General features: G+C 41.7%; 1 protein-coding gene across 2 annotated transcripts; it reads right to left on the reverse strand.

Annotated features, from left to right (window-relative positions):
* Positions 1-2,402: 2,402 nt before the first annotated feature.
* Aoah (acyloxyacyl hydrolase) lies at positions 2,403-242,188 on the reverse strand. 2 transcript variants are annotated; one of them, XM_052729193.1, is made up of 21 exons: positions 242,018-242,188; positions 188,509-188,604; positions 167,331-167,397; positions 158,517-158,616; positions 129,319-129,378; positions 124,019-124,089; positions 116,169-116,229; positions 114,726-114,796; positions 113,406-113,454; positions 110,761-110,809; positions 108,606-108,700; positions 75,544-75,635; positions 51,232-51,314; positions 34,598-34,634; positions 33,678-33,752; positions 28,638-28,810; positions 23,674-23,732; positions 23,438-23,497; positions 21,303-21,399; positions 13,296-13,372; positions 2,403-2,782 (listed from the first exon to the last, which is right to left on the reverse strand). In XM_052729193.1, the coding sequence occupies exons 2-21, from the start codon at positions 188,534-188,536 to the stop codon at positions 2,654-2,656; spliced, it is 1,533 nt and encodes a 510-aa protein (XP_052585153.1). In that variant the 5' UTR covers positions 188,537-188,604; positions 242,018-242,188; the 3' UTR covers positions 2,403-2,653. The 2 variants fall into 2 exon arrangements, with proteins under 2 accessions (XP_052585153.1, XP_052585152.1); XM_052729192.1 differs by lacking the exon at positions 242,018-242,188 and adding an exon at positions 213,189-214,045.
* Between the last annotated feature and the right edge of the window lie 46,170 nt (positions 242,189-288,358).

Below are 288,358 nucleotides of genomic sequence, written 5' to 3' on the forward strand. Positions count from 1 at the left end.
ATGGCCAGTTCAGGCTATGTATCCACTATTGTTAGAAGTCTGAGCTGGGGTTATCCTTGTAGATTCGTGGGAGTTTCCCTTGCATCAGGTTTCTACCTGACCTACCCCCCCCTTTCCAGTCATTTCTTTCAGCACTCTCCCCCTCCACCCACTCCAACCTGACCCCTCAAGTTTCCATCCCTACTTGCCCCAGTCTACGCAGGAGATTGCATCTATTTCCCCTTCCCAGGGAGATTCATGTGTCCTCCCATTGGGCCCCTCCTTGTTACCCAGCCTCTCTGGATCTTTGGATTGTAGCATGGTTATCCTTTACTTCACAGTTAATATTCACTTATGAGTGTACACACCATGTTTGTCTTTTGGGTCTGAGTTACCTCACTCAGGATGATTTTTTTCTAGTTACATCAATTTGCTTTCAAATTTCTTGATGCCATTGTTTTTTAACAGTTGAGTAATACTCCATTGTGTAAATGTGCTACATTTTTTTATTCATTCTTCAGTTGAGGGACATCTAGGCTTTACTGCAGAGTATAGTAATAAAAGCAGCATGGTATTGGCATAAAAACAGACACATGGCTCAATGGAATCAAATCAAAGACCCATATATAAATCTACACAACCTATGAACACTTGATTTTTGACAAAGAAGCCACAATTATATGGTGGAGAAGAGAAAGCATATTCAATAAATGATGCTGGCATAACTGGATGTCAGCATGTAGAAGAATGTAAATAGACACATATCTATCTCCCTGCATAAAACTCAAGTCCAAGTAGATCAAAGACTTCAACATAAAACCAGATACCCTGAACCTGATAGAAGAGAAAGTGGTGAATGTACTGGCACAGGAGACAACTTCCTGAATATAACACCAGCAGCACAGACACTAAGATCAGCAATTACCAAATGGGACCTCATGAAACTAGAAAGCTTCGGTAAGGCAAAGAACACTGCCAATAGGACAACACAGCAGCCTACAGAATGAGAAAAGATCTCATCAACCCCACATCTGACAGAGGGCTATCTCCAAAATATATAAAGAACTCAAGAAACTAGATATCAAAATAAACCCCAGACTTAGAAAGACAAACATGGTATGTACTCACTCATAGGAGGATACTAGATGTGGAACAAGGATGACTGGACTGCTACTCACATCACCAGGGAGGCTACCTGGAAAACAGGACCCCAAGAAAGACACGGGGATCGCCCAATGATGGAGAAATGGAAGAGATGTACATGAACAGCCTGGACAGGAGTGGGGGTAGTGAAGGGCGAGGGTCGAGGGAAGGAGAGCTTGGGGGAGCGGGAGATCCCAGCTGGATCAACAACAGAGAGGGAGAACAAGGAATAGGAGACCATGGTAAATGAAGACCACATGAGAATAGGAAGAAGCAAAGTGCTAGAGAGGCCCACAGAAATCCACAAAGATACCCCCACAACAGACTGCTGGCAATGGTCGAGAGACAGCCCGAACTGACCTACTCTGGTGATGGGATGGCCAAACACCCTAATTGTTGTGCTAGAAACCCCATCCAACTACTGAGGGATCTGGATGCAGAGATCCATGGCTAGGCCCCGGGTGGATCTCTGGTAGTCCAATTGGCGAGAATGAGGAGGGTTTATATGAGCGAGAATTGTTGAGACCAAGGTTGGATAAAGCACAGGGACAAATAGCCAAACGAATGGAAACACATGAACTATGAACCAATGGCTGAGGGGTCCCCAGTGGGACCAGGTCCTGTGCTCATTGCATGAGTTGGCTGTTTGAAACCTGGGGCCTATGCAGGATCTCTTGGCTCGGCCTGGGAGGAGGGGACTGGACCTACCTGGACTGAGCCTACCAGGTTGATCTCAGTGCGTGGGGGAGGCTTTGCCCTGGAGGAGGTGGGAATGGGGGGTGGGCTGGGGGGAAGGGGAGGGGTGAGGGGGGCCGGAGAGGGAAGAACAAGGGAATCTGTGGCTGATATGTAGAACTGAATTGTATTGCAAAATAAAAATAAAAATTAAAAAAACAAATAAATAATCCAATTAAAAAATGGGATACACACCTAAACAGAGAATTCTCAGCAGAAGAATCTCAAATGGCAGAGGAACACTTAAAAAATGTTCAACATCCTTAGCCATCAGGGAAATCCAAATCAAAATGACTCCGAGATTGCATCTTACACCTGTCAGAATGGCTAAGGTCAACAATACAAATGACAGCTTATGCAGGAAAGGATGTGGAGCAAGGGGAACACTCCTCCATTGCTGTATGGAATGCAAATTTGTAAAGTCACTTTGGAAATCAATATGGTAGTTTATCAGAAAATTGGGAATCAATCTACCTCAAGACGCAGTTATAACACCCTAGGGAATGTACCCAAAGAATGTTCAATTATACCACCTGGACACTTGCTCAACTATGTTCATAGCAGCTTTATTTATAATAGCCAGAACCTAGAAACAACCCAAAGCACTTTCTTAAAGAGTATTTCAGTGTTGAGCAGAGGCAGCCATTCAGGTCTGTCTCCAATTGAAAGAAAAGTGGTCTACAGAAAGGGTACTGAAGAGGGTCCTCTGGGCCTGTGGCACAGCAAACCCTAGAGTGGGTGGATAGGAGGGTTTATCCACTTTTCTGGTCTGCAGTGGTGCTCCTTCTGGAGACACTCAGTGTCCTCCTTGGTCTCCAAACACTTCTTCAATCTGAGAATTGAATGGATTCTCCTTTCCCAGGACATGAGGCCACTGGAGCTGTATCTTCTTCCAGACACGATCTGCCAGCAGCAGTGAGGCCACCTGCAAGAGAGCGGGAGGGAGAAGAGAGACTCAACAGTGAGGAACTGACCAGCAGGCTTGGGATGTGGCTCAGTTGGCTGAGTGCTTGCCTTGCACACAGAAGCCCAAGGTTTACTCCAAGTGCCTTATAACAGAGCACTGGGACACGTGCCTAATCCCACCACTTAAGAGGTAGAAGCAGGAGGATCAGAAGTTCAAGCTCATCCTTGGGCTTGTGTGTTTGAGGCCAACCCAGTATACATGAAACCTTGACAAACAACAATGAAACTGACTGTCAAGATTTAGCGCGCTCTCTCTCTCTCTCTCTCGCTCTCTCTCTCTCTCTGTTTGTCTTAAATCTTTTATCACTGTTAATATTATCTGAGAGAAACACTTTAAAAGAGGAAGGATTTCTTTTGCCTGTGGCCTGTAGACATATCATGAAACAAGAGTATGGTAGAGGGAAGCTGTTCACCTTACGACAGCCAGGAAGCCAAGAGGAGACTGGCAGGGGCCAGTGACAAGCTCTTCCTTAAAAGCCCACTGTCAGGGACTCCCTTGCTTCAGCCAGGTTCTGTCTCCTGAAGTTTACTTCACCTCTCATAATCACACCATGAGTTGGGGAACCTAGAGTTTAACACTAGAGTCTGGGGGATATTTCATGTTCAAAACTCAGCATCGTCTATGATGGGAAGATCTGAGGACCATTCTTGCGTTCCCAGCTTCCATCCCTGTGTATTTGATCTCTTCCCTTGAGGTGGGTGGGGCCTATCACTTTGTCCTTAGCAATATGGTGATGATGAGTGGCAGTCACTTCAGTGACTGTGTTTCCTTATATAGAACTTGATCTTGCTGTGGATGGGGCTGATGATGTAAGAAGCTGTGAGCTGATGTTAGCCTCCAGCTAAGGTCCAGAAGAAGCTGGGTCCTCAGTCCAATGCTGAATCTATCAACCCAGGTGAGTGTGATGCTGTTTTCCCCAGTTTTGCCACTGGATGACCCCAGATCCTGGGTAACACACTTGATTTTAGTTTCGTGACACCTTAAAAACAGGACCGAATTAAGCTATGATCATCAAAAACTGCAAAGTAACACACACACACACACACACACACACACACACACACACACACACACACACGCACACACACACAGTTTTAAGTTCCTGAATTTGTGACTTGGAAATATAGAACAAGTATATATTCTCAAAAACCCACTCCTGCACTCCAGTAGACAGTTAGCAACTATTCCTTTGGTGGCCTAAGGCCTGGATGCTGATAAATAGAGGAAGCCTCCGCTGGAGGAACTCCTGACCTAGCAGCCCAGGAGCCAGATATGTGGAATGACTCCACACCTGGAGGGCTGTGAGGGAAAACTGCAAACCAGAAGGGGAGGAAATACCAACTCTGCCTGGATAGGAAAGGACAGGCCCTCTTGGGAGAAGCTTAGCTTTCAAAGCTTCTGGATGTTTCTCAGGGAAGCTGTGCATATGGCAGAGGCCACGGTGTGTACAGATGGCACTTAGCACATGGGAAGAAAACGGTGCAGTCAGGGAGCTCCTGGCATCCAGAAGATGAGAGTGGGCAGGTAGATCGCTGGGGTTTGGATCCTGGAAAAGACATGGAATGTGGATTGCTTGGCTGGAACAAGAGACGGCTCATGTCCGGCACAGCAGGCCAAACACTGGCTCTTCCGCCAAATGCCGCTTTCTTGGCTTCTGCAGCTTTATGCTAGATTCGCTTTGCCCTGAGTGGTAGCAGGGTCGTCTTGGTTGTCCAGTCCTCTGCCCATCTCCATGTGCCCTGGATGAGGAGGCTTTTCCTCAGCAGATGATACATTTAGCAAATGGGCCTGGCTGATCCTCAGTGCCAAACGGCTCTATCTCAACAGTAATTTTTAATGCTGAAATTAAGAGAAATGTGATTGTTGAGGGTCTGAGAGGGGACACACTCTGGAACAGGAGGGGCACTGTCCTCAAGGATAGTTCACTATGCCAGTTGAGAGTGCTGTGTGACACTGGGCAGCTTTCCGGAACTCTGCGGGCCAAATTGCACAATATGTAGGCAGAGCCAATGATCAAAAGCTCTTTCTGGGTCTATGCTGTGTGTAACACTTTAGTAATTGTTAGAAAAAAGCAGAACAGACTGAGCCATTGCATTAATCAGCCCCAGAATTTGTATGTATTTCAGAGCCTTCTGAAGTGGACCTAAAAAAATTCCATCCAATTAGACTTTTACTTTCAGGTATTGGGGCTCAAACTCAATACCAACTTGTGCATGCCAAACAAACACTGTATCATGTGCCCACCCCCAGCCATACGTCCAATTAGGCATGTGATCATTTTGTTTCTTATTGACTTTTTAGTAAGCATATGTACTGGGGTTCCTTATGACATTCTCATATCATTGTACTTCACATATTCATCATATCACTCACACTCCCTTCTCCACAAACAGACACCCTTCTGTTTGAACACACACACACACACACACACACACACACACACACACACACACACACGCACACACGCATCACACAACCCTTAAATCTGGGGTCTGCATATGAATGAGAACACATGATGTTTGTCTTTTTTTTCCTTTCCTGATCTTCTTTTGTCCCCCCATTAGGCTTTATCCTCTCCCATGCAGCCCCTATTCTATTTTCATCATGTACATATATATTTAGATGCAAATGAGAGAAAAAGTAATATTTTTTCCTCGTGTCTTTCACACATATCTCCCTTAACACAATGGTCTCCAGTCACACCCACTTTTCTGCAGATGATGTGATTTTATTCTCCTTTATGGTTGAACAAAACTCCATTGAGTACCACATTGCATTTTCTCCATCTGTTCTTGTGTGGCATCTAGGCGGCCTCCATACACTGGCCATTGTGAACGACTCAGCAGGAAACACGAATGTGCAAGTGTCTCTGCGGTGTGCTGACTTAGAAGCCTTCAGGTGTACTCTGAGAGTGCTACAGCTGGATCACAGGGTGGTTTCAGTTCTGTGAAGAGCCTCCATATTGATTTCCTCAGTGGCTACACTAGTTTATGTTCCCATAAGTATGTGATTTTGATAGTATCCATACATCATACTACATAAAACATGTGCATACACTGTATGCACACAGCCCACACATCATCTGTCCACACACCACACATTCACCCACATACCACACACATTCTTCTTTGTACTTAAAAGCAGGAGCAAGGCTCGGGATGACTATCAGGCTGGGGGAAACTATCTCTTACACAAGGCACAACCTGTCTTTGAAGACAGAGGACTGGCCTTCTGGCTACTTTTCCTGACATTCTTCAATAAAGGATGCTGCTTCCAGGTCTGTGGAAAACTCCTGGCATGCTTTTTAGAGTTTCAACTTGACACACCTAAGTGGTCTTTTTAATGACTATGAGGTTAACAAGGCCTTTGTGGGCATTTATTTCCCTAATGTTAATAAGGGAAGAGATAGGGGTGAAGGCACGAAACGGGAAAAGGAAAATGGAAATAAAAGAGCTCAGATTCGAGCTTGTGGTGACAGGTTTGAAAGTAATGAATTGACTGCCACTCTAACAGAGATGAATGTATTCATGAGTGTATAGTGCTGAAATGCTGTGTCTACAGTGAAACTGGTATGCCAATGTGTTACAGTGAGGGAACGATCTACTATACTCATTCATTCATCATTCATTTGATTCTCTTCATTGAGTGTTCTCTGCAGGCTTCTTCTCTACCCATTGTCTGTTGCCACTCCCATGATGCACCACACCGGGAGACACATAGTTGTCTTTCACTCTCTTTATTCCGAAAAGCCAGTTGTTTCTCAAGCACAGTGTGAGTCCTGTGTTTGTTTCTATTCATAGTTCAAAATATTAAGCCAGTATCTAGACATTCTAGGACAGAAAATTTAACAAACAGAAAAACAGAATAAAAAATGATCTGTAATTAGAATGGAGGCATCCTTTCCTAACACTGGGTATAGGTCTTTTTAGAGCACACACAACACAACACACACACACACACACACACACACACACACACACACACACACACACACTAGTGTATTCATCTATACTTAACAGTATTTTAAAATATGTTTTATCCTAAAGTGTAAGCACAACCTATAAAGTGAACTCTTTTTGGTAAACAGTCCCAAGAGTATGTCAGAGGCACAGAGCTGTGTTATTCCCATATACTTACTTGGCTCTCCATTTCCACATTTCCATGTTGGTTTATCTCATTGTAAATAGAGTTTTACATTGCTGTCTTTACCCAATGTCTTTACCCAATGTACTCCATCAGACTGCGTTTATCTTACAAATGGAAACTTTTTTTGAAACACGGTTTTTCTGTGTAACCATGGCTGTCCTGGAACTCGATCTGTAGTTCAGGCTGGCCTCAAACTCACAGAGATCCGCCTGCCTCTGCCTTCCGAGTGCTAGGATTAAAGGTGTCAGCCACCATCGCCGGACTAGATGGAAACTTGAATACATATTTTCCTAGTGTTTGAGAGAGTCTCCTCATGTCAACACACACACCCCAGTGCAGGAGAGTACCTAGGCTGTTGACTCACTCACTGCCACATTGAACACATGCATGGAATGAAATAGCCAATAGAAGGTGACAGAGTGGGGCGGTGACCTGGGATCTCTGGGTTAACAGTAGGTCTCCCATGTTTTTTTTTTTTTTAAACTTTTCAGAGCCACTTCCTTGCTCAAATGTTGTAGTTACTTTTGTCGCTGTTGTGACCAAACACCTGAGAGAAGCGAGTTAAGGCCCCAAGGCTTCGTGTTGCCCATATTTTAGTGGATTTCAGTCCATTATGGCAAGTGCAGCTGCTGGCGCCGCTTCATCTGTGTCGGTGGGGGCTTGTGGCATGACCTGTGTACATCTTAGTGGGTCAAATCTCGGTGGATCAGGAAACAGAGACAGATGTAACCGTCAATGTGACCTATTCCTAAGTGACATTTTCCTGCTAGCTAGGGACAGTCCAGAAGGTTGCACAGCCTCCACAAACAGCACTGCGGCCCAAGGACAAACTCTCTACAAACATGGGCCTGTGGAGAGCATTTCCTGTGTAAGTCGTAACATGCATATAAACACCTGCGGTTCATAGCACAGTGAAGCCAGAAGTGGTTTCTGAATTCAAGTCAGCTTCCTGCTGTAAAAACGATGTTTGATTTAATTGCTTGATGATCTGGAGTTGTGCCAAGTACTTGGTGATCACTGCTGGGAATTATGAGGATTGGGAAAAATCTATATTGACCCTAGGAGATACTGGGGATCTCGAATGAAATCGCTCTGATTAAGAACTCACTTTACCTTCTTCTATGCTTTCTCAGTCTGATGTTAAAAACAGAAAATACAATTAGTTTAAAGGTTTGCAAGGGAATCTTGCTTTCCTCCCCGCGCCCCCCTCCCAGAACGAACTTTTGAACTGGAGCTTACCTCTTCATAGGATTTAGACGATGAACATTAGACCTCACAGAGCAGCATGCATATGATGCTGTCATTTCCTTTTACAGCTAGCAACTCCTCATGCATTTGTTATGAAGGAAAAGGCTTTAGGACAGAAGTCCTAAGAGTGTATCTTTCAAAGACAGTCTCCATCACTGAGTGTGTCTTCTGAAAGAACACCTTCTCTGGGCTTATGTACAAACAACCCACAGGATGAACCATGGAAATAACAGGAGACACACGGTGTTACAGCTTCCCATTCTGCCCCAGAAAAATCCCGATATATGCTATAGTTGAGAACCACTGCTTCTGAAGCTTGTTGTGCATATATACTGAATGTGTAGTTTTTGAAGGCTGATAGTGGTGGCTTTGATTGGATTTCATTATCAGCTCAGTAAATAACCCATTTCAGCCATAAGGATTCAAGTAAAGTAGTAAGAATGGAAGATTCCACAAAAATTTCATGCTTTTTAGGCAACTATAGGGTTAGACTGAAGTTATGAGCAGTAAGGACACCATTTCTCTGACTCTTTGCCTCTGTGTTATTGAAAGGTCTTTGGCTGTACAGAGGCTAGTCATCCGCTCAGCGGGCACTGCTGCATGTATACAGCTCTATGTATGTATGTATCTATGTATCTGGCTCATTCTCCAAAGGAAAGCATGTCTGAAGGAGCTGTACTGCTCTGTCAGGTGTGACCAATGCTTCTGTCATCCAGAAGCCCAAATGTTGCTAAAACCATAATATCTCCAGATCCACTGAAAATTCTTTGTTCTACCTTAAATTTGTCGTAGAAGAGTCCACAAAACAAGGACTTAACTCTCCATTGTTTTATGTAAGATTCTGGCAGAGTTTCTTTCAGTTTTTACTCGCAAGCCCTGATCACACACTGGGGTGAGGAGGGCAGTGCTATGGGGGAGGTGAATTGCTGGCCAGTGCTACCTAGAGCTTGCAAATGTCTCCTCCCTCAGACAACAAGCTTCAAACTAAGCCATGCTTCCTGGGCCAACTGTATGGCTACTGACAGGAGTCCTCCTCAGGAGATGCCCACCTCTCAAGCAAATACATCTGTGTGTAGCCCTCCTCCCAAAGTGGACTAAGAAACACCAGGAGGGCAGAATACCAGCAGCGGCCCTGGCTGGAGAGTATCTGGACGCCTCCCGCCCTTCCTCTCCGTAGCCTATTATTGTTGTTGCTTTTTGTTTTCTACTTTTTTTTTTGCTATAAAACCAAGAACCTTCTAGTGAAACAACCATAGAAGAAAATACTAAGCAAAAAAAAAAATACTTTTCTATAATATTTTAAAAAGAGCAAATACAATTCAGAGCGAGACTAGACAGATTTCATTGAAAGCTTAAAATGGCTTGATGCCTTTGAAGTTGAACTGCTGCTAAATTTAATGCAGACTTTACCAGACCAATGCTGAAAATCTGCCCCGCTAGTGTTTTCTCCGCAGTCAGAGTGCTCCTCAGAGTCCTGCAGAGAAGACTGTGGCCGGGTGCCCTCTGCTGCAGGAGGACATTGCTCTCTTCCCCAGCCCTCCTCACCTGCCCCAAAACACACTCTCTCGGACCTGGTCATGTGTGGACAAAACTGACTTTAAAACTAAAAACATAGCAGCTGTGTAAGATATACTTAAGCACTTACATTTAAGAAGGAATTTAGGTTCAGCTCCAGGCTCTCTGTAGTGTTTGTTAGTCAGTGCAAACAGCGAATTAGACACACGGCATTTGCTGGTTTGCCCACGAGACCAGCCTGAGGTGACTGCTTGGGAAGTTGGTTCACAGGCCCACGGTTTCCTTCTGCACCTCTCAGTCTGCAATAGTTGTCATGTGGGACCATAAGCCTTCCCAGGGCTTTTGTGTCTTGTGAGCTTACAAAGTTGAAGCCAACGGAGATCTGGAGACTGTTCAGCTCTTAAATACACCCATTGGCTCTGTGTTGTGTGTCTCTGGCAGTGGACAGGTTCAGGGTTGAAGAGGAGTGAAGGGCTTGATTCATGGAAACTCCCTTGCTTGTAACATGAAGTTTTTTTTTCCTCAGTTGAATAGAGACAATGTATTTGTCTTCAGACAAAAACAATTGCATTCCTGCATCCTGCTCATGTGTTCACAGGCCTTCTACTTCTTTAACATGACTGCTCTGTAGAGTCAGATGTTGCCTGTGAATCTGAAGAGGAGGCTTTGAGTAATTGCTGGATGGTGATAGGGAAGGACATTGTTTTGCAGGGACTGTGGTGTGGATGAGGCTGCCAAGGCTAGAAGCACCAAAGATGTTGACACATGGCTGAGGAGGACCTGAGGGTAACTGGATCTGGTGAATGCCTGTGGCTCTTTCAAGACCTCCATTTCCTCTTGTCTGACTTTGGGCCCAGTGATGTTTTAAGCAACTCTTCAGATACTGTAACTTTAGAGACTCAAGCGGATGTTTCACAAGGCTGAGCTATGTTGTGCCCATAGGCCATGAATCAGGGCCTTGGGTTGACTTCATTTCTTTCTATTTTTTCCAGTTACCTTCACCTAAGAATTGTCCATATTGACACTGCAGATACAGTTGTAGATATTGACGTAGGTATAGATAGACATATGGTGAGGGCATCAAATCCAGGACTTCAACCATTCCTGAAAGGCTCTGTACTGCCGAGCTACAGCCCAGTCCTATTATGGTTATCTTTTAGGAATATAAGTCTGATTTCTGGCTTGGAAACATCCATTGGCCTCATTCCTCATGTAAAAAGAAGAAACCCATGCAGCTTCCTGGGATCTGCTTCGAATCTCCTCTTCTTTCCTCTCCATCTCACTCACATCTCTCTGTCCAAGCTGCGCTTAAGTATGTGGACCCCCTCCAGCACTCTTAGCTTTCTCTCATCTTCAGATCTTTGCTTGTGCTGCTTCCTGTGCTCAGAACACTTCTGCAGCTCTTCCCGCCTCTTCATTCCCTTTGTTATCCGTGGTCTTAGTTATGCTGTTGCATCCTGCAGACATCCTTTCCTACCATCATCTTCTGCCATCTTCCCATCTCATCCCCCATGACATCATTCTTGCTTGCACACTTAGAGACAGGTACCACATTGTGTTTAATCATTTCCTCATCTCTCCCCTGCTGTATGCTATAATCTTAAACCACAAAAGTGGCTTCCTATTCATTTTTGAGTTCTGACAGTTGGGTAGGCACTCAACACATACTATTAGAGGCAAGTTGCCAATTTGGACTTTTCAGCTCAATATGTATGATAGATATGTGGGTTTGAGCATGGCATCCCACTGCTGCCCACTTTAGACATGGCTATGCCATGTTCACTCACTTATCACTCACTCATGCATGTGGAACAAACCCTATAGGAATCACATTAAGACTATGGGACATATCAGCGTTAGGACTCTGAGTTCAATAACCAATTGTATGTAAAGCATATGCAGACCAGGATAGTCTCTCAATTTGGTAGACTTGGCACTCTAAAATTATTTTAAGAGTCAGACATGGGCAGGCTGATATTTGATACAGCAAACAAGTATGCTCTGAGGGACAAAATAAAGCTCTCTTTGAGCGTTAAGCATCTTCTTTGTGTTTGGTCTTAGATGACAACGTAGCTGACCACCTTTTCATATCCCCATCCTCTATAGAACCAGAATGCTGCTGTGCCAAGAGGAGCTCAAGAACTCCTACCTCAGTGGGAGGAAGTGTCCCACTTGTCTTTAGTTCTAACTAGATAGGCAGCTGTGACCGGAAGGAACGTTTGACCCGGAAGCCTAGGGAACACAAGGAGCACCTCTTCTAAAAAAGAGGGTGAAGCTTCACATGATTCCAAACAAACAAACAAACAAACAAACAAATAAACAAACAAAGGCACCATTCTTGTGGCACCAGATCCAAATTACCAGTTTCTGGCCAACAATTCTCTGAACAACTCATTTATTGAACATACAGAAGTTCAGTATTCTGAGTGCATTACTAAGATTTTTAAAAAACTGGTTATTTTAAACAGGGAGGTGGATATTTATTCTTCTCTTTCAAGGTTACCATGCATCGAGGTCTTCATTGCTCTTCATGCATTAGGCGGGCCTTTCTTTTTTCTTTCCTTTTGAGGTAAGTTTTCACCATGCCCGTGGACAACTGCTGAGCCCAGGGCTGGGGATGATGAATTTCTTTCAAGTTCTCAAGGGGATATCTGGCCCTTCCTGCACTCAGCCAGGGGGTGGGGCCTTACCATTGCCATACCTTGCTGACCAAAGCTGGGTCAGAGTGCCTATGGTGACAGAGGACTGCCTGAGGCAAATGGCCATCCCACCCTGTGGGGAACCAGCTTTCAGGACTTTCAGATGTCACAAGAACTCCCCCATGCTTTCTTCTCTTTTTAAAATAGAAATGTCACAAGCAAGTCAAGTGCGTGGGATGGATAAAAGTAGAGCTTCTGTGGCTGAAGGCAGGACAATGGGAGGGGAGTGGGGACAAACTTCACTAGTCCCAGCCCTCAGCTCCCATGAGTCCTGCAGGAGCCAGAGCACAGCCCCTCCCTTCCTGGCGCTGCTTGGACTCCGAGTCGAGGAACGGCTCTTACGGCTGGACATTGCTAAAGCATTGTTCTTTCTAGAGAGAGCCTTTTTTCACACACCTCACTTTCAGGAATCCTTGCAGTTATTACTATTTTAAGTATAATACATTTCATTTTTTTGAGAATTTCATACATGTGTAGAATGTATTTTGATCATATCCTGCATTATTTTTTTTCTAGGCATTACTTTTCTTTTTATGGAAAGCATGGCTGATGCCTCTTTTCTCATTGGCCACTAGAGAACCCTGAGCAGGTTTTGTAGGTCTCCTGGGACAGTTCCTCAGGATTGCCCTCCACATATTTTATGAACTGTAGAAACCACATCAGAGATCCTGGTAAATTTTGTACCTTATTTCGCTTTCTCTCTGATTTTTCACATTATTTTACTGGATGTTCTGTGTTACCTATGTGTGCACACTATCTAAAAATCCTTCTGGGATAAACTAGGATAAAAACCAGCACACGAATGTGTATATTCTAGAAAACCAAGCAGATAGCCTCAGCAACCACCATGTGGCAACGCTTACCTCATTGGGGTGGAATCCATCCACGGGTTCAATAAGCTGCCACGGCTGGCCGCCTCTTCTCTGCCACTCCTCTATGACTAAAGAACACACAATTGGAGGGTTACAGTTAAGTCTCAGGATGCCAAGGACAAGGAGCTCATGTGACATCATCCAGTCTCCCCTGCTCTTTTTTTAAATTCTTCTGTGTATATTCTGTGTATAATTTGTCTGCATGCCTATCAATCTGCTGTCTGTGTACTTGGTGCCCATGGAGACTAGAAGAGGGCATCAGATCCCTGGGTTGCAAATGGTGCTGAGTTGCCATGTGGGTGCTGGGAATTGAATCCTGGTCTTCTGGAAGAACAACCAGCGCTCTTAATCACTGAGCCATCTTTTCAGGCCCCTAGCTCTTATTTTATCTCATCATGGCTTCCCTGAGCTGTTGCCTTGGGCTGGGAGTTTTCTGAATAACAATGATCTACCCATTGTGTGATTTTTTTTTTTCTAACTTAGAAAGAGCATGTGGGAAAGTGCTGGGTGAATGTGGCTTGTGTGGCAGGGAGGGCAGGGGAAATGAAGTGAGCGCTAAAATGTTAAAATGTGCAGCAGCAGTTTAGGTCCATCTGATCTTTTCCTCACGTGGTGGGACAGGCCTTTCTGCAGAAGTGAAGATGACATTTTGCTAATATCTCTTTTCACGTGCTGCCATTTGCAGACACTGCCTACGTATGTCAAGCAATCACCTCGAACAATCATACTGCGTGTCAGAAATATAATTGCATAAAATTATCTCAACACTGCATTTAGAGAGAGCATGGCTACAGAGAAAATATTATGAGCCCCAAAGTGATGAAAAGTAATAAAACTGTCCTTCAACAGGGATAAGAGACTATGCATGTCAGTTCCTCTAAGGCAGCAGTGCAATTAATTCTATGTTGTAATATCACAAAGCCAATAAGAATTTCTCACAGAAATTGCAGTCCCTAGAGAGCTTTCAGAGAGAACCATCTGAGACTTCTGCTCCTGGCAGAACACCTCACTTTCCTGGAATTCATCGAAACCTGCAGTGTAGCTACGATTCCAGTTGTGCTTTTCAGTCCTTTCTCCAGGTCTCCCAACCTCAAGGCCAGAGGACTGTGTCCTTTCCTTCTCCTTCCCCGGGGAAGGATGGAGACACTGTCTGGTGAAGTCCCTGGCATGAGACTGAATCAATGCTCTGTTGCTTTTGTAATTACTGCGGAGATGCCAGCCTCTCCTACTGTCCAACCCTCCTTGTCTCTGAGGTGGCAAATAATGTTCCCCCTGTCAGAGTTCAGGGGGGAAGTGTCATGCTGATGTTCCCCTTAGCTTATTCCTGAGCAGTGTGATACTAGGTGGCTCTTTTTCTTTTTTCTTTGTTTTAGAGGCAGGGTCTTATATAGCTTGGGTTGGTCTCATTCTTGCTAGGTCTCCAAGGACGGCCTCGAACTCCTGGCCCTCCTGCCCCTACATCCAGAACACTAGTGTTATAGGCGTGTACCAGCACGCCCAGCTCCTCTGACTCTTTTATAGTGCTCTCCTGGGTTGTATTGGTAGTTGTTAGAAGCTGCTAGTGGTAAGCAGTGTTTGCACTTATTGTAAGACTCTAAATGAGTCATCTGCTGTGCCATTGTGTCATGGAGTGTTCCCCATCCAGAACCTCAAATTGCTTTATGCAGATAGAGGAGGGTTCTTCTCCCTCCCACCCCCCAGGACTGGTGTGGATTTGTCCTTTTAATGGAAAGCTAAGAGCTTCGCTGATAAGGAAGCCACACTCACTCTTATGAAGAAAGCCCAGGTGGTTCTTCTAAACAAGATTGCCCCCCTCAACCGTTTGCTTCCTCCATTTGGCCGCAGTATCCTGTGAAAGGAGTGGCTCCAGGAAGATGCCCTCTCGACATTTCTAGTTGCCTGTTCTGCCATTTTTGGGGGGCACAACCTTGGAATCAGGCTTTCTGTTTTAGGTTCAATTCCAACTGCTCTAAATTCCTTTGCGTGTCATGCTGAGGCTCCTGTGGGCTCCAGGTCCCCTTCCCAACCACAGGACTGGCTCTGCCTGCTCAGGGATGCTCAAGCCCATGCCTCCCTCTGCCTGCTCATCTGCTGTGCAATTCATTCAGGCACGCTTCAGGCTCTTCACTTTCCTCTTGTCCAGTAGAAGATGAGCCAGTTTTCTCTCCTTTCCTGGGACTTGCTTTTCAATTTTCTAGCTTTATGTTAATTGTCTATCAAACCCACCTCCAGTCTGAATATCCAACAAGTTACTTGCAATGAAGAGCCAGGAATTTGAGGAGTTTCTGTAAATGCAGAGCTGAGGTCACCCCTATGTACCCTTGGGTGCTCTTTATATTTCTATGGTACCCATCTTCTCTTGTCTTTCACTCCCATGGTGGTCTCTAACATAGAAATTGACAAGGATGGGGTGGGACAGGGATTTCACTTAGGACAGACATCAGCCTCTAGTCTTTGAGACCTCAGAGGTGACACTGCTCCCATTCCCTATGTACCTTTCACTTTACTCATGTTGCTGTGACTTCCTTTAGATCCAGTTCACTTTCTGCTGTGCAGATGTTTACAGAAGAAAGAATAAAGACAATTCCCAACAGGATGGTGGATGGACTGATGTTGGGGTCTTTCTCAAGTTCATACACTAGGAGACTAACACTGCTGTAACTGATGGTGATAACAAATGGAGCCTTTGGTACCTAGCTAGATCATGAAGTAAAGCCCTCATGAATGGAATTAGTGCCTTAATAAAAGGGGTCCCAGAAAGCTTTGCCATGTGACAGTCTAAAACCCTCTGGCTGTCACCAAAACCCAACTATGTAAGCACCATGATGTTGGATTTATCTAGGACTGGATAAATAAAACTCTGTTGTTTCTGGGCCACTCAGGCTATGGTACTTTAATATAGTAGCCCAAGATGACTAATAGATGGTCAGAAATCCCTAGGTAGTGTTCATAAGACCAGGCTGATAACTGATCTCAATCAAGACCTCAAATACAGCATTACAAGAGATGGATAAGGAAAGTTACAAGTCAGAGGCCTTTGGTATTAAGCAGATACATAGTGAGTTGCAGACTTGACCCAGATCTCCATGGCTTCTCTTGTGTTCTGGGGAAGGAAGCCTCACAAAGGACCTTTTGACTCTCCATATTTGCAGAGAAGATTGAGTGACAAGTTCAGCCAAGATGCACTCCTCCACCCACTACTACGTACAATTGGTATATACTAGTGAAAATATTTGACACAGAATGACACCATGTAACTAAAACTAATGAGACTAATTTTAGTGCAGTTTGTAAACCAGCTCTGAAAATAATGTCAACAGCTGACATACGAGTCCTTCATATCTCCTTTTTAATAAGTGTTATTAATGAGTAATTCATGTATAATAAATCATATGTGTTTCCAGTGAAAACAAAAACAACAAAATTTGTGCCTTCAGTGGTCAGAAGAAAATCTGTTAAAGTATTGCAGTGATTGGGAGGTGAGGACATTTCACAGTGGAAGGTAAATGTGAGTTTGTTAAAAATGGTTTAGTCAAGCTAGAGCTCCTTGAGGGAGCCATCGTTAGGATTCCTGCATTAAAGAGGTCAGAGTCGCTTATGCAGGAGTTTCTTCCAGTGTGATTCACCTTTGACTCCATGGATTAAAGTTGTTCTAAAATATTTTCACTCTAATTTGAATTTTATGTGCATCAGTAACTGCCAAACTAAAATCTGTGGCCCTCAGAGGAATGGGGAGATTATGATGTATCTCTTCACAGAACAGACATAAAATTCAATCAGCAGAATTGGTGAGCATTTTCAAAATGAAAAGAAATGGTCATTTCCTCTTATTCTCTTTGGAGGCTACGCAATCCTACCCTTGTGGGAATTATGAAAGGGAAACACAGCAGTGGACTATACAGCAAAGGGAGGGGGATACTTACTTGCTAAGTTTTGCCATGAAACATGGATGTGTTGTAGGGAGGAAGGGGCTGTTTCTTCTTGAGGTGTGGCAGGGAGGGTACTGGAGCCCAGTGACCCTCTACATAGGACAGGGGCTTTAGCATTGAGGTGCTACCCAGCCAGGGGCTTCTTCCCATTACCACCATACTCAGACAATTCTAAATACTATCAATAATAATAATCTATTCCTCCCTGTTGGGAAGCGTATCTATGCTTCCAAACTATCTCAACTCTGCATCATAGTAGACTACACTGGCAGAATCCAGCCTTCAGAATAGCTGGTTTTCCATATGAGATAATAGTTAATATTTTAAAAAAACATGACACAGAGTTACCAAATATACAATACACAGGGAAAACATTTTTTTCTCACACAATTATTGTGCTTTCAAAGGTACTGGTTACCACGCAGAAGTAGCCATCAGGACTAAAAATTTAAGGGTGGGTAACTCACAGGCAAGACTCCAGGTTTTATTTGTACCTTGACTATTACCAGATGGAATGATTCTTTGTGGTAGTTTTAAGAGAAAATTCTATGTTTTCAGGAGAAAGGCAACAGCAGACATGGCATTTATTTTTTCCTCAAGAAGGAAGCACAATCAAAGACAACATGGCAGATTCGTTTTTACCGTTTGTTCTTGTGTGTGTTTATGGATGGACATCCACATGTTCGTATGTGTGTGAATGCATAGGCGTGCAGACGTGTGTGTGTGTGTGTGTGTGTGTGTGTGTGTGTGTGTGTGTGTGCACGCTAGAGGTAGATGGTGAGCTTTTTCCTCAGTTGCTTGATACATTAGTTTTTGAGACAAGATTTCTCACTGAACCTGGAGCTCATCAATTTGTCCGGCAAAAAAGCTTCAGGGATCTGCTCAGTGGTGGGATTACAGACATGTGCCATTGTACTCTATTTCTATGTGGGTGCTAGGGATCTGAACTCAGCTCCTCATGCTTGTGTGGCAGGCACTTTACCAACACAGCCGTCTCCCCAGGACCTTCTATTTGTGTTTTGGAAGAACTGAATTAAGCTTCTTGAATGATCATGGAACATCTGTTGGGATTTGGTGCATACTATATTTTCTTTATCTGTAAGTCAGAAAAATTCCACTCACGGACATCTTTTCAAAGAGCCACAGTAGCAGTGGAGAAAGATTTATAGGGCATGTGGTAGCTCTTGCTGTGATGAATAGCAAAACTAGCAGATATTTAAAATAGAAATTTGCATTCTGATCAGCACCATGAGGTCACTGGCTGCTTTTGCAGATGTACAGAGGAGGGAATGAGAGCCTGAGTTTACTACAGCTGGGCTGTCTTGGAAGCCAAGGGCAGCAGGAGGTATGTTAAAATGTCAATGTGAAAATGGTCTTATCAGTCAAGACACACTGGGGAGGTGGGGTAGAAAGGAAAAGGATGTCACATGCTCAAGTTGACATGTCTTGGAGGCAAATTTTTTACTTCTGCTTGGTTCATAAGCAGTTGGAGGATGAGTCAGCAAAAGGCAAACGACAGAATCATCACCTTTCAGGGCTGGACCCAGGCTGTCAGAGTGGAGAGCAAATAGGTCTTGTGCCTACCTTCAAGTGACAGGGATGCTCAGCTATGATTTCCTCTGTCACAAGGATATGAAATTGTGAATTTCAGTGTGATGAAAAAGGAGGACACGTGTGGTGTGGCAGTCAGCTCTAATACAGTGTGGAAACTAGGGCAGTTTTCACAGGACTCCAGACTGCAAATTTAATAAATGCCTCTACTGGCTTTTTATTTCTGATGAAAGGAGACCTGGGGGATAATGGGCTGCATTTATACCGTATCTTCCTCAGGGAACTTGAGAAAATAGTCCTTTAGGTATGAGTGATGATGAGAAGTGCTTGCACTAGGAGAGAGAACACTTATGTGGAAGAATATAGGGTGTGCTTTACACATGATGACGATGAGCCGGCGGATGATGCCAACGAATGGTTTTCCAGTCCTTGCTATTTTACAATCCTGTGATCTGTGTCTGAACTGAGATAAGAACGTGCTTATAAATTCTGGGCTCTTTCTCCAATAGCAAGTTATAAGCACTAGGGACATATTTCCAGGGTAATATGCTGCCATGATTTCTAAGATGGGAGGTTACCCCCAGAGATGGATCTGAAGTGAATGATCATTCTACCTACTATGATAAATGCTAGGATTTCAAGTTTAAAATTTCTTAACTTGGCCACAAGTCAAGATATTATAATAGTCCCTGAAAAGGAGATACAAATTCTGGCCCTTTCAGAAGTAGACATGGTACTATATAGCCATTAAGTGTTATATGAGGCATTCATCCAGAAAGGTCCCAGAATACCATCCTCTGCCTCCACTCTCCTTTTTTATGTCCATGTGTCTTCCCTGCTTGGGTGCTCAATAACTTCAGATGGACAAGAGGAAGCTGGCAAAACTGGATATTCACACTTGCTTTTAAAAAATGGTAGAGGAATTATGAAACAGGAAATTTCTCTCATTGTTGATAGGAATTCCAAGCAAAGGACTTAATACTTAGATGTGGAAGATGGTTGGTGGAGGAGACAATTTTCTTCAGTGGTGTAGCCGTTGGTAAGGTGCATATGTTCCTGTAAACAAATTCCCACACAAGCACCCTGTAAATAACCCTGATGAAACTCACTGCGCCCTGCATAGACACAGAGACATGAAAGTCAAGGGGGGCTAGCTGGGAAGTGGAAGAGTATTAATGGGTGTGAGAAGAGGACAAGAGATGGTAGCAGGAGGTGAATATGATTGAAATATATTACATGCATGTTCAAAATGTCATAATGAAACAATTATTATGTATAATTAATATATGCCAATAAAAACACTTAAAAAGGAATCTCCACTTGGAGGTTTGGAACTGGAGAGGTTAGAGATACCCAGTGAATTGCCTGCAGCACGGGAGATAATGAATGACAGTTGTAGAAATCATTCTGGACAATAAAAAATGTCCCACATGGATGTTAGACATTATTAGATTTTTAATAACTTTACTCACATTCAAGGTTGGAAATGATCAAAGATCACTCAGTGGTGCATTTGTTTACATCAAGAATTCATTAATAAATCTTTAACTCTGCATTTTAATGAGAGGTTATTTATCAAAATGTCTCTCCCCATGAGAGAGATGTGTGTCATGTAGGCAGGAAATCTAGTAAAGACTGATCAATCTTGTTGAAAGGATGTTCAGAGCTGAAGTACTACAGCCTGCAATGCAAACCATGTCAGCTAATATAATATTCAGTAATTCATGATGGCCATCTGCTCCATTCCAGATGCCTGGGCTGGGGGGCTAGGGTTGAGGACAGAGATGAGAAATCTTCCCTCTGCTGCACATACCGAAGCATTTCATTAGCATCATCTCATCTGGCAGTCAGTCAACAGGGCCTTTTCTCATGCAGAAAAATCACTCAACAATGAAAATGAATCTTGAGTGGGCTACAAACAATAACTATTTTTTTTGAGAGTCAAGATGTAAAGGATAACTCAGTGGCTCCAGTCAGCAAGCCTGAGTTTGTGTTTCTACTTGTCAGTGACTCCCATGTTTAGACAGAATGCCATAAAAAAAGAAATATTCTTTCCAGAGAGTTGGGACACGGTTTACTTTTCAAAGGACCTTTTGTTGCCTCTCCCTAAGAGATTCTGCTTAGTTTCCGGTCCAGGCTTACTCTAGGTAGTCCAGGACGCTACGGCAGGAGCCATGGCCTCACTTTCCCTTCTGTCCACACAAAAGCAAGGCATTGCTAACTTGGCAAGAACTATCAGTGATCCCATTTGATTAGAGGCTTCCAGCCCCAACTCTCCCTAACTGGCTGCTGGTCCTGATGATTCAGAGACTCCAGAATGATGGTGAAGTGAGAAGGTGGCATTGGTCCTCAGCCTGTCAGACAACACCTCGTGCTTTATCGTTTCTCCATGCTGAGAGTCATCTTGTCAGCTAGGTAGGGGTGACCCTGCCTAGTCTGTTCCACGTCCTGTGTAACACAGCCCCACACTGCAGCTGCTGTGTGTGCCTATTGTCAAGACAAAAACCAAGTGACTTACTTTCGTGGAAGGCAAAATCCATGTAGAAAAGATGGAAGTTTGTGAACGTCTCGGTGGTTGCAATTTTTTTCAGTGTATTGGAGAGTTGCTCTGCTCTCTGAATACAAGAGAAACAGAGAATTCCATGAAATCTCAACTTTGACTTTCATGAGACAATTCAGCTAGAAAAAGAAATTGATCTTCCACACACCATTCCACTTTCCTATCTCCAAGCCATCAGCAGAAAACAGCTCTGCACATTAAAGTGTATTCATGTGCAAATGACCAATGGACATACGGAAAATGTTACTATTCATTAGGAGTCAAAGCAGTGTAAATTAAAGCAATAACATTCTACTTTTCCTGCATGAATTTGATGAAGATGAGCTGAACAACCTTGATAATATTGAATGTCAGGGTGAATGAACAAAAATGTAGGTTAGTTTCATGGTTCTAGACAGCAGCTTGGCAATACAGATTAAATCTTTAACATGACCAATATATCTTACAGGGGCTTGTATATAGGAAATAGAGATGCCACAAAACACACAACTTGTTATTCATCACGGTGAAACACTGGAAAGAACCATGTGTCCAACTGCACAAAAAGATGGAATAAATCCTGCCACATTCATATGTTGGAGAAACAATTTATGGACACTGGAATTTCTATGAGTATTCTCAATCTAGTAGGCAAAACGCAAGATACCTATGGAATTGAAAATAGACACTCACATACTGATACATAGATGATTTTTTTCTGTGCATGCACATGTGCACACATGTGTGTAGATATGTATTCAGATGTGTGTACATGTGTATAGATGCCAGAGGCAAGCTTAGACATTACTGCTTAGGATCCATCTACCTTGGTATTGGAAACAAGGACTCTCATTGGCCTGGACTTGCTCATTTGGTTAGGTTGTCTGGCTAGTGAAGCCCAGGGATGCTCCTGACTCCACCTCCCTAGCACTGAGGTTACAACTGTGCCACTGCTTCCGCTTCCTCACTTGGGTGCTGGGGACTGAACTCAGGTCCTTATGATTATGTCACAAGCACTTCACTGACTGCTTGAGCTATCTCCCCAGCCTGAGTGTGTGTGTGTGTGTGTGTGTGTGTGTGTGTGTGTGTGTGTGTGTGTGTGCGCCATACACAGGCATTGAGGTCAGAGAAGAATGCTGAGTGGCTTACTCTGTCACTTTCTGACTTATTACCCATGACACAGGCTCTCTTATTGAACCTGGAGCTAGGCTGCCAGCCCCAGAGGTGATCTTGTCTCTGTTCCCTTCCGTACTGCAGTTACAGCCGTGTGTGCAGCCATGCCCAGCTTCTTACAGATGTGCTGGTGATTGAACTCAGGCTCTCACACTTGTACAGCAAAGGCTCTTAGCTGTCAATTCATCTTCCTGGCCCCAAAAGTTGTAGCTCAGTCCTCAAATGTGTTATCTCCTTGCCTCTCTGCCTCTTCAGCATAACCTCCCAGAGCACACTATCACAACTGACTATAGCCCAATTTTCATTGCTGTAGTTCTTAGATTTTCACACATTTCATGTTTTCAAAATTGAAATATATTTTTTATTTTTTTTATCTTACTGTGTATTTTTTAATTTGCAAGTTCTCTACAATAAAGTTTTATTAACAAAATATGCAGGTGGTGGGTCATGCCTGCAATCTCAGTACTTGAAAAATTGAGGCAAGAAAGGAAATTTCTGTGTTTTCAAAGCAAGCCTAGGCTACATAGTCAGGCTTGTCTTAAAAATAAACATCAAAAACTAAGTTTCATTAATTTTTATAAAGATAATTTACAACCTATGAACAAAGTATAAGATATTTTGCTTGGGAAACGGATTCTTTTAGACATGTGAGGTGATCCTCTCTGAGCACACAATCATACATAAGGCTTATCTTCCTCAGCTCCCCAGTTCACTGCCTCAGATCATTTTACAAACTGTGTGTGTATATGTGTTCATGCATGAGAAACATATGAACCCCTGGAGAAGGGTGGAGGCAGACAGGACACACAAGTCCTTTTTCCTTCTCTGGCTCCCTGATCATGTGATTTTGTTATTTGCAGGTTGGTGACCATTATGCTGTAGAATCCCATCCTGAGAGAAAGTCTGTAGCAAACAAGGGACAGAGAGCTCAACAGCTCTACCTGTGAAGTGAGAATCCGGAGGGTCTTGTTGGAAGACATCCAGCCATTACAGGGACTGACCTGAAGGAACATAAAGAGCCTTCTGATTAAAGAGGAATAGACATAGTAAGAGGTATGTGTACACATGTACTTGCATATGTGTGCATTCAAGTGTGTGTGTGTGTGTGTGTGTGTGTGTGTGTGTGTGTGTGTGTGTGTGTGTATGATGAGGTCCTGGAGCAGGTCTCTGGGCTTACCTGGAGGCAGCTCAGGAAGGAGAAGAAGCGTGCATAGGTCACGTCTTTATTTAGCTGGCCTAGAAAACACAGAGGTCTGATATGTCATATGGAATCAGATGGCAATGCTCAGAGACATTTGTAGATGATCCTACCTCCCTTTTAGATGATGGCATTTATCCTGAGTTGATTTGTCAGTCAGCATAGCCTTGAGGAATGCCTGTATTTTACTTCTGTCTGAGCCCAGGTTAGGAAGGGGCCTTAAGGAGTCTATGCCCAAGTGCTTTTAGTCTTGGGGAGGACAGGACTGGAGCGCTGGCCTGATCTAATCTCCAGAGGAAGATAGAGTCTCCTACAGCTTTAAATGGACCACAGTGACTTGAAAAAGCACATCACCAGGCAGCACCTTCTCCTTGGTAATGCCATGAAATTCCAAGTTTCCGTGAGGCTCAGAGAGTCCCGTTCAAGATGGGAATTGACTAAATCCTTCTTTCTGGGCTTATGAAACAGGTCTGAGCCAGTTGTTCCCCACTGAGGAACTGGCATGCAGAATGTCTGAAATTCTGAACAAAGTCCTTCAAATATGGCAGGGGTGGCCCCATCACTCTTGGGCGGGATGGGGATGTCAGCGGATTTTTGTCTGTCTTGATAACAATGGATTAAGAGTTTCTCTGGAGTTGTCTTACTGAGTCCTAGTTAGGAAATGTACCTCACAGTTATTTTTTTCACTCAGGTTAAAGAGGTCCATAAGAATGAAGGGGAAAGTGTTGCATGGGTTGTTATGGTTTGCACATCTATCCTATTCTGTGTCTGAAACACTCTTTCCCTAGCCCGTGACACTGTCTGAAGAGGTTCTGGAAACTAAGAGGCGGCCCTAGCTGGAGGAAGTAGATCACTGGGAATGTGTCTTCAAAGGTTATACCTGGTTCCCAGTTCCCCCCTTTCTGTCTGCTTCCTGTTAGCCATCAGGTAAAGAACCTCCCCCTTCACACACTCCCACTGCCATGGCATCTACAGAGGCACGTGGGACCAAGCACAGGGCACTGAATTTTCTGCATGATGAGCCCAAATAGACAAGTTTTCCTCCACACCATTTGTCTCGGGTATTATGTCACAGCGGTGAAAAGTCTAATGCCCTGGACTCTATCCAGAAGCCTTTGAAGCACTAACAACAGACACTGTGATATCTTCTCTCCCCCAGTGCCACCCCTCTCCCTCTTTACAGTCTATCCACCCCAGAAGCAGTCAGTTTTCATGCTGTGACTGACATACAAAATCCAGCTCCCCCACCAATCTCCAGGATGAGCAGCTGATGCTGTATCCATTAAACATGTCTCATGCTCTCGGAGATTAAAGAGGATAATAGAGGATTTTAGAGCATCTCAGAGTCAAGAGAAAGACTGCAGGTGATGGAACAGAGCACTGCTTTTCACCTGTACCTTAGGTAAGCGACACTGAAACATAGGTTTAACTTGCTCATCTTGGAGGGAACACACGGCCATCCCCCAGTGTGGTGAGGGAATGTCAGGTCTAGAAGGCCACAGGCGACTGCTGCCAGTAAAGTCAAGGCGTCTTCACATTTTAGATGGATTCCAAGCCACTGCCTTCTGTCTTGGCTTTCACTGCATGGGCTTGGCTTTGACCCTGAACCCCATCTTCCCTGAGGTTCCTACTTCTACTCACTGAGGATTCTCATTGGGGATTCTCGCTCAGTTTTCTCTTCCATTTCCCCCCTCATTTGCTCTTTTGCTGTATGTCTTTGTACATCTCAGCCCCGTTCAGCTCAGTTGCAGTGACAGATTCCTTTAACCCCATCCTGGGTCTTCCATGTGCCCCATGACTGAAGGCTTTGTAGCCTTCCTACTTCTACCTTATGTTCTCTGCTTTTTAAACCTCACTCTAACCCTGTCTTGGTCCTTGTTGGGATTAGGCTTCATAGAAGAATTGAGATAACTTGACTGGTACTAATGTGTATTCTCCTCTATCCCCTTATTCTGCTTAGTGGCTGAAGTCTCTTCAAACTAAGTGGAGGCTACCCACTGTGAGTCCCAATGCATCTCCCTCTCCCTCTTTCAAGCCTTGATTGCTTTGATATCCAGAAGAACTGAATTTTGTCCTGCTCCATGAGTACTGGGAACATCACTACTGGACACTCCTTTGGGGTGAAGCCCAGTCACAGCCTTGCTCCATTCTGCCTTGCTCTCCCCTTCCCCTATCCTGCCCAGATAACAACGTATCTCTGGATGAGGGCCCTTGGGTGTATCCCGTTTCACTGAGCCCAGTCTCTCTCCCTGTGCCTTCTATTGCCTACTGTTCCAACACTGGCTCTCTCTGAACCTGGTGGACAGAGGGATAGGTCTGATGAACAGGATGAAGTTTCTGTAATACAGTAGAAGATATTGGGAAATGCTAAGAAGTGTTTTTCTTCTATCTTGCATTTGCTAATTGGAAGGAAGGATGCCTCTGGGGCACTCAAGTAGAAGGGTAATTGGCAGTGCTTATGGTGGACTAACAGCCTAAAGGAAAGGGAGAGGAAATACAGCCTTTCCCTCTGCTGGCACTGACTCTTGATCATTTGCTTTTTAGCTGTTATTGTGATTTTTTTTAACCTATACCTGCCCCCCCCCCCCACCAAAGAGTGTAAAGAGGTTGTGTGTATCTGTAATTCCTGGTCAGAAAGACATCCTAGTTAATCAGTAGGGGTCTGAGGATGTAGCTTCGTAGTATAGTTAGAGCATGCGAGACTCTGGCTTTGATGGCAGCACCAAAAAGAAAAAAAATCCAGTGGTACTGTCCACAGTGACCAGTAATTATCAGGATCTGAAATTTTTTCTATGCTCGTGTGTGTGTGTGTGTGTGTGTGTGTGTGTGTGTGTGTGTGTGTGTGTGTGTGTGTTCACGAACCACTGGGTTGCTCCCATGGATGTCACTGGCTCTCTCTAAAGATAAAAGGGTAAGGTTCTACTCCAGATGGCTAAAAGACATAGTTTGTGTATTAGAAATTTGCAAATTCTTTAGGATAGTCTTTGCTATTTATTTATATTCACTTATCTATATCTAACTTTATTATATCTATCATATATATCTCCACCTACATATCCTCTCTCTCCTGTGTGTGTGTGTGTGTGTGTGTGTGTGTGTGTGTGTGAGAGAGAGAGAGAGAGAGAGAGAGAGAGAGAGAGAGAGAGAGAGAGAGAGAGAACGAACCTGGAGCTCACTGATTCCACAAGACTAGCCGTTAGTGAGTGAGCTCCAGAGCTCTTCCTGTGTCCGCTCCATTCCCCAGTGCTAGGGCTAGATGGATTTCTCTAATCAGCATTCCCCCTTCCTTCATTCTCAAGTTGCATGGTGTCATTATTATCTACTGTTGTCAAATCAAGTGTGCACGGCCAATTTGAAGGCATTTATGTAGCTGGTCTAGTCAGAGTTTATGGAAAGAAAATGGAATTTAAAACCAGAAGGCTTCAAATCATGTTACGCTGGTGTGATGGAGCAGACTGGAAGGACACTCCCGCTTCCCCAAGCTTCTCTTAGCATGAGCAATTCAGTGATCTAATGGAATTTGTTCGTCTTCACATCCCATGGCTCAAAGAGACTTCTCCAGCCCAAGTGGCTGTCCTTTAAACACACAAGGCAGTTCAGAAAGGAGTGAAGTTCTGTATGTTATCATATTTTTGTCTATAAAGATAAGAAGTTGTATGAAGAGGGAAGCTGTGCTCTCCTTAGGCAAGGCAGGGCACTGCTTTGCTTGGATACTATTTGTGGTACACTTTCACGGAGCAAATGACTTCATTTGAAATGGCTGAATGCAGATATCTGCTTTTTCCCCTCCAGGGAAGAAACTAGAGAGCTGGTCATGAATTCTTTTCTCATGTCAGTGGGGGTGGTTTCTCATGTGAATGGGAGTGGAATTTCTTCAGTGAGGTAGTGAAGTTGGCTTAATCAGGAAGTACAGGAGGAAAAAGAGGAGGAGGAGGAGGGGAAGAGGTGAGATCAAAAAACACATAGAAGTTTTGTACTCAAGGGAGAGCTCTGGCTCATGCTCAAAGTGGAGCGAGCCAGCCATGAACAGAAGATTTTACTAACTCATACACCTCGGCCTTGTACATTCCACAAAGGCTGTCATCCTTAAACTTCTTTCAGGTCCCAACCTCAGGTTACACTCTGAACAATTTAAGCAGAGATGGGAGACTGTAAATCTGGTCACTTGGGCAGATGGGAGATTTGCCAGCAAACATATTGGCAGAAGTATTTTTAAGTACATCAGTGTTGTTCCTTTTGAATAACTGTCACCCAGGTTTGTCTTGCCCACCTGGCAGAATTATGCTTTCCTGATAAGAACATAGGGACTTAATGGCAGGCCAGGACCTAATGGTGGTTGTGACCCTATGTTGACTTCTTGAGCACGTTCTTTGATATGGGGATGGGTCTAATGGGTAGTCATAAGTCAGAGCTGTCTTCTTTTGTTACAGGAATGGAGCTTAACTGAAGGTCAATCTTGGTGAACAAATAGCAGCAGAAACTTTCTCAGTATCCCTGAACATCAGTTATGGTACAGAATTTTCTTTCTCACAATTTCTACAAGCCAGTTAGTATACTTACTTATCTTCTGGTTGTGTTGGAGGCAGTGATCCTTTAGTTAAATTCTACTTTGTGTAACTTAATATTTCCCAAGCAAGCTTATTAGTGAATCCTTTATAGCATAAATTTTACTTCTTTGAATTTCTCCTGCATTAATATTATATATATATATCATACACATCACACATACACATCATACACATCACATATACATATCACATGCATCACACATACACATCACATATATCATAAATATACATCACACACATCATATACATGTCTCACACATATAATTACATGCACACATTGCATATACACATATCATATGTATGCATTGTACACATATTGCACATACATCCGCACATCCACAAACACAGTGAAAAGAATCTGCGAGCATAATATACCTAGAGGGTGGTATTGATCATGCAAACTGTCCCAGAGAAAAGTTCCATCTGGTAAACCATATAAAATAACATGGCTGCCATTGGGCAGATGGGAATTCAGATGCTTCAGAGTTTGCATGACGTTGGAGTACATTTGTTCAGGAGTGGTCATTTCCGGTACTGTGTCAGCTCTCCTGTGGTGGAAGAAAGAAAGTGCCTTGATTAGCAGGACAGTCACATACAAACACACTGTATGTGCTGGTTATTGGTACTATTTTGCAAATTGCTTATGACTTCCTACCTTTCTGGCACATAGTCAGGCTGCATTTACTGACTCCTTGTAGTTGAATAGGCCATGTAACTGGTGGGATAAGAGCCTTTGTAATGTTCTTTGACCGTATTGCTGGTATGAGCAGCGTTCCAGATAGTTATGTCATGTGTTTGAGTCTGGAGAGAGAGAGAGAGAGAGAGAGAGAGAGAGAGAGAGAGAGAGAGAGAGAGAGAGAGAGAGAGAGCCATGTTCCTGAAGAACATGCAGTGTGAGCAAGAAGGAGGGAAATTTTGTGGCTTTAAACTACTAAGAGTTTAGGGCTTTTTCTTTTGTTTGTTTGTTTGTTTTTCTGTTTTGGAACATAAGCTCATCTATCCTGACTCATGGCTACTGAAGAGGGTCTGATATTGCTTAAGATTTATTTGGAGCTTTGGGAATTAACATTAGTTTTAAAAAATGCACATAGACCACAAGACAGAGCATCTCTGAGGCATGATGTTATTTTATGTGTACACACCCTCTTGCCCTTTATCTTCAGTTTCTATACTGAATTTAGGCTTTCATCATTATTCTGATAGGCTGCTATGGTCTGCTTTATTCATACCACATCTTTCTCTGTTTAGTAGTTGTGCTCTGTAGAGCATATAAAAACATCAGAGAAATCTCAAATAAATAATTTAATGATTGTCTAAGGGTTTTATTGTTGTGATGAGACACCATGACCACAGCAACCCTTATGAAGGAAAACATTTAATTGGGGCTGGCTTATAGTCCATTATCATCATGGTGGGAAGCATGATGGCACACAAACATACATGGTGTTGGAGAGGTAGCTGAGAGCTCTACATCTGGATCTGTAGGCAGCAGGAAGAGACTGTCACACTGGGCATGGCTTTGAGCATCTGAGACTTCAAAATCCAGCCTCTAGTGACACACTTCCACCAACAAAGCCACACCTACAACAACAAGGTCACACTTCCTAATAATGTCACTCCCTATGGGCTAAGCATTCAAACACATGAGCCTACAGGGGCCATTTCTATTCAAACCATCACAATAATGTACCTTAAGGCTTTGGAAAAAGAAAATAAGCCAAACCCAAATGCAGTAGATGGACAAAAATACTAGATCACAATAGAAATAGATGAAATATAAACAAACAAACAAAACTACAAAGAATCACTGAAGCAGAGATTTGGTTCTTTCAAAAAATTAACAAGATCAAGAAACCTGTAGCCAAACTAACTGAAACAAAGAAAAAGGAGACCTAAATTAATAAAGTAGAGATGGAAGGAAAACTATTATAATGGATACCAATGAAATCCAGAAAATCATGAGGATACAAACCTGAAGATTATATTCTACTAAATTGAAAAATCTAAAAGAAGTGGATAGATATCTAGATACATATGACCTATCAAAGTTAAACCAAGATGAGGCAAATGAGTTAAACAGATCTACAACCAATAATATCGTACCAGTAGCAGGAAACCACTCAACAAAGAAAAGTCCGAGACCCTTAAGGAAGATCACACATCAAAGCTTCTCAAATTATTCCATAAAACAGTAAAGGACGACACTTCCAAGCTATTTTTATGAATCCATTACATCTTAGATAAGGCTGCACCCTAAAGAAAGAAAAATTACAGCCCAATCTCCATGATTTACAAAGATGGAAATATTCTCAACAAAGCACTTGAAAACCAAATTCAAGAACACATTAAAAATGTGATCACCATGCTCAAGTTAGCTTCATTCCAGAGATGCAGGGATGGCTTGACATATGAAAATCAATAATTGTAATAATTGCACAACTTATGTTGGCCCAAGCTTTGAGGTTCTATTTCATCCCAGTTAGAATGTACTAATCAAGGATACAAATGACAACAGCCACTGGTAAAGATGTGGGAAGGAGCTGTTGTTCACTTTCTGTGGGAATGTAAACAGCTCTGGCTACTGTGGAAATTGATATGGAGATTTCTCAAAAAAAATCAAACATAAGACTGCTGTGAAATAATCTTTTTGTCCACTGTGAAGATGTGTCATTCTGATTGGTTTGATACAAAGCTGAATGGCCAATAGCTAGGCAGGATTTTCAGGCACATAGGATGCTGGGAAGAAGAAGAAGAAGAAGAAGAAGGGCAATGCCATGAGATGGAGAGCAACCAGTATGGGCACTATGGAGATGAGGTAATAAAGCTATGAGGCAGAAAGTAAATTAATAGAAATGGGTTAATTTAATGTATAAGAGGTAGTTAGAAACAAGCCTAAGCTATTGGCTGAGTTTCATAATTAATAATGTCTCCATGTCATGATTTGGGAGCCGGCTGATGGGACAGAGAAAGATTATGTACATAGAACTACCATAAGGTCCAACTATACCATTTCTGGGTATGCACTCTGTATCCTACCACAGGGATATTTGTACATCTATGTCTATTGATGCTCTTTTCATAATAGCAAGGGAATAGAATGAGCTTAAATGCCCACTAGCTGAGAAATGAAAAATGTGCTGCATGTACACAATGAGATTTTACTGACCATCCAAAGTTTCTGCTGCTGTAGCTCACGCACATTTGCTCTGTTTCAGGAGTGTTGAACTTTTGTGTTACATTAAAGAGTTTAAGGACAGTGATGGGTAAGTCTAAGACCACTGAGTCACTTTAAGTGGAAATGCTAGGTGCCTCCACATTGCCTTTCTTTCAGAATTTCTGATGCTAAAAGTTGTCTTCCAGTCATGACCTTCATTCACTTACAAGTACTTACTAAATAGCCACATGTAGTTAGAGAACTGAGAAAGACATGTGGCTGCATTATTTTGGTAAGAGCTAGCAACATCATTTTTAAAAAGCTGAAGGTGTAAAGAAATAGACAAATCAAATTCCTAAAACTTGTTCCTGGACAGACCTGTTTTGCAACCCTCTGGCTTTGGCTTTGTATGGAACCCTTTGCCTATTATGGGATATCTACTCCACCTTGATGTTTTGCCATCTGTCTTTATTTTTCTAACCTTTCCACAGGACATCACAAAATGGGCACTGCAGGAACATCCCACACTGCCAACTCTGTTCCTTCATCCAAATGCTTGCTGCTTCTCTGCCCAGATAGATCCCTGGGCAGGGGAGAGGCTGGCATGGGCCTCTAGCTGATGTGTCTAATTTTTTGGCTCTTTGGAAAAAGGAAAGCAGGACTGGGTTGGAAGGACCTCTGGAGGGGGGCATTCTCAGTGATTCTGATTTTTGGAGGTAAAGCTTTTCTTCAGGCACTCTATCCAATTGTAAACTGTTTGCTCTCTGTACCCAGGGGAACCTGACCCAGGAGGGACATTATCTGGCTGGACCAGAGCTTGTTCTCTTTTGCAGTGGAGGCTGGAAGCCATATCTCTGTTTCTCTGTTGTGAGCTCCCTGTGGTCAGGGATTCAGGCCTTTTTTCCATTGGATCCCAGAACCTGACTTAGTAGTTGGCTCATTGGTGGTGCTCAACATGTGGCTTAAGAAAGTGAATGAAAAACAGAACATAAGGAAGACCAGAGTGAGCCAGGGAAAGAAGATGGAATTGAATTAGAGATCCTGCAGCTCCTAGCTTTGCTACTCAATGGCAGTAGAACAAATTTCTTTACTTTGTGAGCCTCAGTTTCCTCACCTGTAACAAGCAAAGAGTCATACTTGCCTCCTTGGGTTGCTATAGAGATGAAACAATACAGAGAGGAGCACAGATACTAGACCAATAATAGCAGGTCTAAAGGGGTATACACTCTACTGCAAAGTCCTGGGTGGCTTACCAAGGAGACAGAGACCTGAGTCCTCAAAAGGTAGCTTTGTGATCCTGGAGGGACCTAGGTATGGACTGGCCCATGAGCAACAATGGATCGTAGAGTGGCATGTCCCCCCTTGAACTGATGTGTCTACACTTCATTTAGAATTCTACAGAACCAAATGAATTTCAATCCTATTGGACGTTGTTCTCAACATGGGCTTGGGAGGGCCAGTGAATGGGTAGGACAAGGGGAAGGTCTGTGAGTAGGGAGACCACCAGCTGGCCATTAGTCAGTTATGCTACATTGAGCAAATATTATACACCTTCTTGGCTTGTTTTTCCTGTTTTCCTAAAATGCTGGGCAGATGGCCACCAGAGCTGCTTCAGATTCTATCTCACCTTTTGTTTACTTTTTAGCCACAACCACAGGCCAAATGTCCACATGCAGCATATTTTTAGGGGTCTACATAGATTTTGATACAACTCTTCAAATGTTGAGAGAGATTAATGCTAATGCTGTAGTTTAGCAAAAACCCTTTTTACTGTGGACCATCAGAATAAACAGGATTGAATGTGAGTTACACATTGTTTCTTGGCAAATGCAAGTCTATGCTGTTTTTCTGCTTAATAATGTCAGAATATGAGGGTAGCATGTGTTCTTATGGGATGACTGTGCTGCTGCTGTATGCTATTCTAATGTTGTGGATTCTAAGTCTTGGATCTTGCTGAAGTCTATTTCCTGTGCTATAATCCACAATAGATCCTGGCATACCTTGTTGTGATGTCAGAATTGAGAGCTATTGGATTGGATTCGGTTCTTTTCAAAGGGAGCTTTCAGTTTCGCAGGTTGTTCCTGTTGATTTCACATACTCAGGCTTTCCTTCAGAGATAAACTTATTTGACATCTGCACACTATAGCAGAGTGGACTGGGGTAGGGAATGGAAGAGGGGGTAGGGAGCCAGAGCCAAATCCCAAGCGAATAGGCCCATTACCATCTTATTAGCATTGTGTGCATCTTTCTCAATGACTTACTCATTGCAGACATCATTTCCAATCATGGCATAAATTACGATGGCTGGTTGGTCCAATGCCTGGTTCCTAGACAAGCTGAGAAAACATGGAGTCTGAGCATCACTGTCATCGGCAACACAGGCTAAGCCTGGGGGAATATCTTTGTGTAACTACCCACCAAAACCCAACCAGCTTTTCTGGTCTTATTTCATTCTGGTCAGCACTCCCATTCTCCTCTACAATCTCAATTCAATTTCCCATTAGGAAATGACATATCAATGCATAATATTGAAGAGTAGGTTGAAATTTCAACTAAACAGACTCACTGTCATCTTAACATCCTTCAAAATACTATTACCAGTAAGGATAGGTGAGTTAGTTGAGCTACTTATGCCCAGTCACTGGACATCCTCAGAGCTGTGGGGCCTACTTAATTCACATAGGTAAGGGCTTCCTGAGGCTTCTGTTCAGGATACTACATACAGCCTCACTTCTGAATTTTAATCCCCAAATAGACACAAAAATATTAACTTGCTGTGCATAGCATCTCAGCAAGGGAGGCGAGGGCAGGAAGATTACATAAGTCTGAGATGAGTGTGGGTAACATAGTATGAGGCTCTGTATCAAAAACAGAAACAAAAAACCCTCACAAAATAGGTTTCTTTTTTATAAAGCCAGACTATGATATAATCATTATGTTTTTGCAGCTACTTTTTTCAGAGCTAAATTTTATTCATTTCATATTCATTTTATAATCTTTTGAGAACATACATGAATGAATCATTTTCCAAGGTTACTGGCCCAGGAAGAGGATGCCCAGTAACTAACAAACTATTGATACTCAGTAGAAATGATAATGGGGTAATAAACAAGAATTTTCATTCCTTTCAAGGTAAGTTAACCATATTTAAAACAGTTGCTTAGATCTGTCTTCCACTTACCTTTCTATGAAGTTCTTCAGATTACTGGAAGATGCACCTGAATAATTACAATTAAGAAAATAATTGTTTAAGTGACAACACTGGTGTGATCATCTGGTTGGCTGAGTTCACATTGGTGATATCATTGTTCAGCCATCAGAGGCTGTCCAGACACATTGCTGATGGCGATTGCTCGTTTCTGGTGATTTTTCTGTGGTGTTTTATCTTGGATCTTACCTTCAGGGGTTTTCTACTTACTTGGCATTGTACTAACATAACCCAATGCCCTTTGGATTGGTGGGTTGCCATAGATGAGTAAATGATTTAATAGATATAAGGAAAAAGTGTGTACCTGTCCCCAAAGAGACAAAGTATCCCCAAAACTAAGGATCAGAGAGACAGAGAAAATGGTTCTCTAGGAGAGACATCTTCCTGGAGACCCCCATTTAAGGTCCTAGTGTTCAGAACAGTGAGTCCTGAAGGTAGCCTCTCTCTGAATAGTCAGTTGCTCTCTGATTTCTTCTAGAGGGAGAAAATGTACAGCCTTGAGCCTGCCCTGTGCTGCTGATGTCCTACAGTGGCTCACATACCTGCTGGTCCTTTCATTCAGTTCTAACCTAGGGTCCATAATCTCTCATTTTTAGAATAATAACAAATCAAGAAGTGTTACTACTGTTGTTCTTTGATATTTTTCTTCATGATAAATAAAAACCAACACCAGCTCCAACTTTTGTTGTCCTAAAATTATAGGACTGGGTCTAGCCAACCTCAAGTCCATCTGGGATTTTGATGTGCAGGGCACCCACAGAGTTTCAGAAAACAAGAGTGAAAAGTTGTCATAGCTTATTAGATGGGTTGTCTCTCCTCATAGGCAATACCTCCTATGTCTCTCTTGACTCTTCTAGACAAGGATCAAAGACCAGTTGTAAGTAATTGTAGTGGATTTAAAAGGGCAGCCACAGCTGGGGGTGGTGGTCACTTGTAAATACACCAGCATCCCGGAGGCAGAAGATGAGAGCTCAAGGTCATCCTGGCCTATATGGGAAGATCCTGTCTCAGACAACAAACAAGCAAAACATGATACAAAAAGTCACCACAAACAGGAAACAAAAAACTACTTGTTCTTTACCTAATGTTTTTCTTGTACCGAATTCTCTCTGCTCCAAAGTCCTTGCATTTTTCATCCTTTTCATTCCCTTGTGGAAATCTCAGTTTTATAAAGTTTGCTAAGTAGTTTATGTTTCTCACACTCTATTCTTTCATATTCTCCTTTCTTTAATTTCTGCTATTCTTTTGCCAGACTCAGCACCACAGCTTCCTCCTTTACAGTCTCTATTGTCCTCTTCTGTAGGTGTCTCCTCAGTTTCTGCATGCTGATGTATCCGCTACTGGGGAAACTACTGCAGCAATGGCAGCTGGCAGGGAACAAGCAACAAAGACAGAGCCTTGCCTATGGGACATGGTAGAGCAAGGCAGATATTGGAAGAATTCACATATTTTGCACTTAGCAATTTCCGTTTCACAGAAATGAAAAAATTTGACTCTGGAATAGAGGACTTTCATTATTTATTAAGGTGGTCCAATGGAGAGCCTACATGTCCCCAGTTAGGAATAGAAGAGTCAATACAGACCTTTAAAGGCTGAACTGTGATGTCCTTTAAATAGGGTGTATCTATCACAAGAAGAGAAGGTCTCATGACCTCAGCATCTGTTAGCTCTCCCTGACTGAATTTTAACACATGGTCCCACTACTGGGTTGGTGTTGACCATACCATCAAGTACCTCACGTTCTATGTATTCTTTCAACTTGGAAACTAATTTTAATGGTCTTCTAGGTGAACCTGTTGCTTTTAGTGCCCATCAGTAGGTCCCATATTCTTCGTGGAAAGAGAAGGAGAATATTTAAATGTAGAATAAGTTTTCACAAATTAGATCATTACTTCAGCAAACATATTGAGTGTTTACTGTGTTAGGTGTTGTAATTGGTTCTGGGTGTAGATCAGGGAATAGAAAATATATAGTCCTGCACTTTGGAAGCCTAATGTTACTAAACAAGCCATAGTCACAAAGTGTTGGGGATTTAGAAAGTCCTGAGGGCTAGTATCAACATGAATCCCAGGAACCTTAGCTATTTCCTTTACTGAGGTCTTAAAATAGGAAAGTATTAATTGGTCCACAATGCTTTGTGTATAGTGCTCAGCTCAAACAGTTCAGCAAAGTGCTATAATAGTTGTGGCTATCTTCAGTGGACAGAGCAGATCTGGGTTTCTTGAGTTCTAGAGTTTAACTACCTTTGGAGACTCTCCCCTAGGGAAATAACAAACATAAAACAGATCCAGATGTTAGGCAGAAAATACAGCACAGGGACAGAAGTCAAGACCAACTGTGGGTAAAACACTGATATCTTGCAACTTTTACATATAAGCATGGTTAGAGATCAAGTGAGGAGATCCTAAGGTTCAGCAGCATTGGCTTCAAAATCCCCCTTTTGGCACCCTTCAGGTCATGTCACTAGCTCTTGGTCAGGCAGCCAAATTCATAGATGAGGCCCAGAAATAGGAAGAGAAATGCTTCTGATCTCTAGCGAGCATTGGCATCATTGTAATGTTTGTTAGTTATAAAGAGCACTGATTTGGTTCTTGTGAGAGAATTGGTGGGGAGGGTTAGGTTTAGCAACCATAAATTCACTCAAACAAAACACGCAGTGTCTCAGAGCCATGTGCTGGACTTCAAGCTCAGATGCCTGCAGAGCCTAAAGGTGCAGTGTTGCTGAAACCAAACCATGGAGAGCAGCCATTGCTCAGCCCTGATGACTTCCTGTGGTCCAGGAGGGGTGTCCATGTCGTCAGACTTGTCTTCAAAAATGGAAATTGGAAACATGAGACTTTTTGCCAAAAAATCTCCTGATTTTTAGACATTGGCAATGAATCCAATAATTGTAAAAGATTGCTTCATTTCATCATACAAACCCCACACAGGTCAGGTTTTAAAATGATTTGATTATTGAGAGACCCACAGGGAAACACTGTAGGTCAAGGACAAAGTGTTGGGTCTGGAGAGATGGCTCAGTGGTTAAGAGCACTGGCTGCTCTTCCAGAGGACCTAGGTTTGGTTCCCAGCTCCCACACAGCAGTTCATAACCATCTGTAACTCCAGTTTTAGGGGATCTGATGCCTCTTCTGGCCTCTACAGGCACCAGGCACACCTGGTGCACAGACACATATATGAACAAATACACTCACACACAAAATAAAAATAAACAAATCCTTAAAAAAACCAACAAAGTGCCACAAGAACACAGTATTTCTCCGATTTCATGTGATGGTATACCTTTTTCATGTGTGTAGAAACATATGGATTATCATTTCTAGAGAGTTTTTATAATTTTTGCCCATTTTTGTTTGGGCTTATATATAATATATTATATATACATATATATGTGGAAATATGTATGTACAGTATGCACACATATACATATGTGGTGGTTTAAAAGAATATGGCCCCCAAAGTAAGAGGCATTATTAGAAGGTGTGTCCTTGTTGGAGTAGGCATGGTCTTGTTGGAGGAAGTGTGTCACTGTGGAGTTAGGCTTTGAGGTGTCATATATGTTCAAGTCACTCCCAGTGAGACAGTTCATTTCCTGTAGCCTTTGGATCAAGATGTAGGAATCTCAGCTCCAGCACCATATCTGTCTGCATATCACCTATTCTCTGCCTAATTGCCTTGAGACAGGGTGTCCCATTGAACTGGAAGTTGGCCATTTTGACTCATCTGCCTGGCCAACAAGCTCATAGGATCCACCTGTCTCTTCCCTGAATGCTAGGGTTACAGGCACAAGCAATCATGTCTAGCTCTTTACACAGGTGCTTGGGTTTTGAACACAGGCATTTATGTTTGCAGCACAAACCCTCTGACCTACTGAAACACCTCCTCAGCCCCTCCCTGCTCTTTACAATGTCCATTACTGAAAGCATAGTGCAGATTTTCTGAGCCTACCTTAAGCCATGGCTGCTGCCATCTGCTGACTTTGCTCCTTGTCACTGCAAAGTGGGAGCTCCCCAAATCATCCAGTTGCTCTGGGATGGACTCTGGTCTTTCCCTCCTGTTTTGTGAGGTTCCATATTTCTATTTGCTTTTAAAGCTAGAGATATTCGGGGACCATCCACCTCTTATGATAGTGTTATCCAGTTTCCTCCAGTTTATTTCACAGGTATTCTAGTAGACCATACTTGCATATCATCTGACATCTTCCTCTCTCCACATAGACTAGATTTCAAATGATGTAGATTTTTCTTATAGTTTTATAATCCATCAAGCATTTTCAGAAGAAATATTTGTTGGGAAAAAATGAGAATTTTACATTTCTTCTCTTCTAAAAACTTTTTTTTTCAACAAACAGAAGTCTGGAGACTAAGACATTGATCTTGAGCCCCACATCCCAGGCATTTAACAATGATTTGTTGTGACAGTTCCAGACAGTGTTCCTACTACTAGGAATGCTTCACATTACAAATGTTTCAGTCACAAACAAGACAAATTCCCTCAAAATATTTGCATAGGGTAGAATATATTTCCAACTGGGATTGTAATCTACATCTCAGGGACCCATCTTCAGGAGCACCTTCCACCTGTGTTGATAGAAGGAGAGCTCTGTTTCTCCCCAAAGCCATTTGCCTTCAGCCCCATCCACCCTACTCACCATCTCCTTGCACCTTTTGGATATTGCTCAAATCTTAACTTTGCTGTGAAATCTTCTACTTCTTCAGAGTTAGTGTCTCTCACCCCCAGAGGCTGCAACTTACTTTTGCCCCAGTGACATTCTGACAGAACTGTGATTCCTTTCTTGTTTGCCTTTTTTCCATCTGGTCAGGATCTCCATGAAGGTGGGGCCTCTACCTTGCTCGTCTTTCTATTTCTAGAACCTACTGTAGTATTGAACAGGAAGAAAATGAAGACGAGAAAGCACACCCATGCTTACATAAACCCCAAGAGCATTTAAGCTGTCTATAGACATAGCAGATAGCTTTCCATTTGATGTCTTTTATCTAAAGCCATAAACGAAACAGATTATGGAAAGAGACGTCCTACAACTTCAGCACACCAACAAGTACATTTACTTAGAGCAAAGTGTTTGCAATGCAGGTATGCTGATCCTAGCTTAGTGAAAATGTTGACAAAGCAACAGGACCAGAATTCTTCACATGGTTACTGTCATGAGCCTGGCTCCTACCTGTGCAGGTTTGTCTGAGTTTCTTTTTTGTTGAGGTGATAAAATACTTTGACAAAAGCAACTTTGGGGAGAAGGATTTGTTTTAGTTTATAATTCAAAGCGTAGCTTGTAGTGTTATTTTATTTGTATGTTAATAAATAAATAAATAAATTTGCCTGGAGATCAGAGGAAATAGCAAGCCATTAACACAAGTCAGGCAGAGGTAGCATACATCCTTAATCTGATCACTTGGCAGGCAAGGTCTCTGTGTGTTCAAGGACACACTAGGGAACAACCAAGCGTGGTGACACATGCCTTCAATCTCAGTACCAACCATAGAGATCTGAAGGTCTGTACAGACAGGCAGTAACAAGGAAGTGAGGTATCTGGGCTAAGAGCCAATGAGAAGGCAGAAGAGCAAGGCAATAAAAGCATGGGTAGACAGGAAATCATGGCATTTTGGAGGCTACAGAGCTGGTGAGGTAAGGTGGTTGGTGGCTCTCACTATTTCCCTAATCTCTAGGGCTTTCACTCCTATATTTGGCTCCTTGTTTTTATTTAATAAGACTTAGAAATAAGCTTAGAAATTCGGCTATAGCTCATCCTGCTAGGTAAGTTAAGGCAGCAAGAACTTGAAGCATCTGGTCACATTACATCCATGATCAAGAGCAGAGAATGAACTCATCCATGTTAATGCTCAGTTCTCTTTCTCCACTCTTGTACAATCCAGGATTCCCTGCCTAGGGAATGGTGCCACCCATAATGAGTGGGTCTTCCCATCTCAGTTAATGGAATGAAGACACACTCTAACCCTGGACATGACCAGAGGCCATCTTCCAAGTGATCATAGATTTTGTCAAGTTGGTAGTTAATACTAACTATCACAAGGTTGTATGAATAAATCCAAAGAAATAGTTCCAATTTGATAAGAGGATCTTCATTGCCTAAAGATTTTTTGAATTCCAAACTCTTGCAAGTATTAAGCCTTGTGAAAAGTTAATACACAGTAAAAGAGGGATTTGTTCCTCTATATGATATATGTCATATTAGAATTTTTTCTCTTGAAAGTTCCTAATATTATTAAATACTGTGTCTTGGAGATACATTAGATTCTTATGAGAAAAAAAAATTTGACCTGTAGGCATTGAGTGCTTCTGTATCATTTTGGTTTTGGATGGAGTATTTGAGAATTGAATACTAAAGGCTCTACTGCTGTGGCCAAACTCTGTCAGGGTTCCCAAACAGAAATGTCCTAGATGCTCTGCTATAAATAATCTCTGCCATCTCCTTTCAAGGTTTTGAGTTGTGATCAAATGCTCAACCACATATTTCCTGGCGCCCTGTTTCAGTGTGACACTGGTGACCTCAGAGCTTCCCTCCAGTGCTGTTCTTGTGACTTTTCAAGGTATTATAGACATTTTCATTGAAACAATTACTAAAATAATGTAAAAATAGGACAAAGAGCTTCACACATCCTTTACTTCAATTTTTCTAGATATACACACCTGCAATGATTATAATGGTCAAAACCACAAAACCACCACAAGTACAATACTGCTGTCTAATGTAAATACCTAACTTAAATGTCACTGATGACCACTTTCTGGCCTTGGTCTAATTCACTGTACTTGGCTCTCAGGCCTCTTTAGTCTGGACAGATTGCTTTGTCTCTGTCTTTCTGTCCTTGGCAAATTTGAATGCTACTGGCCATTTCTTTTTAAGTGGCTCTTAGTTTGGGTTTGTCTTAACATTTCCTCATGACTAAACTTGGGTTATGCAATTATTTTGGCAAAAACACAATACCAGAAGCTCAGTTAGCTTAAGGTACAAAACCTATTTTGTTCCAGAATAGAGATCATGGGAGGTCTAAAAATAAGAAGCCTTACGTGTGTAACTGAATTCAGCTTAGCCTGCAATAATATTTTTTATAGTTCAATTATAATTTTTCTCTTCATCCTTTTCTTCTTTTTGATTTTATTCCTTCCCAAGGAGACAAAGAGAACTGACTCGGAAGTGTCAGGTTAAGGTATTCAATGCTGACAATTCACCTTGGGTTGCTAAGACAATCCAAGATGGAAAGATGATGATTTTCAGGCCAGAATCTAGAAAGGGGCCAGTTCGGCATGGCTGAGAATGTGACCTTCAGTAGGAGATAGGCATGGCTGTCTGTCACTGATGAGGTAATGGATCATGGTATGTTATATAACTTTTCTGAGTCCCATTTTCCCTATCTGCAAAAATAGAGTTGCTTTGTGGATTCGCTGAGGACGGAGCTCATAGCTTTGAGCTGGTCTTGATATTTGCTAGAATGCATATATGCAATAAAATCACACCCAAACACCACCCTCTAAGGACGGCCCTGGCTAATAGTCTCAGGTTCTGGGTGAAACATGATTATCCAGGCAACAGGAAGAAATGATCTTGTTCTCCCTTGTGTGCAGCAAGACCTGTTTCCGGGCCTAGGATGAGCCTTGATAGTGCTCTTGTTCACTAGGGAAGCACGATCTTTCCATCAGAAAGAAGTCTTACCACAAGGTAACTGTTCCCATGCCTATTCTTGTCAGAATGTCCCCCTTAGAAGCAGCTTCCCACTTCAGCTAGTCACTCTGTGGAACATGTTCAACTGATGTAGGGTCTTGGAGTAATAAACTGGCCAAAGATGGATTCACAAGAGGAAATAAATAGATGTGTATTAACATTGCATTGCACGTGCACAGGCTGAGCACTCAGGGATGAGTACCATGAAGGGTTGACTAGAACTTGGACTTATGTCTTCCTAGGCTATAGATAGAGAGATCTGGGCTTTTGTCTTGGGAAAACAAGTTATAGGAAGGCGACCAGGAGAGACACAGTAAAGAGGAGGCCTTGCTCTGCTTTCTCTTGAACCAGTCTTGGGACCTGTGATGGGAGAAGATTGAAACTAGAATGGCTGCACAGGCTGGGATGGAGCATAGGAAGCTCACAGTGTGCTGTCCTAGGGACCAGCTTCTCAGCTGCACCTGATGGCAGCAGCCACAGCGCCACACCTGCTCATCTTCTGAGAGGAACAGGAAGATGGACTTTTTACTGTAAATCCCCTTGAGTTTTAAGGATCAGTATGAAAAAATGAGTTGCTGGGTGTGGTCATGTGCATGCCCAAGGGAGAATCATGGAATGTGGGAGAAGTTGAGATCCATCTCATTTAATCCCCCAACTTTACAGACAGAAAAACAGGGGCTTTAACTGAAGAAGTGACTCAGGTTACAAAGCTAGATAAAGGTGGGTTAGGACTTGGATGGAGGTCAAATCATCTATTGATCAACATTGCACAAAGGCCGTCTTAAGCCCTCTGGCTTTGCTGCAGAGAGTAGCATTCAGACATTAGAGTAATGAAGCCCGGGGAACCATTGCCATGAATTTAGGGTGTGCCTCTGCCCTGGTTTTCTCTGGAAGGAGAGAAGAGTGGGTCGTCTTGTGTGTGTTTATAGATATGGTCCTGTAGCCTATGTTGAGGACACCTTGTCTGCTGGGAATGTGTCACTGGCATCAGGAGTCACAGCTCTTCAGTCTCGGGGTTCTTTTCAGAGACAGCTACCCAGGTGAAGTCAGGATGTAGACTAACCCCGCAGAAAACAATTTCAGGACAGGTCAGTATTTTTAAAAAATGGCTTTTTGTTTGTTTAAGAAAAGGACAGAAATGACACTCAAGAGTAGATACAGGTGTCTGTGGAGAAAGTGGTTCTAACTGTCCTAAAAAATTATGTAAACAGTGCATGTGGTTTTTGAGGTTACATTGTTCAAAGTGTAGACTAGCTATTTGAATTCAAAAGATTAAGTAAAAACATCTTGATATACTTATTCTTAGCTGATGATTTTTCTTTTTTTAATTTTAAAATTAAAAAAATTGTTGTTTATTTAATTTTTGTTTTTACATCTCAGTCAAAGTTTCCCCTCCTTCCCCTTTTCCCGCCCCCCCCCCACACACACACACACACACACACACACACACACACACACACACACACACACACACACAGTTTCTCTTCAGATACAGACAGGCTTCCTTAATGATTTTTTCTTTCATCAAGTAAATTATAAAGTAGTTAATGAGGTGCCCCTGTTCAGAAAGGAACGCTAGTGATATAAAAATGTAGGTCAGAGAGGTCTAAAAAATTCTTAGGGTCCATAGGTCACACAAGGATAATACACATGTTTTGACTGTCAATATGGCTCATAAGTGTGTGTGTGTGTGTGTGTGTGTGTGTGTGTGTGTGTGTGTGTGTGTGTGACAGAGTTTCCTCAAAAACAGAAGTCTGGCCCCTTTTAGACAATTTGGCGAGCTGTGTAATAAGTCTTAATTCTCAGCCAGTCACACCAGAACCACCTGGTCTCTCTTCTTTGTCCTGTTCCTCTAATTTTTCCTATCTTTCTACCCTACCTCAGGGGCAGTGGTGTGCCAGGAGAACCCAGTTCAGTGGTCACTCAAATGCTTCTGAGTTGTCCCATCACACAGCTGCCACAGACAGTTTCCCATTCTACAGGAAATCACCTCTGCTGCCCCCCACCCCCACCCCATTCATCCGAACCCAGGGCCTCCTTCCTCATTCCCTCTGAGGAATTTTCCCTTCTGTAGATTTTTCTTTGGACTGCCAGGTCACAAAAACAACAAAAAGAAGGAAATGTTGTGAAATATTCCTTTACACTGTGTGAAGTTGTGTCACTGTGATTGGTTTAATAAAAAGCTAAATGGCCTGTAGCTTAGGCTTGTCCCACTAGCTCTTTTAACTTAAATTAACCCATTTCTCATCATCTATGTGTTGCCATGTGACTTACAGCTTTCTCTTTGCCTGCATGTCTTGTTCCCTCTGCTACTGGCTGGTGACTTCTCCTCTCTTCCTCCCAGCACCCTCTCTGTCTGGCAGTCCTGCCTATACCTCCTGCCTAGCTACTGGTTATTTAGTTTTTTATTAAGCCAATCACAGTGACACGTCTTCACACAGTGTAAAGGAATATTCCACAACACTCTTCCTCCTTCCTGCTCCAGTCTCTTGCCTCCAAACTCTGTTTACCTAGTCTTACCAACTCTTTCTTTTTCTTAAGTACATTTTATTTTTAACCTTTTTCTGTTTGTGTGTGTGTGTGTGTGTGTGTGTGTGTGTGTGTGTGTGTGTGTGTATGTGTGTGTGTGTGTGTAAGTAGGGGTGTTCCATTGTGTGTGTGTGGAATGCTCTGCGTCCATTGTCGGTTTCCTGGGACTGAACTGAGGTTGTCAAGCTCACATGCCAAGTATGCTTATGTTGATGACCATAATCTGAATTTCCCAGGCGGGCCTGACCTTTGCCTCTTTCCCTGGCTTCTCTAGGTTTCTTCCACTCACTCCCATTCTCCAGAGGGTTTAACCGAACCCAGAGGAAGGAACAGGCCAAGTGAGGTTTGTTCAGAGTGTGGAGTTTGTGGTGCTGGCAGAGAACATGAGAGGTTCACGACCAAATTAGCTTTGCAGCAAGGAGCCCCGTGGGTATAGCAGGCGGGGGAAGCTGCAAAAGCAAACTTTGGCAGTTTACAGTCTCCAGGAACTAATCTAGGCTCTTCACAGGGATCCCGCTCTCCACTTTCTCTGTAGTGGGTGCTCAGGGAGGGAACCCCTTCCCCTCTGTGGTGGGAAGCTTTATCCTGTGGAAAAAACAAGTCTCAAATATTTTAGCATTTCTGCAAGCAAAACCTTCTAATCCAGGTGTTTACACGAAAGTTTTGCTAGACTTGCAAAAACAAAATGAGGAAGATTGTCAGTGAAAAGAGTATGCCAAGCTTGTAAAATCTCACTGGCATCCATAAGGAGGGTCCATGAGCATCCCATAAACTCACAGAGTGTTCTTCTCTGTGGGCTGTGAGCTATAGTAGTAGGCAATTGAGGCTCAGGACTAGTTTTTTTTAAGCAAAGGAGTCTTATTTATTTCATAAGATGGCTTATGGATTTTTATTTACTTAAAAAATATGCTTTCTATCGCCCCCAATTAGTTCCTGGTAATTGCCAAATCGCTCTGCTTCTCCAAGTCTGACTACTTTAGATGCTTCATAGAAGCCTCTGCTTCAAGGTTCATCTGTGTTGTTGAGTAAGACAGGGTTTTCTTCTTCCTAAAAGGCTGAATCATATTGTATTGCATTTGCACATCATTTTTTTCTCTATCCAGTTACATGTCGGTGGACATTTATCCTTGTTCCACATCTTTGCTGTTATGAATGATGATATAACGAAGAAGTCAATGTCAGCATCTCTTTGAGATTTTGCTCTTAATTACCTTGGATAAATATTCATAAGTGGGATTGGTCAATCACACAATAATTCAAGTTTTCATATTTAGAGGAATTATCATGCTGCCTTCTATAATGGATAGATGACTTTATATTCTCTTTAATAATACATGATTCTAATTTCTTCATAGCCTAGCCAATACTTGTCATTAGGTTTTTTGGATAATGGTTATCTTAGCAAGTATGAGGTGATATCTCAGAATGGTTCCTGTCCTTGATATTAAAGCAGTAGTTCTCAACAGGTGGGTCATGACCACTTTGGGGGGGGGTGTCTAAGACCCTTGGAAAACACAGTTATTTACATTATGATTCATAACAGTAGCAAAATTACAGTTATAAAGTAGCAATGAAAACAATTTTATGTTTGGAGGTCACCACAACATGAGGAAATGTATTCAAGGGTTGCAGTGTTTGGGAGATGGAGAACCACTGTGTTAAAGGGGAAGAAATGACTGTATTCTAGTTGTAAAGGACCACTGTCCATGCTTTAATCCTCTTCAAGGTTAAAATTAACTTGAGAGCTTTTAGGTTAAAGAAAACGTGTTAGATGGGAAAGTCCCTGCTTAGCAATATTAGCTAAGTTCAGTGTTAACTTATGTTACTGGCCTCACATGCCTTCTGATTCCTGTCCAGCCGGGAGCTAGACTTAAAACATATGACCCAATCCTAAGCTCACAAAAGCTCAGCTTCAGTACTGACAAAAAACCTGTATGAAGGAGCAGTTGGCTCTCTTGGGTGTGGGTGAGGGCATCAAATCAGACAAGGACATAGAGGCTGAATCTCCTACTTTCTGCATCCTCCCTAAACATGAGTCCTGACGACTAATGAACACCCAGATCTGAAAAGTGGAGTATTGTAGCATGGCTGTGGCAGCTGGTTTAGGGTACCCCAGTTTCTACGAGAGCCTCCACAGCTGGGTACTAATTATCTCCCTAATGGTCTAGTCTTGGAGGGATCCAGCTCTTTGCTGGAGACATAGTGACATCTCAAGCTCAATTCTCCTCCAATTTATTAAATTTTAGCCCTCAGCATGGTCCTGAGCTCAAGCAGCCAAGGCTATTCTTTAGCACTGCCCCTTCTCCCTTGGCCCCCACCATCTTCTAGGATTCAGTGCTTACCTCTTCAGTCTGCCTCCAGTGCCAGTGGAATGCTGAGGAATAACTCTCTTTCTTCCCAGCCCTGGCAGGATGTAGCCCAAGGACTTCTCACTCCAAGGACTCCTTTCCTTGTGTGGCTCATCTCTATTCTGCACCTTAGACCCCATTCTCAGTCTTAGCTTTGCCTCCATAGTTTCCATCATTTCTCATTCCTCTCCTCTCCCAGCCTCTTCTGTTTCCAGGTCCATCTGCTGTCCCCATGCATCACTGTTCTCTTCCTGCCTGCCACTGTCTGCAGGGACCTGAATGCTGAGTCCATGCACTATTGTCCCTTCTTTGAGAGCCCCAGCTTTTACCATTGACATGTATCTTTTACATTTATTTGCTATGTTTGTTTGAGAATCTTTGGCATTGAAAATGTGACTGATTTAAAACTACTGAATAAAGAATAGTACAGATGGGGCTGGCAGCCATTGTTCCAATGGTACACCGATGATGGATGTTTAGGAATGTTTAGGAAGCCGTGTCTCCTCCTGCTGCCTACCTCTCCACACCAAGCACTGTGGCACTCAAATATGCTGATGATATCTCCTTTATGTATGGTGGCCCCAGGTTTTATGATGCTTGCTTAATAATAACGTGGCAAGAGGGTAGGGTTGCAGAAGCCAAACTAAGTCCTTACTCCTACCACAGTGACTTTGGGTGTGATGTCTCTCCAAGAGAGAATGGAGGTAAGATGACCCACTCAAGCTGGCTTGTCATCCAGGCCACCCCAGGTGAGACTCTGGTATCATTTCCCAGGTCCAGTCCCAAAGGCAGTTCTATTTTATTCTTCAAGGAAGGGTTTTGTGAGGTAACCAGAGGGGGAGGCCTCTGTCCTCTGTTCCCTGGATCTCACTTCCCATCTCTGAGAGGTAAGGTGAGGGACCAGCCCACACACAGCACTCTGACCCTGTCCCCTGCAGTGCATTGGCCACCTCTTGTCCTGTCCTTTTCAGCAGGTTGGAGTTGGAAAGGCCTCTGCAGACCATCTCCCTTTCTGATTATGGAGAAGATGGGGTGGGGCTGCTTCCTAATCCTCACATCAAAGCATTATTCCCAGAGTCACAGTGACGCCCACAGTTCACATTCTAAAAGGCTCTGTATGCATTGGCAGACACTGAAAAGATCTTTTGTATGACGGTCAAGATGAAAATGGGAACTGTTTCTTTAATTCTTACTATACAATTGAAAAGAAACTCTTTAATATTCCATTCAACTATTTCTTCCCCCTTTTATCTTCCTTGCTGGTTCTGAAAAGTAAATGCAGCCATAAATATGCAGAATGTGGAAAGCTGACTTTTCCTATATCTAATAAAAACCTTGGGGAGTAATTGAAATAACTTGGTGTGGGCAGTCAGGTTACACGCTGCATAATATCAAAAGAAAATGCACAGCAAGGAAAAGCAACAGAAAATAGGAAGAGGAGCCGGAGAATAAAACCAGGACATTAGATAACGGGTACCTATGAGAAACTAAAAATATCCTTTTAGAATTACGTTCTTAGAAGATCTGATGAGAAGCGTATTCAAAGAAGCAGTAACGCTAGAGAAGGTGAGCATTTGTATAATTCTGAGGAATGTAAACTGAAGAAAAAGAAATCCCCCCTCCTCTCCAGCTCCTGTTTGCTGGACTGACAGAAGCTGAGGCTCTGCACTGAATTCACCATGCCTTTCTTTGTGATGAATCCTTCTTCCTACCTCCTCTTGCCTTTTGCTGTGGACAACCTAGATTTTAAAGGAATGCATGCTGTTAAGACAGCAGAGTGTACAAGGAGAACTGGCTAGTCTTTGTTGCCAGGGGTACTCTTTGGAGTATCTCATGACGGTCTTCATGGTGTTTACAAAAGATCATCAGATTTTGGGTGGGAAAGTGATGTTGACATATCTGGGTCTTGAGAAAGATAGAAATGTTGGCTCTGAAGTCACACACATAGAGGACTATTATACTGTGCATATTTGAAGAGTCAGACTGCTTATCACGGTAAGAGCCAAAGTTTACCTGTAAGCCCCACTTGCCCAAGGACAAGACAGCTTTCTGGAATGCTGGGAGCTGTAGTTCATGGGAAACAACAAGGCACATGGTTTCACTCCTAAACAAGTTGGTTTGAACCAATTATACTGGATGTGCTTGATCACATGTAGTCAGGAGGTACTTAGACAGGAAATATGTCAGAGTGTATGCTTGCCCCTGGTGGGACCTGATGAAAAATGCAGTGAATTATGGGTTTTGCTGAAAAGTATGACTCATGGCCATTCCCTGGGAACCCAGGGGTGGACCTGGCCAGAGTCCATCTTCTTGGCCAGTATTTAATTAAACTTGCTTTAAATTTGGCTCAGAATTGTAGAACTGGTTTCTCTCTTGTGGATTTCAGGATTAACAATCACCCTGCCTTAACTGCATACTTTTATCCCATTGTTTTTTCTAGATTCAATTTCTTTCTAGGGTTTTGTTTTATTTTTGTTTTGTATAAAAAATAATACCTTTCAGAAAAATAGAGTTGGAGGGATGGAAAAAAATAACCACTCAAAATTTCTCAAACAACAGTCTTAGGGCGTGTCTTACTAATCTTTTTTCTTAGATACAGCCTTTTCCCATTTATTTTAAAACGTGGAAAAAAATTAGCTATAATATCCAATTTCATGGTCTAATTTTCTTTTGTCTATATTTTATCTTTCCAGTTTAAAAAATAGACTATTAGACATAATTCCTGAGGAGTTGAATAATGTTCCATAGATATGAGCTTCTGCCTTTTCCCAGTCTGTATTGGAAATGAGTCTTGGGAGCACTGGGGGCTCTTTGAGTCTCTCAGTAAAGCAGAGAAGTACAGGTAAGGGCTTGTATCTGTGGGGATTCACAAGCAGCTTCCATGTGCATTGTCCACTCCTACTAGCTGTGTTCACGTGTAGAGCAAGGCTAACCTTTCTCTACAGATCATTGCAGATAGCAGGGCAGTGGAGGCATGACCGTCATTAGTGTTTGAGTGGCGTTAGACAAGGTGGGCAGGTTTCAGTCATGTAACTTGCTATATCTGTGACCTGGAACAAAGCTCTTGACCAGTCCATGTCTCCTTTTTTTCTGAGCTGCAGCAATGTGGATAGTCTCATACTTTCCCCATTCTGAGAAAAATGTTTTAACATATTGGGTAATTGAGTTGAGTACTGGAGCCAACGTGTACATTGTAAGTTTTCTTTCCCATTTCTACCATAACACTCCCAGAGTGATTGCAATCAATGCTATCTTAGTTCTGAGGAAATATAATAATACTTACTGACAGTGTTTATTGTGGAAAGGATTAACTGAAATACATATACATATACATCTACTGAAATATGTTTTTCATCATTTGGTGGGAGCTCAGTAAATGCCAGCTATTATTAACTGTTAAAGCATCTTTGTCATCCTTAGAAAAGTAGGACATTCATTTCATGTAGCATACTTATTTTAAGAAATACGTTATTTGTAGGCAACACAGTTAGTTAAAACCCATGCTTCTTGGACAACTCCACATCTCCAGTCAGTGAGTGGTGGTAACTCATGGCATTAGCCAGGCTGTGGCTTATTAAATCAGGGTCTTGTGGACATGTTGAAGCAGTACACCACCTCCTAGTCCAATGTAGAGGGTAGAGACTCCCATGAGTCTACCTTTGCAGAAATGTGAGAGAATGCAGTACTGGACAGAGTAGAGTTTTTGCAGTGACCTTGGTTTGCCCTTGTTTAACTGAGGTTCATGTAGGTCATGCTTTTTGAGCCATGTATCCCTGTATTTGGCTGAGAATTACTAGAACTGTTTTCACTGTTGGGTGACTGACCAGGTCTTCATACTCCCTTGTCTTCATCCTGTTCTTTTCTGTGTGTAAATGGCTGGAAGGCCAGAGCACAGTGCTCAGAAAGGGCAGTGTTGTTGGAAGAGATATTCACTGTGTTCTGGTTGTCTAATGCTAACTTTAGTGGTACTTCTCAAATAAAGTCAATTGTTACAGGTACTTTGTTGAAGGCATAAGTGACAGGCTACGCACCATTTTTTGAGATACTCTGGTAATCCCTGTGATTGCAATGGTTTCTTTTCCTCAAACGATGGTAAATGGATTTTTCTTCAATTCTGAAACAAATATATAAGTATATATTTAATATTAAGATACTCAATGATGACATTAAAAGGAACATGTTTCTGTAGTGATTTTAGAAGTACAATGAAAACGAACTCAGCAAATCCAAGCTTCGCCGACATAGTTTCTTTACACTGTTAACGTATTATCTGGTGTCCTGTGATATAAGGTATGCCCTTATGGGAAGGGTGTTGCTGATGATATCAAAGTTTTGCTTTTGTATGGAGCCCAGCAAAGCCACACTTTTCTAATTTTTCCACCAGGAGTTGCTGCAGTTTCTTCAGCAGCCATTTGTCTTTACCATTCTGTTATTTGAAGGTGGAGCACATTCCCTTTCTTGGCTGCTGTGAGGCTGTGCAAGATGCTTTTGCCTTGGGGTCTGCTCTCTTCTGTATACACGTGTGTGTTGCAGACCTTATAGAAGCACTCATGTCCACATAGAATGATGACTCTAGCTCCCTTCTTCCCTTGTGCTCAGACTGTCTGTGTCACTAGGCCCTGGCTGATGCAATAGAAGTGTATAGTGGCAATTTCTAGTCGTCTTCATTAGGGAAAACTTGGAAGGTGATTCTTGCTCTTTCTTTCTTCATTCCCTGCCTCCATTCTGCTGCCCAGAATAGGAATGCTACTGTCTTGGCCTGTGGAGTCAAAGGTCCACCTTGGAAAGGCAAAGGGCTGAGCTGGAGGAGCCTGTGTCCCTGGAAGACTGGGTGTAGTTGAGCTTAGTCCTAGACTGCATGCTTCTGAGCTTTTCTGTGTGAGGAAAGTAAACTCATGTTTTATCTTGAAGCCATATGTTAAGTCTCTCTGACTTGGAGCTGAATCTAATATTATGGACACATAGCTTGGAGACAAATTTGACACCAGTATTGGGTTATAATTACAGACATTTTAACTAATTTTTGGCTCCTTTTTGTACTATCTTTGATTTTCTGTTTTATTTTGCCAAGATCTTAATTTAATTGGAATATAAGTTAATGTTATGTTGCCTGTACTTTTATAGACTTCCTAAAATTCCTTTTGAAACAAGACTGTATATAAACTAATGAATGATAATTTAACTCATAAATATTCCATTACTCTTAAAATGCACCTCCATTTTCATAAATTCATATTTAACAGCCTTATATAAAATCATCCTTTATTTTCAAACATTATGGAAATCATACTCATTGTATTACAGTACTTGGCAACTGTCTGAAATCCTTCAGAAATGTAAATATGAATCATGTTTGGGCTTTCAGGATACATTGGAAGTAGCATTCAGGAAGACCTACAAACAATTCTTCTTGAACTTTCAAAAAAAAAAAAAAAGAAAAGAAACAGAAGGAGCAGTCTCAAACTCTTATGAAGCCAGTTTTATACAAAACAAAACAAAACAAACCAACAGGTAAAGACACTACCTCCCCACCTCTCACCAAAACAACAACAACAACAACAAAAAAAAAACCAAACAAACAACAACAAAAACCAATCATTACCTGTAGCTAGAGTTTTCTCTCCGGGTCCCACTAAGCCCCGGCAGTCTGATAGCCCACTTATAATAAACACACAGACACTTATATTATTTAAACTGTTTGACCTAATGGCTCAGGCTTCTAGCTATAAAGTTCTTACATCTTAAATTAACCCATTTCTGTAAATCTATACCTTGCCCCGTGGCTCGTGGCTTACCGGCATCTTCACATGCTGCTTGTCATGGCGGTAGCTGGCAGTGTCTCCCTCTTCCTGTTCTCTCAATTCTCTTTTCTGTTAGTCCCGCCTACACTTCCTGCCTGGCTACTGGCCAATCAGTGTTTTATTTATTGACCAATCAGAGCACATACAGACCATCCCACAGCCTTATCACCATCACACACACACACACACACACAAAAGAAAACCAAAACAGTAACAACAACAGAAAACCTCTTCAAATTACAGGTCAACATCTCTGATGAACATTTATTCAACAATACTCAATAGAACCTTGCAAAATGAATGCAAACATACATCAGAAGTACTATCCATCATAACCAAGCAGACTTTATCCTGGAGATGCAGGAATGGTTCAACATACTAAAATCATTAAATGTAATAAACCATAAAGTGGACTGAAACACAAAAATCATATGATCATCTCAATAACTGTAGAAAAGCCTTTGACAAAAGTCAATATGCCTTCATAATAAAAATCCTAGAGAGAACAGGACTGGAGGGAACATTCCTCAACATAACAAAAGATACATGTGACAAACAGATAGCCCACACCATCTTTAACAGTGAAAAACTCAAACAATTCCACTGAAATCAGAAAAGAGACAGGGCTGTCCACTCTCCAGGCCTTTTCAACATTGTACCCAAAACACAAGCTGGAGCAGAGGGACAAGTGAAGAAAATCGAAGGAATACAAATAGGAGAAGTCAAACTATCCCTATTTTCAGATGACATGATATTATTCATAAGAGATCACAAAAGTTCTACCAAAAAGCTTTTTTTCATCATCTATGAAATGATACACAATTTCTTCAGCCTGGCAAGGCATGGAATCAACTTGCACAAATCAACAGCTTTTCTATACTACCAACAAACACACAGAGAAGGAGATCCTGGACATGCTTTAATCACAATAGCCTCAAAGAAAATAATATATCTAGGAACGAACCCAATGAAGAAGGCAAAAGATCTCTACAATGACAGCTTCAATTACCTGAAGAAAGAGATAGAGAAAGACACTAGGAAATGGAAAGACATGTACCCATGGATTGGTAGAATTAATATTGTGGAAATTACCATTATACCAAAGTTCATTTATAGATTTAATGTAATGCCAATCAAAATCTCCTCAGCATATGCCTAGGGGACTTGATATCCTACTCCACACATACTTGCCAGCTATGTTCATTGCTGCTCTAGTCATGATAACTTAGAAATAGAAACAACTGAAATGTCCTTCAGCTGATGAATGGATAATGAAAGTGTGGTACATCAACACTGTGGAATATTATTCATTTGTAAAGAAAACTGAAATTTTCAGGTAAATGGATGAAGCTAGAAAAAAAATCACACTGAGTGAGGTAACCAAGACCCAGAAAGACAAACAGTACATGGTCTCTCTCATCTGAGGGAGTATACATCCTGGATTAATTGCAGAAGCCTGGAAAGCATAAGGGGACCATGTATTGGGGGAGAGCGATAGAGAGGGGAATAGCAAGGTGTAACTGACTTGAAGGAGGAATTAAGGAAAAAGAGGGTGGTACTTTAGTTGGGGAAGGAGAGAGAGATGAATACAGAAGGAAAGTAAAATAATAGTAAGGATATCTAAAAGAAAGTCACAGACAATCATACTACGATCTACCAAAAATTAGATACAATACATACAAATCTGTTTCTACATGTACATATACAGTTTAAAGGAAATATTCCATCTGGGCTTACAATTCTCCCCTTATTCCAAACACCAGGCAGAAGAAGATCTCTTTTGAGTTATTTGTCAAAGTTGTCCAAGAGACTCCCCAAATAATACAGATTATTACTGTTGCCTTTGGTTGCCTCCCAGAGGTAAAAGGTAAGTCCTTATTGCTGAAGACACCTACTTTTCAGATATGGGACTCAGATGACCTGAGCTGGATCTGACTTTAAAGACTCCTTTGTGAATACCAGCTTTTGTGGTACCAGATGTTGCCATATAATCTTCTAAGTGAGGGAGTCAACCAATACTCTTATTTAACTATGATGTATGTGAACCACAACAAATATTCCACAGCATGGCATGACAACCCTAAGGGCACAATAGTGGCATGCATAACTTGGTGGTAGCCACAACGTTCTAAGGTCTTTTAATGTCTGTTTAACATGAGAGAAGCCATGCATGCCTGGTATTGGAACACAGGGTAATGAATTCATAGATCTTGGAAGAGAATCTATAATCACTACTTCACTAAAACAGCATAATTCCTAACTACGTTCAAAATATTTATTCTTATACACACATATAGGTTTTTACCCTTCATCAAAGAAACTTCTCTTTTCAACAGATGGAGACTTTATAGAAAGGCACAACTGGTCAAAATTAAGAAAACAAGAGTTCATGTGGTACCCAGTTCCTACTGATATATCTGTAACATGATTCTTGCACCTAAGGCTTGAACACTGTAGAAGAGGAGTAGAAAGATTGTAAGAGGCAGAAAAATAGGAAGTTTGCTGTGAGATTGTGTCTCCTAGAAATGTTGGAGAGACTACACTCATGAACTGTCATCAACATGGCAGCCTAAACAAGACCCGACCAACAATAACATGTATGGTTGTGCTAACATGGCTAGAGGAAATCTCGTGGGACCTCAACCCTAGACAAAGAACTATAGGCACCTGGGGAATGCTGAGATGAAGATAAATATTCTTCCCCAAGGAAGAGCACTCCAATTGGTTATCCAGTACCAAGAGGTCAGTCATGAGATCACATGTAGGCAGGTAGTCTGATACAGATGAAATAGGTTGTATTTATGCACTTAGGTATATATGTAATAATAATTGAAGAAAAAGAGACAATGAATTTGAAAGAGAACAAGGTGGGATACCTGAGAGGGGTTGGCAGGAGGAAATGTAAGGGAGGAAATTATGTAATTATAATTTTAAAAAATTATTATAAAAAATGAAGTCTATAAAAAGAGATCTGTGTGAAAGAAAAGGGGGAACCCAGTTGAACTTGGGTCATACAAATGAAGCTGTCTTGGATCTTTCTTCCCACCACAACCATTTGGTGTATCCTACTAAGTACCCAAGGTCATCACTGTATAGAGACAAAAAACTGGCCATCTAAGCTCTACTTGAATTCCTAACCATTCCAACAAAAATACTTGTTTTAAACCACTAAGTGTAGAGTACTTAGTCATATGATAGATACTTAGAAGAGATGATAATAAAGTTGTAGATTATGATAATTTTCCTTAGATGATTGAAAGTATTTACTCATGAGTTTCTGGCCCACTGGCAAAGAGTTGAAGCCATTGTGCCTTGGTGTTTTAGAAATTTGGAGTATCACTTTGTTCCAACTGTTCTGAAGTGTTTGAAAGGCAGACTTGGTGCGGATTTCTTTCCATTTACAGTGTCAGACATTCAAAAGACCTTTCAACTTAGAGATTCATGTTATGCAGTTCTGAGATATATTCTTGAATTATTTCAAAGATGATATTCCCATGTCATTTTGTCCCTCCTAGAATTACCATTTAGATAATGGTTCATCTGAACCGGTCTTCCAACTCTCCTAGTTTTTTCTGCCCTATTTTTATCTCTGCATTTTTTTTTGCATTTTTTAAGGATTGTGTTCTTAACTTCATCTTCCAATCCTTTTATAAAATAATGTTACTGGCATAATTTAAAAGTAGTTTGGTCACTAAATAGTCATTTAATTTTATATGTTCTCATTTTAGGGTTGTAGTATCTTATCTTTCTGAAGATGTTAATTATAGCTATTATTGTAGTTATTTTTCCAAGTACGATAGTAGAGGGTTTTTTTTTTTTTTTTTTTTTTTTTTTTTTTTTTTTTTTTTTTTTTTTTTAGCAAGCAAAGGAGGAATGGATCTGGGGGAGAGGGGAGGTAGGGCATAGCTGGGAGGGGTGGAAGGAGGGTAAACTGTGGTCAGGATGGATTGTATGAGAGAAGTATCTATCATCAATTTTAAAAAAGGCTTTCTGGTGCTAGAGACACAGCTTGCTAGATAAAAGCACTGATTGCTTTTAGAGGACCTGGGTTCAGTTTCTAGCATGTGCATGGCAGTATACAACCCTCTGTAATTCCAGTTCCAGAGGATTTGATGCCCTTTTCTGACCTCCCTAGGCACTGCAGTTACACAGTGCAATGTGGGAAGACTCAGCCACTGTGGGTGGCACTATTCTCTAGACAGAAGGTCTTGAGCTATCTAAGAGTAGAGAAATCAAACAAGCAGTACTCCGCGGGCATTTGTTTCTCTCTACTCTTCACTGTGGCTGTGGTGTGACAAGTCGCTGCAAGTTCCTGTCACCCTATCTTTCCCACAGGCGGGAACTTGAACTACCGGCAAACATGAACCCTTTCTCTGCTAAATTGCTTGTTTCTGGGGTATTTTATCACAGTACCAGAGACGAAATGAGAACACTGCCTCTTAGTGGCTTTGGACTCTGCTCTAGGTCTGTTCATATTTCTTGAGAAGGTTTGTCTGGTCTGTAGTCATGAGATTACACGCTAGATTGCTGACACTAGGGTCGAGTGGAGATGGATTCTCCCAGTCCAGAGGCCGTTGACCTTGGCCTCTCTGAAGGACAAAGCTCCGGTCTTCTCCCAGGTAGCACAGTCGCCCACCTGTGTAGTTAAGGGATTAGAAAAGTTGCATTTTCAGTCATCTGAACACCAGTATTTCTGCTTTTAGCTTTCACCTTCCTTTTCACAGACACCCTGTACAGATAATCCTCCAGTCCTGAGGGGTCTTACAGTGTAAACTGAGGTTGCTGGCTGAGATCCCCTCTCACCAGCTTGGGATGCAGCGCTTCCAAATCAGTTCCCTATTTGTTATATTTCTTTCTGGCTGCCCACAGTCTCTGGCTTTTGATTCTTCCTACTCTCTTTGTCCTTGTGGATGAATTCATTTACTGTTCTTCGTGGAAAGCTTCTCAGGGAGAGAGGAAAGTGCTTGTTTTCGGGCTGCTCACTCAGCCAGAAGCCTGAAATGAGTTCTGTGTGGTTTATGCCCTCTGCTTTGACTACTTTATTATATTTTGTGAAAACATATGGGAAGTGGACATTAGATGTGAGTTCAATGCTAAAATAATTTCACGGTCAATAAAGAGTGCTTATTTTCTTCGGGAAAGTAATTGTTACCAACATTTAGTCATAAATATATTTTTAATAATTCTAAAAATGAAATTTATGTACTGAAATATTGTTTTGCTCAGGCCATGCTCAGCTCATGGAGAGTAAATAATGTGGCTATTAGTCTTAGAGACACAGTCATCTGTACGGTTCATTATAAGAATATAGATATCTTTGCCAATCACTGATAGATTCATTAACATTTTTGACTAAAAGCAGCATCTATAATTTTAGGATTAAAATTTTACACTAAGTGCCAGGAGTATTTTAAATAATCAGCGGTACTGTCTTGTTTCATAGCCATTCTAATGATTTCCCTCATAAATTTTAGGAATTGAATTTCCCAAGAATCTTGACAGTATGGAGGGGTTCGGGTAAAAGCAATATTCTGAGATGCCTGCAAGTTAAAATTGCTGATAGGGGAGTTTTCTTTATGCAGGGAGAATTGAACTTGCATTAGTGAGACAATTTGAGAATTCTAGGGTGCTAACCCTGATGAGGCTAGACTACAAGGACTGTTCTCAGTTTTCTCCAATGAGTGTCACTGGGTACACCAACCACACTCCAGGCCAGTCCCAGTGCCCAGGAGTGGTTGGCCAACACAAAGCAAACTCAATAGTATTTTTGTGGACTTTTTGTTTCATTTTGATTTGTTTTGGTATTTTTTTTGTCTTGCTGATCTTTTGCCAGCTAATTTTGATTTTCAGTTTTGTGTAGTTTTTTATTTTGTTTTGCTTCATTTTGTTTCTTTGTTTCTTGATTTCTTTATTTTTGAGAGAGAGACAGACAGAATACATATAAAGTTGGGTGAGTGGGGAGGTGGGAAGAATCTGGGAGGAGTTGGGGGAGAGGAAAACGTGATCAAAATACATTGTATGAAATATTTTATTAAGAAAATCAAGCAAAACAAAGTAAACTCAAGAAAGAGCTTCAAGAATAATGTAGGTAGGACAGATTTATGTATGAAAAATGATCTCGTATTGACTTAAGTAGCACTACTTAGAGCAGGACAAGAACAACTTTCCAAAAGTGTTAGCTGAGGTCATGATGAGTCAAATGTGCCGAGCTTCAAACAATAGTCATTTGTTATGTCCTGGTCAACTTTTTTATGCATTACATTTTTTTTCTGAGAAATTCATATATGAGCACTGCCTCTGTATCTCTCCTGCCTCTCCCCACTTCAGCTCCTCTTGCAGCCCCTACCTCTTTCCAAATGAATGATCTCTTCTTTAATTATTGTATTGTAAAAATACATAAAAAGTATGTATCACTATATATGTGCACACACACACACACACACACACACACACACACACACACACACAGCACACTGAGTCCATTTGGCATTGCTTGTGTGTACACGTGCCCATCACTGAGCCCTTGAGGTTGCACGGCCTCTGCGATGGCTCATCCCTGGAGGAAACTGATTCTTCCTCTCTTGGCAGCCATTCATCACCTGTAGCTTTTTAATCCAGGGGTGGGTGGGGCCATTTGAAATTTCACATTTCTGGAAATTTTATCATTTTGTAGGCTTTACAGCTGGGCAGAACCAAGAGCTATGCGCTATCTAACAACCCCCCAGTCACAGGCACGTGAAACCTCCCATTGAGCAACTGTTGCTCAGAGGAATACAGGAGTCTCCCACAACAATATAGGCTATTGCCATCGCCCGTGGTCACTTTCCAGAATTTGAAGGTAGACCCCATTGCTGAAGACACCACACACTTTGTACACAGGACTTGGATGAATTGAGCTGGAACTGACCTGGAAGTCTTCTGCCTGAGGACTGGCTCTCACAGGGACTAAAGGAGCTTTGCAGCTTCCAAGAGAGAGGTAGTCTTGGGCTATTTTTTATTCTCTCCAGAAATACAAATAGTTTGGATGTAAATTTTGAGATCATATTCAATTAAATCATGGGGAATGAATAAGTCCCAGAAATGACTGAGAAGGCTAGGAACAGACTCGGGAAGAGATAAAGGGCGATGTTTGATGTGAAGGCTACGGCAGAGGAGTGAACTCCAACAAAGCTGGATAACTTGGAGACCATGCTGGCTGTATCATGGGGAGGGGCTTTTCTACTAGGAAAGTATTTCTTTTCCTTTGATCCTGGCTACATCCCAGACTCTTCATTCACTCAGTCACAGAGCCACTAAGATTCAACCTTGGAGGGTAGTAGACATGAAGATTATGACTTGTTGAGTAATCAGGGAGACTGGCAATGGGGTAATTTGTTCTGTAGGGAGAGGGGTGGCTATAGGATACATTTGAGTTTGTACATGGGAGTAGACTCCATAGGCCTTGTATTCAATATTCATGAGCTACTGGACTCAGAAAGACAACATACCTGTTAGATTAACCACTCAGTAACATTTCCTTTGCTGATGTTCTGTAGGTTAGAGAAGTTACAATTCTCTTCATCCTGGCTTTTCTCAGCCCTACAGTTAAATGATTTAGGCCATCAAGTTAGTGAGATCACTAAAACGTGATAAAACTGCATTGAAAGTGTGGGTGCTTATGAACCTCAGCATGACAGAAGAGACTGTTTTAACCTGACAGTGTTTCTTAGAGGATGCTCCACAGAGCATCAGATTCTTAAGAAGCATCTTTCTCTTAAACACACACACAGTCCCAAGTTCACTTAAATACATTTAGGAAATGTGTCATAACAGCAGCAAAACAGACCAAGATAATAATGTTCATTTTAAAGAAACATGGAGGGTTTGGGCATATTAAATGCCCCACAGACAATGAATATGTTTCCATTTATTTAAACTAGCATTCCTAAAGCTTGCTTGAATTATGATTCTTTTAGAAAATACATATAATACTCAGCAAAAGGAACAAATAGCCAGGTGAAGAGATATCCTACAGAACAGAAGAAAAATATTTGCTATGTATACACCACAGAGGATTAACATACAGAATATACGAACAAATAAAAAAATTAAATATCAAGAAGTTAAACAGTCTAATCAATAAAGGGGCTAACGAGATGAGCAGGCAGTTCTCAAAATATGAAGTACAATGGCCAATAAATACATGAAAAAATGTTCAACCTCACTAGCCATCAGAGGAATGCAAAAGAGAAAGGAAGGAAGGGCAGAAGGAAGGAAGGAAGAAAAATATATTCTGAGATTCTATGTCATCCTTGTCACATAAGAAACTGCTGAATTTTCATCCCTAAATAGGACATCTGTACCATACCACCTCCTCTCAAGGCTAAGGGATAACTGTGGAAAATGGGGTAGAAAGGTTGCAGAAGCCAGAGTGGTGGGTGACTATCAGGAAACAGTGTCGTCTGGACGCAACAGGGCGGCTGTGCAAAGGCACTCACAGTATTGTGACAGCATGTGCGTGACCTGTGCAAGCTCATGGAGAGGGAAGGTGAGCAAGAAGTTCCATCCAGAGCTGAGGACAGCTGCTGGGAGAGGGAAAGACAGCTTTTTGTTTTGTTTTGTTTTAAATAAAAGAGCACAGACAGCTCTTTTGACCACACTACGGTGGAAGATCATATATTCACGACTAATATGGGTAGCACAGATTGAACTTAAGGGTTTTCACAGAAAAGGATACAAAGTTGGATGAGTAGGGAAGGGGCTGGATCTGGGAGTGCTTGGGGGAGGGGATGAATGCTTAAAACACATTGTGTGAAGTTCTCAAAGAAATAAAATAATAAAATGCTGGAGAGGGTGGGGATAAAAGAGGACACTGCTGGTGAGAAGGCAAACCAGTCCAGCCACTGTGGAAATCCGGATTGGTGTTCCTCAAAAAACTAAAGACATCCCTAAAATGTGAGCCAGCTGTACCACTGCTGCATGTTTACCCAAGGGACTCCAGGTCAATATCACAGCAACACCTGGGCCTTATTGCAGTGGTGTTCACAAGAGGTGGGTTGTGAAAACCAACCTAGGTGTTGAACAACGGAGAAACGGATAAAGTGATCTCTTTCTTTCCCCCGCCCCTCTCTACATATACATGATATATATAGTTCTATCCACATGTGTTTACACATATAAGCATACATATGGATTTTTCAGCCATAAAGAAGAATGAAATTACGCCGTTTGCACGAAAATGGATACACCTGGAGCTAATCATATTAAGTGAATTAAGTCATTCTTAAAAGGACAGACACTGTACCTTTTCTCTTATTATGGGTCCTAGACACCATAAATCCATAAAATCATGTGAATATTGGTGACATGAAAATATGAGTGAAACTATCTGGGGGAGCAAAGATGGCCAATGGGAGATGGGAGGAGAAAGGGAAGAGTAGGTGGGGTGTGGGGTGTTGTGCTTAAAGTACCTTATATATTTGCATGGTTATTACCTTATGTGACTCTGCACAATAAAAAGGAAACTACACATATCACTTAAAAAAAGAAAATGCATGCCTTTTACCCCAGTATTCAGGAGACAAGGCCAAGTGGATCTCCACAAGTTCAAGGCCAGTCTGATCTACATAGCAAGCTCTGGGACAGTCATGGCTAGATAGTGAGACCTTGTGTCAGTAAAATAAAATAAAATAAAATAAAATGTTGTGATTTGAAAGAAAATGGCCCCAAAGGGAGTGGCACTATTAGGAGGTGTGGCCTTTTTGGAGGATGTGTGTCACTGTGGGGATGGGCTTTGAGGTCTCCTATGCTCAAGCTATGTCCAGTGTCTCAGTTCACTTCCTGTTGCCTGTGGATCAAGATGTAGAGCTCTCCAGCTCCACGCCTGCCTTCCTGCATACCACCATGTTTCCCACCATGATGATAATAGACTAAACCTCTGAAACTGCAAGTTACCCAAATTAAACGTTTTCCCTTATAAAAGTTGCTGTGGTCATGGTTTCTATCCACAGCAATTGAAACCCTAGACACATGTAATAACCTTTGTCATTTTGTAGAATTAGTATTTCATAAAATAGTTTTTTAAGAAAATTGATGGACTTTGTATTTGAACATTGAGATGCCCTAAAAAAAACAAAAAAACAAAAAAACAAAAAAAAAAACCTCATATCCTCTTGGCTGTGAGAATCCTATTAGAGAATTTGGAAGATGTTAATTTATTTTGATCACTGCAGGATGAAAAACACACCATTTTTCTACAGAATTTCAAAGAGAGGTTTAATTTGTCTCATATCAACCAGATTTACCCCTTAACCAATATGCCCTTTCCTTTATTTTTTATACTTGGCTGTTGAATTAGTAATTGTCTTTTAAACTAATTTCCTCCGATTTATTGGTAGCTGTTTTCATGCTGATTGTGTGATCTAGCAGTTAACTGAATGTTGCTAATTCTTGCACAACATTGCTTGTAGGATACACTTGGAAGTCCAGGGGTTAAAGAGAGACTGATTGACTTTGGCATAACTCTCATTATGCAGCTGGTGATTCAATTCAGCCTGTTTATGCTCCTCTACCCTTGCCCTATCATTTTGCCGGAAATGTTAATTCCTGCAAATCTGGTTTGATTTGGACAATCTGAGAAAATGTATATGAAGGAGCTCTGTGACTGTAAAGCAGTCTGCAGCTGTAAAGTGGTATGATGAACTGGGTTGGCATTCGTTTTAAGATTTATTTTTATAATTACTTTCAATTATGTGTACATGTACACGTCTATGTGTAAGTATGTGCATGTGAGTGCAGATGCCCTCAGAGTCTGGAAGAGGGCACTGGATCTCCTGGAGCTGGAGTTAAGGCAGCCATGAATTGCCTAATGTTGGGGCTGGGAACTAAACTTAAGTCCTCTGCAAAATCAGTCCTCATTATTAACCACTAACCCATCTCTTTATCCCTAGGTTGAGATTTCTTTTGCTGTGTACCCACTTTATGCTGAGTATTGTGCCAGGCACTAAGGCTACAAAATGAAGTTGTGTGATTTCAGCCTTTGATATGCTTTATCTGGGTGCAGGGCAGGTGGGCTCGAAGATAATAAACAGCCATGGTAAGTCAGGTGATGCTGACATTGAGCACACAGTAGAAACTCAGTGGGAATCATTCAGTCAAAGAGGAAGAGGCTACCTGGAGATACTGATTGCTGAGCAGTGAGAGTTGACACACAGCAGGGAGTAACAAATGGGGGTGGCTACTCAATCGGTGAATGTGCCACCCAAGGTGGGGGCAGATATTTATGGGGATGTGCGTAAGCTCCCCAGTAATCAGGAGACTGAAAATTAGAACAGTGAAATATTGTTAGATTGGAAGAAAACTAAAAAAGTAGACAATATACTGTATTGTCAGAGTGTGGGGAAACATGTTTTCATATATTAGCTGTAAGAATATTAATTGGTAAAGTCCAATTTAGAAGGCTCATGAAATTAATAATACATACATTTTGATGTGACAATTTTCCTACAGAAATCTTTGTATGCATTTATAAAGTGGTAGTACAGAATGTTCACTGCAGTATTATTGGGAATAATGAGACTCTGAGAATAAGTTGAATGCCCATAGAAAAAAGGAACCATGCCATAAAACACTATGTACTGTTAAAAAGGATAAAAGAGGTCCAAAGTATTGTTAAGGTAAAACATAACTTTTAGTCTATTATACACAACATATTATTATGGGGAAATTGCAACAGTACGCTTAATTAAGAACAAATGTCAGCATGGGAATACCAAGAAAGCATATGGATGGAATTGCACTCTACCAATTGATCTCAGTACTTTCTTCTGGGAGGAAGTGTGATCAGAACACATGAAAGGGGACTTCCATTTTTTACTATCGGTAACTTTTTGTAAATCAAAATGTATTCATATTCTGAATAATTGAGAAGTGAAAAGTTGCAAATAAGTGGAGGTTAGGGAAAGTTATTGTAGGCGCAAGGGTTTGCAGGACGCAGTAGGGACAGTCCCTTCAGCTGGAGCCATGGATTCTGTAGGTGATTATTCCAGCCCAAAGCTGGTGCTTGCATGTCCCTAGATTCTGACTCTTCTTGCCTTTGTTAGGGTTTCATTTCTAGCTTTGTTCTTCTTTCTGCTTTTCAGATCATATTATCACTACAAGAATGCTTCAGAATTTCTCGTCAAAAAAAAAAAGTCTTCCTGATTTATGATTCCCCTCCAGCTCTCACTCACTTTTTTTTTGTAGCAAAACTCAATCCACCTGTGTTCAGTTGATCACCTCCTGACCCCACTCTCTAAGCAGCCTGGCCTCCCACCTCAACCTGCTGCAATGAAAGGGCTCTGTGGCTCTCAGCATCCACTATCACACTCTGCTCTTCCTCCATCCTCCCCTTCTTCCTGTAACAGTGTTAGGTTGATGGCCACTTCCTCAGAAACACTTTCTTTACCTAAGCCCTTCTAAGTCCCTTTCTAGTCTGGGGGCGTGCGGGGGTGGGGGCCTGTCCCCTCTCAGTTCTCTCTCCTAGATGGGGCTTGTCTTAACCTCTGTCCTCACTGTTTCTTTGTTTCACTCCTGCCTTAGAGCGGAGTTCTCCACGTTTTGACATCAAAATCACACTCTTAAAATTATTGAGGACCCTGCCTAGAGTTGTTGGTATGTATGCATTACACTAGTCACTCTTTATGAAGATATTTGAATGAATATTTACTTATTAGTTCTGTTTAAATAACAATAATGAATCCACTACATGTTGGTGTAACCTCTATTTGTTTTATGTTTGCAAATATCTTTCATGGCTAGCTTAGTAGAAAATAGCCTGGATTCACTGCTTCCACATCCAGTCATTGTGTGCTGCTGTTTGCGGGAAGTGTATGGAAAAGCTCTGGCCTCGTGTGCTTGTAGCTGGAAAACGGAATTGATTTTAATATGCATTTTAGATAACTGTGGATAAATGTTTTGGATTTTACATCAACACTTAACAATTGGTAGTTTCTTACTGATTGGTCAAGTAAAATATGTAATCTGAAATTATATCAGTGAACCTTTTATACCTTATCATGTTAAAATGTCTTGGTGTATCTTGTACTTTCAATGGATCTTTTACCCCTGTTAAGATTTTGCACACTATACCCCAGTCATTTGGAAAAAGTATTGACTCACTGAACTATAAAAATATTGTAAATACTAGAACATTTCATGACATAAGTTTGAGTAATTTTATTTCTTAATATTGTTGTATATCTCATTAGAGAAAACATAAATAGTGGGCCTCGGTCAAACTCATAGAAGGAAATACAAATTTTCTGTAATTAAGTTTTTCTTTGAAGTTAAAATTTTATGATTAGCAGCTAATAATGTTAGATATTTTCCTTGAAGTGGCCTGCTCATTTAATTAATTTTAGATAAAATATCCATACATCAAAGTCTGAAAAACATAGTTTATTATATAGCAATTTTTCTTTTTCTTTCTTCTTTCTTTCTTTTTTTTTGAGACAGGGTTTCTTTATGTAGCTCTGGATGTTCTGGAACACACTATGTAGATTAGGCTGGTCTTAAACACATAGAGATTCACTTATCTCTGATTCTTGGTGCTGGGATTAAAGGCATGTGCCCCACACCCAGCAACATATATTCATTTTTCAAAAGAAATGGGGTTCAAGGAAAAACAGATTCATCTCTCAGCTTACCTACATGTAGCATGAATCTTAAAAGTTCTTATTTATAAGAACAAACCTGGTGCCAGTTATTGGAGTGAATGCTGGAAGATCAGAGAAGCAGAACAAGCCACAGTTACCTCACCTCGCCAGTTCCTCAGCTGATCCTGTTTCCTCAGACTGGAAGCATCTGTGTCCTCATCCGAATGAATCTCAGCTGAACTGTGCTGCTCAAAGCCTAAAAGCTTAACCAGCCAAATGCTTCTAGTTTCTGGTCTTCATGCCTTATATATCTTTCTGCTTTCTGCTATCACTCCCTGGGATTAAAGGCTCACTTCTTGGGATTAAAGGCGTGTGTCACCATGCCTGGCTGTTTCCAATGTGGCCTTGAACTCACAGAGATCCAGAGGGATTTCTACCTCTGGAGTGCTAGGATTAAAGGTGTGAGTGCCACCATTTTCTAGCCTCTGTATCTAGTGACTGTTCTGTTCTCTGACCCCAGATAAGTTTATTAGGGTATACAATATTTTGGGGAACACAATACCACCACACCTACATGTATGGTTTTTCCTTTGGACACCAACATCCTGTTAATACTTCATTATACAGCAGAAGTCCTCACCCATATTTGTATTTTTATCAGATTAAATGATAAAAGTCATAAAATAATAGTGCATTTTTACTGCTTCATAAGTGCTTCTGCTTTTGAGACAGGGTCTCGTGTTCCCAGGATGACCTTGAAATCACTATAAGCCCAAATATAACTTTGAACTTCAGATCCTCTTGATGCCACAGTGGCATCAAGGTAACACTTTCAAGGGAAGACGATCCCCTTGTGTTTTAAGCAGGGAGTTGTAGAAATGAAGAACACCATGACTACAAATGTAATTGGCTGGTGCAGGAATTCATTCACATGTTGCTAGTTTTAGCTCCCGTTGCTTTTGTAACATCAGTACAATGACTACTTGGCAGAGGTAAATTCTGTCTCAGATTTGTGAAAATGGATTTTGCCTTGTGAGCCCCCTGAAGGGCCCTAGAAACCATGGGCCACAGTGGGAGAACAGCGGCTTCCATCACACTCCCATCAGTCACCCACAACGCAAATGGCCAGCTCTGGGGTTAATTATTTGTTTAAACATATGAGCATAATAATGACAGGGCTAATCACTTTCAACGATATCACATGTAATTTGTGAATAATAGATTAAATAAGGTTATTAAGCCTGCTAATGTTTAGTGCCTACCTGTCTTTTTTTTTTTTTTAAACCATGAAATTAGGTTAACAAATCTTGGTTGCAAATCCCTGCTCTCCAATTTGCTTCCCTAAGTGATGGGTTCAGAGTGATGTATCACTTTTCACAATTGTTCTTTCCTTTAATGTCTGTGGGATGGAGAAAATAGATAACGTTTAACTCCAAGATTCTGGGACAGGGCTCATAAAAGAATGTCCTTGAATGGCATGACTGTGCCACTTATAACAATGGCTTTGTCTCCTTCTTCCTAAGCATTGTCCATGTCTCTAGTTCACATAGTAAATTTGAATCCAAGGACAGTATTTAAACAAGAGAATTCAATCTGGTTTGATTTATTTGGACTGATCTGCTGATGGCTTTCTTTGTGCTCAAGTCTTGCTGTGGCCTTAACTGTGCCATCCTTCTGCCTCCACCTCCCCAATGCTGGGAGTAAGGGTACCCACCATCATACTTAGTCTGTGGACTTTATTTCTATCACTCTCGCTTGAGTTTTAAATGGTAACTTTGCTAACTGCTTTTTTTTTTTTAAAGTTTTGGCTTTTGTGACTTTTTATGGCTAACTTAGCTCCTATGGGTGTGTGTGTGTGTGTGTGTGTGTGTGTGTGTGTGTGTGTGTGTGTGTGAGAGAGAGAGAGAGAGAGAGAGAGAGAGAGAGAGAGAGAGAGAGAGAGTGTGTGTTTTGATATAAGATCTTTCATTGGAACATGGGGCTCATCAATTAGGCTGAGCTGGCAGGCCAGTGAGCTTCAGGAACCTGCCTGTCACTGCCCACACCTCGTTCTTTACATGAGTGCTGGGATTTGGATTCAGGTCCTCAGATCAGACCATCAAGCACTTTACTCTGAGCTATCTATCTTCCTCAACTCATACCCCTACCTTCTCTTTTTCTTTCTAGTTCTGGAGGCTACTGTACTCCACCCTTGCTCTCAGACCCTCAGCTTTAAAGACTGTCATTTAGCCCTGGCTTACAGAGTACCACCTTTGAATAAAGGTGATTCAGATAGTCATTAATGGATTCAGCTGGTTGTTTATTTATTTCAAAGAAAGAAAGGTTTATTTTAGCCTGTGATCCATATGGTAAGATGACATGGCCACAAGTATATGGTCACATTGAGTCTATGGTCAGGAAGCAGAGAATGGACCAGGAGTGAAGTCTGACTATAAACCTCCAAGTCTGCTCTCTGTGACTCACTGCCTCCAGCAAGACTCTGCCTTCTAAAGGTTCCATGACTCTACAAAACAGTACCACCAGTTGGGGCCCAAGCGTTTAAACATATGAGCCAATGGATGACTTTTCACATTAAACAGCAACAGACACTAAGTTTAATGAAATGACTTCTATGTTTTTAAGTGATTTGTAATTTTAGGTTTATTTTCACTTTTCACTAACAAATAAATAGAAAAACATTTTAATATTTTCAAAAATATTTAATTATTTTTTCTCAGACCCCTCAACCCAAGGCTTAGGAAACATCTTGGAAGAGTGGGCAGAGAGAACTTAAGAACCAGGAGATGGGGAAGAGAGCTGTGAAATGCTGTCCTCTGGATATGACCTGGCTGTTGTAGACAAAAACTCACAGTAGCTGTGGTTACTTGCATAGAACCTGCATAGGATCAAGGTAGTTAACAGTCCAGCAGTGACGGGGGAGCGTCCCACTAGGACCCACTCCTAGCCAAGGAGCTACTGGCAGGTAGTGATTGATGGCTGTTGGGGGAGGGAGAGCCACTTTTGGGGGGTTATGGCTATTGGCAGGTTGCTCATGCCCCCTTGGTTGACACCACACTCATGCACATATATATGGGCAGCACTAATTGTGTTCAGTGGATTATAAAAAAGAATGAATGCTTATGACTCACAAATAAACCTCATTAAAGTAGAAAGCATTTGCTGACTGTCCTTCAGTAACCATCGAAACAACAAGAGGTGGTTACTTTTGTTCCGTTTGGGTTCACTTCTTTTCCTGCTTGGGTTTTGCTGCGGAGGAAGGATATATACACATGATAATAGTCATAACAATAATGACAAGAGGACATTTCTGTTGTCACTTTACAGCCATCCGGTATCACAAAATGCAGAACTTACTGTGTGTGTGTGAGCTCGCTCTTTCCTACTCACAAACCCTGCCTCTGTCAAACGTGGGTCTGTATATGTTTCAGATTTTCTACATCTTATCTTAAAGGACAGGCTGGTTAAGATGTGAAGAAGATGTGTGTAGAGGAAAATCAGGAGTCTCTCTCCTTAAGTATTGCCTGCAAAGTGGCTAAAATCCCATCATATAGCAGAATCCCATCTCCCTATAACCACTAAACTTAAATGCTGGGGAAAACTTCAGGCCAACTGGGCTTTATCATGTGAAAGAGGCCAAGAGGCCAGCCAATCCATCCTGGGTGTGAGCCACAGCAGCACCCTGTAACAGAGAAGGAGGCTTTGCACTATACTGTGGGGAGTTTGGGATTTTAGATGTTGCTCTCAAATGAGAGCCTCACCCTAGTAGTAGATGTTTTGGTGCTATTCTTCATCCTAAAGATAGGATATTTTTGTTACACAAAACTGCTTTTGAAAGTTATCTGGATACAGATACTCTTTTTTATCTTGTAAAGATGCTTTTCATTTACACTTTTAGTTCTGCTTTCCAGAGTCAAGCTGCCAACTCCCACAGTTTTATTTTCTTTACTTAACTCATTCTTGAATCACAGTGGAGAAAAAAGAAAATCACATTATTCTAAGGTTGGCCACTTACTGAATTTCTAAAGCCTGAGTCAAGGGGACAGATATTGTTAATGGCAACACAATTAAAGGAACTCAAAATTAATTTAAGTGAGGGGGTCATGTTTGGGTTTTGAGCTATGTCTGGAATTTCATTTGCCTTCAACTTATGACAGAGAGACTACATTCTGAGAGGATAAAGCAATTGACAGAGAAGGGAAGGATCGGAGCCAGCTTCTCTTATGAACTACAAGCTCGTACTTGTATGAGGTACATTTCTAAAGATTTTTGTTCATACTCATGCTGCAAGGCTCACTGTAGATGCCAGGGAGCACATTCCCGAGGCCCAGCTAAATGGAGAACTCCATCAGGTCTGTCTTTGTGTGTTCAAAGCACATCTCCCACTGGTCTACACTACTTTTGCTCTTTAAATGTTTCTGTGGTGCTAGGTACCAGATTCAGTGTCTCGGTCTGCTTTCTATTGCTGTGATTAAACTCTAACCTAATGCATCTTGGGGAGGAAAGGGTCATAGTCCTTGAAGGAAGCCGAGGTAGGAAGTCAAGGCAGGAACCTGGAGGCAGGAAATGAAACAGAAGCCATGGAAGAATGCTATTTACTGGCTTTCCCCCCATGACTTGCTCAGCCTTATTTCTTATGCAACTCAGAACCACCTGCCCAGGAATGGCACTGTACTCCTGCGCCCTCACGGTGGGCTAGGATCTTCCCACATCAATCAAGAAAATGTCCTACAGACTTGCTTACAGGCAATCTTATGGAGGCATTTTATCAATGAGATTTTTATCAAATGAGATTCCCTCTTCCCAGATAACTCTAGCTTGTATCAGATGACAAAATTCCAGCCAGGACACTCGGGAACTCATACATTCTAGGTAAGTGAGTTACCTCAATATTTCTTTTATTTTCCTCTTTCTACCAGGAGAGAACCTCAGCTATATGTTAATCTATTTGGGATGTTTTATATGCCTTTTAAATCTTTCCTTCTTTTAATAAAAAGAATAGCCTAGCACAGATTATCTGCAGGTGTAATTTACATGATGGCATAATAAGATGGTTTAATAGTAACGCCATTCATGAAGAGTATATTGAATGATGATACGCAAAGAATGTCAGCTCTCAATGTTTCTCCTTAATGGATGAATCCATTGCAACTGATATTCCAGAGGTTTTTCTTTTCAACAAATAGGTGTTAGATAGCCTGTTCATCATTCTACCTGAGTGACAGGGAACACAGGTGTAGTGCATCGAAACAGCTGGTGAAAAGATAGCCAGAGGCCCCACAGTGCTCAAAGGCGCATGTTTAAAGCACGAGAACCGCCAGCTGTGCAGTGTACCTTCAACCTCCTTAGAAATATTACAGACAACATGTAGAGTCACGCCGAGCAAGCAGAACAAGCAGACAGCTTTTTATGGATAACAATACAGAGCTCAGGGTGCTGTGTTAACAGACTAGCCCAGAACAGAGATGACTTCCACATAAGCCACAACTGGATAGCCACTTCCAGTATGAAATGTTGCTATGGTTTGAATGTGTTCTCAGCAAGTTCATGACCTGAAAACTTAATCCCTAAATTCATTTGTTGATGGTACTTGAAGAAGGTACTAAAAGGGAGATAACCAGGGTTGGATAAGGTCATGAGAATGGAGACTCTGTGGTTGGATCAATGGTTTTATAAGAAGAGGAATAGAAACTTGAGCTAAGAGGCTGCTTGGGACTAGTCATGTGATGTCCTTTTCACATGAAGACACAAGAAGCTGGCACCTTCACCTTGGACTTGCTGACCTCCTAAATGAAGAGAAATAAGTGTATTATAAAGTGAATGGATGAATGGGGGATTGGAATGGGAGGATTCAGTCAGGAGGGAGAGAGAAGAGGGGGATGAGGGAGGGAATATAAAGAAAAACAGTCAAAATTAAGAGCCATTTTGAGGGGGTAGTATAGAAACCTAATGCAGTAGAACCTTCATAAAAATATATACATCTATGAAGGCAATCTAACTGAAATAGTCAAATAACTTGGAGACAGCCCCAACTGGCCATCTCTTGTCGCCAAATGAAGATTCTAGTACCAGGATTGGATTATATCCAGTTGGGTTGTTGGCCAAAGGGGTCCCATGGGAACTCTCAAACAACATAGGCTGTTGCCAAGATGTCGGTTGATTTTCAGAAACTGACAGCAAGACCTCATTGCTGAAGACTTATTGAACATGGAGAATTGAGCTAGTGCCTACATAGAACTTTCACTCCTACATTCTAGCATCTTTGGTACAGGAAGGTACTTTGCACACTACCAATGGAAAAACACAAACACCAAACTAGCCACAAACCCTTTGATCTACAGTGGTGTCCTGCCTGTAAGATATACTAAAGCAGTGGTGGCCCAAAGCTTGTGGGAGTAGCCAACCAATGTCTGACGTGACTTAAGGCCTACTCCATGAGATGGAACCCATACCTGACACTGCTTTGGTGACCAAGAACATGAGACTAGACAGCCCATGGATCTAGGGTAAAACCAAATACTACTGAAAAACAAACCAAAAAAGTACCAATAAAATGACTCCTAACTACATTCTGCTATACTCATAGATGATGGCCTTGCTCAGCCGTCATCAGAGAAGCTTCCTTCTGCAGCAGATGGGAACAAATATGGAGACCTACTACCAGACATTATGCAGAGAGTGAGAAACCTTAGAACACTCAACCCTAAATGGGATGTCCATCAAATCCGCCCCCCCTTGGGGCTCAGGGAACCCTGTGGAAGAAGAGACAGAAAGAGTGTAAGAGCCAAAGGGGATGGAGGACACCAAGAAAACAGTCCCTTTAAAGCAACATGATCAAAGCTCATATGAACTCACAGATACTGAAGCAGCATGCACAGAGCCTGCATGGATGTGAACCAGATGGAGTCCTAGAGCTGAACGGAGAAGTAGGCACACGCCCCCTAACTCTAACTCAAAAACTACCTCCAACTGAAAACTACTTGCAAATGAAAATGTAGTATTCTTCTAGGAAGTCTCACTAGGGAAACAAAGTATATTCTTAAGAATAGGCTGTGTGCCCAGAAGTAGATGGCCAACAGAAAATGAACTCAGAAGCATATTTAGAGGTGTTGTGTCAGGGCTTGATCTCTCTCTCTTTTTCTTCTTCTTCTTCTTCTTCTTCTTCTTCTTCTTCTTCTTCTTCTTCTTCTTCTTCTTCTTCTTCTTCTTCTTCTCCTCTTCTCCTCCTCCTCCTCCTCCTCCTCTTCCTCCTCCTCTTCCTCCTTCTCCTCCTTCTTCTTCTTCTTCTTCTTTTTATAAATTTTATCTTATTTTTCATTTTGTTTATATATTTTCTCTTAGGAATCAGGCACTCCCTTAGCCTGCTTTCAGTATCTCAGTGTTAAGCAGCTTGGTTATCATCAGTTACCAAAGGCCATTAAAGGTCCCCTCCATCACAGATCATGCTCTTGTTCTCTTGCTCTGTCTATCTGTCTCTCTCTTGTCCCCACTCCATGGTGTGATCACTGAGCATTCCTTGACCCTAAAACCCGCCAAGGTACTCCCAGCACTTAATCCTAACAGTTACTTCTTACTAACCCCACTTACTAATTATTAGAAAATTTTACATACATGACAAGAACTAACTTAAAAAAATAGTTAAGTTTGACAATGAAACATAATTTGAAAACACAGCTCTGCTTTCCTTGTATTCACAGACAGGTCCTATAGAATTATGACTGTGTTTTTTTTTTAAGTTGGTTATATTTCCTAATTTCTTCTCTACCCATTTTATGACCCCAGTCTCTTTTGGAGCCTGGGCTCCTTGCTTTGCATCCCACAAGACTATGGATAGTTTTCACAAGCACCTTCCCACTGAGCCCAGTGGCTCTGTACCAAACCTGCCATTGGCATATCTACCTTATGTTGTCATTATATTCCCTTTATCTCATCTATATTGTTGATTGTAATTGACTGCAGGAAAGGACACATCTTATTCACCATGAAAAGTCCTATGGTATCCATGTCTAATTCATGGTAAGTATTTGATGAGTATTTTTCAAGTGAATGAGTACAGGTAATAAACACATAATTTATAGGATGTGATGTTCTTTGTCAAACAATAAAAAAACACCTGTTAAAACTATAAATGGTAGACTCTTGGGCGTTCTGCTGTTTGCAGCTTTAGAAACCAGGCCTGCTCACATTTATCCTCCCGTCATTGCCACGGCCTGACTTCTGCTGCTCTCTGGCTCTCTTGCTATTGCCTGAGCTGGAGAGGGCTGGTCATGTTCCTGCCATTGCTCTTCCCTCTTCTGTTTACACAAAGAAGTCACTCACCTGCCATATTCTTTATGCTTATTGCCAATTGTAAATATTAGCATGTTGGGAGAGATGTTACCTTTCATACCTGGGATTTTCTATCATATAGAAATGCTTGCAAACCTCCATAGTATCTTAGGTGTCCATGCTGGGTGTAGCCCTGGGATACACTATTTGGGTTCTCAGTCAACATCCCTCACTCATGGCAAACTGATTTATTGAGTCATGACCTGTGCTAAAATCTAGAGCACTGAAGCCAGGATAATTAACAGACCCCATGACTCAAAAATTAATTTTATCTATTGTTTTTGTTATTGATAATTTCTTGAATCAAATGTGCAGTCAGAAAAATTCACTGTTGTGTTTGAGTATTTTTTATCAAATATAAATTGCAGCCCCCAGCAGGAACATTCCCTCTTCAATGTAGACTGTAGCCTGTTACAGTGGCTGGACTACGTCAGTGACATAATTTGGATATGTCATTCATGGTCTAGAAGCAACTCAAAATGATTCTCATTTCAACAGTATGGGAGCAAGCTCTATCTCCTATTCTCTCCTTATGCAGGTAAGCTACTATTTGTGAGTGTACAGTGTGTGAGTGTGCAAACAGTGTGTGAGTGTGCAAACATACCCGCTAGTGGAGTCCAGAAATCCAGTTACACCAGAGAGTTGGGGCCAGTTGAGCTCGTCGGTCAGAGCTGATGGCAAGTTGAAGAAGGAGTTCTAAAGGAAAGAAATAATAAACTAGTTATTATCAGATAGTCACTTGTTTTGTGTTGGTGATGAGAATACCCACAGCATAAGCTGGTTCTCCATCTGTCTGTCTTTCTGAGCCTTTGGCATTTAAAGAAGATGGCTCATGTCTGGCTGTCACCTGAAAATTCACAATAGTAGGAATCACTGGTTTCCATTAGTCCTGTGAAGTAAGAGGAACACGTGGAGTCTCACGCATTTGAGAGGGATGCAATGGGACAGGAAATCTCCAATCCTCCAAATATTCTGAGGTCTCCTACATCTTTCAGTTGAGAACATCAGAAAGTTGACTACTTAAAAAGTAATTGCCCTGAAAACAGTATTGAAAGTCAAGCAGAATGTCCCTAGTCACTAAGGCAATGCCTCTGAACCCTCAGATTCTGAAGCATTTCTGAGAATCAGGCTGTGGCTTCTTTCCCCATAAATATGCAGCTATATTCAATATGTCCTACTGTGGGAACTGGAAACAAAATGTTCTGTCTTTTCCATCAAAGGGCTAAATAAGACAAAACTCCACTTTAAAAATGATAAAGAAACCACTCAACAAATTCTTCCAGGGTCTGCACATTTTGAAATCAAAATATGTGCTCAAGGTTGCATTCCCTTTTCCAAAGTTGTTCTTGGCTTATCAGCTGCACATCTGTGAGTCGGCCAATCACATGTGAGTGTGAGGCCACGCTCTGACCACTCACAGTGAGGCACAGGACCTCTCTGCATTAGGAGTAAAAGCCCAGTGGGCCCGATGCTGGGTGTGCTTGCCTGCTTGATTTGGCATGGCCACATCAAGTTTGATTTCGGGGGAAATCAAACTTTTCTCTTGCCAAAATACTTTGGATTTTGTGGTCATTTTCTTGGGACCCAAGATCTGTTCTAACACTATCATCTCCGAAGATTTGCACACCTGCTGTGGTGTGAATATGGTGTGTAACCTCTGAAACTCCTGTTAGAATTTAATCCCCAGTGGGAGGCATCCAGAGAACAAACAGAACCAGACTGTTTAGAGGTAGGGTTTTGAGGAGATAATTAGGGTTAGGTAAGGTCACTAGGGTGGAAATCCATGATTGAATGCTGTCATCTTTGTAAGGGGAGGCACACACACATGTGTTCACAGTCACCATATGTTTTATACTACCTCAGCACTGCCAGCAAGGGGAGGTTACCACATGTAACCCCTAGACCTTGAACCTTCCAGAAGCAGAAGCTAAAGTAAACCTCTTTAGAGTTTATCCAGTCTTTATCATCGTTAGCAATAGAAAATGGACTTATGTCCCCTGTGACTATTGCAAAATGTTGAGAGCCTATGGCCTGGAATGTTCCAGGAATGGTCATTTCAGTCGTAGTTCTGCGGCTGGAATGAACTTGTGGAAGAAAACTGTTCCGCTATGACTGCTTATTATTTCTTTTTAAGTGGCTCCTGGCACAAATCCTTCGAGGAGCCTCATTTCTAGAAAGAACGTACCCAAACAGATGTGTTTGGAAGCCCTCTACTATGTCGATTGACTTGTCAAAATTAGCCACGTAACTAAGAGGTGTTCAGGTGCAGCCACGATCCTCCCGTCTTGCTTTGCATCTTTCCCCCATCCTGATCTTTACCTTACGGTGGTTTCCAGCACAAGGAGCTGGAAAAGGAAGGGCATGGTGAAGAAGGATGGCTTCCTGAGGTACAGCTGCACTGGTTGGGGGTTACCTCCTTCAGAGAACAGAAATGGATTCTTTGAAAAGAGGCTCCTAGAATTACCTTAGAGGAGCAAGAAATCCATGACTGAAACTTTGTCACCTTGGTGCGTCCCACTCACACATTCTGCTCTGAACTCCTCTACTACTAGGACTCAGCTACTCTATGTTATGGCTTCTATTTCTTCTACCACTGTGGGGCAAAGCCTTCCTCTGTCTGTTTTGCTTTCCCCCTATATCGTTTTGCTTACAATGCATGTTTGCTGTAGGATTTGGGAATATTCAATTCTGCTAGAGAAGGCAAGGAAAGCAAACAGAGTGGATAAAACTCATAAGCTGTATTAAGCAGATATATGAGTAAGCAAATGGCTTGTGAGATGCAGGCAGAATTTATGAGCTGGTTCTCCATAAGATGTGTTAAAAGTTAAGAGAAGGAATGCACTCACCCTTTTCTCTGTCCATAAAGTGCTCACTGACTTGGAAACTCAGATGGAACTAGATTTTGGGGTCTGGTGGGGCTGTTCTTTCTTCTACAATAAGGAGTGAGACAAGAACTCTGCCAGCATGGGGAGAACTGGCTAGTACTCTGTCTTAAAATAATAGTGGAGGAGAAGGGCATTCTGAAAAATACTGGCAAGGGAAGGACTTCACTCCGGGAATCAGATCTATGTCTAGCTCCACAAGGGCAGCACACTCTGTGATTTGAATACAGCACCTTGACACATGGCTCTGTACTCTATGCAGCCACTGTTCACTGTTTTCCCCAACTAGTCAAACGACTGGGGAAGAGGACATGTTGAGGGGATGTGTAGGACATGTGGGGAAAGGGCAGTTGATAGTGTCTTTGGAGTTGTGATCTTCAAGCCCCCAGCATTCCTTCAGCTCATTTCTCCGGAGAACTGGGTCTCATTTACTGGGGGTAGTTCCTGAAATCCTTGCTAGTATACAGGAAGCCCAAACTGCTCTGGCGCTAGCTGTATTAATTAGCATTTAAGCTGTGCTGGACAGCAGCTGGTGCTGAATTGCAGCTGGAACCCCAGGGAGTTTGCATTCCATGGCTGTAGTCCTGGAAGTCTTGGGCAGACCAGATGCACAAATTTAACCCCGGTGGTTTGAATAACTTCAAAATAATTTAGAGCTGTGTCTCCCTCATTGAATGTTTTAGATTTCACTCATGGTATTTTGGCAAAGCCTGACTGTTTCTGGAAGAAGCTTGTCAAGGAAGACACAGTTCTAGCAGTTCCTTGGCTTCAGAAGTATTGTCTGACTCAGCAGGGCTTTGGGAAAGATCTGAAGACACAGTGAGGAATTGGGTAGCCAGCTGAAAAGCCAACACAGTACACAGCATGTGCTTAGGATGAGCCGCCCCTTTCTAAGAGGATTGTCCCAGGCTTCAAGGAATATAGTTTATTGTCAGATAACAGAAGTGATTTGAGTAGCACAACAGCAGAATCCACAGATCCCCACCTCTCACTTCCTTAGTTAGCTTGGCAGATAAAAATGAAAAGCAACAGCCATTAATAACAAATGTGTGAAAATCCCAAGCAAAAGGAGAACATTTAAATCATATTAAACAGTAAAAGCCATGTTCATGCAACATTATACCAAAGGCATTTCCAGCAGGAGAAAGGCAAATGAAGATTTCCCTCATCAACTCCTGTTTATTCCTCTTGAGCATTCATATTCTTGAAAGTCTCCTAAATGTATCTTAAGTGCACAAATGTGGAAAGACTATATTTACCCAGAAAATTTTCCAGTTAAAAGAACTTGTACTGCTCAGAGAGGGTCAGGCTGACTAGTACATTGCTTCATGTCTTCCTCTGTATTTTCCAATGACATGACTGAATTTATATGTTGTAATTAACATATTTATACTAGTTTTTGTAGCAGTTTCATTTAACGTTGTTTGTGTTTGTTTTCATATATTGAGAAAAACCAGTTTTTTAAAATTTTAATAACCATTAAGAAAAATAAAATAATTTGGATTCATGACTAGTTTTTAAAGAGTAATTTTTACTTGCTCTTTGACAATTTCATAAATGTATACAATGTATCTTCATAGTCTCCAACCCAAATCACCACTGATTCATGACTGTTTGAAGCCATCAAGTCAGCAAGCTGGTGTTGGGTTCCTCTGAAGCTTTGTTAGTGAGAGAAAGAACAATGACATCAACCACGTGTCATCCGGCTCTGTCTGTCCTCCAACGACAAAGGAAGCTCTTTGAAGGCATGCAGTTTGTCCTCTCCATCCCGCAAGACTGTAGGCAATTTTCATAAAGTATTCTTTTTCCTAACATCCATAACTGGCTTAGACCTGAACTGATTATTTTCAAACAGTGTAATGTCATTTGAAGGTATATATGGGTAACCATTATCAGGAAAAAAAAAAAAAACGATATGAAAAATATCAGTTAAATAGGCCTTTTATATTCAATTACCAGGAACTGAACAGTTAAAGAATACAAAAAGGAATTGTTGGTTTAGAAAGAAAGAAGTAGCTGTTGAGTTGGTTCCTCAAGGCTGAAGAATCAGAAATAAAAAGACCTTAGGATCATAGATTTCCCAACTTCACTGGCCTGCAGTTCCTTCATCATGCTGCAGGTGGTGCATGTGAGCTTCTCTTGCTAAAGGCTTTTCAGTTCCCAAGTATCACCATATTGCCAACTGACTGTTCAAGTCCTCCATCCTTGTCACTACCCAAATGTCTTTTCTTATACAAATATCAAATTATCCAACTTAAAGAGCTCCCTTGACTTTCTTGCACACTTCCCTGCTCTGGCCCCATTCCTTCAGGCTTTGTTACATGAATGCATTCTGTAACCAAATGGTACCCATCACAAGCGCACTAGAATATGCTGTTTTCTGGGTGATGTTTGCATTTTTCAGACAGGGTAAGTAACTAGCATTGAAATCCTCTTACATGCCAGGTACAGAGACAGGAAACGGGCACAAAATGTTTAAATTAATGACAGAACACTGTGGAGCAAGAATTTCCCTCTCTCTTTCCCTCCTTCCTTTTCTGCCATCTCCTAGAACTCAGCAGGATCTGTTGGTGAATAGCTGTAACCCAGGCATGAGAACTGAAAGTCTGAGGCCAGCCTGGGTTACACTACTGCTCCCTCAATGAAAAGGAAAAGATAAGAGAACTTTGTGAACACACACTACCAATATTCCCTTCTCAATATTCCTTTCTGAAAAGGAGCCGAGACATCACCTTCAACCAAACAGCAGTCAATTGATGTTCAGTCACTAACCCAGTGAGATGGGTGGGAAAGGTCCCTTTCCACCCTGGATCCTATGGCTGCTGATGTGGTCCTCAGAGGATTTCTATATCTTTTTTTCACAGAAAAAAATCCCTTGTATAAGGTCTAGGTCCCACAAGGGCTCAGTTGAGCAAGACTAAGGAAGTTTGGATGCTATACCCAGGCAACAGAGCTGATAAGTAATAGGGCTGGATCTGAACCTAGTTTGATGGAATTGGGGAGAGAAAGGCTTGGAGCAGAGATGATCGTCACTATGCCCAGTCTTAGTACTTATATGTGTATATACAGTCCTCACAAGTTTCAAAATTCTATGAAATCAAAATTGGCTGAATTGGAGTGCTGATTGTTGAAAAGAGTTTTAAGTTACCTTGGTTGGTCTGTTAGTCTCTGAACTTAGGGGAAAAAGTTCACAGATTCTCAGTTCACTTCTTTCAACTCTGTTTCCTTTTTATGGAGGCTACATCTAACATTGAAGAGTACAGAATGAGCATTTTGGGGATAAAAACTAAAACATTGTGTGGCTCCAAACAGGTAGAAAGAGACCCCACCTTCAGATGCTCAGAATCTGCTCTGGCTTCAATGGGGACAGGAAGCACTGTGACAATGAACATGTCATGGTGGAGATCTATGATGGGCACATGGAGTTCTGGGAATAGAAACGCGAATAAATATATCACCTGATTCCTTCTCCTGGGATCTCAGGCTAGATTATGTACCACGGTTGTCATAAAATAACATTTTGATGTTTAAGTTTCAACAAAGAAGTTTGACTTTGTGAGTTTGCTTTGTACGCTTTATACTCCAGGATGCATGAGATTGAAGGAAGATCCCTGTAGAGTTAGGATTCACTACACACACACACACACACACACACACACACACTCACACACACATGGGGGAAGGAGGGAGGGAGGTGCTGTGGGATGGTCTGTATGTCAAATGTGTTGCTCTGATTGGTCAATAAATAAAACATTGATTGGCCAGTAGCCAGGCAGGAAGTATAGGCGGGACTAACAGAGAGGAGAATTGAGAGAACAGGAAAGCGGAGGGAGACACTGCCAGCCACCGCCATGACAAGCAGCATTAGAAGATACCGGTAAGCCACGAGCCATGTGGCAAGGTATAGATTTATAGAAATGGATTAATTTAAGATGTAAGAACTAGATAGCTAGAAGCCTGAGCCATTAGGCCAAACAGTTTAAATAATATAAGCATCTGTGTGTTTATTTTATAAGTGGGCTGTCGGACCGCTGGGTTTGGCGGGACCTGGAGAGAAAACTCTCCAGCTTCAGGGAGGGAGGGAGGGAGAGAAGGAGGGAGGGAGGGAGACCTCAAGTATCACACCAGAGTTGCTGCCTTATGGAATCCATTGTATAAGAGATTCCCATTCTTTAAGGTATTCCTTTACCTCTCTGTGCCACAACTTTATTACTAATAAATGTAGTTTATTACTAATAAACTACATTTACTAAGGCACCTATTGGTTGATAGAAGCATTTAGAAAAGATAAATGTGCACGAAGTTTGATTTGCAAATGTTCAGTGAAAATTAGGAAAGTCCAGGACACTGTGGCAGCACGCAGAAAGTATGTGTTACAGGCGGTTCAGTGGGAAGGAATCTTGTAAGCATATGTCTAATGTGAATGCTAAGGTCTAAGTGGCCTCCTAAAAATTCATATGTTAAACTCACACCTGATGCCAAGAGTGCTAAGAATTGGAGCATTTGGAAAGTAAGTCACCAGATCTCTACAGCTGTGAATGGAATCACTGCCTTTATAAGAAGACCTGACACATTCCACTTTGTCCCCTTTCACCAACGGAGAAGACAGCTAAAAGCACCATCTTTGAAACAGACAGCAAACCCTCAGCAGAGACTAAACATCTGGGACTTCTCAGTGTTCACAATTGTGGATAATAAGCTGCTATCATGCGTGAATTATCCAGTGTAAGATATTTCGTTATACTGGCTAGCGCAGATGAAAACAGTGAGTCCTATAAGGCTAGAAGAGAGTGCAAAGAAGAGAGGGAGAAAGAAGTTCAGACACTGGTAGTGCCAGATGTAAACCCCAAGATTAAACTCATTGTACTGTGTGCAAAGGAGACCAGCAAACCTAGTGCAACAAATGTTTCACATTTATTAGCTTAAACCATGCTACAGGTAAGCAGACCAATAGCAACAGCCCCTCTGCATCTGTTGTGGTGCCCACTAAAACTTCAACTGTGGGTCATCTATCATGGTGCCCACTAAAACTTCAACTGTGGGTCATCTATCATGGTGCCCACTAAAACCTCAAATGTAGGTCATCTACCATGATGTCCACTAAAACTTCAACTGTGGGTTGTCTATCACAGTGCCCACCAAAACTTCAACTGTGGGTCATCTATCACAGTGCCCACTAAAACTTCAACTGTGGTCATCTATCATGATGCCCACTAAAACTTCAACTGAGTCATCTATAATGATGCCCACCAAAACTTCAACTGTGGGTCATCTATCACAGTGCCCACTTAAACTTCAGCTGTGGTCATCTATCACGGTGCCCACTAAAACCTCAGCTGTGGTCATCTATTATGGTGCCCACTAAGGCTTCAAGGATGGAGTCGTCTTTTTGACCCTGTGGCTTAAGGGGGCAGGGAAAACATAGTCAGATGAAAAATATGAAGAACATAGAATAGCAGGGAACATTTAACCTTGCATTTTCTTTTGCCTAATTGCTTTTTTTCATCTTGTCAGATCTTTGAATCATCTCTTTTTTCCCTTTTCTACAATTTATCATTTAAATTCTAACCCTATGTTTTATTTCTCCAATTAATGAGGTGAAGGATGAATTTCTATAACTGCTTCATACTAAGTAAGAACATTGTACAACTGGACTTTGCCCAACTCCATTTCTTCCACCAGTTTTTTATTTTATTTCATTTTTCATTTTATTTTTATGGGTGATTGGAGAATTCTATCCAGATTCATAAAAACAAGAAAACAGGAGTTTAAAATGTCCTACTTTTATGCAAAAAACCCCAGAAATCAGTTCTTTTATGGGGGACAGTGAATTTTTTCTCATAAACAGAAAAATAAATTCTTCAAGGGCCAGAAAAAAGCAACCAAAATTGTTTTTCATAAAATTTTCATCTTTTGATCTTTGCAAAAGTTTGGTTATGTATTTTGTCTCAGGTTTGTTTATTTTATGTATATAAATGTGTGCCTGGTGCCAGCAGAGGTCAAAAGAGGTCATCAGATATGCTGGAACTGCAGCTAAAGATGGTTGTGGGCCACCAAGGGGTGTCCTCTGGAAGAACAAGTGCTCTTAACCTCTGACCCATCTCTCTAGTCCCAGGTTTGGTTATTTTTAAAGCAGTTCCACTTAAATTGTCTGGGGTATCAAAATCCTTCCCAAATCCCCCAGATAATATATGGAATTGGATGCTAGATGAAGTCCAAGTTTTCATTCAAGTTAGAGATGTAAGAACTGAGAGATCTTACTAGGCTCACCTAATAACCATGTCCACCTGACCTGGGCTCTCTCTCCTCACTGTACTGATCACAAACAATGCTCTCATTTCCTTCTTTCCTTCTATTACCTTATCACAATACATTATTGTGATGTCACAATGCAGTGTTGCACACTGTGGCAGTTGTTTTTTGACAGTACAATGTAAACCAAGACATACGTGGGAAGAGGAACCTCATTTGAGAAAATGCTTCCACTAGATTGCCGGTAGGCAAATCTGTAGAGCATTTTCTTGACTAATGATTGATTTGGGAGGGCCCAGCACACTGAGGTAGTGCCACCACTGGGCAGGTGGTCCTGGGTGGTATAAGAAAGCAGGCTGAGCAAGCTATGTGGAGAAAGCTAGCAAGCAGCATTCCTCCAGGGTTCTGCTTTAGTTCTTGCCTCTAGGTTCTTGCCTTGAGTTCCCGCATTAGCTTCCCTCAGGGCACTGTGATCTGGGATATGCTAACCAAACTTTTTCCTGGCTGGGTTGTTTTTGGCCGTGGTCTTTATCACCTACAGTAGAAAATGCACTAAGTCACACACTCTTCATGAACCTTGGTTATTGCCTTAGCCCCTGTCCAGTGTCCCTGCTCCTCCCTTCTCCTCCTACTCTTTTAAGCCATTATGGACCAGAATCTTGTAGGAACTTATTTTAAGAAATATTTTACTTATTATTTGACAATTTCATATATATATATATATATATATATATATATATATATATATATATATATATATATATATACAATTTGTCTTGATCACTAGCCCTCCTCCATTCCTTCTGGATGCCCCCAAAATGTTCCTCTCCACTTAAACGTCTTTTTCTTTTCTTTTGAAAACTCACTGAGTCCAATTAGTGCTGCTTGCTGGCACATTTTCAACCCATGAGTGGACACACCCCTAGAGAAAAATGACTGCTTCTCCTCCAGCAGCAGTCAATTGCCAATAGCTCCTGTGATACGGGTGGAGCCTCATGAACCCTTTCTCTATCCATGCTGGGACTTTTGATTGGCTTGACCTTGTCCAGGTCTTGTGCAGATAACCATAGCTGCAGTGAGTTCATTCATCAGCTGTGCTGTGTCCAGAAGACAGCATTTCACAACCCTCTTTCTCACCCTCCAGCTCTTGTGTTCATTCTGTTTTCCTTTCACACGATGTTTCCTAAACCTTACAGAAGTTGGTATAGTAATCCTATTGAGGGCTGAGCATTCAACTCTAATTTATTTTTAGAACTTTGGACAGTCCTGACTCTCTGCATTGACTGTTCCCCACTACAAAAAGAAGCTTTTCTGAGAATATCACTAATGCATCAGTACAAACATAAATATTTAGGAAGCAGCTTGGCATGTCTGTTCAGTAAATCAACAGGTAGTGGGTTCCTCTCCATATCCCTAGAACCTATGACTTCCCAAGTCAATGACTTTTGAACCTGTTTATAGTATCAAGCATGAATTCTCTCCTGTGCACCAGGCCTCAAATGCAATCAAAAGGGATTAGTTATCCCACAACAATCATACCATGATGATACCAGTGACATATTTTTCCAGGACGCAGCATGCAGGGTCCACTGCTGGGTAAGTTCATTGATGCCTTTTCTCCTCTCGCATTCCTTGTAGCACCTTTTGGCAATATGAAAACTAACTAGCGTGGAGACAACTTTCAGGTCAATATCAGCTTGATTTTTCTATGTCCTGTATCCAAAGTGTATTGTGTCTTCCACAGTTAGGTCTTACCATCTAGTTATGATAGGCAATCGTGAGCAATAGCAATAGCATGTGTTGTTTTGGGGGCCTTTGGAGCATCCATGTAGGGAGATAGCCAATACTTGCCATTGATGTTTTTACTTAGTGATCCATATACTCTGAGGAAGCACTGTCTGCCCAGGCAGGGTCCCTCCTGTGGTGGTATTTTACTTGTACTGAAATGTGATTTTAATTGTATGTTAATAAAGTTGCCTGGGGGTCAGAGCTATTAGAGCCATAGCAAGTGCGTGGTGGTGGTGGCGCACGCCTTTAAGGACCTGGAGGGCGGTACATTCAGGCAGTGACGAGGCAGTCACGTGTTTGGGTTTACAACCAATGAGAAGGCAGAACAGCTAGACTATATAAAGACATACACACAGGAAGTAGGTCCTTTTCGGAGAGCTCTCTTGGCTGAAGAGGATCGCTGAATCAGGAAGGGTGAATCTTGTGCGAGCTTCTTTAGGGTACAGCTCTTGATTGGGCAGGCTTATGATGGGGCCCTAGAATCTTACATTTTAAAGGTCCCAAATGACTATGGTGACTGGCCAAGTTTGATAAATGCTTGTCAATGGGTAGGTACTGCTGTTATTCCTCACAGCTTTGTTCATTTCCCCAGCACCTTCTCTGTCCCTTATCCTACCCTACCCAAATACCTACTGTCCCCTGAGCCTCCACTTCCCCTTCATAATGCTAAGCCTTGTCATATAATCTTCCTCCTACTACACCATTTCTGTTGGCCAGTTGCTGCTCATGGAGCAGAAGTTAACTAAATCCTGAGTCCTACCTGGACTTCCCACTCTCTTCCCTTGCATGTCCTCTTCCACACTATCATCCACTTTGTGTATTCTCAACTAATTGTCCCCAATATGCTAGCAATATGGCAAAGTTGGCCAAACCTTTCTGAGAAAGACCAGATCATAGGTATTGTAAGCTTCATATGACCATCTTTTCTCCATTGTGGTTACTCAGTTTGGTTGCAATGCAACCCTACACAGTATGAAATGAACAAACATGACTCCATCCAAATAAAGCCTACTTTAAAACAACTGGTGAGTGGCAACAGTCTTTCTAACTCTCAGGTGGCTTTTAAGATCCTATTTTAGTCCACTAAGCTGCTATAAGAAAATACCTTAGACTGGGTACCTTATAAGCAACAGAAATTTATTCTGGAGGGAGTCTGGGAAGTCCAAGATTATGGTAGTCTGTATTGTGTCTGGTGAGAGTTCACTCTGTTTCACAGCTGATTCCTCATTGCTGGGTTCTGACTTGGCAAAACAAGGGTAAGAGAACATCTTACACTTTTATGAGGTAATTACTCCCATTTGTCATGGTGGAACCTTGATATTTTGGTCATTGATATATTGCTATCATTTTTGTTTTTTGAGACTGATCTACACTACATACCAAGACCATGTGGCACCACACATCCATGGAGAGATCTTGGTACAAAAATACTCTCTCTGCCTCCCTTCCCTATCATTGTCCATAACCTAGTAAGAAGATCTCATTAGGCTACAGTAGAAACTGAGTACAGTCTGTGGTTGGAAAGACATGTGCCCATTACTTCATTATTAAAGATTAGAGAAAAATAGATAAGGAGAAATGACTGGGACTCTAGGAGTGAAAAACACACTCGCAGGGAGCTTAAAAATCTAGCTGGGAAGATAAATTTGCAACTATAATAATAATATGATCACATATCACTGAGTTATATATTATCTCATTTTTACATTTGTTATTATATGAATTTTGATATCCCTTCCAAATTCATATTTAAAACCTGATACCTAATGCCAACAATTTTAGATGAAGGCTTTGGGGGAATTATTTAATCGTCAAGACTCACACCAGGTGGCATGAGCTTAGGCAGAGACAATAGTGGTATAGTCACACAGTCACTATATTGTAGTTCTATTCATTGTTGGGGGAACCTCCACATCAACTTTCACAGTGCCTGTACCAGTCTACTGTCCTGCCAAAGTGCATCAGCTTCCTCTTTACCCTCATCCTTGGCAGCATGTATCATAGGTTCTCTTGATGACAGTCATTCTGATTTTGGTGAGATGAAATCCCAAAGCAGTTTTAACTTTCATTTCCCTGAAGGCTAGGGAGGCCAAACATTTTTTCAAATACCAAATCATTTCAATTACTTTAATTTTATTTATTTATTTAATGCTATTTATTTATTTATTTATTTATTTAATGTGCAATGGTGTTTTGCCTGCATGTATGTCTGTGTGAGGGTGTCAGATCCCCTGCAACCGGAGTTACAGACAGCTGTGAGCTGTCATGTGGGTGCTGGGAATTGAACCCACGTCCTCTGGAAGAGCAGCCAGTGCTCTTAACTGCAGAGCCATCTCTCCAATCCCTTTCTATGTCCCAATGGATTTGAGATCCTTGGAGTTTTCCCTGAGAAATTAAATGAGATCCATTTAGTGGTTAATTTGGAAGTGAGTGAAGTCAAGTGTAGATATGAGTAACCCAAGGACAAGTAATTATTCTCTAGTCCTAGTAGCTCAATTGGTAGCATAGGAATAGACTGGTACATTGTGAAAATCACCACCTACCGGTTGGGAGAGCAGGCATGTGGGCAAAGTAATTACAAATGCTTTTCAGAGGTATGGGGCTTGTGGTGGTTTGAAAGAAAATGGCCCCTAAAGGGAGTGGCACCATTAGGAGGTGTGGCCTTGTTGGAGGAAGTGTGTCACTGTGGGGGTGGGCTTTGAGGTCTCTTTTGCTCAAACTTTCCTCAGTGTGATACAAAGACCACTTCCTGTTGCCTGCAACATGTAGGACTCTCAGCTACTTCTCCAGCGTCATGTCCACCTACATGCTGCTATGTCCCACCATGATGATAATGGACTGAACCTTTGAACTGTAAGCCACCCCAATTAAATAATTTCTTTTATAAGAATTGCTATGGTCATGGTGTCGCTTCATAGCAGTAGAAACCCTAACTAAGACAGGACTTAAAATAATTCCATCTTGAAGATTTTCATAACCATGGGTACTTGGTATTTAAATTCTCACAGAAGGCAGTAGGGGCTGAAATGGTGAGTGTAGATTTGTACCCATACTGGAAGGAAAAGATCTACCGACGTGTTCATTCTGAGCACAGTGAGAAGGGCATAGAAGCCAAGAATAGGTCATGTCACCCATACTCAAGAATAGGGCAAGGGAGCAGAAGAATGCTGTTTATCTTGTGATCTGATGGTTGCTAGAGAAAGGAACTCACCGCGGCTAACACAATTGTCTTTCTCTGCCAGAATAAATGAGTGGTAACCAGAATTGAAGAATTACTTCTCACCATTTAGCATCTTTCTTCTGCTGCCCTGCAAGATGTCAGACAGGCAGGAAATGTAATTTTGTCCAGTTTTTATCACACAACAGCCTTTTCTCATTCTAAAAAATAATTTAAAAAGTACTCAAAATGCTCAGATATTTAAGGAGTGGACATGCAGTTAACTCAGATTGAATTTCCATATTTTATGGGCACCATGAAAATCTGCTTTTATGCATGGTGGAATCTTTTTAAGTGCCTGATAAATCCAAAATATGGGAAGCAAGAGGAGTGAGGGAGCGAGGTAGGAGGCCCGATGCTGTCTGTGCTGCTTGTGGGCTAATAAAGAGTCACTGAGCTGACAGACAGAATCATCTCAAAGAGGAATGAAGCACTTGGGGCTTAAACACCGAGCTGCCTGCTCTCCGGTGAATATGCATTTTCTGCAGCCAGATTAAGGATTCACTTTGTCCTTGACACAGCATGAAATTCAGTCTGTGCTCCTTACCCTACAGACCACAGCCGTCAGGGGTCGTGCTAAGATGTTATAATAGGACAAGCAACAGTTTCACAAGCAAAACAAACATTTGAGAAATTGATTTTTCCCGAATCTCTTCTCTTCCTCCCCTTTCTTCCCCAACCCATCATGCAATTCCAGTTCAATGAGAGGCAGCATTTACTCTTTTGAAAATAACGTTTGAGCAGATGGGCGAGCAAGCAGGAGGGTGGTGCCTACTGCTGGCCTCTATGTAATCTTTCAACCTTGTCTTCTTTTCTGATACAGCAACCCAAGCTGTGATTGGTTTTACTTTGAAGGAAAAATAAAACAAAACAAAGTCTACAACAGCAGCATTCACATTCTTTGATTGTCTCTATTTTTCTTTGAAACCTTTCTAAATTGAGGTCTTCCTTCTGAGACAGGTAGTTTGATTTGTACCTGATCACCAAGGTTTAGACATGCTGGAGAGAAGCCAGGGCTGTTTATCAAGGGAGGAAGGGGCAGAACCATCCTATGGCCCTCAGAAGAATGAAGCTGGGAACCATAAGGGTGGCTCTTGCCACTCTCCCGTTACTGAGCTACAAATATCTTTCCAGATGAACACACTCCTAACCTAATTTACCATGAACAGGCCTCTGGGGTGTGAGCTGCCTAACTAGAGGGTGACAGGTCAGGGTAGAGAAGATGCTGCAGGAAAGCCCATAGTGGATACTTTCTTTCCAGTGTAGAGACAGGACAGGATATTTTCTGTCATACTGGAAAACAAAGGCAAGGCATGCTGGGTGCTCTCACAAGGGACAGAATGGCTTGCTTTCTCATAACCCTAAACATGTGCTCACCAATTCCTCTTATAGGAAGTTATTATTGGACAGGACGTTTTGGTTCATGGGCTAGATCCTGCCAACTTCCTGGTTTGGAAATACATTTTACTGGATCACAGCCACATTAATTAACTTACATATTGTCTGTTTTCATTTGCTGCTTTCATATAACAGCAAAGCTGAGCAGTTGTGATAGAAATTGTACTATCACAAAATATTAAATAATTTTTTACCCAGACATTTATATAATTGTCAACATTTTTCAAATATATTATTAATTTTAAATATATGTTTAATTGAAATATAATTACATCAGTTTCCCCCCTCCCTTTTTCCCCTCGAGGGCCCTCCCACTTCCCTTCCCCACTTTCAAGTTGATAGCCTCTCATTCTTTGATTATTAATGTTGCATAGACATATATATGTTCGTATATGTATGCACAAACAAATACAACTGGCTGAGTCATTTTTTTTGTTGTTTGTGTGTATATGGTTTCAAGGGAAGGAGGGACAAGAGTCAGGTAACACAAGGTTGTTTGATAAAGCCTCAAGGAATCATATTATTTTATATTGACCTAAAATTATACATAATATCTATAAGAATGAGTACCTATCTATATCTATATCATCTATATCTATATAAAAGGAATTACACCACTTGGGTTGACAATGCTCCCCACAAGAACCATAGACTAATGAAACCCCCAGTACTGGGCATGAGAAAACTCCATTCAAACGATGGGTCAGGGCAGTCCACATGATTCCCTAAGCAATATAAACTATTGATGACTATTGATGTGGCCTTTGGTTGCCTCTTAGGGGGTTGAGGGATGGCTCCTATTGCTGAAGACACCACACATGTATGTGTAAGTTCCCTAAAGGCCTATATGTTAAATGCTGGGTGCTCAACTGAGTGCTGTTGGGAGGTAGTAGACTCTTGCATAAGAGGGACTAACAGGCACTCCCCAGGTCACTGATAGTATGCCCCTGAAGGGGACAGTAAGAGCCTTTGACTACTTGCTTCCTGGTCATGGTCTGTGACATGCTCTCACTGTGCTGTCTCAGAAGTCTTGATACAATAGGCGAATCAATCTTGAACTGAAAGGTCCAAAACTAACCAACCCTTTTCTCTTCAAAAGTTCATTTTTTCAGGTATTTTGTTACAGTGATGGAAACTGATTAACATAGTGATCTCTTTAGCAATGGTCATCAGGATGCATGCCTGTTTTGATTCTAGATGGCATCAGAGTGGTCTGCTTTTTTATTTCTTCCTTTCCAGTTTATGATACTTTGCTACAAGTCTAACAGCCTCCTAGGCCAAGTTTATCTTGCTTGAGTTTACATCCAAACTAACCTGCCCTAACCACTGAAATCACAAAGAATTTTCTGCAATTCAAATCTGATGAGTGCATTTCTCAGCTTTAAGAGCTCTGGATGAACTATGTATGCATTCCTCAATGTGGCTTCCAGGCCCCTGAAGACCCACCTCCCACACACCTTCCTAGCTACTCTTGGTTTTCCTCCCTGTGTTTTGTGAGTTTCAGTTAAACTTCATCAAACTTCCTGCTTCAAAGCCTTTGTGTGGTTTTTCCACCATTGAGACACTTCTTCCTAGTTCTGTGAGCATACAATTGCCCCCAACGCATCCTTCCATTTAAAATGTGGGTTTCTTCCTCCAGGAAGCCTTCCCTTCATGGTGGGGGCAGGTGCACTTCCCAGCACGGACTGCCTGGAGTTGCCATTGCTAGTGTGCCTTTTCTTATGAGTAAGTGAGCTCAGAGAGGGCCTGGCTTCCTTCCATCACGGGGCCTAAGACACAGGGGGCTCAATGATAGCGCTTGTTGATTTAATCAATGCACAGACAGTGCTCTGAGGCTGGGCCTGCCTAGGATGACTCTAGAAATACCCCTTGAGGTGTAGTTTATACTGTTAACACGTGTCACAATCACTAAAAGCCAAACAACAGAAACCTAAGACCGCTGAGCTCAACATACCTCATGTATATCAACTGGACATAATTTTCATACCTAGGCTGACTCCTTTTATAAATGGTGAAATTCTGTACATAATAATTCTTCAAGATAGGAAGTGCTTTTTCAGGGAGCATAAATCATTATAGTCCCAAAGCAAACCAGGAAGCAGCTCAACATCCAGTTACGGGTCAATGGTTTGGTACATTACAGCATGTTCACTGAAAAGGGCATTGTGGAGCATCAATAAAGCCAATCAGCTACAGACTAAATAGAAACATGGATAAGGGCAACACTGAGTGCTAACTGACAAACTGGTATTTTCCAGTGACTGAACACATACATATGCATAGATGCAGATATATGTATTGTGAGGATGCAGTGGAAAAGAGGGGAGAAGTACCAAGAGCAGTCCAAGATGTGGGGTGATAGATGGTTCACAAAATTAATCTATTATCAGTGTCTTCTTTCCTGTTACTACATTTAAAAACATTTGAAAAACAGTTTTGATATTTAAATGTTAGGATAATTTTCTCTAGCTGACAGAATAAAGGAGTTTTTTTAAAGCAAGTTCTTAATAATATCTGTATTTTTATCTTTTCATTCAATACATATTTGACATTCATAATTTTTTAAAAAACTAGTCTTTACTCATTTTAATTTTTTATGCATATAAGTGTTTTTCTTGCTTGTATGTCTGTGCATCACATGTGTTCCATGCCCTCAGAGACCAGAAGAGGGCATCAAATTCCTTGAAACTGGAGTTACAGATGGCTGCTGAGAATAAAACCAGGAAGAGTGGTCTGTGCTCTCAATGGTAGCTCAACTCAACATGTGTAATTCATAAAAGCAACAAAGCAAATTCTTGCTCCTTTCCATCTCCCTCTTTAGGCAGCTAGACTTCCTTCTCCTTTGAGCTGGACTATTGTCATATGAATGTGACCGATGGTCACTTCCGGTTCAGTGGAGGACATGATGTAGTAAGTGTGCTTGTGCAGAGTGTACTGGCCTCCTGCATTCTGCCATACTTTTGAGAAGACGGTGCTCTGGACAGACTGTCTACCTATGAAAGACAAACCACATATGGAGCAGGATCTAATATGGAACTTGGGTCTAAAACCAACAGAACATGACCTAGATAGTTGACTCCAGGTAACTCATAGTTATGTGAGAAGAAATCACGGTTGTTTGAAGTCAGTGGCAATTTAGAATGTTTGGTGGCTATTGTGATAACTGGATGATGAAAATTTATTTTCAATATCAACTTAATAATTAAGATACCTCGTTAGTTCTTGTCCTATTTCACTCTTATGAAGTGGTATACTATACAAGCAAGTGGTCCATGATGTAAGTGGCTGGGCTGACTTTTAGCCTGCAGAGGAATGTTAACCTGAAGACCTTTTTAAGAATCCCAAAATACCAACAGCTTAAAACAGAAGACAAAAATGATACAAAATACACCATTGTCTTTCTACCCATAGTATTGTGACCACATTGATAAGATTTGTAAGTTCTGATTACATTCATTCATTGTTAGTTCCACCTCAACCGCCCACCCCTTTCTTTTAAAGACATGGACTCACTACGAAACCCTGCCTGGCCTGAGACTCTCTATGTAGACCAGTCTGGCCTCTAATGCTTAAGAGATCTATCTGCCTCTGCTTTCTGAGTGCTAATATAAAAGTGTACACCACTATACCAGGGTTCATCTAATCCAGTCATTTCTCAAAGATACTTCCTGGATATTGTGAATAGCTCAGTAATAGACACAGAGATGAAGGTACCTCTGTGGCATGTTGACTTGGAATCCTTCAGATATGTACCCAAGAGTAAGATAGCTCATATGGTAGTTCCCTTTTCAGATTCTTGAGGAGCTTCCATATTCATTTTTATGGTAGCTACATCAGTTTATATTCCCACCAGCTGTGAATAAGGATTCCTCTTTCTCCACAGCCTTGCCAGAATCTGTTCTCTTGACAATAGTCACTCTGACTAGGGAGAGATGGAATCTTTTTAAAAAAGTAATTCTTTGAAATTTTCAGTGAGATGAAATCTTAAGTCAGTTTTGAAACTCACATTCCCTCAATGGCTAAGGGTATTGAGCTTTTAAAAAGTATTTACTGTCATTTTGATTTCTTCTATTCTGTCTATTCGGTTCATTAACCCATATTTGATAGCATGATTTTTTGGATGTTTCATTTTCCTAGTTCTTTATTATCTTTGATATTAATCTCCCATCTGATGTATAGTTTACAAAGATTTTTTTCCCCATTCTGTGGATGTCTCTTCATTCTATGGTTTCCTTTGATATAAAGAAGTTTCTTAATTTCATGTAATTCCATTTTATAGTTCTTGATTGATATTTCCTGTGCTGTTGGAGTCCCATTCAAAAAAGTCATTGCCTATGTCAATATCTTAAAGTGATTTCTCCTAGCAGTTTTAAAATTTCACATCTTATATTAACATTTTTGCCCTTTACATTGATTTTTATGTTTTTGTCTTTTTTATTTAAAAAATTTATTCATTTTACATATCAACCACAGATCTCCCTCTCATCCCTCCTCCCACTCTCCCCCCAGCCTTCCTCCTCCCAACCCACCCCTATCCCCTCCTTCCAAAGGGTAAGGCCTCCCATGGGGAGTCAGCAAAGTCTGGTACATTCAGTTGAGACAGGACCAAGTCTCCTGCATCAAGGGTGAACAAGGCATTCGACCATAGGTAATGGGCTCCAGAAAGCCAGCTCATGCACCAGGGATAGATCCTGATCCCACTGCCAGAGGTCCCCCAAACAGCCCAAGTTACACTAGCTTTTCGCCTTACCCCATAATGGCTCCCTCTATCTAGATATCTCTGTCATTGCTCTCCTACTCCATCCCTCCTCCATCTTGACCATCCCATTCCCTCATGTTCTCATTCCCCCATCCTCTCCTCTTTACCACCAACCCCACTACCTGTTTAAATACTGATGACAGCCTATGTTGGAGAGGATGTGGAATAAGGGGGAAACTCCTTCATTGCTGGTGGGAGTGCAAACTTGTCCAGCCTCTTTGGAAATCAGTATGGAGGTTTCTCAGAAAATTGGGAATCTACCTCAAGACCCAGTGATACCATTCTTGGGCGTATTCCCAAAGGATGCTCAATCATACCATGAGGACACTTGCTCAACTATGTTCATAACAGCATTATTTATAAAAGCCAGAACCTGGAAACAACCTAGATGTCCCTCAACCAAAGAACAGATAAAGAAAATGTGGTACATATACACAATGGAGTACTACTCAGCTGTAAAAAAACAATGACATCATGAAATTTACAGGCAAATGGGTGGAACTAGAAAATATCATCCTGAATGAGGTAACCCAGACTCAGAGAGACAAACATGGTAAATACTCACTCATAACGGATACTAGATGTAAAGCAAAGGATAATCAGACTACAACCCACAGCTCCAGAGAAGCTAGGAAACAAGGAAGATCCTAAGAGGATTGCATGGATCACCGAGGGAAGGGGAACAGATGAGATCTCCGTGAGTAAACTGGGAATGGGGGGGCAATAGAGGGAGAGGGGATGGGGGGATGAGAGCATGAGGGAACAGGATGGTCGAGCTGGGGGCAGGAGACAGAGTGGGAGAGCAATGAAAGAGATATCTTGATAGAGAAAGACATTATGGGGTAAGGGAAAAACCTAGTTCTAGGGATATTCCCAGGAACCCACAAGGATGATCCCAGATTAGACTACTAGCAATAGTGGAGAGAGTACGTAAATTGGCCCACCCTGGTAATCATGTTGGTGAATAACCTAACTGTCATCATAGAGCCTTCATCCAGTAACTGATGGAAGCAGATGCAGAGATCCACAGCCAAGCACCAGGCTGAGCTCTGGGAGTCCAGTCAAAGAGAGGGAAGAGAGATTATATGACCAAGGTGTGGGGGGGTCAAGATCATGGTGGGGAAATCTACAGAGACAACTAAACAAAGCTCGTAGTAGAAACTCATGAACTTTTGACTGACAGCTGTGGAGCCTGCACGGGACCAGACTAGGCCCTCTGCATGTGGGGAACAGTTATATAGTTTGGTCTGATTGAGGCGCCCCTGGCAATGGGATCAGGATCTATCCCTGATGTATGAGCTGGCTTTCTGGACCCCATTATCTATGGTTGGAAGCCTTGCTCACTCTTGATACAGGGAGGAGGGGCTTGGTCCTGCCTCAGCTGAATGTATCAGGTTTGGCTGAGTCCCCATAGGAGGCCTTACCCTTTTGGAGGAGGGGGTGGGAGGGTCAGGGGGAAACTGGGGAGGTGGGGAGGAGGAGGAATGAGAGGAGAATCTGTGGTTGGTATGTAAAATGAATCATTTTTTAAATAAATAAAAAATGTTAAAAGAAGTATCCGTGTAATTATTTTATAATAAAACATGTTTGATGTTGCTAATTAAAAAATTGAAGTGTAATTACAAGATTTTCTTTCTTTTCTCTCCCTCTATGTATCCCTATCTTTCTCCCCTTTTCTTCTTCCTTCCTTCCTTCCTTCCTTCCTTCCTTCCTTCCTTCCTTCCTCCCTTCCTCTCTTCCTCTCTTCCTCCCTCTCTCTCTTTCTTTCTGTTTGTCTGTATGTATACACATTATATTCATAAAAATATAGTCCATGTAACAGTGCTTGTTTGTAGATATGATTTCATGACTAACCACTTGATATTGGATGACTGACTGGGAAGTTCTTCTACAGGGAAGACGATCCCTCCCATTCTCAGCAGCCACTACTTGCCTGAAATTAATTTTTTAGGAGGAGTTGAGGGGCATCATAAAAATATATTGTATGATAGATAATAGATCTAGTTTCATTCTACTGTACATGGAAATCCAGTTTTCCCAGCACTATTTATTAAAGAGAGGCTGCCTTTTCTCCAGGGTATGCTTTTGATAGCTTGGTCAAAAATTAGGTCATTATAACTGTGTGCATTTATTTCTGGGTTTTCGTGGAAGCCCACAGAGGTTTCCTAGTGAGATCTGAGCTTGTTTTACTAGCAGAACCGCATAAGAGAATGATTGGACCATAGGCCTGGGTACCAGGTGTTTGGAAGGGTCTGCACTTGGTTGTATCTAGCAAGGGGGAGGTCTTTTGCCTTGTCCCTTGGCATTGTTATAAATAGCCCTTTTGAATAAAGTGTTAGGCTAGTGGATAAGGATCCAGACCATCCTGAGGTTATTCTGGGTTTCTATCTATTTCTCTCCCCTCTATATTTCTATCTAAATCTCTTATCCCTCACTCCTCAAGAGTACCCCGGTAAAGGTGAGGGCTGGTCCCACACAGGTTTTCTAATCTCTTCTTCTGGTTCACATGTATGTCTTTGTGCTAGTAGCATGCTGTTTATATTACTGTGGCTTTGAAATATAATTTGAGATTATTATGAAAAGCATGGCTCTTTATGATAAAAATTGATGCTGTTTGTGCTTCCATATAAAATTTACAGTTTTTTTCCTGATCCTTTGAAGAACATCATTGGGATTTTGATGGGAAATGCATTCAATCTGTAGGTTGCTTTTCACAATATTAATTCTGCCTATACATAGAAATGGGAGGTTTTTCAGTCTTTCTACTGATGTTTTCAACTCCTTTCTTCGGTGTGTCGAAGTTTTCATTGTTGAGGTCTTTCACCTTGGCTACATTTATTTCTAAATACTTTAGTATGTCTCAAACTATTGTGAATAGATATTCCCCTTGATATCTTTCTTGGTGAAAGATTATATTGGCATATAGAAAAGCTACAGATTTTCTGTATGTTGATTTTGAAACCTGTCACTTTGCTGAAAATGTTTATCACATTTGAGTTTCCTGGTGAAGTGTTCAGGGTCTTTAAAAGTATAGGATCATGTCATCAAGAAATAGGGATAATTGGACTTTCCCCTTTTCAATTTGTAGGGTTTTATTTCTTTAAATTGTCTTCTTCCTCTAGATCAGATTTTGAGCACTTTATTGAATAAGAGACGAGAGGAGAGGCCCCATTGTTTCAATCTAGATTAGAGGAAATGCTTTGATGTCTTCCCCATTTAGAGCAGTGTTAGCAGTATATTTGTCAGGTGTAGGTTTTGTTATGTTGAGATGTGTTCTATTCCTAGATTCTTCATGGTTTTTATCAGGAAGGGTTGGTTACTAATGGCTGTTTGTTTATTCCCCAAATTGAGACTATCATGCAGTTTCTGCCCTTCAGTCTGTTAGCTGGCTGAATTAAATTTCTTGATTGCTTGTTTTGAACCACCTTTCGTGTTTGGGATGAAAAAATATATAATCTTGTTCGTGTGTTTTTAAATTTGATTTGCAAAATTTTTATTGGGATTTTTTTGTATCTGTAGTTATGAGGAAGATTGGTTTATTTGATATTGGGATCATCTGTCTTCATAGGATGGGGTTGGCAGTGTTTTCCCTTTCTGTTTTGTGGACAGTTTGAGAAGCACTGGGGTTGCTTTCTCAATGGTAGAATTCCATAATGAATCCATCTGCTGGACTTTTCTTTGTTGGGAGACCTCTTATGATTCCTTCAATCTCATTGATTGTTGGTCAGGAAGCTCCCAGCATCCATCTGTCTCTGTCCCCAGTGCTGGGGTTACAGCTTTGTGATCACACCTGGCCTTTTATTTGGGGTTATCCTAACTCAGTTCCTCTTATTTGTGTATCCATTTTATGTACTAAGCCATCTCCTCAGCCCATGTCTTTTAATTTTACATTATTTTGTTATTTTAAACATTAAAAATTTATGAAATGTTTAGAATTTTCTTTGGTTCTTTTAGAACCATGATAAAAAGATTGGTGTACTTCTTAAAACACCCCCACCACCAATGGTGTGTGTTTGATATGTTTTCTAAATCTGGATGACTGCGAATAGAGTTCCACAGCTTTGTATGAGAACAATAGCTTACAGAGTGTTTTGGATGCATATTCTATCCTCCCAAAGCACTGTGGAGGTGACTTTGCTGTGCTTTAAAGTTTAGTGTTGAGACTGAAATCTGAAGTCAAATGGATTGTTCCTACAGTATACCTGCTTTTTTTTTTCTTTTCTCCCTCATCTTTTGAAGAGAACATCTGCGAGATATTTTACACGATCCTTGTGAAATAAAAGAAAAGCAGGACATTGAGGAAGAAGTTTGTTTTCTACTTTGACCTCAGTAGGAATCTTGATTGAAGACCAGGGCTTTTATTGTTATTGTTGAGTCACAGCTTCCTCTCTGCTGTCTTTTCTCTTTCTGGGTTTCATATTCAACACCCAGGACCATCTGGCTTGCCTTTCATCTCAAGTGCTTAATTTGTCCTGAGAGGAGCAGTTTCCCAAGTCAGCTGGCTTGTTTGGACATCCTGCTTTGGGTGCATTCCAGCTTGCTGGTCTGCATTGGTACTCCAGTTGACCCTGTGGTAAGAGCAGCCTTCCTCCATCCTCCATCGCCGTTGTTACCATCTCCAGCCAATTATTGTCAAGACTTGGAATTTACTGTTTTATCCACTCACTTTCTTTCCTCTAGACATTTTCAAAAGAGGACTTAAATTTTTCATTTAGATTTCTTTATTTTATGTGTAGGAATGTTTTACCTCTCTCTCTCTCTCTCTCTCTCTCTCTCTCTCTCTCTCTCTCTCTCTCTCTCTCTCTCTCTGTGTATGTGTGTGTGTGTGTGTGTGTGTGTGTGTGTGTGTGTGTGTACACCACATGTGTGCCTGGTGCTTGAGGAGGTCAGAAGAAAGTGTCACATTTTCTGGAACTGGAGTTACAGATGGTTGTGAAGCACCATGTGACTGCTGAGAACTGAATCCAGAGCCTTTGCAAGAGAAGCAGTGCTCTTAACCACTTAGCCATTGCTCCAGCACTCCTGAAACACTTTTTTTTTCACCCAAGTATTTTGTGTATTCAGATGTGCCTCCTTGTTACTCAACTTTTCAAAGGGACTTGGGAGGTATTCAATTTGAAAGTGCTTGGGTTAATTTGGGTTAGTTTTTAATCTACTTAATTTGGGGGAGAAGCGATGAGGGAAAATGTATAATTTCTAAAGTTTGATTTCTTAGAATTAGTTTTAGTTTTCCAGGAGACAGAAGAACCTCATCCAGAGACGGTTACATGACAAGGGCTTCCACTCTGCCCAGGTCCCCTATCCATGAGCAAACATGTCACCTCCTGCTATAATGGACAGGATGGCTCTTGTCATGACCTGTTAGGTCAGTGTACCTCACGTTTCTTATTGCATTGCTTGAACCAAGTTCTACCCCAAAGAGACAATTACGACGTGCTACCTGTGGTGCTCTGGGCCAGGTACTACAGTGCTTCATGGCTACAAAAGCACCTCTGAGCCTTGTGCTCAGAAAGAACCTGATCTGGTTTGATGCTCAGCTGCCCTACCTAGCTTATCAGTCATCTATTTGCATGAAAGGGTTAAGGAAATGTGTATCAAGAAGGTACCTGGAAACTAAGCCTATACTGGATTCTGTCTTCTGCCACCTCCCAAGGATTGTGGCCACTCATTCTCCCAGTCCGACTTTTTCCTCTGCAGGTACTGTGTCCTCCAAACGAGTAGTGACCAGGTGGTATAACTACGAGAAGGTTCTGATGCTGCCCCCTGGCCCTTGTGAGAAACCAGGTACAAGAGAGGTAAGACTTTGGGTATGGCACAGTGGCAGTTGTCTTCTGGTTGGCGGTGCTAGCATCTGGCAGGCAGGGACAGCCAATTCCATCTAACTCAGCACTTACCAGTGTACGAGTATGACGACCCTTGGGAGTCAGCTGTTTACTGTAGGCTGGGATAGCAAATCTTGAGCAAGGGAAGTACCTGGTTGGATTGAAATTTTGAGCGTACTAGGGACTCTACAGGAAACTTTTGGCCTGACTGTCTCAGGTTATGACCCACAGAGGTGATGAGCCTGCACTTGCCCTGCACAAACCTTCTGTCTGAGGAAGCGTTTGGTCTGGTAGCTCTGCTTTGGGGAGTCATCTGAACATCATTCCAGCCTTCCTGAGTCTGACTTTAATTTCTCTGCTCTGAGCAGCTCAAAGCAACTTCCACTGATGAGTTGTTAAATAACTGGAATTTTTGTAGTTTCACCCATGAGTTCAATACCCTTTTTATTGTATGTAAAAATGGCATTGCATAGCATAGAGATGAACAGAATATCTATGCTGGCAATTTAAGATTTAAAATTGGTTAAAATGTTAGATGATGAATTAAAATCACCATGTCAAAGAGGAGACTGCCAAAGAAAATGAAAAGGAAAGAGCTGTACATTTTAGCATCTGTCTTAGAGTTTCTATTCTTGTGGTAAAAAGCAGCTCAAATAGGAAAAGTGTTTACTCCAGCTTGCAATTCCACATCACAGTCCATCATTGAGGGAAGTCTGGGTAGGAACTCTAACAGAGCAGGAACCCGAAGGCACAAGCTGATGCACATACCATGGAGAAGTACTGCTTACTGGCTTGCTTCCCATGGCCTCCTTAACTTGCTTTCTTAGAGCTTTAAGGCAGGGGTTCTCAACCTGTGGGTCACAATGCCTTTGCATATCAGATATCTTGTGTCTTAGTTAGGGTTTCTATTGCTGTGAAGAGACACTGTGATCACAGCAACTTTTAAACAGGAAAAACATTTAATTGGGATAGCTTATATTTTCAGAGGTTTAGTCCATTATTATAATGGTGTGACGTGGTGTGCAGGCAGACATGATGCTGGAGAAGAACCTGAGAGCTCTACATCTTGACTCACATGCAACAGGAAGTGGTCTGAGACACTGGGTGTGGTTTGAGCATATATGAGACCTCAAAGCCTGCCTCTACAGTGACACACTTCCTCTAACAAGGTCATATCTACTCCAATAAAACCACACCTCCTAATAGTACCACTCCCTATGAGCTTATGGGAGCAATTACATTCAAACTGCTACATCCTGTATATCAGATATTTACACTACAATTTAAACTAGTAGCAAAATTACAATTATGAAGTAGGAATGAATAATTTTATGGTTGGGGGGTCACCACAACATGAGGAACTGTATTAAAGGGTTGCAGCATTAGGAAGGTTGAAAACCACTGCTAAGGAACATTAGCTCAGGGGTGACACTAACCACAGTGAGCTGGGCCCTCCCATATCAATCATCAACCAAGGAAAAAGCCTTACAGATTTGTCTGCAGGCTGATCTGGTGGGGCGTTTTCTCAGTTGAGTTTTCTTCTCCCTGATGACTCTAACTTGTAGCAAGTTGACATAAAACTAGCCAGCACAACTGATCCCCTTTAACTTGACACACAAACACATCACCTTTCAACTAGAAACTTTCCTTTCTTATTTATCCCCAAGATGGTATGTTACTATTAATATCACAGTATAAAACATCCTAACTTTTAAAAGTCCCAGTCTTAAAATTTTAAAAACTTTAAAAGTCCCATCTCTTTAATTATCCAAAGTCTCTCCAAAATATCCAAAGTCTCTTAACTATGGGTCCACATAACAAAAACAAAAACCAAGTTAAATACTTTCTTATCCAAGAGGGAAAAAACAGGAAATAGTTATAATCAACTCAAAGCAAAACCAAGTTCAACAGCATAAAAAGTTCAGTGCTTGACATCTGGAGCCTACTCATGATCCTTCTAGGCTCCAAAGGGCCTGAGTAGTTGTTTTTTTATCAAGCCTGCCATCTGAAGCACATACAGCTTGTCTTATATGTTCAGGCTGTCTCTATACATTGGCTGCTGCTGTCCTTGGTAGTTGTCCCATGGTATTGGCATCTCCTGCTGCAACTTGGTTACATTTTAATCAATAGCCTGTCTGGGTTTTCTTCAGGGACTCAGACTCTGTAACATGGTTCCATGTCTTAACTTTTCCCTATGATCTCTTCAGTTTTGAGCCTCCTACTGCATCTGTGGCTGTATCTTTAACAATATCCTCTCCCAGTCTCTTTTCATGGACTCCAGCCCTGCCACACAGTGCTAAGCCTCAACTGATCTCTATCACTCCTTCCTGTCTTCAAAACAAGCACCACCTGGGTAACTCTTATACAATCAAGTGCAACAGCCAGCATGGGATGCAGCCTTGGTCCCCTCTGGATTGTAGTTTCGATGTGCTGACCTTGAAGAAATACTTCCAGATTTATGATCCTCAATGACGCTGTTTGCTGTGGGATGGTCTGTATGTCAAATGTGTTGCTGATTGGTCAATGAATAAATCACTGATTGGTCAGTGGCCAGGCAGGAAGTATAGGCGGGACTAACAGAGAGGAGAATTGAGAGAACAGGAAGCTGGGGGAGAGAGACACTGCCAGCCGCCATCAGGACAAGGAAGATGTAAAGTACCGGTAAGCCACAAGCCACGTGGCAAGGTATAGATTAATAGAAATGGATTAATTTAAGCTGTAAGAACAGTTAGCAAGAAGCCTGCCACGGCCATACAGTTTGTAACCAATATAAGTCTCTGTGTTTACTTGGTTGGGTCTGAGTGGCCGTGGGACTGGCGGGTGACAGAGATTTGTCCTGACTGTGGGCCAGGCAGGAAAACTCTAGCTACAAATGGCGCCCAACGTGTTGGCAAGAGTTTCCACCTAAAACCTGAGTAAAAAGATTCTAAAACGGAGCTAAAAACAGCTCCTAGTTGTCTCTTTTAAGCTAGCGGCAGCCTGTGTGTTTGAGCTACTATGGCGGGTTCCTGGCGTGCATGCTCGACCTGCAGTATGGCGGGAATGAGGCCTCTGCAAGTGGCACATTAAGCTGTGTGGTGGATTTAGCCTTTGCTAGTACAAAACAAAAAAAAAGAGGTTTCTGGGCTACACGCTGCTTTGATAGAAGCATAGACCCACTATTTCTGAGAGTTGATGGCTCCCAGAGCTGGCGGAAAACGTATCACTGCCATGTTGGGAAGCTGAATTGGGCGGAGCCAGCAGTGCCAGCGCTGTTTCAGGCTTAGAAGGCTGCAGTTCAAAGCAATAGGCTCAAGCTAATATAAAAAAATAAGCCACGTAAAGATGGCTACCACACAAAGAATCTGGATTATGTTCTCTTTGATATTCGTAACTAAAGAATAACATTTGATTACAAAACCTGTTGAGTTATGCCAAAATGTATATTTTAAAGGTACCTTGACTTCAAAATTTGGATGTAAGGATATGTTGCTTTGGAAAGGAGGCTCTGCTTTTGTTTCCACAGAAAGCCAGAGGCTATGGATTTGTTCCAGATTAAGATACATCAGGTTTGACCAGCCAAGACCCCCTGAAAGGTCTCCGATGACACCATGGCCCAGATGATCCAACATCCAGAACCGTTTCAAGGCAACTGGCTCAGACGATACACCCTCATGGACTACTCCATAATCCTAAAATATTCTTTGTGTCCCCATAAGATACAGCGCCCCCCTCCAGCAGGAAGTAGTAAGAGAAGCTACGCCCAAATTCCCAAATATACCAAGCTGACTTTGGAGATATGTAAAGGTTAAAACCTTCCTTTTTAAGAAAAGAAAAGGGGAAGTGCTGTGGGATGGTCTGTATGTCAAATGTGTTGCTGATTGGTCAATGAATAAATCACTGATTGGTCAGTGGCCAGGCAGGAAGTATAGGCGGGACTAACAGAGAGGAGAATTGAGAGAACAGGAAGCTGGGGGAGAGAGACACTGCCAGCCGCCATCAGGACAAGGAAGATGTAAAGTACCGGTAAGCCACAAGCCACGTGGCAAGGTATAGATTAATAGAAATGGATTAATTTAAGCTGTAAGAACAGCTAGCAAGAAGCCTACCACGGCCATACAGTTTGTAACCAATATAAGTCTCTGTGTTTACTTGGTCGGGTCTGAGTGGCCGTGGGACTGGTGGGTGACAGAGATTTGTCCTGAATGTGGGCCAGGCAGGAAAACTCTAGCTACAGCTGTTCTCTTCTTAATCACAGATAATTTCTCAGCTTCAGCTCACCAGCATCAATTGTTCCAGTGAAGTAAATGTTTTACTTCAGTGGTGCTGGTCTCTTGCTTATTACAGCCAACTCTTCAGATGATCAAACATCACAGATACTTAATTAAAAATATTGAAAGGCCTGATAGAGTCTTGTCTTTGCCATTGTTCTATTGCTGTGAAGAGAAACCACGACCAAGACCTAGGCAACTCTTTTTTTTTTTTTGAGACAGGGTTTCTCTATGTAGTTTTGGTGCCTGTCCTGGAGATCGCTCTGTAGACCAGACTGGCCTCGAACTCACAGAGATCCACCTGGCTCTGCCTCCTGAGTACTGGGATTAAAGTCCTGTGCCACCACTGCCTGGCTAGGCAACTCTTATAAAAGAAGGCATTTAATTGGGGAGTGGCTTACAGTTCATAGGGTTAGTCCATTATTATCATAGTGAGGAGCATGGTAGCATGCAGGCAGGCAGGCATGGTGCTGGAGAAGTAGTGGAGAGCTACATCCTAATTCATAGGCAGCAGCCATGGGAAGTGGGGATATGGGCTTTTAAATACTCAAAGCCTACCCCACCAACATACCTCCTCCACCAAGGAAACACCTACTCCAACAAGATCACACCTCCTAACCCTTTCAAATAGTTCATCTAGCCAGCTAATATATGAGCCTAGAAGGGCTCATTTAAACCACCACAAGTCTTTAAGAGATTTTCAGACTTTCCTCTGAATTGCCACAAGCCATGTCTCCATCGTCTACATTTTTCTCAACACCTTTATTTTCCAAGCTCCCAGCATTTGTCTTTTAAGTTTCCACTATAGCTCATTAAGCTCTGACTGCTCAATGGCTTTTCTAGTCCAAAGTTCTTCCATAATCTTCTCAAAAGCCCATAGTCAGGTCTGTCAAAGCAATACTCCATGAGCTGGTACCAATTTTTGTCTTAGTAGAGTTTCTATTGTTATGATAAAATACCATAACCAAAATCAAGCTGGGAAGAAAAGGGTTTATTTCGCCTTACAGATTATAGTCCATCATTTAGGGAAGTCAAAGGCAGGAATTCAAGGCAGGATCCTGGAGGCAGGAGCTGATGCAGAGGCCATGGAGGAGTGCTGCTTACTGACTTGCGTCCCATAGCTTGCTCAGCCTGCTTTCTTATGCCACCCAGGGCCACTTGCTCAGGAATGGCACTGCCCACAATGAGCTGGGCCCTCCCACATCAATCATCTGTCAATGAAATGCTCTACAGACTTTCCTATAGCAAATCTGATGTGGGCATTTTCTAGACTGAGGTTCCTTCTTCCCAAATGATTCTAGCTCGTGTTGACATAAAACTAGCCAGCACAGCATCTTTAATGAAACTCTTAAAAACATGTTTCATGTAGCCCAGGCCGACTTCAAACTCAATATGTAGATAAGGCTAGTCTCCAACGGATTAGACTATAGGCATGTACTACCACACACATTTCTATTTTGCATTTTAATTACTTTACTTAGTACTGGCCCTGACGGTTATGTAGAAGGTTCCGGTACAGGTGTTGGCACATCCTCTCATGGCAGCTCTCACCTTAGGAAGCTGAAACTGCAGATGGCACAGCACCCTTTGTTTGGGTGTGTGCCATTCAGACTGTCCTGCCCTTCTCTCTGGCTCTCATCCTTTGTCACATAAATCCTAGGTGTTTGCACAGTTCAGCTGGGGAAGAAAATGGCTCTTGTGATAACCCGGCAGGTGAGAACTGGAGAACACACAGTTGTCATCCTCTTTCGCCACATACCATAGTCCCTTGGGATTTGGGGGGAAGGTTCCAGAGCCCCTTTGAATACCAAAATTATAGATGCTCGAGTCTCTTATATAAATTGGAATGGCATTTACATATGACTGATACACATCTTCCAGATACTTTTAAATACCCCTGGACTACTTATAATGTCAAATACAATAGGAGTGCCACGTCATCAGGCAATGTGCTGTATTGTTTAAGGAATAATGACAAGAAAAAGTCTTTATATGTCTGTCAAAACACAGTCAAAAGAATGACACATGGTGAATGATGTCTTGGGGAACTGAGAGAGAGACTCCAGGAAAAAAGGCAGAGGGCCTTTTACCTCATGTTCATTTTGTTCTCTGGATTGTTCTTGGATGTGATTTCATGCTTCCTGTGTTAAACATTTACATTCAATTTATAAGACATGTTTATTCTTGTTGGATGTTGGAAGATAGCTGTAGAACCCAATCTGTTGAAAGGATATGCTGAACGCTATCCTTATTGTACCCTGAATCTGGATATAACCTTTTTTTTTTTTTGCCTTCCCAGATATAAGCTATACTGCGTGTCAGACAATTATATTTAAATTGGTATGTCCTGAGAAAGTTCTGGGAAGGGGCTGATCTGTTAATATTTAGTAGATGCTTACTGACGTTTATTTACATGTTTTTCTGATCATGTTTTTCCGAACTCAAACCACCTTCCTTGGATCATTGCTTTCTTTGTTTCATTCATGTAAAAACAATACACTGAAACTAAGAAAAATTGTCTGCAGCATTAGACTGTCATCGGTCCTGTTCTAAGGTCCTCGACCTATGGCAGGTCTCACAGACACAGATCTGCAGAGGTCCACGAAAGCCGACACACACGTCCGTCACAAATGCCGTCAGCACAGCTGGCCTGCAGCTTCCATCTGCAGTGGGTTGATTCTGTGGGTACGGGACCTGCAGATATGGGTGATTGCCTGTATTCATGATGTGATCATCTAACACATGGAGACCCCTCTCACAATGCCCATGTTTGATAGGGTCAGTGACTCTTGGTGTCTTCCTCCTTTCCTCTTGTCTCTGAGTCTCTCATTATTTATTATGGCTGTCTTTGTTATTTTCTTCACTGAAAAAACCCTTACAGGATCATTCTGTTCTTCAGAAGTGTGTGTGTGTGTGGGGCAGATTCTCTGTCCCCTGCTGTCCCCCCATGAAGCACAGAAGTAGCTCTCAAGAGCCCAGCAGTCTGCTCTGCCTAGCCTCAGCATGCTTATAGACAGCTTCCAGGCTGGAAACACTCTCCATGCTCCTGACTTCCAGGAGAAGCCAGCACATGACTGCTCCTTCTGCACACCAGCCGCTGTCTTGACTCTCAACTGCCATCTTTGCCTTTTCTGACAGGAGGTGAGATGAGGCTGGGAAGGTGAGGAGGAGAAACCTTTGCCTGCGTCTGCCTACAAAGGGAAATTTGCACCTGTTTGGAGTTGGCTTCCCATTAAGAGCACAGGGAACAAAAGCAAAGGCCAGCACATCCGGATTGAGTACTGCCCCAATTACTTACGGAAGACATCTGCGAAGCTGTCAGCCATTCAGGAGGGATGTGAAAATGAGCCCCAGCTGAGTCTCCCAGCAAAATGATTCCCTTGGGCTGTGAACCTAGGAAGCACAATTTATTTACATTATTTATGTACTCAAGGAGTGGGCAGCCTCCAGAGCGAGTAGCTATTCGAGCAGATAGCCTGGTGTGCATTGAATGCACAGTACATCCTAACAGTGATACATTGCCACTTTTCGTGTGTTGGAGAGTGTGAGGGGAGCGTTCAGGAGCTGAATGAAATTTCTCAGCCGCTGAACTGCTAGCTAAGCTGCATAAACACAGGTGTGCTTCCTGGCTCAGCGTAAAAGCAACGGCTGTACAACATCCAGAATGAATGATGGATGAACACAAGAACTAGACTTGATCTGAGTTCAGAAATATGTCCTAAATTTTGGTTCTGGAAATGGCTTTCTTAGAGAATACACTGATTCTCTTTAAGAGTTAATGACCTCATGGAGCAATTTTTATAGTTTAAAGATGTGATGGTCTCTTAAAGTCCTTAAATCCACATACACAAAGGCACTGGATGGACAATTCTGGCTGAAAAACAGAGAGAAGGAGATAGAAAGGTCTCTGTGCAGCCTGCATGTCTGGATGTAAGAGTCACTTAATCAGATTCAGAGACACATCTACACAAATCACTTACTGGTGGGTATACCCTCTATCCTCTTAAGGACCTAGAAAAATCAAATGATCCCTCTAGAGTCAGAGACCTCTCCTTCCTCCATCCCCAAGCCCTTGGAGTGAGCCAGAGGGTGGCCCAGCTTTATTGTAATGGTTCCCTAGCCTTGGCTTCTCTGTAAGCTGCTGCTGAGCCACAAGAATGGAAAATAAGAGGGTCTAGGGCATCTAAGAGGGCAGTGTGGTGGGATGTGGAGATTCAGGGGTTTTCCTTCCTCTGTTCGCTAGCCCAGAAGGTTTAGAATTTCATCTACATCTGCAGTTGTTGCTGTTATTATTTTATTACAATTCTGGAACTGAACATTGGGCCTCATGCATACTAAACTAGTGTTTTAGCACGGAGCTGCTCCCCAAACTCCAGAGTTACTCATAGTCTTCTCTCTTCTTTTTCTTCTTGTAGTACTGAGGATCGAACTTAGGACCCAGCACATGCTAAGCAAATACTCTACCACTATGCTATATCTCTAACCATCTTTTTACATCTTATTTTGAGACAGGATCTCATTCACTTGCTCAGGCCAGCCTGAAATCACCCTGAAGCCAAAACAGGACTTGAACATTCAATCTCTTGCCTCAACATATGAGCATATGAGATTACAGGCCTGTGCCACCAGGCTTGGTTACAAACTTATTTGTTCTTTCTGTCACTCAACAAATATTTCTAATTTGCATAACTTTTCAACGGACCTTTCAATTTCCAGTCCTCCCTTTTTCCCCTCTGAGAACTTACAAAGGTTCTTTAGATTGACCTTTTCAAGTATAAAAGGTCGCCTTTGGGATAATTAGAGTGGTTATCCAGGGAACAGCTGTTGAGTGAGTGCATGACTAAACCCATCTTCTGGGGAGCAGAGAAGCACTGAGTAACAACACAGGGACAGTGCCTTAGTTTGGTTTACCCCTGGAGTCGGTGTTCAGCACTGGTGGCTCACATGCCCAGGCATTTGTGTTTTTAGAGTAGGAAGCTTTTGCTTAGTTATTTCTGGAAGCATCTGCAGGCTGAAGCTTGGCTTCTCTCTTAAGTCATTCAGATATTCACCATTAGAGACTGTCTCCTCAGTATAGTGTGGCTAAGCTTAATGTATGTTGAAAAGGACATGCAAATGATTAGATATTACTTCCTATGTCGTTATTTGGAAAAGTCCCAACTTCTGATTACTCTGTTATTTGCCCTGCAGTCTTCCCTGATGTTATCATTAAGGTTTCTAGTCCCCAAGTGAAAGAGCCAATTAAACAAATTACATTCTGCATCTTCCAGATCTGCCTCTTCTTCTATTCCTGTCTTTTTCTGATCAGTTTTGAAAACCCATCTAAATGGGCCCTGTAAAGTAACTGCTAACCTCAGGCTCTGCCTCACAAAGATGATTTTTTTTTCTCTTTACTTTGACTCAACTAGAAAAGAAGTATCTACTGTAGTAAGATGCTGACTTTTAGTTCATACCTTCACAGAATTTCTTCTCATATGGAATGCCATCTTTTGGATCAATACCCTTTAAAAGAGAAATGAAGAGATTAGCAGTGTGATTTTAAATTTATGAGACACATACACTAAATCCTTCCCAACTGAATTTAACATGCAAAGGCAAATCAATAGATAAAACCCTTTGAAGCCTTTTGGGTCCCTAATCCAACATATACTCCATGTAATGAGCTGGGTTTAAGAGGAATTGAGGATAGAACAGGAAGATAACAAGAAATGAGGGCCCATTCGTTCAGAGCAATCTGGGGCAACCATTTAGAAGAGGAGCAGAGACAGGAATGACTCTCCTTGGAGCACTGAGGGCTGACTGAGTCTTGGGGATGTAGGTCAAGGGTGTGTTCTATAGTCTCTGAGCTGGAGATCAAAGTATCCAGACATCTCAGGAACACCAATTTTCATCCATTTCACCCTTTCAACCCACACTCAATCCAGGGAACATTGATGAAGCATGGAGACACTTGTGGTTGTCACAGTGGAATGGGGTACTCTTGATATATTGTGGACAGAAACATAGGAGGCTGCAGTATACCCTACAGCTCTAAGATGATATGTCTAACTCAAACATCAACAACTCAAGGGTTAAGAAACCCAAGAAGGGCAGTTGGTCTTGAGTGTGACTGAGTTATCACAGTTGAGCCTCCAAAGTGAAGTGAGACACTTAGTGCAGCACCTGTCCCTTGGAAGAGACATTAGTCATATTTTAAGACAAAAGTGCTTGGTGAACGTAGATATGATGGAAACAATAAGTTCTTGCTCCTGGTCTTGAAGGCTCCAATGTGCATGGAAACATGCTGGGAAGTCTTGAAGGAAGCAGAAGCATCCAGCTTTACTGGCCCTTGTGCCTTCCGTAATTAACCGATGACAAGAGCCAACCCTCAACACACATACACCTATTCGCATCACAGTCAACAATGGAGCCAGGCGACACTGTGCAGTAAGTAGCGGCCTTGATGACTGCAGGCTCCTTGTTTTTGACTTTGTGATTCTGAGTCATTTTTCCTCTGCAGAAAGGGACAGGTGTGAAGACATGAAGATGCTGTGTCTTTCGAGTTAGTGATGATGAGCTTCAGGTTTTGCCACCTGAACTCACAGTGGATTTCTCTCAGTCTGTGCTTGGCCCCTTCCTTACAGAGGTGGTATACCGTGTCACAAACAGTGGAGACCATGGGACAAAGACAACATCCCCACATACTAATCCTTTGTCCTGAGATAAGACAACCAAACTTGGATTTACCACAAAAAGAGCTACCTTGGAGTCCTCTACACCTTTGAGCTCTAGTATAGATTTTTTATCCCATAAAGAGGTAGCATGACTGAGGGTAGAATGTTTGAGGTTGACACAGTAGTTATCTGTCATGCTGTTTATATACCAGAAGCCACAGGTCTCGATGCACACAATAGGGATTGCTAATGCAAGCCTGAGCCACTGGTGTCCTGGGGAGAGAAAAAGGACTAAGCAGAAAAATGAAACAACAATTTCCTTCAAAGCCAGGAAGCTTTATCTTTAAGGCTCCTTGTTTGCACAGCTCCTGCCTGTGAAGGTACTGGGAGGGGCTGGGAGCTCCAGAACCTTCTAGGTCATCTCTTCTCAAGTTTTGGGTCAAGACCGTCTTGGGTCTCACATATCAGATATCCTGCATATCATATATTTGCGGTATGATTCATAACAATAGTAAAATTACAGTTATGAAGTAGCAATGAAATAACTTTATGGATGGGGGTCACCACAACATGAGGAACCATCTTTAAGGGTTGCAGCATTAGGAAGGTTGAGAACTACTGTTCTCAATAGAGCAGAGAGGCCATGCTGTCATTGATAAGATGTAAGTATTTCTATGCAAGCACTTCAGGCTTAGAAGAAAACAAAACAAAACAAAACAAAAAAAAAACCAAACCCAAAAAACAACAACAAAAGAAACTGACCTGACTTTGCAAGACTCTGATGACTTGTTAGGATTTCCTTCATGTTTCTAAGTGACTGTCTACTTTTATACTTGAGTTTGTATTTGTAAGTTGGTTTCTTTGTTCTCCACAAGGATTACATCAAATCATGTAAATGTCAGATGACTATAACACACGAAGCTGCAGCCATTGCTTCCCACAGGTTAAGTATTGGATTGGATTTCTGCTTTCTTCCCTTCTCTCTCCCTGAAAGCTATAAACCCATTGTATCTAGAGAACTGGGGCAGCACAGCCAGAAGCTTCAGGGTGTGAGTGGTGCACGCAGGGTAATTTCTATGCGACCTGACAAGGCTTATGAAGGAAAACAAAAATGGCTGTAACAAAATGGCAACATCACGTGGCTTTTCCCAACAGCTGTGTGGGTGCTGTAAGGGTGCTAGCATCAACTCCAATTCATCACACAACAAACAGAATAAAGGAATTAGACAGTAGCGACCACAGCCTGGCTTAAACAGGCTGTTTCTGAGGAAGCCCCAGTTCTGACACCACTGCTGGTCTTCCTATGTGATGGAAAATCTTTATCCCTCGTGCAAGTAGCAGGGGAAGAGTTCCCTGGGCTCTCACCTTCCCAGTGTGGCCCAAGAAAATCCACACTGGGGAAGGCAGAAAGTAAGAGATGATGTTCAACTTTAACCATTGCTTACCCAAATGCCATTACAGTTGGAGTCTTGATGGACATCCCAGTTGTGCGGCCTATGAAGAAAACATCAGCATTAGTCTTTGGCATATATGGAATGCTCAGTGAGTGTTAGTTTCGTAAATGGGTGTCATGGGAAATTACACCATAAGATAATAGTGTTCTTCGAGGAAGAGCACCCTATATGTGTTGTGACATACAAAAGCTGCCACTTAGTGAAGCGCTATCTTCATTAGTCTTAACAATAAAAACGCTGAGTCAGATATTAGGTTTAAAGCTGAAAGATCAGAGAAGCAGAGCAGCCAGCCACCAGAGAGTTCTTACCTCGACGAAATCTCAGACCGAATGGGTCGGCCTGTCTCTGCAAATCCTCAGACTGAATGGGGAATCATCCTGTCTCTAGGAATCCTCAGACTGAATGGGCCCATGGTCCTGTCTCCACCCACTTTATATTCCTATCTCCACCTCCCTAGTGCTGGGATTAAAGGTATGCACTACTACCACCTGGCTCTGTTTCTCTTTTAGACTGGTTCAGTCTCATGCAGCTCAGAGTGGCCTTGAACTCCTGATCTTCTTGCTTCCTTCTCCCAATTGCTAGGATTAAAGGCATATGCCACCACTGCCTGGCCTCTGTAGTTAACTAGTGGCTAGCTCCACCATCTGATCTCCAGGCAAGCTGTGTTTGTTGGAATGCAAACAAAATATCATACAACAATGTAGCCTGTGCATTCTTGATTTGGAGCAGTTCTGGGAACCTCAGCTTGAAGGCAGTCTTTCCAATGACTGAGGATTCCTGTGGTCTATGGAGTTGTGGAATGGTGTGCCTAAGGAGTAAGTCTGCAGTCCATCTTCTTTAGCAAGGTGAAGCTGCAAACACTGCCTGTGAGCTGTGCATCCCCTGGTCAGCTTGTTGTTCCAGCATTGCAATCCTGTGACAGCAAAGGGTGTCACAGCCATGTCTTGAAGGCAGAGCTACGGTTGTTGTCCATCAGGTCACGACTCAAGCAGGGCATGGGTCTTAGTGTTTGGAGTCCATACCTTGCTCTAAGGGAACAGGACACAACTCCCAGGTCTACCTTACTGAAGAACCCACTTGGGGGCTGTATCAATGTCTGCAGTCATTTTTGTGTAACTAGTTTCTCTCAATAGAATGCCATGCCATCGAAGCAGCAACTTCCTGTTTTGTTTAGTGCCTAACTCCACCCCAAGTGCTTTGCAAGTAGAAGGTTCTTGGTAAGCATATTTGGATAAACAACTGTTCTCCCTGCAACTAGGGATCCCCAGGTTGGGGAAAGCCATCGTGTCTCACGTCTCCAATAAAAGTTACCTTCTGCCTGGGTACACTGTCTTGTCACTGTCGTTACAGTCTCTGCCTCGCCAGTGGTAGCCCCGCAATGTCTGAAATCGAAGAGCACACACAGAAGGGCTTAGTCCAGCTTTGACATGGCCCACAGTGAAAGCTAATCAGGGCTATCTAAGGCATGTTGACATCCACAGGTTTTCAGCTCAAATACTGAAGATAAGTAGGGAAATTAAGATTAATATAAGATAAGCTGTGTGAGGTAAAATATAATATGACACCAAACCGAGACAACAGTGGGATGCATAAATGAATGTGTGTTGATGGGTGACATTGGGTGTGTGCCTATGTGTGAAGGTGTTAGGGTATGTGTATTTGTATGTATGTGCATGTGTGTACATATGCGTGTGTCCTTACATATATGCATATGTATATATATATATGCATTCATGTATACTCCTAGAAACAGCAGGACTGTCCAGCTCCTCAGTTGTTTGGTTAGCCACTAGTCTTCTCAGGATATAAAATAATTCATCTATTTGGCCAGTGATGAAACTTTTCATTGGGTAATTCAAAAATAATGTATGTCAACTGCTGTGGGATGGTCTGTATGTCAAATGTGTTGCTGATTGGTCAATAAATAAAACACTGATTGGCCATTGGCTAGGCAGGAAGTGTAGGTGGGACAAGGAGGAGAATAAAGCTGGGAAGTGGAAGGCTGAGTCAGAGAGACACTGCCAGCTGCCACGATGACAAACAGCATGTGAAGATGCCGGTAAGCCACGAGCCCCGTGGCAAGGTATAGATTTATAGAAATGGATTAATTTAAGATATAAGAACAGTTAGCAAGAAGCCTGCCATGGCCATACAGTTTGTAACCAATATAAGTCTCTGTGTTTACTTGGTTGGGTCTGAGCGGCTGTGGGACTGGCAGGTGAGAGAGATTTGTCCTGACTGTGGGCCAGGCAGGAAAACTCTAGCTACAGTCAACTGCAAATCATTTGGATTTGTACATTGCTGAAGAGCTTAAAACAATCAGGGATCAAAATTCTATCCGACAATGTTCCTTCTTGCAGTCTCTCATCCTATGGGGGTTTGAGGACAGGCCCTTTGTTTGTTTCCCCAGAAACTTCTTTGGCATCTTAACAAGTCTAAATCAAACTGTCTCTCACGCACACACTTGAAAAAGTAAGCCCAAGCAGGTTTATGAATTTCCAAATAATTGACACCACCCTTGTGGTAACCATAGCCCACTGGGGAACTGCAGGTAGGAACAGGGAGAGGAGAAAACAGAACTGGGTCTATAGTTTGCTTTGATGGCTGGTGATTTTATGAAGTCAAAAAGCCCTTGAAATTGTGAACTGATGTATGTTCATCAAATGAAATTCAGTCATGTCTTATTAAAGGGAAGAATTTTGTAGATGAAATATAATAAGGAGTGAACACATACTCATTCATGGCAATACTCACTGGGAAAACACTGTATTTGTCAGAATCCACATCTTTGAATGGCACAGCCTTCTTTATAGATCTAGGAAGGAAAACAAAGTGCCTGGTGAGATTAAAAAAAGATGTTTGTGAAAATAAACATGTGCAGATACTGGTTGTTTATGTTTCAGACACTGATCTAAAAATAAAACCCAGAGTCTGCGTAGCTCATGGGAATGTCAGCCACACTTGGCCAGTCATTGCTCTCCATTCAAACAGTTTCTCTCTGTTTATTGTGGGCCATCTGAGATGTAAAATAAATGAGTTAGAGTTGTAGGAAACATGGGATATCAATGTTATGGTACTTAGGAAATACAGACTACCTGTTGGATCTAGCCAATGAACCCCAGCTCTCCTGTGGTGGTTTGAACAGGAATGGCCCCCAGAGGCTCATATATTTGAGTGCTTGATCATTAGGGAGTGGCAGTACTTGATAGAGATTAGGAGGTGTGGCCTTGCTGGAGGAAGTGTTTCACTGGGGGGTGGGCTTTGGGGTTTCAAATGCTCAAGACAGGCCCACTGTCTCTCTCTTCCTGCTGCCTGTGCCCAGATGTAGAACTCTCAACTTTACCAGCACCATGTCTGTCTACATGCCACCACTCTCCCCGCCATGTGACAATGAACTAATCCTCTGAATTGTAAGCCAGCCCCACTTAAATGATGTCCTTTATAAGAGTTGCCATGGTCATGGTGTCTTTTTACAGCGATAGAACAGTGACTAAGACAATTGTCTTTAACCCCTTTGTTAAGAAACACTTTTATTTAACCACTCATTGTAAGAATCTTGGGCATTTAATGGTCATTAGCTAGTAACTTACACTCTTCCTTATGAGACTGGGTAGCCAAGGACACAGGCATGATAGCTAGCATAAATCAGACCAAAGTTATGGATACTCTAAGAGGAAGGACTCTCTGTGCCTTGCTCCCGGACTCTCCCTGCTGCAAAATGGAGCCACTGCTTTCCCCTCCATTTGGGGGAAATCAGATACAGGACAGCAGAAGGTTGTAGTCATGGGGCAGGATGAGGCTGTGCCTCGAACCTAAAATTTAGTGTTAGTAACATGGGACTTTGTGGGATTTTGTAATGTTTTTTTGAATCAAAGGCATCCAAATGGAGCTCAAAACAAGTAGGGTGGGCATTTACAATCTATTTGTTCACATAAGAAGAGGGCTGGGAGTCTAGAGGGTCAGTGGGAGCAGAGGCTGATCTGTGGCCACTAGAGAGTAACTTTACATGTTTGAAAGGGGACAATAATAGTGCCTGCCTCAACATACACAGTGGTCCTTGATGTGTAGAAAGCACCAGCTAATTTGTTCTGATGATGATTACTGAAGCACAGGTTGGTTTAAAGGGCAAATGAGGCTGCACTTACGTGTGCGTTGTAAGTCATAAATTACCAAATACATTATGGTGTGGTACAAATTAAAATTGAATCACAGTGACTTTAAAAGAGAATAAAACGTGCTGTTTTTGCTTTTATCATAAAGGAATAATTTTCTTTTTAAGTTGGGCCAAGAAAATCCATGGCCCCAGATGCTCCTGAATTCAAAATTTCAAAGGTAGTTCAATTAAAGAGTTATCACTTGGATATCATTGGAAACTTCAATGGTGCCATTAAAGAAGAGATAGGGGTCCCAAATCAGCTCAAAACAGGCATGATGAAATGATTGGCACCTGGGGAGCTGGCTGCACCTCAACCTTGAAGCATCTTCTTTCATGTCTGACAGTCTCTTCTCCTCATAACTTGAGGCTCTCTGTGTCTAACCTGGTGATATTTTATTTGTACTAAAATGTTATTTGTATGTTAGTAAATAAAGTTGCCCAGGGTCAGAGCTATTAGCAAGCCATAGGAAAGCAGGGCAGTGGTGGCGTACGCTTATAATCCCAGCACTTGGTAGGCAGAGCTGGGTAAGTCTCTGTGTGTTCAGGGATACAGCCAGTATTGGATACACATGCCTTTAATCTCAATACCAATCATAGAAAACCTGGAGGCCTTTACAGACAGGCCGTGACAAGGCAGTCATGTGGTTGGGTTTACAACCAATGAGAAGGCAGAACAGAAACTCTATATAAAGACTTTAACACAGAAAGTAGCTCTGGTTCGGAGAGGTAGGACCACCACAGGAGGAAGGGTAAGGTTTTAGCTCTTAGCTCTGACCTCTTGGCTTTCTTCTTTGCATTGGTTCTGTGTTTCTTATTTAAAAAGACAGTTGGTTACATCTACATAACCCTATCCCCAGAGAGGGGTGAAGCTACTGGATCTGGGATTCAGACCAGCTGGCTGCGGGGCTCTTATTGGCAGATGAGCTAGGAAAAGTTTGTCACTCTTCAATTCTTTTTTGTTTGTTTGTTTGTTTTTCAAGACAGGGTTTCTCTGTGTGGCTTTGTGGCTTTCCTGGATCTTGCACTGTAGACCAGGCTGGCCTTGAACTCACAAAGATCCGCCTGCCTCTGCCTCCTGAGTGGTGGGATTAAAGGCGTGTGCCACCACCGCCCGGCTCAATTCTTAAGAGACTCTGAAAATGGGTCAGAATCACAGCTGCCTCCTCTTTTCTCCAGCTATCTTAATGGCAGCCTAGGGATCTTCAGCAAATGTAGTCCTCATGAAGCTCAAGAGATAATGAATGTTCAATATAGTACTTGAAGTTCTAGCCAGAGCAATAAAACAACATAAGGAGATTAAGGGGATACAAATTGGAAAGGAAGAAGTCAAGCTTTCCCTATTTGCAGATGACATGATAGTATACTTGAGTGACCCCAAAGATTCAACCAAGGAACTGATACAACTTATAAACACCTTCAGCAACATAGCAGGATACAAGATCAACTGAAAAAAAATCAGTAGCCCTCCTATATACAATGGACAAACAGGTTGAGAAGGAAATCAGAGATACATCACCCTTTACAATAGCTACAAATGATATAAAATACCTTGGGGTAACACCAACCAAGCAAGTGAAGGACCTATATGACAAGAACTTTAAGTCCCTGGAAAAAGAAATTGAAGAAGATGTCAGAAAATGGAAAGATCTCCCATGCTCATGGATAGGAAGAATTAACATAGTAAAAATGGAAATCTTACCAAAAGCAATCTACAGATTCAATGCAATCCCCATCAAAATACCAACACAATTCTTCACAGACCTGGAAAGAATAATACTCAACTTCATATGGAAAAACAAAAAACCCAGGATAGCCAAAAGAATCCTGTACAATAAAACAACCTCTTGAGGCATCACAACCCCTGACCTCAAGCTCTACTATAGAGCTACAGTAATAAAAACAGCTTGGTACTGGCATAAAAACCGACATGTGGACCAATGGAATCGAATTGAAGACCCTGACATTAATCTGCACACCTATGAACATATAATTTTTGACAAAGAAGCCAAAACTGTACAATGGAAAAAAAGAAAGCATCTTCAACAAATGGTGCTGGCATAACTGGATATCAACGTGTAGAAGGCTGCAATAGATCCATATCTGTCACTGTGCACAAAACTTAAGTCCAAGAGGATCAAAGACCTCAACATAAATCTAGTTACTCTGAACCTGATAGAAGAGAAAGTAGGAAGTAGTCTTGAATGCATTGGGATAGGAGATCACTTCCTAAATATAACACCAGTAGCACAGACACTGAGAGAAACAATCAATCAATGGGGCCTCTTGAAACTGAGAAGCTTTTGTGGAGCAAAGGATATGGTCAACAAGGCAAAGCGACAGCCTACAGAATGGGAAAAGGTCTTCACCAACCCCACATCTGACAGAGGGCTGATATCCAGAATATATAAAGAACTCAAGAAATTAGACATCAAAATGCCAACAGTTCAATTATGAAGTGGGCTATAGAACTAAACAGAATTCTCAACAGAGGAAGCTCAAATGGCTGAAAGACATTTAAGGAATTGCTCAACATCCCTAATCATCAGGGAAATGCAAATCAAAATGACTCTCAGATACCACCTTTCACCTGTCAGAATGGCTAAATCAAAAACACTGAAGACAGCTTATGCTGGAGAGGATGTGGAGCTAGGGGAACTCTCCTCCACTGCTGGTGGGAATGCAAGCTTGAACAACCACTTTGGAAATCAATATGGCGCTTTCTTAGAAAATTAGGAATCAATCTCCCCCAAGACCCAGCTATACCACTCTTGGGCATATACCCAAGGAATGCTCAATCATACCACAAGGGCACTTGCTCAGCTATATTCATATCAGCATTGTTTGTAATAGCCAGAACCTGGAAACAACCTAGATGCCCTTCAACTGAAGAATGGATAAATAAAATGTGGTACATATACACAATGGAATATTACTCAGCAGAGAAAAACAATGACATCATGAGGTTTGCAGGCAAATGGATGGATCTAGAAAAAATCATCCTGAGTGAGGTAACCCAGACTCAGAAAGACAAACATGGTATGTAAAATAAAGATGACTAGACTGCTACTAACAACTCCAGGGAGGCTACCTAGAAAACAGGACCCCAAGAAAGACACGGGGATCGCCCAAAGACAGAGAAATGGATGAGATCTACATGAACAACCTGGACGTGAGTGGGGGTAATGAAGGGCAAGGGTCGAGGGAAAGAGAGCTTAGGGGAGTGGGAGATCCCAGCTGGATCAAGAAGAGAGAGGGAGAACAAGGAATAAAAGACCATGGTAAATGAAGACCACATGAGAATAGGAAGAAGCAAAGTGCTAGAGAGGTCCACAGAAATCCACAAAGATACCTCCACAACAGATTACTGGCAATGGTCGAGAGAAAGCCCGAACTGACCTACTCTGGTGATAGGATAGCCAAACACCCTAATTGTCATGCTAGAAACCTCATCCAATGACTGAGGGAACCAGATGCAGGGATCCATGGCCAGCCCCAAGTGGAGCTCCAGGAGTCCAGTTGGTGAGAAAGAGGAGTGTTTGTATGAGCGAGAATTGTTGAGACCAAGATTGGAAAAAGCACAGGGACAAATAGCCAAATGAATGGAAACACATGAACTATGAACCAATAGCTGAGGAGCCCCCAACTGGATCAGGCCCTCTGGATAAGTGAGACAGTTGATTAGCTTGATCTGTTTGGAAGGCATCCAGGCAGTGGGACCAGGACCTGTCCTCAGTGCATGAGCTGGCTGTTTGGAACCTGGAGCTTATACAGGGACATTTGGCTCAGTCTGGGAGGAGGGGACTGGACCTGCCTGGACTGAGTCTACCAGGTTGAACTCAATCCCCAGGGGAGTCTTTGCCCTGGAGGAGATGGGAATGGGGGGTGGGCTGGGGGGAAGGCGGGGGGGGGGGGGCACGGGAGGGGGGGAGAACTAGGGAATCCGTGGCTGATATGTAAAATTAAATTAAATTATAAAATAAAATAAAAAAACATAAAAAAGAGATAGTGAATGGTGGAGCACAGGAAAACTTTTATCATGGCTTGAATTATGTTCGTCTCCCAGTAGCTGTGAACTGGGCCTTAATACAGGTAGGTCTTTGCAGATGTAATTAAGTTAATTTGATGTCCTTAGAATGGACCTTCATCAAATACGACAGGCAGGCTCTAAGAGGTAAAACAAACATGGGGGTGGGGGATTATGTAATGGAAAGTGAAGGTGGGGACTGGAGGGGTGCAGCTATAAGGATTGATGGCTACCACAGCATCCAGGAAGAGGCAAGGAATGATTCTACCGAGAGCATCTGTCAGAGGAGCATAGCTCTGATGCCCTTGGTTTTGAATTTCTGGTTTCCAGGACTAAGAGAGCATACATTGTGATCCTTTGTTATAGCAGCAGCAGCAGCAGCAGCAGCAGCAGCAGCAGCAGCAGCAGCAGCAGCAGCAGCAGCAGTAGCAGCAGCAGCAGCAGCAACTGACCCAGCTCCTCAGAGCATTCCTGCAGCCTGTCTCTGGCATCTGTGAGCATTCTCATGTCTTCCCTTCTCTATCTATGACAGCCAGGCTGGAACAGATTGGAATAAAGTAACAAGAGCTCCCTCAGGAAAGCAAGAGAAAACAGAAGAGAAGATGCTGCTGTGGTCTACATGAATAGCTCACATCCACTAAAGTGTTACTTGTGTATGCATTATTTTAGCTCTGTCTCCTGATGCACAAGCAATTGTTGGACACAGATAGCCAGGGGTCACATTTGAGGACAAATTATCCAAGACCTACCTAGAGAATGTTTGGAAAAATGTAGTGCTCTCTCACTCGGTTGGCTTTTAAGGCTCTCAGATGGTGCTGAGGTAGCAAGGATTCAATTTATAGTTTGATTTTAGGTATGGGAAAACAAGTCCAAAGACATTAAGTGGCTCATGTTCTTTAAATCAACTCAAGATTAAAAACAAACAAAGAAGCAAAAAACAAAACTCTGAAAAGGAATGTAAAGGATACATGGAGCTACGTACACTCAGGGGTGGAGGTGTTGGGTCCTCAATGGCCTGGGGGTTGTTACTTTTTTATGGCTTGGAGTTAAGTTTTAGAGCTAAAATGTCCCTGGATGTTTCTGTGTAGAAGGCTTGGTTGCCAGGTGGTGGCACTGTGGAAGGGGATGGGGCTTCATCAGAGGAAGCTCTTCCAGAGTTAGCCTTTGAAGAGAGCGCGCGTGCGTGTGTGAGTTTCCCTTGAGCTGTCCATTCTTCTTACTAACACAGAGAGCAAGAAGGAAGCTGGACTGTTTTGATTCTCAAGTCATCATGTGTCTTACTGTTTGGAATATTAATTCTATGATGTTTAGTTTAAGCTCAGACATAGGGTGAAGCTAAGATCTGAGGTAGTTTTGCCGTTGTTGTCTACAGCACTGGAGACTGAACCAAGACCTTTGTGCTAGCTGGGATGATGGTCTACTATCGAGCCTCATCCCTCAGCCCAGGAAATGACATTGACGTGAGTGTTTATTGGTGGTGGTGGCGGGAGATTAGGGGGTTGTAGAATTTGGGGTAGTGTCTTTCTGTGGTTACAGCCATGACCAGTGCTGACTGTGAGAAGTGGAGGAAGCCCCGAGTGAGAGAATTTCTGAGTAAATGTGTGCTGCTGACATGGACACAGCCATGGAAAGGATCATATCGACTCAGACCAATGAGAAAGTGGCAAAGCCTTCTCCCTCGGGTGAGACCCAGAGAGATAGTAAAGCCTTTCTCTGACCTTGCATAGATGTTGATAGTGTGTGCAGAAGATGTCTACCATCGTTTCCTCCATCTTGATATTTGCTGCCTGAAGACTACTACCCTACAGACTCTGCTCCTACAGAGATTAACTAAACCTGCCTCCTTGGTCCAGCTGTATACCATAAACCCTGCCTCTTTGTTTAACTATGCGTAATAACTCATCTTCCTAGTTCAGCTGTATGCAGTAAGCCTGCCTTTCTGTTCTACTCTATATAGTAAACACATTGAGCTTTAGGGGGCCTGAGGCTTCTCCATCAGAGAACTGGGTCCACCCAACCCCAGCCTTCCTTTCTGTCTCTGTGTGCTTGTTTTTTTTTTTTTTTCTTCATTCTCTCGCTCACTACCCGAATCAGGTAAAGTCCCTAAAGCAGTGCAGGAAGGTGGCAGGCAACCTCTTCCACACGATATGTGGCAAGAAGAGCCTTCCCCTGAGTCTTAAGTAATGATTGCCTGAAACCCTCACTGGGACACTGCTCACTGGGGCTGAGATTGCCTGTGATATATTTCCAAAATTATTTTGTTCAAAGTGGGTTTCTCTTTTAGTTTCTGTACAAGCCAAGTTTTGAGCAAGAAACATGATCAATTTCAGGAGGATGCCTTTTAAATGTGCACATCAGTTTAGTCCCCAGAAAACAAGCAAAGAGATGTCATAACTGCTTCAATAGGAGAAATAGTATACATACAATTCAATTTTCTGGCAGATCTTGGCCAAAAATGGTAGTGAACAGATATTGGAACCACTTCTAGGATATTTCTGGGGAGATAAAAAACAAAAACAAAAAGAGATTTGATTAACTCAAGGAATGGTTCCCACCAAAAGACCCCTCTGTTGTCCAGACGGCTGGAACCAAACCTGATTCCATTGTGTTTATCCAGATGTAGTTTTTGCTCATGTCCCCACATCCCATGTTCATTTTGTCTCCTATACAGAGGCCTATGCTGGTTCCTGGGATTGGAACCCAGTCTTCCCCTTCATCCAGCCATCTGCTTCCATCTTCATAGTCACCCTCACACTTGAATTCTTCCCAGACAGGTCTTGCCTGCTTTGGTCAGCCACTCAAACAGCATTTCTCTTCTGAAATGCTTTGAAAATAGACTTAAAATGCTTTCAAATAAAACAATTCTGCTGGGCAGTGGTGGCGCATGCCTTTAATCCTAGCACTTGGGAGGCAGAGCCAGGTGGATCTCTATGAGTTTGAGGCCAGCCTGGTCTACAAAGTGAGTTCCAGGAAAGGCGCAAAACTACATAGAGAAAACTTGTCTTGAAAAACCAAAAAAAAAAAAAAAAAAAACACCCAAAACAAAACAAAAAAACAATTCTATCCTATTGGGATGTTAAGGAGATGCTTATAGGGAGACACAGTTGATTGCCACCAGCCTTGAGTCCCTCGGGTGCCTAATAGGTGTACTTGTGAGCATTATTTCAGAACATCATTGAGGTATTGTATGGGTCTTTGAGATATTTTCCTGCATTCTAAGCCTAGAGGAGCAACCCCCACATCTATGCAAAGCACAGGGATGTCCTCAGCTCATCATGTGGGTGGAGGTACCAGCTTTTGGCATTATTTGTGGGGTCCAAAGTATAGGCACTAATAAGGCTCTTTAGGAACCCTGCAGAGAATGCTGATGACTCAGAAATTAGACAGAAAGGAGATGGTGGGAAGTAAGGCAGAAATGCAGGAGGCTTTATAACTTGAGATACAGTCCACAGCTTTTCTGAGATGCAAATTTTTATACTAGACATATTAAACTGGGCAGGGTGGATTCTGACAATCTGTCTTTCCTCATTATGTTTTCATATCATTCTCATGTCCACTTTTTTGGGGCTTGAGAAACACTATTCCAGATCCTAGCCACTCAAGGTATGGTTATAGTGTCAATGCCACCTAGAAGCCTCAAGAAACGCACAGCTCTCCCCGCAACATATCACGAGACAGTCTGTATTTCAATGAGATCTTCAATGTGCATACCAAAATGAAGAAGTCTCAATCCTGACTCAGGGAACATGCTGTGGACATATGTAAAGGCTTGGCATATTAGCGAATGGTAAAACATTTCAGTCTTGCTGGAGCATTGGGGTCTACAGAACCCCATGAACCATGCAAGAAACTAGACATTATGATAGCTTAGGATTCATCTTCCTATTACCCTGAGGACAGTAGAGAATCCTTGAAGGGGTCAGATAGGGGATTATATTTGTATCATAAAAGGATATCTAGGGATGGGTTTCCTAGGGGAGGAAGAAGGAGGAGAACTCATTGGAGAGGCAAGTCTGGGCTTCCTAGCCTCAGGCTGCCTTGTGTACTGTGTGACAGTCTCTGCTTGCCAGATGTCAGCAGCACAAATCAAGTGTCAAGTGCCAAGCATCCCCTATCCTGGGCTGGAGGTGAGGGCCCAAATTGGACCTGTTAGGAACCACACTGATGTCACATAGGGTGCAGGACAGTGACAGTGGAAGAAGGGGTGCTTTAGTGACGGCAAAGTCAAAGACTTAGGGTCTGAATGAGGTCAGAACTGTCGACACATAATAGAGCAAACATTAGCATGACCTCATACAAAACACTGGTATCAGTTTGCAAGCACAGACACATTCTGAGACTTAAGTCAGCTGCATTCAGATGTTGGAGCTACTTCTCTTAGTATTTGCCTTAGTCTGAAAGCCTGTCTAATTATTCTAATGACAACATAGAGTTCAACATTGATGATAACCAACACATAAAATTACATGAACAGTCTTATAATTACTACACAAGCGGTACAATAGAATAAAATTTTATACTTGCACAATTGTTCATTGTCAAAAATCCAGCTGGAAGACTGCAGCTGCCTTTGCTATTCATCACACAGATACTGAGGTCAGGAAGGATGCAGTAGCCAAGGCAGCATGTCCAGAGTCCTTCTGCCTCTTCTGTCCAGACAGGGCTATTCTCATCTGCTCTTTGTGTCACACAAAGGGACACAGACAATTGTTCCCAAGCTACTTTTCCAACTCCAATGTACTTGCAAAGACAAACTGAGATAGACATGCAAGCTATACCACAGAAGTCCTTGCTTATATACACTTGCCAGACCCCACCTTTCAATGGGAACTTCACTAGACAGAGACAGGTGGTCCGTTAATAATGCAGAAAAGGGTTTAAAGTTCTGAATTTGGCTGGATCCAAACCCGTCTGAAAGGAAGGTGTAGAATGTAGACAATCTCTGGGGACAGTGCAATCTAGCCAGCTTCCCTCACCAGATGGTAAGTGATGCAGAGCAACAAATGGGGCTTGAATACAGAACATGGGGTGAATGACATAAACAAGGTCAAAGTGTGCGTGCATGGGATTAAACCATTTTCCTATACACATCTAACCTGAAATTAAATTTCTGATTCAATTGTTTTTTGACTCTGTGTGTATTATATTACCTGGATTTCACTGTTCTGGGCTGGGTTTTGAACTCATTTGAACACAGGCATGTGTTAGCTTCCCAGGTGACTATATTGGCCAGGTAGACCTGTGCTTAGTGTTCTGTGTACAGAAGCACGGGCTATTCCCAGCAGAATTCCATATCCACAGAGACTAATACAAAGGTGCTCCTCAGGTTCAGCACTGAGGAGGCCTGGTTGGAGTTATCAGCATAGTAGACACACTGGATTTCAAAAGAGCTATTTGTGGATTTATGTGATGCATTACCCATTACTAGTTACTAGTTACATAGAGAACTGATTGAGTTGAGAAAAACTATCCAGTTTTTACAGGTGAAAATTAAGTAAAATATCCACATTTCAGGTAGTCTAAACAATTGATGTATATGGTCTCTACTAAACACTCAAAAATTCTCTTGGGCCTTCCTGAGATCCACACTTTTTCTGCAGCTTTTGATGCCTTCCATAACATATAACTTTTCTCCAGTCCAGATTTTTAAAAAGATAATTCTTTTATCAAAGATTAATTCTTATTTTTTAGTTATGTCTGTGTATGTGTGTCTATGTGTGGGTTTGTACTTGAGAGTGCAATGCCCTCAGAGACCAGAAGAGGTTGCTAGATTCCCCAGAGCTGGAGTTACAGGAGGTTTGTAGACTGTCTGACATGGAGGCTGGGAATCAAGTTCCAGTCCTCTGCAAGAGCAGTACATGCTCTTAACCTCCGAACCATCTCCCCAGCTCCTCCCAGTCCAGCTTTTATAGGAGAAGGCTGTGAGGAAGAGTTCTCTTGGTCTTAGCTAGTAGGTCTGCAGTCACACTAGCCATCAGGTAGAATTAATTACAGCCAATATTCCCTGAGCAGATTGTCAAAGACACTCACATTTTTTCCTAATTATTTTAATCTGGAGTATAAACACATCAAGAGAAACTTCTATGGGAAGTTTTCTTTTCTTAATTGTTGAGACAGTCCATGGATTCCCCCCCCCCCCCCCCCCCCCCCCCCCCCCCCCCCCCCCCCGGGCACACTTTTTTTTTGAAATTGGAATCCTGCCTCACTAATTATGCTTTCGAGTCTGGTGACAGAAATAAAAAAATTGTAAAATCCTAATTAGCCTTTGAGTTTGTGCTAAGGCAGTTTGTGCCAGTAAAATAAACAATGTCCTAAAATAAGTCTTAAACCTGAGCTGAGTGGAACAAAAGACAAACTGCGTTTTCCTCCATTCTGCCCAGGTTTCTGTAGGTGCTGGTGGCCATGGGGATTTTGTGGCGCTTCTGATTCTTAGTCAACATCTTAAGCAGACTAGCTGAACTGGCCACTACTGACCCTTAATTATTCTGTGAACGGAGCAGTGAGCGGTGAAGCAGACATCATGATCAATTAACCAATTTCGTAGAAGTGTCTCTGTGATGCCACTTAACTTGGCTCAGCCTTGTTCATAGAAACTCATAGGATCCCTTCAGGTTGCCATCTGAAAATATTGTGTAGGGCACACAGAAGAAAACCGATTGTTTATTATTTAAATGTAACTGGACATTGTTTATTATTTAAATGTAACTGGACATTGTTTATTATTTAAATGTAACTGGACATTCTGTATTTTCAGTTGCTGAGTCTGGTCAGCCTTGACGTCAGTGATTTCCTCTCCCCTTTGTTTCTCAGTTGCTAAATCAATACTATTAGATGCTTTGCCTGATGGTGAGTGCTGAGGGATGCTGGCAGGGATGAGACAAGGCCTGAGCGGCCTCACTGTCGCAGTGCCCAGCATCCAGCCTACTTTCCTACTTCCCTTTCAACTGGGACCACCTTGCCCCACTTACAAGAATTGAAAGTGTAATTGCTGAGGCAGGATTCCAACAATTCCATAGAAAGGAGCCCAAGTCGAACACTTAACTGGCTGATTCGAGCTAAGCATTCTATCTATTGAGAAAGAGTCATTACGAAGAGGGCAGAATGGAGCTGAGCAGCAGTGGTGGTGACTTTCACATTCCTGGGTGCTAAGTCCTCTGCAGGGTAGCAGGCGCTTTGGATATCTAAGCTCCATTAGTCCTTTTACAGAAGATGCTATCATTGTCCTAATCCTACAGCCAGGAGACCCCAGGCTCAGTGAAGTGAAACACTGCCTGATGCTGTGCTTTAGAAAGAGGAAGAGAGGAGGCCATAACTTTCTCTAGAATTGTCTGTCAGAGAGTGGGAGTGGGGCGTGGGGGTAGGGGGTTCTCAATTTGGTGACATCATCAGAGTGTTACAGTAGGGGGGTAATGGATAGTGTTGCTGTCATGCAGCAGGCAGATGATAGAGATGGGGTTTGATACCACAAAGCGCATGACAGCTCCTACAGAGGAGCCAGCCCTAAATGTCAGAGTCCTGGGGCTGGCACTGCCTGCCATAGAGCGGAGGCAGAGCGACGAGACAGAAAATGGAAATGAGCTCATGTTCCTATTTCAGTCCAAAGCTACTGTAGTATTGCTGGGCTTTGTCCAGAGACGCCTCTGGCATTTGGAGTGCGAAAGCAGGGCCTGCGAAGGGAGAGCACGCCAAGGAGAAGGCTGGCCTGCTACCAGCTGATGGCTTACCATGGTAGAGGACCTCTTGAGGATGTGTCTTGCCTTCTCCAGTGTAGATTTCCAGGCCTCCTATGGAAGCAAAATGAGATAACACTATAACTCCCATTTCACCTGTGATTTACCTGTCTTTTCTAAAATTAGAATCGAAGTCTACAGCTAGGCAATAAATGAACGATTCCACTAATGTTTGATGAGTTAATTTATAGAAAGGCAATTTGTTGTTACTGGATGTCCTCCATAAGACTTTGCACCATGGCTAGGCTAATTACTTTTCAAATGTTACTTTATGCAGTCTTTACCACAGCCCCCAAAGACATCACCACGGCACTCGATGGAGAAGTCAAATGTCCTAAAGCGAAGGCATTGCCTCCAGGTCGGTAAGCAGCGCTGGCAGACCGTATTCTGAACCTCTGCTCCCTGACAGCTGTGTGTGCTGGCGTCCCTGTCCCTGAGTGAGTGGCCCCTCTATAAATTCTGTCCCCAGCAGAGCATCAACAGCCCTGCGGAATCTTAACAGCACTGCTGATGTAACCACTGCCGGGCCAACTCACTCCATCTACCACTTCCCTACTCCTCTCCTGGCTCTCTTCTCCTGGCTCTCTTGCATCCATTTGGGAGCATTTAGCTACACCTTTGAAGTATGCATACACTGCAAATGGAAAGTTAACTCATCGCCAGTGAAGATAGTTATGAAACTTCCAAGGACCACTGTATCTTTGGAAGGCAGATAGGCACAACTTGAGGTTTGGGGAGGGAGCATACCACATATTGCTTCCCAGCACTGGCATCCCAGACTCAGTGTACATGTGCAGGTCCCTCTGTTCCCCTCCTTGACCTGCCCCTGGACAGTTCTAAAATCTCCTGCTCAGTCACTGGCACACTCACTGGAAAACTCCATTTCCTACTCTTTCATCTCATCTGAATCCGGAATAAATGCCCACCCTAGGTCACTGATTAGGCCATCTTTGTGCTGAAGCAGTGAACATATATATATGTATATATATGCACACACACAGAGGAAGGAGACTTCTCAGATAGAAGCAACAGCAATTGGAAGCCTCATGGGAAATATGAGCCTCGGCTTTTTAGGTGGATATTCAGGAACCCGGTCACTGTGTAACTTTTGTCTATTGTTTGGTGAGCTCCTTTTCCTCCTTGCGGGCCTGTGGGTGGGGTGGCAGGAGAGGAGGAGTGGGATGACCTCCTTCTTTGAGCTGGAGTCAGAGCTCCCACAAAGAAGGGCTCCAAGCCAACTCCACTCATCCTCCATGGGTAGACACTGAAACCGCCCTCTAGTGTCTGCCTGAAATCCTGCTCCTTTGGCTCAAGTTCAGAGGACAGCAAGCATGTGTCTTAGGTCACAGGCTGGTGGGTAACTAAGAGTGCACAGCAATAACCCAAAGGAAGATGATGTTCTCCAACTGTTCTTGGTGGCCAGGCTACCTGGTACAGGGTATGCTTCTTAGAAAATGAAAACACCAATGTGGAGAAAAGAAACTGAAAATACCAAGGCACTGGATATGTTCTCTGCTACTCCCCTGGTCATCTAGCCATATTATAGGACATCCTAACCTCTTTGTGATAGGTTGGCTAAGGCCTTCGTGTGATGGTACTATATAGTAGGCCTCTCTATGCTGCATGCCAGCACCATACCCAGTGTCCACTTCTGTCTGTTGGCATCAGGGGCAATAGGATTAATGACAGTACTCACTTTAAAAACATGGATCTCTCTGACATAAAGACTGATTAGAGGATGGCCCACTGTAGCTAGAGTTTTCCTGCCTGACCCACAGTCAGGACAAATCTCTGACACCCGCCAGTCCCACAGCCACTCAGACCCAACCAAATAAGCACAGAGACTTATATTGGTTACAAACTGTATGGCCGTGGCAGGCTTCTTGCTAACTGTTCTTACAGCTTAAATTAATCCATTTCCATTAATCTATACCTTGCCACATGGCTCGTGGCTTACCGGCATCTTCACATGCTGTTTCTCGTCGTGATGGCTGGCAGTGTCTCTCTGACTCAGCCTTCCACTTCCCAGCTTTATTCTCCTCCTTGTCCCGCCTATACTTCCTGCCTAGCCAATGGCCAATCAGTGTTTTATTTATTGACCAATCAGAGCAACACATTTGCCATACAGAACATCCCACAGCAGCCCACTAAAATTAGCCTTCCTGAATTACCTTGGGCTTTTTCTAGGAATTCAGGAAAACCCTGGAAACTGTACACTTGTATCAAGGAATCTTGGGTGTCTCCAGTATAACAGACACCAGACATGCATGCTGATTTAATTTTGGCCACTCTTGTTAGCCTCAAGCTCATTCTCTACATGTGACTCTTCCAGGCCATGTCCTACCGTCTCCATGTGCCCAGCGTCCATCTGGGATTGATCCCTTTGCTGCTAAGGCCTATTTAAACCTCTATAGGGCCGAACACAGTATCTCATTCACATGGCAGGTGCTGAAGAGATATTGAAATAAAAATCCAAAGAAAACATTTATGTTTACTGTACTCTCAGTGACAGAGAGATGTGGGGAAAGGGGGAAGGAAGGTGGAGAGGGAAAGGTAAGGAGGAGAGAGAGAGAGAGAGAGGCGGAGGGAAAGAGAGGGGGGAGGGGAGGAAGAGGGAGTAAAGAAAGAGAGAGGGGGAAGGAGAAGGGGGAAAGAGAGGGAGGGGGAGGTAAGGGGGAAGGAGAGGGAGGGGGAAAGAGAGGGAGGGGAAGAGAGGGAGGGGGGAGGAGAAGGAGGGGGAATTGCTACTTTTGGTAGCTACAGAGGAAGGAAAGAGGCCTCTGGAAAAACCCTCAGCATGTGACCAGTGACCAGCGCAGCCTTGAGACACCATGTTGCTTGATTTAAAGTTCTTTATTGTTAGATAGTTTCCTACTTTCCTATAGTAACTTTCAGTCCTTTCCATCCCCATTTCCCTCTTCACCCTCCCTTCCCTGCTGAGTCTCCTGTTCCTTCCTGCCTTCACATTGTCTTCTTGTGTGTGACCCACTTAGTTGAATTAGAGTCTCTTGACTGCAAATGTGGGAGGTTTTGACTGAAGCAGCGATAACTTAGCAGCAGCTACACCACTGGAGAAAACGAAGCCCTCATTCCCAGTAGTCATCAGCATGTCCTGGCTCTCCCCACTATCTTCTGTTCTTATATTATTTCTACTTCCTCCCTAACCAAGGAAGTGAAAGACCTTTATAATGAAACTGTAAATTACCAAAGGAAAAATAGAAAACACCAGAAGATGGAAAGGCTTCCATGATCATGGACTGGGATAACTAGTATTATGAAAGTTGTTGAATTGCCAAGAAACAGTCTATATGTTCAATGTAATCCCCATCAAAATCCCAATGTCATTATCCACAAAAACAGTAAGAAAATTTTAAAATTAATATGGAAACAGGAAACACAAAGATCCCAGCTAGTAAAGTGATCATGAGCAAAAATAATACCACTATAGGTATCAGCATACCTGATCTCAAGTTATTCTTCAAGAAAAATAGCATGGTGATGGCACAAAATATAATAGAATAGAAGTCTCAAACATAAACCTATATAGATTTAAGCCTGATATTGACAAAGATGCCAAAAATATGCATTGAAGAAAAGGCTGCTTCACCAGTAAATGATTCTGAGACAATTGTCTACATGTAGATATATGTAGAAGAATTAAACTTGATTCACATCTCTCACCCTGTACAAATATCAACTACATATTGACCTTAATGCAAGAGTGGAAACTTTAAACTGCTGAAGGAAAAAGCAGGTAAAACTTCAAGATACAGACGCGGGCAAGGACTTTCTGAATGGAGTCTGGTTGCTTAGAAAATAAGGACAATAGTTGATAAACAGTTCTTCAGAAAACTGCAAAGCTTCTGTGCAGGAAAGGAAATAGTTGACTGAGTGGAGAGACAGCCTGAAGGATGCCGGAAAAATATTTTCTAGCTTTACATCTAATAGAGAATACATAGACTATAGAGAACTCAAAACCCCAAGCAATAAGAAAACAAGCCACCCAGTTGCCAATGAAATATATACATTTAGTTGCTACGCTAAATGTATAAATTGGGAGTTCAAGAGAAAAATACAAATGGCCAATCAATACTTTCAACAGTGCTCAATATCCTTAACCACGGGGGAAATGCAAATGAAAACTACATTGATGTCCTATCTCACTAGCGTCAAAATGACAATTGGAAATAAATGACAAGCATTGGCAAAGATCTGTGCAAAAGGAATTCCTTCCACACTGCTGGTGGGGTGCCTTGGAGCTCTGTGTAGAACTTTAGAAGACACCTGAAAACAGACCTTCTGTATGGGCAGGTCCAGTCTGGGTACCTGCCCAAAGGACTCCAAGCCAACACATCACAGAGATGTCTGAGTATCTACTGCAGCACTATTTGTAACAGCTAAGCTATAGAAAAAGCCAAGCTGACCATCAGAGGGATGGATAAAGAAAAAATATGTATATATGATTTTTTCAGCCATAAAAAGAATCAAGTTATATTGTTCGCAGGAAAATGGATGCAACTGGAGAGAGTAAGTGGTTCCTAGGTTTTAAGTAGGTTCATAAGTCATATATAGATGACATGACAATAGCAGTTAGACTATGTAGGGGAACAAAGGGGACTATGGGAAGGGGGGAGGGGAGTAAGGGAAAGGTACAGGAGCATAATAGGACAAATGTGTCCAACATACAATGCGTACTTGTGTTAAAATGCCCTTAAATCACATACTACTGTGTACAATTAATATATACAAGTAAAAGATTTTTAACTAAAAAAATAAAAAGCATCACTATTATGTTGAGCAAGTAAAGTAGGGTTCCTGATTTTACATATACAGAAAAGTAAAGAAATACACCATAGTAACTGTGGAGGTGACATTCTCCCTTTTGGTCTCAGTGCATTCTAGTTTTAAGAATGAGGACCACTCCGTCAACACGTGTGTATTATTATTGTTGTTGTCCTTAAGTTTGTCATGGCACTGTGTCAAAGGCCTCCAGCTCCGGAGAGTTCTGTGCTGATTCTGTGGTCCCCCCAGAAGCCCAAGGGCAGGTTCATCAGGGTGCTGCTTCATGGGGGTGCCAGGGGAAGTGGGATGAGGGGCAGGAGGGAGTGGGGGTTGGGTTTCAGGGACGCCAGCTTTTTCTAAGGAGGGAGTGAGAACATAGACAGATGTGAACTCTAATTTGGCCACTTGCTCAGTACCCACCTCAAAATTCTAGCTACATGGACCAGAAGGAAAGTCCACACCTTTACTGGAAAAGGGTAGGATCTAGAAATTAGACATTTGAAGTATTTCTTTGAGACATGGTTTGGGTGATACCATATCTAAGCAAAAAGGGCATAGCCTGATTTTTACACATGTTTATGGGGAATAAGTGAAGGGATCTAGGCTTGCAACCCCATAGGCACTCCTAGGTTGGGGTGTGCCTAGACGGTATTGGGTACTAGCTTCAGTGCTACAGTGATGTGGAGACAGTCCCTCTGATTAAGTCTGCTGGGCCAGGGGCACTGTTGCATCCATGCAGCCTCTTAACAGAGTCTGTCCTTGGAGTTTCTGGGTGACTATTGTGACTAATGTCTCAGATGCTGTTTCTGCATGAGATCCAAACAATGGTGAGGTACTTTATTCAGCAATGAAGTGAAGAGTATAGAGACACTTCAGAAGATGCTCTGGACCCCATCCCTGGAGGGGATTACTCCAGGACAGAGAAGGCTCCCTTTTAACTATTTAAGGCACAGATAAAGACCCTAAACAAGTTCATGGCCTTGAAGACTCAGGCATGGAGTACATGGGTGAGTAAATCTGCCATTTGACTCCAGGGACAGGACAGCTATGTGTAATGCTTGAGAGCTTTGGGGCATGCAGAGACTGTTTACATTATTACACTGTGGACTTGAGAAGGCTTCTCAGTGGTCTTGCAGCTTAAGATGGGCTCTTGCTCAAATCTTTTATCATTCCCAAGAAGTATAATCATCCCTGCTTTACAATGAGGTACACTCAAAAAGGCAGGCAACTCTTCTAGGATTAAAAGGCTTATGGGGAGTCTGGCTAAGGGAAGAGCCCAAAGCTTTCAGAATTCAAAGCCCATTACCCCTTTCTTTGTTCTTCAGTGCCATTAATAATGACAAAAACCAAGTTTCTGGATTTTGATTGAAAAATCATAGATTCAGGACACAGTTAGAACTGCCATTCTGGAAGGGACCCCCTATTAGACTAATGTCCCCTGCCTTTCATGGCTCAGAGACATCACTTTGGGTCTCCCTTGACGTCACTAATAGTAGGGCAGCAATGAAGACATGTTGAAATGAATCACAGGGAATTGAGATTACCAAACGGAGACTGGGGGAGCACTGTGCATCTCAGGCTTCTCCTCCTCCTGTTACTCAGCCGATGTTACTGATTCGAAGGCAGGACAGCAGGTGCCGAGCTAGGGAGTGAGGGGTTGGAGAGTTCTGTAAAAACAGCTCTTGCCTCCTCATCTATGTGAATTTTGATGTTTAGTTGGGAAATAAGACAGGCACACACTGGAATGTGTGACAATGGGAAAAGTAAGGGAAACCAGAAAGGATGCCTTTACTGGGAAAAGAGGAACAATGAGCTGGCTTCAGGTAGAAGCAGTCTTACACTACGTTTTCAAAGGTGGAAGTGGGTGGAAAGATAATGAGTATTTTAGTTGTCAGGAATACCATAAGGGTCCAGAGGTATAATATACGGATCAATATGTTGAATAATCTAGACATTTTGGCTACAAGAGAATCCTGGACACGTGGATGATGGGTAGAGTGTGGGAGACGTAGGGGCATAGTGGCTCATGCCTTTAATCCTAACATTCTGGAGGCAGAGGCAGGCAGATCTCCATGAGTTCAAGACCAGTATGGTTTACACCAGGGCTATATGGTGAGCCCTTGTCTTTATTCTTGAGTTAGAGTTGGGTATTGAGAGCTTTTACGAAAGGGTAGTCTTCTATTCCCCTTTACCCATCCCCTACCTTGATACAAGTGGTCTGATAGGAAAAATGGGAAAAGGGAATGCTCTTTAGGAAAGAGGGAGGGAGGTAACTACAAAAGAAGGTGGGTAAAGGGGAATAGCAGGACACAAGTTATCTGATAGGAGAAATGGGAGCGCGGGAACTCTTTAAGGAAGGAGGGGGGAGTTAAATACAGAAGGAGGGAGGTGAGTACAACAACAATAAGGATGTCTAGAAAAAGCTACAAGGAATCATACTATTAACTATTTACCAATAAAGAACCCCTGTAATACATGAGATCCCATGTGTAAATATACATATATTGTTTTAATAAACTTTTCTCATCTGGGCTGATAGTGCTCCCTCCAAGAGCCAAAGGCCACCTGACAAAAACTGAATGCCAGACATAAGACTTCTCTTTTGAGTTGTTGGCCAGGGTTAACATACAGCCTATTGCTATTGCCCATGGCTAACTCCCCAGAGAGGGAAAGTAGGTGTCTATTGATGAAGACAACATGGACCTCAGAAACATAGCTCAGAGACCCCTTACTGAAAATGACCGGAACGCCCCCTCCCTGAGGACTCACTTTCCCAGTACCAGAAGGTCCCATGCAAGCTCCCAAATGAGAGAGACAACCCACAGTCCTACCCAGCTGTGATGCCTAGGAACCACATCAATGAGCAGCGTGACACTATAACCCCAGGGGTGCAATAATGGCACACATACCTTAGCAGGAGTCAACAGCTCTCTAATGGATCTAAAGACCCACTCAACAGGAGGGAGACCATATCTGGTACTGGAAACCTGAGTGCTAGTGAAATCATGGTCATTGGAGGAGAATCTACAACCACTAATTTATTGAACTGGCATAATCCTATCAACAGTCTATAAACATCTATCATTATGTCCACAGATAAATGTAGTCTACATCCCTCATCAAGGAAACTTCTCTTTAAAACAAAGACCACTACAGTTCACAACCAATTAAAAATAAAAAGTGTCGTAGTCTCATACTTACGAATTCAGACTGAACTTTTGCCAAAATCCAGCAGAAAATCTAAATAAAACATTGCCATTTTCCAGTCAGAAAAAAAAAGATGTGAAAAGTTAGAGACACTTAGGGAAGTAGCTTGGCTTACTTGTCCTAATGACAAGAACACTGCATCTAAAAATAAAAATAATTTTTCCTTGGTAACCCTTAAATGTTGGCTACTTGATCTTTGTCTTCGTATACAAAGTAGAAAGACTGCTCTTCCATAGTCTGAAAAATTAGACTTTAGAATGGACTACATATTCTAATGAGCACTTGAGAGAAAGCCAGGGCATGGAAAGTGGCCAGAGAGGAAAATTGTGGAAGGGAGCCAGGACGCAGCTTCCCACTCAGCTACAGAATCTTCTGGACAACATAAGCAGATTCCCTACCAGCAACAAGAGACTCGGTCTTCTATCTGAGCATCCACTTGATTCTGGTGTTAGGTATGGTCAGATCTTTTCAGACTCACATTACTTTCTTGAGTTGGTTATCATCTTTCCTTATTCCAGCTTCAAACCTTCTTTATCCATTTAACATCCTTATGAGTGGGTTGCTAAGGAAAGCATCACACAAATTTACAAAGCTATAAGCCTTTAGCCTGAGCATATGGTTCAAAGAACCATGGATATATATACTAGACTTCTACACTCAAGTGTTGGCAAGTACCCAAGGGCAACATGGCATGGGACACCAACATCTATAAAAGAGGTATGGAGGGGCCTTTGCTCCACTGTCAAGGCACATATTAGTGTTTGCTAAAACACATCTGTTTAGTATGGTTTAGTTGTCAATCCAAATCAGAGCTGCCTCTAAGTCTTCAGGCAAAAGGGTGCTGAGATTATTGATTCATGTTACCAGTTGGATTGTGTTTGACCTAAATTCCTTTGTTTAAGACCTAATCTCTTGGTATCCCCAAACATGATTTTCTATGGAAACAGGGTCATTATAGATGAAATGGGTTAAGATGAGATAAGATCATACTGAAATAGAATATGCCCTTCTATGTTAGTGGTGTTTTTATGACTTGGACACATGAAGAGAAAAATACAAATGAAAAAGAGGAAAGATGGCATAAAGACATGGGAGAATGACATCTATAAGGAATGTCAAAGACTGACAGCAAATTTCCAGAACAGAGGGGCAAGGAACAGAAGTCACACTCTACTCAGAAGGCTAATACTGCTGACACTTTGATCATGGACCTTCAGTCTTCAGAACTGTGAGACACAAAACTCCTGGTGTTTAAGCAGTGGGCCTTGGCAGCCCCAGAATGTGGTTACAACTTCTCTCACTCTCCAGCGTGATGATAACCAAGAGTACTTGATCTTGACCTAAGAGGAGTTTGGATGATAGCAGAGCAGGAGCTTTGGCTCGTTACTGTAAGTTTCTTGGACAAAAGGGTGCCTTGTTGGGATTCTGACAAGCCACAGGGAAAGGGAGCAGAAAGGAAAGCAAATGGCATAGTCTGGAAGCTCCAATGGAACAAAACTTCCATGTTCAGTGGAAACGCTAAAAACACCATACTGATCAGAGGCCATAATTCCATTATTATTTGCCATTTTACATGAATTTGCAACCAACAGTGCTTGTGACTTTGAGTCTCATCATTGGCCAGTTAGAACCTTGGGCAAGTAACTTTAGCATCTTGTCCTGCATTTTTTTCCTCTGTAAAATGAAGACAGTAAGAACAAGACAGTAAACATGACATTAGTCTGGCATCAGTGCTAATGACAACTCTGGCTTTTACTTTGGGCTAGTCTATCACTAGACTACTGAAAGAATGACAATGATTATGTTAACCTATGTAAACTCATGCTACGTTTTCAATGATCTTGAAGCTTGATAACAGTATTGTAGTTTGTGTTTTACAAATGAGAAAAAACTCCTGTTGCCACCGAGCACCAAGAGGATGCCAGGGTCAGATCAGCCACCTAAGTCCAGGTTGGTGTCTGAGGGCCAAGATGCATCCAGATCCGAGTGGCCTGCACTGCTGCTCAGTGTCCTCTGCAGCAGCTGGGTCTGGATGTCACCACTGCCAACGTAGCCCTCAATCTTGGGTGTCTACATAACTTTAGATGGCAACAGGAGCATCGGACACCAGCACAGACCCTGGCTGTAGTAGGGTCACAGACCCTAACATGGCCCTCAGTTACAGCTCTGGCCTGGACTTCACCATGACATTGAGTAGCATTCCCCAAGTGAAAGGCTTCAGTCAGGAGCACTAGGCCACATCAACTACAATGGGGAAGTATGGAGAGAAGACACTGACCAGGGGTTCTTAGGCAGCTACATTATGTTCCTTGACACTGTAAAAGCATTGGTGAATTGGTTAAGACGTGGTTTCTAACTCATCTTTCTTGTGTTCCATGTTGTTAAAAAACTAGATTCTGGGGCATGCAAGTGAAGGAAGTAAAGACAAATGGTGTTGTTAGGCACAAGTTTCTACGGTAACAATTTTTAGTGATCGAGTTCTATGCTATCAATTATAGCAGCAGCAGATTTGAAAAGTACCAAAAGTGCCTTTGTTCACTCCATGCTTTTGACAGCAGTGACAGATTTTCACAAAGGAGAAAGCCCCTGGGAAGGGAAGTGATGATGATTGAGATGGATGGTTTATTCTAATTGTCAAGAGCATGCTGGAAAGAAGAGATTTGGGGGTGGGAAATGATCACTCATTTACTCTAAATTTTTTTTCTAAAAGTTTATAAGAACAGGTTCTACCTTACACCCAAATTAAATGTACAAGTTTACCTCTAAAATGGTGCAGCATTTAGAAGATGCTGCATCTAAGGTCATCACCGTTCCCTTAAGGAGTCAAGCACATACATGACTACAGCATAAAGCAGCTTGGTATACTGAATGCTTGTGTGCACTCTACTCTAGCCCACAGGTTGAAATTTCTATTCTAATTTGGAGGTGAAACTCTGTGGATGTGATGGTGTCATGGGGGATTTGTGACCTAAGAAGAAGGTATTCAGGTATGGTGCCTCACACATGTAATCCCAGCACTTATATGGTCGATGTAGGAGGATCATGAATTTGAGGCCAGTCTGGGTGACACAGGGAGACCCTGTCTCAAAAGAACAATATCAAATAAACAAAATTGAAGAGCATTTCATTAAGGTACCTCTCCCTTCCGCACATGGTATTCTAAGAATCTGCATTCAATGGGGGAATGAATGTAGCTGTTCTGAGCTGACATCCTGATATTGGACTTCTAGAACCCATTACTGAGAAATATATTTCAGTTATTTATAATGTATGATACTTTTAAATGATAATCTTAATGTTTTCTTTGAAAACTTTACACTTATATATAATCATACTTTTTAAAATAGCATCCCAAAATGACTAAGATAGGCAGACTAGAAACAGCCAACTAAAAAAGTACAGAAAAGGGCTTTGAGGTTATTTCCAGTAAGTAGAAATACAAGGACAAGATATTATATGCTTGTGAGTTTCCATCTCACATGGGCAACCTGGCCTTTGGGTGGAATTTGCAGGTGTATTTTTATCTGTGTGCCATAGTATTGCACAGTGACTATTTGCCAATACCTAGGATTTAGCTTCAGCAAAGTCCAGTTTCTTTCATGTTCTGACATTTTCCAGCTCGATAGGCATTTATAACTTTAAGATAAATAGAAAAATAAAGTCAAATTCACGTTGTTTTCTTCCAGGATAAAGAAATAGAGAAGTGAGAGAAAAGAGTACTCCTTTTAAATGCATCCTCTTCATTGCACACTGCCTCATCTTCATACAGATTTCATCAACAGCTACATTGACTTCCTTCCTGTTCATGTTGTACCATATAGACAGCTGTGAGTACCACTGGCATATTTAACCACAGCTATCACTTTCTTTACTTAAGCAATGCCTTAAAAACTACTTCACCTAGCACTTTATCTGCCCTACTCCTTTTCAATGATTCATTGACTTTATCAGTATTACCACTGTGCTGGTTAATCTGTATTTTCAACCTGACTGCATTTAGAATCACCTATGAGACACATCTCTGGGTGTGTGAGGGCCCTTCTGCAGAAGTTTAACCAAGGGGTGGCGGTGCACCACCCTACAGGCTAATGTCCCAGACTAAATAAAATAGGGAAAAGGAAAAGCCTGGTGAGCAACAGCACCTGTCTCTCTCTGCTTCCTGACTGTTGATGTGACATACTTTCCCTGCCATGATGGGCTGTAGCCTCTCAAACCATGGACCAAAATGAACGCTTCCTTCTTTAAGGAGGATCATAGCAACGAGAAACGTGAGTAAATACGCATCGGGCACCATTGCTTCCTACATTGCCATAGATGTTCTCCGCTGCTTTCATTACTTTAAAAAAGGTTTATTTTAGACATCATTATTCCATGTGTATGTGTATAGGTTAGTGTGTGTGTGTGTGTGTGTACACGCGCGTGCGCATGCGTGTGTGTGATTTATGTATGAGTGTGGGCATGGATGCGCCATGTTCATGTGTGGAAGTTGAAGACAACTTTTGGGAGTCATTTTTCTCTTTCCACCATGAGTTCTATGGATCAAACTCAGGTCATCAGGCCCACACAGCAAGCATTCTGACCCACAGAGCCATCTCACAGGCCCTGCTTTCAGTTCTGGAGCAGACATGATATATGTTTTATCACTAAACTTTTTATTAACTTCACAAAGTCAGAAGAAACAATTCTCGATCCTGCTTTGTAGGTGAGATCATGAAGACCCAGTGGGGCCCAGCAGGTTGTCAAAGGCTTTGCCAACTGCCACCTGTTCCCTTTGACTCCCTCTGCTTTATGTCTGGGCATGCAGACAGCTCTCCAGTGCAACTCCAAGGTCTAGTCATATTCACAGGATGCTTGCACATTCCTTAAACAAATGATTTCTCGTAAATAAACACATCAGTTAGATTGTATGTTCCCTCCCAGTGTTATAACAGAGTGTTATTATCATTATAATTATACCACTCTTCTATTTGCCCTCAAGTCATTAAATAAATCTTATCCAGTGTTATACAATTAAGCAGTTTGTAATCATAGTCTTTTATTTTCACGTGTGTGTGTGTGTGTGTGTGTGTGTGTGTGTGTGTGTGTGTGTGTCCAGGTACCATGGTATGCATGTGTAGTTCAGGGCAGAACTTGCTGGAGTCAGTTCAACTCTTCTACCATGTGGGTCCTGTGGGTCATCAGGCTTGGCAGCAAGCACCTTTACCAGCTGAGCTATCTCACTGGCCCTGGACTCGCTTTTAGCTATTATAACAAATTACCTTAAATGCTGTGGTTTAAGAATGGGAACTTATTCTCTTGCAGTTCTTTAAGTCAGAAATCTAGGCTAAGGTAGGATGTCAGTAAGGCATGTTCCTTCTATACGGACCCAAGGGGAACCTTTTCTTTGCATCCAGTTGTTGTTGACATCCCTTTGTCTGATGCCTATCACTTCAAGCCTTCCCTCTATTGTCACATTTTCCTCCCCTTCTCTATTCTCCCCTTCCCTTTCTTTGCTTTGCTTTTTTTCTTTACTTGTGAGTGTATGTGTGTGTGTGTGTGTGTGTGTGTGTGTGTATATGTATATATATATATGTGTGTGTGTGTATATATATATATATATGTATATATATATATATGCTTTTTGTGTGCTGTGCGTGTGGAGGCAGAGGACAACCTTGGTCCTCAGGAGCTGTCTACCTTGGTTTTTGAAACAAGGTCTCTTATTGGATGGGACTCCTTGATTAGGCTCAGCTTCCTGATTAGTGAGCCCCAGGGGACCACTGTCCCTGCCTCTGCAGTGTTGGAGTGCAGGCACAAGGTACTGTGCTAGGCTTTACATACATGCTAGGGTTCTCATTTTTATATGCAAACATTTTTCCTACTGTGCCATCTCCCCAGCCCCATGGTTACATTGTCTTCTCCAACTCTGATCCTAAAGTTTCCCTATTGTAAAAATCCTGTGATTACATTGGACTCACACAGATAATCCAAGATAATCCCCCCATTCAGAGATTCTTAACTAAATCACATCCAAAAATTTTATTTTGCCATAAAAGACACTATGCTTACAGCTTCTTGGTACTAGAGTGTAGATTCTTTGTGGGGTGCAGGAAGGGTATTATCCTTTCTACACCTCCTCCTGCATTCAACAAATAGTTATTGAATGATTAATTCATGCAGTGAACTGTGCTGGGCTCTGGGGAAACTGCTGGAAATGGCACAGCTAGACTCTCTGCTGTCATGGAACTTACACCCTAATGGGAGACAGACATTAAATAATGACATTATGATTACTTAATAAACTCAAAGTAAGTGATAGAATAGTGGAAAGAACAGAATGGGGACATATCCCACAGGACCTGGCTTTCCTTGGAGCTTTAGAAATAAACCTTCTAGGAGGAGATGGCTTCCTATTTGAACTCTGATAGAGATGACTCATCATGGGAAGAGAAGGGTCAAGAGAAGTCATTGAAACTTCAAAGTTCAAAAGATCTTTTAGAACTATTCAAGTTCATGAAGGTCACGAGCTTTCTCGAGCTAAGAAGGAAAATCACATTCTTAGAGGTAGTAGAAATCGTCAAGAATAAAAAAGAAACACTTTCCATCATGAGCTGTCATTTTATTATTCACATACAAGTAATGATAATACCGCTCCCCCCAATACCATGTACACAACGATTATGGAAACTATATTTTGATTTCTCAGAATTAGGTGGGGATTTACCTTTCACCATTCAGTTTTATAGATTTGTTGACCTTTTCTTATGTCCTCTGGTCCTCAAGTGTTCCTTGTTTTTGCACATTGTTGTGGTATAATCAGTACTTAGAAACTTTTTTCAGAATTGCAAACACTGGTGCTACATTTGGATATAGAATACCCCCTAGAGGGCACCATGTTAGAGACTTGGGATATAATGAGTGGTTTTAGGTGACTGTGGCTATACCCTCGAAGGGGATGATTGCAGGACAGCCTTCGACAGCCCCACCATCATGTAGCTTTACTGGCTTTTATGCTCTAGCCATGACGTTCCACCACACATCTAGAGCAACAAGGCCAGTTGCTCATGGACTGAAAGCTCCCAAACCATGAGCCAAAATAAGAAACGTTTTTAAAAAATATCTTGAGCATCATATAAAGACTTTCTTCCTGGGTTCTTCTGATTTCTTCCACGTACCCTTCCACACAAGGGTAACTTATTTGTATCTTTGTTTTCCTTCCAATATTCTTGACATTTCCTTGAGTTTAATGACTCCCAAATAAGTCTGTAAGGAAATCTAGGTAGATATATTGTCCAAGATTCCAAAACTAGATTTTTGTTTTCTTTTGTTTTTTCAAGACAAGGTTCCTCTGTGTAGCTTTGCACCTGGAACTCACTTGGTAGCCCAAGCTGGCCTTGAACTCACAGAGATCCACCTACCTCTGCCTCCCAGGTGCTGGGATTAAAGGCGTGCGCCACCACTGCCCGGCTCCAAAACTAGATTTTTGAAAAGAAGTCCACCTTGGTGTCTCTGGGAAGATCATTGAGTTGCTCGGAGACAAGACTACAGAATGAGTCAAGTCCAACCATGTTTTAGGATCAGTTTCACCAGCATTTTTATACCTCAAATATTTATGGAGCAGTTTAATTTAGTTGACCTTTGGTATTTCTATATAACTTATTGCTTAGTGACCATAAAAGTCTTATATGGCAGCAAATATATGAGAAATAAAGGGAAAGTAGTTTTAAATTTTGCCTTTTTAATAATAAAAAAAGCTGAATCTCTATCCCTAAATTTTGATTCTTTGACTTTTTTTTTCTTTCTATATAGGAACCTATTTATGGTCCTTAGTCATTTTTTTCTTACTGAATTTTAAGAGTGCTTTGGATTACAGAAAAATAATTCTTTGTGTGGCATATTATAAACACATTTCCAAAGTTTTCCATTTGTTCTTTGGCATTGTGTATATGGCAGATATACTATTTTTTTTTTCAGACTTCTAGGTTACAAAATGTATATAAAACTTCTCAGTTTTTTCTTTGTCTGTGGTATGGCCTCAATCTTTCGTATTCAAACTTTAGCCTAAGTGGAATTTGCTTTGGTATCATGAATAAGTAAACATTTAGCTTAACACCCACCCCTGCACATAAGACACACATCATGTTCAGCACCCCCCCATGCACACAGACACACATCATGTCTAGCACCCCCCCAGACACACATCATGTCCAGCACCCACCCCACTCACAGACACACATCATGTCCAGCATCTCCCCCTACACACACAGATACACATCATGTCCAGCACCCCTCCCACACACAGACACACATCATGTCCAGCACCCCCAGACACACATTATGTCCAGCATCCTCAGACACACATCATGTCCAGCACCCTCCCGCACACAGACACACATCATGTCCAGCATCCATCCCCAACACACAGATACATACGATGTCCAGCATTTAGTTCTAAGATGTAAATGAAGAATGTTTTACCACTAATTTCTGTTTCTAATGGGCATTTCTTTTCTGTTTCATTATTTAAAAATCCTTAGATATTTAAACAGGAAGTTTTAAAGTATTGTCAATTAGAACATAAAGCAAACAACTTTCTCGACCTTTTCCTCACATGTAAAATAAGGATACTGGAAAGTGTATGGGAGATTTCTGAGGATATGGGTGAGCCAAGGTTGTATTGTCTATTATTGACCCGTAGTGTGTACCTATCACACAGTAACAGCTTTGGAAAGCTGTGTTATATGAATAAAATATGACTATCTATATCTTGAAACCTGTCAGCTTCTTCCAATATGCTTTCGATTAGTTTATTTCTGGTCTCAGTACCCAAAGGTCTAGCAATCGTTCAGGCATAGCCATGGGTTTAATTAATTTTAATTTAATTTGACAAACTTTAACTCTTCTAGAATATTAAGGTAACAAATCAAGGTGAAATGTTGTCAGTTGTTCTTTCTTTTCCTTCAGAAAGAACATTAGAATTTCTAATGTTTTGCCAACAGTAGGAACCAGCTACCACTCACAAAGGAAACTCTCCTAACTCCAGCTTGGATGCTCACGTACTTAGCTTCTTCCTTACTTAACAGTGTGTATTTTCAGCATTTAGATACAGAAGAAAATCCTGCTCACATGCTACACCCAATTAAGGCAGAACAAACACAAGTTTGTTACTAAATATCAAACAAGACAGAGAAAATGATCCTGTCTAGTTTGGAGTTGGGGCTGTTACCGTCTAGAGTTGTGTGTAAGAGAAGCCATGCAGGTTCCTGTGAGAAGCTGATGAGAGAAGTGGTTGTTTCCTTGACACAGGGATTCTGTTAACTGAGAACATTTCATTCATTTTTCTTTCTCAGTATCTGTCACAAAATGGTCAAGTCCTGATTACAATGATGAAGGGACACATGCAAACCTGAGAGACTTAGGTCTTAGAAAACAGACAAGAGTTAAAGAAAAACAGCTGCACACACAAAACAAAATTGATCTTAGAACTGGAGATCAGTTTTTTGACTAAAACAATTGCTGGTTACTAGAGGAGTGTTTGGTTGTGAACAGGCAGGCGAATATATGTCAATCCTCTTGCCAATTTCATCGTATTTTTGATTCGTGTATTCATTTCTTCATTCACCATTTATTGAATACCTATTTGATTCCAGGAGCTATCATAGCTCTAAGAATATGCCCTCAGAAGTTCTCATTCAAGTTTAGGGCTCTACTGCAGCGGCTGTCACAATAGGGAAATAAATAGGATAGACATCCCCAAGATGTAACTGTGGCCTGGGCCAGAAAGGCTTATTAGAAAGGGAAGAATAGATGCTCACAGTGAATTTTCTAGAACTTAGCAGCAGGAAGACCCAAATCTAAAAAATGCAATGAGATTTTTCCTGGGCCATATTGACTATGAAAATGAAGGATGTGTGCTGGGAATGCAGACACCAACAAGAGTGGAGAGATATGGAGCATCATGAAGGCTTGACTATTCATATTTTGCAGATAAGTCTGTGTTCCAGTTGCAGCCCATTTATTTAATATATACCTATAGGGCATCTTTAGTGTGCCGTCTCTTATGCTAGGCAGTGGAGGCAGCTGCCTCGACTAGACAGCCTTACAATCTCATAACCCAGCATTGAACACTTAAGAAGCCCTTGATACTGTTCAAAGAAAGACTGGAAAGAGTTTGACAAATCCACGGAGAGTGGGTGGAAATCAAAGAATGGTTGTAGGGAAAGGGTGATTAGGGTAAGTGCAGATTTGATTTTGGATATCTGGAATCTTAGGTAACAAAGAAAAGGCCATTGCAGAAGGGACAATGTTTTCAGGTCATCAACAATGACTTTCAAGCCTGGGCTCCAGTAGAAGAGCTCTCATCCTTCAGTGCAAAGGATCCCTGATCAAGAGCTACAGCAGGCAAGATGTGGGGGGGGGGGGGGGGGAGGGCAGGGGGCGGGGGAGGGCAGGGGGGCGGGGGAGGGCAGGGGGTGCTCCTCCTCTCCTTCAAAGATACCTGGCTTCCTGTGAGAGAGATTAGCAAGCTGCTCTCCTGCTTTCTCAAGGAGAGCTCAGGCTTCCTCTGCAGGCTCCCATTCCTCCCTGAACTCTCTGTTGAAAGACCTGTCCGGTCCCCACAGTTTATTTACTAGCTGCGTCCCCACCCTGCCCACCATTTGCATCTGTATTACCTGCCATATTTGTTGGAATACTGTTCTACCTAATTCCTTCTACATCAATAATTTCTGGCTGCAATAAAAGAAAATATTATTCTTTAGAAGCTAAGAGACTTTAGAGAAGTCTTTACTTATGAAATAGGAATATCTGTCCTGCATACTGATGACAGTTAAAAAGAGATAACAGGGTGCCTGGATCCAGGTATGTAGTAAGTTCTCAAGAAATGCTCCTTGAAGCATGACTGAGTGGATGAATGGCTGTGTAGACTCATTAGTATGGAGAACATTGGTACACTTGTGCAACATGACTGCAAATCAAGTCCTTCAGTATATTTCCTTGTCACTAAAGCCAAAGCTGCCTCTGACTCTGAGCAGTCACCACTCTGAATGTGCTCCAGTCTACGCTACAACACAGGTAGGTGGGTTCCCTTCATACTCGCAAGTCATGCATCTTAAATCAAGACCTTCAGTCTTAACTGTAAAATGTTTGGAAATAAATACCTATAAGTTTAGCCCTGGGAAACTTGATTAAAATTGGAGAGATTAGTAGGAATTCAAGTACACATATATGAATACACATGAAAGATCGACAGAACCATACCATTGTCGTTTTGTGATTTGTGCATTGTTCCTTGGCACTCCAGGGCTAAAAGCAATGAGATCCCAGGAGCAAAGGACACTTTAAGTATCCAGACCTTGGCTTCTAAATATCATTGTTCAACAAAAGAAACCGGAGTTTCTTGATATAAATGGCTGATTCTATGGTTGGGGTTGGAAAACAATACATGACAAGCTATGCCTGGCTGAGAGACCCAGAGGGAAAGGAAGCGCTTATAAGGAGAAGGCATGTAAAGGGATGCAGATACAGAGCCCAAGAGTTCAAATGGTGACAAAACTAGAAAAGATGAGCCATAAAACAAGCAATCCAGATTTAGACTCTAACACAGAGTGTAAAGTACAAATGCATCAGTCTACAATTAAAAAGAAATGATTTGCTGAATATCTTGGAGGAGGATATACTTCTTTACAGAAGAATTCCAAATAGTGCAACAGAAACCTTTATTCCACAAGGCTGGGCTTGGTCTTCCCTGTTCACCTTGAATATAAGCCACACTGACTTCTAAATAACAAAGTAAGAGGAACAGGGAAGTAATGACCATATAGTGGGGACACCTGGCCAACAGCACCTATCCAAGTGATTCAGGCTGACCTTTCAGATGGTCATGGGGCATAATGCACCCCTAGCAGGATATGAGAAGGCCATTTCCCATTTTCTTAAAAAAATACTGTAACCCTGTCTACCAAGAGAAAAATATCAAACATCCAATTTTTTTAGTAAGTTGCATTATCACAGATGTCTCAAAACTGGCAAGGTTATGAAAAGCAAGAAAAGACTAAAAAGTTGTCACTGCAACTGAACCAATCTCAAAGGAACTCATGAACTTTAGACTGACACCCGTGGAACCTGCATGGGACCAGACTAGACCCTTTGCATACAGGAGACTGTTGTGTAGCTGGGTCTGTTTGAGCGGCCCCTGGCAGTGGGATCAGGATCTGTCTCTGGTGCATCAGCTGGCTTTCTGGATCCCCTTACCTATGGCCAGACACCTTGCTCACCCCTGATAAAGTGAGGAGGGGCTCGGTCCTGCCTCAACTGAATGTACCAGGCTTAGCTGTCCTCCCATGGGAGAACTTACCCTGTTGGAGGAGGGGATGAGGGGTGGTGGTGGGAAGGTGGGAGGAAGGATGAGAAGGGAATCTGTGGTTGGTATGTTAAATAAATAAATAAGGAAAGAAAGAAAGATAAAACACCATGAGTGGTTTAAAAAAAAAGTTGTCACTGACCAAAGGACACTATGGAGACATGAGAAGTGTCTTAGTCACAGCTCTATTGCAGTGCAGAGACACCATAATCAAGGCAAGCCTTATGAAAGAAAACATTGAAATTGCTCACAGTTTCAGAGACTTAGTCCATTATCATCATGATGGGAGCACGCTGGCACGCATGATTTTGGGAGAGTAGCTGAAGCCTACACTTTGGTCCACAGGACAAGAGAAAGAGTGGCTCTGGACTGGCTTGAGCTTTTGAAAGCTCAAAGCCCACCCCCATGAAATACTCCCTCCAACAAGGTCACACCTACTTCAACCAGGCCACACTTCTTAGCCCTTCTAATTCTTTGAAACAGCCACTACCTGGTGACTAGGCTTTCAAATATGTGGCCTATGGAGGTCATTCTTAGGCAAACCACCAGAACTAAATGGAATGTGCACCAAGAGCAAATGCTAGGATAGGACGCTAGTGATAAAACTAATGATATCTTTAATTAAGCCTGGTGTTTAGTTAATAGTCATGCCAATAAAATAGCATAATGAATGCCGCTTTCTTTAGTTTTGACTAAATGATGCTATGCTTATACTGGGGAGACCAAACTCAGGTGAGGGGTTTATCTTCTGTGTTATTCTAGTAACTTTTTATAAATTAGAGATTGTTACTGGAAATTTTGGGAAGACTCACCTGGGGGTACCATATATTACCATGAAAATTGGGGATTTTTCATCTTGCTAATCAAAGAATTTGAGAACTGATTTAGAAAGATGCTTGGGAACAATTTTGTTAGAATTTTAAAGAAAATCCTACAGCAGGCAAACTGTAAATCTCAGTAGCTGCCTGGAGAGGGGAGATGGAGTAGAGGAAGAGATAAAGCTAAGACATTTGAGTTAGTCATGCAGGTGAGTAAGGAAATAGGCAGCCTGAGGCAAAGGGGTGGAGAGCTTCAGAAAAAGAGGGAGGAAGCCCAGAGTGTTTGGGAAAGCATGCCCATGCTTCGGCAAGTATCAAAACGAAGGAAAAAGAAACAAATGTACTAATTTTCTGAGTAATCCAGAAAACTGGCAGACTTAACCCAGCCCTGGCTCCAGTTCCATAAGTGACTGCATGAGGTATGGAGTGCCTGGGAAGGAAAATTTTATTATCTCCTTGAAGGGATAATTATTCCTCCCATCTCACCTCAGCATGGCTTAATGTGAATCAACCTTCCTGAGGAATATTCTTTTCATCGGGTGCTTGACCAGCTTGGTTGGGTTAATACTAATGGTTTGGGTAGCTTGGCCTGTTAGAGCTCTATCCAGACCAGAGAAACAGCTTTTTCTTCTTAGTAGGCCTCCAGAGAGCTCTGATCACAGCTACTGTAACAAAATTGCTGAAAAGCAAAAAGTTTATTAAGAGAAGAAGAGCTTGGGGAAGAGTAGATATTAACATCTGAAAGTGTGGCAGGCTAAGAGCAGCATTGTGAGCAGAAGGGCACTGCCACTTGCACAGGACAGACGTGACTGAGGAATGAATCTCAGAAAGATTTCTACTTTTGTCCTTGAGATCTTAGCCCTAAGTCTGTGCAACCTAAGAACTCGAATTTGAAAAGACAGGAGATATTTTTACATAAAATAAAGTCCTAAGACAACTTGTTTATTTTCTAGCCACACAAGAAATTGTCACATGTCACTTTCATTTAATTGAAGTGCAGACTAACTACTTCCAACAACCATGTATGTCAGCTTCCTGTGAACCAGATCCCAGAACTCCCTGTGCACCACACATCCATTCTCTCAGTACCAGAGAGTGTCTGGCTCCTGTGGAGCTGGATTCAATTCACCATGGAAGCTTCTTTGAAGTCTGCCTGCTTCCTAAGACAGTGCTCTTCCTCCAGGCAGATTAGGTATCCTGGAGGCCTGAGAGAATGAGAAGGACCTAGCTCCACGGAGGTGTACTATTTGAATATAATTTTCTTTTCATGTGGATTGGGTGTGTGTGTCAGTCTTACATGTGCCTTTGGGATGCTGGTAAATATGGAAGGTGTCTCTAGCACAGTTACAATTGACACTGGTCTGCTAAAGCTATAGAGTCTGCTGGGAATTTCAGGACTGGGGGGCCCGAGGATGCAGTTGGGAAAAGGAGAACTACAATTGGATTTTAGTTTGTAAGCTCTGGTGTAAGACAATGTGTACAATCAGGCTTTGCCCACATAAACCCATACACCAGCACCAGTTATTCTTCTGTTTTGTATGCAAAGAGGGCAGGTGATGAAATGCACCCCTCCCCTAAAGACCATCCGTGTGGTCTTTGCAAGGCAGACTTGCGCAGTTTACTTCTCCCTTCTCTCATTTTCTCACCCCTCATTTACACCCATACCACTCTCCTTATGCTTACATCCTAATAAGGAAATTCATGTAACTTTACTATCTTAGCATATAAAATGTAGACAACAATATCACCTCCATAATATTAACTGAATTAACTGAATTCATACATATGAAGCACTTGGATCAGTCATTAGCACATTGTAAGTACTGGAAGTTGGTTTATGATGGTGGTTGAGAGGATAATTAGCATTTTATGGGGGAGAGTTGGAAATTGTTTTACAGAGAAGGTGGTAGTTGAGATGAGCTTGCAATGCATGTGCTGCACCCATCTTGCTCAGCATCCTGAGTTTCATCATCTTAAGACTCTCAGGGCACTTACATGAGCCTACAGTGGGCAAAGTTGTCTAAGACAGAGCCATTTTATAATTCGGGGCTGAGTATCTTATATATACACACAAATATGGGTGTTGGTAGACATAACAAGATATGAAAACACCATGTCCCCAAATGCTAGCAACAAAGTATGGTGGTGTGTAGGTGGTTTCCTCTCATGATTGCATAGCTGATTGGGAGGGACAGTCGTGGAAAAGATGAAAATTCAAGGTCTAGAATTTAATTTCTGCTGACTGCGTATTGTTTTTGTACCATGAGGAAATAGAAAATTTAGAGTTCTAACCATTGTAAGCTGAGGATCATCTGTTCTGAATAATTCCACCAACACGAAATTCAAGAATAAAATTTCATATAAAAGAGCTGATTTGTGGTGGCATTTCAGAGTAGTGCCTATTTTCTGGCATTGACAGGCTTGTCATAGGGGAACCTAGGGGACTGAAGATTGTGTATCTGTATGATGGCTTGAACTCTATGGAAATAAAAAATAGTCTTGTATATTTAAAAATATATGTTCAAAATGTAATGTTAAGGGGAAAAGCAGAAACAAACAAACAAATAAACCCCAACAACAACAACAAAAACTGACACACAACATTATCAGAATTCTGTGGTGTAATCTTATTTTTAAAATGAAGTGAACATTTTAATGCTATCCCTACTGATGGTAGGATTCCAGTTGGTTGTTTCGGGAACACTCAGGGCGGCTTCAAAAACTCCACTCAGTGTTGGGTAGTAGGGACAGCAGTCGCATCTCCAGGGGGAGTGGCGTTCCTGGCCTAGCAACTAAGCCCTTCAGTATTCCACTTCCTCCCTGTGAGCAAGAGGTCCTAATGGAGCCTGTGTCTTAGGACTGCATGGACCACTAGACAAGACAAACACAACCTCTTCCCCAGTGTCTGGGGAAGTGCTCAGGACATGCCAGTTACTGCTGTTGAAGGGAAGCTCAAGGCAGAGAACTGTGAATCTAGAGGGACTACCCTCCTTTTCTGGATCATCTACAGAGACAGGGACTGGTGATGGGCCTTTAGGGCAGAGGGAGAAGGTCTGGAGCCTCTGGGGGAAGTGAAGAGAGGTGCTGAGGCAGCTGCAGAGGGAGGGGTGCAAGCTGACCAGCAGCCCAGAATGCCCTGAGTGGAAGCTGAACACTCCCGGATGAAATCCTTGCTGTTCCCTTCCAGCCAAAGAGGGTTGTTGAAATGTTCCCAAGTTGGCAGCTGAAAGACGGTGAGTGCTGGCATGTGAAAGGCCCGAGGTTCAAATTCCAGCACCACAGTGAAAGGGGGGGGGGGGATAAGCTGGGGGAGATAAAGAAATGAAACCTGGTGGATAAACTATCTGCAGACAGTATGCTCAAACCAGAAGTGTTATTTACCATCAGCTAAAGCTGAGCATTGTGTGGACCGCTGAGGATATGATGCACCTATATTATGGTACTAAAACCCAAATCATTTGCTGCTATGATTTAAATCAGGAATGTCCCCAAAGTCTTGTCCGTTGAAAGCTTGTCCCTAACGAAATGTTCAGAGATGGAGCTTTGAGGAAGTGACTGAACCATGAGGGCTGTGACCTCATCAATGAGTCTACTAATTGATGAGCTCAGAACTTGTGCTACTGCAGGGAGATGGAAACCCACAAGGCAGGCTCTAGTTGAAGGCAATGGGTCTTTTGTGGAGTAAACCTTCCTCCTGGCCCCTTCTCTCTCTGCTTCTGAGTCACCATAAAGTGAGTTGCTTATCCCCATCCCTACATCTTGATGTCTTGCCCCACCACAAGTCCATGACCAGAGTCAAGTGATCATGAATTGAAACCTTTGAACTACCTGCCCAAGCAAGCCTTTCCTAATTGTAAATTGCCTCTCTCAGGCACTTAGTCATAATGATGATAAGCTGACTAATATGTTTGCTTCCTTACACAGAGATACATTTCCTTCTTCCAATACCAAATAGTGATTATGATGAGAATATTCACATGCTATTTGACTACTGGAATTTTTTTTCACTTAAAATTAACTTTTCTAGAAGTCAGTGGATTCTACAGCTTCTTGGGAGGAATTAGGGAAAATTCATTGACAGTTAATTACTGAAGAAGCATGAAATATGTGCCCCGGGGAACTTGTTTCCATTTTTCCTGCTCAGGTTTGTGATATTTAATATCTTGTATGTGTGCATTTCTCCAGCACCTGCTCTCTCTCTCTCTCTCTCTCTCTCTCTCTCTCTCCCCCCCCCACCCGGGTTCTGGGGGTTGAAACTCAGGTCCTCATTTTGTGTGGCAAGTGCTTTACCAACTAAGCTGTCTCCCCAACCTCTGATATTTAATACTTTATCCATAAAAATCATGTGCGTTGGTTAGTCACAAAATACTAGAGTTGACTTCATTTAAACATAAATAAAATAGTTTGAAACCCAAAACTGTTAATGCAGAAAAATCATAATTTTAAGGAAAGGGGTATAGAATTATTTGAATAGGATGCTCATGAAAATCAATACTGTGAGCCTTAATTAGTTTAATACTGTGCTCTGATCTACAGTGTGTAGACAGAATTATGTCAGCATTTACAGTCTTGTCTGACCACAATCCAACTAAAAGTTGCCCAAAATGATATGATACAGATGATTCTTAAAAACCATCTTAAATAATCATAATATTGACAATAATCTTATTAGATACCTTTTTAACAATATTTTAATGTATTATAGGTGTGTGTGTATTGCAGGTATTGTGCCAATTATTGTATATACACACACACATACACACGTAATATATATATATATGTGTGTGTGTGTGTATATATATATATATATATATATATATATATATATATATATATATATGCTTGCTTTACTTAGGAAGCTTTGGGAGGGTGATATTTTATCATACTCATCTTATGGATAAGGACAGTCAAGCTCAGATGAGAGCAACCAGCTAAACAGGTTTTCTTGGGATATGGAATTTTTAGTGCTGATCCCTGAAATGTTCTGGACATTCTAAGATGAGTTGGCTGTCCTGCAAGAGTAACTCATTTGGTTTTGAGGGATAAGGTGCATTTAAATACTGCTGCGGGCCGCAGAAATACATCATAAGAACTCAGCTGGTTATGGCAAAGTCACTACCTGGAGGAATCAGGGAATTCCTCCAGAGGAAGCCAAATCCCAAGGAGTTTTTGGTGTTACTTGGCTTGTTATATATCAGCTGTCTTCTGTTATGAAAATCATGTGTACCTTCATAGTTTTCCCAATTGACTTTTCCCTAAGAACGGCTAACAATGTGGACTGATCACTCTCTAGACATACACATTCCAGGCATTTGGAGAACAGCCTCAGGAAAGGCTTTCTCTGGAATCAGATATCTCCCCTAGCCACTTTCAAGGACTAAAGGAGACACCACCCAGGTGGTTGCCCAACTTCCGAGGACTAACAGTGATAACCACCCACAGGCGAGTCTCCTGACTTGAGGTAAATTCCACAAGGAGACACCGCCCAGGTGGTCGCCCAATTTCCGAGGACTAACAGTGATAACAGCCCACATACAAGTCTCCTAACTTAAGGTAAATTGGACAAGGAGACACCGCCTAGGTCAGGTGGACGTTAAGTAATAGCTTTACACAATTTAGCTCGGACCCTCCTTTTATATACCGGGACCTCCAGGACAGAGGGTCGGAGAAGAGAAAAGAGAATGGAAGAACTAGACAGGTAAGAACTTGAGAGGAACAAACTGAGATGGGGAAGAACTAGATTGAAGGGCTAGAAGAGAGTACTAGAGGAATGAGATGGAAGATGAGGATTAGCCAGATGGGGAACAACAAGATGAGGAAGAACGAGATGAGGAGAGAGAAAGAGATGGGAGAAAAGATGATATGGGAAGGAACAAGATGGATGAGACCCTAGAAGGGGCAGAACAAGATGAAGGAATTAAAATAGAACCCAGAGGGGACCGCGGACAAGTGTAGAGAGAAATCAGGCAAAAAAAGACCTAAATATGAGAGCAGAATATAAGCTTGTAACTGACACAGAATAATAAAGTTTATGGACTAAGGAGTTTCGTGTACATAGATTCATTTCTTCTCATCAAAGATTAATTATCAGCTGGTTGTAGATTCTTCCCGGACCCTGGGAAGGGACTATCGAGGGGCTGGACCCCCATAGTCCCCGAAGAAATACCTGATTTCTCTCTTATTTGATTCTCCTATCTACTACCAGTCCAGTTCAAGATTACTGCCAACAGTAGAAGAACCTAGACATTCTTTGCATGGGAGGAAAGATCAAGGATGAAGCAAGAAGAAACATTTTACATGGAATAATTAAAGATATCATCTGATAATCACTTTCAGCAAAGAGGTGGGATACAAAATTAATATATAAATATCAGTAGCCTTCATACATAGCAAGGACAAGCATACTGAAAAAAGAAACTAGTAAAATAATCCCATTCTTAGCAACCATAAGGTAAAAAAATATCTGGGAATGAACCTAGCCAAGGAAATTGTAAACCTTTACAATGAAAGCTTTAAGACACTGGAGAAAGAAATGGAAGAAGATACTGGAAGATGGAAGAAATCCCCCTCCCTGCCATGGTCATGGATTGGAAGAATCAATATTGTTAAATATTAAAGGCAATATAAAGTTCCATGTCATCTCAGTTAAGATCCCAGGGACATTCTTCACAGACAATCATAAGCTTTATACAGAAACTCAGAAGACCAAGGATCTCTAAAGCAGTCCTGAACAAAAGAAAACTTTGGTGGATATTACTATATCTAATTTCAAATTATCCTACAGAGCCATAGTAATGAAAACATCATTACGCTGGCAAAAAAATAGGCATATAGTTCAATGGTGTAGACTAGTGTACCCAGAAATAAGTCTACACCACAATTGCTGCCTGATTTTTGGCAAATAATCTAAAAATATACACTGGAGGAGACAGCATCCTCACCAAATGCTTCTGGGAAATCTGGCCACAGACATTTAGAAGAATAAAATTTGGTGCCTGTATCTCACCCTGCGAAAACATTAACTACAAATGAATCAAATTCTTCAGTGTAAGATTTGATACCCTGAAATTGCTAGAGGAAAGAGTAGGAGATGAACTTCAATATGTATGTATAGGTAACAATTTTCTGAATAGGACTCTGGTATCAGGGGAAAAACAAACAATTGACAAATGGGATGTAATGAAACTAAAATGCTTCTGCATGGCAAAGGAAACTGTTCAGGAAGATGCAGCTCATAGAAGAAACTATTCGTCACTTCTACATAGAATAGAGGACTAGAATATACTAGAGGGAGAAAACTCTAAGAAAGAAAGGCCAATTTAAAAATGATGTGAAACTAAATTGTCCTCAAAAGAAATTACAAATCCTGGGAAACATTCTAAAAAGTGTTCAATATCCTTTGCCACCAGGGAACTGCAGATTAAAACTACTTTAAGATTCGGTCTCACCCCAATCAGAATGAAGGGCCATCATCAAGGATTATTGAGGATACAAACGGCAGCAAACACTGGCATGGATGTGAAGAAAAGGTAATCCTTATACACTGCTGGCAGGATTCTAAACTAGTACATCCACTTTGGATGCCACTCTAAAGGTTCCTCGAAACACTAGAACTAGATCTACCATGTGGCTCAGTCATAATTCTCTTGGACATGTGCTCACAGGACTGTCTACCCCACCACAGAGACACTGCACATCCATGTTCATTGTACCTCTACTCACAAGAGCTAGGAAACAGAATAATTCTAAATATACATCAATTGATGAATAGATATTGAAAATGTGATATATAGATAAATAGAATCTTATTCAGCTGAAAAGAGAAATTCTATTATAAAATTTACAGGAAAAATTATACTGAGTGGGGTAACCCAGGTTCAGAAAGACAAATACAGCATGTTTTCCTTCATATGCAGATTCCAGCCTTGACTCTTCAGCTTCCAGTCCACAAACCACTGAGCAAATGAAGCCAAGTTTCCCTTTAAAACATCTCCAAAGGACCTAAAGGCTATTGGAAAGTGACATTCAGAGCAGAACCCACTCACCTGGGGAAGTGGGTAGAGATGACACTGTGATTGGACAGCATCCTGCTTGCAAAATTCCAGAGCATGGCACACCACATCAGCATTCATAGCTTCACCGAGTCTGGCGGGAAATGGAGCAAAGCAAAAGCTATTAAGATCTCTCAGGCATTGGGAAGCAGAAGCACATCAAAGGCCGTTAAATCCCCAGAATGGATTCTGATGCCCTCACAACCCGGCCTTAGAGCTTCACCCAGGACAACTACTGCATTGTGTTTTCCTGCGATACTCATCTCTCCTGTCTCTTGCGTAAGGTCCTGAGGACAGGATGGGACATACAATCCCTGAGCCTCTCAGAAGAACACTGGATTATTTTCAGGAGAAGCCACAAAAACAATTGGGAAAGGAAAAAAGAAAGGATATGATGAGATGGGAATAATATTTTGAGGTTTATTGAACCTAATAGAAAAAACTACTTTATTTATATATAGTTTTACACACTTAAAATTATTTTCTTATATATAATCCAAATCACCTCTTCCCTTTTAAACTGAACATATCTCTTATTCTTGTGAAAGAAAAATATTATTGTTAATTTGTTTCTTTTATGGAGAAATCCATAAGACAGTGGTCTTCAAATACTGCGGTTGTGTCTAGATTCGAAGGAGCTAAAACAAGGTGTGATGGCTCATCTTCATCGTCAAGTTTACTATTTTTAAATGATGTAGGAAAAGCATCCTCTTGTGAGGGCATTCACAGAGAGGCTGAATGTGAGTGGTACTATCTGATGGGCTAGTGGTCCAGACTTACTGAGCGAGGGAAAAGGAGGAAGCTTTCTGATCACTAACACCCCCACTTCCCCCACCCCCTTAAGTGGCGATGCAGCTGACCTTGACTTATGTTTTCACCACAGCAATGAACAGTGTCCCCTCAAATCACAAGTCCAAACAATGTCTTCGCCCTTAAGTTTCTTCTTGCCAGGCATTTGGTCACAGCAATGAGAAAAGTGGTGAACACTGAAAATTGCTACTGAGAAATGAGTTCACTACGGTGACTTCCTGGCTGTGTAGGCCAGAGGCCTTCTGAACTTGTTTACAGGAGAAATACAGAAGAGAGCTGTGGGCTAGAGTAAAGAGAGAAGAATGGGTAATTCTTATAAGAGTTCAGATGACAATAATGTGTATAGAAGTGCAGTGAGTCAGAAAGGGCTGTATAAAGTTTCAAAGAGGAACAAGGACACCTGAAACGAGGTTGAAGGTCATTTATAGTATAGGCTGGCAAATAATCTGGCTACATTTTGTCTATCCTCTAAAACTCTGAGCAAGGCTCAATTCAAAAGTAATGAAATACATTGTTTGGTGGAGGAAATTTCATTCAGGCTGTGGCATGGTTATTGCTCTCTGCATTTAGTGAGGTTTAGAGTTCAAAGCAGAATGTTATGAAAAATATTCAGGTCGGTGAACAGAGGAGTGTGAGAAAGTTTATGGTCGAAGACAAGGTGCTGTGAACAAAGCATCTTTAATTGTTAGATTAACACTATTGAAAACAAACTATGAGTTTCATAGTGACAGCAGGAACGGTATCAGAATCCCATCTATTACAAGCATTGTAACATTGCAAATTCATTTACAAAGAAGGTGTCTGAAAACACAGAGACTTCAAGTTACTATCCTGGAAAAAAGGGTATGCTGGAGAAGTAATTCTCTAGGGTTAGCTGTCTACTTAGAGGCTGCTGCATCTGTGGTCCAAGGGGACTGGGCGACATTCTAAATTGGCAACAGAACTTGGCATTGCTCACATGCACAACATAAGAGCTAAGGAGTCGTAAGAGCTTGCAGCAACACCTTAGAAAGACACCAAGGTCAGACAATGAATAGCAGGGCCAGATTATAGACATAGACTCATGAGTAGGTTGTGCATAAAGTAGTAGAGGTAAGGTCTAAGATGCAGTGGAGTCTCCAGAATACGGGGTTTGGTGAGGAAATCTGCAGGCATTGAGCAGAGGCTGATCTAAGTGAGAGGTCACAATTGCCACAGGTAATGGGACTTGAAGGCTGAGTCTATTCAACTCCGTTGGAACACAGATGATATTTGAGAAGTGTTTGCTGTGCCTGAGGCTTTAACTTTGACAGGTAATATGCATTTAGAAAATTAGCCATTGGTTTTAGATTTTTCAACATCTTGGAATGTAAGTTATCGAATTATTCTCTTACAGTCTTCCAGACTTCTTTGGAATCTGTGTGTCTCTTGTCTTAATTTGGTTGTTCCTTCACTTTCTTTTGGTTAGTTTGGTTACAGATTTGTCAGTCTTATTAATATTTTCAAAGAACCAATTCGGAATAACGCTGTTTGTTCTTTCGGTTTCTCTTTCATTAATTTCTCCCATCATAGGTGTGTGTATGCATGTGTGTGTGTGTGTGTGTGTGTGTGTGTGTGTGTGTGTGTGTGTGCGCGCGTGTGTGTGTGTGTGTGTGTGTGTGTGTGTGTGTGCGTGTGTGTGTGTGTGCGCGTGTGTGTGTGTGTGCGCGCGTGTGTGTGTGTGTGTGTGTGTGTGTGTGTGTGTGTGCGCGTGTGTGTGTGTGTGTGTTCCTGTATATTGCTTTTGGGTTTGGTTTCTAATTTTGTCTAAAGTCTTGAGGTATATTGTTAGATTATTTTTGGAGATATCTCTGATTTTTAAGAAATATAAACATTTAGAGGCACAAACTCTCCTTTTAGGATAACTTGTCTGTATCCCAGAGGTCGTGGTGGACTGTACTCTCACTTCCATTTGATAGAGGAATTAAAACAATTCTTCCCTGATTTTCTTCCCTGTCATACTGTCCACTTAAAACTGTACTGTTCAGTCTTCAGGTATTTATGTGTTGTCTGAGGTTAGCGTTGCGATTGCTTTCCAGCCTTATTCCTCTGTGGTTCTGTAAGACACAGGGAGTTATTCCAATTATTTTGTGTAGCATAAGGCTTGTTTTGTGGATTCTATTGTGAGCAATTTTAGAGAGTCTTCTATGTGTCTCTGAGAAGAATGTTTATTCCCTACCTATTGCATGGAATGTTCTAGAGATATCTATTAAATGTTGTTGATCTGTAGTATACTTTAGTTCTGAACTTTTTCTGATTTTTGATTTTGAAGACTCATATCTAGACATGAAAGTGAGGTGTGTGAAGCCTTCAATCATTTTTGTATTAGGACACATGTGGCCTTTTATGCTTTTTAGTGTTCATTTTTTTTTTTTTTAAAATTGGGTCCTCATGAGTTGGTGCATACATACTTACAATAATTATATCATCTTGATGAGCTGTTCCTTTTATTAATCTTCAGTGGCCACCTTCACCTCTTTTGACTAGTTTTGGTTTGCCATTATGTTATCAGACAGAATCAGATCAGGTTAAATTCAACTTCTGTTTGCTTGGTAGGTTGTTTTCCAACCTTTAATTCTCAGTTTTTGGATGTATTTCCTAGTTTTGTGAATTTCATGAAGAAAAATGTGAGTTGAATCCACTCAGTCTGTAATTCATGTGTTAAGACCATTTACATTAAAGGTTGTTATTCTTAAACATTTGCTGTTATTGAGTCAATGCATCACTTAATCCTAATGAGAGAAGCTCCTGGAAGTAGATGAGAGTTAACACAGAGACTCACACAACCAGAAAACTCAGTCCTAAATGGGATCACACCCCTCCCCTCAAGGCTCAGGGACCTATGCAGAAAAGGAGACCAAAAGTGTATAAGAGCCAGAGGTGAAGTGTGATGTCTGGGTACAGAAGCTCCTTCAAAGAGGGCTCTAACTGAGCTAGTGAAGGGCGGGTGGAGTTGGGAGGAAGCCTACCTCATTCCAAAGAGTTAGTGTCGCTCTTTTAGGAGTCTCTGTCATTGTGAACTCATGAGTTTTTAGGTTTTAAAAATATATTTATATATTTTTTTTTGTAACAGGGAAGAGGTAAACATGGTCTTCCACTCTCACAAATCATGCAATTGGATTTCCCACATTTGAGCAAATCGCAGGGGTCAGCACATCTACATTGCAGCTGGTGAGCCTTGCCCTGGGAAAATTACCTTCATGATCATGGTCTCTTCCTATCTGGGGAATATTGTAGGTATTTTCTTTTTTCTTTTCTCTTCTTTTCTTTTCTTTTCTTTAACAAAACAGTTTCTCACTGTGCAATCTTGGCTGGCCTGGAACTTAACATGTAGACCAGGCTGGCCTTAAACTCTCAGAGGGAGAGCTTGCCTTGCCTTGTAGGAATTGGGACTATAGGTGTGAGCCACTACACTTGGTTTGAGTCTAATAAATTCTGTTACCATTTTGTGAAGAAAATAGTTACAATGCTTTGTATTTTTTATGTCAATAAAAGTTATTATATTTAAGTCATATGATAACTGTTGTAATTTCTGCTCTTTAGTTTTCTTATGAAAATGTTGTCCTTTCCTGATCTCTGAGAGCTACTGGACTTGGGACACAGGGAAGCAACAGTTGAGTACCAGGAAGCAAGACGATGCTTATAGCGCCCAGAGCTTGATTTTCTAAAGCAACATTGAGAAGAATGTAGGTCGGGACCAGATGGGGGACTTTCCACCTGGACTGGCTAGGATGGATTTCCACCTAGATAGCCTCTTCTAGGTGTCTAGATGGCCTTGATATTTCTTCTCCCCAAACATATATGCATTTGTGGGGTCTCTGCTCATGAATGAGATCTATACCCCTTTAGAAAGGAGGCCCGAGTAACTTGTTTGACAATTCTGCTTCATGAGTTTGCAAAAAGAAGGCAGTGTATGTGAAGCAAAGAGTGAACCTTTCAGAAGGCATCTAATCTGCTGACACATTGATCTTGTACTCCAAGTCTCCAGATCTATGAGTGGTAAATTTCTGTTGTTTCTAAAATTTCCAGTGTCAGGTATTTTGTTACAATAGTTCAAATAGATCCAGACACTGCATGGTGAATTTTGAATGTCTTATTTCTCAGGTTCCCTCTTTCTTTACAGAATCCTATGGCTACGGCTGTGAATAGGAAATAAAATTGCTACATAATTAGTTCATGAATTATTGAGAACTGACTAGTGTGAGATAATAGGAGAACTGGCCTCCAGGTCAGGAAATCCATTTCATATTGGAAGGCAGCTATTCAGGTAAAATTAAATCATGAGGTTGTCATTTTCAGGGCCTGAGTCAACTCCAAGTTGCTTCTGACTGTTTAAAACAAGCAGTAAGAGGAGGACACATGCAAGGAGAGATCCTTATCAACATGGAGCTGATGATGGGGTCCTAGTACTGATAGGTTGCTGGTCCTGATGGGGTGCTGGCACTTATAGGGCACTGGAGCTGACAGGGTGCTAGACCTCTATAGACAAGTGGTGGACAGAATCATTTATTGTATCTGTCTTACTCTAAAACAGTCTATCCTCTATCCAGCTCTGCTTCTTCCCTTCTTCCACCCCCTTTCCATCCTTCTTCCCTTTGACATATAGTCAGGATTTTGCTGAATATCTGGAAATACACACAAAATGAATAAAATGTAGTCCTAGGCTTTTGAAAGCTGTCAACTTAGCAGGGACTCAGAAAAATAGAGTGGTAATTAAATTGCAAACACATGTCCTAAGTGCTGTTCTAGAGGTTTGCACAGCATACTGTTGTGTGCATGTGTGAATGTGTGCATGTGCCAATTTGCTTGTATGTAGTAGAAGTGGAATATCCTTATTAGCTTGGAGAGGATCAGGGAAGCTTCCAGAAGAGATGACCTGGATGTGAGCTCCAAAGAAGTAGGATGATGTATCTGGGTATAGGTTTTAGATGTATCAAACACAGGAAACAAGTGTAAAAGTCGTTAGACCAAACCTGTCTGTAGTGTGAGAATGTGGTGTGCTGAGAGGTAGCAAGGGGTGAATTTGGAAGGGCCCTCAAGACCAGTTCATGAAGAGTCTTATGTGTGGGGCCAGGAGTCCTGAGAAGGAAGTGCAGATCTTGAAGAATGTTATGTAAGGGAATGTCATAGTTAGGTTTGCATTCAAAGATACTATTTTTTCTGTATTGGTAGATTTTGAAATTTAAGGAAAACTTACAAGGTCACAGGCCTGACTTCAGTTCATAGGCCATGACAATAATTGGGGTTTGGGGTAAAGGATAGGGTCCCTGCCACAGCCATACTCCAGAGTGATCAGTTTCTGTAATAGATAAGTTCAGCAGTAATAGAGACAGGTGTACATGCAGAACACAGATCTCCACGGTCTGCATGATTTTAAACTTCTGTCTTTAAACTTCTCTGGCTCTAGGCTACATTATTTTAGAAGGTGACAATTTCTTTTAAGCTTCACCATTATATACCCAACTCTCGGGCTAACCACACACTTATTATAGGAATATTCAGAGGAGCACTGTATACAGGAGATATCCAGAGAACAACCTGTGTGGCCATCAGTGGCAGAGTGCATGAACAATACCCTAGAGATACAATTCAGTATCACACAGTCAGAGTGAATGTGCTATAGTGCTGAGAGAGTTATGTGGGTGATCTCAGACATTCACACTGAAGTGGCACATATGAAATGATATATAAAATGTGACACTATGTTAAGAACTAAAAATATATTTTTTAAAAGGCTGTACATATTATATACTATATTATATATATGGTTATTTTATCATGTGTATATGCATGATGTGTAGGAGTGTGTGCCATGGCACAGATGTGGAGGTGAGAAGACAACTTTGTGGAATCAGTTCTCTCCTTCAACCTTTACATGGGTCCCAGGAACTCAGGTGGTCTGGCTTATGTGGTAAGCACCTTTACCTGCTAAGCCATCTTGCTGGCATGTATACACACACACACATACATACACACACACACACACACATACATACACACACACACACACATATATATATATATATATATATATATATATATATATATATAGTAAAAGTACATGGAGAAAAAGATTAACACAGAACCTAGGATGTTCATGGGAGTGTGCAAGATAAGAGAGACTAGAAGGTTAGACTCAGTTGATTATCATGGTCCTAGAGTTTGTCTGTGGACATGGGTCTAGGTGCTTGTTGTATAATTCAAATGAACTGAGTGAATCACTAAGTCACACACATAAGACAACCATGTGTGGATATAAGCCTGGCTTCTGCTATTAAGTTATTTTAAAGAGACACTTGTGTCCCTCAATCTGACTATCAGACTATTAAAATATGGATCCCAACAATGGGAATTTCCCCAGGACTCTCACGCTGGGAGATGAAGAAGCCTGGAAGCCTGGCTCCAGTCAGAGGAGAACCTTGTTTCCTGTAACAGGGATTCCACAGTTCTCATCACTCATTAGAATGCTTTGCAGAATGAGACTGAAGCCAGATAATGATGAATCAATGGCTGGGCCACACTTTGACCAGCTTAGAGGTTCGTATTGCTGGCCCTCTATTTAAACGTCAGCTTCAATTTAGAACAGATGATGAACTGGAGTGCATCACTGCATCTCTTTTCCCTCTTCCTAGTGTGGCCACATTGTACAAACCTCCCTTTTCTACTCTTTACTATTAATTTGGATTAATTTACTATTAATCCACTTGAATTGGATTTTTGAGGATAGATGGCCTGGACCTGTGACTGTACCTGGCTTCCTGAGGTATAGATTGTGAGCTTAAGTTGCGTAACATGGGTCATTTTTGAGAGACTGCCATGAACATGAACATGACTCATCCTATCCAGTGTTACTGGACTGGACATTGTTAATATATATAATGGAGTTTTTTATCTGAATCTGTCAAATGTTAATGGACTAGACATCGTTAATGTAATCTTGACTGTGTATATTGTATATACTTACTGGATATAATTTTTCTTATATTAGTTATAAGCTTTTTTAAATTTTAGATAAAAAGAGAGGAAATGTGGTATTGTATTCCCCCAAATATTGTGCGTGCTAATAAACTTATCTGGGTCAGAGACAGGGCAGCCACAATATTAAACATAAAGGATAGGCAGTGGTAGCATACACCTTTAATTCTAGCATTCCAGAGGCAGAAATCCATGTGTTCAAGGATACAGACAGGCATGGTTACTCATCACGCCTTTAATCCCAGAAAGCAGCCTTTAATCCCAGGGAGTGGTGGTAGAAAGCAAAAAGGTATATAAGGAGTGAGGACCAGAAACTAAAGGCATTTGGCTGGTTAAGCATTTGGTTGGTTAAGCATTCAGGCTTTTGAGCAGCAATTCAGCTGAGACCCATTCTGGATGAGGACTCAGAGGCCTCCAGTCTGAGGAAGCAAGACCAGCTAAGGATCCGGCAAGGTGAGGTAGCTGTGGCTTTTTCTGGCTCTCTGATCTTCCAGGGTTCACCCAAAAAACTGGCCTCAGGTTTGATGTTATTAATAAGAACTTTTAAGATTCCTGCTACAACCAGTGCTGCAAAGAGTGGTCTAAACAGAAGGAAGAGAATTATAAAGAAAATAAACAGATCATGATGCCACAGAGGAGCTAGGAGGTAATAGGCTAGGACACCTGAGGACAGAGGTCTGGAATCCATTGGACGAGAGCAGGACCAATGCCAGGAGCTCAGAGACAGGGTCAGTCACCATGTCAGTGGATAGTGTAGGGTTTTTTGTTGGTGGTACTGTCTGTAAATCTTGCATGGAAGGTGCTTGGAGAGAAAAGGAGCCAGATTTTCACACTGTACTTCTAGAGAGCCTTTACTGAAGTGACAGCATTAGAATCTGGTGTCAGTTTCCCTCTGTTATTGTGACAGGGAGAGCAGGGCCAGCCTTTCTCCATTAAGTGCAGTGAGCAGAAAGCTGCCTTCTGACCTGTGCCAGCAACTGAGTCAGATTCCTGTGCCATACTCACAGTTTTATGATGTCTGATCCAAACATCTGAACCAAGAAATAGCAGGTGGTTTTCAAGAAGAGTTTTTCTAAAGGAAAAAAAGGTGAATAGAATATATTTTATTATCATAGTTTAGAACATGAGTCAGTGTTTATGACTAAGATTAAGACTCAGTGAGTAACTAATGATTCATTTGAGTACTAGTTCTAAGGGTTTGGTAATTTTAAAGTTACTGCTATTAAAATATCATTTCCAGGGGTTAAAGCAATGGTTCAGAGGTTAAGAGTTGCTCTTCCAGAGGACTTGGATTCCATTCCCAGAATCCACATTGTGACTCATAACTATTGGTAGCTCCAAATCCATGGGATCAGATGCCCACTTCTGGACTCCTCAAGCATCAGGGTATACAAGTGGTCCACAGATATGCATGTAGGCAAAATACTCATACCCATAAAAAATAACCTTTCCCATAAAAGATTCTGCAGATGTTTGAAGATCATTAGTTTGTTATAAAATTAAAGATTTCATTTTCTTTTTTACATCAAGGAATATAAGAATGTTGGCTAGGATCTCTTCTGTTGACTGACAAGCATATTGACAAAGAAATTAGGGAAACTGCCTTTCACAATAGCCTCAAAAAATAAAATATCTTGAGGTAATTCTAGCCAAGCAAGTTGATGACTTGTACAACAAAAACTTTAAGACCCTAAAAATAAATTGAAGAATACACCAGAAGATGGAAATATCTCCTTTCCTTGGAGGATTGGTAGGATTAATACTGTGAAAATACAATCTACAGATTCAATTAAATTCTCATAAAAAATTCCCACACAATTCTTCATAGAAGTTGAAAAAAATAATCTTCACCTTCATATGAAAATACAAAACACCAAAGGATAGCTAAAACAATCCTGAATAACAAAAGAACTGCTGGAGATTAACCACAATTCCAGGTTATACTACAGAGCTATAGTCATAAGAACAGGAGGGTGTCAGCATAAAAACAGACACATTGATCAATGGAATTGAATTAAAGACACACACACATGCATACCTGATTTTTGACAAGTGAAACAAAAATCACATTGGAGAAAAGATGTAGCTGCATGTAGAAAAATGGAAATAGATACATATCTATCACCTTACACAAAAATCAACCCAAATGGATCAAGGACCTCAACGTAAGATCAGGTACTCCGAACCCAATAGAAGAGAAAGTAAGGACTAGGCTTGGGCTCATTGGCACAGGAAAGGACTTTCTTAACAGCACATGGATATCACAGATATTAAGTCCAACAATTAATATATGGAAACTTGCAAAGCTAAAAGTTTGTGTACAGCAAATGAAAACATCATTAGAGCAAAGTGGTAGCCAATAGAATAGGTAAAATTGTAACACGAATTGCTAAATGGTCTTAATAATAAAATAAAACAAAACAAAATCTGGAACTAGATATTGGGGTTAAAACTGAAGGATCAGAGAAGCAGAACAAGCCAGAGTCAACCTCACCTAGCCAATTCCTCAGCTGATCCTGTTTCCATGAATCCTCAGACTGAAAGTTTCTGAGTCCTCACCCCTGAGGGTCTCAGTTGAACTGCTGCTTAGTTCCTGTCTCCTCATCCCTTATATACTGTTCTCTACCCAGCCATGTCACTTGTTGGCATTAAAGGCGTGTGTGCTTTCCAGGCAAAGACATGAGATCTCAAGTGATAGGATTAAAGGTGTGTGCCACCACCGTCTGGCCTCTCTGTCTAATCTAGTGGCTGGCTCTGTCCTTTGATCCCCAGATAAGTTTATTAGAGTTCACAATATATCATCACATTTAGGGTACACAATATATCACCACAGAAAATCTTTACTAATTACTCATCTGATAGAGGGGTAATAGCTAGAAAACACAAAGAACTAAAAACCTTCACATCAAGAAAACAAATAGCCCAATTTAAAGATGAAGTATAGAACTAAACAGCTGTCAAGAATTCAAACACAAATGTCTGAGAAACAAAAAATGTTCAACATCTTTAGTCATCAGGAAAATGCAGATGAAAACCACTTTGAGATTTTATCTTATTCCAGTCAGAATGGCTAGGATCAATAAAACAAGTGATAGCACATGATGTTGAGGATGGGGGGGGGGGGCGGGGAACACTTATCCACTGCTGGTGGGAGTGCAAGCTGGCAAAGCCACTATGGAAATCAGTGTGGAGGTTATTAAAAAAGCTGGAAATGGATATGCCACAAGATCCAGCTATACCCCTCTTGGACAACATACCCAAAAGATTCCGCACCTTGATACAGAAGTACTTGCTTACCCATGTTCAGTGTTGCTCTATTCATCATAGTCAGAAAATTGAAATAGTCTAGATGGCCATCAACTGATGAGTGGGTAACGAAAATGTGGTACATTTACACAATAGCATAGTATTCAGCTATTAAAAATATGAAATTTTGAGATAAATGGATGGAAGTAGAAACAATGATCTTGAGTGATGTAACCTAAACCTCCAAAAGACAAATATTGGATGTTTTATTTTATATGTGGATGTCAGCTTTTAAACTTTAGATATGTGTATTTCAATTTGAATAACCACAGAGGTTAGGTAGCTAGTGAGGGACCAGGGGGGAGGAGAGAATCTTTCAAGAAAGGAGTAATAGAGTATAGTGTTAAATAGATAAAGGGAAAACTAGACTAGGAGGATGAAATGGCAAGGGGGGTGGGAGGCAGGATAAAAGAGGAAACACTAGGAGAGACTAACATTAAAGCCTTTTCTGAAAAGCCACATGGAAACCGACTACTGCAGAAGCTTCCTAAAAATATACATATTGAAAGTAAAGTAAAGGGAGACACTGTAAAATAAGGGAGACAATGCCCCAACTAGACATCTTATGCTACCAAATAAAATTTCTAGTGCCAGGAATAGGTTACACTTTGTTGAGTTGTTAGCCAGAGGGGTCCCATAGGTCCTCCTCCAAATATCACAGGTTATTTCCAAGGTTATTGGTTCCTTTCCATAACCTGATGGTAAGACTGTATTGGTGAAGAAGCAACTTAGTTACATCATCAAACATGGAGAAATTGAGCTGGTCTCCAACTAAAAGCTTAACCCTTACTTGGGGACAATCAATTTATCTCGGCTAAAAGAATCTGTGACCTACAACAGTGACCTGTCTCTAAGACATACTGGTGCAACAGCAACACAAATGTTATGGGAGTAATCAGACACTTTTTAAAATATTGGATTTAAGGCACATTCCATAAGATGAAATCTATCCATGATAGAAGAACCCAACATTGCATAGAACATGAGCCTAGGGATAAACCAGTATTATTATGCTAAATGAATGTAGAAATAAAATGACTCCTAATGACACATTGCTATACACAGAGTATAGAGCATCACTCAATGCTCATCAGAGATGCTTCTTGCAATAGATGGGAATTAACACAGAGATTCATAACTTGACAATGTGTAGAGAATGAGAGCCCTTGGAACACTCAAACCTGAATGGGATGTCTTTATCAAACCCTTTCTCTCAAGGCTCAGAGATCTAAGAGGTGGCAGAAAGATCATAAGAACCAGAGGTGGTGGGTGACTTCAAGGAAGCAATGTCTTCTGGAGACAACAGGACTGATATACATATGAATGTGCAGAGACTGTGATAGCACACACAGGTTCACAACAGACAACAACACAGCAAGGAGAAGGGGAGGCAGAAACAAAGTATGAACCTTAACCAAAGAGTCATTTGCAATTGATACCTGCTGGGGTAGGGAATGTCAATTTTCTTCAGTGGTTTCACTGGGAAGTTTAACTCTTGGGAAGTTTAATCCAGGAATTTTGTCAATCCAAAACAAACTGCTCACTGTGTGTGTGTGTGTATACTTTTTGTTTTGTCATTTTTTAAAATCACATTGATTTTCTTTTTTTTAAGTTTGTCTTAATTTTCTTTTTTAAGTTTTTTGTAGTTGTTTTTCCTGTTCTGTTTTGTCTTTTGAGAATGAATATGAAATTGCATGGGTAGAAAGGCAGGGAGGATCTGGGAGGAGTTAGGAAAGAAGAAATAAAAAGATCAAAATGTACTGTATAAAAAAATTAAATGAAGAAATTTTTTAAAAGATACCTTTTGGAGTTAGAAAGAAACACAGCTTATATTCCTTTTGTTGTTCATTTGAGGGATGAATTCCATTCAGCTGATTAGTTTTTAGTACACAGCAAGAGAAGACCCATTCTCAGAGGTGCTGCTGAATTGAATCAATGTCTAAGAACACAGAGAATACATATATGTGCTCATTAAGAAGATATCCTCTGTGCTAGCTGGATTTTTTTTTTTGTCAACTTGACACATTAGAATCATTTTACAGGGGGGAACTCTCAACTGAAAAGATGCCTCTATCATATTTACACTATGGAACCCTGCAGAACATTTTTTCAATTAATGTTTGATGTATGTCACAGTTTGAGTTTCTACTGCTGTGAAGAGACACCATAATCATGGAAACTCTTATAAAGGAAAACATTTAATCAAGGATGGCTTATAGTTTCCGAGGATTAGTCCATTATCATCATAATAAGAAGCATAGCAGCATGTAGTCAGTCGTGGTGTTGGAGAAGGAGCTGAGAATTCGACATATGGATCAGTAGGCAGAAGGAAGTGAATGTCACAGTAGACCTGGTTTGAGCAAAGCCTGCCCCCTAGTGATGTACTTCCTCCAATAAAGCCACACCTACTCCAATAAGGGCATACCTCCTAATCATGCCACTCCTTATGAGCCTGTGGGGGCCATTTTTATTCAAACCACCACAATGTACAAGGGCCCAGATTACCATGGGTGGTACCACCCCTGAGCAGGTGTTCCTGTGGTGTAAAAGAAAGCAGACTGAGAAAATCATGAGAAGCAAGCCAATAAGCAATGTTACTCCATGGCTTCTGCTTCAGTTCTTGACTCCAGATTTCTACTAGGAATTACTGCCTTGACTTCTTTTGATCATGGACTGTGATGTGGAACTATAAGTCAAATCAGCATTTTCTTCCTGCCTTGTTTTGCACATATTGGTTTATCACAGCACTAGAAACTCTAACGCAACCTCCTCCTGCCTTCTGGGAACACAGTGAAGTTTGGTAGATGGGTCCACCTGTACCATGCAACATGTTAACTCCATTTCTCCACCTTGTGAGTCTACAGTGGAACCCTAATAGTTAAACTTAGGATCTATGGACAGGGAGCTGTCCTTGGAAGAAATGGAACCCCAACAGAAAAACATATCTTGTCTAATTGGATCTCAAACTAGGGAACCTAGGGCTAGCTGGGAGGGCAAGGTCACAACAGAATAAAAGTGGGGAAAATGCCTGTGGTGGTTTCAGTAAAATGGCTCCCACAGGCCCATTAGTGGGTGTGGCCTTGTTGGAGGAAGTGTGTCATTGGGGGTGGGTTTTGAGGTTTCAGATGCTCAACTTAGGCTCAGTGTCTCACTCTCTTTTTCTGTTTCCTGCTGATCTAGATGCAGAACTCTCAGCTCCTTCTCTGCCTGTGTGATGCCATGCTTCCCTCCATGATGATAATGGACTAAACCTCTGTATCGTAAGCCAGCCACTACCAAATGTTTTCCTTTATAAGAGTTGCCATGGTCATGGTGTCTCTTTACAGGAATAAAACCCTAACTAAGACAATGCCCCAGCATTTCAGTGTTCTTGGTAAATAAGGCTAATTTTTTTCTATTAAATATATATAATATATATATATATATATAATATATATATGCTACTTTGTATTTTATAACAAGGCATAAGACTTCAAACATGCTGTGCTTTGGAAGTGGGCAATTAGAATCAAATTCCACGTGGACACTGAGCCTAATGAAGCAGAGAATTGCAAGGGGCACTGCAAATAGCTGCACGGCAGCAAAGCAAACACTTAGATGGAGCAGGCAGATCTCCAGAAAGACACAGAAGGCTAACTAGGACTTGAAAATCAATAGACATATAGCACATAGAGAGACTGAAACCGTCATCTAAGACTCCTGCAAAGAAAACTCGAAAAGGCTGAGAAAGTTCTACTAGCAAATTCTACTAATTCATCAAATCTCTTACAAAAAAATGAAAGTGTTGGGAGTATTTCATAACTTATTCTGTGAGACTAGTATCAAATGCATACCTTCAAAAAACATATCCAGTTGGGCAGTGGAGGTTCACACCTTTAATCCCAGCACTCGGGAGGCAGAGCCAAATATATCCAAAATTTTTTATGAATATAACCTCAAAGATCTTCAACAAAATGATAAAAATCAAACCCAGCAAGTTGTACATTGACCAAGTAGGATTCATCCCAAGAATGCAAGGTGTAACATTTGAAATCAGCTGTCATATCACACTACATCAATAAAGGACGGAGCTCATATGCTCATCTAATAGATGAAGAAGATATTTGACAGAACACTATACCTCTATGTGGTACCACTCCCTCCACCCTCTGTAAAATAACTCTACCAAAACCCAACTAGTAATAAGAGGGGAAGTCCTCAATTTGGTAAAGGCTGTTTACAAAACTCCCCTACTAACATGATGTTTAATGACAAAAGCTAGAACACTTTCTCTATAAGATAATAGAAAAGCAAGAATGTCTGCATCAGTATTTCTACTCAACATTACAGTGGAAATCCTAGCCAGGATACTTAGTCAACCAAAAGAAATGCAAGGCATCCAGATTAAAAAGAACAAAAGAAACTATTATACAGATGATATCAACATGTGGGTAGCAAATCCTAAGGAATCCATCAATAAACCATGAGAACTGATAAATGAATGTAATGACATTGCATGATACAAAATCAATAATGCAAAATTAATTGTTTCTCTATAAAGCAGAATTGAGCAAGTAAGAATGAAATTAAGAAAACTATTTTGTTTATGGTAGTATCAAAAAGAATTAAATACTTAGAAATAAATTTGACAAAATAAAAAAATAAAATTGACAAAAAAAAATACAGAACAGTTTGGTGTGGAGCTCATACCTGTAATTACAGTACTTGCAAGCCTGAGGCCAGAGGATTGCCACAATTTTGAGGTTAATCTGTGCTACACAGTGAGTTCCAGGATACCTGGGCTACTGTATGAGACACTTTCTTAAAACATGCTAATATATTCTTTAAAATGATATTACTAAAAGAAGTTAAGGAAGACCCAAATAAACAAAAACACACACCTTGTTGATGAATCAATTAGTTAATGGTATTAAGATGGCAATATTCCCTAATCTGACCCACTGGTTCAATGCCATCTCCAAAATGATCCTAACTTATCTGGAGAAGCTTACCAACTGACCCTAACCATCATATGACCCAGAATAGTTTTTTTAAAAATTTTGAAAAAGAAAAACAAAGAAGACTCACACTTCACAATTTGAAACCTACAAAGCCACAGTCGTCAATACAATGTGGTATTTGAATGGAAGACTAGTGGGCCAATGAAATAGAATCACAGGCTAGAAACCCTGAACTTATAGTCAAGGCATGAGTGTGCCAAGGCAATTTCAATGAGGAAATTTGACAAATGACACTCTTAAAACTGACAGCTATAAGCAGAAGAATAAATGAGGTCACTCACTCTGGTGGTTTGAGTCAGATGTCCCCCAGAGTCGAGTGTTTGAATGCTTGGTCCCCGGTTGGTGGCATTGCTTAGGAAGGGTTAGGAAGTATGGCCTTGCTGAAGGAAGCGCATCATTGGGGGTGGATTTGAAGTTTTAAAAGGTGCACACCATTCCCAGTTCACTCTCTCTGCTTCCTGCTTGTGGTTTACTATGTGAGTGAGCTCTCAGCTCTCAGCTTCTAGCTCCAGCACTATGTCTGCCATTACGGTGTTGGACTCTTATCCCTCAGAAACTTAAGCTCAAATAAACCAATCTATCTATCTATAAGTTGCCTTGGTTATGGTTTATTTATTTATTTATTTTTATAGCAATAGAAAAGTAACTAATACACCCTCCTCATACTAGTTTGCAAAAATTTACCCCTTGGACCAAAGACCTACATGTAAGAGCTAAAATGATAAAACTCTTCACAGAAAATATTGGATTGAATCTTTGTGTCTTTGTGTTAGACAATATTTCCTTAAATATAACAGTAAGAGAACAAGAAGTAAAAAATAGACAATTGGCAAATAAAACTCATGGAAGTGAATTAATATAAACCAGGCTTCTGTACCATAAGACCAAATCAACATGGGGCTGAGTACAGTAGCTGAGCCTGTTAAACATGGGAAGAACCATGACCAATTAGCCAATGAATTGTTTCTTCTCCTTGATTCCTTCAGCTCTTAGAAATGCTGGCAGATCTTGCTACTGGATGGATGCCTGTGAACTTGCTTTATTCTGAGAGCTGATTCATGAATTGTAACTTGTTTGGTTTTACTGTGTTCTGTTTTGTAGATAATTGCTCAAGTCAACTATTAATTTAAAAGGTGTAAATAATTTTCCTTTCCACAGATGTCTCCTCTAGATTTTCTGCAGCCAGTGGAATCCACAGCAGAACTTTATGACCCAGGGAATACCTGTTAGTGAGGCACAGGTACCTGAAGCCATTTAGTGCTATTGGTTTGCTGCCTCAGGGGATCATGGGTGAGTTCTCTCTAGGATTCTGAAACTGCATGAATTTATGCTTTGAGCTGATAGATTTGACCAAATTTTTTATTCAAAGAGTGTTTGGAAGGCAATTCTCCAATCATAAATTTTAAAAATCTTTCTTTGTGCATTGAGCCCATGTTGAAGGCTGATCAGTACTGTAAAAGAGCACAGGACCTTGAGGTATGTGGTATCTAGCCAGTTCAGACAGAAACTGACTTGGGTTTGTAAGGACAGGGTTAGTATTTGATTATCAGGCAGAAACTAGAAGTGGATAATCAGGGGCTCTTTTGGATTGAAGGAGTCTACAATTCTCTGTCTTAGGTAAACAAGACACAGAAGTTCATCTAGATATAAGGAATATACAACTAATTTCCCCCACTCTGAGACTGCAGATAGGAGCCTTATCTTGGAGTCATGGTGGCTGCTGTGGGGAAATTTTAAATCAGATAAAATTGTTCACTCTCTAGGTATATCATAAGAGAATCAGAAACTCCCCAGGAGCTGTGAGAATGACCCCCATAAAGGAGTCCTCAGAGAATTCACTCCCTGGACAGCGACCAGCTAATTGAATTAGCCCCAGTACATTGATGAATTTCTTCTCACAGCGGAAATTCTTTGTCAGCACAATGTCTTTCAATTCTCATCTATGTTCTGCCGACTAAATAGCTCTCCCTAGCCTTCCGAGGCTTTGCCCTGTGCCTGCCCATCCCATACCCTGACCTCCTGGCTGCAAGAGTTAACAAAAGTCCATTTGCAAAGCTGTTTCTTCTCTGTACCTGGAAGAAGAGATGATTCTGTCCTTGAAAGCTGCTCCAATGACCCTGGGTCTGTGGGACAAGCCTCTCCTCTGACTCTCAGAGTAGGGGAAGCCTTCCTACCCAGGTTCTTCAAAGTCTTTGCGGGGAACGGTGTTTAGTGCTGAAACTGAACAGCTAACTAGCTAACTGCAGTTTAGGGCAGTAATCAGAAAGGCTGATCAAGAAAAGGACAAGAATCCTTTGACTCCATTCGCTTGCTGAAGTGAGTGAAATGGTCGGAAGGCTTTAAAAACACTCAGAATGAATGTGTTTCCGGGAAGATGAACGGATCCCAAGGTTGATAGTAATGCTTGTCTGGGAGAGATGAAGTTCTCTTATTCTTGCTTGTCTCTAATGCCATGACAAGTATTATTTACAGGGGTTTGGTCTCTAGGATCTGCATCAATCCACATCGGGGATACACTTGAAAACTAATAAATGGATGCATTTTGTTGTACTGTCTTTAGAGACTGGCTTTGTTTAATGAACAATTTAAGAAGGATCAAGAAAGCTCAGGTTAGCTGAATATAAATATGATGGAAGTTTCTGGATAAATATTTAATATGTAATTTAATAATAAAGATGAATATTACAATTAAAATACGGAAAGCATATGAATAGGTGTTTTTATAGTACACAAATGTTCATCAAGTACACTAAGAAAAATGTGCTTGCTTATATCCAAATTTAAGTGAGATACAGCTCACACCTACTATGTGCTATAATAAAAAGTGATAATAAGTGTTGAAAGTGAATAAAAATCCAAAGTTGCATACAGCAGTGGAATGTGAAATGGTGCAGCTTCTTTGGTCTCGAAGTTCCTCAAATTATTTAGCACAGAGTTGAAAAAGTTTTGGTAGGATCAGGAATTCTACTCCTACTTGGAAACCAGAGAGAACTGAGAATACATCTTCAAACATTGATGCTGCGGGATGGTCTGTATGTGCTCTGATTGGTCAATAAATAAAACACTGATTGACCAGTGGCCAGGCAGGAAGTATAGGCAGGACTAACAGAGAGGAGAATTGAGAGAACAGGAAGGCGGAGGGAGACACTGCCAGCCGCCGCCATGACAAGCAGCATGTGAAGATGCCGGTAAGCCACGAGCCACGTGGCAAGGTATAGATTTATAGGAATGGATTAATTTAAGATATAAGAACAGTTACCAAGAAGCCTGCCATGGCCATACAGTTTGTAAGCAATATAAGTCTCTGTGTTTACTTGGTTGGGTCTGAGCAGCTGTGGGACTGGCAGGTGACAGAGATTTGTCCTGACTGTGGGCCAGGAAGGAAAACTCTAGCTACACATTGATAGTATTATTGTTTATTCCAGTTCCTTGAGTACTCATGAACTAACAGGCTAATAACTAAAATGCTGATGCCTATACACTAAAATTCTATTTAGATATAAAAAGAAATGAAGCTCTGATGCATGTGATGTGAATTTAATAATAAAAACATGTTTAAAGTTATGCAAAATGAAAGAAACCACTGTGCCACTGTGCTAGTCAAAAGACATTGATCACAAAAGACCAAACATTGTATGATTCAGTTTATATAAAATATCTATAACAGAGAAAAGAAAAAGACAGGAAGTGGATGAGTGGATTTTAGGGGTGGGGCAGATGGGTGTTGGAGCCAGATAGCTAAGCGGTGTGTAGTTTATGATTGTGGTGGTTTAAATAAGAATAACTCCCATAGGCTTATATATGTGTATGCTTAGTCACCAGGGAGTCAGCTGTCTGATAAGAATTAGAAGGATAAACTGGGTGGTGGTGGCGCACACCTTTAATCCCAGCACTCGGGAGGCAGAGGCAAGCAGATCTCTGTGAGTTTGAGGCCAGCCTGGTCTACAAAACGAGTTCCAAGAAAGGCACAAAGCTACACAGAGAAACCCTGTCTCATAAAACCAAAAAAAAAAAAAAAAAAAGAATTAGAAGGATAAGCATGTGTGACTTTGTTGGAGTAGATATGACTTTATTGCAGGAAGTGTGTCACTGAGGGTGGGCTTTGAGCTTTCAAAAGCCCATGACAGGCCCTATCTGTCTGTCTGTCTCTCTCTGTGTATGCACGTGCACATGCGTGTGTGTGCGTGTGTGTGTATGTGTGTATGTGTGTGATTCCTGCCTGCAGATCAGGATGTAAAGCTCACAGCTACTGCTCCAGTGCCATCCATCTCTGTCTGCTAGACTAATCCTCTGAAGCTGTAAACTAGTCCTCAATTAAATGCTGTCTTTTATAAACATTGCCTTGATTGTGGTGTCTCTTGACGGCAATAGAACAATAAGACACTAGTGTAATGAAAACATTCTGAAACAATGGTGATAGTTGACAACTCCAAACATATAGAGAGCCACTGTGGTTACATTTTTAGTCATGACTTAGAATACATGTGGATTTTATCTCAATAAAATAGTGAAAATCGGTTGTCCTCCCCGCCATGTTGCTCCTTTTGAGGGCTACTACTGTGGAGAGTGTCAAGATGCTCTGATGTCACCTGACTCTAGAGTCTTAGATTCTAGCACTAGCTCATTGAACTCAGACCTGGGGTAAGTGCCTTCCCTTCCAAGGACTTTGCCTTCTTTATCTGGAAATGTGGCCACACCAATCATTGTGGTGCACACCTTTAATCTCAATGCTCAGGAAGCAGAGGCAGGTGGATCTCTGTGAATTTGAGGCCAGCTTCTTCTACTTAGTAAATTCCAGGGCAGACAGGCCTACACAGAGCAATATTGTCTCAAAACAAAAGGAAAAGAATGAAAATGTGGCCATAGTGTTTGGTTGTTTTCACTGTAGTATCATATGGTTTAAAGAATTTTTTAAGAGAGGTTCATAATTAAATGAGGAGGAAGGCAGTTTGGAAATGTTTAAAGTCATGCTAATGTTGAAGTAGCTTAGCCTGGAGCAGGGCAATTTAAAAAGCAACATTAGTGTGTTCTTTGATTAACTTGCATTACTGGCTGAGAGGCAGAGAAAATCTATCTTCCTTTGGTTTGATAAGAAGCACTGTGAGCATGTTTCTGTGATTGCTTTGCTCCACTCAAAGTGAATGGCTGCAGGGTTTTCATTCAGAGCAGGCCCCTGTGAGGAATCTTTCTTCAACTGGATTCTGTGATGCTAACTCAGGAGGCCCCTGGAGCAGTGGTGGATGTGAGAAAAGGAAGGATCTTCCCAGAGATAAGTTACAAGCTCAGCATGGGAGAAAACATGGGAGCAGAAACATGCAAAGCCTCTGGTAAAGAGATGGATATGTACCCAGCAAGCTACAATTAGATGGCACACCAAGTGCACTGCAGCCCAAGTGGTGACCAGCATAGGAGTTTTGATAGGAACCAACTGTGGTTCTAATGTGTCCCTAAAGTCTCTGTGACAGGAAGTTAGTCCTCATACCACAATGTTGGCATCTGGGGCCTAATAAGAGGTTATTGCCCCTGTAGATAGATTGATGTCATGTTATGGGATGGCAGAGGAGGAAGCATGACACTTGGCTCATGCACTTGCACTTTGGGCCTCCAGAACTCCAAGACAAATACGTTTCTGTTCATTATAGCCTGTATTGTTTTGTTTTTAGTACCACCAGATAATGGAGGATGTTTTAGTCAAATGCTATGAGGTAAAGGTGTGTGTGTGTATGTGTGTGTGTGTGTGTGTGTGTGTGTGTGTGTGTGTGTGTGTGTGTGTGTGTGTGATGTATTTTACTGGGACCCAAACCCAGGGCCTTGTGCATGTTAGGCAAATTGTTCTATCTCTGAGCTCCATTCCCAGCTCTGAAGACAAGATCCAAAGCAGATCTTATTTACTATTAATTAGATCATTCTTATGACCTAGCAGGCACAAGAACATTTCTACAGATCTAGGGAATGAAGACTGGAAAGGCCCATCAATGAAAGAAAACATGGCCATTCCAGAGGGCAAAGAAGCGTTTGCAAAGGATCACTGGGCATCTCTCACACATTAGGCTTGTACATGTGTATTTGCAAATGAAACCTCAGACATTCCCATGGGTAAGTCATATAAGTTGGCTGTCATTTCCTTGTTTATCAGACTCTTCTGAGCTGTTGAGTCTTTATCCTCACCCTATAAGCAGGAACACCAAGCATGAGAGACCCCAAGGCCACAGGAGTAGTCAACAGTTAAGCTGAAGCTAAAGATCTTTTTACTCTGAAGGCCAATGTTATTCATAATGTACATTTTGATATGCTAAGGACATTTTATTTGATGCCTTACCCATCTCAGGCAGAGCAGGTATTGTTAAACACTAACTGATAGTGAGTACCTTGAAGCACAGAGAGCAGTTAACCACGTTGCTAGCTCTGTGGCTTCATATTCCAGAATATACGTGTTGCTTTGTTCCTTTTAAGACTACATGAAATCTTAACTATTATGTTTAATGGAGATAGGATTTCTGAATGGGTGGCCAGGGAAGGATTTCTTAATGGGTGACCAGGGAAGTGACGTTCTGGTGTGACACTCAGAATGTGTGATTTTGTTCACTGCTGGCCACAAGGATTCCGTACCATTTCCCTCTTGATGATTCTGAGATTATTCTAAAGTGTTTACTAATGAGAACCATAGGTGAACGTGAAGGCCAGAAAGACATTGTACAGTGTGAAACATTAGTCTTTTCAGGTGTTGAAAGGGCTGAGATCTACCCAGAGATCATTCTCTAGAGTGAGGCTCATATGTATCCACTAAGGCTAGGAATTTTGTGTTTGTTTGGCTTTAGGGGCAAAGAGAATACTTAGAAATCATTATTAAATGAATGTGTGTTTATGTGCATAATTTCATCTTCATCTATTCCTCCTGATTCTGGATTATCATACAGAAGCCAATATTAGATCCAAGGAGACACTATGGGCTGGGCCTATTGTGTTTTCTGGGAGAAATCCTTAACTAGGAGACAGTCTTTTCATTAGTCTGTATAATCTGCACAGCCGTTCTGTGCAGGTTTTCACAGCCACTAAATCAGAATGGAATGCCAAGCCTGACTTTAAGTCTGTCAAGTGGTGTGACCATTTGAGCTGAACAGCAGTACTGGGTTTCATTCGAAAGTCCAACATTTTGATAAGATCAAGATGACCCCTAGCACCATTTTTCTTTGCTGGAGTTTCTCCAGCTGGGTAGGAAACACAACCCTGAAAACCATATTGTCTGTTTTGCTTCCCCCAGGACAGGCCAGCTTCCCGTTCTCCAGGCTTCCCCTCTCCGACCTTTGGACAACATAACTTTTCCTGGGAAAAGAACAATCAGACTCGAGGTGCAATGGTCCGAGGTGACCCTGAGACGATGGCATGGGCACAGCAAGTGGAAGGGCAGCTTGAGTGACAGCTGTGACTCCCTGTAAATCCCTTCTTTGCAAAACGGAGCAATGTTTCCCTCTTTAACCCAGAGTTGTGACATGTGTCACTGTAACCAGTGGGTGTGGTGTGCACGCCATGGAGAGAGATTTTTCACTCAGCTTTCAGTTTTGGAGGCAAAAAGGCTAAGATGAGGTAGCCCCATTTGTTTATTTCTGTCTCCTTTCTGCACAGAACACAGTAGGAGGGAGGAAGCAATAGGATGATGGGCTATTTCCAAAACTTGCCTCTTTAAATAATTTTTGGGATGTCTCTCTCTCTCTCTCTCTCTCTCTCTCTCTCTCTCTCTCTCTCTCTCTCTCTCTCTTTCTCTCTCTCTCTGTGTGTGTGTGTGTATGTGTGTGTGAGACAGAGAGACAGAGAGACAGAGAGACAGAGACAGAGAAGAGAGAGAGAAGGAGGGAAGGAGGGAGAGAGAGAGAGAATGTGGGTGTATGATATAAGGGGGACACAGGTGCCACAGTTTACATGTGAGGTCAGGACAACTCCATAACTTCACAGAGACAATTCTCTCCTTCCACATTTGTGTGGGTTCTGGTGGGTTCAACTGGGTCATCAGGCTTTGCTGCAAGCACTTTTACCCAGTGTACCATCTCACTGACTTCCACGAGTGCTTTTTATTTTGTAGAGACAATACCTCAGTATGTTGCCCAGGACCTTTACCTTCCAAATAGCTGATACCCTGGGTATGTGCTAGAATGCCTAGCACATCTGTTCTTTTTTCCAACAACCTGTTCTTAGGTGCAAATTCTCTCCATACTATCAGCAGTAGTCCCTTCTTCCCAGGGTGATGCCCACGGCTGCATCACCTGTGACAGACACATAGTGTACCACCACTCTGGAGACTAAACCTCCAGTACATGAATCCTTGGGGGACACATTCAAACCAAACCCAACCTATAGAAGGAAGACTTTTGACAGATTCTGAATGTCCAATAATAAGAGCATAAGTCAAAGACATAAAATGTTTACATGACAAAGAACAGTAGAGGAATTGTCTTAATGGGTGTAGTTTTAAAAACATAATGCTAAATTAAAACAGGATGTTGCAAAGCAATGCATAACTATTGATGCAAAATTAAAGCCTTCAGAGGGGAGAATACTAGAGAGGTAACTGGGAAGTAGTGGAGCTTTGGAATCTCTTTGATACCTCCCACCAAAGTACTTGGCTAGCAAAGTCCACAGAAAACAGTTAAAACAAATTTAGGAACTCACATGAACACAGCATAGTGTTATGTAAAGATGACTCATCTGCCTCTGTGCCAAAGGAGAGCCTAGAGGTGTCAGATGTTGGCTGGAAAGCTGAATGAGCCAACCAGAAGATGGCAACTGAGCCCAGGAGTTTTGCCCACAGCACTTAAAGTCAGAAGGATTGAGAGTTAAAATAGTTTGATACTCATCTGCTCTGGGATCTGGACCCCAGATCCCTTGTGAGCAAGGCTCATGCTTGGGGAAGCTGCCAAACTGCTTAAACATATATGTGAGTTGAAGGAAGCTCAGGTGAAAGTGGGCAGGGGAAAGATGCAGAAACGCTGAGCAACAAGCAACCTGTACTTCAAACACTGCACAAAAGCAGCAAAGAGCTGTGTTCACAAACACTATCTTGTGCCACCTCTTTTTAAGAGTTTTGGAAGATTAATTTCCCACACACAAAAATAAGCAATAGAAATGTATCTAGGTCAACTCCCATACAAAGCTATAATAAGGGGGAAAAGAATAACATTCCTACAGATAGTCAAACCATGGTAGAAACCATGCCAAAAGAAAAGATTAAAAGAGTTTCAAAATGAGAGTTGTTAATAAAATGATAAAGACACGAAAGAAAAGAAGAAATCCAAGTTAGAAAAACTCAGATATGGGATAAAAGAAATCAGGAAAGAATAGAAAATATGAAGGAAATGAAGTTTAAAGTTGAATAAACACCGAACAAGTGGAAACAACAGACAGGGCCTTCAGAGAAATCAGAGAAGAAGGGAGGAAGACATTGAATGAAAAGACACGAAGACAGTGTGGGTTACAGTCCAGTGAGAGCACTGGTTAGTGTACATGGATGGGGTCCTGGGTTCCACCCTAGCACTCAGCACATCCACACAAAGAAAGATAGAAAGGATTCAAAAGGGAGGTAAGGTATCAGACAGACAATGAAGATTCGATATAAGGACAAGAGGAAACCCCTGAAGAAAGCCAAACCAAGGGAGCTGAAGAAATCAAAGGCCTATCCTTCAGTTAGGAAATGCATATGCTTGAAAGCACTGCATGCCTGAGAACATGGACATTCAGTAATGAACACTGAAACATGTTATGCTCAGAGCACTAACTTTCACAGAAAACAAAAAGAAAAGTGTCTTTTGAAATGCTTGTCAAACCTAACAAGTGACTTGCAAGGAAAAAGAAAACTAGATCAACATTTACCTTCTCGTTTATTTTTCATTTTAAAAAATATTTATTTATTTTTATTTTATGTGTATGAGTGTTTTGTCTTTATGTATGTATGTGCACCATATGAATGCCTGGTTCCTAAGGAGGTCAGAAGAGGGCCTTGGGGACCTTGGAATTGGAGTTTACAGACTGTTATGAGCTGCCTGATACAGGTTCTGAGAACCAAACCTGGGTCCTCTGCAAGAGTAGCAAGTGGTCTTAACTGCTGAGCCATCTTTCCAGCCCCACATTAGACTTTTTAGTAAGAGTTTTGTGAAAATAAATTACATACCAAGGGTTTTTTGGGGTGTATGTATGTATATGTGTGTGTATGTGTTGTTTGTACATGTATGTGCACACACACATGCGTGCGCTCACACTGGTACACACATCTATGAGCATGCCTGGAAGCCAGAGGAGGACATTTGGTGTCCTGCTCTGTCACTCTCCACTTTATTCCTTTGAGGCAGGGTTTTCCACCAATCTGGATGCCAGGCTGGTAGCCAGCAAGCTCTTGTGATCCTCCTGTCTCTACATCTCCATTCTCACAGTCCTGGAGTCACAGGCGAATGCAACATTTATGTGTTTGCTAGGGATTTGAACTGAGACTTATAGCAAGTGCTCCTACCTACTGAGCTATCCCTGGAGACCTACAGTCAATGATTCATATCCACAAAAATTGTGGCTTTCAAGTCTAAAGGTTGCAGAGAGCCTGTTATCAACATTCAAGAATTCAGGGGCTCTTTTCCCCAAGACTACCTCCTGAGGAATAAGCTTTAGACATCATTTCTACTATAGGGACATCCACAGGAGAGATGGGGTGGCCATGACTCACCAGTTGGTGACTGGATGGGTATTTGAAACAATGGTGATATGCTCAGATCATACAGGTCAATGCTTTCAAAAGATGGAGAAATGGGAAAACTACATGCAAAACCAATCTTAACTGCTCTCAATAAATGTGAACTACATGAAGTAAGAACTAGGAAATATACTGGAACAGATACTATGGACTGTTAGTGTGTGGTAAGGAGCAGGCAAATGGAAACTTCTGGGCTATTTAGTTCTATCCATCGCTTTGACAATTAGGACTTTACAAGAAAGAAAGAGACACCAACCAAGAAACAAAAGCAAGCAAGAAAAATACCCGTAGTTTGGGATTTGAGTTGGAAGTAGAACCATGAACTCATTAGATTTATGTTAAACATTTTATGTGTAAGTGTTTATGCTTGTGTTTTTTTATCCCTGTCCACGGAAGAGGCTGAGAAAGACTGACCATTAGTATAATTAGGATACCCAAGCACCTAGGCTTTAGTCTTAATGTATGAATTGTCACACACACACACAAAAAAAACTTCCTAGATTTCTAAGAAAAATGACTGATTTCAAGCTCCAGGAGTGTACAAGACATGATTGGAATACCTGGCTCTTCTGGTTATTGAGAAAGCTGTCCGGGGTTACCTGAGCTCATCATCAAATTGAAAAGGAGGTTCTGACCTTCTGGTCAAAGAAGGGGTTATTTGAGCTTCAATAGGATAATGGTTGCAATTGACTGAAATCTCTCAGGTATGTTTAAATCATGACTTTGTAGCATTTTAAAGAAAATGATTACTTTGGGATGATAACCGAAAACGAATGAACTCTCTTGAAAACTGCTAAGTAAAGAATAAAGCATGTGTTTTGGTTTTTCAAATTGAACTAGGTACTATAGGAAAATATTAAAATAAGATAATGAGGGAATAGGTCAAATATACTTCAATTAGTGAATGAAAAGTTAGAATATTCCAATGGTATATTGTACCTGAAGTTTTCCTGGTCCTGCCTGGCCCACGGTCAGGACAAATCTTTCCCACTAGCGTCCCCCAAGTAAACACACAGAGACTTATGTTACTTATAAACAGTATGGCTGTGGCAGGCTTCTTGCTATCTGTTCTTATATCTTAAATTAACCTGTTTCTATAGATCTATACCTTGCCACGTGGCTCGTGGCTTACCGGTAACTTACATCTTGCTACTCATCGTGGCAACTGGCAGCATCTCTCTGCCTCAGCCCTCCTGTTCCCAGAATTCTCCTCTCTCTTTGTCCTGCCTACACTTCCTGCCTGGCTACTGGCCAATCAGCATTTTATTATCAATCAATCATAGCAATACATTCACAGCATAGAGAAAGAACATCCCACAGCAGTATACCTCCCAAAAAGTTGAGACATCTCACCATGAAGCATCAACAGCTGCCAAAATTACAAAGAGGACAGAGGACAGGGAGGGAGGGAAGGAGGGAGGGAAAGAGGGGAGGGAGGGAGGGAGAGAGAGAGAGAGACAGAGAGAGAGAGAGAGAGAGAGAGAGACAGAGAGACAGAGACAGAGACAGAGAGAGAGAGAATATACCATGATCATTTTGCCAAAGGAATCAAATTGGAGTGTCCAAGCTCTGGATCTAGATTCCATTATGAGAAATTACAGAGCTCAGAAGAAACACATTCAATTACACCATAGGTGTACATGAAGTTAGGAAATCCAAGGTTGGGGGAAGTGTTACAAAGTTTAGATGTTTTCTTTTGCAAGTGGATAAAAATGGGTAAAAGATTATATGGAGCACATGGATAGAACCTCTGAAGAGGCTAATTGTCTGTTCTTTCTGAACTGAAGTCTTTACAGAGGAACGTGTCTTTCTTTTTTTTAAATAATATTTATTTTATTTTATGTGCATTGGTGTTTGGCATGCACATATGTCTGTGTGGGTGTCGGGTCCCTGGAACTGGGGTTACAGACAATTGTGAAGTTGCCATGTGGGAGCTGGGAATTGAACCCAGGTCGTCTGGAAGAGCAGTCAGTGCTCTTAACTGCTGAGCCATCTCTCCAGACCTGAGGAGCTTATCTTTCAAAAATGGAAAACTATACATTCAATTTATGTGGTTTCTACACCTGTTTTGTTTTACCCAGAAATGGTTTTTAAAATTGCTAACAAAATAACTACAATTTACTTATAGACCCATATGAGTGAATATGTAAATATGAGATCCTGCAAAAGCAATATTCATTAAGTTCATTTCTCTTTCTAGGGAGTTGGTGGAAAATAGAACCGGGGCAGACAAAGCCAGAAGGTGTTTCCAGTTTATCTGCTGTGATTTAATTTCACAAAAGACCTGATGTAAATACATCAAGATCTTAACAATGATCCATCTGGGACATTATATGCAGGTGTGTGCATACTATTCCCTCCAAATCTTTCTTTTGGAGTTCTAAATATTTAATCCTGTAAATTCATATAATGAACAATGCAATTCTCAGAAAATGATTTTTTGCTACTGACGTGGGGTAGCATATAAATAGAAGATATAATCACTGTTAGGTTGGATACCATACTTAACAGAAAAAACAATGTAAGCCTTCTTGGTGGATTAGTTTCTACACAGAGAAAGAAAATTTGACTATTATGTACACAGCAAATAGAATAAATATTTTCTTACTGCTGAGTCTGAAAAACAAATCCACGGCTGTCTAAAAGCACCCATCAGTTCCTTTGTCTGCAGGATGGGTGAGAAGTTAAATGAGATCCAAGTGAAATGAAAGGGGTGTCTTTGATACCTTCCTATTTGGGATTTTGAGATCAGGAATCCTCCCAGCCTAACATCTGTATTAGTAGAACTGTGTGTGTCTGTGAATGTGTGTATAAGTAAACAGAATTATTTATTGACTTCTTAGTATCTGAGGTGATTAGCATCAGGTGGAAAAATCATCATTATTGTGTCACACTAATGGTAATTGTCCATTCAACACTTTGTCCCTATATGGCCTCAGTGATGTCTGCCATGATAGAGAATGTCAAACAGACAATACCTAGAGTGGACATTTTACTTCAGTCTCTATAAACACCACGAGAATAGGAATCAAAGGAAAGCACAGGCAAATTCTGCCCTGTCAGCCTCCTCTGGGTGCAAGCTCCCTCTTGGTGACTCACAGAGGAGAAGACAAGCAGACACAGAACATCAGGGCCCTTGCAGATTTACCAGGCAGGTAGCTGCACAGTCTTTCCATCGCCACCTGGATCGAAGAGTTGTGAACTTCAGCCAGCTGTTCAATCACAGATACCACCACCACGCACCCTGCAGGGAGCAGAAGAACATGTCAGCAGGTGGCACTGGGATGGAGGGGTTAGGGAAGGGAAATAGAAAGACTGGGTCCTTAAGGACACCAACTGAAGCACAAACCTTCCCTTGCTCTCGCCCTTAAACATCTCCAGCATACCTAAACGCACTGGGACTTAGAGTGCAATGAGGAGACTTGTGGAGTGGTGGCTCAGAAAATCTGGGGTTGTCAGAGTAGTTTCACCCCTTTGAACTATGTGACTTTGGGGAAGTAATTCATCTGGCTGAAACCCCAGAGAAACTAAGAGAAAGAGATGATGTTTAAATGAGATAGGGTGAGGAGAGCTATATATAATACATAGGTACTAGCTTCTCAAATAGCCACTTGCTCCTCTGCAATAGGTGTCTTTGTTATCTGTAGATCATTCCTATCCCACGAAATTGTGGCCTGTGACCTAAAGTCATTTTTCTAATTTTGAGCAGTAGTGAACATTTCCCAGAAGACCTGGGAATGAGTTCCAGACTCAACATCTTCCCTTTTTAAGCTTTGGCTACCTTCTAAAGCAGGAAATAAGATGCTTTCTACAGTGCAAGTATGATGATTAATTGCAATGATGATGTAAGTGAGTGCACCTTTAGAACACAACATCCCGTAAAACATCTCAGGCTACAAAGCTCACAGTGAAAAGTGTGAACCAGATGTTATGAGTGTCCAGAAGCAAACTTGAGCACATCAGGAATATATTCTTTCCCTTACTTTGGTATAGGAGAAGTATGACTCCCCAACGTTGCTAAGCTCTCTTTTCTCGAAGGTTCTATTACTTGCCTCAATCTACCAAGCTGCTGGATGGGTACAAACATTCTTTTCCTATAAGAAAGATACTCCTTCTTCATAGAAAAGCATTGTCTTGGCCCAAGATCTGTAAGTGTGTGAGAAGTTGCTAGACTTTATCCTCTTAGGAAAAGTAGGCACTTGTTAGACGATTTGTAGTCCACAGTTCCATATGAAGATGCTAACTAGAAGTGAGACCGAGAAAATCAGCAAGCAGGGGTCCTCAATTTACATACTAATGTCATTAAAGCCAAATTCCCACCATGGTCCCTAAAAGAAAGTGAGCAACGCCATTGGGCATTTCTAGACAGAAAGAAATAAAACCTATAAAAGGAGAGGATACCATGAAGAAGTGAGAGCGACCCACCTCTCTAGATACCGAAGTGCCTGAGAGTTCTTTGCTTACACTTGCTCTGTTTCCTCTGACTGGGGAGGTGGTGCTCACTAGACATGAGATACTGAGACCTGTGCAACTGCCATCTTGCTGGGCTGACAGCACCTGCTTGGTGTGTTTAATAACATCAACCATTGAGTGACTGTATTTTTTAATGAATTCACAACCCTTAAGGGTTTTCTCATATTGCCATGAATTTAGTAGCTGACATTCTATGGCCTCAAAATCATTTTCATGTGTATCTGTTCTGTTTTAAAAGTATAAACACAATGCAATCTCATTTTGGAAAACAGTGAAGACATGAAACAGGATAGCAAGATAATAACCCACTCAACTTATCTGATATGACCAATTGCACTTCGCTTTGTGTTTATCAAGTATATTTTAAAAAATTAAAGTGCAAATGGAAAATGACAAATAGTTTTACTTCAGTGTAGTAAGAGGCTGCAGTGCAGTTGAAAAGGAAAAGGCTTTGAATAAAACAAAACCCAAGGTTCAAATACTGGATCGGCCATGGGCAAGCACTCTGACTTTGAATGGGCTGTCTACCTTTTACAACTTCATTCTTGAGTTTAGAGTGGACTCTACCTTCCTGAACAGTGGAGTAGGGTCTCCCTCTCTCTTTGAATGATTGGCCCTGTGCCTGGTTCATAAAATAGGGGCAAGGACTGTTTGCTGGTTGGAAGTGAGCCTGTTTAAGAGCTTGTCAGGAACAATCTGATCATCAGTAAGGGTTTTCCTGGGAAAGGGTTAATGGCTACTTCTACAGCTGTTTCCTAGCTCCATTATCTTACTGGTCTATTTCAGTTTCCACTTCTGGACAACAGGTAGCTTCCTTTGAGCCAAATAGCAGATTCTATTGGAAACATGCATTACGTGCAGCTCCTAATCAGACCAGCATGTAGTGAAGAGCAGTCTAAGAGACTGCTCTGAATCACTTCCACATTGATGCCCAGGGTTGATTCAATGTGGGATGAATATGGGGATCTGGAAGTGACATTAGAAGGCTTAGTACTATCACCAAACACAGATTCCACTGGGAATTGCATTCAATACTCAGCCTGTTGCTATTATGATTCCAGACACCTTAAATACAAAGGAATTCTGTTATTATCCCACATACAATTTGCTATAGTTTTCATGAAAAATGTTTTCAGTCTCAACTCTTAAGCAGATGCAAAGGAGCATGAATGATTTTCATGACTGAAGTGAACCAGGAGTATTTAAAAGTTAGTTCTAGACCCACTGTGAGAGCAGAGTAATATTTATCAAAGGAATAAGGCTAAAATTTATCTTGACTTGACAGGATTTTCTTGTTAAAAATAAGAAGATAAAGGAGCATAAAAACATTTGTGAGTTGCCATGCTGCCTCTATTTCCCTTAAGATGCCATTCTTTGAGATATTGAACCTTAAGAGGGATCAGAAATTAGCATGTTACTCCCCTCCAGTAAATCAGTATCATGAAGTAAACTCATTTAGTCCCAGCTCTTCCTCAAAGGCTCAGGTTTTAGAAGCTGTTTTTCCTCTCCTTTGCTGCCGATGGTCACTTCCAAGCCATTTGAAACCTTCCACAAAATTCTTTTGAAACTTTATCTTCTCTACCCAATCAGCATCCATATCACGCTCTTCTCCCTGATATCATAACTGCATACAGACATCTCCCTTATCTGTGACAGACACATTCTAGAACCCACTTAGGTACCAAAACCTGCAGATGCTCAAGACCTTCCACCTATATACACCCTCCTAGATCCTATAAGTCACCTCATGGTTACTTGTAACACCTAATATGATGTGTATAGCTTGCAAATAGTTATTATACTGTATTGCTCAGGAAATAATGAAAAAAGAAAAAAAATATGTACGTGTTCAAGACAGACAATTACAAAATATTTTAATCAGAGGTCGGTTGAATACATAGGTCTGGGAGCCATGGACATAAAGGACCCGCTGTACTGATAGCCTTGGACTGGCACCAGATACTGCTCTGATATCGACTTCCTGGAGCGCAGTCAGTCATGTTTTTTCTTCCACTCCAGAGACAGCACCTCGTGGGAGCACCACACATGTTTACTAAAAGAGTGAGTGAAGAAAACAAGCTTAGGAAACACACTGTCCCTGTGGGGAGAGGGACTACCTCTCCAATAAGACATACATCAGAAACCTAAGTCAGAATATTGGTGGCTAGAAAAACTAGCTCACTGCTCCTCTCTTTTCTTCAGGTTGGGCAGATAGGGAGGGGACATGACAAAACCTGCAAATAGTTTCTCCCAAATCAGAGGAGTCTTGTGACATTGACAAGAAACTTGCTCTATGCAAGAAAATGCTAAAACTTGATGGGCCCCAGGTAAACAGAATGATCCCCAGTAGTGTGATCCTCATCTAAGGGGCATTCCCAATCCATTTCCCAAATACCTAACAACTTGATGCTAATTAGCAGCCAAAGGACTGGTGAGAGGAGACTTTGCTGAGACCATGCAGAGCAGAAGTGGGAAATCATTCTCAGCAGAGAAACAAGACCTACAGCCTGAAAGAGCATGGCGGACTTCCCCACGGTTCCCACAATTTAAATAGTGACACATTTTCTTTCTCCTGCCTACTTAAAAATCATAGCTTGCTATAAATTAATAGCCCAACAGACATGCTAGGATACAAGGTGAGGAAGCCAAACATTCATTCAAATCAGCAGGAGTGTTGGGGAAACATGGGACATAAAGGGGTGCTTCCTGGAATTTGATTTTAAGAATGTTCATTCCAGTGGACCCATGGATTGGGATTTCTCTTTCTTGAGAAATCTACTCCAACACTTATTTGCATTTGTTTTAAACCATGGCTTAAAAGGATGCATACAAAGTGCCCTGGGCTCTGTGGAGATCAGTCTGCTTCTTTGTAGTATAGGTACAGGCTTTCCGTTTGACTTTGACTCAAAGAAATCCATCAAAGACTCGTGATGGTTGCAGTTCCATAGCACTGCTGGCTAAAATTGGAAAATCATTAGGTAGATAAAAAGGAGCCAGGACCCAGGGGTGGAGAGAGAAAAGATAAAGAATGAGAAACGCCAGTTGTCTCTGAAGGCCAGGCGAACCCTCCCACTCACATCACTTCCTAGTGAAGAGTTAGGATCAAAAGGACCCCACAGATGTGCAGGTAATGGGGTTTGAAACACCGAACACCCTGGCTGGGAACGACTTTGATGCAGGGCTCCATCTTCACCTCCCTCCAGTAGGCTGCACTCCCTTCCAGTTGAATTGTTAATTTGTGGTCTGCAGCGAAATGTGTGTTGCATTCTTCAGCAGCAAGAATGGAGGGATCCTCTAAGTCTAATAAGAGCTTTCCCTGCCTTGACAAGCTAACAATTGTTTTCCTGGGAAAGACATGTATGCAGAGTAATTCCTCCCATTACAGATTACTTGCTAGCCTCTAATAAAAGGCCTGGCTTTGTTCAAGTGTGTTTGTCCAACCAGGCGTTGAATTCAGAAATGAGGACCGGGAGAGCTATGCGTTTCACTCAGTGGTCACTATCTAAGACCTCATATATAGCAAATCTCTTCCTATCTGGAGTCTGAAAAATAGTGAGTGTAATGAAGCAGACACCCCTGATATAGCGAGGAGAGAAGCAAATGGGCCTGAGTATAACTACCTGCCTCAGGGATCCACTTCTGGCCAAGCACCTTAGGGAGACTGCGCACTGTGGCCTGGAATCCTGCCTGTGTGGTACATTAAAAATGCTGACCAGCTCAACATTTCTATGTCTCATAATGGGTGGAACTTATTTCACAGCCCTTTAAGTCTGTCCTCATAACTTGCTTTGGCAAATAGAATGTTCAGGAAGTGACAGTGGCTTGGGATAGAACCTGTGCCTCAAGAGGTTTTGTGGCTGCCAGTGACATTTGACCTCCTGTAGGTTGCAGCCAAGAATGTGAGTTAACCTGCTTGAGGAAAATTAAGGCACCCCAGCCATAGGCCTGCCAACTACCAGTTTTATGAAAGAGGGCATTATGGATCATTCATTCCTGCCATTTCCCCATCTACCAGGTGTGTATAGCTGCTCAGGCCGGCCCAGGGTCTTTTGGCTGCAGGTATTCAATAGGACCTGGCCCACAGAATCCTGAGCAAGCAAATGATCCCTGTGTGAGTGGGGGTGTTTGTGACACAGAGTTGCAGGGCTACAGTGACAGAGCTAATAGCATGAACATGGTGCCTGCAGCAGGAACACATTTAACAAACATTATTTCCCCTCTGCTGAGGCAGCCACAGGGGACAGACAGACAGATAGACTTTTCAAGAATACTTTTTGAGACCAAAGCTCAGAAATTTACCTGTGAAAAATGCATGTCATTACCCACATTTTTACCTTTCTAGAGCTGAATTTACTTATATTGCAGGTATCTACCATTTTTCTACATTTGGGTGGATTCTAAGGCTCTGTGTCCTAACCTACCTGCTACTTGGAATATTGCTTTTGATGAGAAAATACTCAGCGAGTTCCAAACTGCCAACTGTGCCAAGAACATTGGAAAGAAGAGAGCACCATATTCAGTAGTTGCTGGGGAAATTAAGAGCTGGGGGCAAGTAGAGGTCAGGCGAGGCAAGAGAAGGAATTAGGCTGTGTAAGAGACTTAGGGTAATGCTGTACCTAAGTCACCAATACATTAAAAATGAGTCATGGGGCCGGAGGGATGGCTCAGTGGTTAAGAGCACTGACTTCTCTTCCAAAGGACCCAGGTTCAATTCTCAGCACCCACATGGTAGCTCACAACTGTCTGTAATTCCAGTTCTAAGAGATCTGCCTCCCTCACACAGACATATATGCAGGCTAAAGACCAATGCACATGAAATAAAAATAAATAAATCAAAGATTTTTTTTTTTAAAAGAAGGTGAGTTGTAAAGAAATGAAGTTAAGATACTCTGCACCATCAATCCCCTTGCTTATGTAACACATACTTATTAGCACCTGCAGGATGTGCTCAGAGGCTTGAGAATAGGAGAATGGGAGAAGTTTATGCATCTATGTTTATAAAATAACATTCTATTAACTTCTTTCTTTGTGATATCAGATGGATTTGACATTGGGGCAAAATATACCACAAATGAAGTATTCTTTCCTCTTCTATGAAATTACATTTATTGGAATTATTTCCATCTTAATATTTTATGGAACTCACTACTGAAACCATCCAGCCTTTGAGATTTCCTGTTTGTGTTTGACTACTGTCCCCTCAATGCATGCTTTCCCAAGAGGCCAGTAGAATGTTTTAAAGCCTGGGACTGAGAAAGAGGAGTGTGGCCCCAGGTGAGAATTCAGGGGCTGGGAGAAGGGAGAAGCGAGAGAGCTAGGCAGGCAGATGGGAGTTTCAGTCCTAGGGTGGAGTACATTTTATTGGGTATTAAAAATTGCTAGTGTAGATGTCAATTTAATTAGGTGCAAAGCATGTGATTTAGGACAGATTGTAAATACAACAGTAGAACTGTGAAACTAATCTCTCATGTGGATATAAATAAACATGAACACCAGTGATTTGTTCTTATGCACATTCACTTAAAAAACACACAACCAAGCTTTTAACTCTGTGTTGATAATTCTTTACTTTGAATTCTTTTCAATGACAGCTCTATTTCAATTCTTCTTCCACTATATATTTTATACCAATGTAATATACTTTAATGGTAAAAACTTTATTGATCACATTATTGTAATTTTTACATTAAAATTTTGTAAAAATTTAAATAAATATTAAATTTTTATTAAGTATGGTCTATTAAAATTTTAGATAGGGTTTTTACATTAATAAAGTTAACATATAAACAAAATATATTCCCAATAAGAGAGAAAATATTGAATAAGAAGGCAAAATTTTTTAGAATTGTATATCTTAATGAAATGGTTAGGTCTCCTAAAATTAATACCGATATCTATTAATGAGTATCATATATCTATGCAGAGACAAAATTCAGCATAATTTTTGTTTCTGTGTTTTCATTTTTATAAATGCAAGTGCTGCAAAAGGTATTTTCATAAATAGATGGGAATAGTGATATTTTAGAATAGAAACATCACTCGGTTCTTTGAACTTCCTCAGAGTTAAATACCAAAATTCTAGAATGAGCTATCATCAAAAATTATTTGAAATGATCTACAACCTGACAACTTTGTTGTCTCTTCTAGTTTTTCTGAAAGAACTAAAAATCAGCTGACTTTAAAAACTGTGTTGCTAATCAATGGAGTCTTTCACTTTTTTGGTTTTTGATGAATATACCTTCAAATTAACTAATGTTTACCTTTTAATTATATTTGATGATATTATTTTACTTACACCTGTTAAAACTAAAAAAATAGGAAAGTGAATGTTTCTATTTTCCATTCATTTTTATCTATATGCCTTTAACAACTGCCTTTGTGTGTGTGGCATGGGAGATGGTGGGAGTGGAAATCTTGCCTTGATCTTGAAAGGAAACTATAGCTAAATCTGCAGTGAACAGTAGGGTTCTCATAGGTGTCCTTTATCAGGTTGGGGGAGTCCATTTCCTTTCTTTTATAATTTGTTGAGATATCTTAACAGATCTTGTCAAATAATTCACGTTTCTGCTGGGTTTATAATGTAACTATACCCTTTATTTTGCTAATTTAGTGCATTCCATCAACATTCAGATCATAAGTCAGTCATGCATTTCAAGCAAAGATGCCATTTGATCATAAGACACCATTTATTTAATTTTATATGTTGCTGAATTTATAATGTGGGTATTTAAAGAGATTTTTAAATCTATGTTTATGTAGCAATGTTCTGCTAACTTCTTTCTTGTGGTATCTGTCTGGATTTAACACTAGAGCAAAATATAACACGAACTGGGTTATGGTTCTTCGTCTTATTTTATGAAAAGAATTACATTTCATTGAAATTATTTCCTTTTTAATGTTTTATGGAACTCACTAGTAAAAACAGCTTGCCTTGAGATTTCATAAACTTGGCTGACATGCCCTAAATGCACGTCCTTCTTGGAATTTGGTCTTATATATGCCTTATGTGGAAAAGAGGTATTACTGTTGTAATTAGTGGAGATGAGGTCATGTTAGAATAGAACAGGCCCATAATCAATATAGTAAATATTCAAGATAGTATAGTTACATTATAAACCCAGCAGAAACGTGAATTATTTGACAAGATCTGTTAAGATATCTCAACAAATTATAAAAGAAAGGAAATGGACTCCCCCAACCTGATAAAGGACACCTATGAGAACCCTACTGTTCACTGCAGATTTAGCTATAGTTTCCTTCCAAGATCAAGTAAGGCAAGATTTTCACTCCCGCCATCTCCCATGCCACACACACTCACAAGAAGAGGCAGCCACACATCCAGAAGAGAAAGAGGAGGTTACACAGCTGTAAGACAAAGAACAGGGTGACACAACGCAACCCCAGAAGCCAGAAGACAAGTATAGATGACTTCAGACCCTGCAACCTCCAGAACTGTGAGAGAATCCATTCCTATAGTTGTAGCACACCTAACTGTGGTAGTTTTGTTTTGTTTCATTTGCAGCCCAAGAACACTAATATAATTCTAATTATTAATTCAATTTCTTGACTTGATATAGTTCCATCCAGGTCTTTTATTTCTTCTTAAGTCATTTTTCAGTGTTCTGGTCTTCTTTAAAAATTTCCCACCATATCTTAATTCTTGACTTTCATGACACAAAATTGTCCACAATATTCTATTATAATCATTTAATTTCTTTTGGGTATATAGTGGTGTTTAAAATTATGTTTACCCATTTTAAATGGTGAGTTCTCTTACGAGTTCATTGGTTTTGTTTATTTTCTCAAATAATAGTATCTGGTTTTCATTAGTACACTTGTTTTTATTTTATTAATTTTTATTCTATTCTGATGTTTATTTTCTTTCTTCTACTTAGTTTGGGTTTGAAATGTTGTTCTCTGGATTCTTGAGGTAGAATGCAGGTTATTGACTTTAGATCTTTCTTCTAAAGAAAGTTATACATTTTTCTTTAAATATGATTTAGCTGGCATCATAATATAATAATATATGCAAATAAAAGCTATATATATTTATATATAAGCTAGACTTCTTCCATCATGTTTTGGAAAGAAAATGTGTTACTTTGCTTTCACATTTTCTCATTCTTGAATTTTAATTTGATAGATAACTGTACGATTTCAATCTTTTAAAATAAATTGATGCTTGTTTTACTGAATGACCTGTGCTTTAATCATGGGAAGGTCCCAAACGATACCATTTGAAATAGCCTCAGAGCTATATTTCAGAATAAATATAATCAAGGGAGTGCAACAAAAACTTTTAAGCTGCTGAAAGAAGAAATTGAAAAGATAGAAAAACCTCCCATACTCATGGATTGGCAGGACAGATGTGAAAAACGGCCAAAACCAATCTACAGATTCAATGGAATCCTCTTCAAAATTCCAGGTCTTCACAGACATTGAAAACATTATCTTAAACTTAATGTAGAAATAGAAAAGACCTAGGATAATCAAAACAATACTGAACAGCTACACACCAAAGAAACTAAAAATTATGGGAGGTGTCACCAATTCAGATTTCAAGTTATACTGGAATTATAGTGACGAAACCTGCGTGGTACTAGCATAAAAAGAGACACATTGATCAACTGAATAGACTGAGGATACATGTATAAGCCCACAGTACTATAGTCACCTCATTTTGACAAAGGCCGACAATACACATTGGAGAAAAGAGAACATCCTCAATATACTGTGCTGGTCAAACTGGATGGCTGCATGTAGAAAATGAAACTAGATTCTCACTCTCATCACTCATAAATCTCAGCACCAAATGGATCGGGGCTTTGAACGTATGACCTGATGCTCTGAATCTGAGGGGAAGAAAGCGGGTAATATTTTTCTACTCCCTGGCACAGGATAAAGTTTCTGAAGAGCATCTGAAAACACAGCTTTAAGATCAACAACTAAAAAAATGGAACTACAAAGCTTCTGTGCAGCACAGGAAACTATCACTTCAATAGAGAGGCAGCCTACAGAATGATAATCTTTAGCATACATACATAGAGGATTTGTGTCTAGACTACATAAAAACAAAAAACAAGCAAACAAACCGAAAAACTAAACATCAAGAAAACAAACAAGCCGGGCGGTGGTAGCACACGCCTTTAATCCCAGTACTCAGGAGGCAGAGCCAGGCAGATCTCTGTGAGTTTGAGGCCAGTCTGGTCTACAGAGCAAGATCCAGGAAAGGCACCAAAACTACACAGAGAAACCCTGTCTTGGAAAAAAAAAGAAAGGAAATCAAACAAGCCAATTAAAAACATGGGCATGGAACTAAACAAGTTCTCAAAAAAATGAAATACCAATTGCTAAAAACACTTTTGAAAATGTTCTACATCCCTACCTGTCAGGGGAATGCAATTTAAAACTACTTTGAGATTTCATCTTTCTCCAGACAGAATGCTAAGATCAAACACCAAATGACAAATGCTGTGGATATGGTGAAGGGGACCACTTACCCACTATGAGTGGGAGTGCAAACTCGTGCATCCACTATGGCAATCAGGAGGAGGTTTCTCAATAAGCTAGAAATATATCCACTCCAAGATCCATCTATATCACTCTTGAACATTACTCAAAGGTCTCCATATTCTACTCTAGAGATACCTGCTCATCCATGTTCATTGCGTCTTCATTCACAATAGCCAGGAAATTGAAACAGCCTAGATGTTCATCAGTTGATTAATGAGCAATGAAAATGTGGGACATTTACACAATGCAATATCATTCATCTTTTAATAAAAATGAAATTGTAGAATTCTCAGGTAAAATGGATGGAGCTGGGAATATCATTTTGTGTGAGGTAACCCAGGTTCAGAAAGACTGACACATAGATGTATTCTGTCATTGTGGATGTTAGCTTTGACTCTTCAGATATGTGTGGTTCATTTGAAATACCTAGATAGGTAAGAAAATCACTAACAGGTTACAGAGAAGGGCTTTCAAGGAAGAGGATGTAGAACACATTGGTAAAGGAGAATAGTGGAATAAGAAGGGTTAAATTTGGGTGGGGAGGAGAGCAAGTAGAAGAGGGAATATAGGGAGGGATAAATAACATGAAAGACCTTTCAAAAAGTCATGAAAATATGCTACTGTAGAAGCTTCCATATATGTGCGTGTACACACACATAATATATATATATATATATATATATATATGTACACATTATATATAATATATACACATTATATATATAAATAAATAAAGGTACCAGGCAACAATGCTGCTACAAGACACCAGAGACTAACAACTAGAAAGCCCAGTGCTGAGAATGGGCTGTTTCTTTTGATAGAGTTGTTGGTTAGTGAGGTCCCACAAATTAAAAAAAAAAAACCTTACAGGCTATTGCCAATATTCTTGGTTATCCTCCAGAACTTAATGATAAGACCCTGTTACTGAAGACATTGAACGCTTGAGTCATAGAACATGTAGAAATCAAGCTGTTGCAGACCTGGATGCTTCATCCCTACTGGCTAGCTTTCATGTGATAAAAGGTGCTGAGCAAGCAAGAAGAGGAAAGTAATCACCAATTTTACCCAGCTGTGACCTACAGCATTGGCAGGCTTGGCATGCCCACTGGTGCAACCGTGGCATTAATGCCATGGCAGTACACAAGAACTTTCTGATTGAACTTAAACCACAAAATAAAACTTATACCTTGTACCATTATCAGGCCAAGACCCTACGGCTAGACAGGTCATAGGCCATAGGGAAGAACCTACTACTATTATGCTGCTAAATAATAGAGTATTAAATTGACTTCTAATGACTTATAATCACACCAGTAGATCAATGCACCTCTCAGTCCTCATCAGAGAATCTTTTATTTGCAGTAGATGGCACAGAGGACCACAACTGGCCAGGGTGAAGAATGTAAAAGAAATGCAGAATGCTCAACCCTGAATGCAACATATATGCTGGACCCCTCTGTTCAAAGAATAGGGATCGTTGAAGAGGAGGGGACAGAAAGAGAATAACAGACAGATGTGGTTGATGGCTGTAAGAAAATGGTGTGTTCTGGACACAGGAGGGCAAATGCACACATGAACTCACAGCAGGTGTGAACAGCATTCCCAAGTCCTTTGTACGTCCAACCCCAGCGTGGAGAGGGAAGTTGGACATGCCATACCATTTCTAGTTGTGGAGCAACTGGCAATTGTTAGCTGCAGAGAGAAAGAAAGTTTTCTCTATAGTGGAGCCCCTGGTACATTGACCAGTGGAAGACCACACATCCAAGAATATTTAGGCAGCACAAATATTCTTGGTTTTGATGGGTTGAAAAAAAGAGAAGAAAAGGACACAAAGGTGGCCTGGGAAAGGCATGGGTCTAGGAAGAGTTAAGGCGGAAAGGGTGAATATGGCCAAAATATATTTTATGAAATTCTCAAAGAATTAATAAAGATTTTAAAAATTAAAAACGGGACTGGGGAAATGACTTAGTTGGTGGAAAAGCATTTGCTGTATAAACATGTTGACCTGAGTTTGATTCCTAGAATCCACATTAAAAATAAATAATAGCTGGTTATCCTTTGCTTTACATTTTGAAGAGAGAGAAGAGGGATTCTAAGAGCAAAGGCCATCAAGATCATGATGGGGAAATCTGCAGACAACCGAACCAAGCTAGTGGGAACTCATGAACTTTAGACCAACAGCTGTGGAGCTTCCACGGGACTGGACTAGGCCCTCTGCATAAGAGAGACAGTTGTGTAGCTTGGTCTGCTTAAGGGGCCCCAGCAGTAGGATCAGGATCTGTCCCTGGTGAATGATCTGGCTTTTTGGAGGCCGTTACCTATGATGAGACACCTTTCACAGCCTTGATGCAGAGGAAGGAGCTTGGACATGCCTCAACTGAATGTACCAGGTTCTGCTGACTCCCCATGGGAGGCCTTACCTTTTCAGAGGAGGGAATGGGGGTGGGCTGGGGGGAGAAGGCTGAGGGAGAGCAGGAGGAGAGTTGAGAGGGGGATCTGTTGTTGGTATGTAAAATGAATAAAACATTTCTTAATAAAAAATAAATAAAGCTATGCAAAAGTATCCTAAAACATCTATTCTGTTGTCATTAGGTGGAGTACTCTGGGATTTTTGCTAGGTCTTTTGTGTTGTCCAGATCCTTACATCCTCATTTTTGTCTAGTTCCATATATTAAGATTTAAGAAATGTTCAAATCTTAAGTTATATTTCTTAATTTCATAATTTTCCTTACAATTCTGTCACTGTTTCTTATATTTTAAGGATCCTATTAATTTCACATATGTAGGAGCAATACAATATGCAGTAGTAATATATAACAACTTATCTTTTGTTGGTATAATAGTGCCCTTATCATTACAAAAGATGCCTCTGGTTTTATACTTTTCTATAGCTTAAAGCATATTCTGTATCATAAAGTAAGAAGCCTTGTGGTTTCTCTTCTTGTGTCCCATCATATTTTGTCCTTTTATTTTCAACCTATGTATGCCCTTAAATCTAGGCATGTCTCTAGTATTCAGAATCTAGTTGGATGTTACTTTAGAAAGAGCAGCCTAGTTCTGATTATCTTGACTTTTGAATGGCATGTGTGGTCCACACAGAGAATGCCACTCTGAGATTTCTAGCTGCCTGTGTTGCTCACGTGTGCTCTTCATTGGTCTTCTACCTATGCTGCTGGTGGTGGTGGTGGTGGTGGTGTGTGTGTGTATATAAACAAGGATCTTTGAGTCCTACTTTCTCCCTGGTGATTTTTTTTCATCGTGTTTTATGCGAATGTTTTTATTCCCAGTGGTTCCTGAATTATAATGTGTAGCTTCAATCTATCAAAATTTATATCACGCTAATAGCAATTTAATTAGCACAAAAGTTTACAGCTTTGCTTCTGTACTGTTCCTTTTCTTCCCATATCCTTTGGGCTAATTCTCTCATGTTGCAGACCAAACAATACAGTGTTTTAATTACCGTTTTTAAGCATTTTCACTTGGCATATTCAGAAAAATATTTGTGTGCATAAATATATCTCCTTTCATATATACCATAACCTGAGCTTTCTACCTCTGCTTATGACTCTAAATTACCTTGTATTATGTTTTCTTTCTGTTTAAAGGACTACTCTTTTAGTCCTTTTTAATTTTAATGTGTGTATGCATGCACATGTACATGTGTATATGGCAATGTATGTGTGTATGAGTGTTTTCACATATGAAAACAAATGTGTATATAAAGGTGAACATGCATATGTATGTATGCATGTGTGAATGCCCACATGCAGAGGTTGACTTATGGTGTCTACTTTGATGATGATCCACCTTATATATGGAGGTAGGGTCTCTCACATGAACCTAGAGTTCAAGGATTTAGCTAGTATAGGTAATTGATTTGTTCTGGGGCTCCCTTGTTTCTGCATTCTAAGTCGAGATTAGAGGCAGATCACCTCACTTGCCCAATAGTTGCACGGAGGGTAGAGACTCAATTATGGTCCTTACATTTATGCAGCAAGAGCTTTACTCACTGCGCCATCTTTCCAGCCCTTATAGCACTTACTTTTAAGAGTTATTTATTTTTATTTTCTGTGTATGAATGTTTTGTTTGCATGTATGTATGTGCACTGTCTGTGTGCCTGGTGTCTACATGGTTGTGAGCCACCACGTGGGTGCTGGAAATTGAACTTGGGCCCTCTGCAAGAGCAATAAGAGCTCTTAACCACTAAGTCATCTTTCCAGCTCCCTGTTAGTACTTCTTATATGACAAATTTACTAGCAATGCTTCTCAGTTTTATTCATCAGGAAATGTGTTTATATTTTATGCTCACTTTTAAGTTATAGTTTAATATGGCATAGAATTCTGGGTTAATAGCTTTTTGTCCCCTCTCAGCACCTTATGTCATTCCACTGCCTTCTGCCCCCACAGCTCTATAAATGAAACAGTATAAATTAGCTAGACTGTTTTCCTGCAGGGGACATATCATATTTCTGTTGTGTTCAAGGGCTTCAAATTGTATTTGTTTTCAGGAGACTGGCTATGAGGTGTCAAGATTTGCTCTGTATTTATTCTGTTTGAAGTTTAAGAGGCTTGGATCAGTAGATTAATATCTTCCCTCAGTTTTGAAGCTGTGTTGGCTTTTATCTTTTTTTCAGGTAGTTTTACAAACTTCCTCTTTCTTCCTCTCCTCTTAGAACACCCATCCCACAGATATTGAGATACTGGACGCTGTAGCACGTGTTCCTGAGGCTTGGATCATTTCCTTCAAGTCTGGCTTTCCTCTAGCTTTGTTTTGGATAATTTCCATTGATCTATGTTCAGGCACATGGATTCTTTCTTCTGTGAACTGAAATCTGCCCAGCCTATCTAGTGAATTATTATTGTTTTTCAAGTCTAGACTTCTCATTTGGCGCCTTATTATCATCTTATGTGTCTGTTCAAAGTCTATTTGCTGAACATTGGCAAAATACTTTCAATGCGATTGTATTTGACGTCGCTGCTGACAACGTCGAAGATAAGGTAATTAGCCTCCAGACCTGTAACCTTCCAATCTCTCCACAGTAATGAACTTCTCTTTTCAGACACAGCCTCTTTTCAGGAGATTTTGCTCATACTTTGATAACTGTAAACCAGTTAGCTTATCAGCAAAAGGCTATGGCATTGGAGCAATTTGTTTTTCTTTCCAACTTTGCAGCATGAAGTTTTTGAGTAAAAGCTTAAATCTAAAAGTTTCCAAGACTGAAAAAAAAAATCCCATAAAACATACAAAAATCTCATCAGTAAAACTCTCATCCAGACAGAAACCATTCTCTGTCTACTGATCTCTGTTACATGTTCATGGCTATTCGTGTCTATTTGGAGAATGAGTTTGGGCATAAGCCAGAGATCCTCTTATGATATTATCACACTATTCAGTTTGGTGGCCTTTCTCCTTTGGAGTATTTCAGTGTTTGTGAGGCCGAATTATAAGGCTTTTGTTCGTGGTGTAGTCCTCTGCGGGAGGGTTGGGATGTTTGATATCACTTCCCTCTTTTTTAACACAATAACAAAAGGATTTGTGTATGTAATTGGGATACTAACCAATTTACTTTGGGTTACTCTATTTTCTGGAGTGGGCCTAAAATAGTCAACAAATCCTTTTAAATGTCGAGTTTTCTCTAGGTGGAGCTGGACAGAAAATAAATCAGCATGTTGCTGACTTCTTCCGCTAAGCAGCGGCCTCTAGTCATTGACAGAAGGCAGTAAGCAAAGGGACCCTGATTCTGCTAATGGGAGGGACTGAATACTGTCAAGAGTCAAAGTGAGGTCCTAAATGAGAGCTCAGCCCTGTGGTGGTTTGAACGAGAATGCTCAGTCTCCTCCTGGAGGCTCATATATTTGAATGTTCGGTAGCAAGGATTAGGGAGTGTGGCTTTGTTAGAGGAGGTGTGTCTCTGGTGGGCTTTGATGTTTCAAAAGCCCTTACCAGACCCAGCAACTCCCTTTCTCTCTGCCTCCAGCTTGCAGATCAGAATATAAGCTGTCAACAACTGCTCCAGCTCCATGACTCCCTGCCTGCTGTCATGGTCCCTGCCATGATGGTCACGATTCACCCTGTGAAACTGTAAGCAAGTCTCCAATTAAATGCTCTCTTTTATAAGTTGTTGTGACCATGATGTCTCTTCACAGCAATAGAACGGTGTCTAAGACAAGACCCATCTGACATCTCAGTTTCAACCTTTTCAGTCCTTAGCAAAGAACCCAATTATATCATGTCTGGACTTCTGATGTACAGAAACTATGAAACAACGAACATGTGTAACTTTGAGCTTATTAGTAGAGAACAATTTATTACACATCTATAGAAAGTCATGCTCCATGCAATCATCTTACTTATTTTTAAATTTTCTTAGTATATATCCACTGGACACAGTATTGTGCTGTATCAGTACATTTTCATACCCCAGCCTGTGTACAGATTCACTTGGGTGAATCAGTTCTCTCTTGGCAGCATGTGGGTCCTGAGGATCATGCAGGCTGCCTCCCCCAGGTCAGGGAGTCTTTTTTAAAACATCTTCTCCCCACCATTTCTGCAGAGTGCCATGGGGAGATTGTCTGTGTTCTCTTTGCAGCTGCCAAGCATGGTTTCCAGCTCTTCTTCACCTTCTTTCCTGTCTCTCTGAAACGCTGCCACTGAGGATCCAGTAAGGACTTTCTGAGGCTCTGTTTTAAGTGTGGCTCTCATTACTTTCTCTCACTGGGATGGGGATAATCCCTAGACTGTGACAATCGCTCCAGGGTAGACTCTAGACTTGGCAAGTTTCCTCTCTTGCTGAGCTACAAAACTACATTTTTAACCATCACTCACCTCTACAGGCAGCTGTTACTCCGACTGTCCAGTTTATTCCCTAGAGATTCGGGATACTGTGTCTGCACGTCATTCACATTTCTCAGGAAACTGTTGTGAAATCTTTTTTTGTAGAGGATCTTTCCTTCAGACCCTCTCAGAATGACACAAGCTGTGCTTTCACAGGTTGTCATTCTGTTTCCTTGGACTCTGCATTGCAACAGGCTTAATCTCAGGACTTTTAGAACACAGTTTCAGTACATTTCTTTCTTGATTCTCAAGTTTGGATAATCACAACCCTTTTGAGAACTTGTGATGTGCCAAGACAGTTCTAAGTCCACCATGGTATCTACATGTTTAACGATACATTACCCTGTGTCATTCTCGTCTTGCTGGGAAGGAAGGTGCAGAGGGTTAAGCAATATCCCCGATGCCTAATGTGTAGAGCGGCAGAGTCAGGGTTGATCCATCTACAAGCCTGGACTTTCTAACGTTTGTTCTTCCTATTGTATCCATGTGAACAGCTAGAAAATTCGGTAAAGTACGAGACAGAAAATACAGACCACAAGTGACCTCACGATTCAGAGAGAACTGTACGAACATTGTAAACTGACATGCCTATATTCAGTCTGTCTAGGAAGATCTAGAGAGAGTGATCGGCACATTATAACTTCTTGGGGATTTCATTTGATACCGTGCAACTTTTTCATTTCTTCCTCTTTCCCACAGAACACTCATAAAAAGGAGAAAAAGTATTATTAACCTTTCCCCTAAAGAATAGCATGCTGCCACCATTTTTTTAAAGCTCTGCTCACTCTGTGACCTTGCCCCAAAGTCACAGACCCTTTTCTTTCTCTGTTATGTCTCTCTGGTTTTTCTTTTCAAGGTTTTGACCCCGGGATACCACAGAAAAAAGAAAGTAAACAGGATGTAGACAACTCAAATGATCAGGAAGCGCCATTTACATAAAGACTGGACTAAATTCAATGATAATTTAAAAGTCAAGACAAAAGGAGAGAAGCATACGCAAGATTACCAAAGTGAGGGATGAGTGCAGAGTGGCACCCCAGGAACCGGGGTGTGATCTAGCTAAACTCTGGGGGTCTGTAAGTCCTTGGACTGCAGGTGAGAGGCAGAACAGCAGGGTGGGGCCACAGGACTGCTGTGAGATCCCCCCCCTCCACCCCCCATGAACTCTACAGCCTCCATGGGCCTTGGCTGCAGTTCAAGCTCTTGAGGGCTAAGGACTGAGCCCACTCCCAAGTCTGAGATCTATGGATGTCAGGATGATTTGGGAACTGAAGCTACTATGAGAAGGAAGAAGAGAATGCAAGATACCCAAAGGAAGCAAGAGGCAAAGAAAGCTCTCTGCTACCCACAGAAATGGCGTCTATAAATTACTGCCCAGTTACAGAGAAAGAGAGACTGAAATCTGTGATATCTTAATTATGACCATGAATTTGCAAGCTTCCCTGCCAGCTCTGTCCAAACCTTTCCTGTTAATGACACTCTTTCCTATTCACACCTTTGTCTCTTGTTCCAACCAGAGTTTCTGAGCACTCTGGGCTGTGCAGAAGGGGAGATGCCTGACTCTGAAGGCATGCTTAATAAAACATGAATGAGAGAATGAATGGGTCTTTAAAACCCTTAAATGACTTCTCTGGTATTAAATAGTACCTTAAAACCCTTGAAACTCAATGAATTAGTTTAAGTGTTAATGAAAAGCATACAGACTATGTTGGCCTGTAAATCATCCTGTACTGAAACTGATGTTTTAGGGAATAGAACCTGGCTTATTACTGATTCCATAACCTCTGGAAAGTCGAGGCACAGTCCAGTGAGCCGTTGTTTAGAGGGCAGACGGGATGGCTAGAGAAGTGTTGATAACAGAGAATTCCCACAGCTAGTTCTCACTCAGGGTGAGGTCAAGACCCATGTTCTCAAGTCTAGTATTCAGTTCCCCGGTCTTAGGCTCCTGGTTGGAAGCTAGGCTGTTTGTTTGGGGGATGTTGCTCTATAGCCCTGCACCTTCTGTGGTGGCTCCTTTTGGAGAGTCTGCTCAGTTGCAACCACGCAACTCCTCGGGAACTGTATCTGTACCTAGGATTTACACTTGCCTCTTATTCAGTGGCGTGATGGCAGCCCAGGTTCTCGCGAGAGCATGAAGCTGTGATTGGCAACAAGAGGGAGGGCCCAGGAATCTGTGAGCTGTACCACCACGCAGACCTGACCTAAAGACAGAGAGCAACGGAACCAGCTCATCTGCAGGACACAATCAGAGAGAGGATGCTCCAGATAGCTGACAGTCACCATTTCGTGATACCTGGCTTGATTTATAGGATCCACCATTTTTCTGACTTTCAGTTCTAAACTTCATTCCTTGGATTATCCTAAGAAAGTTTCCTCTTTTACATGCTCGTCTTAACTCATTCGGATTCCTTTATTCATTTGGGGGCAGTGGGAACTGAAACTAGGGCTCCACACCTGCCAACCATGCGTGCTGCCCTTCAGCTTGTCTCAGGCCCAATTCAATTCCTCGAACTTGCAATCTAAGTAGGCATTACATGCCTGGTTGCCATATGCCATAGGGAATCAGTGTCTGGGAAAGAAGATAAAGGGATACACACACAGAAAATAGAGTGGCACACTGACAATAGCCACTTAGAAATATGGCTATTACTTCTGTTACTCCAGCAGCACAAGAGATTAAAAAAAATAGGGACTTATCAAATCAAAAAGAATTTATTCTAGAGGAGACACAGTTATAAAACTGAAAAAAAACCTCACAGAATAGGAAAAAATATTAGCGAGTCATAGATTTGACATGGGACCTGTATATGAATACACACACACACACACACACACACGTATATTAGAATCTGAAAATGAAAACTCTATTAAAAATCATGACATTTGGAGGTAAATGGATAGAACATATTATACTGACTGGAGTAACTCAGACCCAATAAGAAAAACACTGCGTGCTCTTATTTGTGATTTTTTTAGCTCCAAATCCATAAATGTGAATATCAACCCTAGAATACCACTGGGACTAGGGAAGTGAAAAGGCACCAAGAAGGGAGGAGATGTAGAACGGGGAACAGCAGGACAGAGGGGCCATGAAGGGAGAAATGAGAAAAATGGGGCACTCCAACTGAGGAGGGGAGAGAGGGGATAATAACAGAAGGAGATGGGAGGAAGAACAGATCAAAACACTAAGGATCCTTGAAAAAGACGTAGAGTCGTTCTTTTATGTTTACCTAAAATGACATATGTTACAAATATATGTGTATAGGACACATATTTTTGTAAGTGTTGGGGAGCTGCACAAAAATGACTGCAGAGCAGGAACTTCTGAAGCTCCGTAAGAACAACTGTGATATTTAAACGCTCGTGTTCGTGGAGATGGAGGAACTCAGGCCACGGAACACTATTATGGATAGGAAACAGGAACTACTTCCACTGCAGGGGAGGTGTCTAAGATGCTTGAGTTCCTGTGAAGTTTTTTTTTTTTTAACTTATTTGATTTTAATTAAGGCAAGAACATACTTCCCTGATCAAGGAAGGATGTTGTATTGAGACTGTAGATAATGACTAAGAAAGATGAATTTTTGCTGCGCTGGACTGTGGACATCCAGCTCCTCGTCTCTTGTTCCACAGGTTTCATTGCCCTGGGTTTTTGAGGGGGGAGGGGTCTACTGCAGAGTCTTTGAGATAATGGAATCTCCCACTTTTCACTAGTCATCTTCCAATACAAAAATTTCTAAAATTCTGAAATTTTTTATAATGTATTTATTTTTATTTTATGAGCATTGGTGTTTTGCCTGCATGTGTGTCTGTTTGAGGGTGTCAGGTCCCCTAGAACTGAAATTACATACAGTTGTGAGCCACCATGTAGGTGCTGGGAATAGAACCCGGGTCCTCTGGAAGAGCAGTCAATGCCCTTAATGGCTGAGTCCTCTCTCCAGCACCAAAATATCATCCTGCCTGCCACCTTCTGGGGACTTTGTGGGTAGACAGCCTGTAGGTGCCTGACGCTGATCTGGTTAGCCGTGACTCGTGCTGTGTGACCCTGTGGATCCACCTCCAACACTGCGGTGTACAGGCAGACTGCGTTTTCGTCACACGCAGTGCCTAGTTTATTCTTCAGTGAGAGGGATTCTAATCTTTACCAATCTCTAGACTTTTCTCTAAAACGGGTAGTAACTTCCCGGAAGACAGACACTTTAAACATTCTTGGTATTTATCTTTGCATTCTTGGTTCAGAACCCAGAGCCCACTATTAACTGTTAGCCATTCAGTGACCACGTAAGGAATTAGTGTGTTGAATTGTCTGAAGGGACACTTTCTGCACACGAGTTTAAAGAGATGCATCTATTATTATCAGAAAGTTGTTAGGGTGTTAGCAACAAGTACAGACCCAGCAGAATATTTCCAACATACACCACTTCCTCCATGAAGCCATGAAACTCTCCCTCCAGCCATGGGCTGAGAATGAGTTTACCTCACTACTTCTAAAGACATTTCTCAGATGATGTCCTAGAAGCCAAAGGAGCACAGAATCTACTTTTGGGAATGTGCAATCTCTTCCTTGCTTCTTTGAGTATTGATCTGAGGCATCACAGTGGTCCCAAGTCTCTTGCCTACATCATAGGAAGACACCTCAATGGGAATAATCACTCCCCCCTCCAGGGAGCAGTTCATATCTAGGGGCTGTTTCTGTGGAAACTTGTGCTCCCTCACTGGAATTTTCCAAAGAATACTCCACAATAAACTTCTATGTTTATTTCCTTCAAGGAAGCAGCTTCAAACAGCAAGACACCAGCCAACACGGACCACTTCCAACTCCTGACTGAGTATATAGGGCTTGGTAAATGTTAACCATTTAAACTGATACCTGACACCTACCTTCCTTGTTATCATGACAACAGATGACAAAGTCACCCAGAGAGACTTGCTGGAAGTTCTGAGTTACACAGGGAAATTGAATAGCAGGAGTTTCCAGAATGGAACCCTGAAAGAGTTCTCATGGTTTGGAATTCTTTCTCTGGGATTCATGTGCTGTCATGTAACAAGTCACTCCCTCCTGGGACCACTGAGGGTAGGCTCCAAGGGACTTTCCTGGATGAAGTCTAACCATCCTTCACCCCCAAAGCACTAAATATGTGAGTAAAGCTATCTTAGTTTCCGACCCATCAATCCACCATTTTCATCTACCCATCAACTCAGTCACCCCCACATGCACAGAAAATCACCATCCAGGCTCTGCCCAAATTCCTTACCCACAAAATCATGTGGCAACAAATGATTATTGTTTTCATTTGTTCTGCAACAATAGATATGTAGAGCAAATTCCTGGAATTCTCTTAACACAGCTTCCAACTTGGGGACCAAGCAGGGAAGGAAATGGGAAGCTTGTGTCCATTCTACTGATGTGAAGATCTGGGGATCTCAGAGTAGATTGCTGGCCCAAACCCAGAAAGTCTATTTGTAGCCACCCTGGAAATGGAACTGACTCTCAGGAGCCTTTCCTCAGTGTATTCCATTTGACAGGCTTGCAGATTTGTTGTCAGAACATGAAATGGCAGTAAGTTGTGATTTTTAAAAAACTAAAGACTGAGTGAAGATGACCTGGCACCTCCTGAATCTGGTTCTTTGCGTTTTGTTTTTAAAGGAATATTTGGATGTAGAGATGAGTTCCCTGATGTGCATAACATGATCACGGCTTTGGCAATACATGACTAATTCAGACTTTTTGATACTGCCTCTACACATAATTCATAAATGTCAGAGTTTGTGCCTGAGTTGTCTGTGTGTAGTACTTGGCCATCACACTTATCCCTAGGGTTCTTTTTGTTTAGGATTCCATGTTGAAGTCTGCTTACTGAATAATCGTTTCTTAGTTCTGACTTTATGTGGCTCCATTGCCCATGCTATCTCACTTCCCTCTACTGCTACATGCTCCATATATAATATGAATACAGAAGGTGTTATAGTTAGGGTTTCTATTGCTGTGATGAACCACCATGACCAAAAGTAACTTGGAGAGGAAAGGGTTTATTTCGGTTTATACTTCCAGGTAATATCTCATCTCTGAGGGGAGTGTTGGTAAGAACCCAACAGGAACCTGGACAGGAACTGATACAGAGGCCATGGAAGAGTGCTGTTTACTGGCTTGCTTAGCTTGCTTTCTTATAGAACTCAGGATCACCAGCCCAGGGAAGAAACCACCCACAATGGGTGGGGCTCTCCTCCATCAATCCCTAATTAAGAAAATGCTCTACAGACTTTCCAATCTTATGGAGGCATTTTCTTAATTGAGGCTCCCTTCTCTCAGGTGACTTCAGTTTGTGTCAAGTTGACATAAATCTAGCCAGTACAGAAGTTTTCACCTTATTCCTTATTATCCCCAGAAGACACAAAGCAAATACAAAGAGAAACTGGAAATAAAATGTTCCTATGAAGAAGTCACTAGGCCATATCTCAGTCAGTGTTTAGAGTTTCTGCTGGACCACCACAGTGAGATTCCCTAAAGAATGAAGGAAGCTTAGGGGGCTGAGCCCTCACTGTATACAGATGTCACAGACCTGCATGCGTGATCTTAGTTCTCACAGTTCTATGAAGTACGTATCATTACGTACTAAGAAGGACACAGGGGTAGGGAGAGGGCTAGGTAAGAGCCAGCAACAGAACAGCAAGAGGAGGAGGAAGAGGAGGATGACAACCTAATCCAGATGTCTGAGGTCAGAGCCATGGAGAGAACTGAGAATTTCACACTATTAGAGAAGCTGATCCCCCCAAAAAACTGTCCAATAACTGAAGAGGACTTTTGTTTGTTCATTTTTTGAGACAGGGTCTCAATATGTAGCCCAGGCTAGCCTCTATCTGGTGATCCTCCTACCTCTTTCTCTTGAGTACTAGGAATACAGATAAGTATGTGCCATCCCATCTAACTTTGAGGTTGAGGGATTATTGTGCAAGCAAAGTATCAGATTTTATTGTTATGAACACATGGAAAAAATTAATATGTACTTACCTGCACAGTTGTGGCCATTGGAGTTGCTGGCACCTGACTGGTCCTCATAGGGTACAGAAGCCAATGAGTGAGAGAGCAGAAGAAGAAACAAAGGGGTAGCCTTGAGGACTTTCCAAGGGGACTTCATCCTGAGATGTGTACCAGGAGCCACCGTCTTGGTCCAAAAGATCACTCTACTTCTCAATCCTCCTTGGCCTCTCTATAGTTACCACACCCCAAAAGCAGACTGCCATAAACACACTTTGCAGCAAGTGTGATGCAATCACGTGTGCATGGAGAACTGGCTATTTTGAGACCTCTGAGAGAGGCTCAGACATCCAGGTCTGGGAAGAGCTGGAGAAGTCCTTGGTGGGCAGTCCCTCTGAGCAAAGACTTCAGGGAAAAGAAACGCCCAAGTTGCAAAGTAACAGCAACAGCACTTCCGGCCTCTGGCTGAAGTCACTGGCCATAAACCACATGAACCTTGAGGTTTGCCCGAAGCACTCTGTCGAGTTGGAGGAGAGAGGTCCTTCCTCTTTTGTTCTTGTAAAACAAAGCTAAACGACAACTAAAACCAAAGAAGAAAACATCACGCCACCTGTACACAGTCCTTCAACAATCTGAGTGGCAGCACCCACATAGCGAAGAAGTTATAGTTGTAATGTAGAATAATTGTAGTTATAATGTGTAATGCAGAATTACATTTAAACTTATTTCACTTTCTTTTAAATGGCTGTATATGCGAGGATGGACTCCTTGTTTTGACAGAGCACTTTCTGGTTGAGTGGTGACTTTTCTGAAGCAAAGAGAGACTCTTCCTTGCAGGGCCCAGCTTTCTTAAAGCCTCCCATTTGGTATGCAGAAAACAATGGCTGTCAGCAGGCCTAGATCTTAAATCTAATAAGAAAAAAGATGTGAGTTAGCTACCTATCATTTACTTGCCTGGGCAGGCAGCATCATTTTCCCTCAGCATTTCAAGATGGGTTTGTTTCCCACCTGTAGGGAATTTGTTCACTTTTGAGAGACTGATTTTTCTGCTTTGATGGTGAGAATTTGGCACCGTTTTTCTGGGGAAAGCAATCTGGAAATGGGGACTTGGAAATAAAAGATGCGTAATCTGAATGCCTTGGCAATTGTTTCTTAAATAGATTACACCAAAGTTGTTTGTAACATTCAGACAAGCTCAGAGGCTAAATTACCTAAGTCCAGATAAGAATGAAAGGTCATGTGACTCTCCCTTCCTGCTTTGGCTCCAAGAAGAACTTATTACAGATTTAGAACTATGAAAGTTAGTTAAATTGGTTAGCATTTTTAATCTAGTAGCATTTTAAAAAATTTCATATATGTATTCAGTGTATCTTGATCATACCCACCCTCAATCCCCTACTCCACACGCACTCTCCCTGGACACACCCTCACATGTCCCCTTCTCACTTTTGTGTCCTCTTCAGAGGACAATTCGTGCTGCCTGCTGAATGCTAACTTGACCTTGTGCAGATCTTTTGCTTGGCCAAGGTGCTGCCGCTTTTGGTTCCTGACCTTGTGGTCAAGGGAAGCTTTAGACAGTGATGGAGTGACTGAAGAACAAGGGCTCATGCTTGACTGTCGTGTCTACCTTTACGTGAGGAATGTATTAGGCAAGTGAGTCGACTTTCTTCCTCCAGTTTTCTCGGTTACCGTGGGTAATGGTAGTATTCAGGTGACATAGAACCCAAACACCATGCCAGGCAAGAAGTAAATGCATAGTAAACTAAAGCTCTGGCTATTACCCCAGTGAAGGTGCAACCAAATCTGTGGCCCAGGAGGGCAGACTTTACTGAACATTTTTTTTTTTTTCTGGGCCAGTGAAACCTCAAGAGTCCATGATCAAGTCTGTCTGACCCAGAGACTGAAGAAATGTTTCAGAAGAGCATTTGGGATCCTCAAGGTGGTCTCGATGTACAGCCGCAAGCATGCACAGAAAACCTCAGGTTTTTCTATGTGTGATCCAGTGAGCTCCACCCACAACCATCCCAGGAGTTAGAAGCTTTGAAAACATCTGGTGCACTCAGGCTTTGGGTTGGCCCACTAAGTGACCCTGATTTAGTTCTACCCTCTCACTGGTGACATGCCTCTGCTAGAAAAGGAGTTAAGATGGTTTCCTTCCCAGGGGGTATGGAAGGGTAGATCCTACTATAAAGCAGGCATTCAATAAACGGCAGTGCTCTTCACATTGGACAGCTGATTTCTTAGTGGGCAATGCCAAAGGAACATGGAAATGGGTGAGCGATGCAGCCAGCTGATGCTAGAAACAACATGTACATGCACACACCACCACTAGCCAAACCTCAGTGGTCCCCACCGCAGAAATGGGGGCTCTCAGACTGAGAGTGTCCTTTCCCATCAGGGCTCCCTTTGTTCATCAGGTATTGAAATCAAATGACCTGTATTTCTGATCAGCCTGGTGAGAAGCCACCTGTGGTGTGACGTCCCTAGAGAACTCCTGCTGTCAGACGCTCCAGTTTTGATTTTCTCAAAATCTGTTCTTGAGAATGAGATTCCTTCCCTGCAGCCCTTTGTTTCTCTGCTCGGAGAGCTCAGATGCAAACCTCAGTCTTTCTCTCTGCAGCAGGAGGCTGGGGATTTGTGATCCTGAAAACTGCACCCTACGCATGTGTTAGAGAGATGACGAGGTGCCCAGGCTTTGTGTGAAAGTGTGTGGATATCAATGAGTGGCTGAGTTTCCTGTTTGGAAAAGAGCAAGAGAGAGCTAAGAGAGTCTGGCAGAAGCAAGTACAGAGGTGGGCAAGCCATGCAAACACAGGCCTCAGGGAGTCACAGGAGGACGTCAGATTCTCGTGTGTGACAGACCAAGGCTAGGTGGGTTTAAACCATCTTTACCTGTCTCTCAGAGTTATAAAGGTAAGTTTGAATGCTCATAACTAAATAAAAAATACAGCTTCACTAAGAATGTAGTTCATTCAGTTCACCTTAGATAAAGAAATCCAGAGGCCATCCTACTACCCTAGGACTGGCTTTCCTCCTCAGGAGTAGCTCACAGCTTTAAATGACTGCTAACACCCAAGCCACCATGTGTATGCTGCAGGGCACCAGAAAAAGGAAGCAGAGCAAAGAGCAAACACACATGTTCTCTTAGGAGAAAAATCTCCTCCAACATTTCTGCTTGCATTTCATTGGCTACACCTAGTTGCAAAGGGTGCTGGGAAACAGAATCACATGATCACTCACAACTGCCAGAGAAGTGGGCATGAGGAGTCTATAGTCTGTGGGCAATGTGGTCAGCAAAACATCAGGCTTTGAAAAATATGGTATTGGTACTTAACTGCATGATATAAACCATATGTAAGTGTATGTGGAATTTTCTCTGAATTATAATTTTTATTATCTTTTATTACAAGTTTTAGGAAGGTGCATACTTTTGCCTATTTTTCATTTTTTTTTTTTTGATGGGCAGATAGAGATGCTCCCTAGAAGCATTTTAACCCATATCCTAGGTTATTCACAGAAATGAAGCTGTCAAAAGCCCAGCTGAGGCTCAGCTGTTGAGGCTCACCAGGGTGGGGCAAGTGTGTAAGTAGACTCCTGTCTTACTGGGGGTTTGCAACTACATTTCAACAAAATAAACCTACGGATTAGCTACATACTTCCTTACGATATCATCACAGAGGAAGCTGGAAACGAAGGATAACCAGAGTGCTGGAAAATGCTTTGTGTTTCAGGTAGATGACACAGAACCCTGCCGTTGTGTGGGGTCCTTAAGTTCCTTGGTCAAAGCAGTGATGGTCAAGAGGGCTGTGGTATCATCCGGCATCTAGATAACAGAGACATGTCTGGACTCCAGTGGACGCTGACTGCTTCACTGCATCTGCCCAATACTCACGTGAGCTTGGACCAGTGGGTCACAGTCTGTGATCCTCAAAAGGCATTACAAGTCCTTGTGACTGGAGTTAGAGAAGAGACACGGTAAGAGAGTCACAAAACTGCTTTGCATGGTGGGTAGCAGAGAGCAGGTGGTCAACATGCAGAAATCAAGCCCTCCTCTGAGCATCTTCCCAGTATTTCCACTGGGAGGAAAAGTTGGAGGAAGCAAGGGTAGGGATGATACATTCACAGATTTGGGGAAGTCAATATCCAGTACAAAGATCTCCCCATATGACCTTCTGCTGAGATAAATACAGCCTTAGAGAGACAGAAAGCCACAGGAACACAACAAAAATGGAAAAGAGTAAAAGAAAAAATGAGCATCTCAGCCTAAAGGACATGTCACACCACTCTGTTATTTAAGACCTCAAAGCTCCCTGGTGCCCATCACATCAAGAGTAAGACTTAGATCGTCTCACAGATCTGTGTCATCTGGAGCCTGTTTCTGTCTCCCCTTGTGTTTCTAATCACAGTCCTCTTGTGCATTGCATTCTGATCATACTGAATTGTGTTTGATGCCCCAAGATATGACCAAATAGCCATGCTCTGCTTCCTTTGCATGTGCCACTGCTCGCCTCTAATAGCCTTCTCCTCGTCTTGCAGCCTGCCCCTTCCCCTTCAAGGTCACTCTTCTTAGAAGGGCTCCCTGTCCATTGTCGAGCATACTTTGCTCCAGTGTGGGTGTTCCCCAGACACGTTGGCATCACTGTACTTCTGTGTGTCCCAGTGGCTGTGGGTTCCTGCACAAGTATTTGGCACCATCACGGCAGAGCATAGACTGTATGTACTCCAGGCAGATACCCAGGAAATATTAGTGGGAAAAGTGAGTGAAACAGAGCAAAATAAAAAATATATATTAGGTATTGCAGTGTGCAAAGAAGGGAAATATTTTTTTAGGTGTTGTTATTAGGAGTATTACATAACAGAAAAGCATTTGAGGCAGTAAACTTGGGCCTCAGTACTAAAGCTTAGTGTCAATGTTGAGAAAAAAAGTCGGCATTCGAGGCAGTAAGGGCTAAAGTATGAAGAGGGGGCTCCAGAGGCAGTCCCAGGACTGTGCAGAAAGAAAAGAGGAAGCCAGAGGGCAGCGCCTCCAGGGTATAAAGTCCAGAGTTACGTAATTTCCTCCAGGTCTGTCACACTTTTTGTATCAAGATGGCAACGTTTATTTCCTCAAAGACTTGTGCCTGCTGAGCCCAGGGTGGGTGAAGGACAGCCCGGTGACACTTGGCTGAGCTCAGAACCTCTAAATGAGCTGCTTGTGGAGCAGGAAGGTAGCACACAGAATGATCGCTAGTCAGGAGAAAGAGGAAAGGATGGTCTCGGTGTGTGCCCCTCCAGCAGCGGGTCCACTTCAGCACGGACATGTCTTTATTACACTTACTGCGTTCAGTTTCTTCATGCCATGACTTGAGAGTCACATGTGGTAAAGAGAACAGCTAACGTAGACCTGGATTACTGAGCTGGCCAGAAGAGGCTGTGAGCTGCACTCTGTGAAAGGGGTGCAAGTTGATCTGAGGGGACCTGTTTTCCACCCACTCCCAGAAGAGAACTTTAGAAAGTGACTGTCACCTGCTGGAGTTTTCAAACATGCTTGTTGAAGTCAAAGGAGGACAGGTTTTGTGTGAAAGCCAAGTTACACTTTAAGTTTGAATGACTATGCCTAAGAAATTCTCCATGAAACGAAAATGTCTTTGATCTGCAAGCCTCTTGCTCAAGGACAGATAGTTCCTGAAATGCTGGAGGCTACTGTTTATGGGAGGTAACAAGCCACGTGTTCTCACTCCCCTAAACAAGTTTGTTTGACCCATCTGCACTGATGTGCTTGGTCACATGTGGGCAGGAAGTTCACAGACAAGAAATGTACGCTTGCTCCTAATTGGATGTAGGCTGGAGGTACATCAGGATGTATGCTTGCCCCTAATTGGACCTTATGGGAAGTACTAAGCCACTTTAAACCCTGATTCGGGGCCATTTTCTGGAAACCCAGAGATGGACCTGACCAGAGCCCATCCACTTGCCCAGTATTTAATTAAAGCTTGCTTCAAATTTGCCTTTAAATTGTGGTAGTGGTATTATTCTCAACTGGTAGGATTAGCATTTCATCAGTAGAATACTGTTTAAGTAGTGAAAAGGGTTTGATATGAACTGAATCCAACTACGATATATATATATATATATATATCTCAAAGATTTGTATTTGTCTTGAGACATTTAATTTTTATTATTATTTTTTGCTTGCTTGGCAGGTGCTCTGCCACTGACTACATTTCTAGCCTTGTACTTGTGCATTTTAAAAAGAGAATAAGGGAACTCAGGATGAAGATGAGGGCTGACAGAGCCAGGGAAGTGAAAAATTAGCAAAGGGACAGGAGTCCAGACCAAGTGGAGCCATCTGCTACGATAACTGGCACTTTCCAAAGTCTCCCTGCTCCTGCAGACACTGGAAGGCAGGAGACACGGCTTCGGGTATGGCTGAAACAAAATCAATTCTCCAGGCTGCCTTGATTCTTCCAGGACAGACACTTACTTAAGGGAGTTAGTAACAGTTAGTTAAGGTCACTCTGGGGATGAAGCCTTGATCTGTCAGAATCGATGCTACCATTGGCTTAAGCCTTTAAGTCAAGATGGAGGTGTGAGATGAGATCTCAGAGGAACCTACTGAGCTTTGGTAAAGGACGGAATCAGTCATGGTGTATATTTCTATTAAGGATTTGCCCTTTTCCAGGTTCTGGACAGGCCTGTGGACACATCCCTGGGTTTGTGTGAGGCCTCATCTTTAAGAGAAGTAGAAGATTCTGCCTTGGTGTCCAGACTTTTGTGTATGAAGTCGGTCTGTTTCAGAGATCACTCAAACTCTGAGGTGACAGGAAAAAGGAGAGGACCCTGATGGCCTGACCTCTCAGCTATGCCTGCAGGGGAACGAGGTGTGTGACTGAATCCCACCTTTGACCTCCCAGACCAGAGGGAATCCATTTCTGGCTCTCTAGACTGGCCCAGTTCCAGGTCATACCATTCAGGTCCCTAGTTATTTCTAACAGGATCCAAAAATCACAGAGTTGAGTTCAGATAACACAACCCAATGTAAAACTAGGGTTTGTTTTATGTCCTTGTGTGTGGGAACTTTTGTGTGTAACAACAGATGAGAATGGTGTATGACCTTGGAATTGGGTATGGTTTGCAGTCTGTGCCACATCCAGATTATTAAGGGTTTTACTAAGTCGGGCCTGTTTCTTTTTTTTTTTTTTTTTTGGTTTTTCGAGACAGGGTTTCTCTGTGTAGCTTTGCGCCTTTCGTGGAACTCGCTTTGGAGACCAGACTGGCCTCGAACTCACAGAGATCCGCCTGGCTCTGCCTCCCGAGTGCTGGGATTAAAGGCGTGCGCCACCACCGCCCGGCATGGGCCTGTTTCTTTAATGCTGTGCTAAGGAAAGGAAGCATTCACATTATTCATTTAAATTAAACCAAGTTCTAAAACACAGGCTATGTCTGGTGCTCAGAGATGACCTTGTGTGCCCTAAAGAGATGAGTCAGACTCAGGGAAGAACTGTATGTATAAGACCTCCAAAGACAAACGTTGTCAAACAGGTCTCCTGATAGTACTGCTAACTGCTTATTGTTACTGCAATGGGACCAGGAAGGGGGAGAGGAAGCTCACACAGTCACCTGACCAGGGCTGTTGTCTTAGTTAGGGCTTCTGTTGCTGTGATGAGACATCATGACCATGGCAACTCTTATAAAGGAAAACATTTAATTGGGACTGGCTTATAGTTCAGAGGTTCAGTCCATTATCATCATGGTGGGAAGCATGCCAGCATGCAGGCAGACATGGTGCTGGAGAGGTAGCTGAGAGTTCTACATCTGGATCTGCAGGCAGCAGGAAGAGAGAGACTCTGGGCTTAGCTTGAGCAACTGAAATCTCAAAGCCCACCCTCAATGATATACTTCCTCTAACAAGGCTACTCCCCCTAATAGTGCCACTCCCTATGGGCCTATGGGGGCCACTTTCATTCAAACCACCACAGCTGTTGAATGTGTTGTAGCTGGATTGGAAACTGACAGTCACCTATGAATGAACAATGGGGCTGATGCCCCACCCCAAGCTGGCAAGGGAAGCATTTGCCTTGACTCCATTTTCTCCAGAGCTCAGGGAGGTCATGACTCCGGAATCAAGTTGGTAGCTTGAAACATGCACAGACTACTAGAGAAACAGATGGCAGAGAGTTTGAGATGATTGTCTGGGGCCGAAGGACAGGATAGAAGCCCTGTTCCTGTTTCTGAAGCTAGCGTAGCTCTGTCCTTTCACATTCCTCCAAGTGCTCTCACTTCCCACTCTTTCCAAAAGACCATTATGATATTAGTCATTCACATCTCATTTGAATAAATATTTTGCAAGAGGATGTAAAAGATAAAAATTATTGGTTGAATAGAAATCACATACCAAATTGTAATCAGAACAAAATAAGCTTTTCCTATCTACATGGCTGTTTAATTTCACAATTTGGAAAATCACTCTTGTGAGATGCCTTGCTTAAAGCAATTACCAAATTGTTTCCTTTCTTTTACATCTATATATGCAGGCATTATTCTGGGATCTTGCCACTAGGCAAAGGTCAAGGCTTTGGTCAGCCTCATCAGTTAGTCAGAGGTAGGAAAAGGCAGTCCTAGGCCCTCATCTCATTTACCCCAGAGCAGGAAAGCCTGTCACCTGTTCATGCTAGAGTGGTCTGAAATGATCAATCTCTTTGCAAGGACTTCCTGCCTGCTGACTCAGCACCAGGGTATGACTGCACCAACTCCTGCCAAACAGGTCCAGTCCTCTTGTTAATAGGTCTCTGCCACTATCAAACTCTTCTCCTTTCCTATGAAGCTAGGATGACTACCCTCTACCTTGTGTTGCTGAAGTCTTACTGGAGGGACCTGACCTCCCAAAATACATCTTCCTGCAAACCTGCCTTTGAATGTGTTGCTTTCTGTTAATGTGACAAACATCACATGCCACTCTCCCAAAAGAAGTTGGAGGAGGAAAGGATTTAGCTTATAGGTTTCAGTCCTTCATCGAGGGAAGCCAAGGTCAGAACTCACAGTATGCACTTGAAGCAGAAACTGTAGAGGAATTCTGCTTACTAGCTTCCTCTCTAGCTTTCTTATATAACCCAGAAATTCCTGCATAGAGGTGGTACTGCCCTCAGTGGGCTGGGTGCTCCTATACCAATTAGCAATTTTAAAAAATGCCCCACAGATATGACCACAGAGCAGTCTGATCTAAGTAGTTCTTAACTGCAACGCCTTCAGATAATGCTGGGCTGTGTCAAGTTGACAGACAATGCTGACTAGCAGAACATGGTATTTAGTGCCTGCAACTCAGTTAAACTTGTCTCTTAGGCTGCACCTTCCACACTATTGATGTCTTGTGAAATAATCCCTGACTCTGTACCCTTTGGATCTAGACTGGCTGTCTTCCCCGATAGAGTCCCACCGCAGTAGCCGTGTTGAGGACAAAGGGGATGACTTCCTCTTTGTGCACATGGGCTTCTGATCTTTTCCACCCCACTGGTCTGCACAGCTGAAGTCCAGTGGTTTTGCAGCTGTTACCATCTGAATTAGAATGTACCAAATGCTGGAGTCACCTCAAGGTAGAGACATAATTTGGAGTTTGTAATAAAGCCTGAGAAGTCAGTTGCTGTGGGATGGTCTGTATGTCAAATCTGTTGCTCTGATTGGTCAATAAATAAAACATTGATTGGCCAGTGGCCAGGCAGGAAGTATAGGCGGGACTAACAGAGAGGATAATTGAGAGAATAGGAAGGTGGGAGGAGACACTGCCAGCTGCCACCATGACAAGCAGCATGTGAAGATGCTGATAAGCCACAAGTCACGTGGCAAAGTATAGATTTATAGAAATGGATTAATTTAAGATATAAGAACAGTTAGCAAGAAGCCTGCCACAGCCATACAGTTTGTAAACAATATAAGTCTCTGTGTTTACTTGGTTGGGTCTGAGCGGCTGTGGGACTGGCGGGCAAGAGAGATTTGTCCTGACCATGGGCCAGGCAGGAAAACTCTAGCTACAGTCAGTTGTTTTGCTCATGACCTGGTAACTAATGCTCACACTAACAGCATCTGCCATGTTCTCTCTGACTAAGAGTGACTTATCTTCAGGCCCTCATGGGTCCATCTTCAGGAACTGGACTCTTGATAAGCTATTCTCTAGAGTACACGGCACCACCCTCAGTGCTTTGCTGAATACTGTCACAGTGCTGTTGCCTGCCAAAGCCATGCCCTGCTCCGTGATCTGTGGCTTTTGTAAAGCCACTCTCCAAGGCACATGCCAAAAGATAATGGTTCATCTTATCTGATGTTTTCCAGAGAGTGACTCTTAGAAAGATGTCTCCCTGCAAGCTAAGTGGTATGAATAAAACACCAACTAGAACTTCCCTTCAGATATCTGAGGAGATTTCTCTCCTGAACCAGTTAAAGAATGGCTGTAGCTTCAGCCTTAAAATAGGAAGTCTTCTTTGGGGTTTAAAAGGTTTACTGCCACCCTTAGATGTGAGTAACTGCTTGGATTTAAAAAAGAAAAGGCTAAAGATTGGAATGCTGCTTCTTGGACGGGGCTACCTGAAGACACACCTGAAGAAGCAATCCACATCAGCTTACACCAACTACCCTAAAGGCTGAATCTGAACAGCTTTCTGATTTCAGCATTGGAGTGATCAGACACCTGCGAACAGTGTGCTTAACGGCAGGGAAATGGGGTGTTCTCAACCACTAGCAACAGACTTTTCATCCCGTCATTGACAACTCAAAATGCAGACATTTTTCTCCCACTGGGTCCTGTATTGTCAGGTTATGAATGAAAACCAGATACTGACCTTTCTTCCTCGTTTTCTTTCATATGTGAATTTGTAATACAAATTCTAGGGAGCTGTACATTGAAACAGTCAAAATGCTTCAGTGAACATCTTTTAGACTTTCAGTATTAAAACTATTACGAATAAAGCTTATAATTTTGTTCTCAATGTCAGTATGCAGCTTTTAAATATCATATGTATTATATATACTGTTAGCATTTAGGCATCTGTACTGGCCCGCCCTTAGGGTCCTGACAGGATATGTCCTCAGCTGCAGCCACTAAGAGCACCCCTGTGCACATTATAAAAAGCAGACCTTGCCCACCTCCCATCTCTTTCTCTTTCTTTGCTCTCATCCCTAAGGACCAGTCTCTGCCTCCTTCTCTCCCCTCCCTCCAATAAACCTTCCACATGGGCCCTGTTGTATGGTGTGACTTCTTCCCGCCATTTTTAAAATACAACATGCACTATATATAATACATATTTATCTTACTAATTGAAGAACAAATAAAAAATCAGGCCTAACTTAATTGGCTTAACTGTCTACACAGGGGCTAGAAAGCTGCATTGATTCACTCACCCAATGCATATTTATTGATTATCCGCAGGCAGGCACTGTTACAGGCATGAGAGTTAAGGACATCTGCATAGATGTCTGCCAGTACTGTTGACTTGCAGCACCATCTGGCAAACTGATCTATTTCAATGTGGTTGAATCACTTTTGCATTTTGTCACTATTTAGCTGCATGATCAGAGCCGACAGCTACACGCAAAGCCCAGCCTGGGGACACTCAGGCGCTCACTGCTGCCATAAACAGAAAGTTGAATTTGGACTGCTGTATCTTTTGCTGTGGCTGAGGCTGGCCTCCGGCACCTGTGTACAGGATAATCCCTGTGTTCACTGCAGCATGTGCTAGAATAAAGCAAAACAACCTCTTGCAAAAAAAAAAAAAAAAAAAACCCTAAACACTATGCTTTTTAATCTGTTCCTAATTATCCATAAAAAATTCTTATATTTATGACTCACAAACCACTCTGACAATATTGTGAAAGCTATCCATCTTCTTTCTGGAGAAAAAAAATGAGCATAATATAAGCACATTAAATTTTAAAGTAATTTTCAAATTATTCTTTGACAATTTCATACATGTATGTAATGGCACATAAACATTATACTTGTTTATTATATCTTGATCATAATCACCCTACATTCCCTTTTTTTCCTCTTTTTCCTACTCTCTCCAGAGGTCTCCTGTCTCAGTTAGGGTTTCTATTGCTGCAACAAAACACCATGACCAAAAAGCAAGTCGGTGAGGAAAGGGTTTATTTGGCTTAGACTTCCACATTGCTGTTCATCACTGAAGGAAGTCAGGACAGGAACTCAAGCAGGGAAGGACCCTGGAGGCAGGAGCTGATGCAGAGGCCATGGAGGGGTGTTGCTTACTGACTTGCTACTCCTGGCTTGCTCAGCCCACCTTCTTATAGAACCCAGGACCAACAGCCCAGAGATGGCACCACCCACAATGGGCTGGGCCCTTCCCCATTGATCACTAAATAAGAAAATGTCTTACAGCTGGATCTCATCAAGGCATTTCCTCATCTGAGACTTCTTCCTCTGATGATCTAGCTTATGTCAAGTTGACACAAAACCAGCCAGTACACCTCCTTTTAACACATTCCCCCTCCTACTTTTGTTTCTTTTAAAAAATATAACCCATGGAGTTTAATTGATTACAAGTATGTGGCTGTGTGGTTATTTACTGGATTGTGGTCACCTTGCCAGTGGCTACACCACAGAAGTAAAATTATTCCCTCTCTCACAAGGTATTAATGCAATAGCTACTCAGCTATGGGTAAGGCCCCACATACTCCTCCACTGTCCATGATGGAATGTTGATGGGCTTAATCTCATGCAGGTAACCATAGCTACTGGGAGTTCACATGTCCAGTGGCCGAGTTATATCTAGGAGACAGCTGTCCACATCACGTCTTCCCATCTTCCGACTCTTACACTCTTTCTGCCTCCTCTTCTGTGATGTTCCCTGAGAACTGAGGTGATTTAGGGCTGAGCACTCAACAGTTACTTCTCCGCATTTGACCAGTTATCAGTCTCTGCATGAACTGCCACCCACTAAAGAGAGAAACTGCTCTGACCAAGGTTGAGTGCAGTACTAATCTAAGGCTAACAATAAATATTTAGAAGGCTGAGGCTAGGGAGATGCCTCAGTGATTAAGAGCACTGGCTGTTCTTCTAGAGGTCCAGAGTTCAATTCTCAGCAGCCACATGGTGGCTCACAACCATCTCTAATGTTATCTGATGCCCTCTTCTGTATGATGATGCATACGTTCATTCAAATAGAAAACTCATGTACACAAAATACATAAATAAACCTTTTAAAAATTAGAAGGTAATTGACATGTCTGTCTAGCAAAACAAAAGGTGTATCTTCTTCCGTACAGCCGATGACTTCCTCAACATGGGCTCTTGGCCAGATTTATAGTACCAGACAGGAATGAATTTACAACTGTGGAAGAAGCATCAAATCAAACTGGAAAAATGTTTGGTTGCTCTTGTAATGTTCATGTTACTATTTTATCAGGAAACATTTTGCCTGGCAGGTAAATACTGCAGCTTTCTGGCATTTGGGGTCAAGCACTAAGCAAGCCCATAGATGATTTTTCTTCCGTAGTGGCCTGCATAGCCCCTTCTGGCACAGGGAAAGCTACCAGCAAGGAGGAAGTGCCCAGGTCATTTCCTGTTTGCTTTCTTTGTGTCTTGTAATCAAAATTAAACATAAATTTAAAAAATCTTATCTCCTAAAGGTTCGTGAATCTCATCCAGCCAAGAACTATTGGCCCGGAAGACCTTCCCTTCCTTTAGTACCTTTTCTCTGTGTCACAGATAGGAAACTTCATGAATGAAGTTCCTCTCTTTGAAGTTAGTTGTTTGGGTGAAGACATTGTATAGAAACCCTTGGCATGCGGTTAGATGGTGTGGAATATGCCCTTCTTGTTGAGCAGGATCACCAGAGAATAGCACATGGTGATGGCTGTGTTGCTGAGGGAGTTTGGTATGTGGGAAACTGCTGCTGAAACACTGGTTTTTCTTTTTGCAAGTTAGATGCCCGGCAGTGTTCACTTCATTCCTTCTTTCCAGTTTGTGGCAATAAATCCATGTTCTTTTCTATATTTATTTCACATTTTTGACATGCTCTTTTGTGCAAGTTTATATTCCTCTTTTTGTTTTTGAGAAAATCTAATGAAGACAGGTAGCAGTCCACCACTGTAGGTTATCCCATTTCCTATGCCTGTGGATGGGATGCTTTCTGAGAGTAGAATGGTGACATTGATTTAGAATTGGTTATGGAAGTTATTGGTCAACATGGGGACCTGTACAATTGCTCTCCAAAGGTGTTCATGTACTAACCTGGCATCTGAAAACATGGTCGCTTAGCTGGCAAAAGAGATTTATTTGTTGATTTTAGATTACTTTCTGCCTTGAAGTCAGGAGACTATCCTGGACCTATCAGTTTCAAGGGTTATTATCTCAGCAATTCTGGGAATCAAACACCTTGTATGTACGAGGTAAGAGCTCTGTCACCTAGCCACATCACTGGCACAAAGGGCATTATTAAAGAGAGGCAGAAGAACCACAGCAAGAGTAGGAGATGTGGCCAGGAAAACAGCTGGGAGCATGGAGAGGGTGCTGTGGGTCAAGAACATGGGTGGCCTCTGAAAGCTGGGAAAGCAGAGTAGTCCTCTGAACCTCCCAGGAGAACACAGATCTGCCAATATCTTGACTTTGGTCTACAAGACCCTTTGGGATTTCAGACGTCAGGCTGTGCAAGGTAATAAGTTTGTGTTTTAGCATAATTTTATAATTTATTATAATAAAAACAGAACATTAAAATGGTCATTAATGATCTAATTTTGAAAGAATGAAAGGTTAAATTAGAAGTGAGAGCAAATGTGCAGGCTACCTGATAGGTATCATTACCTCATTTCATGGCTGAAGAAACCAGGATCAGACCTATTAACCTGCAAGAGCACAGAGGCAGGATTCAGACCCAGATGTATATGATTCTCAAGCCTGTTCATTACCCACTGGGCATCTGGGCTCCTCCTCATCCAGGCCTGGCTGCTACATGGGTCACGTCCAATTAGCATTAACTAATAAGTGAATGAGGAAAGAAAGAGTGGAGAAATTGCCATCAAAAAGCCTACGTGGACCTTAATATATGCCTCACCAATAGCAGAGGCCAACAAAGCTTTCACAGTGACTTTTGATAACAAATGCTATTATATTCCATTTATAAGTGGACCCTTCATGCAGGTTGTCTACTGATGAAAGACTTCTATTATTAGTAGGAGATAAGGAAGTCATATCTCACTAACCTAAGCAGTTGGGCAGTTTGTAAAATGTCTGATACCAGTACATGTAGAGAAAAAAAAAAAACAAGGAGTCTAGAAGGGATGAAACCCTGTTCTCAAGTGGAGTCTCTTGATCAAACTAATGAGTAACTGAGGAGGAGATTCCTGAAAGAAATGGGCAAAGAAAGACAGGAACACAGAGCCAGGAGAGGCTGCTCAGCTCACAAAGTGGTAATCAGGAAGAGACCCAAAGAGGATGACTGGGTTACTCAGTGGGGAACATGGATGTGAGGGTTTCCTAAAACATAAAAATCAAGCTGCAGAAGCCTGGAGCCTTCCCAAGGCATGCTGCTTGCAAGTTACAGAACCATTGATTTAGGAAAACCTAAATCTCAATGGAAGAATGATACACAAACTCATGAATTCTAAGAACAGAGAGACCGTTAGGTCCTGACGAAGGCACAAGACTGGAATCATCCAAGAATAGTATGGTAGTTAATCTGCCACAAATGGGGACAGCAGCAGCTTGTGGGCTGGGGTCCGGGGCTGAATGAAAATGAGAAAGCAACAGTGTTCTCTTCCCAGTGTGACCATCCGTCTCATGTCCCTGCTGCTCCAGCTAGAACCACTCTTGCAAGCACACCTTCCCCTCCACAGCGACGGGCCACACCCTCAAACTGTGAGCCCAGATGACACATTCTTCTTGAAGTTTCTCTTGTCAGGTTTTTTATCACAGCCACGAGAAAAGCAACTAACATAGAAAATTGGTACCACGGAGTAGAGCTCCTTTGTGATAAACCTCACTGGCTGACTCAGAAGCCTTTGGGGCTCCTTTGAGAAGGAGGGAGGAATTTGGATGACTAGAGAAGCCTTGAGTGCTGCTAACAGATTTTAATGGCAATTCTGGTAGGAATTTGAAATGCCAGAATTGCAAGAGAAACACAGACAGTGGTGGCCTGACTCATGAGGTTTTAGAGGGGAACAAGGACTCTGTAGGAACTGAGCTAGAGGCCTTTTAGGTTACATTCGAGGGAAGCTGGATGGACTTTGACCATGTCTTGAAGAACTGATTGAAGCTAAATTCAAAAGCAATGGACTAAGTTGTTGGCAGAGAAAGTGTCAGGAAAAAATAACATTCAGGCTGTGGTATGGTTACTGCTGACTGCTTTTGGTCAGAGAAGAAGCAAAGACACATGAAAAATGTACAGTTTAATTTTTTTTAAAGGCTTTTGAGTACTTTTAAAGTTGCAGACAAGGCAAGTGCAGAGAAACCTAATGTAATTATTTAAAAGGTTAGCATCCAATGGGTAATAGTTTCCTCTGAATTGAAACATTCAGTCCTGGAGGGAGAAAGGGAAGCTAATAAGACTAAGGAAGTACACAAAGTTCACAGGTTTCGAGAATTCACAAGGTCCTTTCCCAAGGTTGCACAAGCATTTATCAGTTGCTGAGGAGAGAAGATGCTCAGGCAAGCTGTCAGCTGTCTGCAAGTCCTGCCAGGAAGTCCAGGGATTCGGCTCTCCTGGGTTAGCACCTATGTCAGGGTGGGCTGTCCAGGGACACAGCTCTCCTGGGTTAGCACCTATGTCAGGGTGAGCTGTCCAGGGAGTCGGCTCTCCTGGGTTAGCACCTATGTCAGGGTGGGCTGTCCAGGGACACAGCTCTCCTGGGTTAGCACCTATGTCAGGGTGGGCTGTCCAGGGACACAGCTCTCCTGGGTTAGCACCTATGTCAGGGTGGGCTGTCCAGAGATATGGCTTTTTTTGAGCCATCCATGCTCAAACCATGCTTTGAATGTGAACCCAATAAACTCACTGGTTTGCCAATTTAGACTTTGGTGGAATCATGACTTTGTTCTACTGATAATGTCGTATCTGGGTAAATATACATTTGTCCAGGTTTCCCCGGGGGAAATCACACAAGAACATCATTAAAGGGACACTTTGTGGTCTGCACTGGGACAATAATAAAGATTCCTTGAGAGCAAGCCTACCATCCTTCAAAGGCTCTTACCTATGAAAATACAAATCTACATGACAGCAGAGAGAATGCTACTGAAGGGGTTCCCTGATCAGAAACAACAGCTTAGGGAATTTTTTATTTTTATTCAGCTAGTAAGGCACCCAGAGGTCAACACGGCTGTCGTAGAAGGGGACCAGACAACATCCTGAGATAGCTGAAAATCTAGTAGCATCAGCCTTGTGGTTTGGCAGGCATGTAAAATGTAGGGGATACAGGCTCGCAGAGGCTTGTTTCGGGAATCCATTGAGGCCAGAGGATGTGTAGCAGGGTTGTATTCCCTGCAGGGAGGCCCTGAGAGGTCATTACACAAGTGTGTGAAAGTGAAGCCTAGATTGCAATGGTGATCCCAAGGATATTGGAGATGTCAGGACCCAAAGAAGTCTGCTGAGGAAAGCTGCAGGCACAGGGTGCGGGTGGCTCAAGAGGAGACGGTATGTGCTGCAGGCAGCCGGACTGGAGGGGCAGGGATACAGGACCTGGATAGAGTTCAGATGATGCCATCATAAACACCCAGTGTGGGACATGGAACTGTAGAGTTTGCTATTTTCTCTGCTTGGTTCAATACTGATCTGGTCTGATCTTTTTTGCTCTTTCTGGCCTTCCCTTTTGTGAATGGGTTCACAGTTAGGGGCTCTTAGAAGAGACTCTGGACCTATGAGCAGTGTTGAAACGGACTGTGGGTGCTTTTGAAATTAGAGTAAAAGCATGTTGCATTATGAGATGACTATAAGACTATGGGAGCAGGACTGAGATATAAAGGTTTTAAATTTTTATTTAAAATATATTTGACGGTTAACAAGTGTACTTATGAGGGTTGTACTTCACTGTTAACTTGACTGAATTTTAGAAACACCTAGGAGACACACCTCTGGGCATGCCTGTGTGGATATTCCCAGCATGATTTAACTGAGAAGACTCCCCAATCCAAATGTGGGGGACACTAGAGGTTCCAGACTAGGGAAGAAGAGAAAAGTGAGCTGAGCACAGACTTTCATCTCTTTCTGCTTCTTGACAGTGGGTACAATGTGAATAGCTGCCTCTTGTTGCTGTCACCAGGCCTCACACTTACCAGAAGGACTGTGTCCTCAAGCCATGATTGAGAACAGACCTTTCTTAACTTGATTTTTCCAAGTAGTTTGTCATAACAGTGAACAAAGTAACCAGTTCCAAGTGAGTCCTCTGTTTTCCCAGAGCTTCTGTTTTGTTTTTCTCATAGATTGGGAACTGTCTGTGGTTCTCTATCTAGTGCTGTGGGCCACAGTAGCTTAGAAGTTTACATGCTTCAGGGTCAATGTTTTTGGTCTCTGTAGCAGGGTCCTTGCTGTTGTTCCCTTTGGGGGTGGAGGCCATATAGGCCCAGAGTCAAACCACACAGACTCCAGGAGAATGTCGAAACAGCAAGCTCAGTTTATTCAGGAAGAGGCAAGCCTTATATACCCTCCACCCCACCCTGGGGGGGAGGTCTGATGAATATGCATCAGCTGGTGTGACATGGCTGCCTCTCATTGGTCCAGGTCATCTCCAGATCATGTCTCAGCGGCTGTTGCTAAGACCATCAGGCAGACCTAGGCTGGCTCTCGAAAAGTGTCTTTTTTACTTGTTTGGGCCATCTGGCTCTCAAGCCCGTTAGGGATGAGTCATCCCACAGGTCTCAGTTTAAATTTCTCATGAAGAGATTGGTTGGTCTCTGTTACACTGGTCATCTCTAGACAGGAGAAAAGGGAGTCAAGACTGCAAGACTGCTCTCAAAGAAGACTGTAGGAGGAAGGGAGGCTTACGAGGGTGTGAGTAAGGCAGCCTAGCCTTCCCCCCCCCCACCCCGCTCAGGCTGCTCAAAAGGGCTGGCATTCTCCCCAGAGCATTAAACAAATTCTAGAAAGAAAGGAGAAGTGGGAGTGGGAATAAATAGAAGAAAACAGGAACCTTCTTCCTCTGTACTTGAACTTGGGAGAGCTGAGTTAGCACTCTTCTGGATGGTTAGTCAAGAAACAGAGCTGCAGGAGGCAGCTTGACTCACTGGACACATTTCTGTCACTCTTTTGTTATATTACCATAAAGAAATTAAGGGAAACTGGCAGGAAAAAGGCAACAAATGGTGAATATATTACTCCAAAGCAGAAAATTGGTTAACCATTATACTGGGATTTCGTAACAGGTGACTGTACTGATTTCTTCTCATCTCCTTAATGAGTCTTAGGGGGAAAATTATATTATTTTAATGTAGTTTTGATTGCTTTATTCTCAGGTCAGCTTGAGAAGTTTGTTATGATATTAAATTATTCATTATTATAGGAAACATATGTAAATAGAAGTGAAGTACCTAAGTATCCAATGTGGCATTTAAAGACTTTGGGGGGCGGGGGAAGGAGAATGTGAAAATAAAGGAAAAGGGATAGATAGGTGGCTAGAAAAAAAGTGGCTTTCATCATTTCCAGAATCATGAAATTACAGAGAGCTGACCTCAGGTGTCCTAGGTAATTTTACGCTCATTCATATCTTTCAGCCTAGACCATCTAGAACATTCCTGTAGTCCACAAAGTTAGACCTGTGAATGTAACTGCAAGACATGATGCACACTGGAAGTCTGGGCAACCAAAGGAAAAATTAGGCAAGTGGTATGCAATAAGGCTTGGTGGTTTGCTGTTGGTTGGCATGGTTTGAGCAGATTCTGTAAATCGGGCTGTTTCTGGAAAGCAAGTTATCCTGTCTTTGAGACAGTGGGCTGTGTGCAACAGCCCCTGGATCAACTACTCTGAGGTCTTATCTTGGGACACATGGGTCTGAAAAGGCTGATATTTAAGGACTTGGGTGTTTAGACTGCCTGGAGTGCCCAGCATGGTATAGTCTGCACAACTTACCTGTTTTGTGAGTGAGTGGGGCATATATTTTCAAAACTGTAGCTTCTGCTTCATGAAGCCCTTATTTTCAGCCCTCACTGTTCCCCTTCTCCAGGCTAGCTGCCAAAAGGTCTTTTTTTATTTAGTCACCATTTTTCTGTTTTGTGCAGCTATGGTCATTTTGCTAAAATCACACATGTGTAGCACAAATAGACCTACATCCACATAGCCTCCTTCTGTAATTTTCTCATTCAAAAACTCCTAGCACTCAATAAGTCATCTTATCTCCTTTGAAGATCTATACTGGAGCTGTGTGTGGCAGATGTTCTTAGCACTAACAAACAATTCAGCACAACAGATGACAACATCTGGAACATATAATGAGCGCCAAGAATTATTCCCTCTTTCCTTTCATTCAGACTCTTCTGAGAGCCTGAACGGGACACCAGCATGGCAGGCTGCTTTGTGGGAGTGTATCCTGTGGTGGGTGAGTCACCCAAGTAGGTAGGAGAACAACAGCAAGATATTACCACACACCCATTGCCAGGACTGATACTCTACAAAGACAAAAATAACAGCTATTGGAAAGGATGTGAAGAAATTGGAGGCATTGTAAACTGTTTGGGAGGAATGTAAAGTGGTGCAGCTGCTACTGGAAACAGTGTGGCTGCTCTTCAAAATTATGAGTAAAATTGGCACAGGGCCCAACCGCACCGTTCTGCGTGTACCCAGAAGAACTGAGGTGGGATCTTGAAGAGATACACATTCATGGTAATAGTTAATAGTTCCACTATTCAACAGCTGAACAGTAGACAAAACAAGTGTCCATTGATCCTGAATAGACAAGCAAAGTGCAGAATAATCACACAGGGGAATTCCAGTCATTTTAACAAGAGAATGGGCATCTTATAGCATATATGAACCTCAAGGACATTGTGCTAAGTGGCACAAGCCAGTCACAATGGACAAATGTATGCATTCACATGCAGGAGGTAAACATAACCAGTAAATTCCTAAACAGATAGAATGGTGGTTGCCAGGGTGAAGGGAGGGGAGACAGAAGAGTTATGAACATATGAACAGGTGCAGAATTTCATTTGGGGAAGATGTCCTCAAAATGAATGTTGGTGATGGTTGTGCAATAATGAGCAATACTTTATGACCATAGGCCAGAGACTTAAAAGTGGTTAAAATGGTAAGTTTCATGTTATATGCATTTCATTATAAACATAAATCTTAGCAAAAGTAAACTGTGTGTGGTGGTACACACCTATAATTATACCTACTCAGGAGGCTGAGATGGGGGAATTACAACTTTAACCTCTAACTGAGCTAGAGTAAGTTCAAGGCTAATCTGGGCTGCTGTGGGATGTTCTGTATGTCAAGTGTGTTGCTGATTGGTCAATAAATAAATCACTGATTGGCCAGTGGCCAGGCAAGAAGTATAGGTGGGACAAGGAGGAGAATAAAGCTGGGAACAGGAAGGCTGAGTCAGGGACACTGCCAGCCACCACGATGACAAACAGCATGTGAAGATGCCGGTAAGCCACGAGCCACATGGCAAGGTATAGATTTATAGAAATGGATTAATTTAAGCTGTAAGAACAGTTAGCAAGAAGTCTGCCACGGCCATACAGTTTGTAAGCAATATAAGTCTCTGTGTTTGCTTGGTCGGGTCTGAGCGGCTGTGGGACTGGCGGGTGAGAGAGATTTGTCCTGACTGTGGGCCAGGCAGGAAAACTCTAGCTACACTGGGCAATTTAGTGAGACCCTGTCTCAATATAAAAAATGAAGTGGTCTGGGAACAAGTTCAGTGGAGATGACTTTCCTAGCATGTGTGAGGACCTGAGTTCAACTTCCAGTACTAAATCAAAACAAAAACAAATAAACAAACAAACAAAAACCCAAAACCCAAAGTCCAGCTGAAAAACTGCAATGATCAGCAGATGATGAGCAAGTACTGTGGGCTAAGGAAATCACATTTTCATGCCAGGTCAAGGGGCATTGTCCAAAGTTGAGGCCAAAGGCTGGCTAGTGCTAGAATCGAGTAATTTAAAGGATGCTTCCCTGTGGGGCAGTTGCAGCTATTGTATAGTTGGGGGAAGTCAGCAGGAATGATGCAAAAATCAGAGCAGATAAAAAGGTTAGTTTTCTCCTCTTTCCTTCTTCAAGAATGTTCAATGATCTTGAGTGTATTGGTTACTGTATGTGAGGGCTATAGTCAAGAAACTGCTGAAATGGCCACTCCATTATTGGAAGGGTGTTATTGTGGGCAAGAGAGATTATACCCAGAGACATCTGGAAGAGTCCAGAGCAGAGAGAAAGAAAAATAGAGTGGAAATGGCTGGAGCTATGTAAGCAAGAATAACAGAGAATAGCAAGAGATAGTAAAGACAGAGACTAGCAAGATGTCAAGAGAGCAAGAGAGAGCCAATAGTAGAGAATAGTGGGTTCTAAGGAGGATGAGGAGCTGGGGGAGGGAAGCACATGAGCTGGAGCAGGTCTTGGAGCTTAAGAGAAGGGTAGGAGTGAGAAGTGCCAGGATGCTAGGATGGGGGCTTTGAAATATATACCAATTATGCTCTTCTTGAGGAGCTTGGAGGCCAGTATGGGCTTTGAAATGCAACCACAGGTATATCAGTCAAGAGCCATATGTCCCTTATGCCCAACCCAAGGCAAGAGAAATTACTCCTTTTGGAGAACAGGAACCTGTTTCACAAGTTCCAAAGGAATGCTGGGTTTTATATAATAGAAATTCCAGAAATATTTCTACAGTCCAGCTTGAGCTCATTTAAGGATACACAGACTATCTGAGACCTAACAGTTACTTTTCTGCTGCTGTGACAGAATATTATGACCTAAGCAACTTAAAGAAGAAAGGGTTTATTCTGACTTAGAGTTCCAGAGGGATAGAGTCCATCATGATAGGAAGGAATGGCTTGGCAGGAACAAGGAGGTAGCTTGTCACATTTTCAGCCACACACAGTAAGTGGAGATAAGGCACAGGAAGTAGGGTGGAGTTATAAAGCCTGCCCCCAATGACATACTTCTTCCTACAAGGCTATCCCTCCTAAAGGTTCTACATGCTCTCTAAAGACCACCAACCAGATAACAAGTGCTTAAATATTTGAGCCTATGGGTACATGTCTTGTTCAAATCATGATAGTTATATAATATCTAAAGAAAATGAAGTCAGTATGTCAATGAGATAACTATATTTTCACATCCATTGCACCACTAATCACAAGGTCCAAGCTATGACAACAATCTAAATGTCCATCACTAAATAAATACCTAAAGGGAACATGATAGATATACTCCATGGCATACTATTCAGCTTTTCACTGGGAGAAGCCTGTTGTTTATGGGAACATGGATGAACCTGAAGGACATAATGCTAATTAAGCAAGCATCAAGGCAAATTCTGCATGATTTCATGCATGGAATTTAAGAAAATTAAGCTCAGACAAGAAGTAGGATGCTGGTTACCAAGAGCTGAGGTGAGAGGGAAGGAGTGTTGATCACAGAGTACAGGTTCATATGGAGAACAGATTTTCACAGAAAAATATTAGTCAACAAGAGACTATCACTTATTTCAAAAAAACTAGAACAAATTTCAGATTTCCCCATAATAAAAAATAATAGGTGAGATAATTGATATATTAGCTTGTTTTAATCATTCTACCTGTATACCAAATATCAAAATATTCCAATATATCATATCTATATCTATCTATCTATCTATCTATCTATCTATCTATCTATCTATCTATCTATCTATGATTATGACTTTCCAGTCACCAATAATATTAATACTTTTTAAAAAACAAAAATAAATTAAAAAAACAGCATGTATGTTTAAGTTTGTTAGCTTATAATGACATCAAGTGAAAAACTCCATGTTTGTGGGGGAAACAAAGAATCTTCAGTGAAGGTTTTAGACAGGCTAGTTTTCCAGTAACATGGGCTGAGAAGTAAAGTCATACATTGTACCTTCCTAGTGATTCTCAATCTTCCTAATGCTGTGACCCTTTAACACAGTTCCTCATATCATGGTGACTCCCAAACATGAAATGATTTTCATTGCTACTTCATAAGTCTAATTTTGCTACTGTTATGAGTCATAATATAGATATCTTTTTTCTGATAGTTTTATAGATGGCCCCTGTGAAAGGGTCATTTGACCCCCTCAAAGGGGTAGTGATTACAGTTGAGAACCACTCTTCTAGGCTCCTTGAGCTCTTCTACACAATTAGCCTGTGTTAAGAGGAAGCTACTGAAAAGGCTGTATCAACTGATGGATCCAAGTTCTGATACTAAAACATTATTCTCATTTTGTGTTTCTCTTCAGCATTCTTTCTTTCCTTTTTTTTATTTAAAAAAAATTATTCATTTTACATACCAACCACAGATCCACCTCTCATCCCTCCTCCTGCTCCCTCCACCCCCAGATAACCCTCCCTCCAACACATCCCTCATCCCCTCCTCCAAAAGGGCAAGTTTTCCCATGAGGGGACAGTAAATCCTGGTACATTCCATTGAGGCAGGACCAAGCCCCTCCCCACTGCCTCAAGGGTGAGCAAGGTGTCTGACCATAGGTAATGGGATCCAGAAAGCTAGCTCATGAATCAGGGATAAATTCTGATCACACTGCCAGCAGCCCCTCAAACAGACCCACCTACACAACTGTCCCCCATATGCAGAGGATCTAGTCTGGTCCCATGCAGGTTCCACAGCTGTCAGTCTAAAGTTCGTGAGTTCCTATGAGCTTGGTTCAGCTGTCTCTGTATATTTCCCCATCATGATCTTGACCACCATTGCTCATATAATCTCTCTTCCCTCTCTTTGACTGGATTCCCGGAGCTTGGCCTGGTGCTTGGTTGTGGATCTCTGCATCTGCTTCCATCAGTTACTGGGTGAAGGCTCTATGATGACAGTTAGGTTATTCACCAATATGATTACCAGGGTAGGCCTCACCACTATTGCTAGTAGTCTAACCTGGGATCATCTTTGTGGATTCCTGGGAATTTCCCTAGCACCAGGTTTCTCCCTTACCCCATAATGTCTTCCTCTATCAAGATATCTCTTTTATTGCTCTCCCACTCTGTCCCTCCTCCAGCTCAACCATCCTGTTCCCTCATGTTCTCATCCCACATCCCCTCCCCTCTATTGCCCCCCTCATCTCCAGTTTACTCAAGAAGATCTTATCTGTTTCCCCTTCCCAAGGTGATCCATGCATCCCTCTTAGGATCTTCCTTGTTACCTAGCTTCTCTGGAGCTGTAGGCTGTAGTCCAATTAACCTTTACTTTACATCTAGTATCCACTTATGAGTGAGTACATATCATGTTTGTCTTTCTGAGTCTAGGTTACCTCACTTAGGATGATATTTTCTAGTTCCATCCACTTGCCTGAAAGTTTCATGAGGTCATTGTTTTTTACAACTGAGTAATAATCCATTCTGTATATGTACCATGCTTTCTTTATCCATTCTTCAGTTGAAGGACAGCTACGTTGCTTCCAGGTTCTGGGTTTATGAATAATGCTGCCATGAACATAGTTGAGCATGTGTCCTTGTGGTATGATAAACAATCCTTGGGTATATGCCCAAGAGTGGTATCATTGGATATTGAGGTAGATTGATTCCCAATTTTCTGAGAAGTTGCCATACTGATTTCCAGAGCAGCTGTACAAGTTTGCACTCCCACCAACAGTGGAGGAGTGTTCCCCTTGTTCCATATCCTCTCCAACATAAGTTGTCATCAGTGTTTTTGATCTTAGCCATTGTGACAGGTGTAAAATGGTATCTCAGAGTCGTTTTGATTTGCATTTCCCTGATGACTAAGGATGTTAAGAAATTCCTTAAATGTCCTTCGGCCATTTGGGATTCTTCTGTTGAGAATTCTTTGTTTAGATCTGTAGCCCATTTTTAATTGGATTGTTTGATATTTTGCTGTCTAGTTTCTTGAGTTCTTTATATATTTTGGAGATTAGCCCTCTGTCAGATGAGGGGGGTTGGTGAAGATCTTTTCCTGTTCTTTGGGCTGTTGTTTTGTCTTATTAACCATGTCCTTTGCCTTATAGAAGCTTCTCAGTTTCAGGAGATCCCATGTATGAATTGTTGCTCTCAGTGTTTGTGCTACTGGTGTTATATTTAGGAAATGGTCTCCTGTGCCAATACATTCTAGGCTACTTCCTACTTTCTCCTCTATCAAGTTCAGTGTACCTGGATTTATGTTGAGGTTTTTTGATCCACTTGGATTTGAGTTTTGTGCATGGTGATAGGTATGGATCTATTTGCAGTCTTCCACATGTTGACATTCAGTTACGCCAGCACCATTTTTTGAAGATGCTTTCTTTTTTCAATTGTACAGTTTTGGCTTCTTTGTCAAAAATCAGGTGTTTGTAGGTGTGTGGATTAATGTCAGGATCTTCAATTCAATTCCATTGGTCCATGTGTCTCTTTTTATGCCAGTACCAAGCTGTTTTTTTTATTACTATAGCTCTATAGTAGAGCTTGAAGTTAGGGATGGAGATGCCTCCAGAGGTTGCTTTATCCCAGAGATGCAGGGATGGTTCAACATACAAAAATCTATCAATATAATCCATCATATAAACAAATGGAAAGAAAAAAAAAACATGATCATCTCATTAGATGCTGAAAAAGCCTTTGACAAAATCCAATACCCCTTCATGATAGAGGTCTTGGAGAGATCAGGAATACAAGGAACATACCTAAATATAGTAAAGGCAATTTACAGCAAGCCAACAATCAACATCAGATTAAATGGAGAGAAACTCAACGTGATTCCACTAAAATCAGTAACAAAACAAAGCTGTCCACTTGCCTCATATCTAATCAATATAGTACTCAAACTAGTACTCAACATTCTAGTTAGAGTAACAAGATAACAAAAGGAGATCAAGGACATACAAATTGGAAAGGAAGAAGTCAAACTTTCGCTATTTGCAGATGATATGATAGTCTACAAAAGTGACTCCAAAAATTCTACCAGGGAATTCCTACAACTGATAAACACCTTCAGTAATGTGGCAGATTATAAGATTAACTAAGAAAAAATCAGTAGCCCTCCTATACGCAAATGGTAAATGGGCTGAGAAAAAAAAAATCAGAGAAACATCACACTTTACAATAGTCACAAATAATATAAAATACCTTCGGGTAACTAACCAAACAAGTGAAAGACCTGTATGACAAGAACTTTAAGTCCTTGAAGAAAGAAATTAAAGAAGATATCAGAAAATGGAAAGATCTCCCACGCTCATGGATAGATAGAACCAACAAAATAAAAATGGCAATCTTACCAAAAGCAATCTACAGATTCAATGCAAACCCCATCAAAATTGCAACACCATTCTTCACAGACCTTGAAAGAACAACACTCAACTTCATATGAAAAAACAGAAAACCTGGTATATCTAAAACAATCTTTTACAATAAAGCTTTATTTCTTTGAAGCCTTTTCCCCTTGCTTTTGGATGAATAAATTGCTTTCATGTTATATTCACAACTTCAGTTAGCTTGTAAAGTATACACTCATTTATTATTCTTTTACTAATTGTGAGAAGCAAGACTTTCCAACCTTAGGAATGTTAGGATTTTGAGTCAGATGACAGTGAGTTGTGAGGGCTGTTGTGTGCTCTATAGGATGTTAAGTGCTGCCTTCTACCTCTACCCAGCAAATGCCCTCTGCAGTCTCACAACTCCTACCTCCCACCACTAAGTGTGACAACATGCATTCTCTCGACATTTCAAAACATTCCTTGGAGAGCAAATATGCCCTTGGTGGAGAACTATTGATCTACAGATCGTGATATGCATTAATTCCTAATTATGTCACTTTTCATCTGATATAAAGACATTTTACATTACTAACCTAATTTAGCTCCTCCTTCCTCTTGTTCTAGTCTCTCAAGGGCATCCATTAAATGTTGCATTATATTAGATGCTTTACATATAGGTGTCGATATTCACTGAGGTTAACCTGAATTCAGGTTCTTCTACTTTTATTTATATGATTCCTGTGGAATCGTTTTTTACTCTTCCTGACAGCTTGCCTTTGATGTATGTGAACTTGCTCCTGTTGAATTCTACCAAGTTTTGCATATCCAACAATGCTATTTTAATCTCTATGTTGAAGGAAATGTCCTAAATTGTCAGTTATTTTCTTTGAGCTCTTTAATGGTATTGTCCCACTGTGTTCTGAATTCCAGTTTGTACTGAAATACAACTCCAGACTAGTTGTAATTCATTTGGATGCACTGCCTATTTTGTTCTCTGACAGTTTGAAGCTTTTTGCCGCGTCTGTGGTTTCCCAGTTTCTTTGTCCATGTATGGGACTGGTTTTTTTGGTTGATCCTGCTCAGTGGCTGCTAGACCTTGTGAACCTGTTTTATTTTTTATTTTTATTTTTTACTGTTTGATTTTTTTATTATTAGTTTTGAGAAATGGTTTTGACAATGTCCTCAAATATTGTATCTAACCATTCTTATTCTTTAGTTTTTGACATCAACTGTTCTTTTTTCTTTTTTCTAATTTTTATCCCCCCCCCCCCCCCCCCCCCCCCCCCCCCCGCCTTCTTGTTTCCTTTTCAATTTAGATATTTTCCGTTGACCGACTTGCTGGTATCTGCTTCCTTCTTCAATGTCTGCTATGTAAATAAATTTATCTGCTGAACTCCTAATTAGAGTCTACATTTTCCAACCCTTGAATTTCCACTTGAATTTGCCTGTGTATTCTGGCACTGGGATGAAATTCTCCATATTTAATTTGTTTTGTTTTCCTTTTGCAGTTAAAGTTGACATTTGATCGTTTACATACTTACAGTATTCTGGTTGCTCTTCTGTTGGCTGGACTTTTTAATCTCCTGAATCTGCACCCGCTTCTTCCTCCTTCTTGTCGTGCTCCCTAGCTGTTGCACTAATATTGAACTGTATTAAAATAGACAATAGAGGGTTTCTGCGTGCTGCTGTTTTCTTCTGGGTGAGACGCTGTCCTCTGCATGAGGGGAGAGATCCTCTGCATGCAGATTAGCTGGGACAGCTGGAGCTGGAGGTCACTTGCTGGCTGTATCCTTTAAGAGTTTCAGATAGAAGCCAAGAACTTCATCAGGGCCCCTCCCGCTACTCATGTCTTCAACACATCTTCTTCCTCTGGAGCATTTCAAATCTAAACTTCTGCTGAGTATTTGCCTTTTCGGCAGTCACTTTCTTCTTGTACAGTCTCACAGTTCAAGGACAGTCAATGTCTTGGGGATGGTTTTGCTCAGAAAGACTTCCCCTCATCTAGAGCCAAGGAAACTTAGTTTCTTTGGTGTCTCTCCAGTATCTTCAGGTGAGCTGTGGCTTTCTTCTGCTAAGTCTATGTAATTATTTTCAGTGGAAGTCCCTCAGGTCCCACCCACTCTGTCACAGTCCCCAGGGGAACTCCTACTGTACTTATTTTGTAATTGAATCAATACAGTAGACTTAGAAATGCAAGAAAAATTTAAACAAAAAGAGACAATATTTTGTGTCATTTTATGCATGTTTTTGTCTACCCCTGTATTTCTGAGTTATGCTGTATACAGCAAAATGTACAGACCTTAAATTTACAATTTGATAAGCTTTGACAGATGTGTATACTCATGTAAATATGCCATTTCAATTTTAAAGGCATTTGCTTTGTATTAATTAACCTAATCAAAACTAAACAGCTTTGGCATCATAGTCAAAATTCATAAATAAAAAGGAATTTTCATACACTGGATTTTATACTGTTTACCTAAGCAACTGTGAATTATCATTTTAATACATATTTCCATACCTAGCTTTTGAGAGGAAAATAAATGTTTTCTAGATTTAAGGCAGTTTCTGACTTTATTTTTAAATTAAGTTTCCCAAACCATTACTTTCAGTAATAAACAACTCTCAGTCTGGAAATTTTGTTTGTTTTTAAACTGCTTTTTTATCACATAGTAAATCATTTTATTGTTCAAAGATTAAAAAAAAGTCAAAACGTCCTCAAATAAGTCTATTATCAGTAAGTCTATTCTGAGTGTAACCAATATTTACAGCTCAATATATGCTTCTTGATACTTTATGCATATAATTTTTTAAAATAAAAATACTGTTCATAACTGTGTATAAACTATTTTCTCTTAAAAATTTCCAGTAATAATTTCCTCTTGTCAACAGCTACACTTCTTATTTAAGTGAGAATTTAAACATAAAAAACCTTATAAGGAATCTGTTCTTTAACAGTACCCTAGTTTTGAAAATGTGCGTTATTTCCAGTAATTGCTTGTACATTCCCAAACTGAGAAACAAAACCAAAATAACTGCTTCTACTGCTTCTTAAGACCCGTGTCTTGGATTGCTCAATCAAGGTTACACATTCTTATGTTTTCAATCATCACTGCCAAACTTTGTCAACCGTTTGAAGTATGGATTCATGTGATCATGTGTTTTCTCCTCAACCTATTCAGAAATCAGTCATGCTGATTGATTGTTTCAATATTGAAATAAGCTTGTTTCCACACAATAAATTAGATCTGACTGTGCTATATGATCCTCTTTACATACTGTTGAATATAATTTGATAAGAATTTAAAGAATTGTATATTTGTAACCTTGAGTGATTACAGTCTGTGTGTTTTTTCTTTCTGTAAGCTTGTTTTGTATGAGTATAATAGTCACAAACACTTCTAAGGACTTTTTGATTTTATATGTTGAGGTTTCTTATGACAAATTCTTTGCCAGTTTGTACTTCTTAGCTTGTAGGAATAGTTTTACTTTCTTCCTCATTTCATCAACACAGTTAGAAAATATTCCATCATTCTTGTCTTTACTATTGAGCTTGGGTCTTTTGTTTTCTGCCTCATATGTATATAGAAACACATATCTTTAAAGGTTTGAATGCCTGCTCATACCTTCCATGCATTTTGGATGTTGTGGTATTGATCTGTCAGAACTCTTTCTATATTAAGGTCCAGGCTCACTGTGGATGCCATCTCCTGATGTCATTTGTCTTCTGGGCATACTTTTGGGGTTACAGCTCTAGACTTCAAGCTGTAACAGGTTGAAGGAGCCTAGGAGGCTGAAGTTGAAGAGCTAAGTCTCAGGCCAGATCTTATGGGAGGGCCAGTGATGAGCAGACACAGAGGGTGGCCCAGTAGTGACCTTTCTGCTTTTGGGGTTCCATGGGTTCTTGAGAAGCAGAAGAACTAAGGTCATTAAAATTACCTGTGTAATCAGGCACAGGTGTCCTTAAGGGCTGGCTGCTCACAAAAAGGACTGGGGAAGCTCTTCTAAACAGAAAAGATTTTGAAACACACAGGAGGTGGAGTCTCCAGGCTTTACTAGTGGCTGATAAGAGGAATGTGAGAGAAAAGTGTGATCTACATGAACAATATCCAGAAGCCTGGCTTAGGTAGTGTGTTAACTCCTGGTGCCTCATAATGAGCATGAATCTCAAAGTTAAAGTTGCTGAGCACAGGTCTTGAAACTGGGTGGACTGCTCAGTGAAAACCAAAACACATTTTAAAAACTCAAAATTAATCCACAGCCAGACCCCATTAGGTACCAGTAGGGTGTTCTCCTCATTGCCCTTTGGACACCTGTGCCTGATTGCACAGGTAATTTTAATGACCTTAGTTCTTCTGCTTCTCAAGAACCCATGGAACCCCAAAAGCAGAAAGGTCACTACTGGGCCACCCTCTGTGTCTGGGAAAGCGCTGGGACTTTCCTGCCACTCTTGTTCTTCTTCCTTCTGTTTTGGGGTTTGTGTGACACTCCTGACTGAGGGGTTGGTAGTTGGTTGAGTTCCTAGTGATTTCAACAAGTGGCACCCACCCCTTTGCAGTTGTCGACAATGGGTGAGGCAGCTCACCAAGGACTTGCTTTAAGCCTGGGGTGAAAGGTGCAGTGGCTAGGGAGGGGCCATTCTGATTGACATTGGAGTTAGACCTGTGGCCACACAAGCAGTGTAGGGTGTGCTCCACAGCATCCAGCTTAGGGCCAGTGGGCAAGAGAACCTGCTAGTTATGAAGAAAACAAAGGCAGGTTATCATGGGGTGGGAGTAGCTGGAGTGATGCCAGGAAGGGACCTGAACAGAAAACCTTGCAGAAAATTCAGAAGGAAAACCACTTCTCAATCCTATCACTCCCAATCCTCAGAGCTATTAAAACATTCACATTTGACTAATTTCACAAATCATTAATCAGCCACTATGGACTCTATAGGACTTGTGGTCACATTAGAACCCCATAAGCAATTAAAATTTCTCCCTTCCATGTAGCAAGGCCTGTAAACAGGGCTATAAATCCGAAGTGGCTAGCCCATGTCGGCCAGGCTGCTGCATCCGGCCTCCACCTGAGATGCCTAAGATGCATGCGTAGGTGGCATCTGTAAGGAAGCTGAGGATTCTACATGTCCTAATCAAACTGTCCTGGGTCCTATGGAGGCATAGTAAGGAAGACTATGGGCTGCTCAATAAGTAAACATTTGCAGCCCTGGTTTTTCAGCCTTTTAAATTCATACTTACATTATTAGGCCATGAAAAAGGATGCCCATAAGTGCCCTGGGGCATCACATGGGGCTCTGCAGAACTGTTCATGGGGTTTTCAGCAGTAGTGAAAGGATGCTGGAACAAAAATATGTACAGAGGCATAGTGGGATCCTGAGGTAGTGACTGAAGCCAAAGGTTCCTGGCAAGAAAGAGGAGAGGTAAGGCTGGCTGTGGGGAAAGCAACAGATTGAGAAGAGCCCATAACACGTGTATGTATTTCTTATACAGAAAAGCAGAGCTCCTTGGGTCATACTGGGATGTAGGACCGAAGTAGGGCATGGGCTAGGCAACTTATACTGGAGAACTTAGGTTCTCAACTTTAATTCCATTCCATTATTAACAACAGACGATTCTGCAGCCTCTTTAAGGAAAAGGTTTCTATAGTCAACCAAGACACAGTTCTGGGGACTTCGTTTGCACTTTGACATACAAACTAATAGCGGGGCAGACATAACATTTTCAATTATTGTCTGCAAGGCTTTGTGATGCTCTTTTATTTTGTTGACATTTAATGCATTGGCTCTTAAAACATTTTTGGCCACAACTCACAGTAAGAAACCTACTTTCTGCCTAATCCAGATGTCATATAATAATTCTTCTGAGAGCTATAGTTATACTATGATATCCTATTATATTTTAGTTATCTAAAACTGCTCATCACTGGCCCTCCTAAACTGATTTCATGTCCCATGTTGGATTGAAAGTTCTTCCCGTCCCATGTAGTTGAGGATGTATCTGAAAGCATGAGATTATAGCAGAGAAGAGATGGTGGGTGTGCCCGTGGAGAAGGAGGGCAGTGCAGCCCACAGAAAACTCTCGTACACAGAGACAAAATGAGCAAGAGGGTATCACTAAGAAAGGGAACTGATTTGCACCAAAAAAAAAAAACAACCTGATGTCTAGGAAAAGTATAAAATAGTATTGATGAAACTGCTACATGAAAGATTTTGAAATACTAATAAATACTCCTTAAAATTGTTGAGTGATAAAACAAGCCTGAAGGATGCTAAAATTTATACTCCCAATACAGATTAAAATGCATATTTACTGAATACATGCACAGAAGCAAAATCAGTTTTCTTCTCTTCTCCTTTGAGACAAAGCCTCACTTTGCATGCCAAAGTGGCCTGAAATTCAGAATGTAGCTGTCTTAGTTAGGATTATTATTGCTATGATGAAACACCATGACCAAAGCAACTTGAGGAGGAAAGGATTTATTTGCCTTCCACATCACAATCTGTCATCAAAGGCTATCAGGACAAGAACTCAAGAAGGGCAGGAACATGGAGTCAGGAGCTGATGCAGAGGCCATAGAAAAGTGCTGCTTATTGGCTTGTTCTCCATGGCTTGCTCAGCCTGCTTTCTTGTAGAACCTAGGAGGACTGCCAGTACAGGGGAGTTCCCACCCACAACGGGCTGGACCCTTCCTCATGAATCACCAATTAAGAAAATGCTCTACAGGCTAGTTCACATCCAGATCTCATGGAGGCATTTTCTCAGCTGCGGCTCCCTCTTCTCTGATGACTCCAGCTTCCATCAAGTTGGCTTAAGACTAGCCCAGGCCCCTTGTCGCATGGGCCTCAAGTTCAACCAGAAAGTGGCTTGTTACTCCCATGACATTTATGCCAGTGCTGCACCACTGGACATCTCTTGCCAGACCTATCACTGTTGTAGGCCACAGGTTTCACAGCTAAATGAGACCGGTGAGTCTTTTCTTCCTCCAGTAGCATGCATAGCACTTTCATGCATTGTGGAAGCTCTCTAATAGTGACGCAGTTTCTGTGTGAGCACCAACTTGATTTCAAGGGTGTAGTGTGTTTAGCTATAGGGTCCTACTGTCAAGTTCTGGAAGGCAACTCAGAGAACTGACAATAGACTTTATGGATCTATTTGACTTTATTGACCAGTGATTTCAAAGAAGGTAATCAATTCTTGGCACTGGAGTTTTTATTTGTTAGTCATGTTGTCTAGTAGGGGCATTATTGGCTTGTGATAAGGTAACTCCATTTAACCTTTTTATATATGTATATGTATATGTATATATTTTAAGAACTTTCTGGGGGCTGGAGAGGTGGCTCAGAGGTTAAGAGCACTGACTGACTACTCTTTCAGAGGTCTTAAGTTCAGTTCCCTGAAACCACACAGTGGCTCACAACCATCTATTTCTCTGTCGCTGGGTGATCCCTGTGTCTTTCTTAGGGTCCTCTTTACTAGGTAGCCTCCCTGGAGTTGTGAGTTGCAGTCTGGTTAACCTTTGCTTTACATCTAGTCTCCACTTATGAGTGAGTACATGCCATGTTTGTCTTTCTGAGTCTGGGTTACCTCACTCAGGATGATATTTTCTAGTTCCATCCATCTGCCTGCAAACCTCATGATGTCATTGTTTTTCTCTGCTGAGTAGTACTTCATTGTGTATATGTACCACATTTTATTTATCCATAACACCAGTAGCACAGACACTGAGAGAAACAATTAATAAATGGAAACTGAGAAGCTTTTGTATGGCAAAGGACACAGTCAATAGGATAAAATGACAGCCTACAGAATGGGAAAAGATCTTCACCAACCCCACATCTGGCAGAGGGCTGATATCCAGAATATATAAAGAACTCAAGAAATTAGACATCAAAATGCCCAACAGTCCAATTAAGAAGTAGGCTATAGAACTAAACAGAGAATTCTCAACAGAAGAATCTCAAATGGCTGAAAGACATTTAAGGAATTGTTCAACATCCTTAATCATCAGGGAAATGCAAATCAAAATGACTCTGAGATACCATCTTTCAACTGTCAGAATGGCTAAGATCAAAAACACTGAAGACAGCTTATGTTGGAGAGGATGTGGAGCAAGGGGAACACTCCTCCACTGTTGGTGGGAATGCAAACTTGTACAGCCATTTTGGAAATCAATATGGTGCTTTCTTAGAAAATTGGGAATCAACTTCCCTCAAGACCCAGCTATACCACTCTTGGGCATATACCTAAGGAATGCTCAATCATACCACAAGGACACATGCTCAACTATGTTCATAGAAGCATTATTTGTAATAGCCAGAACCTGGAAACAACCTAGATGCCCTTCAACTGAAGAAGAATAAGGGATTTTTAAAGGCAAAAAACATATCCTGTTATCTTACTTGGCAGATGCAAGGGGAGGTTTTGTGTAAGCAAGCAGCTTAACAGAAGCCAAGATAAGATATTAGGTGGAGTTGGGGGTTGCATAAGCAGGCAGTTGAACAGAAGCCAAGATAAGTTAGCTGGGGAATTTTAACCTCAGGTTCGTAGAGTAGGATTGGGTAATTTTCTATGGGGCTTTCCATCATGAAGATCAAATTCTAGTCAAACCTAAAATGGACTCAAGCAAGAATACAAGACAGAAGAACCTGTGCATTAGCTTGCCCTGCCACAGTATCCATGTGCCCAATATGACCCTGACTTTCTTTTAAGTTCCTGCTAGAAGAAGCTTAGAATCATTGAGAAAATTTAGTTCTTGTTCTGATGAAATCTTCATGTGTGATCCTTCCTTTTTTAGAACACTTTGGAAAGAACTTAGATATGTTCACCCTGCATGTTCTACATGAAGGCCATGGTTAATAACACAGTGATTTACTCTGGTTTCCTACTTCATGAGAAGAATGGTCTTGCCAAAATTAAGATAGGCAATAAATATGTTACATGGTATCTGTTCATATATTTCACTATATTAGCAAATATATATTTCACTATATTAGCAAATATACATATGTATCTTATAGAATCATGGATATATAAATATATTAAATATGTACATTAAATGTATTGAAAAGATAAGAATAACTGAAAGAAGTACAAAATAAAGAACTCACATTGTGGCTTTGACTCCCTTCCAATGCTGGAAAAATCTCAGGACCTGAGAGCCATGTCTTTGAAATGTGCACATCAGGAAGGTTAGAGCTGGCCCCTCTGCAGCTTCAATAGGAGGTCAGAGTTCTAACTTTCACAATTGCCAGCTCAGGAACATAGCTTCCTAATAGCATTTCCAATCACCAACCTATTGTGATGTTTCTCTTCCCTCTTCACTGGGCCTCTGCTTGTCTTGTCTCTATTCATTCACTCTTCCCTTTAATGAGGCCAGTCTTCCCATGAAAATCCATGCAGCGCTCAGCTCTTTCCCTACATTAGTAGTTTTTGAATAAAATGTTTCCCCATTTTAACCAGTGTCCAGTTGTGTTAGACAATATTGTCTTAGACAATAGGCATACATATTTGTATTTGAATATGTGTAATCTACACCTGACTTTAAAGAAGACCAGAGAAGAGAACCCAAACCCACACAGGGGGATGTGAAAGGGCTTATGGGGGTTCCATGTGAAGGATGTCAGATAGCCAGGAACTAGGGAGAAAAATATGTAAATGCTGATAATTAAATTCTATAAGGAAATAAGCCAGCTTGTTTTTAGGCAAGTAATCTATTAGTAGTCATTCCAGGAGGAAGTAATTCTTCTACTAGTAAGTGGGAAATGTTTTCTGTTTTTAAAGGCCACCCAAGAGGGAAGAACTAAGATAAATGGGAACAGGCTGAATCCACGAGAAGAGGCAGGCAGTGAGGCTTCAAAGAGGGCAAAGGGCTGGGGATAAGTACCCAGTGACAGATTGGACCAAGGATACAAAATCGCTCAACTTGAAGTTCACTGTTGTGAGACTCCTCACTCCAAATCTGGGAGTTGTAACCTGTCTGCCAGTGTCCCAGCTTCTGGACATAGTTTTTGTCCTTCATGAGGCCTGAGGCATGACTCAGCACTGAGTCACAACCCCTCAAAGGAAAGCTGCCTCACAAAAACACCTTCAATTTCAGTGGAAGGTGGTGAAAGGACTTTGCAGAGTCTTACTAATTAAGCAGATTAAGCAGAGTCTCTAGTAATCCCTCCTCAGTAGCTCCCTCTTTGCAGACCTTACTTAGATGCTTGGCTTGCTGCTGACAGGAGTTTGAATGACTTTTCCTGGCCATACACAAACAGGCTCCACTTATCAAGATAGGGCACAAATAATAGATGAAAGGAACAATTCTATCAAACTCCAACTTGGTGACTCAATTAGTTTATTGGAGCTATTTACAGTAGTATGGGGTGAGGGGTTACTTAGGGGAACATGGATGACTCAGAGCAAGCTGCACCACAGAAAAACCCACACCAGCCCTGGTGATGACTTATGAAAGCTGCAATCCTAAAGTTCTCTGGATGACTTCCAGGTATCTCCAAAAGTTAGGGAGTCTCCTCCCCACAGCAGTCCTTACTGCTTATGTGACCTTAGTGAAGGAGAGGTATTGACAAAATTATTAAGGCCACTCCATGTAGTTAAAAGGAGATTTATTTAATGGGTAACTTACAAATTAAGGGATAGATAGGTCGCGGGGTCTGGGGAAGGTGTATCGCAGTCCAGTGGTGTTCTCTGGAGCTCTGCTTGGTCCACCTCCACTGTTCAGGGTCCCGGAACAGAGAGAACGCTGGCCCATCCTGATCTCGGGTCTCTCCCTTGGCCCCGCCTTGTAGGCGTGACAGTTGCCGAAGCCTTAGTGGGGGTTGGAACTTCCAGATCAAAGCTGGAATGGCTACCCACTACAGAGAGGCCTTGTAAATCTGCTAAGTTTCAGGGTTTCCTAAGACTTGTGGATTGTTTACCTCCTGTGGTAGTTAGTTTTTGTTTTTCAACAAACTAGAGTTAACTGGTAAGGACTATCACTTGAGGAATTGTGTCCATCAGACTGGTTTGTGGGGCATTTTTTTTTTTTTTTTTTTTTTTTTTTTTTTTTGCTTGAGGCTTGATGTGTGAAGGTTCAGATCACTGTAAGTGGTGCCATTCTTGGGCAAGTTGGCCTGAACTGTACAAGAAATGTAGCTGAGCAAGCCAGTGGATCAAACCAATAAAATGTATTTCTCCATGGTCTCTGCTTCAATTCCTGCCTTCAAGTTTCTGCCCTAACTTCTCTCAGTGACAGACTGTGACCTGCAAGTTGTAAGATGAAATCAACCCTTTCCCTCCCAAGTTGCTTTTGGTCGCTGTTTTATCATGACAAAAGAAAGCAAACTAGGACACTTCCTAAATTTTATTTCAATCACTTAAGAGATAGATGGTTCTGTTCAATGCAGGGGAAGTTGTTATACAGCATAGAAGAGAGGTGTCCTTCGCCATGGTTATTTCACCTCCTATAACCTTCTGTAGCAGTCACATAGACACCCTAGCTCAAGAACCACTGCATGAGATTTAATGCTGCAACTGTACTCTCTTAAAATTAGGAATAATTTTGATTTTGAGTACTGTTTTGTGAATGAGGCTCATGGGATGCTAAAGAATGTGACGTAGCATGGAGGATACATGTGATTTGCATGTGTTCTTTTTCTGCTTATCCCCATAGAGCATTGTAAAGTATCATTAGCATAGAATGCCAGGGACTCAGTCTGTGGGGGTTTAGCAAGATTCAAAATGAGCCAAAGGAATAATGTTACAGTGGCCACTGAATAAGCAACGCACTCATAGTCCCACTTTCCATTCATACCTGAGCATGTGGTCAACACAGAAAAAGTCAGCAATGCTCTAAGAAACATAGGTGACCAAGATCCCTGTAAGTCTTTCTAGAAACCAGTTGTTAGTGAGCAGAGGAGAACCCTTTATTTATATTTCAGCCTTTGAAATCAAATGCCAAGGAACAGGGAGGCTCCATCTTGCTGAAGGACACCTGGGTTACAACTGTATGATAATTTCCAGGAATGTCAATCTTGTGAGAAATCAGTTCCTGAGCATAATGAAACTTCATTTATTGTTGAGGCAGAATCTATGCACAGTGATCCTTATCATCAGTAGGTGGCTGTCCTTTATATGGTGATAGAAGAATCTAGATGGCTTCCTTCCCCGGGCCTTTACTCTATGAGTACTCTGGTAAGTTTCATGACTTCCTGGTCCTTATAATCTAAGAGGAGAAGAGCTTGGAGGATCTTGGGTGGGAGGTCCATGTGGATCATGCAGTGCTGCTGCTCACATTCTATGGACTGGAACTCAGTCACATGGCTACACCAATAGCCAAAGGGGCTTGAAACATAGTCTTCTGTGTAACCTAGAAGATGAAATGGGTTAGAGGAACACCCGTCCCTGAAGAGGAGGAGGACATCCAAGCAGTTCCACTGGAGAGAGCAGTGTGGGAATGTATGCAAAGTAAAGAACTCTGTGGTGTAGGCAGGGAACTATGTGTTACTTGGGGTTGTCAGAATACTGTAGGAAAGGAGAGGTTGTACATGGAATGTCAATATTATATGGTGCTCAGTCCTCATCTCTCGTATGGGACCAGCAATGTCTGGAGCATTTCATGAAAAAGAGTAAAATAAGAGCACTTGCAAGCTGATAATGACGTCTTACTTGGCAGCCAACCCATATAGGAGGTGACTCCATGGGATTATAACGGAGCTGGAGATTCCTGTCACCTAGTGATATTACATCTGTCCCATGATCACAGCACAACATCCCATACGTGTGTCGGCGATGATTGTGGAAACAAACCCACCAAGCTACCAGTTGCCTAGTAGAAGTGTTGCATAGTAACACTGGATAATGATTATCAGCACCTGTGTGTTTTGTTTCTATGTTTCTACTTTTTGTCATTGTTTTTGAATATATTCCTACTTACTAAAAGGTTTATTGTTTAAAAAAAAAAGTCTGCTGTTCTGTGCTGCTGGCAGCCTCGCATATCTCTGTCTGCCACACCTCTTGATTGCCTCAAAGGTCCACAGTGAATGACTGACATAAGCAAACCATTCATGTTAGTTTCTGTGCTAGTATGATCTTACACTGTCTACACAATCTCAGAATGCAGCTCCGTCTTTAAAAGACACTTGGATATATTTGTGAATTTCTATGTTTGTGGGGGTGGGGACCTGCTCTTTCCTCTTCCCTTTCTGCCTTCGAAATGCAGAGATAAGAAAGGGAGTGGGAGCAGAGGAGGCCTGAAACTGCAGGGCTGACTGCCGGTAAGCTGCAGCGCCCTGGATCAGCACATATTCTAACAGCTCTGCCCTGCAGACACTCAGACCAGGAGCTGGCGCTCTAGGTGTAAAGAATCAGCAGGCAATGATGTATTCTTTGTGATCATCTCTTTATATGCACTGGCAGATGTGGCATTTGTGGCTGGACAGAAAATGGCCACAGGATTTGCACTTTAACTGATGCCCAGCAGGCATGTTACTAAACTAACTGTCCATCCAGACACACTCACCCTGTCAATGGATTCCACTGTACTGCTTAATTTCTTCTCCAAGATGCTTAAAGAAAGAGCCCAGAGCCGTCCAAACAGTGACATCCTCCTGGGAGTATAACCCACGGCCGGTGTTAGGTGGATTAAAGGGTAAAGGAACCAGCCATCTGCATTAACTAAGTCTAGCCAAGGAAATTGTTTCTGTCTGCCCAGGCTTGACAAATCAATTGATCTATTGCATCATTCCTTGGCTTTCCTGAGAGCAAGCGTGTCAGCTTTTGTGCAGAAATGCATTCCCATATTGAACTGGAGTAATCGACAGGAGGTTATCAACTGCTATAAGAGGAGAGAGCCTTTCTCCAGCATTGCTTCTCAGATGAAACAGCTGTAACTCAAGCTAAAGGGAGGAACTAATCTTTACACTAGCTTGCCTTGTTTTGTCATGCTGCCCTGGGTGTTCCTTGTGGCTTATCTGAAGTGCATTGCAAACTGACACTAGCTAATGCCACCATCCAGACTGTCTGCAAACTGTTTATAATGTTCATGTGGTTTCTGAACTTTCATCCCCACCTTCCTCGTATTGTAGACCAAGTGTTCTAAAGCCCAGTGAACTGATAGTCTGTGCATTCACAGGCACTGGCTTGCTGTCTAATTGATAGTTCCCAACACAAAAAGGAAAATGTGGGGCCCTTTGTTCCAAAGAAGAAAAAAAATTATATCATTGAAATTCTACAAAAGCCTTTTTTTCTTCTATAGTTTATATGCTGTCTTGTTAATGCTTTTGAAAAATTTGTTTAGTATTATTCTAAAGGTAGTAAAAAACTAAACGTCTCCATTGTTATCTTGAGTTTTTACAGTTCATATTTGTTTTGTGTAATAAATCTTTAAATGTAATTATAAGGTGTAAATGCAAACAGGAAAACATGTTTAAGTTTATGGAACCTCCAAAATCATAACTCAAGTTCCAGAGCATATACTCGCATAGATTCCACTTTCCCTGATGCACTGCACAACAGAAACAAAGAAAAACCCCTGTTCTTCTTTGGCTTCTTAAAAAGCATAGGTTCTCCCAGCACCAAACCCCAGTTACTGACAAGGAAGGCAAGACTGAAAAGAGCATTCTTGTCTTGTCCACTTCACTTGAGGTCATCATCTTTTAGGATATGGTCATCTACTGCAGAAAAATCAGGAGGGGAAGAAAGTGTATGCTGGAGCCCCTTGGCTGCTCATATTTCTTGGAAATCCATTGCCTTCTATGTAGGAATATAGCAAGCTCTGAGTGGAAAACAGGGCATGCTCTCCTGCGGCTGTCTAGACCTCATCTACCAGCTGTAGGCATAGCACTGATTTGGCACTCACCTGTGCCAGCTGAGTTCCCAGGCACGTGGATCCTCTAGGAGCCTCTGCTCATGGTGCATCTCAAAAGGCTTTATGCAGACTTGGAATACAGTGCACTCTGTTTATTGCCCACCATCCTGTATACCGCTGGGTGTGTAAAACACAAGTTCAGAGAAAAATTCTAAATGTCCATGATGGCTATAGCAGAGCATGAAGCAAAGTGTGGGTCTTTCTAAGCTTTGCTTTGGCTGTCTGCCTGTGAAGTCAGCCCTGCTGGTGGAGCATGCCCAGACAGAAAGAGGCTCCATGCAGAGGCATTTCTGTCAGATTGGCTTTCCTAGCACAAATGTTGGAAGCTGTGGTTAGGGTGTTAATAGATCTTACATTACCTGAACTCATTCTTAAACTGTTCTGCATGTATTAAACTCATTAGTGATTAACTCCCAGTCATCAATAATGCATCTGTGTTGCATTAAGGAGAGAAATAACAGTGATTTAACTGAGAGAGTCAAGATTTGAATTCTCTACTTCAGACTCCCTGTGTCTTCTGTCCTCCGAGTGTTAGTTGTCTGAGTCTGAATCTGTGCACCACTGAAGGCTGTCTCGTGACTCTGTCCCTGTGTCTAGATCTGTGTATGTGTGACTGTGTGCGTCTGTCCCTACCAAAGGACTTTGCTCTGTCTTTATCGAACAGCACAGAAAGCATCACACGGGCAAGGAATGAGGGACACTTTACAGGAACATTTAACAGAGTTTTACAAGGGATTAAGTTATTGACTCCAGCTGGCCCCGAGTGACCCAGATAACAAACAGTACTATAAACATCATGTTTATCAACATCTGTGAACACAACATTTATGGCAGATATTCATTTTAAAAGATTGCTTTCAACCTCTGTATTTGCTGCTTTCAGCAAATGATACACGTGCGTTGTTCTGGGTCCTGGACATTGGAGAGTGCATAAGATTACAGCTATGTATTTGTTTAGGTTGTAAAAGCTGATTATATGGGAAATACAAGACAAATAACGTTGACTGTTACATTGTTCTCTTAAAAACCAGGTTAAACAAAAAGGCTAAGTATCCAGTAGGATCGCAGTCTTAAGTTTTAAGTGGCATCAAGGTGTATTGTTAACTCTGACTGTGAGGTCCAGCAAAAGGTCCAGGCTCTTAGAATGTAAGTGATATTTTTATCACAATGCATTGCCATACTGTTGGATCTTGTAGATGCAATAAAATATAAGGAATGAAAATAACATATAGTTAGAACACTGTTAACTTAGATATCATTATGCTCATATTTTTAGAAGACCATTCATATAATTTTCATAATAATTTCATTGAAGAACTGGTGAAAATCCATTATCTAGCATTACCAGGGAAAGATACAGTCTGCTCCAAACAGCCTTTGGTCTCTAAGGTCAAGTTTTGTTCCTGTTTCACAGCAGTTACTGGCAGTCTAACTACCCTTTAATTAAGACCACACATCTCCCCTCTGTCCCTCTTGCATATTGGTTCATTTTCCAGGACCCAATAGTTAAACATACTTTGCTTATGGGAGCTAAGATTTTATGAGAACATAAAGTAGAATTAATTCTTGGGCAGAAGTTGGTGGAGGAAAAACTTTCCAGCTACTAGAGAATCATATAGAGAATATTGTTGGTATTCAACATAATTCTGATTAACTCAAGCAAAAGAAAAAAGAAAATGTTGTTTCAGGAGGTGGGTAGCTCAATGGATTGAAGAAAAAGACCACCAAACAAACTTTGAAAAGTCGAAGAGCACAATTATGCCTGCAAATCATAGGTGGGCCTTGAGGAAGAGATTGTTTAGTAGTGCCACACCAATGTCTACTACACGCTTCTTCCCCTAGAGTGTGTGTATGTGTGTACATGAGAGGGTGTATACGAGACAGACAGACAGAGAGAGAGAGAGAGAGAGAGAGAGAGAGAGAGAGAGAGAGAGAGAGAGATTGAGAAGCTGAGTTAAGCCATAGGCTTAGTTTGGGGATGTCGTGGTGTGGGAGTGGCTGTTGGTTGATTTAGTCATGCCACACTTAATGGGAAAATTTTGACACTCCCCTTTTTTAATTAAAAATAGACTCTTTTCATACAATATATTCAGATGATTGTTTCCCCTCTCCCAGCTCCTCCCAGCTCCTCTCCCACTTCCCCATTCACAAAATCCACACCCTTCCTCTTTCTCTCTCTCTCTTAGAATACAAACAGGAATCTGAAAAAATAAGATAAAATAAAAACCAACCAGAATAGGACAAAACAAACAGAAAAAAATCCTAAGAAAAAGCACAAGAAGCAGATACAGAGGCTGAGACTCACACATTTGCACATACAGAAAATCCAAAATAGAACCAGAAACTGTAATATATAAGGAAAAGATTAATAAAGTAAAAAAGAAAGAAAGAAAGGAAGGAAGGAAGGAAGGAAGGAAGAAAGGAAGAAAGGAAGGAAGGAAGGAAAAGAAGAAAGAAAATGCCCAAAGCATTGTGAGACCAAAAACCTCCAAAAATACCATTGTGTTGGCTCTCGACTGCTCTACATGGGTTCTTCTCTTAAGTGTGATTTATATATCCACTGAGACTCCAGTGGAGAAAACTAATATTTCCTTTGTGAGCAGTTCACTTGGAGATAGCTTCTGGGTTAGGGATGGGCCTTATGTCTGCTTTCCCTCACAGCCCTGGGACCCCATCTAAGGCCCTTACTTTATTGCTTGGCTGCTATAACAAGACAGCACACTCTTGAGTTGCTTAAAGAACAGATATTTCTTTGCTCAGGATCAGAGTTGGCAGTTTGCTTTCCTCCATGCAGGTAACCAGCTGCCTTCTCACTACTCTGACATGGCCTGTTCTCTATGCCTCTGTCCCTACTGTCCTTTATAAGGACATCAGTTATAATGAGTCAGAGTTCACCTCTCATTACCTCATTTAAAGGCCCTACCTCCATGTGCAATCGCATTGGGAAGAGATGTGTTAACCTATGAATCTAAAGGGGCACAATTGAATCCATAATGTTTCCTAGGTAAGATATGCCATTATCTCTACATGAAGACAAAGACTTGCCAGGCAAGCAAGAGTGGTAGGTGCCTTTTATCTTATTTCAAGAGTTATCAAAGTAGACACAAAGGTGCTTGGCTCACCTGTGCCCTTATGTTACTGGCATCTTTTTGTTTTGATGGCATATGTATATTCAGGTTACTAGAGTTAGTAAACTACCAGAGTGACTTCTTCCCAAGAACTTCCATTCCATTTTCTCCCATGTATACCCCACCCCATACTACCAACTGAGCAAAGGAGAAGGAGACATTGAGCAAAATGGGAACAAAAGGATACTTGGGAAAAAGAGGACTCAGCCTAATTTCACTGGGCTATATGGCCCATTTTGATGCTGGTCAGTTTCCTTCAGTAAATCCTCTGCTTATCTCCTATGCAGTTATCTAGAAACAAGCCAAACAAAGTCCTCTTTCTCTCTCTCCTATCTACAAAGTAAAATAAGTATCTACTGGTGCTTCCTTCACTTTCTGCTCTTTGCCCACCCACCCCCCATCTCCTAAGATAGCTAAAAAATAAGAAATATATCACTAGTACATAATAAAGTAGTTGTGCATGATTCTCTTTGCCTACCCACAATTCATCATTTTCACTCATCATTACTTATTTATGAACTACCTTTTATGTGTCAGCTGCTGAACTAGGCTGTTTAGAAGTATCTGCGAACAAAAATGAGTAAGTGGGTCTGTACTAGGAGAGCATATGTTCCATCTGAAAGACAGGGAGATGATGTGGCATGGCATAAATAAACACAGGCTGATTACATATGCAGATAATGATGAATACCATAGGAAGGTAGGGCCAGTGAGGAGGACAGGGAGTGATGGAGTGCTCAGAGACAGCCTCTTGGGGGAAAGATGTTCTAGACCGCTTCCTTTAGCACCTCTAGATCTATCTGTTGCCTTTGCCCTGCTGGGTGCTCTATATGGACTACACCATAGGCCTTCTTGGGTTGCTCTCTCAGGGTTGGTTAAAGGGATGACATTAGAAAAACAATGGAGAAAATGAGGTTGGGTAGATAGCTCAGTGAAGTGTTTGCCACACAGTAATGAGAACCTGAATTTGATCCCCAGAGACCATGTTTAAAAGAGCTAGGCATGGTGGTGAACACTTGTAATCTAAGCACTGGAGAGGCAGAGATAGGTGGGTCCCTGCCATTCACCAGCCAGGTAGCCTAGCCCACTTGGCAGGTCCAAGTCCAGTGAGAGATCTTGTCTCAGCAAACAAGTTGGGCATTGCCTGATAAACACCCAAGACTGACCTCTGCTTTCCAATAAATGATAATGGCATACTGAAGTCAGTGTTAATTCTAGCATAAAAGTTCTCCTGTCACTCAATTCTTTTCTTTCTAGGCCATAGGTAGGGCAATGGATGCAATCCCCACTGAGGGATACCAAGTTTTCTGGGCTCCAGTAATTTTTCTCTCAACCCCACCCACTGATGTTGACCCCCATGGTAGTGCTCCAACCTTCATCAGTTTTCTTCAAGTCTACCATCATTTGTAAACTTCTCTTTTATTAAACACTCAGATTACCATTTGAACATGGTACCTGCTTCCCACTGGACTCATCATGTATACAGTGATTAGTCCTGTGTAGAGTGGCCCTAGGATATAGCCTCCCTCCTTTACTGGGTCCCTATTTTTAGGAGGAGAAAAGACATGGATCTAGGCATGCTTTCTTTCCATGTGATGCTCATGATGTGTTTCACTGTTACTTTTGTTGTGACCAAAATACCTGAGGACAACTTAAGTGGAGGAAATATTTATTTGACTCTCATTATCAGAGGTGTTGTCATGATGGGGAAGGCATGTCATCACAGAAAAATGTATAGCATTGAAGCCAGGAAGCAGAGAAGACTTGAGACTGGGGACCTGGCATTGTGGAATATTTGTGAAGATGTGTCACTGTGATTGGTTTAATAAAGAGCTGAATGGCCAATGGCTAGGCAGGAGAGAATTGGTGGGATTTCTGAGGAGAGAGAGAACTATGGGAAGAAGAAAGGCAGGGAGATGCCAGGGAGTCACTGAAAAGATCCCACATATGGTACAGAGTAAAGCTAACTGAGCCACATGGCAGAATATAGATGAATAAAAGGAGGTTAATTTAAGTTATAAGAGCTAGTGGGACAATCCTAAGCTAAAGGCCAAGCTTTTATAGTTAATTTTAACTCTCCACATCATTATTTGGGGGCTGGCAGTCCAATGATAGCTTGGTACATCCTGGTCTAACCTTCAAAAGCATGCCTCCTGTCACTACTTCTTCCAGTTAGGCCTGTGTCCTCAATTATCGACAACCTCTTATGATATATTATCAGCTGGGGACGAAGTGTTCCAAACATGGCTCCTAAGGGGCATTCCTACTCAAACCCAATAGTGTGAAAAGGTGCTTCGTTTTACTCAGTTCTTGTGCTCTATTTCCTTTTACACTCCCCCTAAATGTAATGAGAACTGATAAACACAACCAGCAGTTGTGTGTCAGAGTGCAGTCCAACAGTGGATAGGAGTGAGTTTGCTTTACATTATTCATTTCAACTGGCTATTGTTATTTGTTTATATACCTCTATGGAAAAAAACATGTTTTTGCCACATGCAGTTTGTCCTTGTGGTTATATACAGCTTGAACTCATGAGAACTTTACTCAGACAACCTTTCTTAACCCTCATGGTATAAATTGTGTGATGTTGTGAATAAAGTTGGCTATTGCATGAAACTTTGTCTAGTCTTCCTCATTTTTAGGCTCCATTCTCCCAGGTTCAACTGCCATTCTAGAGAAATAAACAGTAGAGTGTCCTCTTAGTTCTCTACACTGAGGAATGAGGATTGAAACGTGCAAAGACCCAAACAGAAGTTCTGAGATAATAAGCCCAAAGTTAAGGTAGAGTCTCCAGAGACACTGGAAAGATTAGTCCGGCACTAGAGACCTGAGAGAGGCAAGGACGATTATTTCAACCACAACCTGATTCCACTGTCTGTTTGGCAGCTACAAAAGGCAGATGGGTCTCAGAGAATAATTGTGGATTGTCCCAGGCTTAACTAGGTGATTACAGCAATCACAGCTGAGGTTTTGCATATATCGTCACTGGAGCAAATTAAAGCCCAGTTTTGTCACCTGGTCTTCCGCTATTGGTTTGGGAAGAGTCTCAAAAAGCAGGCAGGAAATGTGGCTCTCAGCCAGCCTTCTTCCTCAGCCCCACTGGTGTTTGTTCAACAAGCCACAACCACCATGGCCAAAGATACAAAAAACAGGGTTTGATGTGAGTTTTTTCTCCTCACAGCCATTTGGCTAGAACTGCTGCTGATTGTCCAGCATTCCAATAGCTGAGAACAATGGTGCGTCCCTAATAAAGCACTGTTCCATGAAGTGGTCCAAGGTGTTTTCATGGAAAGAAATAGTATCTTAAATACACATGTGTCTTCTGGTCTTAACATTCTTTTTCTTAAGGTCAATCACCCCTTTAAAATGTGTGTGTGTGTGTGTGTGTGTGTGTGTGTGTGTGTGTGTGTGTGTGTGAGAGAGAGAGAGAGAGAGAGAGAGAGAGAGAGAGAGAGAGAGAGAGAGAGAGAGAGGAGAGAGCTGGAGTTTCACGTAGTTGTGAGCTGCTATGAGTGTACTGGGAACTAAAGGGAACTAAAGTCTGGTATTCTGCATGGGCTGCAAGCACTGTTAACCTCCATCTCTCCATCCCCCTTCCTCAGAATTCTTAGGCAAACATTGCTGCTTGTGAATCTGCAAATGCATTATCCTTTGATATCCATTACAGGATGTCACAATCATCCAAGCTTCTGATGTGGTGGTGAAGGCAGTGACAATGGTTTTTTGCTTTTAGCATTAACTTTTCTTTTCTGGCTCCCTGAAGCTTATGGACTGATAGATCCATCATTTGAACAGCCTGTTGAAGACAAACCTGATAAGCTTATGACTTGAACGAGCAGCCCACAGCTGGTAGCATCTTCTGTGCAAATGGAGCGCCAGGTCTATAATCCAAAGGAAATAAGAGTGGCTGGGTTAACATTTGATGTACTAAGAATTAAGTCTACTTCTAGGCCATTTGGAGGCTCCTCATGTCACTAAACAACTAATGAAGAGGTTGGTGGTCTCTATCCTGGCTAGGCTGGTTGATACAGTGAAGTTGTTACATCAACTTCTGAATAATATTATAAGTCAGTAATCAACTGAAATACATGTTTAAATAAGCTGGAGTCATCAATGTTCCGTAAAAAGAAGTTGTTGAAGATAAAGGTACATTTCATCATCCGTGATTTCTCCTTCAGAGAAGCAGAGGGCAAACATCCTAAGAGTTAATAGATAATTACTCTACCTCATCTCTTCTAAACACAGCTTCTGCCAAGATGTTTTTCCATCCTGGCACTTATTCTTTGGAATCTGCAAGACTTCCATAGTCATCTCTGTAATTCGTGTTTCATATTCTACAAAATCTTTATTCATAGTCACATCAGGGTTTGATGACTGGCCCGTAAAGTAAACACAAGCCAAAAATCATATATGCTTTAGCTAAGACTAAAACAATTGCCAAGGCATTTTGTTTGAGGAAGTAGGCGTTTTTTCCCCCTATTTGCCACACTTTTCTACTGTGGTCTATTTCAGGATGCTTTAAACACCAGGATTCTGCACTAACACTATGTTGACTTGACATTAACAAAAATTACCACCAAATTCTCTATCCTGCTGTGTCTTCCAGATACGTTATGGTTGCAGTTCAATAATGTCAAAATCATAGGGTTATGAATGGTAAAGTCGTAATAGCAAAGCAACAATGTGATTGGATTGTTGTGTTTTTGTCCCCTGCCAGAGCCAGAGGGGCTTGGCAAGAAGGAAATCCAGCTGTCATTTTTCTGAGGGTAAAGAATGGCATCCAGGAAACCCACAAAGCTATACTAGAAACCAAGGGCAAAGAGATCTGTCATTGCATCAACTGGAACTGACCTTCAGCTGCAGGATGTAGTTGCAGGAGGGCTAGTGTCAGTTTTAAGATTCAGCTATCCCTGTTCAGTTTTGTCCTGCTTGATCAGATCCAGCTGATACAGCTATGGATTTAAATGGTCTTTACTGATTCTTCTCTTCCTAAAAAGGCAGTTTTACTAACTGACTATATCTCTAATAAAGAATATAATTCTTACTCTGGCATCTGTGAGCCGTGTCACTGTCTTAGGTTTCTATTGCTGCAATAAACACAAAGACCAGAAGTAAAATGGGGAGGATTATGTATCCCATATTACAGTCCATTTCAGGAAGCCAAGGCAGGAACTCAAGCAGGGCAGGAACCTGGAGGCAGGAACTCAACTCAAGCAAAGGCCATGAAGGAGTGTTGCTACTTGTTTGGTCCCCATGGCTTACTCAGCCTGTTTTTTTATACAACCCAGGACTACCTGCCCTCCTACATCAATTACTAATCAACAAAAATGGTTTCTATCTCAAGAAAGCCCAAAGCTGTCATTACAGACTTTCTAGTTAAGTCTGGTCTGCTCAAGATTATCCTTTAGATGAGTCAATTGGTGGAACACTTCATATGTTTATAATCCTTTCACCAAAACATCTAGATTGCTATTTGTTGAAAAACTAGGAGATCACAGGGAAATGGCTGTTGCCTCCTTCTGTCTGTGGCACCTGCATGGGACTTTGCAGGGTGAGGTGGGAACCAATAGACACAAAACATGAAACTATGACTACTCCTTTGCTGCAAGTAATAAAGATTTTTGACTCTGTCCTGGATCATATGTATTTTACCAGCATCCATAGGACGATAACTAGCAGCTAATATTCATTTCTAAGTCAAGTAAACTCAAAGGCCTTCTGTAACTCTTGACACATAGATAAAGAAAAATAAAGTTTTAGGAACTTAATAGTTCCTAAAACATTAGACTTTTTATGTTAATTGATGTGTGTGTGTGTGTGTGTGCGTGTGCATGTGCGTGTGCGTGTGTGTGTGTGTGTGTGTGTGTGTGTGTGTGTGTGTGTGTGCGCGCGCGCGCTACATGGGTGCAGTTCCTGCAGAGGCCAGAAGATGCCATATACCTATGGACACCTGATTTTTGACAAAGAAGCCAAAATTATACAATGGAAAAAAGAAAGCATCTTTAATAAATGGTGCTGGCATAACTAGATGTCAGCATGTAGAACAATGCAAATAGATCCATATCTATCACACTGCACAGAACTCAAGTCCAGGTGGATCAAAGACCTCAACCTAAATCCAGTTACACTGAACCTGATAGAGATGAAAGTGAGGAAAAGCCTTGAACATATTGGCAGAGGAGACAACTTCCTGAATATAAAACCAGTAGCACAGACACTGAGATCAAAAACTAATAAATAGGACCTCATGAAACTGAAAAGCTTCTGTAAGGAAAAGGACACTGTCAACAAGACAAGAAGGCAGCCTACAGAATGGAAAAAACCTTCACCAACCCCACATCTGACAGAGGACTGATCTCCAAAATATGTAAAGAACTCAAGAAACTAGACATCAACAAACCAAATAATCCCATTAAAATGGGGTACAGATCTAAACAGAATTCTCAACAGAAGAACTCAAACGGCTGAAAGACACTAAAGGAACTGGTCCTTAGCCATCAGGGGAAATGCAAATCAAAACAACTCTGAGATTCCATCTTACACCAGTCAGAACGGCTAAGATCAAAACCACTGATGACAGCTTATGCTAGAGAGGTTGTGGAGCAAGGAGAACACTTCTTCACTGCTGGTGGGAGTGAGAACTTGTACAGCCATTTTGGAAATCAGTATGGCAGTTTCTCAGAAAATTGGGAATCAATCTACCTCTCTTGGGCATATACCCAAAGGATGCTTAATCATTCCATAATGACACTTGCTCAACTATGTTCATAATATCAACTATGTTCATTATTCATAATAGCCAGAACCTGGAAACAACCTAGATGCCTCCCAACCAAAGAATGGATAAAGAAAATGTAGTACATTTACATAATGAACTATTAATCAGCTGTTAAAAACAATGACATCAGGAAATTTGAAGGCAAATGGATAGAACTAGAAAAAAAAATCATTCTAAGTGAGGTAACCCAGACCTAGAAAGACAAACATGGTATGTGTTCACCCGTAAGTGGTTGCTAGCTGTGAAGTAAAGGATAACCATAGTACAATCCATAGCCCCAGAGAGGCTAAGTAACAAGGAAGGCCCAAAGGGAGACAGGATGCATGGATTTCCCTGGGAAGGGGGAAATAGAAGAGATCTCCTGGGTAGACTGGGGACTAGGGGGGATGGGAACATGAGTGATTAGGTTTGGGGAGTGGATAGAGGAGGAGAATAATGAAAGAGATTTATTGGTGTGGGGGGGTGCATTTTGGGGTCAGGTGGAAACCTGGTGCAAGGGAAACTCCCAGGAATCTATAAGGATGACCCCAGTTAAGACTCCTAGCAATAGTGGAGAGGATGCCTGAACTGGCTATCTCCTGTAATTACATTGGTAACTACCCCAATTGTCATCAGAGAGGCTTCATCCAGTGACTGATGGAAGTAGCTGCAGAGATCCACAGTCAAGCACTGGGCTGAGCTTGGGGAATTCTATTGAAGAGAGGGAGGAAGGATTATACAAGTGTGTGGGGGTGGTGGTGATGGGAGTGTCAAAGTCATCACAAGGGAACCCACAGAAATAACTAACCTGGGCTCATAAGAGCTCACAGAGTCTGCACCAACAGCTAAGGAGCCTGCATGGAACCAACCTAAGCCCTCTACATATGTGTGACAGTTGTGTAGCTTGATCTACTTGTGAGGCTCCTAGTGGTGGGAGCTTTGGCTGGCTTCTAGGAACCTATTCCTCATGCTGAGTTGCTTTGTCCAGCTTTAATACAAGGGGAGGAGCTTAGACCTACCTCAACCTGATATGCCATGCTTTGTTGACACCCATGGGAGGCCTGCCCCTTTCAGAACAGAAACAGAGGAGGAGTAGATGGTGAGGGGAGGTGGATGGAGGGAATGGGAGGAGAGGAGGGAGAGAAAACTTCACGTGGATGTAAAGTAAATGAATAAATATAATTAATAATAAAAAACAAAGTAAAAAAATAAAGTTTTAGGAACTCAATAGTTCCTAAACATTAGACTTTTTTATTTTAATTGGTGTGTGTGTGTGTGTGTGTGTGTGTGTGTGTGTGTGTGTGTGTATGTGTGTGTACAACATGGGTGCAGTTCCTACAGAGGCCAGAAGAAAGTGACTGATTCTTGGGAGCTGAAGTTTCGTGTAACTGTGAGCCACCTGATATGGCTGCTGGGAACCACACTTGGATAGAAGGCTCACAGTTACATGGTACCATCTCTCTAACCTTGAATCTAACAGAAAATTATACACAAACAAATAACTTTGTTTAAATAAACTATGGTTTTCTTGAAACTATTGCTTGATTCTTACAATCTGGCAAGAAAACTAAGCATGCATGCATATATATATATATAAAATCTAACCTTCAAACTGCAGCTTCAAAGATCAATCTGAATGGTGATGTTTTCTAGTGATCTGGTTGTATAAGACTTGGCTTTGAATGTAAACTCTGGATTGCATTTTCTTCAAATGCAAAGAAGGACAGCAACATTTGACTCTCGGAGTTGATTCAGGGTGGATGATGCTGCAGATACCTTGCAAGCGTTGGATCCCCTCTCTTCTCTCTTATTGTTTCTACCTCATGCGCAGCTTTAGAGTTCTCACTAGGTTACATGTATTTTCACTTGAACCAATGACACTCAGTACAAAGTCAGAAATTTTAAAGATGGATTTCTATATTCCTTTTTCAAGATCCAGCTATAAATATCCTATCTTTTCCTCTCAGGTCTGTTTCAATCTGAGGGATTCATTATTATTATTATTATTATTATTATTATTATTATTATTATTATTATTATTATTAATTGTGCAGTTCTCTGGGTAAGTGTCGTTTTCAAGTACTTAACATTTTATTGAGTTTTTACACTACTCTGACATGTGAAGCAGTCATCTCACAGGCCTTCACCATGCAGGCCTTCACCATGCACCTGAGAATGCGCTGTGAGTGTTTGGATCTTACAAGTCTCCCAAAGGCCCATGTGCCAGAGTTTCCATTGGCAGCTTGTGCAAATGATAGAGCCTTTAGAATTTATAGCCTAGACAATTATGTGCCACTGAAGCATCTGTTAGACCCCAGCTCCTCCTCACTTCTCTCTCTTTCCTGCTGCATGGCTGAGCAGTCTTCTTTACCACACAGTCCTGTCCTAATGTTCTATGCTACCCCAGGACCAAAGCAATGTGGCCAAGCGCCCGGACGAAACCCTTACACCAACATAAAACTGTGTACTTTCACCATCTTTGGAATGTAGCAGAACTGGACACTGATCCAGGGCTTCTGAGTCTAGGCCTCCTCTTCTCTTGCTCTGACCATTTTTTTCTCTCTCTTCAGTCTGTTTCCCTCATGTTGGGACATGTTTTCCAAGGTGTCTGTAGGACATTCAAGTGTTTTGACTGGATTTCTTTCATTTTCAATAAATATCTCATTTTTTAAAAGACGGGAGCCATCAAGATGGCTCAGAGTGCTTGACACCCCCGGAAACTGCATGGTGGAAAGAAAGCCCACAAATCAAATTCTGGCCTTCTCCAAACATGTACCATAGCAGGGGCATGTCCACATATACACACAAAATTAATAATAATAATAATTGTTTAAAAATGTTCAAAGATCAATTGGCTCCTACGCAGAGAAGGAAGTGGTCCATGGTGTCAGGCAACAGCTGGGGCTGGTGGCTTGGTGTTGTCATGGAAACTTCCCTTCATCCCTGTCCCTGCCTCTTTCTGGACTCTTTCAGGCCTGGCAGACGTGCTTCCCACTGTGGGAGCCAGAGTGGGCAGCAGCGGGTTCCATCCACATCCCCACAGACACTGCTCCAGAGCAAAAGAGAGGAAGTCATACCCTACATCTGAGTGTGTGAAAGTAGACCTGTTTGTCCATCCAAGGGACCAAGCACCGATCCGGGGCCGCTCACAGATCTGTTTCTTTAACCTGAAGGAGGCGCTCTATGTCTGGCCCCTCTCCAGGTCATACAATTGGAACGGGGAGGGACTGTGTCCAAGGAGAGGGATAAGGAAGGATGCCTGACAGCGAACAGAGCAGAAGAGCCCAGAGACTTGCCAACCACGTTGCCGTTCTAATTGTCACAGACAACTCAAGCTCGACTTCAAGACACCGAGAGCGTTTCCTGAATTTTCACAAGATTTTATTCTTCACAGCAAAGAGATTATTCCCTAAAATTCATGTGATTTAATATCCTTAAAAGCCTTTATTTAAAAATAAATTAGAACTTGTGAGAGAAAGTATTTGTCAGACCACACATCCTGATTTAGAGCTCAGAAAATGTGGTCCTTGCCATAGGTAAAGACAGCAGGCCATGGGCAGCTGGGTGTCTGTCACCCTTCCACCTGCCCACCTACAGGGCTCTGTTTCTTGGCAGGGAAGGCAGCCTGCTTGAGCACTCATGAATATATATTTAATGGTGCAACATTTCTAGGATGCCAAGGAGACTTTGAAATGACTAAATTTAAAATAAATCTTAATACCTACAGAAAGAAAGGGAGGCAGAAGGGAGTGAAGAACGCTGCGTGAGTGGAGAAGACACATTGCAAAAAAGCTAAAACCAAGTATGTCAAGACCGGTCCCTCCCCCTCTGCTCGGTGAGAACAGGTTACATCCATTTCAGACTTCCAGCTTCAGGAAGTAGACAGTGAAAAGGCTGGACCGCACCATTTCTGATTAGGCAAATAAAGTGCAGGCTCTAGCATGTTGCTGCCACTAACCTGTGGGAAATTTTACTTCTTATCTGGACAGAACCAACAGCAAACAGTGAATTGGATGCAGGGGGCATTCTGCCACACTATGAGAGGAAATTATGTTTTTACTAGGCATCATGTAATATAATTTAAACATTATCTTTAAATCAATGGGTTGTCATTAATAAGTGGCAGATTTAGGACTGGGGGAGTAACTCAGTGAGTAAAATACTGTGTACATGTGAAGACCTAGGTTCAAATCCTCAGAAACCATATAAAGCTGGGCACAGAAGTTACAAGCTATCATCCCACTCTTCCTAGACAAGGTGAGAGGTGGAGACAGGAGAATTACTGGGAGCCTTGCAAGCACACTAAGCCTAGATGGGAGGGCTTTGATGGAGTCATTTTATTGCTCTGCTCCTTCAGCAGGATAATAGTAAGTTTTCTCCTAGGCCCATGACCATTATAATCTTAGGTTCTTGGCCATATGAAGTTGTGTGACTGGAGGAAAGAAGGGCCTTAGAGGAGCTAGGGGAGGGGGAAGACATGATCAAAATATATTATATGAAAAAAAAATTGAATACGAAAACATGGAGTTTGTTTTGTGTTGACCAACTACTCCTGGGGATGGGACCTGCCCGAGAGTGTGGTTAATATATCCAGTGACATTCCACTGGGGAAATTTTAATTTCCCTTTACCAGCAATTATCAAATCCAAATAGCTTCTAGCTTTGGGGTAGGACCGTGTGTCCACTTCCCTCTCTCAATGCTGATTCCGTCTGACTTGAAATTGTGCAGGTCCTATGCATGCTGCCATGGTCTCTGTGAGTTCCTGTATGCATAGGTCCTGCTGTGTCTGAAAGACACTGTTTCCTTGGAGTCCTCTACCACCTCTGGCTCTTACAGTCTTTCTGCCTCTTCTTCCACATAGATCCCTGAGCCTTGAAGAGAAGGGTTTGATAAAGACATTCCATTTAGGACTGAGTTTTCCAAAGTCTCTCACTCTCTGCATATTGTCCAATCATGGGTCTCTGTGTTAATCCCCAGCTACTGCAATAAGAAGCTTCTCTTATGAGGGCTGAGTGATGAGATGATCTATTGTTATAGTAATATGTCATCAGGACTCATTTTATATTGTTGTGTTCCTTTAGTAGAAAAGTAGTAGTAGATTTTCTCCTAGGCCCATGACTTATCTGGTCCCAGGTTCTTGGCCACATGAAGTTAGATGGATAGGGAGGTAGGAAGGACCTAGAAGAAGCTAGAGGTGGGAGGACACATGATCAAAATATATGAAAAAATTAAAATAAAGAAGACTCAAGACTGCTTTTAAAAGAATGAACTGAAATAGCATCATTTATATTCTCCCATCCCTTGATGCACCCCTCAAGTGTGTTCTGTAGTAAATCATGGCCCTCTCTGAATAGGGTCTGTTCCCTTGTCTGTGCACCTTGATTTCCTGACTCTCTGAGCTCCACCTCAGCTGCTAAAGTATTTCCCTGGGGAGCTTTTAGGCATCTGCATCTTGGCTTCATTATGCTCTTTCCTCATATCAATAGTCTGTGCATCTCAGACTGTGCCTTATGGTACCCAGCTAACTAACGCATGATTTTGAAAGTGTAAATATAAATGTGCATATCAAAGTGCATTAGAAGAAGCCTCAGATTTTATCTGCCTAAAGGCTGAAGGTCCATCAGTTTGCTCAACACTGAACCTGTAAGGATGAATTAGCACTGGCTCCCACAGGCCAAGTGATGTATGGAAGTGTCCCTCAGCACAAAACTTGATTCAGTATCCGTGTCCAGAGGCTTTCTTGCTTTCTTTGTGCTCCCACACAGCTATTAATATTGAGTGAGAAAAACGGACACAATAAATTATTGCAAAGGAAAGGAAGGGGACTTGGGAGACAATGGGGCACCACACGTGAAGGGACAGAGCCTGACAGAGACGCAGCAGCGAGGAAGAGTAGGCAGAGGCCCAGCCTCCATGGGCTCCATCCAGCATTGCAGTAAAGAGCGTCTTCAGATTTTGCTAAGTCACTTTTATCTGTTGGGTTGTTTGTTTGTTTGTTTGTTTTGTTTTCTGTGGTAAGATTACAACAGTAAGAACGTAGACTGACGGATCTCACAACAGGAAACCCATTTTCCTCCTGTTCACCTATCTATCCTCTGTCATTCCTTTGGTATGTTTATAATTCAAGGTTTTGTTTTGTTTGAAATTTTCAGATACTATGTTTCTTTTTTGTAAATTTAGTTATTTATGTACTTATCCTAATCAGATAGACCATACATCTATATACCGAGATACAATCGATGTACAATAGCATGAGCCTTCAGAGAGCATCACATTTATCTAATCCTATTCCAGCAATGGTCATTTGTTTGTTTGGGGTTTGTTTTTTTTTTGAGTTCTTTTTTTTTCTTTCATTTTTCTTTATTAGGAAATTTTCTACTCACTCTACACACTATCCACAGATCCCCCCTCCTACTTCCTCCCACCCCCCAGCCCTCTTTCCCAAGCCACCCCACATCCCCACATCCCCCAAATCGAGGTCTCCCATGGGGAGTCAGCAGAGCCCAGCACACTGAGCCTAGGCAGAAGATCAGGTGGTTTCAGCACAGATATTATGCTTCTAATGTCTAGTTTTATTAATTCTTTTCATTTTCATTCCCCAGGCTTCTTAGCTTGTTGCTCATTGCTTACACATTTCCTATTTCTTCACTAGTGCAATCATTAACCTCTGCTTCAACTCTTGGCTGATTCCGGTGTATGGATAATCTGAGGGTCGGTCTCCATTGATATTTCTTTTTTCTTGGGAATGTATCCTATCCTTTGGTTATTTGCATGACTTTAATAACTTTGCATTGCATTCTAGACACTGTGACTATAAAATTAGGTGAACCTATGGAATGTTACTAGCTCCAACAGGAAATCATTTAGCTGAAATCTCTACTTATTTGGGGTGGCTGCTGTTTCCTGTCTAGCCATCTTTTCTCTGCACCTGAGTTCCTTTTCATTGACACTGCACAGATGTAGCTCAAGGTTCAGCCCAAGCCAAGGGCCCTGAATTCAGGATGCTCTCTGACCCTTCCAGCATCCTAGCTCTTCTTAGGAACTTTGATTCACTTGGATCTAGTTTCTCGTTCCTCAGACCAGAAGGGTTGTGATTTTTTTTCTACTAGTGTTCTGTCACCGTGTGGACCACAATGAACACATTAGCGCTGTGGGATGTCTTTTTGTATGCTGTGAATGTGTGTTATTCCCTTCAGCTAATAAATACAGCTGTTTTGGAAAGGCAGGTGGAAATCCAAGCTGATATACAGAGAGAAGAAAGGAGAGTAGGGAGAGATGCCTAGCCACTGCCCAAGAAGCAGCAAGATGCCAGCAGACCTGTAATGCCATGGCCACATGGTACAACATAGATTAATAGAAATGGGTTAATTAAAGATGAAAGAGCTAGCTAGTAGGAAGCCTGCCGTAGGCCATACAGTTTGTAAATAATATTAAGCCTCTGAATGATTATTTTATAAGCGGCTGCAGGACTGCAGGGCCAGACAGGACTGGCAAAACCTACCGCTACACATTAGACTGCAAATGAAATATAATTCTTTTTCTCTACTCTCCTAAATCTGCCCCTTTTGCTCCTTCTAAATGACTTAAAGGGGCTGCTTTTGGTATTTTGTCTGAAGCTTATCCTTATTATATTCCAAAAGGTCAGTCTGGGAGAATCAGTGGAGTCTTTACTGGCAGAAAAAAAAAGCTGACATTAATATGAAATTTATTTGAACCAGGAATCAGCATAATGAAAGAGGGGGCAGAGAGAGTAATGGACCCAGCATCACCTAATCTTAACATCTACCAACCTTCCCAGTGAAAGGCTCTCCTCTCACAGTTCCCTATGAGCAGGCTCGGACTTTTTCCTCTTACAACTGAGAACACTGAGTTGCACAGAATGCTAATTTGCTAAATCTCACATAGCTATGATATGTGGAGTACTCAATGTAAGAGTACTGCTCTCCAAATTCACTTTCCTTCCTTGGCACCCCGCTGCATGCCACTCTTTACCAACCCATAAAAGCATTAGGCTAAATTGGAACAGCTTTTTCCCCCCTAAAATATAGAATTGAAACTCTTCCAATGAAAATTATATTCCTCAAGAGTAATCAAACTACTTTGGCAAAATCTTTAAAACTTCCTATTACAAGTTTTCCTGTTTCACCGGGAAGAAATAGTTAAAATCCTATACATATCAGACTTAATTAAGCCAAGAAAGCAAGGAACCAGAAAAGTATGGGAAATGAAATTTGTATTTCCTCATTATGAAAATAAAATGGAAACACAGAAGGAGGAGCAAGGCTAAGAATTTTTTTTCAAGTACTGCCTCACACGTTCTCTTTCCACCGAAACACGGTAGGGACTCCTCCTCAGATGTGCTCACCGATGTGCATAATGACGATGGTTCTAGGCTTCACTCATGTTCTTCTTAAAATCTATGTGCAGTTTACCTTTCTCGCTGGACCTCTGAAAAGAAACCAAGAGAAGACTGCATCCCAAGTAGACGAGAAACATTAAAGAGGATAGAATGTCTCTTGTGGCATTGAGACAGTGACAACTCAAAGTTGTCATGAACTGAACCTCTGAAGAAGTTATCAAACCTTTTCTCCTTGTAAGCGAACGGCCTCACATGCTTACATCTGCACAAAGCCGCCTGATGCAACTTCACTCATTTCTGCCTTCAAGTACTTCTCTGCAGATCTTTATGTCTCCCGGCAATTAGAGAGAGATTCTGCTGATAGCTTAGCCTTTAGGATTCCTGCCTTCCTGCATTTATTCCACAAATAATAGAAATGATGCTACCAATAGATGACACTTACATGGTATCTACTAAGTGCCACTCACTGTTCCAAGTGTGTGGCATGAATAAGTCATTTAATTAGTCTAGTTTGGATGTGAGCCTGAGGGCAGGGACCTGTTACTCCTCCTTCATACGGTAACATGAACACTTCCAAACAGCTTTAGATACATAGAAGGTACTCAATAAATATACATTTTTGAAATATATGTGTCTCTGGTGCGGTTTGCACTGAAATTTCCAGAAGTTTAATTATCCTGATTGTGATTCAAAAGGCAACAGCCATTACTAGCTGGGTTTTCAATACAGCCACTCTATGAATCTCAGGCCAGAAGTGGAGACTTGATATTTTCTTCAGTGACTCTCTGGATTGCTGGGCTGTGATCATATTAATGTGGCAAGACTACAAAACATGTAATGGCCTATGAATTTCTTGGACCGAAACTAATGGTGGCATGAATTATCCAGCAGGGACACTGTGAAAAAAATCAGAAAAGAGTTCATATCTCCCTTCTTCTTGTGGCTAGTGTTCATGAGGAAAGAAAAGCATTACAGACAACGTTAATTTATGACTAAAGATCCCCTAATTAATGCTCCAGAATGTGTTGGAATGGATTCTTCCTACCAGAATAATTCAGCTTCAGCAGAGGCACTGGATTGGAGAGATGGGTCCCATTCCCTAAGATTGAGTAGATGCTAAAATCCCAGTATTTTGATGCAGTTACAACCAACTCCCATACATAAGGAAGGTAAGCAATGCCTGCAGCCATTGCACTGGGAAGATTTGGGCATGGCAATGATTCTGCCATTGAAAATTGAGAGTGATTATAAAGATATCTCCTAAAGTATCACTTAAAATGAGGGATTCCATGAAGAATCTATATCTCTAATAGCAGGGAGCTGGATAGACAAGCCATGAAAAATTTATACGATCAAATGTTTTTCAGAAATAAGAAATAGTACTTAGAGATGGGCAATTACCTAGAAAGTTGTTAAAACATGTTAAATGAAAACAGCAAGTTATAAATGTGCATTTGATTAGCTCTTCCCTAGAAAATATCCACCGTTCATCTCCTCCCCTGCTGGTTTATCAATCACTCATCAGTTCAGGGCTACACCACAAACTGCAAAACCCAGTTAGCTCAGTGTGCAAAGATTATAGGTCATTTTAGGTTTTATTTCCCTTTTATCTTATCTCTAGGTTTTTGATATTTTCCCTGTTGGATGTGTCTTACTTTTAGAGAAAGAAAAATAGGATGAATAATAATGAGCTAGTGTGAGGTGGAGAAAGACAAGGCCAATGGGCTGGGAGAGAACTTTCATTGTGACCTCCAAAGTCACCATCAACGTGACTCCACAGAACTACAGTAGTTCAAGTCCGTGTCTTAATAGCTTTGGCCGCTAGGTGTCTTGAAGCTGTTCTATAATATAAACTAAAGTATGTCTATGTCTGAGCCCTCCTCAGACCCCACCTTCTGAATTTAAGCAGCTACCATACAGAGTGCTGCTCCTTCTGATAAGTGGGGCCACAGATAATGTACTAGTCTGAACCTATCAACTTTATGAATGATTGATTGGCACTATTTTATTATATAATGTGTGTGCATGCACCTGTAACATACTTCTCTATAATACATACATGTACAAACTAATAGCTAATTGTCATTTATTAATAATCTTGGTAGTTATTTGACACCTTTTCAACTATGCTAGCTGCCCTATCCCTCGGTATATTATGTAAAAGTGAATGTGTACAGTCATATAATATTCTTAAGTAAAACTTCAATAACTGAGACTTTGCTTTTTGAGAAATGATTTGTGTGTTTATGGTTCATTAATGTAAAAACAGTATGTTCAGAATTGCTTCAAAGCTAGTTTTCCCTGAGGTAAGTCACTATTCACAACTCAGTGATCTTGGCAAAGGTTCAAATAAAACTCATTTGGTCCAGCTAAAGACTTTAATCAAGAATGGTATGCTGAGGCATGAACAGAGTTCAAGGGACTCAAAAGGACAAGAAGATGTCCAGGAAATCGTAACATAGAAAGTGGTTACTAGGTCTAGACCTAATGGGGACAGGATTAAGATAATATTCCTGAATTGAAGGAGTGGTGACACCCAGGAGAAGGCTCACCCAAGGTCTGTCCAAAGTAAAGTTCAGGAGCACAGGGGAACAGAGGCAGATACCTGATGGATCTGTCTTTCCACCCTCCAGCTGGAATCCAGTTGCAAAGTACCCAGGAAGTGCTCCAGAGGGGTGCCGAGCCCCAGAGCCAGGGTGGAGGGGAGGCCAACAGAATGGACAGCAGTGGTGAGCAGGGAATGAAGAGTGAGAAGGGGGTGGTTCAACTTATTCACTCGTGGATCCTTTCCAAGCGACTGCCATGTCCCTGACACTAAGCAGAGATCTGCTGAATCCAACAAGCTCTGCTTGGGGTGTGTCAGATCAGTCAGGCAGCCCTCGAGGCAGCTTCCTTTTTGGAGACTATTCTTTCTATTGACAGCGTTTCAATAGTGGCAGCTCGGTGAGGATTAGACTGCCAATGAGGTTGACTACAGCTCCCGCATCTGCTTGCTCTTCTGCATAATGGAGCCCTCTGAAAAGCCAGACCTGTAAAAGGGCACCACTTTTTGTAATTAAACCTGGGGTGAAAACACAGGTGAACTTTAGAATTTTACATAAGGGAGTTTTCTAGGTTCTTTGTTGGCTTTAAAGGGAAGGTGCAAATAAGGCCCAACTTGGGAGAGGAGACAGCAGGCAGGAACAAAAGCAAATGGCTTAATGAGCTCTTCAAAAGGACATTTACAAACTGCTTCCTGAAGCCTTGCTTGCAAGATGGAGGCAATCAGGCAATGGAGTGAAGAGTGTGAAGTATTTCTGGGACTCGGGTATAGACAAAGGCAATGGATTACCAAAAATAGAACAATTGGGTGTCAAGGATTACAGAATGTGCTTGGTAATCCTGGGAGAGTGTCCTAATGCAGGAAGTCTGTGGAGTCCAGGTTAAGTTTGTGTGTATATCCCTCTTCTCTTCTCTGACCATACTGAAGGTCATTTTCTTTCTCAGAGCTGTTGCCCTCCTTAGAGTTCAAACAGAGGATTTTGAAAGCAGCAGTGTGTCCTTCTGCACATAGCAGACTAGCTCCTTCAGGGCTTTGAATGGGTGAGTATTTCTAATCGAATGCATAAGGCTTAAAACAGGGACATTTGTTTTCCGATTCAGGTTCTGCTGCTGTGTAAACTTGGTGTAAAGACACTTTATCTCTCTGGACCCCAATTTTCTCATCTGTGATGTGGGAAGATATGAAATAGAACAGAGAGGGATTTAGGAAGTCATTGTGGGATATCAGGTAGAAACTGCACCTGTATGTGTCTCGTAGTGTGCATCAGCATGCTCCTCTAGCTTCTCCAAGACCTTGTGTCAGCATTCTGCGGGGCAGAGGAAGGAGGCACAGCTCTCCACTGTCACACCCAGCTGCCTGAGGAGTTCCCCTAAATGCTTAGGGACCTCGACTCAGAGCAATCACAGAGAAGACTCTCGGGACCACCCTGCTGATGAAGCAGACATGGGGTTTAATAAAGACATTTAATACAGGCTTAAGTACAAGGATCAAAGAAAGGGGTGAGCACTCAAAAGGAAAGAGACCCAGGAGAGTGTAGGTGTGTGACTCTTCACAAGCAAGAGTCACAAAAAGCAAGACATACATGTGGGCACAGGTTGATTGTTTTTAACAATAGTCACATATAGGATTTGGGTGGGGTTTGATGTTACAGTCTTTACAGGTTGCTAAGTAACCTAAATGAGATCATAGGGTGGTTTCTGAGAGGCACCTGACAAGATGATAACTGATAAGACTCCCAAGTTGCAGGAAGGCAGGATATTTTTACTGTAAACATTAATGCTGCTGTTTATAATTCACAGGTATGTGTGTGTTGTGGGAGGCAAGACCCTTCCCAAGGTCATATGATTTCAGACCTTAAACCTGCTTCCCTCTTGTTCTAACATAAGTGGATGTGGAAGGAACATGAACTCTGTGCTGGTTGCCTTATAGCAAACGTTGCCACTCATGGTGAAACTTGATTGTCAGCTGATGAGAGGCTTCACCTAGACTCCCAGTTGGGGATCTCTTTCTCTCCTGTCTCCATAGCTGCCCGTTCTCCCTATTCTGCTCCATTCTATGACTAGCAGAATGGCACAAATTCCCTCAAGATTAGACAAGTTCAACTTGAACTCAAAACTTCTGTAACTTTCCCCAGACTTAATTTCACAAGTGCTCTGTGTCCTTGAGTTACCAATGACAATGATGTTGCTAATCCCAGGCTTAAGGTCTTGCTCTTTCCTTAGCTGTGATGATCTGTAAACAAATAAAGCAACAACTTAATGAAGAGAAATACCAGCAGATATTTCAGAAGCATTCAAGTTTAGAAAATCGCCTTTACAGTATGAATAAATTAAATATGTCTTATTAATCTTTCTCAAAGCTATTTACTTAATATTTGGTTTCTCGTGGCATGAAAAGGAACCACAGCAGGATGATATTAAGAAGTCACTGGGAGAAGACCTCTCCTTGACTTACTTTTCCAAAGAAGTTCTAGAAGATGAAAATTCTTTTCTATTTTTGTGCCACATCTAACTATTGATCATTTGAAATGTGGCTAATCCAACTGAGGAATTAAATTTCAAGTTTCAATTTATTTTAACTAATTTGAATTTAAATTAATTTTGGGCAGCACACCCTTAAGAGTCTGCAATATTCCCATTAGAAGCAAAAAATCCAGAAAATCCACTTTCTGGAGCAAGATTTCAAAAATATTTATTTGATAATTTCATGAATGTATATGAAGAATTTCAGACATTTCCATCCCTTATTAGCTTCCCTCACCCTCATTCCATCTCTCTCCCACTGAACCCTTCTTCTTCCTAGCAGGTTCCACTCTGTCTTAGCTGCTGTTCCATTGCTGTGAAGACACCGTGACCAAGGCAGCTTATAAAAGAAAGCATTTAATTGGGGCTTGCTTAGAGTTTCATAGTGTTAGTCCATGATCAACATGTCAGGGAGTGTTGCAGTTGATACACATGCATGGTGCTGGAAAATGTAGCCGACAGTTTATATCTGAACCATACATAGGAAACAGAGGGGGGGGGGGGAGGGAGAGAGACTGGGCCCAGCATGGGCTGTTGAAACTTCTAAGCCTACTCCCAATGACACAACTCCTCCAATATGGCCGTGCCTCCTAATCCTTCCTAATCTGACAGCTGGGAACCAAACATTCAAATATATGAACCCATGGGACGAATTCCCATTCACACCACCAAATTCTATTCCCTGGCCCCCTAGGCTTGACAGTCATCACAATGCAAAGTGCATCCAGTCCAACTTCAGAAGAACCCATAGTCCTTCAAAGTCTTTTCTGAGACTCAAGGCAATCTCTTAAGTGTAACTTATTGTAAAAATCAAAATCAAATCACATGCTTCCAATATGCAATTGAATAAAATATATATTAACTATCCCAAAAGGGAAGAGAGGGGACATAGTGAGGAAATACAGGACCAACAGGGCAAACTCCAAATCCTGACTTAGTTGGCTCCTTGGATCTCCCAGTCCTTTCAGCTTTGATGATTACAGCACACTTCTCTCTCTTGTGCTGGTTCTGCACCCTGTCTGCAGCTCTCCTTGACAGGTATCCCTCCCACCACGACTCTGGCATCTCCAGCATCTTGGGGTCTCCAACACAATCCAAGCTTCACCTTCATAGTTTCTCTGCCACATGCCTGGCCTCTATGGCTTTCCTTAACCATGGAGGACTGTTTCACAAACCCTTTGCTCCAGTATCCTCAACTTAAAGCTAGAACCATGTGGCTGAAGCTTCCCAGTTCTTCTGCTTACTTTAGCTGGAACCTGGTCTGCTGTGGAATATCACTTTAACTATGAAAAGATGTGTTACTTTTGTTTATGCTGCAGAATATTACTTTAACTGTGTAAAGGTGTGTTACATTTGTTTCTGCTGCCTTTGTTAATGATGTAAAGATGTGTTACATTTGTTTATGCTGCATTTGTTTAATTATGTAAAGATGGGTTGCATTTGTTTCACCTTGCCTGCCTAAGGCACCTGATTGGGCTAATAAAATGCTTAACAGCTGGTAGCTAGACAGGAGAGAGAGAGAGAGAAATAGGGTTGGCGGGCAGAGAGAATAAGTAGGAGGAGAAATGTAGGCTCAAGAGAGAAGAAGGAGAAAAGAACAAGGGAGAAAGAGAGGGGCATGCCTTGGGCCAGATGACAGGCAGCTGCCCAATAGACACTAGAAGAAGCAGGAAAGTAAGACATACAGAAAGAAAGAAAGAAAGAAAGGTAAAAAGCCTTGAGGCAAAAGGTAGATCAAGAGAAAGAGGTTAAAGTTAAAAGAGCTAGCCAGAAATGAGCCTAAGCTAGGCCGAGCATTCGTAACTAATAAGTCTCCATGTCATCATTTGGGAGCTGGTTGGTGGCTCAGAAGAAAGAGTCTGGTGCACTGGTCCCCTCCTGACATGGTTTTGACTTGCTGATGGCTTTCTGTGTTGAATTAGCTGGGTTAGGGTCTTGCCCTGAGGGCTCCACTCCCTTTATTCCATTTTGAATCAGGCCTTTCTTTAAACATTTTATCTCCTTGAGCAAAGGAGGTGACTCCAACAATATATTTCTTGACTCTCTTTTTCTCCTCAATCTGTGTATTTTGTGTTTCTCTTTGCCCAGCTTGCTCCTTTTCATTATAGATCTGCATAACAGTGATCACTAATAGCCACTTAACACAGTCATCATTAAGCTATCTTGAAATCTCCTCTGCTGACATTAGTCCAAAATTTTTTGATTTAGCCTCAATTATATTTTTTTTTCAACAAGAGCAGAAAGCAGCCACATTCTTTGCCAAAATATCACAAGAATGTTCTCCAGTATTCTTCCCCTCCAAAACCTCTTGAGCTGGGCCTCTACAGTTCATAGTGCTTTCCACATTACTGTCTTCCAAGCTTCTTCTAGGACTGCCCATTAAGCCCTACTTACAATGTTCAACCACTTTTCTAGTTCTAAGGCCCAAAGTCCTCTCTGTGTCCTGCAATCAAAATCTGTGATATCTTCAATAAGGCCCAAAGTTTACATGTAAGCCCCACCTGCCCAAGGACCAGGTAACTTCCTGGAATGCTGGGAATTGTAGTTCTTGGAAAATAACAAAGCTACATGGGAAAATACAGTGGCCCTATAGTTTTGTCCTTAAAAAAAAAAAACCCACAACACATGTCTCAGGGCAACTCGCTGGGAATTCCAGAGAGTGGTCCTGACCAAAGTCCATCCTGATCAGTATCTAATTAAAGCTTATTTCAAATTTGGCTTAGAATTGTAGAACTGGTTTTTCTCTTGCAAATCTCAGGATTAACACTTCAGCAATAAGAATTTGCCAGTTAGTTCTGGTGGGCAACCAAAAGCAATGGTAATAGTCTACATTGTTTGGGGGCATTTTTCAAGAGTGACACTATTGATCTTTGGTGGTGTCCTGAGCATTGGAGGATGTGGAGGCATTCCTGGCCTCTCCCTAACGGATACCAATCATCAACCTCTTTCCCCTAGTTGAAGCAAAGCATTCAGACATTGCCACATATCTTCTGGAGGATATATTGCCCCAGGTTCAAAGTTACTGCTCTTCGTTCTTTAAAGTATGTTTCTAGTAATTAGCCAGAGACCAGGTTCCTTACCAAGTATATCCATTAGATGAAATTATTAGGACTGTATTGTCAGCAGCCAAGTAAGGTAGATGCATTCAAGGGCAAACTCCCACATTAACATGTCTTCAAAATGCCCTTTTTTTTTTGGTTTGCACTAAATAATCTAAATTCTTCTTCTCCTCCTCCTCCTCCTCCTTATCCTTCTTCTTATCCTTCTCCTCCTTTCTCTCCTAAGTCATGTGACTGAAAGTGTTCCTGCCTGCAGTTATTTTGCTTTTGAACATCTGCTCTATGGCCTTGAGATAAGCATGTTTCATTCCCTCCAACACAGTGTATTCACTATCCTCTCTTCTTGAACTTTGACCCTAAACTGAGAATATTCAATAATATATATTGTATCTTAAAGTGAGCATGTTTAGGAATGCATACTGAGTTCCCAATGTGCTTTCTAATATGAATATGCCTGGCCTTTGAATTAAAATCTCCATACTTCTTTTGTCCCAGGAAGGCACTGCTTTAGAAATAACTCCTGTGCTCTCCTTATCTGCTATAGGTAAGAAATCTTTCTCCATTCTTTATATTCTGATTGTATTTATGGGCTTTGTGCTCACTAAAAGAAGACCCATTGTGTTGGATACAGTATCCATGTATTTGGGTGTCTGTGACTTCCTTGCCAATCTTTGTGGTGGCTTTGGTGAGGTCACTCAGGGTTGCAGGAGTGGGTTCTTTTTCTCTGCAGATTTAAAGACTAAGAAAGCAGGAAAAGCAAGGTCCCAGCACTCAACTAAGTTTTATTGAAAACAAAAACAAATAAATAAACACACATACACACAATGAGAGAGAGAGAGCAAAGCAAACTGAGACAGACTTCCAAAGTGGGACGGAGATATGGACCTCAAAGTTCAAGTTTGTCTGGCAAAACCAAAACTTTTTCTATGCTTGGTGATGAAATGAATTCCCTTTCCTCCAGAACTTGTGGTTGAAACAATTCCCCTGGAGCTGGTGGTTTGGACAGTAAAGGGGATTGGATAACACACAGACACACACACACACACACACACACACACACACACACACACACACACACACACACACACACACACACACAGGGGGATTCTGATGCAGTCCTTTATATAGTCTAGAAATCATACAGTCTAGGAGGTCATGATTGGGTTAGTTTGCTCTGCCAGTTAAATAATTAAAAGGCAGGAAAAATCTGAAGTACAACAGGTAGTAGTGGAGAAATCTCATACACAGCAGACTAAATTAGTAGTTAAGAAAAACATTTACTGTGGTGGGGGAACACATATGCAACAGACACAGAGAAAATGACCATCTGTAAAGGGGGTGGGGGTTCTCAACTCTAGAAGCCAAAATAGCCAGTCTCTTCTCTAGAGCTGGGCTTTTAAAGACTCTGGTGAGTTTTCCTCTTCTAATTTAGGGCTTACCAAGATGGTTGACCCAAAACTATTGTGTGGCATGTCCCAAGCAGACCTTGAACTTATGGAGCCAGTCCATCAGCAGGGGGTTCTGCTGGTGTGAGAAAAAAGCCTACAAAGCCTCTGTCAGGCTTTTGTCTCAAGTCAGGAGGGAGGAAGAAGCCAGCATTTTGGAGATTCATCACCTTTATTACCCAGTCATGACCCCTCTCCCTGTCTGACTACCAGGGAGTCTGAGTTCCCACCACAGGAGTCCTCCATGTGGTAGATTTGAAAGTCTCATCATGCGAGGGGCCCAAAACAGCTTGACCACACAGCTGCCATGAAAGGCTTAGAGACCCAAACACAGCTTCTGGCAGGCAACACCTGAACCCAGGAAAAGGCATAAGCTGATCCCACCCAGAGAGGGCCTGCATCTAAAGGGAAATACCTGTCATTCCACACATTCCCTATACCCTAGACAAATGTCAGCCAATCAGGGTCCTGAACCCTGGAAATCCCCTCACCCCAACCTCTGCTATGATAAAAACCCCATCCTACCCAGGCTCGGGGCTCTCTGCTCCTACCACTGTGTGGGACAGACAGAGAGACAGAGCCCTGGAGCTTGAAGGTGATAAAGGCTCTTTGCTTTTACATATGGAATTCGGTCTCTGTGGTCTTTTGGGGGGGTCTGGCGATCTGGGCATGACAATCAAACAGTCCCCTCAGGGGAAAAGCCCACCAAGTCTTTGTTTTAATGAGGGAGAAGCATGGACCTGGCCATCTTGGATGTGTCAGTTGAGAAAACACTAACCTACCTAGAGCCTGTTTCTCTGTCTCTACCATGGAACTGTCTGCCTCCTAGGCCCTCGTTTGAACTTGTAATAACTCTGGTAAACTATTTGCTACAGAGGTAGGTGGAACTAACCTAGTCTTTCGAAAGGATTGTGAGTTCTGAAATGAGAGAAATGGGGTTCATTTCCCAACTTCGTCAAAAACTGTGTGAGGGTTTGCAAGTTGATTAGTGTTCTGTTTCTCAGCTTTCTCACATATAGCAGGAATGATTACAGTTAAAAAAGATTTTGGGGATTAAATATGGCAACATCTATTAAATGTTTCACTTTTATTAACAACAATAATAGTGATAATAATAACACACTACCTTTTCATTAACTTAATTATTATTAAATATAGTTTTGTTGATAATTAATTTTATATTTGATAAGTAAAATATGCTGATGCTCACCTAGACTACAAGGCAGGCTTGGTGAGTGAGAAAAGAGAACTGTGTATAGAAAAAGATTTCCACAAAAATAATCTTATGCTTTTACCATGTGTCTTGAAGCTCCAAGCATATTGTGCCATCTAGTTTTATGTCAACTGGACGGGCTTTAGTAATTTTGTAAGAAGGAACCTCAACTGAGAAAATACTTCCACTAGATTGGCATGTGGGGATGCCTGTGGTACATTTTCTTAATTGATGGTTAATGTGGGAGTGACCAGCTCACTATGGGCAGTACCACCCCTGGACTGGTGGTTCTACGTGTTAGAAGAAAGCAAGCTAAAAAAGCCAAGGGGAGAAAGCCAGTAAGCATTCTTCTATGGCCTCTCTATAAAGTTCTTGCCTTGACTCTCCTCAGTGAAGTGTAACCTCCGAGTTATAAGATGAAATAAACCTCTCCTATTGGTTGTGGTATTTTATCACAGCAATAAAAACCCCAACTAAGATACAAATTGATACAGAAGTTGGTATTGCTGTGACAGACCTGACCATGTTTTGGGAGAATTGTAGAAAGACTTTGGAACTTTGGGCAAGAAAGGCCATTAAGTATTGCCAAGAGCAATTCAGATGATGGAGGCCTGGTTTGTGACGTTTCAGAGGGATGTTTGAGAGTCTCTTAAAAACTTACAAAAAGGCCATTCTGGTAATATTTTGAGTTAAGAACTACTAAAGAAAAGTCTTTGCTTTGCTGGGACAATTAATGGTTTTCTGAGACTGAGAATTTAGCAGTGGGTAAGAAGAAACTTGCATCATTGAGATTCTGTGAGTATTTCCTCAGAGTCAGCATACCAAATTGATGGTCCAGAGGGGGCCAGCTCTGCATCTGATGCTAGCAGCTGAACTTGGTAATGTGTGAGCGTCATCATGGTGCTTGCTTTGAAGGCAGGGAGGGGTCATAGAGAGCAGGTGAGGCTTGACACTGCGGGGTCCCCTAAAAGAGGTAGGAAGAGGCCATTGCTGAAGGCACAGCTTCAGCTGCAGAAGAAGCCTCGTGACTGAAGGGGTCATGGAGGAAAGTTGAGGCTTAGCACCTTCTGGTAGGACTGGAATCCCTGAAGAAAGCCCAGGAGAGGCCATTGATGAAGGAGAAGTCCAGTTGCAGAGACTCCAGCATTTTGGAGAAGCCAGTACCATGAGACAACCTTTAAAGACGGCAATAGCCATGAAGTGAAGCTGGCCTGAGCCTAGAAGACAAGTTGCGTGTGCTATGAAGGCAGAATCAGAGAAGTGGATTTGCCAAGTCCTGTGGAGCCTAGAGGATCATGAGTGATTCTCAGCTGTCTGTTGGAGTTTGGTTTTGCTTTGCTTTGATTGTGACTGTACCCTGCTTTTTCTTTCTTGAAGTAAGAAAGTATTTAGCTCTTTTTTTTTTTTTTTTTTTTTTTTTACTTTTACAGGAACCCATAGTTAAGAGGCTTCGGAATTTTCGAGACTGAAGTTTTACAGAGATTTGGGGGGGGGGGGTTAGAGAGTCTATGGATATTTTAAAGTCTGGATATTTTAGACACTAGATATTTTAGACGGGCTTGAACTTTAAACATTTAAAAAAGACTGAACATTTAAAGTACTTGAATTTGTAAAGATTAGGGGACTTTTAAAAGTTGGAATGTCTTCTTGGGGATAACAAGAAAGGAGAGGTTACGCTTTAATAGTGACGTGTTTGTGTGTCAAGTTGACAAAGGGTCAACTGGATAGTTGTACTGGATAGTTTTACATCAACTTGTTACAAACCAGAATCAGTTGGGAAGACGGTACTTTAATTGAGAAAATGCCCCCACCAGGTTGGGCTGTAGGCAAGCCTGTGGTGCCTTTTCTTTATTGATTATTGATGTGGGAAAGACCAGCTCACTATAACTATAAGAAAGGTCAAGCAAGCCATGGGAGCAAGCCAGTAAGCAGCACCTCTCTATAGCTTCTGCATCAGCGACTCACTCCAGGTTCCTGCCCTGTGCAACAGTCTTATTAAATAAGAAACACAGAGCCAAATGCAGAGTTAAAAGCCCAAGAGGTCAGAGCAGTAGCTAAGAGCTGACACTAAAAACCCTTTCTTACCCTTCACTGCTGCTGCTGTCCTTCCCCTCTGAAAGAGACCTACTTCCTGTGTATCTGTCTTTTTATTGATTTTCTGTTCTGCCTTCTCATTGGTTGTAAACCCAACACATGACCTCCTCATCACTGCCTGTCTATACAGACCTCTAGGTCTCTATGGTTGGTATTGAGATTAAAGGCGTGTGTCTCCATGCTGGCTATATCCTTGAACACACAGAGATCTGCCCGTCATGTGATCAGGATTAAAGGTGTGCACCACCACTGCCTGGCTTCTGCTATGGCTTGCTATTAGCTCTGACCCCCAGGCAACTTTATTTATTAACATATAAATAAAATCACATTTCAGTACAAATAAAATATCACCATAGCCCTGTTTGAGTTCCTGTCCTGACTTCCCTCAGTGATAACTGTGCTCTAGAACTGTAATATGAAATAAACTCTTTGTCTCCAAACTTTCTTTTGGTCATGGTGTTTTATCACAGCAATAAAAACCCTAAGATACACGGGGTATTTTATATGGTAATCAGGGCTTTACACAACCATAAAGAGAGAGCTAAAGGAAAGATATGAAAGGCAGAGACGCCATCATCCAAGATCTGGGCCTGAAATGCTAAATCCAGGAGTTCCTAAGGAGGTTTATGCATCTCCTGAAGTCTCATTTGCTCAGGTACCTAGATACAGTGCCACCTCAGCAGGATGAAAACCCCTGTTCCTTTTCAGCCTCAGATGTCTGACTGGCCTGGGATAAGGAAACCTAGGTGGGACAGGTAGAGATGTTGAGTTCATATAGAAGAGAGTCATCCAGCCGGCAGATTTTAGGTGGAAAGATGGTGTGTGGGAAAGGCCCTAGCACAGATGCATCCTTCAGTACTTGTGGTTTCCAGTTGGCAAGTTATTTCACCTCTTGGGTTCTTTGCCTGATAGTACTGAACAAAGTAATCGTCATTAAATGTTTCTCACATCATCAGAAGCACAGTGAACACTCAGTTAATGTTGTTCTTGCCCCTCCAGTTATAAACAGATAACAGGATAATAGGATAGTGTGTAATGTTTCAATCCATGTAATGTTTCAATCCATGTACAGTTTGATACATATACATTTCAATACAGATTTATTTGAGGGCTGTCTGCTCTGCAAGCTCTTGAATATTTTCATGCAAATGGCTTTGGTGGAGCTTACATTGCTTGATGTCCACACTTCTTTTAATCTACACTAGCAAAAGTCTTACAATGGCCAAGTGAAGACATGTCTGCCCCTTTGAGCCCAGGCATGGTGATCCCCTGTGGCTGTGAATGGAGATGATGCCTCCACTTCCAGGTCTCACCCATTGTAGGAAACAGGTCTGTGTTACCCTTCTACTGTCTCCTTCCTGATGGCTGGATTGGGGCATGTTGCTGAGATGTGTTTTAGATCACAAGTTGACAGCCATAGATGAAAGGCAGGAGAGGAAAAACTCTGAAGGAACCGGGCTCCTTTCCCACGGACTGAAGGTTCAGTCAGGATGATGTGGACTCACACCATGAGGGAAAGAGAAATAAACTGTATCTGCTTGCACCACCCTGACATCTATTCTGCTGTGCAGCAACTTGGCTTGCTTTCCAATTTGTGCCATGCGATTCAGAACCTCCTACATAATTTCCCAATTATGCTATTAAGACATCTTCTTGTAGGGGTATGAAAGTGAGCTTGAGGCAGATTTCAAGTCAGGAAGGCCAAGATCACACACAACTGGCTAATTTTAGTCCAAAAGACAGGGCTTGAAAGTGGTGGGTGAGCCCCACAAGGGTAAGGGTGGCAAGAGGCCTAGACATCAGGCCGCAGCTGAAATACTCCACAGGAAAAGCAGCTGTCCCTGTAGAGAAGCAGGTAACCTGCCCCATTTGACAGGATGGATGATGAGAAATGCTTCAGATGCAGAAGGTA

Source organism: Peromyscus californicus, unplaced genomic scaffold (genome assembly GCF_007827085.1).
Source record: "Peromyscus californicus insignis strain IS unplaced genomic scaffold, ASM782708v3 Scaffold_8__1_contigs__length_139910024, whole genome shotgun sequence".
Classification (NCBI taxonomy): domain Eukaryota; kingdom Metazoa; phylum Chordata; class Mammalia; order Rodentia; family Cricetidae; genus Peromyscus; species Peromyscus californicus.

Excerpts from the sequence above, each read along its gene's own strand:
- Aoah (XM_052729192.1), bottom strand. The coding sequence starts at position 213,315 with ATGAAGTCCCCTTGGAAAGTCCTCAAGGCTACCCCTTTGTTTCTTCTT. Across the intron at positions 23,498-23,673 it reads CCTTCCTGAGCTGCCTCCAG|GTCAGTCCCTGTAATGGCTG; the intron begins GTAAGCCCAGAG and ends ATGTTCCTTCAG. Across the intron at positions 13,373-21,302 it reads GGATTTTGCCTTCCACGAAA|TCATAGAGGAGTGGCAGAGA; the intron begins GTAAGTCACTTG and ends TGTGTTCTTTAG.